The sequence below is a fragment of the Thermobia domestica genome, chromosome 6 (genome assembly GCF_964235325.1).
Source record: "Thermobia domestica chromosome 6, izTheDome1.hap1.1, whole genome shotgun sequence".
Lineage (NCBI taxonomy): Eukaryota > Metazoa > Arthropoda > Insecta > Zygentoma > Lepismatidae > Thermobia > Thermobia domestica.
This window is the reverse complement of record NC_137459.1, coordinates 197,161,686-197,450,043: the sequence shown is the minus strand read 5'-3', so window position 1 is coordinate 197,450,043 and position 288,358 is coordinate 197,161,686. Positions and strand designations below refer to the sequence as shown.

At 35.8% G+C, this 288,358-nt stretch overlaps 2 protein-coding genes across 2 annotated transcripts in view; both read left to right on the top strand.

The window, feature by feature from the left end:
* Positions 1-78,103: 78,103 nt before the first annotated feature.
* LOC145688389 (uncharacterized) lies at positions 78,104-205,470 on the top strand. The gene is made up of 4 exons (XM_081762559.1): positions 78,104-78,536; positions 185,584-185,788; positions 199,553-200,159; positions 202,102-205,470. Exons 1-4 carry the CDS (start codon positions 78,272-78,274, stop codon positions 202,969-202,971), a joined length of 1,947 nt encoding a protein of 648 aa, XP_081618685.1. The 5' UTR covers positions 78,104-78,271; the 3' UTR covers positions 202,972-205,470.
* Positions 205,471-284,908: 79,438 nt separating this feature from the next.
* Positions 284,909-288,358, top strand: part of ras (Inosine-5'-monophosphate dehydrogenase ras) — a 67,292-nt gene continuing 63,842 nt past the window's right edge. The window contains exon 1 of the mRNA XM_081760863.1: positions 284,909-285,231. Within this exon, the coding sequence (XP_081616989.1) occupies positions 285,134-285,231 (98 nt within the window). The 5' untranslated portion in view covers positions 284,909-285,133. The remainder of the gene's footprint in view (positions 285,232-288,358) is intronic.

Genomic DNA, 288,358 nt, shown 5'->3' with positions numbered 1-288,358 from the left:
GTCACCCCGGAACGCAATAAACTTTGTTACTTAGATAATTTTTACTTTTTCGCTTTCAAATTGCAGTAAATGTTAACATTATAGCGCCTGTCATTTATGTTAACCCGCCGAGTGACACGGTCATGCGGGTTGCATATAAATACGTTTATTTTTACCTATGATGAACTAATAACAAAGGATTTGTACGTATGGACACTTGAATGGTCAATTATCTCAAGACACTGGTAATTAAAAATTAAAGTGATATGATAAAAACCATCTAGGGTCCAAATCCTAATAACCCCCCAAAAATGAAAGAAATTGGTTCAGCCGTATTAGCGTGATGAGCTAACAAAGGATTTGTGCGTTCTCTTTTATAATATAGATAGTGTAGAACGTTCTTGTGCAACACATTCATAGTCTTCATGTAATATTTATGCGTGGAGAATAGAATAGGTTCCAAAATGTGTTTTGGATGAATGTGAGTGAACAAAAGTATATATTTGTTGCAATAGAACACACTCAAAGAGTATTTTCAAATATTATTATTTATTTGAAGTATCAAGCGAGAAAGTGTTCTGCAAGACATATCACAACACAGAAACGAAGAGTTTACTGACGTTACGTTACGAAACTTCACGTATTTGATGCAGACCATTTTCTTGTTCAGAGACTCCGGATGAAGAAAGAATTAAGGACTGTATCAATCTCTCACCCGTACATATCAATTAAACGACTTTATGATAATATTAAAAGTATCAATACCTAATTGCCTGTTCCTAATAATAACTATTATAACAATGGGAACAAAAAATTAAACAATTCCTTTAAGAGTCTTCCTGGGAAGTTTTGAAGTATTTTATTTTTCTAAATATATATATATATATATATATATATATATATATATTACTATAATACAATCCGATCTTTCAGTTTTCACCGTTTTGGCTAAAGGAGAAAGTGATGATAAGAATTAATGAAATGGTGAAATGAAGAAAGTGGGAGGGAAAAGGATAAATCAGAGAAAACCCACGCACATAGTGTTTGTTCACCACAAAGTCCCTTTGTTACGAGTTGGGAACGATCCATGGACCTCGTGCGCCAAAGATGAACGCTCTACCACTTAGCCACCGCGGGCCCTTTTCTTGCTATAGATTTAAGATAAACCAGATGCAGCCCTTTCGATTCTCTGAGTAATATTTACTTAAACATTACCAATGGACACACTGGAATCCAGTTCTAAGTTTGGTTAAATTTTATGAAGTAATATTCGAATTTTCTATCTTAATAAGACAACACTAAATTTAAATTATATTAGCTCTTTTTTCTCTTTCTATTATATTTATCTCTTGTTGTTATACTAATATTGCATGCATGTTCGTTTCTTTTAGGCTGTAAGTTTCTTCTTTTTTCATAATATTTATGATTAGAGACCAAATATTACTTAAAATGCATCCACTTTTTTTAAATTAAGATTCTTGTTTATTTTAATATCCGTTGTTTCGTGTATTATTATTTTTCATCTTTCGTTCTGACTTTACTACTTCCATCTCATCGAACAGAATTCTATGTTTTTGTTTAATATACAGTAATGTTTCGCCACAGCTGACTTCTTTATGTAACACTATGTACACGCTTTGATATGATTTTCTGTCCTTTCTTGAATGGCTCGCCAAGTTTGTACCACAAAACATTTTTTACATTCACATTTTATCCTATATATTCCCGGATTTCATAGTAGCGACTTATCTTTAACTTACCTGGGTGGGCTGTAAGTATTTATAACTTAAACGATGTAGCAATTATCACTGTTGGGTGGTAATAAGCCTTATACAAACAGCTTTCGCACTCTTTGGAGGAAAGGACTTTACAAGTTTCGGGTGCAAACACCCTTATTGATTGATGAAGATATATTAGCAAACTTCCAGGTTTGACAGACCAACATTTATTTGCACAACTAGGGGCAGGCTTCGGGAGTCTAACTCACTCCCAATTTTATCCAATGTCTTTCGAAGACAGATTTTTCGTGATTGGAGGCTCGCTGGTATTGCTTGAGATCCAGTCGATGCAATCAAAACTTTAAGGCATTTTCGACAAATCAAGGAGTTGTCCTAAGAATCTCAAATTGTTTGTGTGAACTTAGTGCCATCAATGGTCACTTTTCCACACTGCCTATCACTGAAAATAGATTTCTTCGGCCTATCCTAGTAAGTAATTGCAAATTTAAAAAACGGCAGGAGATCGAATCAAAACTTACACCTTTTGCCTATTTATACACAATGAGTGACCTTTATGTAATGCAATGAAATGTAATAACATACCAAACAAGCTTCTCTTGTGATCTACAGTACATGTTCGAAATTAAAATACCTACATACTATTCTGTGGTACAATCCCAGCCTATTCCACCTACTCAATTTCATCAATAGTGGTGCTTACTTTATTGTATATATAAACAGGAATAGCATACATTGCTGCTCTCAAAAATTCAAAATTTCCAGATGCAAATTCTACACCGACCGTTTTTAAATTGCAGTTGTGTGTACTTTGTGCTCTAACTTACCATACATAAAAAATACAACAATGTAAAAGTATCGTACAAATATTATTTCGATCCCTTATTCTCTCACACTAGCCGACCACGACCACAGATTGAGCGAAATTTTCCCCCCACGTTACTAAAGTAGCAAACGACACAGATATTATAAGAAAAACAACAGAATTCCCAAATACACCACAATTTTCATACGGATAACCCTAAGTTCTGATCGTGTATAAATGTGCTGTTCGGAACAAAATGTCGATGACTGTCTTATAACTAGAGCCCAGAAGTTGAGGAAAAACCCTCTTTTTACGAGTGCCCGAAGAAAAGGCTTAACATAATAAATGTTCATTTTGGGTCATTGTAGGACAGAAAATGGTGGATTTTATTTGTCCTTTTTTGCCTTTTCAGCGTTTTTTTTTTTTTTTTTTTTTTTTTTGTTTATTAGTCTTTTTCAAAGCTTTTCATACGTCTTAACGTCTTTTTTGCGCTTCGTCTTTCGACAATAAATTTACTGGCCATTAACTTGGATCAACACCACCTCTTAAACATCTCTTCTTTAGTAAAGAAAATTCAAACCATAAGACATTCTTCAACTGGACTGATAAGACTAGATCTGCAACAATCATAAGTCAGATAAGGAGGCGTAACAATGTCCTCCAGCAAGGAGGGTGAAGGTAGGGAAGTTTTCTTATCTTGGTTTGTAGGCTACTTCAGTTTGTGGAAGGACAGACCGTTAACCTACCAGAAGCTTGTATTTCTTGAGCATTATATTCATTAAATATGTAATTATAATAAAATTGGGTCTTATTTTTACGTCCTTTTTTCCAGTTTTTAGATCCTCTTTTTTTTTTTTTTTTTTTTTTTTTTTATAGGTCCTTTTCAGGCATTTTTTAGGTCCTGAACTTCCGAATCCTACTTATAAAACCTATTTTCTTGTATGTGAAACCACGATATGCTACGTTTTTCAAATGATGTATTATCTTTCTTGTTGGAAATGGGACATCTGACGCATTTGGAAATCTTCTTGTATGTAGGAAGAAGCTTTAGTCATCACTCCATAGCGGTTTCTGTCAACGCAACACAAAATTTGCGTTAAGTGGGATAGCGGTTATAATTGCTTTTTGCGTGCTTTGGCGAGCATGGGTGAGTGGATAAGTATAGTTAAATGGCCCCAGATGAATCTTGGGACGGCAAGTGGCTGGTATATAGGTACACCAAAGATGCATTAATCCCTCACGTTTCAAACCTCAACTCTCATTGTTTCATGAGAAATGGCTCAAAATCAGAAAAGTGGGATTAATTTATTTCTCAAGAATGGCTCGATAGATTTTGTTCAAACTTGGATGTATGTATAGGTTTATACAAGGGCTTTGTCTGAAAACATTAACAGCTCCCCCCGACTATTTTCCCCCTCAAAAAATTCGATTCAATACGCAAAGTAAGAAATACAAATGCTTCATCCAAAACCAAATACAGAATTTTACAGAAGTATCATTAGGTATTGTTGCGACTGTGCAAATGATTTGCGAACAGTTGGCTCTTTCTCCTATTTTGCAGCCATTATTTATTACCTGAGCTATAGGAGATATTTGTCGAGGGTCCCAAAACCAGCACAAATATTGAACAAAAATATTTGATCACGACAACATTTGTGTGGTCATAAATGAAAACAGTGACAAGGACTGAAGTACGTACTACAGTGTTCATTTCATCCTTATTTGTTTCACACATTAAAATACTTGTACTTCTCACATGCTACTTACTTTCCGTTTGTGTTATATTTTATTATATTTCTTGGTCAAAATATATGTACCTTTTATTCAAATGTTGCAGTTTTCCATAACTCTACTTCTTATCCCCATTCCCCCTCTCAGGACCTATGAGAGACATTACAACAAAGCTTGCATTACATTATGGTGTTGTTGATGGTTATTCTCATTCCAGCTGAGGTTATTTCACTTCGATTGGACACTGTAGGTATAGGTAACATTGATTTTTTTATATCAACACTCACACTGATATTTCAGTAATCCTCAAATGGAATATTTACCGGGGTCTAATGGCAGTTTTAACCTCATATTCATATAAGGTTGATTGGTTCATATAAAATAAACACCAATGTCAACAGTTTCACTTTGACTCAAAATTGGGATTTGGACGCCACAGGCCATCAAATTGGACATCAGTGAGTTTGGCGCTCTTCAGGTGTGATTTATCATTCACTCATGTAGCAAATATGCTAGAGCTACATCAATAGTTTTCGTTTTGCAATTGCCCCTTATAGGTGTAGTATGCGTGATACAAATTTTGGAAAAAAAATATGTGAGATTGTAGGGTTAAAGCGACGTCTAAATATGATTTTTTTCTTAATTGTGATCGCATACCATTATACGTCAAAAGGGGCTCAAAATATTGAATCGAATTTTTTGAGGGGGGAAATAGTCGGGAGGGAGCTGTTAATGTTTTCAGACAAAGCCCTTGTATACACCTATACATACATCCAAGTTTGAACAAAATCTATCGAGCCATTCTTGAGAAATAAATTAATCCCACTTTTGCGATTTTGCGCTATTTCTCATGAACCAATGAGAGTTGTGGTTTGAAACGTGAGGGATTAATGTATCTTGAGGGTACCTATATACCACCCACCTGTCGTCTCAAAATTCATCTGGGGCTATTTAACTATACTTATCCACCCACGCCCTTTTGCTAAGACATAATCCGCCTTATGCAGAGTCGTTAGGACATATGATTAGCATTATACTAAAAGCCTGACTACTACAGAAAACATATGTTAGTCGATTTCTTTAGTATTTCACTAATCAAGCATCAGAACAACTCTGCATAAGGCCCAATGAGGCTATTATAATTGATTAGATTTTCTAAGGGTCATACTCTATACGGGTTTGCGTCAATGCAACGCAAAATGTACATTTTTGTTTGCGATAATCTGCTTGGTACTTACAACTGACTGTTTCAGCTTTTACGTTGCTATATTTACGAGGAAATTCTCATCTTTGGGATTTGAAACATATCAATGATTATTATTATTAATATTTACGCTTGCATTAGATATTTAGAATACCGTGGGCCCAGAGATGGATTTACCGCTAGTCCCGCGCCTTGGGGCACAAAATTCTTAGAGGCACATTCTCACATGTTGGGTGAAAATTTAACAAACCAGCCAAAAAATTAAAAATACAGTAATAATAATATTAATGATAGAGTAAGAGTAAATGCCCTTTTAGTTATAATTCATTTAGTGAGTCTATTGACCCCAATCATTGCTGGTAGAAGTCAAATGAAAGTTAACTTTGTTCTTGCAACAGGTAACCGTGTAGAAGACAAGGTTTCAGACAAGAGTCTAAGAAGGCATATATGAGTATTTTAAGACAAGTTGAATTCAAATTAGGGCAAATATTGTATTCTCATAAAAAAAAATGCATATAACAATAAAAATATATATTCATAAAAAGACATACGAGCCCATATAAGCATTGAGGTCCCGGTCCTCGTGCCCCCCTAAGATCGGTGCTCTTGGTAGAAGAAAGTGCATAGTGCGTAGTGATGTTGTGCCCGCCTACGCAGCACAAAGGTAATATTTAGAAAATTGTTTTTAATCCTTTTAATCAAAATAACCATAAAAACAATGGAAACACAAAATCCAATAATCAAAACAATTATTCAATTTGTTTTAGGGTATTTTTAGAGTTTTTAACATTCACACTATTACAGATGAAAATTCACAACGAATTTATTTTATTATTATACCCTACGTAGTGCATATTGTAAAAATAAGACTGATGATTATTCTCTATAACTTCATTTAAGAAAACATCTCTGACACACATACCACATCAACGTAAATTTTAACGATTCAAAACCTACGGTACTTTGGAACAGATTCAAATTAAAATTCATATAATTTTATACAAAAATGTTGAAACAAAGATATGCATAAAACAATGTTATTTTCCACTGTGTTAAAATTTTGTACATCGGAAAGAGAGGCACCAAACACCTTTCGGCCTAAGACCCTTAAAACGTTAAGTCTAGCCTAGCATGAACCTCGTTTCGTATCAGGCTTTGGAAAATATGCGGAGCGCAACGTGTTACAAAACTAAATAAATAAAAGTAAATACAAAATACTATTATAAGAACAGCTATTCCGCTTATCGGAAACTAAAAGACAAGCTGTTATGGAATGAGGCCCCACATTGCGTGATATCACTAAAAATTTGATAATTTTAAACATCCAGTTCCATAAGTTGACAATTTTGTTCTTGCCATCTAAATATTTGACTCCAATTTGGGAACACTTTTTTGCATTCGCTGCTGTTGAATGCTAGTGACTTGTATTCTCCATTCCAGTCGGTGCAGGGATGCCACATCCACAAACAAATATACTACCATGAGCAAAATAAATGACGCGTCTCTTTATTTTGAAGTTTTTTGAAAATATCTCCGTTTTCTTTATATGTTCGAAATTTCGGAAGGTTTCCCCAGCAGGACAGGTTAATAACAAACCCGTTTTTAATATTTGTGTTAGATATTAGCTTAAAATAAAGAAATTAGAAGCAAAAAACATTAAATCGACAGAAATCTCGAGAATTACCAACTCTGCTAAAGTGGGAAATTTTCAAGAACGCGAGGGAATTCTGCAGTTCAACACGAAGCAGCGACATCTATGTCATTGAGAGAAGCGTGGATTAGATCTACAAACGAAAATTTTAACGAAATATTTCTAGTGTGTCTTATTATATGCATTATCTGCGAACTCCAAATATATGAATCTATGCTAAGTATTAACGTATAGATAGTGCAAATAGTGGAAATTACCTATGGAAAAAGACGAATTGTTAGCCCAATCGTAATGAAAAATCGTCTTTACTGTAGAACAGGTTCAGCTTACGTAAGAGAGCAAATAGCTCAGTTAGGTAAAGCAACGAGTTTGTATACCGAAGGTAGACGGTTCGAATCCCGTGGAAGTACTGTTGTCATTTTTATCACCAAGGTTATTTTATTTAATTTTTATTTGGGAAAGAATCAAATTGTAACATATGTGTAAAACTCATGACGATACCAAAAAAAAAAAAAAAAAAGAGAGAGAAAATATCGTCGCATTTGCATTAGTGTCTCTAATTTTTGTTTGCAAACAGATTCGTAATTATTTCCCCTGTGCTCACTGATGCATAACGAATGTTTTCTAGTAAATGTTAATTCTAATTTGGAGAATTTTATAGTTTCACAATGTTTCTCACTACATAGTCTTCTATCTACGTGTTTGGATATTTTGATAACAGATTTCCCTATTAAATGTTTAATTTTCTCTATAAATATTTGTCTTAAATTGAAATTGTTTTGAATTTACTACATAAGCAAAGTTGTCCGAAGGAGGGGAGCTCAAGTAATAGATATTCTACGTAAAAGCAACCTATTGTAGAATGATGATCCTTCTTACCTTCAGCACATAATCTTAACGTTAGAGAGTCAGAGAGAGAAAAATCCTGGTTTTTCCTCCTCTATGACCTCCTCTATGACCACCTCTACATATCATTGTTCGTCTAACATAATTTCGGCTCTCCAAAGACATTCATATTTATTATTATTATTATTATTATTATTATTATTATTATTATTATTATTATTATTATTATTATTATTATTATTATTATTATTATTATTATTATTATTATTATTATTAATGAATATGCCACCCTTACATAATGTTGTAACTTTACACATCTTAGTTTAAAGTGCTTTCTTTAGTAACAATTTGAGCAACCACGTCACAAAATTTAAAATGTATGAGGGGGCACGACGTTTTATTTCCCCTCCTCTCTTTTCAGCACCCTCCAACAGAAGGTATATAATTTCTGAGAAGCAGGGCAGACAAAATGAATAAGAAATATATTTAGAGCATCCTTTCCTCCTTCGTGAATGTAATATCACGTAGCATTTTTTATTCTACTGAAGACGACCCTAGGCCGTTATGGTTAGGTAACAAAAGAAATACCTAATATATTTATAGCGCCCTTTATCTGTAATATTACCTCTTCTTTATTTGTTCGAGGCTTCCTTACACAACCAAGGGTGACAAAAAGAATAGGAAAAGTGTCTAAAGATTACAAAAGACTTTATATTTTGTCAGAAACAAGGCAGTATATACACAACATTGCTTTCGTTAACAAGTGTTTCACCCTTGAGTCGCTTATAAAATTATGCAGAATAACTTTGGCCGATCATTGTTCTAGAGGGATTTGTCCAGGATGGTTTGGTGTCGAGCTAATAACGATAAGTATATTTACTTACATCACTGTTAAAGAAATAGCAAACTTTCTGAAAGGAACTTACTTAGGAAACAGATCTTCCTTCTACTTAGCCAGAGCCCACTCTGAAAAATTGCATTTGACATTCTGAGTGAAAGTTCTATGGGACTATTAGAAAAATATGTTCCCGTTTTCACGCTGATGGTAGAATTTCTTAAACAGTTATTGAATTACGTTCGAAGGGTAGGCGTAAATAGCGCCCCCGCAACAATGTGGCGTGGGGACCGCACAAGCTGCAAGGCCAAAAAATATACAGAAAGTACGCAGGGGCGGAGCAGGCCAAATTTTCACACGGGCAAAGTGAATTTTTGGCGCCCTTCCCCTACTAGTAGCCTATATTTTACATTTTATCATAGTGTTTTTAATAGTTTAAACCAGGAGCGTCATTTCAGATTTTGCTTTGGGGGGGGGGCAAGACCTCTTGATATAAGTAAAATTTCGCGTTTTTCACTGATTTACTACTATTCTAATGATAAAATCTATATACATCTCAAACTCACTGGGGGCAAATGCCCCTCCCTGCCCTCCCTAAATGGCGCCCCTGTTTTAAACCCATTTTCAAAAAGAAATCCATTACCTAGGAAAAGTTCACAAAGAATATTGCCCGCTATAAACAATACCAACTCCACCCCCCCCTGGTCTAGTGGCTAGCACGCCTGCCTTCTGTGGTACCGGGTCCAATTCCCGGTGGATTACTGTTGAACGATAAAAGTGGTTCGGATTCCACTATAATTAGTATCCACATCTCCCTTGCCCATTAAGGCATAACCGTGGAACGCTAAACTCAAGCAAACAAACAAACAATACTTAATTCCCGGCACTCTTTATTCTACATGCCATCTCTCAATTTTTCGATACAGCCCCCTTAGTACTATGAAACTCTCTCCTTCCATAGTGAAATGGAAAAAGATCATATAATTGCCACTACTTTACAAGAATATAAACCAAAAACGTCAGTAGAAAGCACATTATAAAATTTACTTTTTGAGGCTCGTTTTGGTGCCCCTCTTTCTCTGGCGCCCCGGGCAGTTGCCCGGCCCTTAGTCCGCCCTTGAAAGTACGGACGCATAACTAAGGACTGCGGAGAAGAGGTTAACCTTCATGTTATGCCACTGGTTTGACGTGTTTGAAATGTTCAGTAAGTGATCAGTTGGTGAAATAATTTCGACGGTTACTGATGTTTAAAGTTTAGCTAAGACAAAGCTACCTAATCAAATGCATTTGATATCGCGATGTCACAATTTGATTTTTCCTCACATAAAAAAGATAAAAACAATAGTAATAAAAACCCTTACTCGTACTGGGCTCCTAACTAACTAAACCTAATTCTTATAGACTAGTTGCTCTGACCAACTGAGTTTCGATTTCTTAATTGAAAGAAGTCTGTTATATTAAGAGGCATGCTTTTCATTATCAAAACTGTTCGAAGTAATACGAACATGGCTTAAGAACAGGGACGGAACTGAATTACCACTCGATTGACCTTGAGGGCAAATCACCAAAGCGTAGCTATAAACGTAAGTTCAGCCTGCATTTCTCTGGAGTTGTGTTCAGTATTCCTATCTGCCAGTCATGCTTGTTCGTAGGAGGAATATGTTACAAACCTAACCTTTCGATAGAGCACAATGACAGAGAATCAAAATTAATGAATTCTTGCCCTTGTGAACTTGGGATACCACCATGTGCAATAAAACTGTCGCGTCTTCTGAAGTGATATTTTATCGAAAATAACTCGTTTTCCTTTATATATCCGAAGTTTTTGAGGGTTTCAAAATGAGGAAACGTTACTGACAAACAAGGACGCATTTAGAGGTGGGTCCAGGTGATCCGGACTCCCCTCTGAAATCCCAACTTCTCTGTAAATTTAGCCTAAATTTAAGGATTATCTTTTAACTTTTATTATAATTTATCCTAATATTGAAGTCGGACTTCTCCCGAAATAAATTACTGGATACGTGTCTGCTGACAATTTTCAATATATTCGTTAAATAGTAAAGTAAAATAACTAAATTAGTAGCAAAAAGCTTCAACATGGGCTAACTTTTGTCCACTGCCAATATTGTTAGAATGGATATTAATAGCAAAAACTGCTAGGCAATGCTGAACCTTGGAACTTCACTCCCAACAGCAAGCTTATTATTGAGAACTACATATGAAACATTTTATCAAAACTTATCTAGCTTTTACCTGGCATGAAATTATTATATACACCAAAATTCACTCTCCTAAAACGTGTATCTAAACATTGCTCTACGTATCTACGAAGCAATGAAAATTATTTATCGAAATATGTGAGCAGGAAATTCTAACAGCCAGCCATTTTATTTAAATCGTAGTAAACCCTGTAACCGGGCGTTAACGTGAAGACAAAGCTTGGTCCATTGGTAAAGTGTTGGAAGAATATAAACTCAATGTTCGTAGGTTCGAATCTATCCACTCACCATAACATTTTGTTCTTATGTGTAACGATGAAATAAGAAAGAAAAAATGTATAACCGTTAAGACAAAACTTCAACCAAGTCTGAAGAGAACAATACTAAAATAGTAATACAATGACGTCAACCAAAAATTATTTCATGTAGCGTTTGGACGAAATTACAGCTGTTAACAATTGCAGAAATAAATACAGGCTGTAATGCAGTCTAGACTTCTGAATGCATTTACTTCCTGAAAACTTCCGTCTCGTCATTGGTATGCCGTTAATCATTGTAAAACCTTTCAATTGGAAGTGAAATGACACAAACTAAAACAGTTTTAAATCAATAAATGTCTATGTGTAAAAGTAGGTGTCTTTTATCTGTAGTTCTGAGTTCCTTTTACTTTGAAGTGACAAATGAGAGAAGAAAGTATGGTGTTCGAAAAAAAAATCAAATTTGAGATTTCAACGAATTTACACGTATTATAGCCCCTAACACCGAAAAAGTTATTTTTCGATACATGTCCATCAGTTCGTCCGTCCGTTCGCTACACTTTTCTGTGCACTCGCCTAGAAGCCATACCTGAAGCCATACCTCGCCTAGAAGCCATACTTGAACATACCGTAAATTAGTTGAAAAATTTACGGTATGTTAAACTTATCTGCACCAAATTTTAGTTTAAGATTTTCATAGTATTTCCTATAGTTTTTTTTTATTTCCCTCCTACTCCCAAAACAAGGGTAGTTTCCTGTACGATGAAAATAAAAAAAAGATATTTTCTCATAATTGGCTCTAACGATCTTGTTTTCTTTCTTTTTTATAAATCAATATTTAATTAGCAACCCTATTTTGTGGTATAAGGCATTTATCTGAGAAAAATCTACAAGGGGTAATTTATACTAAGGGGTTGAGTTTTTTCTCAGTGATTTTCTCAAAATGGACTCAAATGTTTTCGTTCATATTTCATAAATAAAGATTTCATTAATAACTTATCAATATGGCATAACTCGTTTGTCCTAAAAAAATGCGAGGGGTAGTTTATTCTTGGTGGAGTGTTGTCTGGGCGATTTTCTCAAAAACGACTCAAAAGAGTTTATTCATATTTCAAAAATAAATATTTCGTTAATAACCGAACAATATGGCAAAACTCGTTTGTCCTGAAAAAATATGCGAGGGGTAGTTTACTCTTGGGGGTGTTTTTCCTCCACGGTTTTCTCAAAAATGAGTCAAGCAATTTTGTTCGTACTCAGAAATAAATATTTCATTAAAAACTTAGTAATATGGAATAACTCGCTTACCCTGAAAGAATCCTCAAGAGATAGTTTATTCGGGGAGTTATTTTTCCCTCACGATTTTCTCAAAAATTACTCGGACAATTATATTGATAATTCATAAATAAGTATTTCATTAATAACCCTATATTTTAGTATAACTCATTTCTATCTAAAACAATTACAACGGATAGTTTATTTTTGGGGTCAAGGTTTTTTCCCCGACAATTTTCTCGAACGACAGGCGATTTTGTTCAAATTTCGCAAATAAATATTTCATTAATAACCAAAAGTATATCTTAACTCATTGTTCGAAACAATTCACAAGAGGTAGGTTACTCCTGACGTGTTCATTTTGAACGACTTTCCCAAAGTGAGTCATTTGATTTTTTTTTCATATTTCATAAACAATGATTGCATTAATTGGTCTATTATATGTCTAATGAAAATGTGCTCAAAGTGTGAGTTAGTTTTGTAGTATGGTTTTTCTTCAATCGAAGTTTTTTATTCGATAATCTGACATTCGATGTATTTGAATAATACGATAATTTTATTCGTATTATCCAAATACACACTTCAGTAACAACTGCGGCCTAACACAGTTAAGAAATTGAATTGAAAAAGTTTAGTGCGGTGGCCCTGTAATTGAATATTTTTTGAGAAACTCCCTAGCTTTTTGTGGTAAACTCAGGCTTTTCTTTTTCGAGCGACAAAAGAGAGAAGAAAATATAGTGATTGTGAAAATAATATCAAATTCAGATTTCAACGGATTTACATGTTTCATGGCGTCTACATACCGAAAATGTGACTTTTCGACACCCGTCCTTCCGGTCCGTCCGTTCGGCACACTTTTATATGCACTCGCCTAGAGGCCATACCGTTCAACTTATCTACACCAAATTTTAAACTTAGGGTTTACTTAGTATTCTTACAGGAGCTTTTCCATTTTTTCCTACCACCTAAAATAAGTGTGGTTTACAAACAGCCGAAAATCGAAAAACGCTATTTTCTCAAAAATGGTTTTAACAATTTTGTTTATTTTTCATTAATCAATATCTAATTAACAACCCTATATTGCAGTATCAGATATTTCTCTTAGAAAAATTTACGAGGGGTAGTTTATTCTTGGAGGTGACTTTTTCTCGACGATTTTCTCAGAAAAACCCTGGCGAATTTTGTACACACTTCATAAATAAATATTTGACCTTACAACATGGTATAAGTCAATTGACCTGAAAAATATATGAGTAGTAGTTTATTCTTGGACTTGAATTTATTCCCAGTGAGTTTCTCAAACACGACCAGTTGGCAACCCTGTATCTCGACAACGAAGCTGAATTCGAAAACTGCAAGAGGACCATTTGTCTCCTTTTGATGTCACGAATCAACTCCCGAAGTTTGTGGACATCTTTCAGGTTCACCCTTAATGAAGCTTCTTTTCGAAAAGTTAACTATTAACTTTAGGCATTGTTTATCTTTTTTCAAATCACAAATGTCGTTATTAATTTTAAGGCAGAGAACTACTTCTGAGAGAATAGATCTTGAAAAATAATTTTAAAACTTAGACTTTTGTTTTCGAGACATTCCAGACAAGACGAGACATTTTACAAGCTATCTCGTGTCCAAAACATTTGCCTCGTGTTATCTTGGATGTCACAAAGCGCGTCTTGTCTCTTTCTCGAGACATGTCTTATCTCGTGCGCATTCGTTAACACTTGGAAAGAATTATCTATCTACTCAAAGCATTGTTTTTATAATGGTTGCATATTTATGATAATTGCTGTCCACATAAATTACAGTCCTTTCAGTTGAATTAATTTTTATTATTATTATTATTGAAATTGCAATATCTAGTTTAACGTTGGACGATTATGCACCTACGCTAAGGGAGAATGATGATGAATGAAATGGTGAAATGAAGAAAGTGGGAGGAAAATGGAAAATCTCAAGAAAACACATACCCATGCACACGGTATTTGTCCACCTCAAATTTCACTTGGCACGAAGTGGAATCGAGCCACGGACCCCCTGCACCAAAGGTCCCTGCAATGCTTTATTATTATTATTATTATTATTATTATTATTATTATTATTATTATTATTATTATTATTATTAATAATAATAATAATAATAATAATAATAATAATAATAATAATTGAAGCGAGCTTAACGAGTTTCAACCGTACGACTCAACCAACGTTTGGGTGCCTGTTCGTTCGTCTGCTCCTCTCATAAAAGACATTTCATTTTAATGATACTAGTAAGTGCCTTCTTTTAGCTCTGAGAAGTAACTATTGCTTGGAATATGAATCTGCAAAACATAAGAGGTAAAATTAACCAAATGGTGCAAGTTTCCACTTATATATACAAAACAATTTTGCAATATCAACTACGTGAATCTTGTCCCATAAAGAAGCCGAAACCCCTACACCGAAGAGTTTTCCTAGATTTGATCATTGTCCACACGGACTGAAATTGTCATTTGAAGCCAAGACTTTAATATGAAGCCAATAATTTCTTTAAAATAGACGGAAAATTCGGAAGTTATAAGCATTTTCATATTTTTGCCTTTTCCCATAAGGGAGCCGTAGCCCCCTATACTGAAGACCCCCCCGGAGATTTGATCATTGTCCACTCGGACTGAGTTTGTCATTTGGAACCAACACTTTAATACGAAGCAAAATATTTCTTTAAAATAGACGAAAAATTCGAAAGTTGTAAACATGTTAATAATTTTGTCTTTTCTCATTAGGGGGCCGTATTAGCCTACACTGAAGAGCCCCTCGAGATTTGATCATTGACCACTTGGACTGAAATTCTCATTTGAAACCAAAACTTTCAAAACATTTGAATCCAAAAATTAAACTTTTACATCAATTTAAACTGACTGGGTTCCACTTCCCCCACTATTGTTTAGTTTAGTTAACTGGTAATTTGTGACAGCTTCACATCATCAAAAGAATGTTTCACTTCCCCTCCCCTCCCCCAGAAGTTCGTGCTGGATCCACCACTGGAATCAATAGACACTCTTCCTATTCTTTTTGTCACCCTTGATTGTGTAGGGGCTCCCTCGTACAAATAAAGAAGCGGTAATATTACAATCAAGGGGCGCTATATATTAGGTATTTTTTTAGTTACCTACCCCTAACCGCACAGGGCCATCTTTAGTAGAATAAAAAATATTACGTGATATTCCAATCATGAAAGGGGAGAGGATGCTGTAAATATATTTCTTATTCATTTTGTCTGTCCTGCTTATCAAAAATTACTTTCTGTTGGAAGGCTACTGAAATGAGAGGGGCAAAATAAAAAGTCGTACCCCCTCCTACATGGTTGCTCAAATAAGTACTAAAGAAAGCATTTTAAACTAAGATATTTAAGATTTAAACTAGGAAACTAAGATATCCTACATTATGTAAGGATGGCATATTCAGGATGATTATTATTATTATTATTATTATTATTATTATTATTATTATTATTATTATTATTATTATTATTATTATTATTATTATTATTATTTGAATGCTTTTTGGAGCACCGAAATTTTGTGAGACGAACAATGATATGTAGAGGTTTAAGATGGGTGGTCATAGAGGAGGAAAAACCAGGATTTTTCTCTGTCTGACTCTCTAACGTAAAGATTATGTGCTGAAGGTAAGAAGCATCATCATTCTACAATAGGTTGCTTTTACGTAGAATATCAATTACTTGAGTTCTCCTCCTTCGGTCTACTTACCTTATGTAGTGAATTCAAAACAATTTCAATTCAATACAAATACATTGTAAAACTTTTCCGTAATTAAACATCTAGGGAAAATTAAACATTTAATAGGGAAATCTGTTATCAAAATATCCAAACACGTAGATAGAAGACTATCTAGTGAGAAATATTGTGAAACTTTATAAAATTCTCCAAATTAGAATTAACATTTACTGGGAAACATTCGTTATGCGCCAGCGAGCATATGGTGAGCAGTGAGCACAGGGGAAATAATTACGAATCTGTTTGCAAACAAAATTAGGGACGCTAATGCAAGTGCGACAACAGCATTTTTTCTTTTTTTGGTATCGTCATGAGTTTTACACATGATTCTTTTCCAAATAAAAAAAAATAAAAAAAATAACCGTACTGTAGTGCTAACAATGATAACGGCACTTCCACGGGATCGAACCCGCTACCTTCAGCATACAGTCTCGTTGCTTTAACTAACTGAGCTATTTGTTTTTATACGTGAACTGAGCCTGTTCCGGTAAAGACGATATTTCATTACGATCGTCCTACCAATTCGTCCTTTTCCATAGATAATTTCCACTATTTGCTCTATCTTTATGTTAATACTTAGCATATATTCATATATTTGGAGTTTGCAGATAATGCATATAATAAGACATACTAGAAATATTCGTTAAAAGTTTAGTTTGTAGATTTAATCCACATTTCTCTCAATGACATAGATGTCGCTGCTTCGTGTTGAAATGCGGAATTCCTTCGTGTTCTTGAAAATTTCCCACTTTAGCAGAGTTGGTAATTCTCGAGATTTCTGTCGATTTAATGTTTTTTGCTTCTAATTTCTTTATTTTAAGCTAATATCTAACACAAATATTAAAAACGGGTTTGTTATTAACCTGTCCTGCTGGGGAAACCTTCCGAAATTTCGAACATATAAAGAAAACGGAGATATTTTCAAAAAACTTCAAAATAAAGAGACGCGTCATTTATTTTGCTCATGGTAGTACATTTACTTGTTGGACTGATAGTACATTGATCTAATTATCCAGAAGATTTCGAGGAACAGTTAAGATCGCTAAGTATTAATTTCGTATTTAGATTCTCTACTTGCATCGTTGCAAGGCTGGTTTTCTCCATGCAATAAGAACGCATTTTTTGTCATGGCACCTCTTCCTAAAAGCATGAATGTGTTTCCTTTCAGTGATTTCTTAATTTATTTTGAAGGTAGCAAAGATAAATTCCACTGACAATATTATTTAAGACATAAAGGACATTGATTCACTTGACCATTCTTGCAAGTTCTACCCTGCAGAATATTCCTCAATCTTAATCGGACTTACACTTCCTACTACTACATGCACCTTAAGATGATCGTGCAGACTGTCTGTCGTATAAAATCTTGACTCCGATTAAATGTAGACGCTAAATGATTGAATGATCTATGTCTCCTGAGAGTTCGCAGTGGACGAGTAAACACCAGCATAGATACTTCTGTTGATGAAGCCATTAAAAAATTCGGTACCCAGCATCGCCGCCTTCAAGTGGCGTTCAAAACAGTGGAGGAGGTAAACTAAATACAAACTATATATGCTCTCATAATAAATTACTTATTTATATATGAGATTAGATAACAACGTTGAGAATTTAAGATATTTGCTTATTAAATATAAAAAGTATTAATTTGGAAAAAATAAATCTGATTGTTCTCAGACGTAAATATACGTGGGCGTCCGCAGGGCGGTCGAACGAGTTGACCGATCCCCCTTGGAATCTAGTGAGTACAGGCTAAAATCTCTAACATAAGAAGTAATTGTTTCAAATAAGCTTCATATTGTTTAAATACATAAAACATCTTATCTACGAATTTCCACATGTGTGCTAGTTATATATATATATATATATATATATATATATATATATATATATATATATATATACAGGGTGGGCCATTTTAATCAATCCACGAGAATATCTGTAAAATGATAAAACATAGAAGAAATGTTTGAAGTACACGTTATATATTGCTAAGGGGGAAAACCAATTCCGCCAAAAGTACCCCTCTCCGCCCCCCGTAAATGGGGGTAACGGGGGTAACTTTGAAATGTCAAATGGGAACATGGGTCGAGTAATACCTCGTTCGAAAGGTCTTGGAAAACTAAGTAACGCTGTACCAAAAGATGTTCTATATGGAGCACCAGTTTCAAAATGGCCGCCATGATATGGTTCGGAAACTTCACTACCTGTAGTATGAAAACCATGGAAGGTAAGTGAATGGAACAAAATTGAAATACGTAAATATCATAGGGCATATCGAGTGTTGTGATCCCTGTGATCCCAGTGGCCTCCCTGAAGGGGTCTTGTGGGCTAACTTCAAAATTTCAATGTCCGACCGGACAACGGTTCGGGCGTACGCTTGACCTACCCAATGCTGTTTGGAAGGCAGAATTCATTGATATAGAATTGGTACACTGAGTTGATGCGGATGGCCACATTTACATATTTTGATTAACTATTAGCACTCATGTCATATTGTGAGCTTCAGGGATGAAACGGTGCGTACGTATATCCCCGAAATGCTTTCCGAATAACCAGCACGCATTGCATAAAAGTTTCTGGGGCGACGGAGATTAGGAAATTCACACGTTTGTAAGTTCCAGCAACTGCATTATTCGACAACTTCTTTCGTATAACGTTCCTTCTGTTTTCGCATCAAATCATACTCAGCCATACAGATAGGCGTTACCATTCAAAAAGAATTTCACCTTTTGTAGTCACTACAGCGTCATTCCTACAAACAAATGTTTCAACCACACCATACCTATTTGTAGTGTAGCCTTAATTTGCGAATTAAAGTAGAATTCTCATTTGAACTTTCACAGTTACTCTCCACTCCACTCACATACAGAGCGCAGGGAGAGATTATTTTGCAGGACTTCGATTTCTCTCTATACATTATGGCAATTTTACTCTAACAGTTTTATCTCTGTTGTATCATTCTCGAGCCATGGAATGCCGTCTGTGGTTTTCCTATTTAATTTTCGTTATTTTCATTTATCTCTAACCGTATTCATACTATGGGCACTAGATGTTTTCTTAGACACAGACACCATGTCTTGGCGATCATTTTGAAAACGGCGTCTCATGTCGAAAATATTTTTACAGAAACTGTTTAATATTAATTTGTCTATCTAACGTGATGTTACTCGCTTCAAGTTGCTATTTGAAATTTTCAAGTTGGCCCGGATACCCTTCAGTTGGCCCTTGGAGTCACCCCGACAACACCTCTCGATGTGCCGTACGTCAGTTACCTACTCCAGTTTTTCTTCTGTTGATTTATCTCCAATCGCTTTCATACTACGGGTACTAAACCTTTTATCTGACACGGATACTATGTTTCGGCGGACTTTTGCGAACAGTGTCATTTCACCTCAATCGTTTTCTCCTGCAAGATGTTTGACTTTGAAAGATTTATCGAACGAGGTACCACTCGACTCATGTTACTATTTGAAAGTTTGAAGTTAGCCCACAAGACCCCTTCAGGGAGGCCACTGGGATCACAGGGATCACAACGATATGATCACAGGGATCGATATGCCCTATGATATTTACGTATTTCAATTTTGTTCCATTCATTTACCTTCCATGGTTTTCATACTACGGATACTGAAGTTTCCGAACCATATCATGGCGGCCATTTTGAAACTGGTGCTCCATATGGAAAATCTTTTGCTATAGCGTTACTTAGTTTTCCAAGACCTTTCGAACGAGGTATTACTCGACCCATATTCCCATTTGACATTTCAAAGTTACCCCCCGTTACCCCCATTTACGGGGGGCGGTGAGGGGTACTTTTGGCGGAATTGGTTTTCCCCTTAGCAATATATCACGTGTACTTCAAACATGTCTTCTATGTTTTATCATTTTTCAGATATTTCCGTGGATTGATTAAAATGGCCCACCCTGTATATATATATATACATGTCGACCTGATGCACAGATGTAAAATGCTTATTATGACAATATCTTGAAATTCTTTTCTTGGCACTCAAGAAAAGATTACTTTGACCTGCTAGACCTCTTGGTGGGTCTTCCAAGTCAAATGTCAGGGAAACAAGATAGATTACTCCGTCTTCCCAAGTGACCAAAACTTCTTCGAAGAAAGAGGAGAAGACACACTCATTGTTAAAATATGCATTGCTCTCTCTCTCTCTCTCTCTCAATCTCTGCGTTGCTTATATGAAATCCCTACAAACACGTGAATTGGGTTGGGTCAAATGCACAATTGAAAATAAATATTTCAATTCAGCGGGCGGGTTCCTCTATAAATCGAACAAAGGAGTTGTTTGTGTCTTCCAGGAGAACAAGGACAAGCACGCAAAACGGAACATCTTTAAAAATAAAGGGGGTACATGAGTTCGCTGACTTGGGGCTGGCTCGCTCTTTTTTTCTTTGTTGAAACAAGGAAAGAGACGGTATTTATTGCCTCCTTCTCTCCTCCCCCTTACCCTATTCAAAAGCAAGACCCATAAAGTTATGACCTGCTACTTGCCATCAATAATGATTATTTGCTAATCCATATTTCAAGGTTGGGTAAATGACGTGCCTACCAAACTTCCTTTGTATGGAATGTTATTTTCGGATGATAAAGAAGGGATGCTAATAGAATACACCATCTGTTGCCAGTTGCATTATAAATTTCTATTTGTGATACCTAGTCAATGTTTTAAGTAAAAGAGGTCAATTTAGTTCAGTTGAGTTCTTAACTGTGTGAAAACCGCTTGTTGATATTTGTTTCCAATTTATTTTAATTTGTGCGTGTAATTAAACTAATAGTAGCCTTTTTCTGCTCCGACAATGGACAAGAAAAGTAAAAAACAAACAAAGATTGTTATATTCTTAAAAGAAACTACCTTTTCTAAAGATAGTTCTTCTGCAGTAAGTGTTGGTGCAAAAGTGGAGTTAAGTGATAGTGGAGAAGTGGAGTTATCAAATGACAGCGAAGTGAGTGTATTTTCCTCCAAATGTCCCAAATTTGATTCCACATTTTCTGATAGTGTTTTAAATGACGTGATCAGCTATGATCCCGAAGATATTGGGAATTATGTTGATTTAAATTCCCAGGCACGTTTGTCGGACACTGAGTGGTATGATCTCCTAGTATCTATATGACAGCCTAGTCAAACGTATAATTTTAAACAAGATGCTGTGACTAGAAAGCGTCCTTTTCTATACAAATGGTTTAGTCAGTTTTTTTGGCTTTCATACTCTAGAAAGCTACAGGGAGGGCTATGTAGGTGTTGTGTTTTATTTCGGCCACCTATAAAAAGGGGAATTTAGGGGTCATTTATTGTAACTCCATTTCAAAAGTACAGTGACTTTTTTGCCTGTGCTCGTTCACATGAAATCTCTGAATGGCACATCGCATCCACAGAACGTGTTCAAGCTTTTTCAAACGTTATGACAAACAAAACTTTACCTGTTGAACAGAAAGTAAACGAAGCAGCTCAGAAACAAGTTGAGGAGAACAGAAAAATGTATAATCTATTATTGAGTCAATTGTATTTTGTGCAACACATTACTTACCTTTGAGAGGGAAGGATTTCAATTCCGATAATTTCTTTGATCTCCAGTTTAGGGTGAATTCTGGCGATGGTTTATTAAAACAGCACTTTGAGACTGCCGGAGAAAACGTCAAGTATGTGTCAGTACGTATTCAGAAGGAGCTTATATCAATTGACGGTAATGTTTTATTTTGAAATTATATAAAAAGTAAGATTATGTCTTCTAAGTACTACAGCATGCTGGCAGACGAGACAGCCGATATTGCGTGTATAGAACAATTATCGATAGGAATTCGATTTTATGACCCCAGTGAAAATAAGGTACGCGAAGACTTCATCGGATTCATTCCATTAGATGAGTTCAATGCCGAACACATTGCCAAGACAATTCTAAAGGTTTTAAAGGAGACCGGTTTATCTGAATGTGAACTTGTTGGACAAGGTTTTAATGACAAAGATCTACCATGGCAGGGTGTAGTAATGGAGTGCAAAGTATTATTAGGAAAAAATGTCCAAAAGCATTTTTTTTTACCACTGCGCTTCACATAAGCTAAATCTTTTTGTTAAATTGTGTTCCGTTTCCGACATACGCAACACCGTCGACACTGTTAAAGAAATCATTACTTTCTTTCGTGAAAGCTCATTGAGAAGGAAACTTATTCCTAGCATCCCACTCCTTTCAAATACTAGATGGACTTCTAAATGCAATAGCATAAGAATATTTTCTGAACACTTCGTTCAAATATTGCGTGCATTAGAAGACTTATCTATAAATTCTCCTGTTTCACATATAAGAAGCAATGTTTATCGCCTTTTTTGCACGGGATCTACAGTTAGTTTCATAGTTTCTTTGGTAATTATCAGTAATTATTCTTCCTATGTTGAGTCAGTGGCCCAAATTTTAGAAGGAATCCAATTGAACTTAATGGCAGCAAAGTCTCATATCAATGAGTTGATTGGAATATTTAGAAATCACAGTGTAAACGCATAAGAAACTTTTCAAGCGATTTTAAAAAAATGCAATAGTGTAGCGAAAGAACTTGATATTCACTTAACAATTCCAAGAATTTCGTCTCGACAAGTTCATCGTGCTGATCCCCCTTCTACTTGCACAGAAGAATATTATCGCAGAGCAATTGTTGTCCCATACATCGATTCTCTTTTACAGTCACTACATAACAGATTTTCTGAGGATAATAGTCCAGGTTTTTCTCTGTTTGCATTACATCCATCCGAGATTAGAAATCTTTCTAAGTCTCAGTTCTTGCAGAAGATGGAAGTCGTAAGCTGAACGTACAAGATATAAAATTTCATTTCTCAGGCAAAATGCTGGTTTGATTTGTGGAGACATAGAAATCTGGATTCTGCCAATTTAGAAAAACTCACTCTTTTCAACTTGATGGACCAATCTACATTTTACCCAGCAATAAAAGAGGCAATTCAAATTTCTATTACACTTCCTGTTACAACTTGTACCGTTGAAAGAAGTTTTAGTACATTAAGGCGTGTTAAAACTTGGTTAAGATCTTCCATGTCTGAAGAACGATTAACAGGATTATGCATGATGAGTCTCCATCGAGAAACTGTACAAAAGAACAAAACAGAATTTATATCTGCCGTGTTGGATGCCTTCGGAAAAGAGCCAAGACGTGTACAATTTTTGTTCAAAAAGTAACGAATATAAAGTATTGATTGGTTGTTATTCGTGTGCTATGTGAATCTTGTTTTATTTTTTATTAGAGTAATTTAGATTAAGCAAAATTAGTGTTTTTTAATTAACCACGTGACTTTGAAAAGAGTCATTATCAAACAAACTTCCCGGATATGCAAAATTTCTGCATTAGGAGTACTTCATTAACTGTGATTCGTATAATGAATAATAAAGGATATAAATTCGTACTTCAAATCAAACTTAGTAAACACTTTAGTTGTGTGAGTGAAATCTGAACTGGGTTTAGTTACCAGAAATATGAGGACGATGGCAGACTGATAGTGATCTTTATTGTGATAATCCTGAATGTGGTCTCTCCTGCTATTGGTAAGTAATATATACTTTTTTCTTTTAAGTTTTCTCTTCAGCGCTGATAAAAGTTCGTGTTGCTCTTATATGAATAAAACGCATTTTCTTTTTACTTGAAGTGCATATGTCACATTGCCTTGTTAAATAACAAGAGAAAAAAAAGAAATAGTTTAAAAGAGAACTCTGGGAAAGGTTGTGCTACAAAAATTTTGAAGTAGTTTGTACAATATTGGTGTAAAATGTATATAGATTAATTTTATGTAATCCATTTTGTCGTCTAATTTCATTTCGTATTTGTTGTCTTTAGTAGTTTTACAATAATAATAGTATCAACAAAATAAATAATATTTTCATGTTTTGTAGTAATAGAAAAGGGAAAATGCTACTAAATGGAAGCAGGAGTGTAATTTTAGATCATTTCAGGTTTGGCTTGGGGGGAGGGGAAGGCCCCCACCGACATAAGATTTCCACGGGTTTGACTAGCATATTAGTAGACAGTTGAGTAAAGTATATTGTTTCTCAAACTCAGGATGGGGAAATTGCCCTCTGCCCCATAAACGACGCCCCTGAAAGGAGGTCGTGACTTCTTTTTCGAAAATGCGGGAGTACATTAAATGGGTTAATATCTTTCTCAATCCTCCAGACCACAATTATTTAGATTTTTATCGTTCTAATAATAATAATAATAATAATAATAATAATAATAATAATAATAATAATAATAATAATAATAATAATAATAATAATAATAATAATAATCTCCTGGAATTAAGCAATATATTAATCTTTATAGGGCTTGTTGTTTGTGTAATCTGAATTCCAACAAGACAAAAATCATATAATAGCAAGCTAATCTTTTTGACGCCCCCCTGCGAAATTTTCTACGGACGCCTCTGTAAATATATTACAAATATACAATTGTAATCAAGTTTTAGATGACCCGACATCACCCTCTTAATAGCTTAACTACATAAAAGTAGTCGAAATTAAAATGACCTGACTTTGTCCTCCCTGAGAAAAGTCCTGGTAATGTCCATGTCCAAGACCAAACATGAAACGCTCGGTAGGGCAAGATAACATTTGAGATCAGTGCCGTATTTTGTAGGCTACCGGATGTACCGGCGGAAGCCATTATAAAAAGAAAGTTAGTATAACACGTATAATCTAATTTACATTAATAAGTTAATAGTTTACTATCTTCTTTTAATAGTACAGGTTCCTCTAAATTTTTGCAAACGTAAATACGTACTAAGATACAACTATTATCAACTCTGTATCCGGAGAAGGGGAAAGAATGAAAGGAATGGGGAAGGAAGGAAAGTGCCTGGGATATTTATGTTAGTACAATTCCGGCATTTGCCTGGTGTGAATGAGGAAAACCCAGAAATAAAACTCACTCAGCGCGACCATCGACCTAAATAAACTAATAAATGTTTTAGAAGTCACTGTCGCATACATTCGAGCACATTGGAGGTTTACCACTGGACGAATTGATAGAGAGACATGTTTACTCTTGAAAATAAAAAGAATAATAAAAGACAAAACTTATTTTTTACGAGTATGCTGAACTAAAACACTTTTCAATTTTTTTTCTGAGAGTAAAGAGAACGTTGTGTAACTGTAAAATGACAATTTGTAGGATCTGAGACCAGTAATATATTCTAGTAGACAATAGAAATGACCTCGCGACACAATGAAGGCTTCTTCAGGAAGGAATGTTCACACGAAAAGGAGCTTCCTTGCAACTATTGATACACTTTCTGGCACATCTCGTGCGATTGGCCTTGGAGATTAAACAATTCCATTGTTTAGAAGTCCTTTATAGAATTCTTTAATGAAGAAGTATAACTCCAGAGTGCGCTTGTTGAGAAACAGGAGTGATCTGTATCTTTATAATTTAAAGAGAATGAAACTTTTTTAAAAATATTATCAGAGAGTACTATAGAAAAGACAACGCTGTAGTCGGTCTCTCCTCTTTTAGAAAATCCAACTTGATTTTCCCACAATTGTGGCATCACTAGGATACCTTCAGATCAGCTTAACCATATGCTTCCAATTCGTTCAATCAATAAGAACAATGAGTAAATAATGACTTGATCGTAAGGAACGTTATTATATAGTCACTTCTACGTTTTCTACTGGGTCGTCTATCCATAAAGATATCTAAACGGATCTTAACTACATTTTACGTACTACAAAATAGTTATCATTGATGCAACTTTGTGTTACTACAAATCTCAGATGACTTGTAGCAAACTTCATTTGTTTGAAGCAATACTCAAGTAAGGGGTGAATCTACGGTTTCTGGAAGTAAGTAAGCTAGGTTTTGATTAGGAAAACCGTATTTAAGGACATACAATTGAGGTACAAGCCAATTCGATTCCCTGATTCGACTTACTGCGAAGACAACAGTATGATATTCATTAAAAATTTCGAAAATTTTATACTACAAGAGCTCTTTTTCTCTTGTGCAAGTAACATACAAGAGATGGTCTAAATTATTACAACCCTACCAACTAGCTTATATACCCCTGCAGAAACCTAATTTTATTGTCCTAGAACAGACATTGCATTCTCCAAGCCAAGTATTTGATTGGTAAGTACGTAAGCAAATATTAAGGATGATTCAAGGAAGAAGTATGAATTGTACTTCCCAGGTTTACATTGCTTGAAACGATACCAATGAGTGAAAGTAGTGTTATCCACGAGACGAGAAATTTCTCATGTCTTAGTATATTTTCAAATTTGGGACGAGGAGAGAAATTTTATAAGTCTCGTAAGCAACACTGCTTATGCCTGTAAGAGGCCAGATATTTAGGCCGGCGGTATATTAAACAGAGGACACGATACCTGAATCGAGGATCACTACTGTGAACAATGCAACGAAACCTCGTATTGCATATTCACTCGAGCACATGATAGACAAAAGCGTCTCCAACGTTGTGACTCAGGCCTCTCTCTCCTCATCCTCCCTGCCTGAGATTGGTTGGATTTTCTCAGGACAATATAAGCCCGGCCTTGCGTTTGGGTATAAACATTGAATAACGAACGTGGGGGTATATATATTTAATTAATTAATAATACAAGGATCAGCCATAAGTTTTGCAATAACATACATAACATTTCTGTATGTATTATAGTGTAATGAAAGCAGGTTAACATTTAAAGTGTAGCTCCTTTTGTTGGACTGTCGTTCTGGAACCAACTTCCTACCAATTCATCGATTCCACGTCTTGTCTTTAGAGTCAAAAAGTTAGTTACTCCTGTTTCCACCTCTTGATGGTTGGTGAATAGTGTTGCCCACGAAACGAGACAAGACGAGAAATAAGATTCTCTCGTCTCATCTATATTTTCGAAGTTTTTTTCTTTCGTCTTGTCTTGATTCTCAAAGGACACGTAAACAGGGCAAAATACTTGTAGCTGCCGAAGAGCCGAGGTAAGCTGCTACATACTTTTGTTTCAATTGCGTCTATATTTAGTTTCGGATGTAAATTCATTTCTATATTTTATTAATGGAAAAAATGTAGAATCGTACTTTTGACATAGAATAATGGTTATAACCTTATATTATTACCTTAGAAAAAAAATAAGAAAAAAATGTAACAGAGTGAAAGCATATCTGATACTTTAATACTACACTAAATTGCTGTTCCTGCAATAAAAAAATGCGTACTTAAAGAAGAATAGAACATGGATCATCTGATTGGCAGGTAAGAACTTAGGCAGTACGCCATCTAATCACGCACCGCAGTCTTGCTAAAAACTTTAAACATGCAAATGATTTTTATTTTCTGTTGTATGAAACATATCATACAACAGTTTTTTTTCTGTTTTCCCTGCTTGAAACACTATTTGTGCTATCTATTGTATAAACTGCATTTGCAAGCATAAAACATTTTGTTATTTTAACAAGATCCATAGCTTTAAAAAATTTAATAATGTCAATTGCATTATTAAGTGAACTGAATTTTTCGTGTTTTTCATTGCTTCAAGGGGCAAGAGATTATATCCCGTGAAAAACATGCATTTTCTTTTGTGACATATAATACATGTTTTCTTAACCTGTGGTGTAGGAGCCGCTGCTGGGTAGTACGTACACATATGGTAGTACGCCAGTGGAAAAGTTGAGAATCCCTGGTTTACATTATTTCATATTTCCTGTAATTTAATTAGACATTATTAACTTTATTTCAAAATGTGTACAATACTTTAATATTGGAATTCCTTTTTCTGTAATATTTATAGAGTACTAATCTGTACTAAGATGTCAGTGCAGTTAGAGATCAGTGCACAAACATAATAAAAAGTAGAATATCTTTTGAATTTTTATCATTGCGCTTTCATTTCAATACGTTTCCTAGAGGGAAATTGACTCAAATATTTTCCACAAACCTATTCTCTCCATGCAAAGAACGGGCATTTCAGGTCGTAATAATAATAATGATCTCACCAATTTATATTTATTTCCATCAAGACTTCTGTATCCCATTGTAGTATTATATTTTACCACTTTGTTCTTAATAAAATCATAGTGCTTACTCAATAGTTATTTTGTGCTTGCACGGTATTTAATTTAACGCCTCATTGTTACAACATTCATAATATTTGTAATTACGAATTTCAGTTTATTTCTGTCAGTAAGCTTGCAACTCTCCTTGCTCGTTCTTTACCCCCAAGAGGCGCGCTTCTTACGTTGGGAAGCACTGTTGTAATCAGTTACTTTTCTTTAGCATTAATTTTAATTTTAATCTGTTCAGTACTAATTTCCTAGTTGCGTACAGCCTTTATCAAAATACGTTTAGCATGCAGGTGATTTTCCTTATTATATCTTAACTCTAAATAATATCGAAAGTAGGCGAGTGGTAATTCACAACTAAGTTCCGTTTCTTGGTTTGAAATGCTACCAGCAAGGAACTTCCCTACTGTGACTGTCACAAGAAATTTGGCAACGCAAAATGACGACGCTCCTCGCAAGTTTCAATCTCAAAAATCATTTCCTTATATATATTAATATATATATATATATATATATATATATATATATATATATATATATATATATATATATGTGTGTGTGTGTGTGTGTGTGTGTGTGTGTGTGCGTGCGTATTCGGATAAAATGTGAAATATGAAACGGGAAACAGTCAAACAATATCTCTAGTTTGTAATGATATCGTTACTTGTAAAATGTATTATATATTATACGTAAAAATTCACAAAGCTAGCATAGGTCTTTCAAGATCTAACAACAAGTTCCATCCGATGTGCTCACCTTAAAATGCAACAATTTTTCGTTTTATGTGTTACTGTTTTTATATACCAGAATACATAACAATAGATAACAGTATTTTATGTTTCATTTCATTTCATTTTCATCCATAAATCATACATGAAGCTCGAAGGAAGACGAGTGTATGAATCGGACACGTCAATAAATAAGATACTACAAATAAAAAAATATTTCATAATAAATAAAAAAACAAGAACGCTAGGTTTTATATGAGACAAAATTACACTATACGATCTACAAGCTGCATTTAGCACACAGGTATTCGTCTACTGAATAGAAACAGTTATCCAATAGATACTTCTTTGTAACTGATTTAAATACATTCATCGACTCATTGTTACGAATACCTTTAGGGAGGTTATTATATAATGTTGGACCTAAGTATATGGGACCGTTTTGAAACAATGCTGCATGGTGATTTTGAATATGGACATTTTCCCTATTCCTAATATAATGACAGATTTCCCCTTTTCCCCTATTATTGTACCTGACACATAACTCTATTTTATAGTGCAATATTTATAATAGGTGATGTTTCGTTCTGGAGTAGTTAAGGCAATGAACTAATACTTGTAGTGACTTCCGGGGTAGTAACCCACCTTAACAAGTACAAATGTTCACCTGTTGGAATCAAGGAAGACCCACTTCAACCTTTAGTCACGAGGACCGAATGAGACTTATAATAGAACTATATCTGAGTACATATTGTTTCTTGACTGGATAGTGCCTTAATAAATTTCAAGATGAGTTATAGCCTACATCCCTTTCAACACGGGAAATCACAATTGTGCGGGTTGGTTAAAATCGATGTAGAAGTGCCCCCTATTATTTTTGTTCTTTAAAATGGCGTGTAGTGATTATGTAAGTTTCGTTCAACGATTTGAAGTTGTTTTGTTTGGTAATACGTCATTTTTGGCGTGTACAAGAAGAAAGAAAAGTCGTATTCTCAACGAAGCCATGACGTCTAAAGATAATGTTTTGTTTATATAACTTTAGTAAGTATTTTTTTAATTATTTTAATTTATTTCATGTGTTAATATAACTAGGATTCTGATGTAAATGTTACATTTTAAAAATTAGGTACCATATGGTTGTAAGGACGCTTTTCGTAGGTACCACAATTCTGCGACTTAGTAGACTTTAATTTCATTTAGTTAATGATGGTACATACAGATGGTGATCAGAAAAATGGAAACACCTAAACGAAATTGCAACTTACCAGATTAATATGGTGTCGGGCCACCTTTCGCCTTCAGAACAGCCTTGATGTGACGTGCGATGGAGGCATAGAGGTCGTGAATGGTAGCAAGTGGAATTTTACACCATTCCTCGTGCAGGGCATCGGCCAGTTCTGTGAGAGAGGATGGAGGTGGAAATCGTCGCCGGAGTCGTGTTTCCAAGACGGACCACAGATGTTCAATTATGTTGAGGTCTGGGGATTGGGAAGGCCAGGGGAGGTGTTGAACTTCATCCCGATGTTCCTCAAACCACGTTGCAACGACGCCAGCTGTGTAAATGGGTGCATTATCATCCTGGAAGATGGCGTCATTGTCCGGGAACAACATCCGGACCATAGGATGCAAGTGGTCTCCTAAAATTGCGACATAATCGTTGGCAGTGATTCGTCCACTAAGTGTGACCACAGGACCCAATGGAAACCATGATATGACGGCCCACAACATCACCGAGCCGCCGCCATGTTTCACACTTGGGCGGAGACACTGCAAATCATAAGCTTCTTTGGGCGTTCTCCACACATAAACACGGCCCGTGGTTGGGAATAGGGTGAAGGATGACTCATTCGACCATATCACATGTTTCCAGTCCTCAACGGTCCAAGTTGCATGGTCGCGGCACCATTTGCGGCGTGCGAAAGCGTTATGGTCCCTGATGAGCGGTTTGGCCCGTGCAACACGACCCCGTAAGTTCATGTCATGTAATTCGCGACGGACTGTGATTGTCGAAACAGGGTGGGGGAGGTGCTGATTTAGTTCTTCCGTCACTTGCTCCGCAGTGGCACGACGGTTCTGCGTGACAATGCGCTTTAATACCCGGCGTGACCTGTCACTCATGATTTTCTTCCGCCCACTGTTCCGCTTCCCCGATGTGGTTTTCCCGTGTGTTGTGTAGGCCGTCATAACCTTCGACACTGTCCCATGCGACACACCTAACACAGTAGCCACTGCCGTCACACTCACTTCACATAACCGCGCACCAACAATTTGCCCTCTTTGAAAATCTGAGAGGTCTCCCATTTTACACTACCTCCGTCTGCTGCAGCCACTGGACACTGCTGTTCTACTGCGCCTGACGTAGTATGGAGACCGACCTAACACACCACCACCAGCGGTCCGGCGCTGCGGGCGCCACGACACCACTGCCAACCCATACATCTGACGTGTTGCCAACTACAGGTGTTTCCATTTTTCTGATCACCATCTGTACTTCAAATAAGAGGAATATGGATTGTGAAGTACAACATTGATGAATAGATTAGCGAAGCAAAGGGATTAGAAGGGAGTGGAAAACAGCAGGTTACTATCCGGAAAGGGGAGGAGGGGCATGGTGGAAATATTACAAGGTGGATGCAATGCAGTGCTACATTCTTGTCGCTCTGGCGCTTGACGTCATCTTGGTCGCAGACGTGGCAAACGAGAGTCAGATGAACTTTTAACAAGCGCTTGCTCGCCGGTATCTTACACGCAAACTTCTCTTCTATTTATAGTGATCTTCAACGAAGTAAAAATCTTAGTACAAACAACAATTATATAAACGTAATGTAATCAATGCTTAAGCTAAGTGAATTCAAAGGAAGATATTTACAATAGCAAAAGAAACAGCAATATTAGTTCATATTAAACACTTTTGAAGCTTGAACAAGCCAATATTGCTCACTACATTTTCTGTTTTTTTCTTTCTTTTCTTTTCTTTCTTTCTTTCTTTTCTTTTTTAAACATCTGAAGTAATACACTCGAGTATGTATAGGCCTGAATAATCTATAACACAGTGTGTCGTTAATGCATTTCATTATTATGTATTTATGTATGTTCAAGTATATTTTCGTAACACGTTGATCGGTTTTGATTTACTATTATTATTATTTTGCTTGAAAGAGAATTCTTTACTGATGACCCCATGTAAATTTTGAGACTATCTCAAGGGAGAATTCATGGTTTTCGTAAACAGAGATGCACATACGTATATTTTCGTTATGCTTTGACAGTTTTTTTTTTTTTTTTTTTAAGGGGTTGCTCAAACGTAAGTTTTATCAGAATCTCAGGGAAGGTTAAAAACTTTATTAAGCAGGGACACACGTATTTAATATTTTAAACCGTTTTTATTTTTGATGTCTAAAAAAACATCTTATTTGAAATCGCTGATCGCTTATTAATATAATTTGTATTTGAACAAAAGGTTTGGTAAAATTGACAGTTCTCTGAATATTAGTGTCAAAATTTACGCCATAACAAACTGTATTATTAAACATTTGTACGAAATAAAACGTTACATATACTATTGTGTTCTAAAAATATATAGAAATAAATATGTATATACAAAGCACCTCAAACAAAGAAATTGCAACAACATGATTATTTCAAGCAAGAAACAAAGTAGGCCTAGTAGGCGTATGTGAAGACGATATAGGGGTGTTACAGCTAGACTAGAAATCATATAAACCATAAAATTACATAATTTTCTTAATTTTCTTGATAAGTTTTCTCTTTGCTGTCCCGTGGACTAAAGAAGACGTAAGATAAATGCAAGTGAATGATTATGTGGAATTTGGTGGAATGAGAATGCGGGAGCACTCCGAGAAACTCACGTTCACGATGTTGTCCACCACAAACTCACTTCACCGAGAAGCGGACCAGTATCCCTTGCACCAGAGGTGAGCCTTCTGCCAGCCACCGTGCTTCCTTGATTGGTTGAGAATCTACCATATTCTTAAATTTACTGCAGCCACTCTTAATTTTGTAATTCTGGAGGGGGCCCCTAAATATGTATATATAATTATCCAAAGTTGTGATTAAAATGAACAAAAATTTCAAAATCTGAGTGTAAAAATGTCCCGACAATGACGCCCTGACATGGTAGGTGGATACTTTATTCTCTTGATCTAATACATTGTTATATATCTTTGTAACCGTTAATCGTTATTACGAACCTTCCATTCGTTAGTTAATTTGAAGTGCAACGTCCCGTTTCAGCACCGAGGCTACAGGGAATGCAGACCTTCAGAATGAAATGGGATCTGAACTACTTTAACGTGTTCAATGCTCTCCATATGCGTAACTCGAGGGAGGTAAGCCTCCTAGATCATCGTGCCTCCCTTCTCGAGTTACATGCCTTCCTCTGTGGGGAAAATTTTGTCTCAATATCTTATGTAGAAGGAAACGATGGTAGAAATGATCACCTCTGTCGCTCCCCCTCCCTCATGATTACGAATCCGGGTCTTGAATCGAAGTTCGTCTTTTTAAATCGTACTATTGGATTTTTGTATGCAGAATCAACACAAGCTACTATAGTCCTATATACTATTATTACATACTATTAATACTAAAAAGAAGCTACATAATGAAATCGCTTTTTTATAATTTCATTTAACATTGCATTTATTTATTACTTTTATGTAAAACTTACCATATTTTAGGTTTATTTTGTCCTGTCGCCTGCAAGTTAAAATCCATTTCTGAAGACATTCCCCCTCTTTTTGAGGAAATCTAAAGTATTTTATATTAGTTCCCTTAGTTTTTTTGTAATAATTACTACAGCCGTACACCGCACAGTTAGGCATTCTCGATATCATTTAAAAGAACAAAGTAACAAAGAATTTCCACTTGTCACTTAAAGCCGTGCCTTTTTCCGTTGTCTCTTGCAAACCAGATGACGTCACAACCACGACAGCGCTTCAGGCGACATGTGCATGCAACCACCTTGTAGTCTTTCCACCATGGGGAGGGGGGGGGCTTATCCTGCTCGAAATGTTCCTTGAAGGCAATGACAAAACCTTTATTCTTTCATTGTCTGTACTCACTTTCTGTTCAGGAACCTATTGCTGACAGTAGATCATTATCATTATTAAAAATAGTAAGATATCCTAAACAGAAGGAATATAAGTTGTTCTATTTTTATGTATAGTTAATAAATCTTTAATATTACTACAAACGGTCTTTTTTTTATATCATATATTTCTCTTTTCAGGTTTGTCGGCAAATTATATTTTACAATTCTTAGAATTCTCAGATATTGAAGATCTGTCTAGTGGCGAAGATGAAGAAACACCTTCAGCAAGAACTGAGCCTGTATTAGACATGCAACCAACTCCAAGTGATCACTTGGCATACAAGCAAGAGGAAATGACAGAGGAAAATGAAGAAGTTCCTTTGGAGCAAATGTGATCAACTCCTTGAGTGTTACAAATCATGGTTCAAGACAAGAAAGTGGATACTGAAAGTCGCCTGCATTTCCTTGATATGTGCGTCATTAACTTGTGATTACAGTACAAAGCAAATGGAATTACAAGGAAGGAGATAAACGACCTATTGGATTTCAGAACTTATCTGACAAAAGCATTATTATCAACACCAGATTGCAAACGAAGACAAGAAGATGCTGGCGAGATTGAAGATTATTCTGATTCCACTCAATAGCAGGCACAAAGGATCTACAGGCCATCTAAGAAACCAGTAGTGGACAACATATATGACGGTTATGACCACTGAACAGATATTGACAGTCTGACATCAGCAAGGTCTTGTCGAATGGAAGGGTGTGCCAGAAGAACAAGAACTCAGTGTGTGAATTTTGGCTGCTATCTTTGCCTTACCAAAGAGAAGAATTGTTTTCTTAAATTACGCACGCAATAAGTTTGTATGATCGTTGATGACAATTGAACGCATCCTTTTGTTAGATCATAATATTATCTGTAACAATCTTATACTTAAATAATACAGAAATAAATGTGTGCTGAAAGTGACCTCAAAGAACTTCTTACTAGTCCCTGATGTAAAATATAATAGCTCATAGGATTTTAGACGTTATGTGAATTATATTATGAACATGTTATCTTCTCAAACTGCTTGAATATTGCACTGTTCAATGTTTAAATATTTTAATAAGCAAAAACCTAATCCGCATAATTGTGCGCCCCCATCCTCTGCCAAAGCAATAGTGGGATGGGAAAATCATTGTAATTTTTGTGTATCTTGTGTAAATATAAATCGGAAATAAACAATTTTAAGTGAAATCACTCACTCGATTTATCGCCGTGTTGAAAGAAATATCGTTATCTTACTCCTTACTCAGGACGCGAGTTTCATGCCAAGGAAGTTAACAATCAAATCTATGAAAACTTACCGCCGGTTTTAACAAGACTTGCTAATTGTTGTGCGATTTTTCAAAAATGACTCGTAAAGAATTATTCAACTAATAATCCTATTAAATTTGAATGGTTGGCCTAGTGGCCAAAGCGTGTCCTTGGTGCTCATGATCCCGGATTCTATTTTCCGTGCGAGAGCATTGAACGCATTGCTGTGATTTGTATTCCACACTAAGCTGTAGGTTCACGTCTCATATAGCCTCCGTACTTAAAAGAGACGCTAAACAACAGCAGCAATTGTAATAATCCGTTTAAGCTAAATAAATAATCAATAATAAAATAAGATGTTAGTGTCAAGGTCAACTCTAAACGAGATATCTATTATATAAAAGAGAACGTACAAATTCCTTTGTCCGCTCATCACGCTAATACGGCTGAACCAATTTCTTTCATTTTTGGGGGGTTATTAGGATTTGGACCCTAGATGGTTTTTATCATATCACTTTAATTTTTAATTACCAGTGTCTTGAGATAATTGACCATTCAAGTGTCCATAACGTACAAATCACTTTGTTAGTTCATCATAGGTATAAAAATAAACGTATTTATATGCAACCCGCATGACCGTGTCACTCGGCGGGTTAACATAAATGACAGGCGCTATAATGTTAACATTTACTGCAATTTGAAAGCGAAAAAGTAAAAATTATCTAAGTAACAAAGTTTATTGCGTTCCGGGGTGACCGCAGCGAAGCGGGGTGAACGCTGCTAGTAAGATATAAATTAACTTTATACGAATTTTTGCTAATGTTGGTTCACAGTCAGCAAGGTTTATAATAAAGCCTGTAAATTAAAAAGAAACTTCTTAATGCATCATGGCTTGTCTTCCGTCTCAAGCTGACGTTGTTTACAGAGTATGAGGTGTTATTATTCAGGTTTCAGATTCAAATTATATTACGGCAAGCACCTTTGACCGCATCGCATAGACATTGCTACTGAATTCATAAAGCATAAAGAAAGACAAGTATTTCGAAGAAATAACTCCTGAAAGCACTTAAAACGCGAATAATTGATGCTGCAGTGCATTTCAACAGCATGGAATAAAGCAGAGTTTCTTTTGAAGACGCTAACAGGTTTATTGATGAGAGTTACAGTGAAGAGAAGGGTTAATGTTTGTAGTACTTGTTCTTTAGGAAACGGAACATTCAAATCAGTGTGCGAATTAGCTAATTTATATTTGGGGGGATAAACTTAAGCCATCAGGACGTAGTGTCTGAAGGTGCAATAATTCAAAATGAGACAACAATGCCTAACCCCCCCCCACACACACACACGTACATAAATATGACATTATATCTGTAATAAATAAAAGATTTACTAATTCAATAAATCTAAAGTCAATAACTATGTATATATTGTCTGACATGCACACATCATACCTAACGTTTCAGAACGTGTTTATATGTTGTACTCACTCGTGTGCCCGCAGCTCTGTAAGGTTAATTTCCTTAATAATTCGGCCCATTTACTTCCCTAGCCTTTTTAGTTTGCGATAATCGACATGTATAATTTTGCTTTGCTTTGCTGTACGCAAAGTACTGTATGTAGAGATAAGGATCGGAATGTGCCTCTAGAAATAGCTATTCACTGAATTCTTGAAATAAAGAAAAAATTGGCACAGTCATATGACTTCGATGTGCCCGAATTAAATGATTGTGATATAGGGGCACATTTCATATGAGTATCCGTATTTTTTTTTTTTTTTTTGTATTGCTACCCAAAAAATGCTGATAGCCATTATAATTACTATGCTAATTACCACAAATTAAATGCAACTTTCGAGTTGCGTAGACGCGAACTAGGGAATGAGGACCATGCGCTACCAAAGAATACACTGGGACAGCGTTTCCCAACCGGTGTGCCGCGGCACACTGGTGTGCCGTGAATGGGCCGCTGGTGTGCCGCGAGGAATCGAAACAAAATTATTAATTTTATAGCAATCAAATTGCAAAACGTAGGGAAAAATGTATATTTGTATTTCACATTACTGTGAACCTCCACTATGAATCTACAATTTTAAGTTTGATACCGGGTTACTGTTCTGTATATTTCTAATGTTGAAAAAAGTACAGGTACAGAAAGCGTATTTTTGAAAACCTGAGTCCAATATTTCATTGCAATTGTTTTCTATTTCTATTTAGAATGAAAAATAAGCATAATGATTTACCAAGGGGGAAAAACCAGTGAAATAGCTTTCTTCTCTGTGAGGAGGTGAGGTGAGGTGATTGTAGTTTAGCGTCCCGTTCAGCAGCGAGGCTATATGAGACGTGGACCTACTGATTAACGTGGAATCCGAACCACATGAGCTCCCTTCTCTGTGAGGAGATCAATAATCACAGAAAAAATACCACTGGGTTTTATATTTACAAATAATAATGCCTATAAGTGTGCCGCGAGAATCCAAGTACACCCGTAGTGTGCCGCAAGTTGAAAAAGGTTGGGAAACGCTGCACTGGAAAATGAAATATAACATAAATTAAAACAAGATGATAATCGATACAAATGTAGAGGTTGAATAGAACATGTTCGATCTTCGCCATGTTTTTCTTGACCAAACGCTAAAAGTATTTATAAATGCATATGTGACTGTTATGCGCAATTAATACATTCAAATTCATGAACGACGAAAAACTGAAGGGTACGAGGGTACGGTTGCAAGTAGCAACTGTAGTTATGATAACCCCATGCTGTAAACGTCGCCAACACCTAGTGGCCCACTTGCCAGTAAATGTCGATCGTCAATATAGCGACGCGTCGAAGGATTGCCGCTAGTGTGCCACTAGTGGCAGGGTTCCGTCGATTCGAATCAGATATAGATCGAGTCGAATCAGGCCTAGTCGGGGTATTGAGGTTACCACCGCGTAGCAGCGAGGACTTCATTTTGGTGCGCGCTCCTTCGATTCGTCGTGGAGATCGCGAAGGGACCAACACAAACTATCGCCAGTCATGAGGATGCAGTTATTATTATCCAGTACATTATTTTTTCCTGATGAATTGTTCCTAAAGTGAGTTCCGAGAATCAAGAGTAACCTCTGCCTCTACATCATGAAGTAAAAAATCTTGACATGAGTACGTATAATAGTACGAATTTAGATGGCAACTGTCGTCGATCATTAGAAACTGAATATGGGAGAGCTATGAAATAAAGTAAATAGACGCGTGTCATCCTAATAAATTAAAGGGGTACTTCCGGTTGACATGGAAAGTTGAAATTTGGCATAATTGTAGCTTTCCGAGACTAACCGACAGGAAAATTGTCAAAAGTGAATATTTTTAATTTTTAGGGGGTTTAAAGGAGAGATTAAGAATTTCCCCATGCTATTTAAATGGGTATTTTTTGGGCCTATAATCTCATGTTTTAGGTACTTGGAATTGGAATAAAAACTTCAAATTCCATATGCTTGTACGTTTTCGTTAGCCTTAACTAATTAAATAAATAAAAATAAAAATGTCCAACTGTAGATTGGTTTTATGGGGAACTGAAAAATCTTTCCCATGCCATTTATATGGGACACCTTTAACACCCCCAAATTATTGGGCACTTCCTGTAGAGCTACAATGATTAAATTTGACATGATTGTAGCTAACTAACTGCCCGACAGAAAAATTGCCAAAGGTGAATATTTTTAATTTTTAGGAGGTATAAAGGGGAGATGAAGAAATTCCCCATGTTATTTAAATGGGCCTTTTTTGGACATATAATCTCATATAGTAGGTACTTGGAATTGGAATAAAAACATAAAATTCTGTGTGCTTAAACGTTTTTGTTAGCGTTAACTAAGTAAATCGCTAAAAATAAAAATTTTCAACTGTAGAGTTGTTTTATGGGGAACTGAAAAATTTTTCCCATGTTATTTACATGGGTCATCTTCTGCACCCTAAGTTTAGGCACTTCTATCAGAATTAGAATGATGAAATTTGGCATGATTGTAGCCTTCCGGGCCTAACCCACAGGAAAATTGCCAAAAGTTATTTTTTTTTTTTAGTTTTTGTGGGGTCCAAAGAGGGGATGAAAAAATTCCCATGTTATTTAAATGGTCGTTTTCTTGGGATACAAAATCTTATTTTTTAGATAGTTGAAAAAACTTGAAATTTGGTAGAATTGTGGATTTAAGAGGTGCGAGGGCGTAGCCCGAGTAAACGCGAGGGTCAGGGGCGAAGCCCTCAGCTGTGCCAAATTCAAGAAATGTAATTAAAGAGCAAATGTATAAAATTCACTCTTGATGGAAAGGCTGATACCTAAGAGATGCGAGGCCGTAGGCGGAGCAAACGCGGGGGACTGGGGGCGGAGCCCTCAGCTAGTCAAAGACTAGTTTTGTTATAAAATTATATGGCGAACGCATTTTATCTTATCCCAAACGGTTATCGTTGAGTATACACTGTTAAAGAAGCACTCTGATTGACCAAATTAAAAAAGACCTCAACGATTTATCCCTCTACGAGTGAGGTTTTCTTCATTTCCTCCGTGGCGAAGTCGGAAGAATATGGGCCTAGTAATCGTAAGTTTGGTGGTTCTCGCCTACTACGGGGTCATTTCTTGAGTGTTTTTTACCTTATGTATATAAATCACACATATAGACGATTTAACACATTTTGGGAGAGTAATTTTGTGGTTCATTTGCCTTTCGTCGCATCTCTGTCACTGGTGGACCGCTGGTGGTATAGTTTTCAACATGGAAGTGTTGTCACCACTGATAGTCGCTGCGGGCCACCAATTTTTGGCGAGAGGTCGCTAGTTGCCCATCGGTGGTCCACCGACGCTTACAGCATGGAAAATATAGTCCAAGTGAAGAACAATAAAAACAGTGGGGAAATTAGAAATGACCAAAACTGAATAGTTTACATCGCTCATTTCGAAATACAGCTAGCAGATTAAACTTACAAGATTGACAAAAATTAGTGAAATTTGGCATTATACTAATCATAGTTTTTTTTTTTTGGGGGGGGAAGCGAACATCCTTGGTAGGGATACTTTAGTTAATTTCTTTGGGGGAGAACAGAATGTGATTGAGGGGGAAAATCCCCCTCATCCTCCCTAGCACAGTCAAGATAAGGATTGACCTTGAACAAATTGCAATAGAAATGAAACATGCGTCAAAATGATGCTGGGCACATTCTAAACAAACCTGAAAAAGACCTCAAGACTATTCAATCTGGAAGGTCATTAAATCCAAGATGGCCGCCGTTCGTGGTCATTTACGGCACATATAATAACAAACGGAGTAATTATGTGACTTTGTAAACAATTACAGACTCAACATCCCTAACAAAAGTTTTTCACCATTATGGGTCCTATCGAATGAGGCTTTGAACATACCTCTAATATACAGGGTGTTTCAAAAGTCCTGTAATACAGGGAAACTCTGTTATTATCAGAGTTACAACAAAATGTAATAGGGGAAACCGCCTCCAAACATGATGTTTTCAATCTGTGAAGGATTTTTTTTTTTTTAAAAATCGGACGATCCGTTTAGGCTGCACGATCTTTATGCGCCCAAAGTTAAATGAAAATCTAACATTGCCATTTGCCGGGAGATGGATAAATTTTGTAAGAGTATGATGAATGGAGGCATGTTTGAAATGGGTACTGACCATTGGCATGTTGGCATAAAAGACAGTAACTTCATTCACTTATGTTGTGGATCCCGGTAAATATCAATGTTGCATTTTTAACATTTGGCGTATAAAGAGCGTATATCCCAAACGGCTCGTCCGATTTAAAAAATCCTTCAGTTTAGATTGAAAACATCATATTTGGAGACGGTTTCCCCTGTTACATTTTGTTGTAACTCTGATAATAACATAGTTACCCAGTATCAGAGGTCTTTTGAGACACCCAGTATATTAGAGGTATGTTCAAAGCCTCATTCGAAGGGACCCATAATGGTGAACAACTTTTATTAGGGATGTTGAGTCTGTAATTTTGTTGCAAAGTCACATAATTACTCCGTTTGTTATTACACTGAGAAAAATCCATTATCCGGACAGCGGTATATTGTACAAATACAAGGATTCGTTATGTTTACTAAGGAAATCTGTACGGAGCGTACTTTATCCATATACTACACAGGTACTGCCTTTTACCCGCTTAGATATTACATCATTTCGCTGCAGGATGTCTGACATCTAACAATCTTCTGTATTTTACATACATATACGTATGTTAAGTACTTCAGTTATACGTTATATACGTCCATCTGTACGTGAGATCCAGACCGCCTATAGACACTCTTTCTTTCGCCATGGCTGACGTCATTGAACTAGCGTCTTTTGCTTGCGAAACGAGGTTGTTACAATCGGAAAAGAAGAGAGGAAGGAAACAAAAACCTGGGTAAGTGCACTAGTTAACTATTACTTTAGTTAAATATTCCAATAATTATATATTCTTTTAGTGTAACTTGCTTTAGTATAGTAGTACTAAGTAAGTAATATAGTTTATGACTACAACTCGTTAATGATTGAGGAGAATGGAATGGGTGAATCTGAATTTTGAGAAATCTTTGAATATTAATGTTTTGAAACATTTTACGTTACAAGGTAGCAAAATGAATGTTATGTGTTTATTCATTCCGTTTTATATGTGACGATTTATTACGTGGTGCAGAGTTACTACAGGACTGCTTAACATAATTGCTAAGAAACCGTTTTCAGCGCGAAAATTCCCTTGTGTAGTGAAGATTTAGGCTTTAGGTCTCTGGGCTTTCGGCATCAATGGCCTTGTTAGCCCGTCACATATGAGGGATGACGTCCCTCGATGAGCACACTATCCGGGTAAAGGAAGGGAAGAAAGGATTGGGGAAGGAAGAAAACGGCCTGGGACCTATATGTTAGGTACCACTCCGGCATTTTCCTGCTGTGAATGAGGAAAACCCAAGGAAATCTCATTCAGGATGGCTGGACTTAAAATCTTTTGATACTTTTTCGACTGAGGAAATCGATCCCCAACGGGATCGAACCCGGGACCGTTCGCACCGAAGGCGAGAGCGTTAGCAACTACGCTACGCGGGGCCACTTGTGTAGTCTAGAAAACTCATTTTTATTAGGATATTTGCATTTTTTTTTTTTTTTTTTTACTTTTAGTTTAACGCCCCATGATTGTACATAAACGTAAGTGAGAAGGTGACGATGAGATACATGATAATGGTGGAATCAAGAAAATGTAAGGAAACTGGAAAGTCTTAAGAATAACCACACCTACAGTGTTCACCAAAAGGCTATTTGTCGGGAGCAGGAATCGAACCAGGGACCTAACAGGTCAGAGGTAAGCGCTCTACTACAGAGCTTTCTTTTGTTTAAAGAACTTGTTTACATTGAAATATATATATTTGACGAAGATATTGATATATTTTACAGCCTCACTGAAATTTTAAAAAAAAAGTAGTCAGGGAGAGCTTACTTGTCAGGTTTTTATTTTTTAAATTTAATTTGATTTGATTTCTATTTATTTATTTTTGCTTGTTATGTTCCATAGTTAATTAATGTTTGGGTTACTGAGAATTAAAACCTTTTTAGTATTATTGTTATGGCATCACTTTGGAACCAAAAAGTTTGATTTTTTTTTCTTGTGTTTTCATATAGGAAGTTGGTAAGTTTGTGCCTTAGCATTGGTTTGGTTTCTACTGTAGAACGTAATTGAAGGTCATGTTGAGTTGAGTCTTGGCGGGTTTGAGTTCGTGAAGTGTCAGGCACTGATTGTGCCCCTGTCTTCTGTCTGTGATGTTTCCTGGTTTTGGGCAGTGACGTATTTATGTTGAGGAGTACCAACGCAGGCCGCGTAACTACAACACAGCTTCAACAGCTCTACGAGTGCCAGGCGTTTGAATTTCACCCTTCGTTCCGGCGTGACTAATGCAGTATAGTACTAGGTTCAAATTCTATGGCTGGTAAAAACGGTATGGTAAGAAACACAACGTAATAGTTATTAGTTTAATTAGTGTTTCTTCATAGTATTGTTTCACTATTTCTAGAAGGAATTAACTATTAACGAAGTAATGAATAAGCAAAAACACACTTTGATTGACGTTTACGATTTCTCATACTCCATTGAGGATGTTTTTATCCTCAGTTGCGCAAACATCCAGTGTGCGTTTTTTTTTTTTTTTTAATTTTTTGTTGCTTACACTGCCTTACAGATGAGGGTTATAGTTAAGGAGCCGTACTTCCCATTTAGGGAAGGACGAGAAACGCCATACTTTCAGGAATTATTCATTGACTATCTAGGACAGCGTTTCCCAACCGGTGCGCCGCGGCACACTGGTGTGCCGTGAATGGGCCGCTAGTGTGCCGCGAGGAAGTCGAAGCAAATTATTAATTCTATAGCAATCAAATTGCAAGACGAAGGAAAAATGTATATTTTTATTTCACATTACTATGAACCTCTACTATGAATCTACAACTTTAAGTTTCATACCGTGTTACTTTTCTGTACATTTTTAATGTTGAAAATATATATTGGTTATCATTGTTGTGACTATTATTGCTTCTTTATTGTTGCAGACTATTTTGTAACTTGAAAATTTAAAATAACATTCAATCCTTTCGACAAATTAAATACATTTGTATTTTAAAAGTAAAAAAGATTTGTTTGTTCGTTCGTTATTTAGTGATCTTACTTCTTAGTGAAAGGTTGGATACAGTTTTCGAACAAGAAAGCTTAGTTTTAAAAACCTGAGTCCAATATTTCATTGCAATTGTTTTATATTTTTAAATTAGAATGAAAAATAAGCATAATAATTTACCACGGGGAAAAAAACAGTGATTGAGCTTTCTTCTCTGTGAGAAGGAGATCAATAATCGCAGAAAAAATACTAGTTTTATATTTACAAATAATAATATCTATGAGTGCGCCGCGAGAATTCAAGTTACATCCGTAGTGTGCCGCAAGTTGAAAAAGGTTAGGAAACGCTGATCTAGGATGTTAAAAAGCAGGTAATAGACTGAGTTCTTGCCCTTGTACTTAGGGTGTTTAGGTAGTGCAACAATAAGATGTATCCTCGTGCACGGGAGATGAGAAGTAGCTGTTCTTAACTATTACCCAGATGGGTTCCCTCGTGGCTAAGTGGTTAGTGTACACGCCTTTGGCGTGGGACACCCGGGTTCGATTCCCGGCCGGAGCTTATGTGGTTCGGATTTCACGTTAATCTGTAAGTCCATGTCTCATACAGCCTTGCTGCTGAAAGGAACGTTAAAATCAACTCAGCACTGCTTTACAGATGCAATTGTTCGATTCCGAGTTCGAATGAAGCTTTTTGCGGGCAGGGGGTGACTTTTATATATACAATCCAAGCATTTTAGTTATCAGTCAGTGATGTAATATATATATACAGTAATATATACTGTAATATATATATACAGTATATATATATATTACAAATTGAAAGTGACTAAGTTTATGACTCTCAATCTCTTAGGGCCGCGGTGGCTCAATGGTAGAGCGTTCACCTCTGGTGCTTGGGGTCCCGGGTTCGATCCCAGCTCCCGCCAAATGAACTTTGTGGTGAACAAACACCGCATGCGTGGGTTTCCTCGGGATTTTCCCGTTTCCTCCCACTTTCTTCATTCCACCATTTCATTCATTGCTCATCATCACCGTCTCCTTTAGCCTAACCGGCATAACCGTGAGACATAAAACTCAAAGATTTCATTTCATTTTCATTTCCATTGCAGCTCTCCCCGCAACCAGTGTTGCCAAACTGTTGACAATAAGTTTGCGAAACGAGAGGTGGCGACTCGAATTTTGGGTGAAAAGTCGCTATAAAAAATAATCGAGAAATTCATTGTCTATAAGCATTGTTTTAAAGTTGTAGATGTAAACTAAACAATATGTTCTACTCACTGCCGCAAATCCCGGGGGGGGGGGATGACGGATACATGTCCCCTCCAATCTTGGAACTGAGGGGGAGTTTTCCCCAATAATCCGATTTGAAATGTGTTTTTTGGGAGAAATTTGATGATTTTTGTCCAATTGCTACAAAGGAACGTGAGATAAAATAGACGTCTCCCAGAATAAGCCTCAAATCTGCAGCTTCCCAATGCTGAAGACAACTCTGATACTCCACAACATTGTTTTTCAACTTCATAACTATTTTGGACATCGCAAAATAAAAAGTATGGTAACGGTCTTACCCTTCCCCCCCCAATGTTGAAGACAGATTTGCGCCGCTGGTTCTACTCATATCTTTGTAAACAGGGCGCAACCAATCCTTGAATTCAGGGATCATTTCAGATTGTTTCGGGTACTTTTGTTCATATTGTGGAGTCAAAATAGTTCCGAAATAATTAACACTACAGTACTTACGTTAAGCAATTTTTTGTAAAAGAAAAACTGCAGAATAATTAAAAGACCCCAAAGAACAAATATAACAAACATCCACATCGCCTTTATTCACGCATCTATAGCTAATCTTTTTGCTATCGGTAAAGATGTATTACGTGTGTCTCTCAACGGAAACTGCGAACTAAAGGACATCAAGTTTGTAGTTCTTCTTCGTTAGAGGACAAGGGCAACATAACAATGCAGGATTGTGGGCCAGTGGGTACGCTGTATTTCCAAACTCTTCATCACTTGCGCTGATTAAAACAAACAAACAGAAAAAAGAACAAACAGAAGCATTATTAGTTCAAAAACTGTTTTGAACTAATAATGCTTCTCTACAGATGAAAATTTTGTTTGCAGCAAAAAGTCGCTAAATGTATAAGTAGCTGAATCGTCATTTAAAAATCACCCATAAAAGTCTCCAATCGGAAAAATTATTCGTAGGGCGACCATACGTCCCGTTTTGACCGGGACAGTCCCGTTTTAGGGGCGTTTCCCGGCCTTCCCGTCAGTAGATGGAAAAAAGTAGTATTCGTCCCATTTTATGTAAATGAAAGAAGTAAATAACAAACCCAGTACCTTTACTTCTTTTAAAAGTATTAATAACAACAAAGAGGCAAAAATTGAACTGAAATTCCCTATATTAAACATATACTCTATAGTTCGTAGTACTGCTCGAAAGACAGCAGAGATTTAGCAGTTGGTTGTGTGTTGAACAAACTTCAACGTGTCTTTCCTTTTTCATAAGTACCCGCTCAGTAACAAAGAGAGAGAGAGGGGGAACTCTGATATCAAGGCACTGATAAATGAAATGAAATGAAATTTTTGAGTTTTACGTCCCACAGTTATGCCGATTAGGCTAAAGGAGACGGTGATGATGAGAGATGAATGAAATGGTGGAATGAAGAAAGTGGGAGGAAACGGGAGAACCCCGAGAAAACCCACGCACACGGTGTTTGTACACCACAAAGTTCACTTGGCGGGAGCAGGGTTTGAACCCGGAACCCCAAGCACCAGAGGTGAACGCTCTACCACTGAGCCACCGCGGCCCCAAGGCACTGGTAAGAACAAAGGTAGATCTAAAAGCCAGAACCTATCCCGTTTTTAACTGAAAATTTTATGGTCACCCTACGCTATCGTTGAGGTCGAATTCCCCTGATTTAGTGACTTTTCCCAAAATTGGCAACATTGACCCCCACCGAACAACACCAAGTCATCTGTAGCCTAGCAAGCATAATAGTGGGACGTAAAACTTAAAGATTTTATTTCATTTCGAACAACACCCCCAGAAACCTACTGTTATACCATTCCCAAAACACCCTTTTGTACAATTCTCCCTATTCGAAAAAAATTGTAAATAGCAGGGTTCATACATAAATATGGAACTCAATTTCCCTGAATTTTCCAGGTTTTCCAGGTATTAATTTTGCAATTTCCAGGTCTAGTGGAAGAAACTAATAATACGAGAAGACATAAATTTTAAGAATACTATATTTATATATTTGAGAATGGCCACCCTTCTCCCCAATGAACGATTGCAATTAAATATTGAGTCACAAGAAAATAAATAATCAAAACAAATAAAATTTAAGTTGAAAAATATTAAGTTGAGAAGCCTACTAAGGGAATTAATTAAACACTTTTGTTCCATACTTGAATACATTCAAAATATATAAAAATATTGGGTTGGGAAAGAAAAAAGGGCCCGCGAGATTTTAACTAATTCTTGTAGTACTCGACGACAGAAATCGATTACTGAAAGAATTTTCAAAATCGGCGCAGGCAAATATGGAGAAAATCATATTTTCATGTACCTGTTCAAAATGGGGAAGGAAAAAGGGCCCGCGAGATTTTAACTGATTCTTGTAGTACTCAACGAGACAAATCGACTAGTGAGGGAATTTTCAAAATCGGCGCAGGCAAGCATGAAGAAAAACCCATTTTCATGTACCGGATCAAAATGGGGAAGAAAAAAGGGCCGCGAAATTTTAACTGATTCTTGTAGTACTCAACGAGAGAAATCGACTAGTGAAGAAATTTTCAAAATCGGCGCAGGCAAGCATGAAGAAAAACGCATTTTCATGTACCGGTTCAAAATGGTGAAGAAAAAAGGGCCCGTGCGATTTTAACTGATTCTTGTAGTACTCGTCGAGAGAAGTCGATTAGTGAAGGAATTTTCAAAATCGGCGCAGGCAAACATAGAGAAAATAGCATTTTCATGTACCGGTTCAAAATGGGGAAGGAAAAAGGGCCCGCGAGTTTGAACCGTTACGATGTATGTTCACGAATGTGCTCGTCTTCTCAAATTTAGTTAATTACTGTAGCACTGAAACATGTGACACAGAGTCACGTTGTGGATGACTCTGCAATCGGCAACCACTGCACATATACTCCTCCAGTCCCACAGTTTTATTATTTCGATCCATTCCTCACGTGCTAACGGCATGGTTTAACATCTGCAAGAAAGAGGTAAATGTAACGTTCAATTGGCAATAGTTTTTCACCAAATTAAGCTGCATGAAATCTGATTGCATTTTTGACATACTGAGAAAATTCTAGCCCGTGGCCATATGTATCACATATCCCACCAGTTCATAATAAAAATTTTGAACACAAAATTACGGTCGTCCGTGTGATGTACTCCCAAAAGGCCTAATGTGTATCACCCACCTCACATTCAATGAAACCACATCCGTGTAGAATTTAGAAAGGAACTTCTTATGATGTATACAGTATGTCTCAAAAGTTCCCTGACATAGGGTAACTCTGTTATTATCAGAGTTACAGCAAAATGTAAGAGGGAAAATCATATCGAAATATGACGTTTTCAATCTAAAGTGAAGACTTTTTTTTTTTCAAAAAAAATCGGACGAGATATTTGTGCTGTATACTCTTTATGCACCCAAATTTAAATGAAAATGCAACGTTGTCATTTACCTGGACCCACAACATAAGTGAATGAAGTTCCTGTTTGAAACGGGGGCTGGCCATCGAAATGTTAGCGCAAAAGAAAGTAACTTCATTCACTTATGTTGTAGGTCCAGGTAAATGGGAACGTTGCATTTTCATTTCACATTAGGCGCATAAAGAGTGTACAGCGCAAACGAGTCATCCGATTTTAAAAATTCCTTCACTTTAGATTGAAAACATCATATTTGGAGATGCTTTCCTCTCCTACATTTTGTTGTAACTCTGATAATAACAGAGTTACCCTATGTCAGGGGACTTTTGAGACACCCTGTATACCTTATTTAATGTATGTTTTATGTCACTATAACTGTAGTATAATTTAGTTTGTTTAAATTTACAATTTAATATAAGTAGATTCGGATTTACATGCGTAGGATTTTGTATGCATCTAACTAATGAATTCTTTTATATTCATGCTTCACTTAGTGACTTGGCTTTGGACTGCAACTGATTATTGTAACCCATTATTGCTTGAGAAGAAACAAGATATCCGAATCTTCATTTGAAGAAATCAAAGGTCTATTGGAAAGCTGGGGATTACAATCATTAATTTCTACATTTCAAGGTGCGTAAATTATATATTCTGTGTTTCTTGTTAAATTACTATTACTATTATTGGGTTTAGAATCAATCAAGCACTTCATGATATTTTATGGGGATCAAGATGGGTGCCGGATAGATAAGTATTTAAGCGTCAGGTTCTTAATTCTTTTCAATTTAATATTTAATCAATGATTATTTTCTCCCTCGTTATTCGGCCAAATCGTATTCCAAGATCATCAATTTTCATTACTCAATTCTGACCGTCAACCTACATAGCATATTCGTAGGACGTAAAACAAAGATTTCCTGTTATTTTTTTTTTGTTTCTATCTCTTTCCTCCATAGCTGTGAAAAATAACGCCTTCAGCATCATAAATTTGTATGCTACTTGCGCCTTCAGTCGTCTACTCTTCGGTGGCTCAGTGGTAGAGCGTTCACCTCCGGTGCAGGGGGTCCCTGGTTCGATCCCAGCTCGCGCCGTGTGGACTTTGTGGTGGACAAACACCGTGCTCGTGGGTTTTCTCGGGGTTCTCCCATTTCCTGCCACTTTCTTTATTCCACCATTTCAGTCATTTCTCATTATCACCGTCTCCTTTAGCCTAACCAGCATAACCGTGGGACGTTAAAGATTTCATTTTTTATTAATCTCAGTATTTTATAGTGTATTCTTAAGCTTAAGGTGATGTATAATTAAATTTTGAATTCAGTTAACTTATTTTATTTCTCAGATTGTTTTTAAAATGAATGTACAAACGTTTATTTTCATTCTTGAGTGTTTAAAGTGATGTATAGTTATTAAACATAGTATTTAATATTGTACTCTTAACGTGAAAGTGATATACAGTTAACTTTTGAATTCAGTTAACATTTTTCTTTCTGAAATTGCTTTAAAAAGTATGTAAAAACGTTTCTATTTTCTTTCTTGAGTGCTAAAAGTGATGCAAAGTTATTAAGCTTACTACTTTATATTGTATTCTTAACCCTAAACTGATACACAGTGCGTTTTTGAATAAATTATATCAAGTTATTTGAGTGACGAATACTGGTAGAAAATCCTGACTACTACTGGAACATTTTGATTTTAAGGTGACGACTACTGGTGCAAGGATTTTAAAATATTGTTTTTCCTTCAACGGCTACTCCTTTTTGAATTCTGACTATATGGTCATTATAGGAAGGATCAGTGAGTCCTTCCAACTATGGTACAGCGCCGACAGATTCACGATGCTCAGAGAAGAGACAAAATAGTATGTTTTCAACCTTAAAGTGAGAACCATTGGCGTTTTTACCCTGCTATGCAAAAGTAAGTGAGTACTCCAATGGGGTTCCAATGCGGTACCTAATTTCTGCATTTTAGATATTTGGAAATACATGTCTCTAAAATGTAAACAACTGATTTTTTTTTTTTTAACTGAAAACTGCAACTCGGTAAGCCTTATGGATACCGAGATATGGGAAAATAAAGAGCGATACTATAGGTATGTGGGACTTGCATACTTGACGCTAGAATTCGGAAATTGAATTAAAATATGACTAACGGCTATCAAGATGTTGTCAAATAAAGGGAGGACCAACACAGTTAAGGGGTTTTAGTGTTAGATGCTAAAATTTCCGAAATCGGTCATAGAAAGTTAATAAACACCAGTAGCAATTTCATCTTAAAGTAATTAGATATCTTCAGGGGGTGTTAGAACATCATGGAGTCTACCAAAATTAAATTTTAAAAGCTTTTGAAAATATAATCTGACATTTGTAAACAATATTTGAAATATGTGTTTACCCAAAACTTCCAGCTAGTACATCTAACATCTGGAGAAACACTGAAATAAAAGCGTATGAGATCTTGAAATTTCGGAAACAATTATTGGTCGCAACAAAATTAAATCAGATGGGTACTTCTATGGGTTAAATGAGTACCTTAGTACAATTTCGATCGAAAATTTAGTTCAGTCCTAGGTTTTCTTCAGGCAATTCCAAGGGTTCATCGAGCTGTGCAAAATAATGAAAAGTCGCTGTCAATATCTAAGATAGTCGAGAAGATATAAGGAATTATATATTTTATGACGTAAAAATAGATCTTTATGGATTTGTACTTATGGGTCTTTCCCATAAGAAAAAAATTCAGGAAACTACTGTATATACCTTAATAGACAATTCAATGGACGGGGATACAGTAGCTTAGTGGTAGGGTTTTTAACTAGTCTTCTTTTGCAGAAACTATTGGAGTTTTCACTTATCCCATAGAGATACGATCATACTTAACTCCCTATTTAATTTTAAAATTAAATAAAAGGAAATATTTCAGTGTAGCGACCCACGATTATGCATTTTAGTCTCAGGGAGATTACGATTAAAGCAAGTGAATGTTGTTGACAGAATTGATGGAATGCAAAGGTGGGAGGAGAGGTAGTACCCCTAGAAAACCCACGAATACGATGTCCACTACAAACTGACGGCCGCGGATCGAACCACGAACCCAATACACCAGAGGTAAGCACTCTACCACTAAGCCACCGTGCTCCCGCCCATTTAATTTTCTATTAAGGTATATACGGTTGTTTTCTGAAATTTCTTCTTACAGCAGAGACTCAAAAGTACAAATCCATGTGGGTCTCTATTTTTACGACGTCATAAAATAATTTCTTATATCTCGCTTGCTGTATTAGATATTGACAAAAAATGTTCACTTATTTCAGAGCCCGATGAACGCTTGGAATTGTCCAAAGAAAATTTAGAGCTGAATTAATCTTTCGATCGAAATTGTACTGACAAGTCTGAGGTAGTCACTTAACCCATAGAAGTACCATCTTATTTAACTTTTGTTAGGATCAATAATTGTTTTCTGAAATTTCAACATCTAATACGCTTTTATTGTATGGTGTCTCTCTAGCTGCTAGATGTACTAGCTGGAAATTTTAGGTAAATACATATTTCTAATACTCTTTACAAATGTCAAAATATATTTTCCAAAGCTTTTAAAATTTAACCTTGGTAGACCCCATGATGTTCTTAAACTCCATGGAAGTACCTAATTACTTTAAGATGAAATTGCTACTGATGCTTATTAACTTTCCATGACCGGTTTCGGAAACTTTACCACCTAACACGAAAATCCCATAACTGTATGGATCCTCCCTTTATTTGACAATATCTTGATAGTCATATTTTAATTAATTTTCTAAATTGTACTGTCTAATATGCAAGCTCCACGTACCTATGGTGTCGCTTTTTATTTCACCATATTTCGGTAACTGTTAGGCGTACCGACTTGCAGTTTCGGCAAACACACACCTCTAACGTTCTTTAAAACGTTATTAAGACATATTTTAGAATATTTAGAAATGAGAGTTCTGCGAATATCATGGTACCCGAAAAGCCCCATCAGGGCGTGTGTGTAGTGTATTTAATTGAAATTACTTTTGAGGTTGTTGTAAGCCCTCGTAATTACATTTCCGAAACTGCACCATCTAGTACTCAAACCCCACACTTCTATGGTGTCGCTCTTTATTTTCCCATATCTCAATATCCATAAGGCTTACCGAGTTGAGGTTTTCGGTAAACAGATGTCAGTTCCTTACATTTTAGAGACATACATTTCCATATATCTAAAAAAAATACAGACATTAGATACCCCATGGTACCCCGAACACCATTGGGGTACCCACTTACTTTTGAATAGTAATACATTTTGAGTTGTTATTCAGCATCAATAAACACTTCGTAATTTTTCTATGTGCAACCTAAAAGTCCATACCTGACCGAACAGATTTTGTCCATTTAATCTCAAAAATGTTAAGATACTTTGTATTGTTAAGTACAACCAAGTTGAGCACACCGAATGTAACATTTTAAATGTTTTCTGATTTTTGTTTCAGGTATTTCGTGCATCAAACCAGGATTCTGCTTGAAAGACAGTGAAAAGAAGCAGTGTAGGTTGTGGCTAAAAGTACGTCCTTTCTGAAGACAGACCCAATTGTACTTACATTCTTTTGTACGAACATATAACCCTAATAAAGATACTGTACTACAAATTATTTCTTTCTTCCATAAATTAGAATAAAATATTGTCTCTGTTTAAAGAAAATGTTTGTTACTGTTAAGTTATTTCAACTCTTTTTCTCTGTAATAAGAACATTATCTTTCGCAATATTTTTTTATCTTCGTGCTATTACGTTTGAATGAAGTAAAATTCTATACGAAGCACTATTATTTCAGACATGCATTAATAACTAATGTATTGTTCTGTATGTAAGACAATGTGTATACTGAACATGTCTAGCAAAGGTGTTGTTTTAATACAGAATCTGTAACTCAGCTTTTCAGTAGTCAACTTTATTGGGAATCCGAAGAAAGAAGTAAAAAAAAAAAAAAGTTCGACTTACCAACGTATATGTGTTCGAATTCTGGACTAATCCAAATTATCCAGAGAAATCATATATTTTTTGTTGCAATTTCAGATGTATCCTTTATCCAAGTCGTATGAAACGGAGACTTCATACATCGCTATACTTTGTATGAACTATGTTCCGTATTTACTTAATCACTTTGTAACTTTCTCTAGTGTTGACAAGGCCGCAGGTGTCAATCGAATAGTTTAGTGTTTCACTCATGTCACCTTGTGACTAAGGTACGTCCTGTCGGTATATATATATGGTACTGGGTTCAAGTAGCGATAAAATACATTTTTAGCATTAAACAAATGCAAAAGTCTACACGAAATGAGATACCATGATCTCTGACTTACGGATAACACCATGAACTAATGGTACTGAGTGTGATTGAGTTTACTAGTTACTATCTGGCTAAAATCAGTGTTCCTTTAGCTATAGTTCTTTTCGTGCTCTGAATTGCAAAGTTTGAAATAACAGTTTTAAATTATTGTATATATATATATAATATCTTCTGAGTAATTCTGAGAATCATTGCTCTTTCTTTAAGCAATGTATGAGACTGTTAATCCGCTCGTTGCTTAAAATGTTGCACTAAGAAGGATGCACCCACGAAAATTCAAATTTGCAGAATGTCTAGAGCAGGGAAGGATAAATATGTTTAGTCGATGGCTGCACAACGCCTCCGCTGTCACCACGTTGTCGCACAGCGAATACGGCGGACGTTTAAGAGTATTCTGCACTTACTATTAGGTATCGGCCTGGGAACTTTGGCGCAGCTACCCAGCCTCCTTCTTGGTGTTGCATTTTTATGGCGAGTACTGAGTAGAAATCATCTTGTGAGCGAACACGTTTTCAGCTGACACCATACTTTTAATTGTTGCGACATTAAAAAAAAAACATACCTGTTAATTAAAATGTACAGAGAAGTTGTTTGAGTTTGAATATAGGATTGTATATGGCTGTGCATTTTGCATTATTATTAAAGTGCTGGAACTAACTAACAACAAAGCATATGATAAATTCTTACAGTAATATATCACATATTGATTTACTCTGTATGAAAACGAAAATAGTTTAACATATGGTTAACCTCCTTTGTGCCCATAATTTTAAAATTAACGCTTGTGTCACTTTTCAACACTTGGCTTTGCAATAGCTTCCCAACGAATTAGCAGGAAATCCAAACTTATAGGACACCCTGCAGGTAAATACATTTCTTTGGACACTTTCACTGCTCCAAACTAAGATTGTTAATTTTATTATTATTGGCACAAAGGAGATCAAACATATTTTAAGCTATTTAGTTTTCATACAGAGTAAAACAATATTTGACAACATTACAGTAAGAATGTATCATGCATTTTGCAGTATGTTGCAGCACTTTAATAATGGTGCACTATACGTACAATCTAGATCCTGCATATGTCCAATCCATATATTACAAGAAGGCAATACGTATGCGATACAGGTAAAATCCGTATATTTCATATGGACAACCTATTAGCTATATACATCCAATCCATACATTACATATGGCCAACCTGTACGAGACATACGTATAATCTATATGCTGCATGCATACAGTCTGTAAGCTACATATGTGCACTCTGTATGGTGCATATGGATATTCTGTATGCTGTATCTGGACAAGCTGTGTGCGACATAAGGAAAATCTGTATAATACATACGTACAATACGTATACTGTATCTAGTCGTACGTACGGGGCACAAGTACAATATAGATGCTGTCTTGGGGTTGAACGAAAGAAACATACGTAAAGAACGTATATTGCATACTTCTTGAAATTATGCTCCGTCCTGATAGTCAGTGTGTGTCGTCATTATTAACCCACATGCTACATACGATCCTGACGTCACAAAGCTAGATATCACCTCCGTATATATATTTGTTACTGCAGATGACGTCACACGAATGACGTCATTGCACTTATGCAGACAGTGCGTATAATACATACTTTTTCAGCTATACGTTTGCTGCAGGATGTTATATACGGTTGTACGTTAAGTCCAGAAACTACAGGAATTACGAATGTAACCTACGTTTTTAAGTATGCCACCTACATTTTTTTTCTCAGTGTATGTCTGCCGTAAATGATCACCAGACAGTGTTACCCTATGTCAGGTGTCTTTTGAGACACTCTATACTTCATTCATAATCTGCACATAGTAGGCTCTTTATGCTGCTTGTGAGGGTAAATGTAACTCTGTTTGTGGTTATTGTTTTCAAATGACTGAATGGTTGAATATTGAACTGTAACTGATGATTTTAATTTTATTTATCTCAGAAGGAATGCTAAGAAATTCAGAAAGCAAGTGAATTATGTGCAGCTGCACTGACAGCCAAACCTGGTAAAACGTACATCAAGAATACCGAAAGAAATATGTGAATTTCAGTCAAATTAAGAAGGATACGCAATCAAGAATACCGTCCGACAAGGAGACATCTGCAAGTATTCTGCGTTCAAATTCGCCAGCATTTCATTTTGTTCTTAACTGTTTGTTTTGTGGTGACCTTGATAGATATGACGGTAAGTGGAAGCATCACTGTCTAATTCCATTACGCAATGTTGATTGGGCCATGTCTGTAAAAGTTGTATTGAATAAGTCAGATATTTGTTTGCGAAAGACACAGTGTACCTCACTGCTTGCAGTGTAAATTTTAGAACACGAATGGGGATTCCAGGAAAGATGAGGAAGAAAATGTCATCAGGTGAATGCGAACCGAAGAAAAAAGGAAGGCCCATACAGTCTTAGAGAGGATGCTTTCTTGCCAGTAGTTGAGTATTTGGGGATAAACGATGATAGAAGGGAAGGAATCACTTTAACTGAAATAAATGGTAAAGTGGAATTGTTACATTCAAAGAGACATTTGCTAGAATCATTCAAGACCTTTATGATGAGAATATCAGAATAAGTACTGTGGAGGAGCAGTTGAGATTAGTGGAAACTGCAGCAAAGTTAATAAAAGTGTGCAATAAAGTCAATCGAAACATCAAAATAGTACTACCCTTCCACTTACGTGTAAAATCTTGAAAGTGCTATGTCATTTTTCCTGAGGTGTTAAGAGTATTCCTAAAAGAGATCACTACAGTTGCACACACTGAAACCAAAATCTCTTCCTTGTGTCAGTGTATAATCCAGTTAGGTCGACCAAAACTGATGCAAGCTCCATTACAGGTTGGTTTGGGTTTGCAGGTGCACCACGTTTTTGGTTCCGGCTTTCTATTGGACAACCTGTACCATCACGGATATTGCATTTCATATTCTGAGATGCAGTATCTTTTCTGATGTTCTCCTCATAATAGTCTTGAAGGATTGTTGCAGATGTCTCTTTGAAAGTAACAACATCTACTTTACCATTTATTTCAGTTGTAGTGACTCCTTCCGCAAATAATTCCAATAGTTTAGCTTTCATGTATCTGACAGAGTACGTTTGCTCTTCTGAATAGCACAGCTCCTGTTCCATAACCTTTAATAAATCACTTATGGTAACCTGCTATCATCGTTCATTCCCAAATACTCAACTACTTGCAAGAATGCATTTTCTATTTCAGTCTGCAAGAGCCTCCCTTTTTTCTTTGGTTTGTATTCACACGATAAAATCTGCTTCCTCATCTTTCCTGGAATCCCCTTTCCTGTTCTACAATTTACACTGCAAGTAGTGTCGTAAAGTGCGTCTTTCGAAAACAAATCTCTGACATATTCAATACAACTTTTTACAGTCATGGCCTAATAATCAGTGCGTTCTTCACATAATTTCAATATTGTTTCTTGAAAAGTATTAGCTTTTAGTGGAATTAGACATTGATCCTTCCACTTACATCATATCTATCAAGCTCACCACAAAACAAACAATTAAGAACAAAACGAAATGCTGGCGAATTTGAACGCAGAATACTTGCAGATGTCTCCTTATCGGACGGTATTCTTGATTGCGTATCCTTCTTAATTTGACTGAAATTCACATATTTCTTTCGGTATTCTTGATGTACTTTTTTCCAGGTTTGGCTGTGAGTGCAGCTGCACATAATTCACTTGCTTTCTGAATTCCTTGGCATTCCTTCTCAGATAAATAAAATTAAAATCATCAGTTACAGTTCAGTATTCAACCATTCAGTCATTTGAAAACAATAACCACAAACAGAGTTCCATTTACACTCACAAGCAGCATAAAGAGCCTACTATGTGCAGATAATGAATAAAGTATAGAGTGTCTCAAAAGACCCCTGACATAGAGTAACACTGTCATTATCAGAGTTACAACAAAGTGTAAGAGGGGAAACCGTTTCCAAATATTATATTTTCAATCTAAAGTGAAGGATTTTTAAAATCGGACGAGCCGTTTGGTCTATACGCCAAATGTTAAATAAAAATGCAACATTGACATTTACCGGGACCCACAACATAAGTGAATGAAGTTACTGTCTTTTATGCTAATGTGTCGATGGTCAGCCCCCATTTCAAACATGTTTCCATTCATCATACTCTTACAAAATTTATCCACCTCCGGCAAATAGCAATGTTGCATTTTCGTTAAACACTTTTCGCATAAAGAGTGTGCAGCACAAACGATTAATCTGATTTTAAAAAATCTTTCACTTTAGATTGAAAACATCATATTTGGAGACGGTTTCCCCCTCTTACATTTTGTTGTAACTCTGATAATAACAGTTACCCTGTATCACAGGACTTTTGAGACACCCTGTATATTAGAGGTATGTTCAAAACCCCATTCAAAAGGACCCATAATGGTAAACAACTTTTGGTAGGGATGTTGAGTCTGTAATTTTGTTACAAAGTCACATAATTACTCCGTGTGCTATTATGTCTGCCGTTAATGACCACCAACGGCGACCATCTTGGATTTAACGACCTTCCAGATTGAATATTCTTGAGGACTTTTTCAGGTTTGCTTAGAATGTGCTCAGCATCATTTTGACGCATGTTTCATTTCTATTGCAATTTGTTCAAAGTAAAGTGTCTTTTTTTACGTACGTTGACTGGACCACCCCGCTAATTCGCACTCTGATTCAGATATATGCCGAAGAAAAAAACAAAAGGTTGGCTTCCATCTATACGTTATTGCAACACATTGTTTTGCTTGTTCTACGGAATAACGGTGCCATGTATTACTATCGAGAATCAGTGAAGCGTTGAAAATATCTGCAGAATGAATAAAGCAAATTATGACGTATGCTTAGTAGTGTAACAGCATTGAAGCCTGGAATATTTAGTGGGAGTGTATGTGTCAGGAAAGAGAATTTTGTCAATTGCAATTCTTCAGTACCAATACTGTTTCCTACTGATAATATCACTCGATACATGGGCACTTCCTTCACTGAATCGAAGTAGTTTAGTGGCTAATGTTAGTTGCTCTCAGTCAGAGCAATAGAGTTGAAGCTGAAATAAGATTTAAATGAATTATTCTTAGGTATTGACACCAGCAAAAACTAATAATCATTCTATACATATTCGTTAATAAGCAACATTGAACTGAATAGTCCATTTTTTACATTCTAGTGTCGATAGCAGAGAAGAAAGTATAGTGATCGAAAAAAAAAATCGAATTTGAGATTTTAACAGATTTACGTTTCATGGCCTTTACACACCGAAAAAGATGTTTGAATGCCTACCCATCCGTTAGTTCCAATGAAATTGCGTTCACTTGCCTAGAGACCGTACCGTGCAACGTAAACAGGTCAGGGTTTTTAAAAGATTCTCTTCGGGTATTTTTCGAATTTTCTTTCTCTACCAAAAATAAGGGTTCTTTATTGTAGAGTGAAAACCAAAATTTTAATATATATAACGATGACATGGTTGTGAAACATGGTCGCTTATTCTGAGAGAACTCTGAGAGAAGAACGCAGACTGAAAGTATTTGAGAATAAAATCCTGAAGCGAATATTCGGACCCAAGAGAAACGGGAATAGAGAATGGCGGAAACTTCATAAAGAGGAACTGCATAAATTATACCGTTTACCAAACACTGTTATTGGAGGTGGGCAGGTCATGTAGTCGAATGGAAGAAAGTAGGAACACTTTCAAAGTTTTGACTGGAAATCCAATCGGAAACGACAATTAAGATAGGAAGAGCTAGGCGCAGATGGGAGGACAATATTAAAATGGATCTCACAGATATAGGAATACAAAGTAGAAACTGGATCCAGATGGCTAAGGATAGAAGTCAGTGAAGACCATTTGTGAACGTAGCATTATACCTCCTGGTTCCATAGGCCATAGAGTTAGTGAAAATCAAAATTTGCTACCTTCTCAAAACCAAGTTATGATTTATTTCTATTTCATAAATCAAAAAGCCATTAACAATCCCATAATAGAGTATAAGTCATTTCCCTTTCTCTCTCTCTTTCTTAAAAAATGTCGTTTATTGATGGAGAGAAGAGTCATTTTTGGAGAAGTTTCTGAATCATTCACAACCTTACTATACGGTGTAAGTTGCTCTTCCTGAAACAATCCACATGGGATAGTTTAATCTTGAGAGTGAACTTCGGACGATTTTTTAAAGGGACAACTTAAGACGATTTTGTTCCTAATGGGGCGTTTACACTTGGTCGATTTAGTCGCACAACTAAATCGACTCGCTGCATTTGCGACTAAATCGAAGCCACTAGGCCGAATCAGATCGATGGATGTGTTCAATTGTTTCAACCGAAATTGAATGCTGCTTGTCGACTCGCTCTCCTCTGGTCGATTCGAAATCGACTGGCAATTTTAAAGATGTCCAAGCAAAAAGTAATTGGTACAATTTACGGTGTTATAGCAGAAGAAAATAGAATCGACCACAGAAAATAGAACGTCTTTCAATTCAGTTGCTAGTCGATTAGTCGCTTTCGATCAACAAGCGATTAAGTTGAAGTCCTGTTTGCACGGTCGATTAAGTTGAAAGTGACGTCAATTCAACTGAATCGAACTCAAATCGACTAAGTGTAAACGCCCCATAACTAGGAAATGTAATGTTATTAATAAGATTACAATGTGGCATAAGGTGTTACTCCTTAAAAGATTCACGGGTGGTAGTTTACTCCTAGGAAGACTTTTTATGGACAATATTCTCAAATGTCTCAGACAATTTTCTTCATATCATTAATTAACGTTTCATTAATAACCTGACAACACGGCATAACTTATTTGTCCTAAAAATCCACAAGGGATATTTTACTCTTCGGGCTGAGTTCTTTCCGAACGGTTTTCTCAAATTTGTCTCTAGCGATTTTGTTCACATGTCATTAACGTTTAATAATAGCCTGATGATGTGATAATTCCTCCTGGAACGGTCCACAGCAGATAGCTTAATCTTGGTGGTGACTCAGGCAATTTTGTTCCTATTTCAGTAATATATGTTTCATTATAATGCTACAGAATAAGTCCTTTTTACCTCCCGGCGATTGTATATATATGTGTGGTACTTTGTTTCTCGGGAACTGCTAGTCAGATTTAAACGAAATTAAGTTGGAAAGGAGCCCATCGTCTAGGGAATACAAGTTGGTATATTCTGTTGTCGTCTCTGTTCGGCTCGCCTTGTAAGTTGTGTTTAATTTCTCGGTAACTACTGGCCAGATCTGAGCAAAATTTAATGAGCGAGTTGTCCACCGCCTAGAAACTAAAAATCGCTGTATTTGGTTTCTAGGCTCAGCCAGGGACACACTCTACTTGGTGCGAATTCGAAGAAAGAAACGGGAAAGGAAGGAAGTGGACTGGGACCTGTATGTTAGGTGCCATCCGGGCATTTGCCTGGTATGAATGAGGAAAACCGAAGAAAATCCTCACTCAGAGTGGCTGGACTGAGAAAGCTGTTATACCTTTCCGACCAAGTGTCCCCGTACACATAGCGAATAAAACATCTTATTTCTCAACACTTTAAATCAACAGTTTTTTTTGGAGCATTTTATATGAGATTCGGTCTTTGATTATTTAATGGAAGGTATTTGTTTGGGTAGAAGATGAAGTGGCGCGGTAGGTGGGTGGTCAGCGCATTTAACTTCTATTGGGAGACCCGGGTTCGAATCCCGGCTAGGCTGAAACGTTCTCAAGTGTTTCTGTTTCAATTTCAATTTCAATGCAAACTCAGTGTGGCAAGCGAGATCTTCTCTTTCCTAGAAAGAAAAAGAAAAAGAAATGAAATCTTTGAGTTTTACGTTCCACGGTTATGCCGGTTAGGCTAAAGGAGACGGTGATGATGAGTAATGAATGAAATGGTGGAATGAAGAAAGTGGGAGGAAACGGGAGAACCCCGAGAAAACCCACGCACACGGTGTTTGTCCATAGAAAGAAAAAATGTTGGAATAAGGAGTATTGGAGAAGGTCTGTCAATGGAGACAGTGATTTACAAACTTATTTCCAGCAGTTGTTCTAGATTTGATATTTTGTCTACTTTCAAGCATTTTCTGATTCATGTGTGATCAGTGTTTTCATTTCTTTGAATATACAGTATGTAATGAAAGAATACATTACATACACAGCAATATTGAGATTAACATATGATGTTCACTGGACAAATCGCTCTGACCAGAGACATTCATCTCAGAATGGAGAAATGTTTCGTGCGTCATCTACTCACAATTGTACTTGCATAAATACCTGACTCAGTGCTACCAACTGCTGTCAGTGCCGAGAAAAGTTGCGTGTAAGTTGGGTTACATCTGTCTAGACGTTCTGACAACTGCAAATGACCTGAACCCCAAGTAATGGGATTATAACAGTCAGGGATGCAGGTTCTTATGTGAGTGGCTGTACGTGTATTGCATGTAGGTCTAGAGTTCCCATACGAACGACGTATTCCGCTTAGCTCAGCATATTGATCTAATAATTTATATAATAATAAAACATATATATATAAATCTTGAGTACTATGTTTTTGGTTATCCTTGGACACGTTCACACTGTTCTGTTTTGACCAACTTTTGCATCTACTGTTAGGGTTTAGTGAGTATGTAAAGGATTGATTAAAGGTATCGGACAAAGTGTTGAGTGTGAACAATTGGACAAGCTGTTGGGAAATTGCAAGAACAAAAGAAAAGCGTTACTATGTAATATAAATAATGTGTAATTGAGTTGTTTTAGGAATGGAGCCATAAATGGCCGAAGTTATTTGTATGTGCAATATAAGCCATAAGTGGGTGTAGTTGTTTGTATGTTGGATTGGAGCCATAAGTGGTTGTAGGTATTGATATTTAGGTAAACGAGCCAAGAGTGGCAATTGATATATTAGGTTTAGTGTAATGCCAAGGTTGGTGTACGTTATTGAAATGTTTTGTGGAATACAGGAAGTTTCCTTATAATTATAGTGGCTTGTGGTTGTGGAATAAGCCAAACAAAGGTTGACAGTGCAACAAAAAAGTGGCAGGGACTTCTATTAGTAATTGCTAGTAGTTAGCACTAGAAGGATCAAAATTTTTATCTCCCTAGAAGTACCGAGCCGTCATTTTGACGGCTATTTAATTGCAAGAGATATACATCTTTCTTCTTTATATTTTTGTTATTTTTGCTTTAATTTAACGTGGTTAATCGACTAGCTTATGTTTCACGTAAGTTGTTCCCCTGATATAGTACAGGGTGGGCTACTAAACCCCGCCAATATATTAAATATAATATTAATATCGTAAGTTCGCTCACAGGACAATGACATGAAAATTTAAAATAAAGGAATAATAAGTAAATTCCTATGTATGAAATCCTTTTTTACCAGTCAAGTGATCACCCTACCTATCCTGTAGACATTGGCTGGGGTACTTTTCTTTATAGTACCCTGTGTATAATACACCAAAATAATTATTTTTACTTCAAACACTTTATTACATGAAAGTGAATTTACATTTTGAATACATTCTTATTTCAACTTGTATGCACTGAACTCAAGACAGCAACACTTTTCTCGCGCTTACACTTATGTACTATCAGTAGATATCCTGATTGATCTTCACATACGTTTGTAGTGAACATATCGTTTTCTTTTCTGATTCAAGCACATTTTGGTTAGTTCTTTTCTATTTGGATGCATACTATAAATCAAAGTCATATGTTTCTTTTTCAAAGATTCGGCTAATTTTTAACTTGTAAGAAATGTTAACGCAAGTAACATTCAGTCCTTTGTTGAGAAAAGGATCCATCGTCTTCAGAACATTATATTCACATAACTGTAAGTCCCGACGTCGTTCTTGGTCCTTTCTCAGGTAGGGAATGCCATTTAGTACATACAGTATCTTGATTTTACATCTGCAAGCAGCCAAATTTGAATCTAAATTTGTCAGGCTTGTTAGACATATATTATTTCAATTTGCTTCTCGTCTTAGTAGGGAATAACTGTTCATCCACACAAACACTTTCGTGAGTTTTATACTGACTGATACAATTCTCAATGAATAAGTTCCATACAGATGACGCCAAAGCAACTTTGTCCTCTTTCAGCCTTGAAGAGCTAGGGCACTTTTCATGAAATCGAATATATCATACTTCATTATTTCAAGAAATCTTGTTCTTCCCATAATCTTTCTGTAAAACACTGGGAACTTTCGTTCTATAGTTCCTTTACGGTTATATCTGAAGCTACACGAAATTTGAATATTGCTAGAAATGGAATGGGTTCAGCAATTGACAGCGGTCAAAGAGAATCCTGACGCTGTCTATGAGCTTCAATAATGGTGTATTTCGGAATGTTTCTCAAAATTGTTTCTTCTATGAACAAGCGAAAAGAACTAACAAAATCACCATCTTCAATATGATGTAACGCATAATATATATATATATATATATATATATATATATATATATATATATATATATATATATATATATACACATGGGTGGCGATTAGGGGGGCAAGAGGGGGCAGTTGCCCCCCCACTTTTTGAAGTGACCACTTAACTCTTAAATTATATCATCTATTTTTCGGTGATGGGCTAGAATCTTCATTATTCGATTTAGAAAAGTGCCAAAAAAAAAAAAAAACTTTTTACTTCTTTTTTTCTCAAGTCTGGAGGCATTGTAGAACACGTTACATATGCTTTCACGCCTTTCTGCGTCGAGACGTAGAGTGTGATGACGTCATAACTAAAAAAATATATTTTGTTATGACTTTTTAATTACTTTTTTGCAGGGCTTACTTTTGCACCTAGAAGATTGAAATTTTGCACACACATTTAGGGCACCCCTTAATATTTTCCAGATTCTTTTCAGATTTCTGCGTTAAAACAGGGGGGCAGAGGGGCAAAAAGGTAAAGAAAAAAAAGAATACATATATTTAACAAAGATCCTTTTTTCGCGATTTTTCCTCCTCAGATACATGATGGAGACATGTGAATGGTACCGTTTGAAAGGATGTTCTGTTATAAAAAGAATGATGTACGAACCATGATCCTAGTATAAATAGGGAAGTCTCAGGGAATTTTTACCTGAGATGTTTTTTATACGGGAATCTGGAGTATTGTAGAGATATTATTTTTGGCGGGCTTACTTTTGCACCTAAAAGATTGAAATTTTTCACACACATTTAGTACACCCCTTAGTATTTTCAGATTTGTTTCAGATCTCTGCGTTAAACAGGGGGTACAGAGGGGCAAAAAAGTACAAAGAAGGAATATTTTTTAAACAAATAATCCATTTTTTCATGATTTTGCCACCTCAGGTACCTGATGGAGACATGTGAGTGGTACCGTTTGAAAGTATGTTCTATTCTGAAGGAAATGATGTACGAACAATGATCATAGGATAAAGAGGGATGTCTCGGGAAAATTTTATATTACATCCGGGTCATCTGGGGCATTGTGGGAATATTCTTAGCTCATTGGTAAACATTTTCCCGCACTTCAAGATAGAAGCTTGAACTTTTTTATACACATTTAGTACATCCCTTTATATTTTTCAGTTCATTTTGAGATCTGTGCGTTTACAAAGAGGGTCCAGAAGGGATCAAAGTTTGAAAAAATAAAAAAATCCAGATTTCCCTCAAAATTTCCCGCCTTAGGGACATGATAGGAAAACGTAAATGGAACCGTTTGAAAGGTTGTTCTATTCTGAAGAGAATGAGGTACTAACCATGATCCCTAGGATAAATAGGGATGATGCTGTAGCTAATTGACAGAAATTCAATAATTTACCTTTAAAAAGCCATAATTTGAAATGGTTAATGTATATAGTTTCATTTGGAAATGTAAAGTTTTTGCATATATTACTGGTTCATAGAAAAAATGGTACCATATAATATTTGTCGTTGCGTAAGTGTGTATTGGTTATTTGTCTTCCTGTGGAGTTAAGACAGCTATAGGAATTGCGTTTTAATTGCAATTCAAAGGAATTAATATTACAATTGCGTCGTAGCATATGCTTGTAGTATTTACTGTCTTTCATTTTCTAAGAGTAATAACATACATTTAATGGCAAGTGTGGAATTAAAAATATAAGTTGTTCATTAATCCCCAGTTTCAATATAACTCCTACAAAACAAGCCTCATTATTCATTAGTATGATTAGTAATATCCTTTCTATTTATTTGTTTTACAAATATGTTATTAAATAATCTGATCACACAATTTTCCAGACAGAATTTTAAGATGTTCATGAGCAAGGAATCAAAGGTGCGTTGCTCTTGTCAATTTACGTAATTAAATATGAAACACGATATACAGTATTTTAACTGAAAAAGATAGTATCCTATTAGTTATACAACCTTTCATCAAACAAAGTGTTGGAAACAACCAGGAACACTAACATTGATATACACATATTCAGATCATATCTTGCCCCCTCCCACTTTTAACGTCCAATCGCCGCCACTGTATATATATATAAACAGGTTTCTCTCGAAGGATGTCGTGCGAGGCAGTACCCCGAGAATTGTTCTGTCTGTCCACTTTATTCCAGCGTATCCCATCAGCTGCTATAAAGATATTTTATCGATTGCTTCTGGAAGCTTCTGTATCTGTTTCCTTTCTTTTACCCGAAGAAGTAGCTTCAGACTGCATTCTCGCTACTGCTGATGTCTTCATCGAAGTAATATCACTGTTGTTCTTCCAAGCTCAATTCACTTTCACTTAAATCTCAGAAATCACGTAACATTTTATTATGTCTCACATTTTTGTAATTATTCGTATGTACCTTCAAGAAAATCTTTATTTCTACAGAGAACAGTATAACCAAAACATACGAACATTATTGAAGAAGAAAATCATTCAAAGAAGTACCATATACTACCTTATTTTTACAGCAATGGAAAGCAGAAATAAATCACACAAAATAGCAAACTCATTGCAAAAATAATGTAAAAGATTTCAAAATTTATTTCCAACAGAAATACACCCATATAGCAAAAAACCTACAAAACTGTCCTCATCAACAGCAAAATACAGATTTTTAACTGAGGCAGTCAAATTGACGGTCTGGTCCTTCTAGAGGTATACATCAAAAATAGGTATTTATATAAAATAGACACACAATGTTTATATGCTGTATCAAACCTCTCCTTAAAATAATAAAAGTCCTAAAGTTTGGTTGCGTAACTCAAACAAATATAGGCCTATGAGATATAGAAAATTGTTTTAAGTGATGCCGTCAAAATGACGGCTTGGTCCTTCTAGTGTTAGGACGGTTGATTGGAAAGTTAATTTGAAAGCTAAATATCCATTTGCTTTAAAACATTTTCCACTACCTAACAAGTACCACGAGTAATAGTATTATGAGATAGATTTTCAATTTCAACTTTCTCAGTATTATTCGCAACGTTAAGGGTTTTGTATCGGCAAGTAGTACATATTTTCATCCACGAAACTACTTTTATTTACTTTTTTATCTTCATTTTTATTTATTACGACTACACCTAAGCATTCAACCTGTTCACTTCCTCTATTTTACCACAATGAAAAGAAAAGGGTGCGACATGTCATTTAACGGCATTTACTTGCTCTGATATTACATCATCCTCTACAAAAAACAACGTCGTTCGCATACTGTAGCGAGTGATTAAGACCATTCAGCGTTAGTCATTTGTTTACTACCTCTGAGGTTCCTGATCGTGTATTCTAACTCAGTGTGAAAGAACACAGGTGATAAGGTGAATTCTGCTTTATGGAGTTTAACCTGCAAAACTTCTTTCTATTTCTACTTTACTAAAGGTTTCAATAACATATGTGCTCAATAATCTTACTATCTTCTCAGAAATTTTAAATTCCTCCCAGATAATATAAAATAATTCTCTTGTAATCGAGCCATACGCTTTTCTAACTGCATAGTTAAATTTCCATTTCCCCCCATCTTATAGTGACCTATTGCACTTGAATCCACATTCATGATCTTTAATCACTTCATTAGCACAAGGGTTTAACCATGCACCAATATCTTCATAAAGGGTCGCGGTTGCTCAATGGTAGTGAGTCCCCCTCTGGCGTGTGGAGTCCTTGGTTCGATCCCAGCTTCCACCAAGTGGGCTTTGTGATGGACAAGCACTGTGTGTGTGTATGTGTGGGTTTGTCTTGGGATTTTCTCATTTCCTCCTGCTTTTCTCCTTCCACCATTATCACCTATCTTATCATCTCCGTCTTCCTTAGCCTCGGCGCATAAGCGAAAGACATTAAACTTTTTTAAAGGCACTGTTTATATAATCACGTGAATATTATTTTGTAAGTGTAAGAACTTGCAACTAGTGGTGCCGTGCAGAGCAGAAGATTTTCTTCTTTTTCTTTTCTTTTCTTCTTTCTTTTTACTTTTTAGTTAAGTGAAAAAATTCTCTTATCCTTGAACGATTTCCACCCTGAGCAATAGGAGTCTCAAAGAAAGCTTATGCTATTTTTATGGAAGTGGGGGTCGTCTGGATTTGATCCCAAGACCTTTGGCATGGACTGAAACTGCATTGACTACTAGACTGTGTGTCATATGAGATACGCGATACTTTAAAATGCTAAACTCGATTTTATTTAATAAATAATCAATTCTAAAGTGGAAGGAGTTCGATCCCAAGACCTTTGACATGCAGTCCGCCTGTGCTGACCACTTTTCTAAGTTAACTGATTTACCCAACGTTCCTCATTAACTTAAGTTTCTTATTTATTGTTTTACTTCATTTTTACTTTTTCTTCCAGTAACTTATAATCACAGGGATACGAACACACAAACATTGTGGACAGTTAAAATTCCAAAGGCTCTCCCATCGGGAAGTGCACTCAGGACCACGTATACCAAAGGCGCAATCGATAGCCACTAGACCAGCACTACTCGACCATCTGTTTTATGTGATTATTGGCATCTTATTAGGCTTTTATGTTTAAAATATCCATTTTGTCCAACTTTGACCATATCTCGCCCATGGTACATTTCCCCAAAGTGAGTGTAGACTTATTTTAAACGTTCTTCTAAGTAGGGTGAATGTGCCACTAGTCAGCCCCTCACCAGTAGTCAGCCATTTACGCATTTTCGAAACAAAAATAAGAAAACGTTACGTTTTGACCCTTATCAATATGAAGCTTAGCTTTTAGACATTCATCCTCTACACAGCCGATCACATGTCACACCGAAATGTCACCTAGTGTCGCAGCAATAGGTGGACAAAGAAGACACTATGTTGTAATGCGTGAATCTACTACGTAAAAAATAACAGACGAGACTTTTTGTTACAAGTGTGTATTTGTTATCTAATGTAAAAATAAAAAATATTCTTTTTATTTTTTAATTTGTATATATTAAGGAAATGAAAACAGAAAAAAATTTTTGGTAGATTTTGAGCATTTCGTTTGAATAGGGGGGGCCGAGTACTGGAATTGAAAAATGAGTGATTTTCTAATAGTCAGCCCCCGGGGCTGAGTACTGGAATTATAGCATATGTGTGCAATTTCGTCCATCACATGCCCAGACCAAGTATTCACTTCCCTTCTGTTAATAACATACAGCATGACTCACAAATCTTTGTTTTTCCAGTACTCAGCCCCGGTAAAAATGCAAAGGCCGAGTACTGGTGCCTCGAAAGCCAAAAGTCAGCCCTGTTGGTAATTTTACTGCAATTTTAAATATCAATATATCCAAATTTGTAAAAAGCCAGGTTCCCACTTACTCATTTCATGGAAGTAAATATAAATGAATGAAAAAGGAATAAAAATGGAAGTTAAGAAATTAAAACGGTGCTCAATTCACCAGTACTTAGAAGAGTCTCTCTACAATGCACTGAGGGCTGTAGAAAATGGAATGACTATACGTGAAGCTAGCAGAACATTCAATGTTTCTCGCAACACACTAAAATAGCCAAAGTTTGATTTGGGCAAAATAAAATGGATATATTTAATAGAGTATACAATATTGTAAAAAGTGACAATAGAAACAAACTTTTCAAAGAGAGCTATCTAGGAGAGAAATGGTATAAATTGTTCTTACGAGGAAACCCAGAATTAGTTTGCAGAGTTCCCGAAGGCAAGAGCAACAGTCACCGAAGAATTTATTCGGAAGTGGTTTAAAGAACTCGAGGTACCTCCAAAGCATTAACGCATCCGATATTCTGCAAGATCCCACCCGAATCTTTAATGGTGATGAAACTAGTTTTAGCCTTTCTCTCGAAACAGGTGAAGTTATCGTATCGAAAGGTTTGAAAAATGTTTATGAAGTCCGACGTGCAATTGACAAACAATCACTGTTCTTCTAGTTTCATCTGGCAAACGGCGAAACTGTATTTCCAATGGTTATTTTCCCGTATGTTAAACCATCGCCTGACATCATAGAAAGTATCCCAAAGGTCTGGTTTTGGGGAAGATCAGAAACAGGCCTGGATGAGGATTGATACTTTTTATGTGTATATTGTAAGTGGTATAAACAAATGGCTGGAAGAAATAACGTTAAAAGACCAATAATTTTATTTGCTGAAGGGCATCGCACACATCGAACTATGGAATTTAATGTGTTTTGCATCGAAAACTGAATAATTCTACATGCCTTACCATCTAATACAATACACATTCTTCAGCCAGCAGATGTTATTGCCTTCAAACCCCTCAAGATAGAATGGAAGAAGACAGTTCATGACTGGCAAAGCCAACCCAAAAACATAAGTCTGTAGCAAAATCTCATTTCTCTTCACTTTTGTCAACAGTAGTAAACCGTTCTTTTCTCTTCCATTCAATTTGAAATGGTTTCAGGAAATGTGGCTTGTGTCCTTTCAATGCAAATACTGTAGACTACTCTAAATACATCAAAAATAGCTTAGTAAAAAGACGTTTGGAAAAAGATTGAAGTGTATCGGCTGACTGATTTCCTCGCATATCCCTTCTCTATTTCCTTGTCAAGCAGATCGTACTGAAATATTGATCCATAATGTAATGGAAGATGGTACGGTGTTTTGAAAGATGGTACATTACTTCAAGTTCAAAGCCCCAACGATAATATTGAGAAGTCATACACAGTCATAGATAAAGCTTCCGAAAAAAGTTCAAATAACAGTAGACAAGTCTCACCAAATTTTGAAAATAATTTATTTTGGCCAGAACCAATTGGAAGACTTCAAAGAGGCAACGAAGCAAAATAAATTATCAAGTGCCATATTGTCAGATGAATGGAGAAATATAATGATAGCCAAGATCTTAGAACGAAAGAAAGCAATTAAAGCCAAACAAAAAAAGAAAAGGAAAGAAAAAGAGCAAAAAAGAAAATTCCAACTTCCTGGAATTTTTGTGAAAAGACAACTACTACAATTGTCTTATTATTATTATTATTATTATTATTATTATTATTATTATTATTATTATTATTATTATTATTATTTGCAAGAAGTAAATGCTTTATTTGCGTTTTCTAACTTAATAAAGGTGTTCAAACATGGTGATAAACTGATGGCTGTGACATATTTCTACTCTAGTTCTATGAGAAATATTCCTAACTTCGTAGAATTTTTATGAAGACATAATTCGATTTTATTTCATATTTTTGTGAGTTTTTTTTCTTTTGGCGTTTTCTAAGTTTTAACTGGAGTAATCAAATGATATTGCGATATACTGGTCATGAAATTTAGCTATGATCTAACAACTTTAGTTCTATTTGAAATGTTTTAGCTTCATGGTTGCTTATATTTTTACGAAGGGTCCGCTCAATACAATTTTGTTCCTGTTTTTCCGAGAAATAAATGATGTGTTTTTTTGTTAGACAATTATAATGTAATCTGTTATATTTGTAGTGTCATGTAGCAAAATAAAAAACGCTCCATGACATTACATATGTTTTTATCATTAGTTTCAAATTTTGTTGGCTGACTTTAGGTTCGTTAATGGCTGAGTTCTAGAATGTAGTGGCTGAGTACTGGTATTTTTCGGCATTTTTAGGAAATTTATAAATATTGTTAAAATCCTAATAATGACATTAAAAACACTCCTTTCATTGTAAACTAGACTAAATAATGAATACATATATCATGAAGAAGTCTCATTCTGTTCAAAATTAAAATCAAAAATGACATTCGAACTTAAAATTTGAGTTAGGAGGCTGAGTACTGGCACATTCACCCTACTACTGAAATGTGCAATAAAAACCCAATCATTGTTTTTTTTTAAAGTTATGTCTATTTTTGTACTTTTTCCGGGATCAAGGAGGCTCGGTGCTAGAGTGCTTACCTCTGTTGCGTGGAGTCCTTGGTTCGATCCCGGCTAAGTAAGTTTGTGGTGGACAACATCGTGTCTGTGAGTTTTCTCAGCGTACTCCCGTTTCTTCCCACACTCTCATTTCATCAATTCTTCCATCATCATTCACTTGTTTCAATCATCATCTCCCTTAGCCTGAAGGGTATGATCGTGTGACGTTAAACTGAAGTATTTCATTTCATTTGTGCTTTTCCCATTGACGATAATGTTAATTCCAAATTCACTTGTCACGCCTCTATTCGACTTTTGTCCAAACTAATATTGTTTTTCGTATTAACTTATACAGTACTTCAACTTATATACTTCAACATTTTCATTGGATATCTGCTGGAAATAAGACCTACAGGAAATTAGCCTCATCCTTTACGAATGTTTTCGTGGAGCAGACACATAAAGGCATTTTGACTTAATAATACAAGTGTGCTTTACATAGTGAGTAAAGCATGGGAAAGAAGTGTCTGGGTCTTAAACAAGTCACCCTTTCGTCTTTTCTCCAGCAACGCTAGAATAAATCCATCAAATAGTATTCGTCAGGGAAGGTAATCAGAGTGGCTCTAAACACATTCTATTTCAGCTATTTTAGTTTCAAGCGATGAAAGAAGAGAAGACAATATGGTGATTGTGGGAAAATTTGAAATCGAATTTCAACGAATTTACAAGTTTCATGGCCCCTACATATCGAAAAAGCATTTTTTCGATGTCTGTCCGTCTGTTTGTCCCGATGTAGATGTGTTCACTCACCTAGAGACCGTGATCCTCGACGTATCCGCATCAAATTTTAAACTTAATTTCTATAAGTTTTTATGGGGCGTTTTTCGAGTTTTTCCTATCCTCAAAATTAAGGATAGTTTACTGAAGTGTGAAAATTGATAATTACGATTTTGTTTAAATTTCATACATCCATATATCATTAACAGCCTTATAGTGTGGTATAAATAATATCTGTGGGAAATGTCCGAAAGACAGTTTACTCTTAGAGGTGAGTTCTTTTAAAATGATTTTCTCAAAAACGAATCCAGCGATTTTGCTCATATTTCATAAATAAATATTTCATTAATAACCAGGAAATATAATTTATTGTGAAAAAAACACACAAGCGGTAGTTTATTCTTGAGGATGAATTTTCATAGGCGATTGTTTTTTTTTTTTTTTTTTAAAAAAAAGAAAACAAGCCAAGCGATTTTGTTCATATTTCATAAATAAGGCACTTGGGGCAAATAAGGCGCAGATGGAAATAAGGTCCAGTGTAAAATTTCCTGTTAGAAGCACTGTAGGAGAAGTCTGCCAATGCTGCAAGTAGCGATTACTCACACAATGCCTGCTTGCGAGAGCTCGTCTTCCTGTCCCGGGCTAGACGCAACACTGGCAGTACTGAATCATCGAGGAGTCAGTTTCTATGTGTTGATATAATTTATGGAGACAAGATAAATTTATCTTTTGTGTGTAGAATAAAGCTAACGCAAAATATCTACTATATTTGGGATGATCATAGTATGTAGCAGTTGGGAAAGTAGTTACTTTGTTTTAGTCCGAAATATGTTTGTAAATAATGATTTATAAAATGACAAGTACATGGTCGGTAAACAAGACTCACCAAAAATCTACTGCTCTCATTACCCGACAAAACATGTATACGTTGTTAAATACTTAGAAACTGGCAATTTGAATGTCTGTTAGTTTTTTAGTCTTTGTTAGCCAATGTCAGCTTCTGTAGTACGTTCGAGTTCTACATTGGTGTCTTTCATAGTGTAAATCTCTAATTATAGTGCATGCGAATGGCTCATACCACTGTTTTTGGGTGCAAAGGCGCCGACTTTCCAAAATTTATGTGGGTGCACATCAATAGTGAGACCTGTTATATGTTTCCTGGGGAGTCTCATATTTTTTAATTGATTTCCGTTTAGTTAATATATTTTATGAACACTCTCATAAGTGGCTGTGCAGTGATAAAGTAAAATATACTGATACTATAGGGACAAATCAAAATGAAAAATCTTCATAAAACCAAATAATTTTAATGGTATTGCAGAAAGAACTGAGTAATGATATTGTTGTGAACATCACTGGCGTCTCTGGCATGTAAAATTTGGGGGGACATCGAAGAAAGTGATTAAAATGGTGCTATCTAGCCCAACCTATTTATTATCTTCGATTTCATTTGTTACCTTTCTGCTTACCTTCACGGATCCCCTAAGGTATATCAAGAACTCTGATATAATCGTTCCACAGCCTGAATAATATATTCCAAATAATAATAATAATAATAATAATAATAATAATAATAATAATAATAATAATAATAATAATAATAATAATAATAATAATAATAATAATAATAATTATTATTATTATTATTATTATTATTATTATTATTATTATTATTATCATCATTATTTATTTGTTTGTTTGTTATTCTGTCGTTAGTAAATAAATTAAATTAGAATGAAATATTTAATATTTTGTACTTCGAAATATTGGGGGACGCGACCCCCTCGTCCCCCCCGCCAGAGACGCCTATGGTGAACATAAACTACAAAATGACTAACTTAAGTGTGTTGCTTGTATGCCATCCACAAACACATTTCGAACAATTATGTTTTAGAGGTTAGAAATTTTAACTTCCATCTTAAAGTTTTAATTGCTTATTTTTTGATAATTGAAAGTGAGAAATATTTGTTTTATTTTGTTTGTATCAAACTAAAAATCTTGTAGGTGCGCCGCACCCACAAGATTATTTGTGTGGGTGCTGGAGCCCCGGAGCACCCACGCAGTCGGGGCGCATGTTTGAATATATTCTAAGCGCGGTTCTGAGCGTTCTAGGTATCGTGATATTGTTCATTATGCGCCAAAGAATAGATCGGTGACATACGAAGCTGTAAACGGTGCGGTGTATGGATATATGACGAATGCATTGTTTTGGTCGACGCCAATGATGAGAAATTCACTTGCTACAAGTGTTATCAAGTGTAAACATTGTTGAAAGTTAGTGTGAAATCTATTCTCAGTTGTGACTTGTTTATTACATGTCCAAACATATTCTTTAAAATTCAGTTAGTTGTCATGACTTTGTAGCACATGGAAAATTATCTATATCCTTCTTATTTCATATCCATATTGTTTGTAAATGTCCTTTTATTATTAGTATTTAAAGTGCTGTAAAAATATTGGGTGTTAATTGAGTTCCAGTGGTCTCTCAGGTCGTAAAATTTTACTTTTCAAATAGTGGGCCTTATTTACCTATCGTGTGGGTAATAAGGCCATTTGTATGTTTGTTTCTCTTTCAATACGTTTTTCATATAGTTAACTCAATGTTTAAGTTAAAGTAAATATACCATAAGATAGATAAAACATTGACAAATAAAATGCATATAAATTTATGTTTATTACATTATAAGTATTTACGTAATGAAGCAATTTTTCTTAGGTGGGCCTTATTTGCCGCAAGTACCATACATATTTCGTTAGTAATCTGACAAAATCGCATAACTCATTTGTCTTAAAAATATACTCAAGGGATAATTTACTCTTGGGGTGAGTATTTTTTTCCCAGACGATTTTGTTCTTATTTAATAAATCAATATTTTATTCCTAACCTAACAATATGGCATAAATCATTTATTGTGAAAAATATACAAGGGATACTTTATCCTAGGAATGAGTTTTTTTTTCGGGAAATTTTCTCATAAACGAGTCAAATAACGTTGTTCACGTATCATAAATAAATATTTTATTATTAATATCATAATATAATATCCCCATTTCTCCTGTAAATCTCCGCAGGGGGGTAGTTCACTTTTAGGGATGAGTTTTTTTCGGACGCTTTTCTCAAAAGCAACTCAGGCAATTTTTATTCGTAACTCGTAAATAAATATTTCATAAACAACCTCATAATACGGCATTACTAATTTCTGAAAATATTCACAAAGGGTAGTTTATTCTTGATTGTGAATTATTTCAAGCGATTTCCTCAGAAAGGTCTCAGTCAAGTTATGTTCACATTTCTTAAATAAATACTTCATTATTGAGCTAACAATACACAATATGCCATTTCTCATAAGCAACCAACAAGGGTAGTTCACTCTTGGGGGTGAGTTTCTTTCTTCGACGTTTTCACAAGAACAACTCAGATTACTTTCTTCATATTTCATAAATAACATATAATTTTGCGTAAATTATTTCTTATGAAAATATCCACAAGAGATATTTTATTTTTAGGAAGTAGTTTTCTTCGGTCGAAGTTTCCTTCGAAAACGCCTACAATTTTGTTTGTATTTCACTATTACATGTTTCAGTTATAACTGTAGCATAACGTGATTAATTTAAGAAATTGAAGCAAAAAAGCTTAGTGCTGTCGCCGGAACCTTTTATTCTTTTTGCGCATATTCTAAACTTATCATACTCTGACATGTAGGTTCAATAGAATAGGCAAGTGGTTTATTTTCAAAATGGGCAATCAAAAATATTTAATTAACCATAAGTTTAATTTAACTTGACTTCATCGAAGCATTTGGAGATCGACTTTTCGATCAATAGGACTTATACAAGAAATAAAATAATTGAAACAGACATTGCTTTTATTATTTTTTTTTTTAAAGTCGCATTTTCCTTGCAATTACACCTCTGTAATAGGTATAAGCGCTTACGGCGTGTGTTTATTGCCATTACTTTTTCCAGGCTTACTTCCGGAAGAATAAATAGGCTATGCCCACCGCTGGGAGTTTGCCAACCGCTCCCCGCTCTAAGGTAAATTAAATTAGGATTACATGTCAATTTTGTGCTGGACACGTGTTTTAGCAAATAGTGTTTCAGCAGAACCCCCCACACTTTAATTTACCGTCCCTTGAACAACATTTTGTGAGACAACGCCTATCACTGCATGGGAGAAGTAGCATCCCTTTCAATGGTAGGGGTCTCGCAAAAATATTGTCCCATTTTCTTACAATACGCTTTATCAACTCGTCGATGATTTAACTTAATGAAGCAAATGTACGAACTGCAGAAAAATAATACTCATTCTCTTTTTTCTTTTTTTTAAAGTGTAAATATGACTTAATGGAGAATATTGTAAAAATAAGACGTAAATGTTCCTCTTCTATTGACAAAGTAACTATTTATCACACTTCATGCATCTCTTAAGATGAATTCAAGTCAACCGGATCAGTAGTGCAGTCAGTCATTCTTAAAGACACTAATAAGTTATCAATTGTCAATAATTCTCTAAGAGATCATCTCCGTTTGCTTGTTACGCTTCTTCGGCCACTATTGTTTCAAGACACAATGCGGTCAGCCAGCATTACTTCCTGCCACACCCGGCTGTTCCCTATTTTTGCTGTAGCCAAGGTTGCTGACCCTTACATCAAAATAAGCCGTTATTTTCTAACTAAATTGATCCCCTTTTAATTAGGTGAACATCCAAAGTTATTCTCCAAAAGAATTCCAGAAACACAATTGGTGCTTTACCAAGAGACCATTGCTAATTGTGGCGCAAGACGGCAGAAAAACATATTCCCACTAAATTAAGCGTAATAAACATTTAAGCTTCTTTTCGAAATTGTTAGGCCTATTTCTACAGACAACGGAGCGCATACAAAGAAATAAGCATGGCACTCAACGACGAAGTCTTCCGTTATGGTGCTGAGAGTTACCGGTTTCAAATGCGGGTGGATCATGACGTCACAGGTCAAGGTGGACTGGCTACATTAGGATTGGTTGCAGCTGACTCTTGACGGGGAAAAAAATACACCCGGCCTCCGGAAGCTGGGATTAGAGCGAAGTGAGGTAATTCGTAATAGTTAGTGACATTTAGTTGTTGTATTGTCCTGCTAAGGAGCTTAAAAGCTACGGAGAATGAAGGGGTTTGTTTGATTGAGGTACAAATGTTTGTATTGCGGCATCATGTCTACCTTACGGCTTCTGATTTTGGGTGCGCATTTCATTATTGCAGCAACAATAACATTTCGGCCTTGCAATGAGGAAAACTTAACTTTTGAATTAGTGACAGGATACGTTTATAGTGCTCCTGGAGATTTAATGGATACAATCCCCGCGACGCTGCTGGAAACGTGTATTGAATATTGTAGATACAATGTTTCGTGCAAATCCATCAATTTTGAAACTGGTTTGTGTGTAATGTTCTCATCCAACAGCGAGGACTTTCCAGGTAAGAGAATGTTTCATTTAGTTATTCAATGATTTCCAATAGTTGAAATAATTAAATTGGTTATATTACTTATTTAATTTTATAATGGATGTTTATGTGCTTCTTATGTTTCACTAAGCAAAGGTACAATCTTATTTCGGGATGCGTAACTACAGTAAGTTCATGACAAAAAAATTGAATGAAGGATGAATAAAATAAGAAATTTGCAAAATGAATTATTACAGTATTAGTAGCACAGGTCGGTACAACTATATTTTTAGCACAGTACCTGTAGCTTTTTTTCAAAGGGAGATAATACGAAAGAGCAAATAAACTTAAATATTTTGTTTGGAAGAAAATATAGAATTTATGGGCTAAACAAGGATGCATGTAAGGAAACTTACGCATTTTAAAACTGAACATGAATTTCATTATGTAGCTATATTTAAAAAAGAAAAAAAACGATAATTCTTACATATTTTGAGTTATGTTCCTAGATTTTTGTTTAGTTCACAGATCTATATAAAGCAGTTGCACTGATGTGATTGTAACATTTGTTACACAAATTATTCATTATAATACAATACATTAAAAAGAAGAAAAAACATACAATACATTAAAAAGAAGAGAAGGGCTTCCTCGCGGCTAAGTGGCTAACGAGGACCTAGGTTCAATTCCCAGTCGAAGCTCAAGTTTTTAGAATCCACGTTAAATTGTATGTCCACGTCTGACATAGCCTTAGTGATGAAAAGGAAATTTGACTGAACTAAATAGATAAAATGAGTTAATATTACAGCAAACTTTGCCAAGACTTAAATACGAGCGATGATTTCTTTGATCAAGATTTGGAATTAGAGTTCTGAACTTTCGGCATCTATGGCCATGTTAGCTCGTCACATATGAGGGGTGATGTCCCTCGGCGATCGCATTATCCTTGAAAAGGGAAGGAAGAAAGAATTGGGAAAGGAAGGAGGTGGTCTGGGACCTGAATGAGAAACGCCCCCCCCCCCAAAAAAAAAAAAAAAACTCACTCAGGATGACTGGCCTGAAAAACCTTTTACACTTTTCGATCGAGTATCCCCCATCATTTCTTTTTTCTTTGAGTTTGACGTCTACGTTTATACCCCGAGACTAAAGGAGACGATAATGACAATGAATGAGAGAACCTCAAAGAAACCCACTTACACGATGTTCGTTCAACACAAAGCCCTCGGGAGTATGGAACTAAATATTGAGCAATTGATATTCAATTATATTTTATATCAAGTAAAATTATAAACGAAATTATAAATAATATTGATCTCATTTAAAAAATCATTAATGCTTTAATTAAAATGTAACAAGACAGAAATTTTGTACTGAACAATTCTTGGTTGTTAGTTATAAATTTTATTTTGAAAACGGTCGTAAAGATCTTCATGAAGTAGATTGTGTATCTACCATCTACGGATATGAGAAAGTGATTTAGATAGGTTTCATCATGGGGGAGTCTTCTCAAAGAAAGAACCTCTTACATGAAATAATAATTTCACCTAAAAATAAACTCTTGTAGGAACTCTCTTGGGAGCAATACCTAGAGAAAATAACGATTTTGATTAAATGAGTTGAATTCACATATCACAGAATGTGGATGGTTTTGGAAATGAAATCTTACAATTTAATGCCCTACGATTATGCCTTTTAGGCTAAGAGAGACGCATGATTAAGGCAAGTGAATGGTGTTGGAATGTATGATATTAGAAGATTGAAAATATGAGAGGACACAGGAGTAACCCTAGAAAACCCACGGACACGATGTTGTCCACCATAAACTTACTTGACTAAGGATTGAACCAGAGATCCTACGCACCAGAGGTAACACTTGTTTTGGGTTGAGAAAAAAATTTAGCTAGAATAGCTTTTTATCACTTAGAAAATTTTGTTCTTTCGAGATTTTTTAAAGTTGTCTTCACTTCAGACGGTTTCGCCATCTCGTCAGCAGAGATGTGAATAAAATGCTCGATTCCAGTATATATGATGAAGGGGCTATGGAAATTTCGACATATTTATAAACACTATATATATATATATATATATTTACTCAATGGCGGCGATTGGACGTTAAAAGTGGGGGGCAAGACATGATCTGAATATTTGTTTATCAATGTTAGTTTCTCTGGTTGATGCTAACACTTATTTGATGAAAGGTTGCATAACTAATAGGATACTATATTTTTCAGTTAAAATATCGTATATCGTATTTCACATTTTATTAAGTAAATTGACAAGAGCAACACAAGTAGATACTAGTTCTTTCTATGGTCACGAAAGACAGTATTCTTCAGGTGACTAAATTTCTTTTCCTATTAACTCACAATAAATTAACCTATTAGAGTACATATTTTGGCAAGTTGTCAAGTTATAACTATTCTAAGGATAACAACAAAAAGATCCAAATTAATTCATTTGTTCCCCAGTTATTGGCAAAAGAAAATTTGTCAGCTGTCAAATACTTTCTTTTCCGTGTGTACTCTTAAACAACGAAGGTGTAAGAAGAGACTTGATTTCTTGCTTATGAACACCTTAAAATTCTGTCTGAAAAATTGTGTGATCAGATTATTTAGTAACAAATTTGCAAAACAAATAAATAGAAAGGATAATATTAATCATACTAATGAATAACGAGATTTATTTTGCTGAAGTTATATTGAAACTGGGGATTAATGAACTACATATAATTTTAATTAAACACAGGCTATTAAATGTATGTTATTACTCTTTGAAAGACAGTAAATATTACAAGCACATGGTACGACATTTAAAGAAGTACTTTTACAGCTTCCCGAAACATGTTAAAATGAAAATGAAATATTTCAGTTTTACGTCCCACGCTTATACCGGCAATGGTAAAGGAGACGGTGATGAAGATAAATGAATGAAATGGTCGATGGAAGAAAGTGGGAGGAAACGGGAGAATACAGAGAAAACTCACGCATACGATGTTCATCCATCACAAAGTTCAATTGGCTTGAGCGGGGATCGAAATAAGGATCCCACGCACCAAAGATGAACGCTCTACCACTGAGCCACCGCGGCCCTTCCGTAACATATTCGTTGCCATTAGATGCTGTTTTCACTTTATTGGAATACATCAAAACTCAACAATACTTAGAATCACTCCATACTGCAGTTATACAAATTAATTTAGAATTATGTTGAATTCACTAAATTTAATTGTATAAGCACTCGTATAAACCTATAGGTAGCACTTCACTCGTATATTACACTGCAAAACAATGGAAAAAGGTAGTAGTTATTTTTTATGACTCTCTTTTATTCAATATTCCTCACTATTAAAAAGAAGAAAAGACATTTTAGGAACTGTCAATTTTTGTTCATTTAAAGAATAAATTCATGAAAGACTTTTGTGTGTGTCTGTGTGTGTGTGAGTGTGAAATGATATCTCAATTAGTTTCAAAGCGGCTGACTAACATATCGAGCCCTTGTAAGAAGAAATGAAAGTACACTGGAATTGCACTCCAATAGATTAATTTTGGGGCCATTATCCGTGGCAATCACAACGCAGTTCTTGTAGCTTTCTTAATTTCACGGGGAGACAACCAATACGTACTCACGCAACAGCAGATATTATATGGCATCATTTTTTCCCTATGAACCAGTAATACATACAATAACTCCAAATGAAACTAGATATATATATTAATGGGTCATTTCAAAAAAGTGGGGGACAACTGCCCCCTTTGCTCCCCTAATCGCCACTCATGTTTTTACTGCCGACGTTCTATTCTTGTTGTCTATCCTTGTCTCTATTTTATGAGTGATCATTGGGGATTATCAGATGGTGCTGGCAATGGATTGTTTACCAAGCATCGTGAACAATGGGATAAGCAAACCAATAGCAACTTCAGCAGGACATTATGGAAAATTAAACATTTACTATATGAAGATATAGTAGAGGGGCAAAGTGTTTCAGTGGTAAAGCACCCGCATCTGATGTGATAGGTTGTTGGTTCGATTCCAAGCCTTGTCAGTTTGTGATGGACAATATCATATCCGCGGTTTTCCTCGGAACTGTCCCGTTTGATTCCACATTATTATTCTATCAATCTCTTAGTAATCATACATTTTGATTCACCTCCTTTAGCCTAACTAGCATACCTGTTGGACATTATGTTAAAGATTTTTTGTTTCTAACTCGCAGGCTGGCTGACATATCCTTCGAGGCTTTATGTCAGCTGTTTTCTCATTGTTTCCCTCAGATAATTATACTACCTTTTTTGTAGTGATTTTTAATCTTGTGCATTACGTTTATTTTTTTTTCGTGGAGTTTAGTTCAAATATTAATGCACTGAAAGCAAAGGTGACATCATTAGTTACGTACATATAACAATAGTACTGTATTGTGAGAAAGGTTACGGATAAAATCCTCTGACTCTTGCTTTACCTTTTTCTTTTCCAACCTAACACCATAAAAGTGCAAACATATTTAAAAATCTTGCCACTCATCTTCCTTTGGAAAGATTTGTACTGTCATCTGCATACACAGAATTGGGAAGAAAGGTATAACATATTTGTTTCTCATTATTACGATTCAACGTACAGTTAGCTTGTAATAAACAGTTTAGATAATAGGATGAACGAAGATTTTTTTTTTTTTTTTTGAAAATAGTAACTGTATTGTTAATTTCAAATAACCTAATAGGGAAACGGAATAAAGTCGAAATTTAAATTCAAGTTCAGTCCAACACAGTTACATATAGATTAATTAAATTTTATTAGTTATCATTATTTCTTGGTGAAAAGAAAAAAAAGAGAAAAGAAACTCCTCCACACAATCATGACAAAATACCCGAGTACGTAGACTTCCATGAATTAGCTACTATAGGCCTATAGAAAACCCACTGTTAATATTAAACCTAGTCCCAGAAACAGCTCTTCCACAAACGTTTATTACAACTACTACTCAAATTCATAATATGCTTCCAAACATAAACAAACCCTTAATATACGAGTGATCCCGGGTTCGATTCCCGGTGGGGACAATCGGCCGAAAAAGTGTAAAAACTTTTTTCAGGCCAACTATCTTGATTGAGGTTTTCCTGGGTTTTCATCATTCACACCAGGCAAATGGCGGGGGAGTATCAAACTTATACGTCCCAGGCCGCTTCCTTCCTTCCCCAATCCTTTCTTCCCTCCCTTTCCTGGATAGTGTGCTCGCCGAAAGACGTTATCCCTCAAAACGTGACGGGAAAACATGGCCATAGATGCCGAAAGTTCTGAAATCTAATTCCTAATCCTAAACTCTTAATAATATTAAGTAGATACACATAGTGAATATCACGAATTAAACAGTTACTACATTCAGGGGTATCTCAGACGGGTTTTAGGGCGCAAGTATCGTCCTTAACTTTTTTTTTTTTTTTTTTGCGGGGAGGACTGACACTTTTTTCATCGAAAATGGCATAATCGAATTTTACTTATATCATAATGATGCTGTCAATAATGCAATAAGTTCCGAAATTAAATACAATTTAGTCTATAAAGCAAGTTATCTTGGTTTTGTCACAACCAACTCCTGTCTCCTATGCTACCTTCTTCCTGGACGGATGAATGGTAAATTGGAGAGAATTGCGCCCAAGCACTTAGGAGGCTGATGGACACCTCTGACAATATTCCATATGATGTATACGGTTATATTATAGGCATCACACATAAAATACCCCGAAAAGTTATCCAAAAATCAACAATAACAAAAACCATTATCTTCTTATTCCTTATGAAGTCCCTGGTGAATGTACGGTTAGCATAAGTGCCTTCGGCGTTGGAGATCCTGGTTCGACACCCGTTGCGACCTTATTTGATTTGGATTACATGTTTTATATAACTTCTGTGTTGAAAAGGGCGGTAAACTTCAAACCAACAACAACATTGTTTTCCTTACAACTTATTCTTCTCAACACTCATTCTTAAAGCCTGTAAGCCTGTAGTTAACAACATCGTGTCGCGTTTTTTCTTAGAGCTTTTCGTTTCTTCCACTGTCTTCATTTTACCAACTATTTTATGTCATTACTATATATCTCCAAATGCATAATCAAGGAATCTTAAAGTGATGGTTCCCTTGTTCTGTTTTAATGATTGATACTAAATAAATAAATAAAGTAACTAAATATTATTAAAATATTTTTCCTTTATATTTCCATTTTTTTCTTCATCTTTTGTCATTTGCATTTTTGTAACGTGACTATTCGGGTGTTTGCTTTTCTCAACGTTGATATTTTGAGGCAATATATCTACAATTTATTATTTTATTACAAAGAAATAAATTATTTTCATATTTACTCTGATATTGAATTAATATAATGAATGTAGCTACACTCCGCTAATTCGTAAAGACGATTCACATTGTGTCACTTGATAACTTTTTTTCCAAGAGCACGAATGTCGAAAGTTACCAAGCAGCTTAGTGGGGAATAATGCATATCCTGTCGCCGATCTCAAACATAAAACGGTAACTAATAATATAAGCGCATAAGTGAATTGTGTGCAGCATAGAAATGAGATGTGTAGCATACATAATACGTTTAAAAAAATACATTCTTAATGAACAATTACACTTGCAATTCGCACGTAATAAAACTCTAATTAATTGGTGTTGGATGAAACATGTGAGGCATTTTGCAGCGTGTAATCCAACTACATGTGTTGAATATTAAACAAACAATTGGCATTAATAAGAACTGTGCTATCTGATAGTTGCAGTTAATTTGATGTTAACATAAGACTTGTTGAACGTAGCAATGAAGTAGAGGTGATAGACATGGACAATCACTTGTTTAAAACGAGTTTTCCTTTCTTTATTTTTTCCCTGAACTCTGAAGATTATCACAAAAAAGACTGAAGAACGCATGCGTTGTTTTAACAGTGCTTCTGACAAATCGTCCTTAAAGTGGTGACAAATGACTTCCGTTAATCTGGTCAACAAGTGATGGATTGTCGCGTTTATCTAGTTTTTCTTCTTACACTGAAAAAAAATCTCTGTGTTATTTCTTCTTCAGATCATGTACTTTTTTCCCTTTCTAACAAAGAGAGTATTTTCTTATATATTATGGCGTACAAGTTTCTCAAAATACTATAAAAACTTCTGAAGTTCAAAGTATACTCATAACTACGGACGACAGAAGATCTTTTTTCGAGGGGAAGGTTCACAATCGGGAATACACAAACATCTTTATGAACTCCTACAGATAAAGCATAATGAAAAATAGCAATTATTTACGCGCATTACGTAACTTCATTACTTGCAACAAATTTAGTACTATTGTGTTTGAGAGCTCCTGTGTGGCTAAGCGGTTACCGTGTACAACCTTGAGCGTGGGACGCTCAGGTTCGATTCCCTGCGGGAGCTCACGTGGTTCGCTTCTAAGTTAATCAGTAGGTCCACGTCTCATATAGCCTCGCTGCTGAACGGTAGGTATACATTAAACCCAAAATCAACTCAACTATAATGTTTGATATAAATGCATTAAATACTCTACCGTGCGGGTAAGCAAATTTATTATGTTTCGACATGTGTTTCTATGAACTGAAAAACCATCGAAAATCTGGGGTCAGAAATTGTCCGTTCTTGTTTACACGCTGTGGGCGGCCATCAGAAGCAAAATGGGTATGTCTGTGCATATATTACACATTTTAAATATATTTTGCCAATAATTTAGAAACGAGTCGATCAATTTTAATTTAGTTTTCTTTGACGTAAGAAGAACACAATTCTTGTGCAGTACTGAAAATTATATTTCAAGCGATCAATTCGTTAGGATTGAGTAATTTACAGCTATTGGGCTGTATTAAGTTATTGACAAAAGAATGTGTAGGGTGCGTACTTTAATTTTTGCTGACATGTGCAAGCTAAAACATTAGGAAATGCCGTGACCCAGCTAACTACTTACTAAGTAAGTAGATTTTTCTTCAATACTCAGTCATTCTCTTCATTAGGTTTCTACTCTATATTTAATCAAAAAATATTTAATCCTTGAAAAATTCTGAAGAAGAATCCTAAGTTTCGTGGAGATGCAAATTAACACGGTGATTCAATGGTAGAACCCTCGCGTCTAGTGCAAGGGGTCCTTCTTCTGATCCTAGTCTATGTAAGTTCATGGTAGACAAAATCGTGTACATGAGTTTTATCAAGGTTCTCCAGTTTCCTCCCACATTCTCAGTTCACAAAACTTTCCCATAGCCATTCACTTTCATTAGTCATCCGTTACCGTGCGGGGAATAAGCTTGGGATATTAAATTAGAACCACAAAAAGCCACAGGAGATGATTAACAAAATAATTGGCACTGGAAAACTATATGGAATGAAAATCAACATCGAAAAATCGAAAGTCATGAGAATATCCCATGGAAATGTGCACTTACAGGGTAGAGTAGAACAAAGAGAACTTGAAGAGGTCGATCATTTCAAATATCTGGAAAGTATTTTGACGAAAGACGCGTACTGCACCAGGTCAGGTCGAGAATTGCCATAGTCAAAGAAGCATTAAACAAGAAAAGGTCACTCTTACTAGCAGCTTTAATATTGGACGAAAGGAGAAATTGGTCAAGTGCTGTATATAGAGTATTGGACTGTATGGTTCAGAGACTTGGAAATGACGGAAGTTAGAGAAGAAATATTTAGTGAGCTTCGAAATGTGCAGTTGGTGGAAGATAGAGAAGATGGACAATAAGATAAATAAAGGGAGATGGTTTGAAATGGATAGGAGAGAAGAGGACGCTTCTAGCCTCCATCCTTCGTAGAAAGGCCAATTGGATTGAACACATCTGGCGAAAAAATTGTCTTCTTCATACCGACATAGAAGGAAAGATGGTAGGAAAGCGAGGAATAGGAAGAAGAAGAACACAGGTAATCGATGATTTGAAAATTGGAAGAAAATATTGGGAATTAAAAGAGGAAGCTGAAAATCTAGAAACTCGAAAGAAACATTTCAAGGCCCAAAATTAAAATCAAGAAAAAAAATCATTAGTCCCAGGATCTGCCAAAAGGCAGAATACTTAATAATAATAATAATAATAATAATAATAATAATAATAATAATAATAATAATAATAATAATAATAATAATAATAATAATAATACCAATATTGAGTATTATGTGTCAAATTCATTGTTCAAAATATTTCTGTTCTAAACGTAGGCTAAGATTAATTTCATCCTGTGCAATAGGCAGATACTCTATTCGCCAGACCAAGATACCCCTTTCCCATATTTGGCAAGTTCAGTGCACAAGGGAATCAAGTCCACTTTTGATCGTTTTGGACATATTCCACCTTTAAGACCTCTATTTGGATACATTTGTGCTCTGAACACCGCATTTACTGTATGTATATTTATGGGTATATGGGATTAACCTGTGGTATGTGTCGCATGTGCCACTACGAGGCATCAAACACGTGTTTCATACAATAAACGTGTGAATGCTAACCGTTTAGCCCTCAAGAAACTCCATATTCTTCTGAAATAACACAAAACACGCTCAGTTTAGAATTAAATGTTTTCCTGGAGCAAATCTGAAAGAAATACTACATTTTAGACTGCACAATCTGAAAGAAGACAATGAAAATTTTCTTCGTGACATAAGGAAAAAAATCTTTGTTGTAATCGGTTACCTAATTTGCATATGCTTCGCACACCTGTAACGTTCCGTGACGAAGAAGAAACGGACCCACAAAGGAATGCAAATAGAGCATTCCTTAAATGCTTGGGTTACCGTAACTGAGCGTACAAGCATTGTTTTTAAGTGTTTCACCCCTTAAGTTAACTGTTAATAATTGAATTGTTTTTGGTAACGAAAAATGCAAAATACTATCCAAAATAAGTAAAACAATAAGGAAACAAGTTCCTGAAATGAGTGAAACAGTTGGTTGAATTGTAAACGTATGTTATTCAATTACTTCCATTCACTAAGTGTAAGCGTTAATATCCACATAATGGACAGGAATTGTAATCATTTTCTCTTATTTAATATACGTTTTAAAATCAGTGACACTTGAACCTAAAGGAAAAGGAGTGGGCAGTTATGTAAAATATGTAATACATTCTTTCCATTCTTTTGAACGTAAAATACAAATAAAATATGTAATCCATACAACTAAATTAAATAATTGGGTGTTTCAAAGAAGAAATGATTATATTCAGTAGCATTCTCTTTATTTAACATATTTATTTTAAAATTATGCTACTAAAAAGTAGAAATTTTCCCATTGCGTTACGAAATTTTAGTTCAAAGTGAACCTAAAATACAGTTGAGTTGATTTTAGTTTAGCGTCCCGTTCAGCAGCGAGGCTATATGAGACGTGGACCTACTGATTAACGTGGAATCCGAACCACATGAGCTCCCGCCGGGAATCGAACCCGGGTCTAACATAAAATACAGTACTACCCCTCTTTCTATATACCTTCCATAATTGGCAGTCAAAGTTTATCAGCAGTGTATAGTGAACTTTCCTCCCGCATTCAAAGTTTTACTCTGTTACATATGTTGAAAGAAACAAGTAAATCAGTATCTAAACTGAGAAAAAATCGTATGTGGCGTAAGTAAAAACTTATGTTACATGTGTAAATCTCGTAGTTTTTGGACTTAACGTACACCAAACGTATGACTGAAAACGGATGTTTTATAATACTTTCTGTTGTTCCATCTATACGTACTTTCCGTATGAAACAATATAGACGGTCAGGATATCACGTACAAATGGACGTATATAACATATAGTTGAGGAATGTAACATGCGTATATGTATGTGATATATGGAAGACTGTTAGATGTCAGACATCCTGCAACGGCATGATGTAACATCTAAGGTCAGTGCGTATGTAGCGTATGGATAACGTATGCTCCGTACTGATTTCTGTAGTAAGCAAGAGGATTCCGTATATTTTTACAACATACCGCTGTCCGAAGAACGGATTTTTCTCAGTGTAGTCGAATGTTTTAAGCATAATAATTATGTTATGAATAACACACGAAATTATAGCATATTCAAGCAATATCTGTAATGAGAATTGAGGTGCTAACTCTATGACTTAAGAAACACTATAGTTCATCGCCACAGAAACAAAATGTATGAATTGGATCCTTTTGTGTGTAAAGTTGATCTAACTAAGATGATTGTTATTTACCTCTCAAAGATCAATGTATCCTCTAATCCTCAGTGGTCTACTCATAGCTCTATTGATAGGAATTACACACAAAAATAAAATAATAGACCTAACTTCACTCATTCGACCCCGAATAGTTCGAGCTTTAATATTCCGATGTTTTGTATAATGCAAGCCACTCAAAAAGACGTGAACGCTAACAAACTGGAATTCGTTTATAGCACATGTTCTTAAGGTTATCTACGTTGTTTCATATCCTAACAATGGATAGTTATGCATGTAATAGTCATTGAAACAAACTTTATTCTTCCTAACTGCTCGAGTCGGGTTCTGGTTGTTTCTAGGAACTTTTTGTATTTAAGAAGTTTGGTTTATCAAAACCTCTTTATATATTTACTGTGTCTGTCCGTGTGTCCATTCATCCGGCAGACAAAAGGTCTCAAGAAATCCTGTTAGTTTTGGACAGAATGTAGAGAGTCAGACGTTTGGAACTGAGTTCGTTGATGACGGTAATGTTAAAACCGTAAGTGATAGAAATCAATCATTTCCAGTTTTAACGTTGATCACTATAGAGCAAAAACATTAAGAGAGCGAGAAGCGTTTTTAAAAATCGATTTAGTTTTCTAAGGAATACCATCACAGTGACGGATCCAGAAGGGGAGCGCGCTCTTTGATGCAATATATATATATATATATATATATATATATATATATATATATATATATATATATATATATATATGTGTGTGTGTGTGTGTGTGTGTGTGTTTCTGTGTTATTTCAACGAGACGAGACGACAAACCTTTCTTTCACCAATATATTGATCACTGTTCTCATTCTATTATTAGTACAAACTAGCTAATATTCCAAGTGTTACAGAAGCCAATATCTGAGCCCCTCGCCGATCCTTTCATTCTTCTGCGCCCGCGACAGAGTAATGAATCTACAGGGTGTTACAAAATTGTGTCACGATATTTTGGGAACATATTCCTCACATTAAAATAAGAAAAAAAAAACGTTCATATGGACCTGTGCTCAAAAGTGGATAGTTTCGGAGTTATAAGATGCCAGAAACGTGAAATGAATGAACTTTAAAAGTTCGTACCTCCATTACTATGAGATCGATCGTAATCTGGTCAAGACATTACTATGGAACTGGTGTGTGAACTATTCAAATATTTATGTCTATGAATGCTCCAGTACTTGCACACCAATTTTAGAGGGGTATGTGGAGAGTGATCAAGTCCTCTCTAAAAATGATAGTGCAAATACCAGAGGCTCTGAAAGATGGATATTTGAATAGTTCACATACTAGTTCCTCAGTGATGGCTTGATCCGACTAAGATCGGTCCTATAGTAACGGAACTATGGACCTTTAGAAGTCATTTTGTGTTTTCGGCATCCTATAACTACGAAACTATGAACTTCCGACCACAGGTCCACATGAACCTTTTTTTCTCATAAATAGAAGCTTTGCTTTGTATATAATTAAACACAAACAATTTGCTGAGCAAAACAATATACTGTATTCACATTAAATAAAACTACACTCGTGTGATAGTTTCGCCGACTAACACTTTGGCTTCATCAGACACTATCAGATAACAGACATTACTAGATAGTATCTGATGAAGCCAAAGTGTTAATTGGTAAAACTGTCACACGTATGTAGTCCTTTAATGTGAATACATTGTTTTGCTCAGCAAATAGTTCGTTTTTTAACACCATGTATAAAAGGGGCGCGCGTTTCCCTCAGAGGAAAATATAGCCTTTTCTGTATTATTTCCACAGACGACAAAACTACTTTTTAAAAAATATATTAGACAAATAATCTACTCTTAATCTATTGTTACTACAAACCAGCTAATATTTTCAAGTGATACAGCGGATAATATTTTGTGCCCTTCCGAACCTTTGATCCTCTTGCACATAAATGTTGAAATATTAACTCAGTGCCTCAGCGATAGATCCAGAAGGATTTGCGTACCCCATCAAGGGAAAAAAAATCTTTGTATGTTTTTTCAATATGAAACAACAGGAGTATTTTTTTTTTCAGTCAGTGTCCTAGACCAATAATCTGCTCTCAATTTATTGTTAGTACAAACTAGCTATTATTCACATGTGTTAGAAGCGCTTAATATTTTGCACACTCTCCGAACTATTGTTTTTTGTGCAAGAATAAAGAAATATAAACCTTCTGGGGCCAAAGGTCTAACTTATTGGAAGAAATATAAGAATTATTCGAAACAGTTTTAGTGATGGTACGCCCCGTCATCCCTGGCACCAAAATGAACATGAAACCATTCCAGACAAGCCAGAACTAACTAACTAAATAAATAAATATAAAAGCCAGTGACGTCAAATTGAATTATACAGAGGTTTTAACAAACTATAGAACGAAAATAATAAGTCATTACTTTATTAAAAAATGTACTAGTTATCTCCTTTGAAAGTTTCTGACTCCGTTCGTGTTTTAGCAGGAACATGTAGCTAAAAATACTGCCTGGAAGTAGCTGAACATACTTTCTTCCAGAAAATTTTATCTGGTGCGGAGGACACTGCACTGGAACACCAGTTGCTGAATGCTTATCCTGCAGAAGAATGACATGTAATCGCAGTTTAATTTATCTTAGCTCCGGCTAAAAGGAGGACCTTCAGGTTGTGTACTTGGAAGAAACACTACAGCTGAAATATTTAATGCTGGTTCCATTTTTTTCGTCCTTCATTTGACTTTTTTTCTATTTACAAAGATTAGTATCAGAATGATAACACAGGGTTTCTTAACCTGGGGGTTGCGAGAGTGTTTTATGGGGGGTCGCGAAGATAAGGAGAAGATATAAATATAATTAAAATCTAATATGGGGAAATATTTTTAAATATTATTTTGAATTTTGTTTTGGTAGGCATATTTTTATTTTTATATATTAGTGTTAAGAACAACAAAAAATAGGTCTACTAAACATTTTCAACAGGTGCAGAGTTGTTTAAAAATCAATTTTAATGAAAGAGGTACGATATGACACTCATGAGAAGTGCATATTGAAAGACCAGAATAATACAAATACAACAAAACTTTCATATTAAAATACAGTTAAAATTAAAAGCTAATGAGACACCTGAGCAGGGTGTGATTTCACTAGTGTGGCAAGGTCCGGTTCAATCTTCGTGACGTGTATTATCAAGTCATTTTCAACTAATAAGCGATTTCTTGTCTTTGTTTTAATGCTTACCATGGAAGAAAAAACACTTTCGTATAGGTACGATGTAGCAAATGAAATTATTACTTTTAAAGCACAAGATACCGGACCAGAATATTCTTCTCTCCTCTTCAGCCAAAACGTGTCCAAGTCTTCGTTTCAGAAAACCAGTTACAAGGACTTGTCGGTTTTAATCCATTCTCTTTTAGGGAAGTTACTATATCCACTACATATATTATTATAGAAATAGATTAATATCGTGAGATCTCCGCAATTGATATATTAAAAATCCCATACAAGTTTATTACAAATTACAAGGAGGTCGCTGGTAAGAAGAGGATGTGATAAAATAAGGGTCGTTATAAGAATTAGGTTGAGAACCACTGTGATGGCATATAGAAAATATCGTACGTGATCGATGGAATTCATCCGATCTTGACCAAAATTGGACTGGTAGTAGGACTTCACGAGCTTATTACAAATATGAAATATTTTGGTGTACAGTACCTAAGTTATTGATCATCAAACTTGTGGTTCGACTTAATGAAAGGAACTAGGACACTTCCGTGGTTTCAACATAAGAAACGAAGCACATTTGTTTAAAATTGAAAAATCACTATCTGCTATTACCTCAATATTGATTAACTTTCTTGTATTAATATTACTTTAAAGGAAAGATAGAAGGGAACGCGTGCTTTTAGCTCTTATCGTTTCCACTTCTCGTGCAAAGGGCCTGTATGTGATCCGCAGTGTAAGGGTTTGGATATACGTTAAGTATATATCTATATCTTCTGTTGCTTCTATGCTGAAAGATGACGAAACAATAAAACGTATATCTTTAACAGTATGGAAGTATTGTATTCCAATGTATCTTCTAGTTGTGTTTATAGCATGTTTTTGCACGTATTGCAAAGAATAAAAAGAACAATGATTTATGTCGTTATTGATTAATCATTTCTGTATTTGTCTAGAAGAACTGAACTGGAACAAAAAATATTGGGAAAATCATAAAGATTGTAGGCCACTATCTTTACCGTTATTGCACCGATACAAGTGATGTGAGTCACTAGAATATCTCGTCTAAAGAACCACAGTTGAAAACACCCCGAACTGTTACAATATTTTCCTGTACATAAACAAATGTTCTGTTAATTTGTGAAGGAATGTTTTGTTTGCGCGCCAACTACGGAAATTCTGGAGTACCGTAACATGTACACTATGGTATTATTTGCCTTAGTCGTGTTGTGCTATACGATGTTGACGCTAAGTGAATTCAAATCTAAACCAACCTCCTCTACCACTTTACACATACTAGTCACGTTGTTAGATGCGATGTGTACAAACAATGTTCCGTGAGAAGTATGTTTATAAGATTGTCAGTCTCATGCTATGGTTTACAAAGACCAGTTTGAATCGTGAGTTCTAGTGACAGCTCAGTTTCGAGAAAACATGGTATTTTAAATCATCTTTTAAACTTGATTGATTTTGGAGCTTAAGATTAAGTAGAACAGTATATGGTGACAAGCTGAAATTGTATACAATGATGCATCCTAACCAATAATAATGTACAGGAAGTGGATACAAAAATGTAAATGTATGTTCGGAGTGTATGCCGCTGCTCTATGTAAAACTTCCGTTACCACTTACATGGGAATAAATAGAAGTACAAATTAACGATTCTGCTTGTTCTATTGAATAAACGAGGAAGTTGATTGTTGAATTGCAAAAGAACAGAAGTGGATTCGCAGTGGCTCAGTGGCAGAGCGCTTACCTCTGGTGCGTAAGGTCCATAGTTTGATCCCAAATCGCATCAAGTGGACTTTAAGGTGAAAAAACACCGTGTATGTAGGTTTTCTCGACGTTCTCTTGCTTGCTTCTACTTTCTTTTTTCACAATTTTGTTCATTTTTGTCATGATCACAGTCTCCTTTAGCCTCGGAACATAATTGTGGGACGTTGAACTATAAAACAAAGCAAAACAACAAAAAAAGTTTTGTAGGTAATATTTGGTGCAAAAATAGACGCATAATAACAAGAAGCGTCTAGAAAACTACTCTTAAAATGTAGAGCTCTAGTTGTAAAACATCTGGGAAAGAGACCTGTGAGTAGTCCAAATAGAAAGTGGGAGGATAATATAATATTAAGCAGGATCTTCGGGATGGTGGAAGTAGTCCTGAATAGATTACTTTAGCATCACATAGGATATAATGGGACTTGTTTCTGAGGTCTCATTAACCTTTTAACTAGTGATGAACGCAAGAGTATTGTCTTGCAGTTTCTGCAAGAATCTTGCATGCAAAACCAAGACCAACACCAGGAATCCCGATGTAAGACCAAGACCAAGACTAACAGCGTTTGCACACGTCCCCGGCAATGCCGGTTCCGGTTCCGACAATGCCGGCGATGGAATCGGCGGCAATGTAATCAAATGGTAGCTTGCACTCGCTTTCCGATCCGGCAAAAAAACCGGTGGAACTCCCGGGACCAGCAAATTCAGTCGGCCTTTCTTATGCGTGGATGCACACGCAGTCGGTAATGCCTCAGTGGCTCAGTGGTAGAGCGTTCACCTCTCGTGCTTGGGGTCCCAGGTTCGATCCTAGCCCCCGTCAAGTGAACATTGTGGTGGACAAACACCGTGGGTTTCCTCGGGGTTCTCCCACTTTCTTCATTCACACCATTACATTCATTTCTCATCTTCACCGTCTCTTTTAGCCTAACCGGCATAACCGTGGGACGTAAAACTCAAAGATTTAATTTCATTTTCCAATTTTTTCATTGCTTTTGCGTTATGTCCATGTTTCTGCCGCATAGAGTACATATTGGAATCAGTAAACCAAAATCTCAATATTTAATTGGAAGTTTGTTCAATACCCCATTGTTTGTGGGCACCCATTGTAAATAAATAAATAAATAAATAAAAGTAATCGCCTATGTTGTACACTATCATCATACTTACACGAAGGTAAACTATATTACATTTAGAGACATACATTGTCTTTTCGTTACTTTTGGCGCATAGTAGAATTTATTATCCCTTACATCCATATTAAAATTTACCGATGAAAAGCATAAGATTTCTTAAAAGCAAGACTTGCAGGACTCTTGCAAGCAAGACCAAGACCAAGACCAAGACTGGGTGTGCAAGACCAAGACCAAGTATTCCAGTGCAAGACCAAGACCAAGATTGGATGTGCAAGACCAAGACCAATACCAAGTAAAAATGGGTGTGTATGTCTTCTAAATAAATACATGTAGCTCTATGCAATATTCTCGGTTCCAATTGGATTTGAGTTTATCGTTCCGTGAAGCAGCGAAACTTTATGAAACGTGGACCTACAGCTTAACGTGGATCCCAATCCACATGAGCTCTTGCCGAGAATCGATCCTAGGTCTTCTACTCCGAAGACGCGTGAACTAACCATATAGGCATGAAGAAGCTCCTTCTTAGATCCAAAACATTTCTTGTTCCATTATTGAAAGAAGGAAACGCGGCTTACTTGGTTATAATGAAGGTATAATAATATTTTGCTGTGTTGATCATATAACAATTGTACAATTAGAACTTTCCAAGGGAAATTTCCAAGGAACATTTCTTGTCCATTTCGTGTGCATCGTGTGCATAATTGCCTAGAGACAAGAGGGAAAATGTGCATTTTTAAATTTCCTGACCCTTTTGATTCTATGCTTCATGCAATGGTTCTACCTCATATACACTCTGAAAGCCTATTGCATTCTGCGTACCTTGCTTCTTGTTTCAACTGTTTAGGGCAATTAGAGACTTACCTATAGATATTTAAAAATAACTGCATTTTGATAAAAATCGACCTAGTACACTTCTGGTCATAGGAACGTAGACGGCAAAAAAAAAAAAAGACAGTTTGAAAAAAGTACCCTAGATTCTTACGACTCTCATATCTGTGCTTACAGGGAAACAGTGTAACATTACCATTTGGAGCAGAGATATTAACAATCTACACGTTGCCATCAAGTAAATAAGCAATTGCTATGTACGAAAAGGTCATAAAATATGCCAAAAAAAATGAAATCAAAATCTGACTTACTGAGTGATTCGGAATTCATACTTCTACGGGGTGTAGATCACCAAGGTAATAATATACACAGATGGACAACGTCCAGAATGAAGGCTTCTTGGTGTATTGACTAGCATAACAGACTTGGGTACAAAACATCATTTTATCATAGATTCGAATCTTGTTTACGAAAAATCATGCTTTTTTAAAACAAAGAATCTGCGTTCTATTGCAAAGAGTATGCATGCAAGAAAATTATAAATATGTCACAGCTTTGTAATATAGTACATTATATCATGTATATTAAACTAAATCATAAAGCCCTCTCCTTTTGTCTCTAATTTATATTTTTGAGCCAAAAGTAACATAGAAAAAGTTCATCTAGTTCTTTTGTATTTCTCGCAAAGGGAATCATTATGTAAGAAAATAATTATATCTAAAGTTACAACTGCAGCCAATGGGAATAATCCGGTTGGCCTGTAGAAAATGGAAACTCTGATTCAAAAGTAAGAACACGTTTATCTTGTAAAAAATATTTCAAATGGAATAGTTTCTGAAATAATATAAAAGATTTATCGCATCGAAATATTTAAATTATAGACGCCAAAGAATATCATAATGAATTAAAGAAAAGAAACATCAAAGAATCAGACAAGGAAGAGAAAGTAACGAAAAAATCACTAATACAAAATTACCTTTACTACTTTGCGACATATCTAATCAAGTGGTTAGCGTAGCTAGTTGCCATGCAGCAGATGAAGATTGGAATCTTATTTTGCCATTCGATTAAAACATTGTTGGAGAACAGTTGAAAACTTCATACGCATGCGAGATATTGTCAACTATTGACAGCAAGCAAATAGTGTGAAATTAAAGTAATACTTAGAGAGATGTAAAGTATGAGAAAATATGAAAATCGAAAGTCCAAAATATTAAAAGATATGAAACATTAATTATATACTTTCTAGAAGATAAACTAGTAGGTTTATACTATTACTGTATTTCAATAAAAGCTTAAATTAATAAATTTAAACGAAATTTTTAGTTTGATGTCCACAATTATGCTCTTTAGGCTAAAGAAGAGGCATGATTAATGAAAATGAATTATTATTAATAATTCGTGCATTGATAATGTGGGAGGAAACGTGAAAACCCCGAGAAAACCCACAGACATGATGTTGCCCACCACAAACTCGCGTGGCTGGAGAGCGAATTAGAAACCCCTCGCACCAGAAGAGATTGTTCTATCACTGAGTCATTATTCCCTCTTTACGATTATCGTTGTATGTACAAGATTAGTCTTTAAATTCGTGTAGTGCGTATAAATCAGGAACGACTGGAGATAAAAGGACGAAACGAAAACTGAGATAAGAAAATGCCAGGGAGTTAATCAAATGGAACATTTTGCTTGCCTCTCAGGATCTTTTAGCAGGGGACTCTGGGGGTTACTCGGAAAATTTCATTATATTAATATTGATCATGTAGTGGTCACTTATTTCCCTACACAATGAGCGAAATACTGGAACGTTACGTGTTTATTATCTAGCCAGGATCAGATCCAGAATTTTCTGGCGGGGGGTGCACCAATAACTACCAATAAGTCCATTTGAGTTAAACTTCTAAAATACATTTAGGCATCTATGGTATGAATAAGGAATTGCCCTGAAAATGCTGTATCTGGTCTCGGGAATCGAACCCACGACTTTTCAAATGCAAAGCTACCAATTGATCCACGGCCGCTTTGTATTGGTATAATTTTCAGTATATAATTAGCTTGCTGCTTCAGATCAGGAATTTCTTTAATCATGGACACTTGAAATATGATGAATAATTGTATCGTACAGAATCCTTATGAAAGTGTTGCTATTTTCACTGCTAGCTTCTCATTTTAGATAGAGTATACTTACAACGAAGGAGGATGTGCACGTATACCGGTGAACTACCCCTAAATCCGGCTCTGTATCTATCTATATGCAAATTAAATCGATGTTTGTTATCTTATTAGGGAAGAAATGCTATCTGTTTGAAACATTGTGTTTGAACATAGTTAACAATTGGCTCAAGACAGGATTTTATAATGTCACGTTCTTTAAGGGGAGCGGAGGAGGATTCCATATTTATACCCATCATATTACGGAGTGGAAACATGGTATATGAACTCCTTATTGAATGTAAGTGGATATGCCTAGCGTTTTCGAAACTAGTTCCTCTAACGGGGAAAACGGAAGAGAGAGCATTTTCTGTAACATGCTCCTCAATATTTAAAAATGATATCAATATTATGAGGAAACGTTGAACTGTTTAAAATGAAGTTGACAACATAGTTGGTGCTTTGTATGAACTGGAAATTTATAGTTTCATTTTTTATTCAAGTAAGCTTCATAAGGGAAAGAAAGGTGATCAAACATATTTTCAAATATCTTCCTGGTCAATCCATGTTGTTATCTAGAAAAAAAAAAGAAAAATTGCCGCTCGACCTTTTAAAAAAATATTTGTTCAGGAATGTTAAGTTGATATAAGAGTACTTCAAAACCACAATGAAATATTTTTACAACATTCCATGGCGACGCAACTGCTGCCGTCATATCACATTTTCCCGATTTCAGGCGTTTACGTTATTTTGAATATCTCAGCATGTGTTTGTCCTACGAAATTGAATATTGCTAGGAACCTCCAACTTATGCAGAGCTAAAACTTTGTCCTCTTAACATTTTTGCTTAAAATAACTTGAAAGGGGTGAAATCAGAGCCTACACTAGCAATAATTTTGGACATTGAAGACATGTTTGGGAGCAAGAAACAACTGACGTAGAGGTCTGAATTTGTGTGTACATGTAGTCTGGGGTCATAAGTTTATACACAAAAATTTACAGAGCGGTACCTGCTCCCAAACTCTGCACATGTTGAAGACGCCCAGTAATTTTCATTAAGATAGGACAAACTCATGTGGAGATATTGAATAATCCGTAAATGGCTCAAATCGGAAAATCGCAAAATAGCGGCAGCTGCTGCGTCGCTACAGTGTTTTAGAAATACAATAATCGTGGTTTTCAAGTATTATAGAGAAGAATTCTTGAGAACCGACCCAGCAGATAGTTTTCCTTCCCTTCTCGAGTGCTAGTAATGTTGCCAACTCATACGTTAAGAAAGTTATACTGTAGTTGGGTGATAGTCCTATTCCAACATCTACATTTAGTGCCACGATTATATCAACTACTATCATACAGCATTGTTAACATTTTGTTTTTGTTACTATTACAAAACAAGTGTTTTGCACAAGGCTTTTTGGTTCCCAGATGCCTTTTCCTGAAGGAGGCACCACACCTCACGTATGCTTCTCAGCTGTGAGGGAGGAAGTAATACTTTCAGGTAAATTCAATTGACCCTGCTTGTTTCTCCTTTTTTTGTGCTTCAGATCCAGCGCAGTTTCAGCATTGAACGAACAATTAACGAAAAATTAGCAGAATCAATTTGTTCCTTGGTAATGGCAACGTTCACACGAAGGCCTGTAATTGGATATATCGTTTCAGAACATTATTCAAAACGAAATGCTTGTTACTACAAAGTGTATATTGAGTAGTAATCAGCAGGCCTGAGTTCCCGTTAACCTAGATTTACCAAATAAACGTTATCGAATACAGGACATTCTTTTAGAAAATATAACTTTTCACAGAACAGCAGCACTTTGTTTTTCTAAATTTTGAAACTTTTTTCTACCTTATAATTGTTTTGACGACATTGAAGTTGTCCCGTTTTAAACAAGAACAACGTTTTTTGAATCGTTGTTCAGGCTTTCTTCAGTTCTAAAAAAAAAAGATGATGCCGAATGTCAGGTTTTTAACTAGTGTTGCTGACGAAACAAAAAAAAATCTCGTATTGTCTTGTCTTCGAGATGAAAAGTACATTTTAAAATTCGAGACGATGAGAAACATGACACAATTGTCGTCTCGGGACTTGTAGGCAAAAGTAGTGCACTAAAGTCTTAGATAGCAAACACTATAATTCATATTATAAAAATGTAAATAGGTAAAAGAATTTATAAACGCAATGAAGACCACTTGTCAATGTTTAAAGACATGCAAGTCATACATAAAATACTCCGATAATACATATGGTTTAAATGTATTATAACACACTCTTCGTAGAACTCTCGTGACGCGGAAGACTTCTTATAACTTCTAGATAAATTTAAGAAAAAATGAAGGTATAGATTTCATACATATATTTACGAAACGAGACTAGCAAATTTCTGAGGCGTGACGAGAAGAGCTTTCCGAGAATCGAGACGAGACAACATATTTTCTCGTCTCGTGGGAAACATTAGTGATGGACACTTGGGTATGCTATTCAAGTCACATTTGGTTTGTGTGTTATCTTTGGTTTTGCATATAAAAATGAAAGCGAACACACACTTCATTTTTCGAAGAGTAAGGCCTACCACTCATTGGCGACAAAACAGTTGCGCAACTATCTCGTCGCTGTCGCCTGCAGTCAACAACTTCACGGAGACAAAACAGTTTTGTTGCCATACCCTCGCTCACTGGCGACGGCAACAGAAAAGTTGCCGAGCATTTGATATCACAATTTACATAATCGGCAACCGGAACGGTTCGCATAATCGCTGGTTTCAGACATAAAAAAAAATAAACTACCGCCCATTCCAGTGGCTAAATAAATAAATTTAAATAAACTTTCGAAGGTAGCGTCAACAGGGGCGTTATTTCAGACTTCACTTGAGGGGGCAAGACCACCACCGATATAAGACTTTCATGTTTTGTACTAGTATTTTGGTAGACAATTGATTAAAGTATATATATTCCTCAAACTCTTGGGGAGCAATTGCACCTCCTGCTTCCCCCCCTAAATGACGTCCCTGAACGTCAATGAGTGACAAAAATAACAGCATTGTGTAAGCTAATATGAACGGGAACAATTATTCGAATCAAAAGATAACAAGAACAACGAAAATATAAAACGACTAGAAATAACTATTGTGCTGCCAAAATGTCTTGAGCCGTGGCAAAAATGCGAACTAAAGCTCACACCCTCACACACCCACGCGTTGAGCCAATAAGGGTTCAGCTGTTGCTAAGCGAGAGAAAGCGATTGGAATTCCTTCAGCCGATAGCAGCGCTTGCAATGGAGGACTAGGGATCAAGTCAATGTGGCATATCTTTAACAGAACGAAACTAACAAAAGCGGCAATCCGACAACACTGTACAGTAACTGTACTCTCAATGTTCTACGTATAGCCATAAAATAAAAATTGGCTTTCTTCGTTCTTCCCGCGTATGCTTCACGTTTTAAAATTGACCACTTTTATGTAGTAGGCCTACAGTTTTTTTCTTTTTTATATTTGAAATGGAAAGAAACTTGAAAATGATAATTTTATCTGTATTTTTTTCTAGTTGTGGGAAATTAATGAAAGTAGTAGTGTGTAGTATGACAGCGATATGTCATTGTCGAAAAATGTACCTACCTGTGTTGTTTTTTCTTGGCTGGAAAGCTCATTCTAGTTTCTTATAACAGCGAAACACACTTCATTCCATAATTTCTTCTTTATATATATTTCTTCTTTAACACTGAGCGTCTCTCTATATCCTCAATTAATTTTTCATAGTCTTTATCACTAAAGACATGCTAGTCACTAATCAAACATTGTATTAGTTTCCATTGCGAACATTTCTTTTCACGCGCTACACTCGGAACTAACTGTTACGTGAAAAAACTTGTAAAAAACATTTATTTTTTTACCTTTCTATTTGGAGATACCTCGGCAACTTTTCTGTCGCCGTCGCCTCAGTGAGCGGACTCCCGTAAGACTCAATGCATTTAGCCAGAGCAACAAGATAGTTGCCCGACAAAATGTTGCCAGTGAGCGGTAGGCCTTAGATATCCGCACCGACTGTGCGCAATAATATGAAAACAAAAAGAATCCATTGATAACTAAAAACGACTATGATTGTGAGTTTTCCAAGCAAGAGTTTCATACAAACACACGCAAACATTTAAAAAAAAAATCGATGTTGAAATATGCAATACATTCTTTCGTTATACACAGCAGACAGAAGTTAAAACCTGTTACAGCTTTATTTAAACAATCAAGCTCTTTATATATATATATATATATACAGGGTGGGCCATTTTAATTAATCCACGGAAATATCTGAAAAATGATAAAACATAGAAGAACTGTTTGAAGTACACGTTATATATTGCTAAGGGGGAAAACCAATTCCGCCAAAAGTACCCCTCCCAGCCCCCCGTAAATGGGGGTAACGGGGGGTAACTTTGAAATGTTAAATGGGAACATGGGTCAAGTAATACCTCGTTCGAAAGGTCTTGGAAAACTAAGTAACGCTGTACCAAAAGATGCTTCATATTGTGCACCAGTTTCAAAACGGCCGCCATGATATAGTTCGGAAGCTCCAGTACCCGTAGTATGAAAACCATGGAAGGTAAATGAAAGGAACAAAATTGAAATACGTAAATATCATAGGGCATATCGAATGGTGTGGTCCCTGTGATCCCAGCGGCCTCCCTGAAGGAGTCTTGGGGGCTAACTTCAAAATTTCAATGTCCGACCGGACAACGGTTCGGGCGTACGCTTGACCTACCCAATGCTGTTTGGAAGGCAGACTTCATGGATAGGACTTCATGCAGGATTGATGCACAGAGTTAGTGCGGATGGCCATATTTACATTTTGATTAACTATTAGCACTCATGTCATATTGTGAGCTTCAGGGATGAAACGGTGCGTACGTATATCCCCGAAATGCTTTCCGAATAACCAGCACGCATTGCATAAAAGTTTCTGTGGCGACGAACATTAGCAAATTCACACGTTTGTTAGTTCCAGCTACTGTATTATTCGACAACTTCTTTCGTATAACGTTTCTTCTGTTTTCGCATCAAATCATACTCAGTCATACAGATATGCGTTACCATTCAAATAAAATTTCACCTTTTTTTAGTCACTACAACGTCATCCTTACAAACAAATGTTTCAACCACACCATTCATCTTTTTCTTCAAGATGGCGTCAAGCTCGAAGTCGATGCAAAGTGGTGCTCTTATTGTTTATCTTTTTCTCGTGGTTGTGTGGAATGTTTATGTGCGTGCTCTACTGTCTTCATGTAGTAACGGTGCTGTGACTTTCCCAAATGAAGCATTGCCAATGAAACATGGACTGAAGTGTAGTGGAAGATCATTTCATTTTATTGCTGCTGCCTTCATACCAAGAGGACCGCCATGTGCTCTCTCTGGTACTGCTAACAGTGACGGAGGAACTACCAGTGATTTTGTGACAAGGTATGAGTCAAAAGCAAAAAAACAGTGCCTCATTCTCGTTTGTTTTCTCCTCCTTTGTGGTGATATTCACGTAAACCCTGGCCCACCCTGTCCATATTACACTAATGCTTTCAATATATATTATCAAAATGTTCGTAGCATTAAAAACAAATTACTTGAGTGCTCATTGAACCTAGGTGAGATAAGGGAACTGGATTGTTTCGCAGTGACCGAATCGTGGCTGAATGAATCAGTGAACGACAGTGAAATTAGCTTTTCTAATAATTTCACCATTTATCGTAAAGACCGCATAACTCGTGGAGGTGGAGTGATGATTTGTGTAAATAATAAGTGGAAGAGCAAGAGAAGACTGGATCTCGAACGGGATTGTGAACTTATATGGGTGGAAGTACTTATTCCAAAGCGTCGTTCTGTGTTTATTGGATGCTTCTATAGGCCGCACAAGAACACCCCCCAGCACATCTTAGTTGCTTGCCATGACTCACTGTTACATGCGTTGTCACACGGTGACGTCATCCTATTGGGTGATTTTAACCTTTCCATCACGTGGCAGGACAGCAAGCATGGAGTCGCTAAAGATGGAAACGACAGTTATTTCATGGACAATTTTATTCATGGACTTGGTCTAGGTCAACATAATATGCATAATACCCGCAATAATAGCAATCTTGACTACATTCTTTCTAACTTAGAACCTCGTTGTGTTGTCCCATGCAGAAATCTTTTTCCCTCGGATCACGATTCCTTGGATGTTTCTTTCGATTTCCTCCCCTCCACTACTAGAAACCAGCCCCTCAAAAGTAGGTCACAACTTCTATGGAAGAAAGCCCCCTGGGGTGACATCTGCCGGGCCATTGAACTGTTTCCTTGGTGTTTGTTAGAGGTAGGAACTGTTGACGACGCTGTGGACTTATTTACATCCGTTGTCCACTCAGCCATAAAGGACTTTGTGCCGGTGAAAGCATCAAAATCGAACAGGTTTCCGGTCTGGTACGACAATGAACTTCGTGACCTTCTTAAAAACAAAAAGCTTGCCTGGACTCTATGGAAATCACATCCGAGTGACTACACATATAAAAACTTTGCTAGAATTAGAAGTATTGCCAAGAAGGTACAGCGACGTAAATATTTTGAATACATGGACTCAATCGGTGATTTTACTGTTAGTAACCCTAAAGTCTTTTGGTCTGTAATTAAATCTAGAACAAAATCTCCGGGCATACCGGCAACAATTCAAGATGAAAATACTGAAGCGAATGATGATCAAAGACCAGACCTCTTCAATAACTACTTCTGCAAAACATTTACTTCCCTTTCCTCTACAACCCATCTCCCCCCTCTCCACCCCATCTGTTCGGACACCTTATCCATTCTCTCTACCACCCCGGGCGAAGTTCTGACTCTCTTGCTATCGTTATCTCCACATAGATCACTTGGACCTGATAAAATTAGTCCTCTCTTTCTCAACAAAACTGCTTCAGTTATTGCGGTTCCTCTATCTATCTTATTCAATAGATGCTTCAAGGAAGGGTATTATCCCACCAGTTGGAAACTGGCTCACGTGACCCCAATATATAAATCAGGACTTAAAGATCATGTATCCTCCTATAGGCCAATATCTCTTCTTTCTGTAATATCAATTATCTGCGAAAAAATAATTAAAGACAGGCTACTTAAATTCACCTCACCTTACATCCATAGTTCTCAGCACGGCTTTCTACCGAAAAGCTCAAGTCTCTCAAACTTAAGTACTCTTCTTTCCTGTGCAGTCAAATGTATAAATAACAATACTCAATTAGATGTTATCTACTTTGATCTCTCGAAGGCCTTTGATTCTGTCAGTCACATTCATCTTCTTCATAAACTCTCCAATAGATTTAATGTACATGGCAAATTTCTCTCTCTAATCACAAGCTACTTGAAGGACCGTAAACAGAGAGTTGTTCTTTCAGGGGCGACTTCTAACCCCCAACCCGTGATCTCAGGGGTGCCTCAGGGGAGTGTACTTGGGCCTCTACTGTTTGTCCTGTATATGGATGATCTCTACACGCACTTATCAGCTCAACCTAGTGGCCTTCTGCTTTTTGCTGACGATTGTAAGTTATACAGAGAAATATCGTGTCTCCATGACACAATTGCTCTACAGGAAGACATAAATTACCTTACAGGCTGGTGTGAAATGTGGCACTTGAAACTCAACAGTAAGAAATGTGACAGTATTACTATTACTTTGAAAAAGTCTCCTGTTCCCTACACATACCATATCAACGATTCCCCTATCACACATTCTGCTAGTCATAACGATCTTGGTGTCATCTTTGATTCAAAACTCACCTTCTCTGACCACATCTCCTCAATACTAAAGAATTCAATGCGCATGTTGGGACTTCTTTATCGATTCACCGAACTACGCACTGTTTCTTCATTAGCAACTTTTTATAAGACGTTAATAGCGCCCAAGATCGAATACTGCTCTCCCATATGGGCCATGGCAGCACCTACACATCTCTCCAGACTTGATTCTGTTCTCAATTTCTTCATTGCTATAGTCCGATTTCGTGTTCCTGCACTTCGAATATTATCTAAGAAGGAGCTCTTGCGACATCTTAATATTCAGACTCCTGAAGTACGCAGAATTATCTCTGACCTGAAATATCTACATAAAATAGTTAATGGAACCTTAAGATCGGAAATATTACTTCAGGAACTATCCTTACGTGTCCCTTCCCGCATCACTCGGAATACCCACCTATTCCATCTTGCCCGTCCTAGGTTGGCTGTTATACAGAGGTCTCTTTTTTATAGAATACCAAACAGTTATAATCAAGTAACAACTGATGTGGACATTTTTTCGAGCTACCCAGTGTTTGAAAGAGCAATTAAACGAGCTTTGACGGAATAGTTTTACTTTTACACTCTTTTTTCTTTCTATGTTGTTGTTATTGTTGTCTTGTTTTTTTCTTTCTTTTGTTAGCATGTCCCTGTGTAAAATGGCAAAGTTATGCTGTATCTGGGAAATTGTTCAATAAATAAATAAATAAATAAATACCTATTTGTAAGGTAGCCTTAATTTGCGAATTATAGTAGAGTTCTCATTTGAACTTTCACTGTTACTTTCCACCCCACTCAGATACAGAGCGTAGAGAGATTATTTTGCAGGACTTGGAGATCTCTCTATACGTTATGGCAATTTTACTCTAATATTTTTATCTCTGTTGTGTTATTCTCGAGCCTTGGAACGACTTCGTGGTTTTCCTATTTAATTTTTGTTATTTTCAGTTATGTCTAACCGTATTCATACTATGGGCACTAGACGTTTTCTTAGACACAGTCACCATGTCTTGGCGATCATTTTGAAAACGGTGTCTCATGTCGAAAATATTCTTCCAGAAGCTTTTTGATACTAATTTGTCTATGTAACGTGATGTTACTCGCTTTCAGTTGCTATTTGAAATTTTCAAGTTGGCCCCGGATACCTTTCAGTTGGCCCTTGGAGTCACCCCGACAATACCTCTCGATGTGCCTTACGTCAGTTAGCTACTCCAAGTTTTCTTCTGTATATTTATCTCCAATCGCTTTCATACTACGGGTACTAAACCTTTTCTTTGACACGGATACTATGTTTCGGCGGCCTTTTGAGAACACCGCCATTTCACCTCAATCGTTTTCTCCTGCAAGATGTTTGATTTTGCAAGATTTATCGAACGAGGTACCACTCGACTCATGTTACTATTTGAAATTTTGAAGTTAGTCCCCAAGACCCCTACAGGGAGGCCACTGGGATCACAGGGACCACACCATTCGATATGCCCTGTGATTTTTACGTATTTCAATTTTGTTCCATTCATTTACCTTCCATGGTTTTCATACTACGGGTACTGGAGTTTCCGAACTATATCATGGCGGCCCTTTTGAAACTGGTGCACAATATGAAACATCTTTTGGTACAGCGTTACTTAGTTTTCCAAGACCTTTCGAACGAGGTATTACTCGACCCATGTTCCCATTTGACATTTCAAAGTTACCCCCGTTACTCCCATTTACGGGGGGCGGGGAGGGGTACTTTTGGCGGAATTGGTTTTCCCCCTTAGCAATATATAACGTGCACATCAAAAATTTCTTCTATGTTTTATCATTTTTCAGATATTTCCGTGGATTAATTAAAATGGCCCACCCTATATATATATATATATATATATATATATATATATATATATATATATATATATATATATATATATATATATATATATATGAATGCTGAACACAGTTCCAGTACACGTGATATCAGGTTCTGTCCAGTGTGAACACAAACTTCTGGAAAGAAGTGTATAATGGTTTAGGTAGCATTATGATATTAGATTCTCTACTTTATATTTCCAGATTTGATTGAACTAGTAATGATTTCAAGGCCTGGGGAGGAGATTCTTAACCCCAACGAAGCTACGAAATTTTCCTCGGTGAATATCTTCGAGTATTTTCTCAGTACTATTTTCCTCCCCGATGGAACATGGTGTATAATCCCTGAGTTAGTACCACTGCTGACACAAGGGTGCCTGAGTACTCGCGCAAGGTTTGGGTACAAAACCTCGCGGCCAGAACCTCGTGGCGACAACCTCGTGGACCAAAACCTCGCCTGGCCAAAACCTCGCATCCCAAAACCTCGCGGCCCAAAATCTCGCCGGGCCGAAACCTCGCCTGGCCAAAACCTCGCCGGCCAAAACCTCGCGGGACAAAACCTCGCCTGGTCAAAACCTCACCACCCAAAACCTCGCGGGCCAAAATCTCGCCGGGCCAAAACCTCGTCTTCCAAAACCTCGCGCCCCAAAATATCGCCCTACCCACTATATATTACTATATGTATATATTTAGTAATAACACATAATTACATTAAAATAATGACAAGAAAAATTCTAATGCATGCTTTGGAAATCTATATATATATAAATTAAATGGCTATGTTACTTATACCTCTTGAGCCATCCTACCGGTCTCAATCAAAGTTTTAACATAGATGAGGTTCGAGCCTAAGATGTCTTTTATAATTTCACTTTGTCGGCACAACAAAAGGGAGGGGGAGTGGGATATATATATATATATATATATATATATATATATATATATATATATATACAGAACCGTAGCTAGAGATTTCTGCGCCCGGGGCGAAGTAGAATTCGGCGCCCCTACTCTCACCACACCAAGCTCTTCCTTCCTTTTTTCTTTTTACTTATAAGAAAAGCAGCAGATATTGTTATACTACACTGAATTTTGGAGGCGAGGTTTTGGCCACGCGATGTTTTGTGTGGCGAGGTTTTGGACCGGCGAGATTTTGGGCGGCGAGGTTTTGACAACGCGAGGTTTTGGCCCGGCGAGATTTTGTCCCGTGAGGTTTTGACCACGCGAGATTTTGGGCGGCGAGGTTTTGGCCGGCGAGATTTTGGGCGGCGATGTTTCGGCCGCGAGATTTTGTCCGTATCTCCTCGCGCAAGCGTAGTGCGCTCCTCACGTATTTGGTGAGCTGGAAAGAGGATCTCAAGAACCATTCTTATCAGTACCCTGCTATAGGATAAACATTCATGAAAAAAATAGATTTTTTGGAGATAGTCGAGTGGCACATGCTTGATCACTTAGAATGGATTGACTCTTCCATAAACCTATTCTTCTTCTGCGATGAACACTTATTTCAGTTAGTCTGTGTTTTTCTCTGTATAGACAATGAGAGTTGTAATTGTTTAAAGGAGGTTTATATTCTCTAAATTACTATATTGAATATCCGCAATATGTTTTCTAATTGTCTTACAAGCGTACAAGCATATTGATTGTCAATTAAATGCTATAAGTATTTGCAAGTCCATACTTGTGTTTGATGCAAAATCTTTAAAAATGAAGGTTATGCGTATATAGAATGAATGGAATTGAAATATAAATCTTGATATACAATGTCGTAACGTCATAATTAAGCATTTGTTGAAATGCTTTGGTTACATTAGGAAAACATTCTTTGACAAAACATTGTTTCAGGTGACTGACAATACAGCAGTGAGAAAAATATATTTATAACTTCTTTGTTCTTGTGATAGACAAGTAGACCTTTTTCTCACAATTTTATGTTTATTGTTTTCATTTTGTGTGTGTACCCTACTTTTCTTGTATATCCTTTACATTTTGTATAGTTCATTATGGAACCACGAATTACTGAAATTTGAAACTCGGATACTTAATACAAAAAAAAAAAAACTTACATATTTTTTCATATTGTTTTAGAAGTTAGATCTATTTGCTATTATGAAACAAACACAATGAGGTTTATTCGAGATAATATTCGAAACTACTCAACCAATTTTGACAGTTCTTTTACCATTGGAGAGTATATTTTCTTTTGCAACTCCACACAACTGAACTGAGAATTTATTGTACAGTGCAATACTGTGCTTATACTAATGATTGTTAGTTAGGTGGCGGGTAGAGACCGGTAGATTAACCATACAGTAAAATGATGTTTGTCCAAGATTGATTATGTAATATGCAATGGAACTATTAGATCCTATTACTCTAATTTATATATATAACCATTATTATTAATATTTTAACTTCTGTACGTGGAACTGTTGACAGAATTGTCTTAATATTAAAAGTCAAAAAATACAGTTCTTTTTAAATATACAGGTTTTCCTATTTTTATTTTGTACAAATTTTTTACCTCAGAGAGAGAGAGGTACTTCACGTTCCACGTTTTCGTGGGGCAGGTATATATCCTAAATTTGTTAGTGATTAATTAGTTGCATGCTCGCAACTAGAAGAATCAAGTCAGCTAAAAAAAATTTTTGGATCTCGGAATGTATGAAATATTATTATTGCAAATCATTGTATTATTTTTCCCCTATTTTGAGGAGAAAATTTATGAAAATATAGGTATACTTACAAGTAACACTTCTCAAGTGTAACACTCCGATTTTGATAAAATTTGGCAGGTAGATTCTACACATGAAATAAACGAATACGTGTTTTTTTTTATTTTCTGCGGAAAAACGGTTTCAGGGGGCAAAAGCCCCCACCCAAAATTTTGAAAGTTGACACCCAAAAGGCAAGAAGAAGTGGACCGAAGTTAATGAAATTGTGCACAAATATTGTAGAGCTAAGATGACGGAATACGTGTTTCGTATTTTCCTGAAAAGAAAAAAAATATTGTTGAGTGGACCGAGGCGTTGAGTGTCGGAAGAAGTGGACCGAGACGTTGAGTGGCTGAAGGAGTGGACCGAAGCGAATGAAATTGTATGTAGATATTGGAAATGTAAAATAAAGAATTTCGTGTTTCACAAGTGTCTCCATCCGATTTCTTCAAATTTGGCAGATCAACAACAAGCACAAACAGTAAAGTGTATTTTATAGTATTTCAGGAGAGACCTTTAACCCTTACAATGTTTTCCCGCATAAACAAAAACACGTATCGATTAATGTCCTGTTTGCTGTTGATGTGCCAAATTTGAAGCAAAACGGATAGGGACACTTGAGAAACACAAAAAGCCTTATTTTACATAGGGTCTATACAATATCTACACACAATTTCATTTGCTTCGGTCCACTCCTTCCTGCGCTATTACGGTAATATTTACTTTGTTTCGGAGGGGCCTAGGCCCCAACACTGTTTTTCCGCACAAAATAAAACACGTTTCATTTATTGTTTTGCAAATTGTCCCCATACCGGTACGAAGTTTCGTTGCAATTCTCAATATTCTTTAGGAACTTCTGACGTACTTATTTGCACTTTTGATATTTCGCAATCAACGGTTTAGAAGGTCCGTGCCCCTCTCAAATTTTTTTCGCAGGGAAATACGAAACCCAATTACCTCATTTTACGTCTACAATATCTGTGCTCAATTTCATTCAATTCAGTGCACTTCTTCTTGCCTTTCGGGCATCAGCTTTCAAAATTTTGGGTGGGGGCTTTTGCCCCCTAAAAGCGTTTTTCCACAGAAAATAAAAAAAAGTTTTCGTTTATTTCACGTGTAGTATCTACCTGCCAAATTTTATCAAAATCGGGGTGTTACACTTGGGAAATGTTACTTGTTAGTATACTAACCTTGCATGGGATAGTTGAAAAGGCTGGAAACAGTGTCCAGTATATGTTATAAAAATACTACTTTGGGAAGCTAGAAGTTCTTTATAGACCATGTCTATACTACATACTGTCTTGATCCAGTATGTATAGAAAACTAGGGGCACAGTGGCTCAGTGGTAGAGCGCTTACCTATGGTGCTTGTGGTTCCTGGTTCTATCCCTGACCAAGTGAGTTTCTGGTGGACAACATCGTGTCCATGAGTCTTCTCAGGGTACTCCCGTTTCCTGCCACATTTTCATTCCAACAAATATTCCATCACCATTCACTTGTCTTAATCATCCCTCTTCCTTAACCGAGACGGCATAATCGTAAGACGTTAAAGTGAAAGATTTTGTGAAAAAAAGCAAATGAAATATATTTATTCCAAATCAGCAACCAAATCGAATCAATTTTTATTAAGGAAGATACAGAATGCAACAGGTTTTGTTTATTTGTGTGTTTGTTGAAGTTTAGCGTCCCTTTTCAGCACCGAGGCTAGATCGCACGTGGATCAATAGTTGAAGATGCAATCTGAACTACCACAATGGGTTCAAATTTTAATGTTCTTCCACCGGAAATCAAACTCGAGAGCACGTACACTGAGGGCATATGCACTAGGCACAAGACCAGCGGAGAGATGCTACAATGCGACAGCTATATACAGTGGTTTTAGGGATAATTTCTATGAACACCGTATACTACATAATATGAATCGGATAAAATAGAATATCATTTAATATTGTATTGTAGCACGGTTGACACTATCATTGAAGTTTGCATTATTTTACTTTACTACATTACATTTAAATTTTCTTTATAACTAATAACACTTAAAGAAAAGTTTGCGTGTGCTTAAGAAATGGAGCAAATATAGCCCTATGTTTTAAAACTAATATTAGAAGTAAAATTAAATAATAGTCTTGGCAGATAAAATATTTCCGATAAGGGAACATTGCAGGTAGTCTGGATTGCTTTAAAATTAAACAACTGTGTTTCGTTTCACAATGTGAAACTACCGTAGACTTCCAAACTATGGGAATTCACAACACAAAATACAAGCAGTACATCCATAGCTGCTGGTTTGAATAGATTAATAAGATCAAAGATAGAATATGTTCCGCGGACGCTGAAGCTATATCAAAAAGCCATTACTCGCTATGTCTTATTGTTTTTGTTCTATGGCGATAAATGTTAAACCGGAAATAGCTAATTTGAACCACTTCCGGTTTGAATAGAGAGTTAACAGAGATGGACGCTATGTCGATTGAAGAAAGCCACGTCTCGATATTTCTTACCGTTTTTGCTCTGATACCTGTCTACAGACGGACGGACAAAGCCGTTCTGACAAAGACTTCCGACACTTATGCATAGCATATTTTGAAAGTATAAAAATCACTCGTGTCCTAAAAGAATATGAGATTGAGGCTTGATCGCCATTGATGAAACCCTGCTTACACCATTAGATCCACCTCTCATATACATAGATTTAATTCTGAAAAGGTTAAGAAAATTGAACTAAGAAAATGTTGTGAACAAAATTGGATGAATCTTAGAAGCACCAATACACCTTCGATGAAAGCGTTTTAATTATCAAATAAACAACGGTTAGATACGGAATTTTCAATAAATATTGTGTATTTAATTTATTTGGAAGGATACGTTGTAAGTTACTCACTAATCTAAACAACCAAGTATCATACACAGAGAAAAAAAAGTCTTGGAAGATTGTTTTAAAAATAGATTTTAGCTATTAAAGAAAATCGATTAATTTCAAAGACAATGTGGTTACTATATCCCCATATTTATAAGAACTGATGATTATCACTCGCAATCATCCTCTGTGTTTTGTCAATTTGTTGAAATAAACCTTAGGAAGATAAACAAACATATCTTTCCTAAATCCAACACTCCTTTGTTTGAAAACATTTATGGATGAGTCGTGTAGAGCCAGTATTTATTTCAATCTACATGAAACCATCTAACTAAAACGTAACTAACGCATCTTTTCGAAAACAAAAGGCTTTTGTACGATGGATGAGCTTACAAAGAGAAACTGTGTGCTTTGTAGGAGGAATTGTCCACACAAATCACCTGGGTGAATAGAAGAGGTCATTACGGGCACTTGGCACACATCTCACAATTATCGTGAGTAAAAATATTGACATTGGCTGCCGAGAGAACCACCCATTTGGGTAGGTAATACAGCTTACGAAAATAATTTTGTCCCTGAATATACGGTCTTGAAGTGTTTGTTTAAGTTCTTTTTTAATGTTTTTTTTTTTTTTTTCTAGTATCGTTTCTTTGGTGTAGTCTTAACAATGAAGATGTAAAATTGACACAGTGATTAATGAAAAAGAGAAACAGCTGCGTCTATACTTAACTATTAATTGGAAAAGAAACACTCGAACACGTTACAAGTACAGTACAAGATGAACTTCCTAAAGCTCTTTCGAGTACACTCTTATATTTGGTGCAACAAAATGTGTCTTGTAATATATGCAATTTAACATATGTTCAAATTGCATTAAGTTAAGCACACTTATTAGCCACATAATAAAATTTCACTTTATTTTTCGTCATTGTCAACACATTGATTCTTTTGAATTCCAATCACATTAAAGGTTCTGATGACGTTACGAAATGTCAAATTTTGATCACTTAAGCTACATATATATAACCATGGAGAATGTGGGATGTGAATAAATAATATAAACAGAAGAAAGCAATGATGACTGAAACGATAGAAGTTGCTATGCCAGTTTACGAGTCAGAGGGGAAAAATGTGCTAAGAGACGGCGTTTATGGCGTTCAAAAGCGGTGATCAGAGTTCTCTTTAAACGCAGTTTTCAAATGTGTCTTCTGCGGTGTTGCAACGGCTTTGTACGCATTTACGACAGTTTATGCACAAAAGACGCGACTCATCATTCACTCGCAACTGCTTAGTCATAACCCTTTACCACACTACATCGTCGCGTCACAGTCTTCCTTTCACTTGCCTAGCCCACATGCTACCGATTGTATCCCATACTTTAGCACACGCGACTTGTTTTAAGTACATAACTAGTACACACCTACAGTACATTGGACAGAGACGTTCCTTAGATAAAGCAAGGGACATCTTTTTTGGCAATGGACCTTCCTTGGACATTCTATGGAAATCCAGAAGCCCGTTTATGTCCCGAAAACAGGACATTTTGTGCAATTTTTCTAAGCTCTTTGCGACTTCAGACATCCAAATATTAGCCCGTAACTGGCACATCCCATTCATATTTTCATTACCATTAAAATTACTACTGCGATCCTGAATGTCAAGGGATAGGTATGGGACTTTGGAGCAACTGGAGGACATCCTGTGCGCGTGTTGTTTCAAGTGGCAACGTATAATAAATAATTATCTGAAGTGTGAATGGGAAACAAAAGTAAGGATAGAAATGGCGAAATAAGACAGAAACTTATTTTATGAGACGTTGAATGAAGGGTCACAAAATAGATATAAATGTTTCGTTGGTAGGCTGATTGGTTCATTTGACGTGTGCTTTATTTCATGCAAAGCTATAAGAGTCTTCAGGGAGACACTTACTATACAGCTACGTGAAAGTTCATGTTATGTATGAAGCATTATGCTACGGTGCAGAAACATGACCATTACGCGAAAGCGGCCAAAATCAAATAGTGTCCTTCAATATTTGTCTATAGAGAAGAATGGGGAAGTTTGTTCGGTGAAATAAAAACCAATGAGTACAGAGTATTGGGAAAATGGAAAAGAAAAGAGCAATATTAGAAATAATCAAAAAGATAGAAGAATTTATTACTGTATTATTCGAGAGGAAATTGTATTCTGCAGGTCAGGTGATTGCTTTGGAAGAAGAAACACGAAGATGAGGAATAAAACTACAATCGGTGAATGGTATTAAAATATAGCCAGATTAAAATGTTAGATGAGGACTGAATGGAGCTCTTTGTATGTTTCAAGCAACTTGCCAGTGGTAACAGAATGCTTAAGATAGTAATAATGACAGTTCCGCGTCAAATACTGAAATGACACCGGAAGGATTGGGAAGAAAGAGAATATTGTGTAATAAAGCTTCAATTAATTGATTGATTGAGCGAGGTTTAATGACATCAAATAGAACTTCGAAATTTGGTGTTGAAGGAAGATGGAAAAGATAAAATAGACACTGAGAGTAATAAACAAAGACGTTTAAAACGGATAAGAGAAAAGATGACGCTTTTAGCCAGCATCCTTCATTGGAAAGCCCAATTAGATTGGACACATCTTGCAAATAATTTTCTTCTCCACACAGCCATAGAAGGAAAGATGGAAGGAAAGCGGAAGAGTAGGAAGAAGAAGAATACAACTGATCGACGATTTGAAAAATAGAAGAAAATAATGGGAGTTAAAAGAGGTCGCAAGAGATGGAGAGACGTGAAAGAAATATTTCCAGGCCCAAACCGAAACTAAAAAAAAAAGAAAAAAAGTGTCCCAGGACCTGCCAAAAGAAAGAATACTTAATAATAATAACACCTAAGTTAATATATGGTATGTCCAACCTTGGCTCGGATGACAGCGTCAATGCGATTTGGCATGGAAGCTATGCGATCTTGGTAGGTGGCTGAAGGCATAACACATCTACACACACAAGTAATTTAATTCCTGTAAATTCCGCGATAAGCTCGGATGTGATGTTCAATGACATCCCAAACGTATTTACTTTGTTTAATATGAGATGAATTTGGGGGCCAATTCACCATTGTGCTCCTAAGACTGCTGCGGCAGAACGTTGGCCTTGTGACAAGGAGCGTTGTGCTGCTGGAAGATGTCATTCCTAGCTGGAAACATGTCGAACATGAATGGGTACACTATCAAAAATGACCTGCCTTTAGCTGGAAGCCGTCATAATGTCGTCCACTCGCACTACTGGACCCATGGATAACCATGTGAAGGTTTTCCAAATCATAATGAAGCCACCACGGACTGTTGTTGCCCCATTTTGTAGGTCTCGAACAGCATCCCTTGGAAGACGACAGGTTCTGACCCGGCCATCGATGTGATAAATGCAGTGCCGTAATTAACCAGATCATGTAACGTTGTGTTGCTCGGCGGTCCAGTGACGATAGACAAGTGTTCATTCCACTGATAGTCAATGGTGACATGTGGTTAATATTGGTAAACGTGAGAGACATTAGCTGCGGAAGAGCGTATCTAACAGTGCACAACGAACTGTATGCTGAAACATACTCATGCTTTGTGTACTATTAAAGTCTACTGTTAATCGTGCCACAGTTTGTGCCCTAGTTTGTTTCACGAACTTCGATAACCTACGAAGTCAGACATATTTAATTATGCATGGCTGTCCCATCTCTTGTGGTTTGGTGGTGGTTTCACCGTCCTTTCTTCACATTTAGAAGACAATAAGCACAGCAGTTCGCGAAAACCTTCACATGTTTCCAAGATAGTCGTTACCAGCTTTCAGGCCATTACAAGCTGGTCCCTATCAAACTATGATAAATCGCGAGCCTTGCTCATTCTACGCATAAGAATCACATAGACCTCATTGATTAAGATCCCTGTCACCGTTTGGCAAGCAGCTTTGCTGTGCGTCGTGTCTTTAACGTCAACCCAACGACTTCATTCAAAAAGTAACTCGTGGTCATAATGTTTTGGCTGGTCAGTGCATGTTCTCTTACAGTTAAAATACTGTAGTTATTCTCAAACTCAGAACTTTAGGTATTTTCGTAATAATGGTATATATCCATTTTACAATTCCTTGTAATCCCCGAATAGTACAGTCACCAACAACAATAACTATCTGGTCATTATACAACTTTCATTTCTTTTTAAACTTCGGAACTAGTTAACATATTTTACCTCAGTTTTCCTTAATGTAGAGAGAATGCACGGTGGCTTACTGGTAGAATGTTTACCTCTGTGTATAGAGTTTCTGGTTTGATTCCTGGTCAAGTAAGTTTGTGGTGAAAACTTCGTATCCGTGGGTTTACTCGAGGTACTCCCGTTTCCTCCCACATTATTATTCCGCCAATTATTCCATCATCATTCACTTGCCTTACTCATCCGTCTCTCTTTGTCTAAAGGGCATAATTGTGGGACGTTAATCTGAAAGATTTTGTTTTATTTTATTTTATTTCATTTTAATTTTTTTTTCTCCTTTGATTGTTGCCATAATCCCAATCGCCATTGTTTCCGTCATATTATTTATCTGCATCTCATATCTTTTCATATTTTTCCCTTAAGTTTTCTAACGTAATTTTAGTATATATTTCAGATTGCACAATATGAGATCTTATCGGTAAAGCGAATACACGTAATCATTCTAAATACTATCTTCCTTTAAAACGCTGTAAATCACTCATTCTTTGTTGGAACAATCTACAAATTGTAGAACATTTTGCGCGCGCGCGCATGTGTGTGTAGTCAAACCTAGAGTTTGTATATTGTCAGGTATATTGTATATTGTATATTTGTATATTAATCCCAGTCCTTATTTTCCTTTCAAATTACTTTTTCTTGTAGTCACAAGACTGCAAGAAGGAAGCAGAGGCATCTGTAAATCACATCTATTGTAAATTTTATTTTCAAATCGTGTTAACAATAAGCTAACGTCAATATTAATTGTACGATTATGTAATTTATAATTGTCAACAGTAAATTGTCTATGAAGTTCACTGTATAAACACAACAAATGTTTATTTCAAGTGACCCTTATTTTTCTATGTTACTGGATAGTGTCAATAACAAGACAAAACCTTCTAATGAGCAAAACATGCCAGTTTGTGTTTTTAATTGGGTTCTTTGAATTAGGCACTCATACACATAAACAACCATTACACACTTTAAGAGAACGGTAACACAATTTAAGAACTCAGATTAAGTGTAAAGCACAATACAAACAATATTGAAAACGTGCAAAAATGTTTCGTCAGTAGTACTGTTATTGGCAAGATATCAGAACAAGTACTGATACATCGAAAGACTGTTAAGACATAGGAGTGTCAGAAACCGTTCTCTTGTTTTACCCTTTAAATGACCCACTTAATGCTGTTACGTACTGTGCTATGAGTTGATGAACATTATCTGTAAATAACGGGTGATTTTTGCGTAACAGAAATATGCTGAAGCGATCAACTGTATTATAGGTGCACTACTGAACGCAAACACTGTTCATGAAATTGGTCTATCGATAGAACTGAAAATGATTGTACTACGAAGAATTTATTTCTAAAATCTAAACAAAATTGTTAGATTTTTTCCGAGAAAATCATCCCGACAAAATATAAGCTATCCTTTCTATGTTGTGATATATTGTAGGACAGTTCATGTATTTATTTATGACATATGAAGAAAGATAGAACCATTTTCCAGAAAATAGCAATTTCTGATTTTTACTCTTCAGTTACCATTCGCGTTTTTATGTTCAGCGGAAAAAAATGTGTAAACCGATATAAAACTTAACTTTAAATTCTGATCTCGATACTTGAAGCCATCATTTCTAACTCCATGCCCTGTGACGTCACAGTTGGCTGCTTTGATTCTCAGTAAAGCTACTCAATAGAACTCACAGAGAGAGAGAGAGAGAGAGAGAGAGGGTAATAAAGTTGGTATTAATAAAATACACTGGTGACAGGCAAATAGGGCATAGCTGATGGTTTTGCAGATACAATGAACTTATGAGTAATCGAATACTGCCACCACTTGTTTTATTCCCACCTACCTCATTCACCGATCTTTTTGCTCAATCTGTTACCTTTCTCTTGGCTCTGATTGTAAAACCCTCCACCTACGTCATAGATTGGTGAGTTGGAAATAGATGCTTTAAGTAGTGAGGCTCCTTCGTGGCTAAGCGGTGAGAGTACATACCTTGGCGTAGAGACCGGGTTCGACTCCCGACAGGTGTTCATGCTGTTCGTGTTCCACGTTAAACTGTAGGTTCAGGTTTCATATAGCTCGACTGCTGAAAGAGACGCTAAACTAAAAATTTTATATATATATATATATATATATATATATATATATATATATATATATATATATAGTAGGATGCCTTTCTAATACAGACGGATAGACGAACGGAAGAGACAAAGAACAGACGGGCAGAAACCGAAAATCACTGTCCCAAAAACGTGTAAATCTTTCGAAATTTTAAATTACTTGAGCGAATCTCCTCTTTACTCAAATTAGGCTTTCGTTTATCCGGATACTCCTCCGAGATTCCTGAACCTTACTCTACCAAATTTGACGTGGTGATTTGAGATCACACGCTGAGTGCCGTATAGGGGTTGCGTGTCCCGATCGGACATACCATTGGGGAATAATAGCCGAGAAAACGGTATATCCAAAGACAATTTTGGAAAAGCATTTGACGCGAGATTTCACATTGTAAACAATGAAAAACAGAATTTTCAATATGGGAAATAGGGCGAAACCCTTTCCGTTTTATTCTGCGAATACAATTTTTCAAAGCCATTATGCTTTTCGCTTGTAACGTCAAATTGAACAATTTGCATGACATGTTCGTTCACGAAAACAATTGATGTACTAAAAGATTCTATGAATAATCAATAAAGGTAGATCGCTTCGCTCCAAATTTGCAATTATTGCATACGTAGTATATAATATTCATGATTACAAGACTATCTTTGTTCATATCATTGTTTCAAAATAAAAGGAAAATTGATTTCGGATTCCACTTTAAAATTTAAGTCCACATCTCATGTAGCCTTAGTGGTGAAACATACAAAACATCAAACAAACTGAAACTTCAGAAATACTTAATAGCCTTGGATTGAAGAGTACCTCTAAATATGAATACTATACTCCACGTAAGAGGAAAGTGAAGAGTTTCATTTTAAAAAAATGGCATCATGGTGTATCCATTTTCTCCGTCAAATTCATGAAATCAGTTCTTCTATGTTTCGCAAATGCCCTGCAAATTTCAAATAAATAACGCAATTCTTTGCTGAGAAAGAGTTTAAGAAGTATACCTTGGTTGGAATAAGCTGTGTTGACAAAAGAAGTATTTTCTGGCTCATGTTATATTGATAAAGTTAATGAATAGTTCATTTTATAGTATTGTGATTCGATAATTATGAACAGGCCAGTATCCAGTCCGATTTTTCCTTTTTTTTAAGAGGGGAGCAGAAATGAATACTGAGGGAGCAATGACAAAGTCATCAAGGAACAGCACAAAATTGTTTATTTATTTATTATTTATGGAACCAGTAACAGTGCGGTAACTCCTTTTACAAAGGTTATACTATACTGGCAATTACGGTGCACAATTTCAATACTACGGAGGTTCATCATTAACATAATAATAATAATAATAATAATAATAATAATAATAATAATAATAATAATAATAATAATAATAATAATAACAAAACATTCTACTTTAAAGGGTGCAAAAATAGTTTAGGGCGGACACTAACCGCTCCATCCTATCCTTGGCTGCAAGCCTGAATATATATACCGACTTTATGTGAATATTGAGAATGTTTGAGTCACTAAAATTTATTCTCATATTTTTTTTATGTGAATATTGAGAATGTTTGAGTCACTAAAATTTATTCTCATATTTTCATCTTTATTTTTCTGAAAATAATTTCCTCACAGTTACGCCCTTTTGCCATCGCACTCCTCACAATGTATTTGTTGTAGGGCAGATGTTTGTCTTCTATTCACGTTTCTCCAAGTTTGCGGAAGAGTACCTTGCTTCAGTATCATAGACTTTGTCTTCAGGAAGTTTAACTCCGGAACACGATACAAACATTGAATCCGTATTTTTTTTTCTGTTGATACCCTGAGTCGTGTGGTCGTAACGCTGCGTAGCACGTTCACTGAGCTGATTTCATCGAAAAACTGTAGATGCTGCAAGAACTACAACCTCATGTGTAACGTAAAACAGTGTGTTTTGCTTGCTTCGCCATGCTTATGCTTGTGGTTACGTGGTATAAAGATGAGAGATGAAATCGACACACTCACACAAACACAAATGCATTGTACAGTGAATATCAAAATAATGTGTGGACGGCATGCTATAAAACTATAAATTTCACGTGAAAATACTCTGATTGAAAATTAGTATGTTTTTAATCGGATAATAAAATGTTTCATTATTTTAACATTATTATTCACGCTAAAATTAATGAAACCTGGAAGGGGTTGACATCTTTCTTCAAAAACTTTGCTGTCGAAGAAATGGATTGTTCATTAAAAGAAAAGTCACTAAAGGTAACACCAACTATGTATAACTGACATAAGAAGTTCCTAATAAAATATGATTAAATTCTAAAGAAAAAGAAAGATAAACCTCATGCCTCCATAACTATTTAAGGACCAAAAGTGACCACTCGGCTTCTAGTACTTATGTCATGACAGTTTGGTAATATTGACTTCCTCTTGTCGTTAATGATTATTGTGGTGACGAATTATTTTATTCAAGTAGCTCCTTCAGTGTCCTCACAACGCTGAGTAAATGCTACAATGGCAACTTTGTGTAGAGAATACCAACGTAGCACTCGTTAAAACAATGATCAGAATGAATCGCTGCATAACTTGCATGGTCTCTTAGAAGCTGCAAATTTAAGCTCAAGTAGAGTTGTAAATAAAAAGAAAAGTTTTTTTTTTTTTTAAATAAATTTCACGAGTTACTGTTTTGTTTTCAAAACGGGTTTTGCTTTGCAGCCAAATATGAAAAAGTGTCTGTGAAAACAAATAGAAAAGAAAATGGCACTTAGAATGTGATGAAATTAGCTTCCAATGAATATTTACAAAACAAAGAGCAATAAAATTTGAACATATGCCCCTCTCCCCATACTTCGTGTAACAGAATTAATGAGAAACTGATTGCTTAAAGTTATTCTTTTATTTCAGTTATATTAACAATTTGGAGTTCTTAAAATTATAATAATATTGAAAAACAGAACCACATTATAATTTCTACATACATTTTGCGATATTTCAATACTTATGCACATTGAGAAAAAAAACAAACAAACAAGAACTCAGTTAATATAAAAGTACTTTTTGAAGTCTCTAAAAACTATAATGAAAAATGAAAACACAATAATTCATTATTATATCTAGATTGAATTTCTAGAAATTATGAAACTGCAATAAAAATATTCTCTGAAAAGAGGAGCTTATCTTTCTGGGGTCAGAAAAATTGATAACAAATAGCGATCAGATTCACGTTTCAAAGAGTTAAAAAGAAAGAAAAATAAGATAACAGGGCATTTCTTTCTTCGTTCTGCTGCTTGTTGGTAACACACATTAGCAACTCTTTCCAGACAAACAACAGGGTCACTTATGGTGTTTTACTACTAAAAGGAACGAGACAGTATGAATGTTCAGAGTATTTCCTGAAACTGAAAACCTTCTAAAGCTACTGTCCCAGGTGCAAGGGGAAAAAGAATAAAGAATGTGCCGCATCATTTTGTATTTAATTACCATGCCGAAGAAACAAAATTAAAAACATAGTATGGAAATGGGAAACCAATATTCATATTTATTACATACGCTGTTCTTATATTGTATAAATATTTTTTACTTTATATAAAAAATAAAAGTAAACAATACATTTACTTCTGTTTTTCAATATATTTATACAATATATTCCTGGAGAGCAATCCGTAGAATTGACGACAAAGAGACCAAGTGTACTTCCATATGTTAGAGCATATGGAAATGAAGAGACTTAATGGGCTTTTGAAATACAATATTTTTGCTTATTTTTAGAAATTAGATAACTGGCGAAAATATGAAACTTCAGTAGTACTCCCTTTCCTATCCTTGTGTATTTTTGCAGTTTTGTAAGGAGTTCATTAATGACACATCTAGTAGTTATTTCATAGCACCGGGTCAAAACATTTTATTTTATTTTTTGCTTCGCTTTCTTATTCTTCACTGAAATGGCGAAATAAAGATAGTTTCAGTTTATTTTTTCTTTTAAATATGGATAAAATAAACTTGAACCGGGCATCATTTTCCTACAATATGAATTAGGAAATTAGCACTCGTGTGAAACTAAGTTATTGCGTTTTTGTCATAAAAAAAATATAGGTTTACTTCGTGGGTTGCTTAGTGCTAATTCCCCGTTTCTTGGACGGCATTACGGATTCAGCACTTAACAAAAAGTTGTATTTTCTGTAGATATATTCAAAACCAGATACATCATAAGCAATCTGCAAACGACAAAGTTTGTATTTAACAATATACGTATTCATTACATTTCCTCTGATTTCCTTTTCGTTATCATACGCGTTTGTCTCATGTACAAAAAATGCTTATTTTTATTACTTCATGTTCACGCAAACAATAAAATCTATGTATATGAAGAAATAGAAAATAATAATAGCACTAAAAAGGAAATAATATTAATAATAAAGCGCTTACATGCAGAAAGTATTCATTACTATTATTTACAAAAAAAAATCAAGTCTATGCCAAGTCAAACCAAGTAATACCTCATAAAAGTATCATCGAAACTAATTTTATATTAGATAGTAATGTATTTGGATATGCACAGATTCATTTTTTGTAGATAATAGTAATGAATTACTTTCTGCTTTTACGTGGTTTATTATTACTATTATTTCCTTTTTAGTGCTATTATTATTTTCTATTTTTCTGCGCTTTTGTTGAAGTCGTTTAATATTTCTTTTTACGATTTTATTTTCTGGTTTTTAGTTCTTTTCTTGAAGTCTAATTTTTCTATTAAGTTTATTTTTTTCCACTTTTTTGTTTCTCCAGTAGTTTAGTTAGGTACCTAAACTAAAGGTGGGACACTAAGTTTCCTATAAAGTGAGTCAGTATACGAAACATGCCTGACCCCCCCCCCCCCATATACCCCATAAGATATAAAAAATTAGCCTATTCGTTACGTAATTATACGTAAACAGAAGAACGATATTAATATTATCGTCTGTTGAGGAGTTTCCTTATGTGATCTATCTCCGAAGACTGTAATCAGATCCTGATAATATTTCCTGCAACCTGCGAGACAGTATATTCTTTGAAACTGAAAAAGAACAATCGAAATCGGTACATCTATGTATCAGTTGTGTGTGATCATGCACACTATGAAATGGGTTAATTACGATATTAACACTATCGGCCGTTGAAAATTTTCATATTCTAGCCCTGAAGATTATTGTTAGATTATTATGAAGTTTATGTGGGACCACTAGGAAAGAATACTCTTTTAAACCCAAAAAAACAACTGTCAGAATCGATGGATCTATGTCGAAGTTATGAGTGATTATACAAAAAAATCAATAATGAGCACTGTCAGCAACTGAAGAGTTTCATGGCCTAGGTCAAGAGACTATCATTAGATCCTTACAAAGTTTACATAAGACCACGACTAAAAATACTATTTGAAACAATAAACGAATTATCAAAATCAGGGTCTACCTTTTCTTAGTTTTAATAAATAGTAAATTAAATAAACATACTATTACCAATAAATGAAAGTAATGCACTGTTTATGACTTATTTATATCTGGATAATATTTTAATATCCTTTGTTATATATTGCAGCGTCATCCATTCAAAGTATCAAAGTATTTCTTAATCATTTTTGACAGGCCCTGCTCAACGTGTTCGTGTAGTTATTAATTTTATTCTCAAAATAATAGAAAGCTATAATCTAAATCCCTTTGCATGTTTCTTGAAAATTTGGAGTAGCCAATGCACTATTTAGATACTAACAATAATTATCCTCTTAATATTTATAATAAGTACATGATTTATTTATGCATGGCGAAGTTCATAATTCATATAACATAGGATGTATGCATAGATGTATATAGGCAACTTCAAAGTTGATTTCTGTTTTACAAAACTGAAAATTAGGAAAATAAATTATTTATATTGTACCTTTTACATGCTAACATGTGGAGATAAATTCTTTGCATTCTTCATGCATCTTTAAAAATAACACGAGTTTCTTCTAATCTATTAAAAATCTCATTTGTTACTAGAAGTATATATACCATTAAATCAAAACATCGGAAACATTTCTTTCGGAATCTTTTAAATTCTGTTTTAAGTAATCAGATATCCTATAATTAGCAATTACCTGACTTTACGTAAAAAAAAAAATCAATCCTATCTAATTCTGTGTTCTGTAAAAAAAAAAAAAACGACATTGATAGTATATGTTTTCTTATTTTCTTTTTAGCACTTAATATCTTATTTTTAAAGTTCTGGTGGCTCCTGAAATACACCTAAATTCCCCCTAAATTTGTAAGAAAACAAGGAAGAACAAAAATGTCAATATTATATTCAAGAAATTTTGTTTTGTAATTTCCTCTTAAACTTATATAACTCCAGTGATATGTAAAATAATGGTGCCAGTGAAATGTGACGGATGTTTAAAATTTTTATTCAGTGTAATTGGTGTCCACTGTACAAAATCTGAAAAGAGTTAAACTACGATCAGTAAACATAGCTAAAATATTTTTAGTTAAGAACCTATACTGTATATGTGATAACAAGTTACATCACAAAAAAGTACGTGTTACAAATGATGAATATATTATCTCACGGTATTTGAACATTTCTAACGATCCAACACACTGCGTTTCGGCATCCATATCACCTCGCTTAATGAAAATTAGAATATGGGTCTATTTGGCAGATTGCGGATTACAACTTCCAATCTTGAAGAGTACATATTTAATACGTATTTGTATGTGAAACATACTAAATAGATATTTAAAGTGGTCTAAAATAAGGTTTAAGAATAAGTAGGCCTAGTGTGGTTTGATTTTTTTTATCAGAATGCAAGCACAGCTATCTAAAACTGTAAACCAGAGCTTAAACTAAATGTATTACAGGCCAACTAAAAATAGTATCGAAAAGAAAATAATTTTTAAAAAAACTTCACTAAAAATGCATTTTTTAAAAAAAATGCACTTTGTTATATAGCTTTTAATGAACTCCAGGCAATTAAAAAAAAACTGGCTTCTCTTAACACTTGACAAGAAAATAGTTGCTATGCTATCTCTATGTTTATATTTCATACATATAATCTTGTAGAATGGAACTACTTTTCTTTAAATGAAATATTTTGAAAGAGTAGTTTACAAGTCGAATAATTTTCCTAAAATACATATTTTTTACGATTTTGTTCTTATTTCATAAATGAATAATTAACTAATATGGCATAATCAATTTCCTTCGAAATAAAACTTGAAAGTGTTGTTTATACTGATCGAATGAGTTATCTTTAGATGACTTTTTTTTTTTTTTTTTTCGAAAATGTCTGTATCGGCTATCGGCTGTCTAAACCTCCGAATTTGCTCACTTATGGCCTTACAATTCATATTCCAGTCTTTGCTTCCGTTCTTCATTATCTCGTTAAACTCAGAATTTTCGGAAACAATGTGGCGGAATTTCAGGAAATAATGCGGCACATGTCCACTTGATTTGAATAAGTAGTTTGTATACACCAAGCTTTATTTCCCTAACGTATCTTTAATTGAGATGTGACTATCCTATTATGACAATTGCAGCTCCTATCTTTCATTCTTTTCTTCTACAAAAAAAAAAAAAAAAAAAATCAAAACATGCTGAAACGCGTCTTTAATTATTTTAAACGAAGTTTAAATACTAGATATCATGTCTCAAATCTGAAATGATTTCGAGATATGGTCATTCTATCATAAAATTTTATCCCCCACCTTTTTTCCTTCCTGCCTTTTTCTTTCCTTCTAGGGGAAATATCAAAAACAGTGAAACAAATGTCTAATTATATTAAATGAGAAGTCCATATACTAAATTTCATATCTCTACTCTTCAGAGATTCAGAAGTATGGCCATTTTTCTATAGTAATTGCCATCCTTGTGGAATTTCCAAAAATCCTATACTTAGTGGTATCTTACGTCACAATTTCTATGCATTGTCAAAATTGCAAGTTTCTAGCTTGAGTGGTTTTGCGCAGGCGTTGATGTCACTCAGCCACTCAGGGCTTTTTGCTTTACACACACATATGTAGATAAACATATAATATGTTTAATAACTCGCAGCGTGACATGATGAGTGGTTTAAACCAAGAGAAGTGTGAGCAAAAATATTTAGTTCAGTGGCCTGTAACTATATTTTTAGCTCTGGTCAAGTTATTTGGTGTGAATAGTCCTAGAACTTCTGAATGAACGTAGCTTCTGAATGAAACCTAAGTTCATCTCAAAGCATATACTTCATCAATGAATGAGAATGAATATTTTTTTTTTCTTGAAAGAGAAGAGCTGAAACACTAAAACATGGCAAATACATAAAGAAAGCTGGAGAATGCAATTCATTATAAATCACCAAATAACTCGTAGCAGTAAATCATCACATAACATAGGGTACAATTCTTTTGAAGCACACTATTCATAGATCATAAGTACGAAACTTCAACTGAAAATATGAACTTTAATTGTTTAGAAACAGGAGCGTTGATAACCACGGAATTCTATTGCACGGTACCAAGATATTCTGTTTTGCCATGTTGTATAGTAATTTCCTTCCCAGTCTCTTGATCACTGTAATTACCACTAAAGTATATATTCGTACGTGAGTAAATTTCTGTAGGAAGAATGCACTCCAAAACTCTGAAAAGAGCGTGGGAATTCTGCGTCCTGACCAAACTTCATACATTCACCATTGCAATAGGTCATCCAAAATTATACACTAACGCACAACACAGAAATGGAGAGAATACCTACTTTTTTAATACAGAAGTTTACCTTAATCACGTTCAAAATTCTTTACAGTGTACCTAGAATATTAAGGAGCAAAAGTACTTTGTTAACAGATATCATTTATGATCTCGCCCATTGAAATTTACTTTAAAAAAATGAATTACTGCAAGCAATGATTACGTAACTCGAGCATTTATGTAAATTCACACTATTTATTTACAATTAAGTTTTATATATACGAGTATAGAGGAACAACAAAAGTTTCGATCACTTATGTCATATCATCCAACGCGATAACGAATCTCGTAATAAAATATTTGTTTTATCATTCTTATACATCTTTTTTTCTCTCTCTCTCTTTTGCTGACATATATTCTCTAGCAATGGCCTCAATTCGCTTCTCACTACTTCGGCTTATCATCATCATATAAATCTACTTAACTCTTTAGATAATTCTGGACCAGCCTCTCTTTATATTCAGAATTTTCCAAGAGTTATCTGATTTTTATTTCGTTAATGTGATAAACTTCAATCGTGAGATCGTGCCAATTCTATCTTACTCAGCATTTCCTCAGCTTCCATTGTAATGTTCTTTCTCACTCCGTGGCAGTTTTTAGACCGTGTTAGTGTTGATCTGATCTTTCATGTTTCGAATATTGTGTGTTTCCAAACATTTAATTTACTCGTAGTTCATTTTGTACAGTCCGCAGCAAAACACCTGCAACATGAGCATGTAAATTTATTGCGAAACTACGCTTAACAGCGCAGGAAATCAACATAATGTCTAAGTGCACGAATCACGCAAGGAGAAACCTCGGCGTCCTCCCCTGCACACTTATTTTGGAGCAAAAGACTTCGTCGTTTCACAATAAGCTTACATGTTCATGTTCCAGGCTTTTTTGCTGTGGACTGTACAAGTGCTACAATTATTCACAGTTATAAATATCGTTCAATCACTGCCAGGTCACTTGCCTCAGTGATTAAGGAGTTGCCGTGCCCCAGATCTCGAGGTAACTTTTTCTATTGGAGTGGAATTGTACGTTTTAATGCTGTAATTGAACTTTAGTGTATATTTTCCGTCTCCCTCGTTTACCTTCCACTATATTTTTATCATATCCTTTCCCGTCTCAATAATGTTAGTTTTTTTCTTCTTTTGTAGCTGCCTTTAATATTGTTCTTCTCCCATAGTATTCGTAAAGTTTCGTCGTGTTTCTTTCTTTCCTTAAAATATTAGGATGAAAAGAAAATAATTGTAAGCATGAAAAATAAACTCTGTTGAAGACAGTAAAGTGGATTACACGATTCAATGTATGTGATATAGGATATTAATAGCCCCGTTAAAGTTATCGTTACCCGTAAAGATGTTAATGAATCGACTCTGTTAACGATCTCACCCAAGATATCGCTCTAGTAGTCTGTTACAAATAAATAAATAAATAAATAAATAAATAAACGAAGTTCAAAATTTGCTTTCATTCAAGAGTTATCTTGTGGAGTAACGACATACGGACATATTTTCGTTACAATCTTATACGGTCCACTAGCGTGATTCTAATGACTGTGATATACAAAAACACATAGTTTTAGCCCACTGATATGTAATTTACGTAAAATCAATAACAGACCTTTGAAACAGTTTTGTATGAAACACGAAATGCGTTCGTGAACTTCACACAATTACGAATGTATCAAATTATACTTTAGCGTATAATCTTTTTTGCACTACATAACAGTTACTGTACAAGAACGTTTTATTTCATGTTTTAATGCCTTTATGTATTTTGTATAGACATATTTTAGTGAATAAATGACAAATTTTATTTACATCAACATGTAATTGAATTTAAAATCACGTGAAGGAACTTAGTGTGTTTCACGTAGAAGAGTGTGCACTTTATCAACGTACTTGTGTTTGTGACTTACATTTCATGCATTTTGCTTTCACTATTTTCAGAGTAATAGATAAATTATTGGAAAACACCCAGGTGGGATCCAATCTTGTTGGAAGTCTCACCTCTCTTTAAAATGTCGTATCTACAATTTTTACGCAGAGAGAATAAAACTGCATCGAAGGGTTTGTTTGTACTCATTAAACCTGCATCAATTGTCTGATACATGTTTATGTTCCCTTTTCCAACTTCCATGAATCTGATTTATGCAATTACTATATCTTACATTAAAACATATCAGTACACTAAGATTAAGATATTTTGCTCAATAAATTATTTTAATGTATACGATTAGCTAAATTGACGATATAATTGTTTCTATTTTCTCGTGAACAAACAAAAAAAGCATACTTCTGATAAAAGTCCACATGAAGCTCTTTTTATTTTAATTTTATCTCATTCAAATAAGAAAAAAGACGGCTGCCCTACCATTGTTTGAGTAGTTATTGATCATGCAGACTTACTGAACTATCAATACTATAATACCAACGGGAATCTCAAAGCTTGATAAAAAAAAGGAGGACTCTGCAAACTTTATTTATTTAATTTTGTTACTAAATCCAGAAATTAATAGGTTCAAATGAACAAGTAATGCGTGAATCATGTGTGTTTCTCTGCATTCAAGTGGTTAGTGTGGCTTTTTTTTTGGGGGGGGGGTCCATTCTTGATTGCGTCGCAGATTTCTCGGTTGAACCGAATGGAGAGGGAATTTTTTGAGCTACCTGACTTAAGTGGTAGCGTAAGGTAGGTTTAGAAAATCGGAAATAACAGTGCTGATGGTTGAACACACACCACACACTAGCACTGCACTAGAAGGTTAACTTGATCTTCATAAGCTTCTATAACAGAGAACTTAGAATAAATTTTCTATTCGGTGGCAAAAATTGTTGGTTTAAAGTTGAACGTCGCTGTTTCAGCATTGAGACTACATGATACGTGGACTTAAAATTTGGTCTCAGATTTTTAGTAAATGAGCTCCAATCGGGGATTAAACTCGGGTACAAAAAATGCAGTTAAACAAAGAAAAGAAACACTGCTTCAGTCTAACAAGTTTGTAGTAAGCTGCAAGTGAACTTTCATTCTTATTTTGATATGATACTTGCATATTTGTCGGGTTGAAAGATCGCATGCAACACTCAACACACAGGAAATAAAGGAGATACAAAGTTTTCAATAAATATTATTCCTTAAATAATCTTCTCAAACTTATTACGAAGCAACGAAAGTTACAAGTTAAGTGACCGTTTAAATGAACGACACTTCGTTTCTTCACGTTCATTTTTCTTTGTTGGTAGTTACGTTATCTTCAATTTCATCAAAGAATAAATACAGATCCGTTATGATTTCACTTCATTCATACTGAGGGTAAGAGTCACGGCAGTAACATGGAAAGCGGAACGTCTCGTTAAGCAGGTATAGACAATCCAAAGAAATACGGTACACTTACTAATTAAGGATGTTTTCCAATTTGACAGTTATTTCTTATGGCTAGTACTTTAATTGCTTAATTAGAAGATACGTAAATGTTGTTGGAAATAGACTACAGATAACATAAAGTCTATTAAATGCAGTGAGGTTGAACTTAATACGTTACGAAACTTCCTGCTTTTGTTAGTCTAGTTTCCGTGTATGTTTCCATGACGGTTCCATATTTGAGAGGTTCCTGATCATAAAATGAAATTTAGAAATCTGATAACAAATATAGCATAATTTGTGCCTAGAAATCAAGAGACTGAAAACTTTCATTGGCCGTTCAGGTTAGACTTTTACACTTCTCATACAAATTTTGCATCATATTGTTTCATGAATGTATACCTACTAATATTGCTTCAAGTACGGAATGAAATCCTAGGAAATATTGCTTAGTTATTAATTTCTCCTTAAGACCTTTTGAACTGTCATCATGCAATGAGCGATATATCATGAATATGACTTTTAATATATATATATATATATATATATATATATATATATATATATATATATATATATATATATATATATATATATATATATGTTAACTTCGTCACTTTTTTTTGAAAACTCCACGTTTATTAAGCTAATTGAAGTTCATTAGTTTGTCAATATTAATAGATAGCTTTCTCTGCGTCTACGATTTCTAAGTGTTATAAGGTTATCTCTTGAACGTTAATGATTCTATTACAAACGATAATGCAGCTAATCAGAGGTGCATTTCGCCAGCCCCCCCACCTTGGAGTTTCGAAACAAAACCTATGCCAATCGTTTGTGCTACGTTTGTGCCGGAATATACCGCAAAAATTTTCGTTTGTACCACTTCCGGTACGAAGTTATAAGGGTTTTAAAGTGGGGGGGCTGGGGAAACGGCAGCCCCCCCACCTTGGAATTTCGAAACGAAACCCATGGCAATCGTTTGTGCTACGTTTGTGCCGGAATGTACCGCAAAAATTTTCGTTTGTACCACTTCCGGTACGAAGTTATAAGGGTTTTAAAGTGGGGGGCTGGGGAAACGACAGCCCCCCCACCTAGGAATTTCAAAATTAAACCTATGCCAATCGTTTGTGCTACGTTTGTGCCGGAATGTACCGCAAAAATTTTCGTTTGTACCACTTCCGGTACGAAGTTATAAGGGTTTTAAAGTGGGGGGGCTGGAGAAACGGCAGCCTCCAAAGTTGGAATTTCGAAACAAAACCTATGGCAATCGTTTGTGCTACGTTTGTGCCGGAATGTACCGCAAAAATTTTCGTTTGTACCACTTCCGGTACGAAGTTATAAGGGTTTCAAAGTGGGGGGCTGGAAAAACGGAAGCCTCAAAACTTGGAATTTCGAAACAAAAGGTATGCCAATCGTTTGTGCTACGTTTGTGCCGGAATGTACCGCAAAAATTTTCGTTTGTACCACTTCCGGTACGAACTTAAAAGGGTTTTAAAGTGGGGGGGCTGGAGAAACGGCAGCCTCCAAATTTGGAATTTCGAAACAAAACCTATGGCAATCGTTTGTGCTACGTTTGTGCCGGAATGTACCGTAAACATTTTCGTTTGTACCACTTCCGGTACGAAGTTATAAGGGTTTTAAAGTGGGGGGCTGGAGAAACAGCAGCCTCAAAACTTGGAATTTCGAAACAAAAACTATGGCATTCGTTTGTGCTACGTTTGTGCCGGAATGTACCGTAAACATTTTCGTTTGTACCACTTCCGGTACGAAGTTATAAGGGTCTTAAAGTGGGGGGGGCTGAAGAAGCGGCAGCCTCCAAACTTGGAATTTCGAAACAAAACCTATGCCAATCGTTTGTGCTACGTTTGTGCCAGAATGTACCGTAAACATTTTCGTTTGTACCACTTCCGGTACGAAGTTATAAGGGTTTTAAAGTGGGGGGCTGGAGAAACGGCAGCCTCCAAACTTGGAATTTCGAAACAAAAACTATGGCAATCGTTTGTGCCGGAATGTACCGCAAAAATTTTCGTTTGTACCACTTCCGGTACGAAGTTATAAGGGTTTAAAAGTGGGAGGGCTGGAGAAACGGCAGCCTCCAAAGTTGGAATTTCGAAACAAAACCTATGCCAATCGTTTGTGCTACGTTTGTGCCGGAATGTACCGTAAACATTTTCGTTTGTACCACTTCCGGTACGAAGTTATAAGGGTCTTAAAGTGGGGGGGGCTGAAGAAGCGGCAGCCTCCAAACTTGGAATTTCGAAACAAAACCTATGCCAATCGTTTGTGCTACGTTTGTGCCAGAATGTACCGTAAACATTTTCGTTTGTACCACTTCCGGTACGAAGTTATAAGGGTTTTAAAGTGGGGGGCTGGAGAAACGGCAGCCTCCAAACTTGGAATTTCGAAACAAAAACTATGGCAATCGTTTGTGCCGGAATGTACCGCAAAAATTTTCGTTTGTACCACTTCCGGTACGAAGTTATAAGGGTTTAAAAGTGGGACGGCTGGAGAAACGGCAGCCTCCAAAGTTGGAATTTCGAAACAAAACCTATGCCAATCGTTTGTGCTACGTTTGTGCCGGAATGTACCGTAAACATTTTCGTTTGTACCACTTCCGGTACGAAGTTATAAGGGTTTTAAAGTGGGGGGCTGGAGAAACGGCAGCCTCCAAACTTGGAATTTCGAAACAAAAACTATGCCAATCGTTTGTGCTACGTTTGTGCCGGAATGTACCGCAAAAATTTTCGTTTGTACCACTTCCGGTACGAAGTTATAAGGGTTTTAAAGTGGGGGGCTGGAGAAACGGCAGCCTCCAAGCTTGGAATTTCGAAACAAAAACTATGGCAATCGTTTGTGCCGGAATGTACCGCAAAAATTTTCGTTTGTACCACTTCCGGTACGAAGTTATAAGGGTTTTAAAATGGGAGGGCTGGAGAAACGGCAGCCTCCAAAGTTGGAATTTCGAAACAAAACCTATGCCAATCGTCTGTGCTACGTTTGTGCCGGAATGTACCGTAAACATTTTCGTTTGTACCACTTCCGGTACGAAGTTATAAGGGTTTTAAAGTGGGGGGCTGGAGAAACGGCAGCCTCCAAAGTTGGAATTTCGAAACAAAACCTATGGCAATCGTTTGTGCTACGTTTGTGCCGGAATGTACTGCAAAAATTTTCGTTTGTACCACTTCCGGTACGAAGTTATAAGGGTTTTAAAGTGGGGGGCTGGAGAAACGGCAGCCTCCAAACTTGGAATTTCGAAACAAAAACTATGGCAATCGTTTGTGCTACGTTTGTGCCGGAATGTACCGCAAAAATTTTCGTTTGTACCACTTCCGGTACGAAGTTATAAGGGTTTTAAAGTGGGGGGCTGGAGAAACGGCAGCCTCCAAACTTGGAATTTCGAAACAAAACTTATGCCAATCGTGTGTGCCAAATTTCCGCCAAATTCAAAATCACTAATGATCTCTTCTAGAGCGATCGTTAGTGCATTGTTAGTGCTTCTTAGCGCATCTACACCTAAGGTTAGTGCTTCATTAGTAAATGTGCTACAATTAAAATACCTTTTGAGGCCAGAGTGAACTTAGCGCCCCCACTTCAAGCACTAACTAAAACTTAGTGCCATTCGTTAGTGCATTGGTAGTGCTTCTGGAAAACACTAACAATTTAGTTAGAACTTCAATGGCCAGTTTACTTATGGCCAATTACGTGTAACGAAACACATAATAAATTTATGGGAAATTTTTCATTGCGTCAAATTTCCGTCAAATTCAAGAGTACTAATGATCTATTCTAGTGCAATCGTTAGTGCATCGTTAGTGCTTCTAGAAAACACTAACAGTTTCGTTTGTCCTTCAATATTAGTGTAGTTATGAACAATTACATGTCACTAAACTCCTATAAGACATTTATTGGGAATTTTTAATTGCATCAAATTTCCGACATATTCAAAAGCACTAATGATATCTTCTAGTGCAATTGTTAGTGGTTCTTAGTGCACCAACCCCTAACGTTAGTACTTCATTAGTATAGGTGCTACAGGTACAATATCTTTGGAGGGCACGGTGAACTTGCGTCAACTTCAAGCACTAACAAAAAATTAATGCCATTCATTAGTGTATCGTTAGTGCTTCTAGAAAGCACTAAATGTTTGTATGAAATTTGATATTTCTTAAGTTGGTCCCACCAGAAATCTTGAATAAATCCCAAAATATGGTAATGCTAACCTTAATGTTTAGTGCATTTAAGTGCACTAACGATGCAATAACGATTGTCTTTAACTGCATGTTTCTACCTCTATTTGTATAGAATTTGATATTTCTGAAGTTGGCCCCCATCTAAAATCTTGAATAAATCCCAAAATATTGTAGCACTAACGTCAGTGTTTAGTATTTTAAGTGCACTAACGATGCACTAACGATTGCCGTTAACTCTATGTTCCTATCTCTATTTGTATAGAATTTGAAATTACTGAAGTTGCCCATCCCACCGAAAATCTTGAATGAATTCCAAAATATGGTAGCACCAACGATAGTGCTTAGTACGTTTAAGTGCACTAACGATGCACTAACGTTTGCCATTAACCCCATGTTTCTATCCCTATTTGTATAGAATTTGATATTTCTGAAGTTGACTACCCCACCAAATTTTTTGAATAAATCCCAAAATATGATAGCACTAACGTTAGTGCTTAGTGATTATAAGTGCACTAACGATTCCCGTTAACTCAATGTTTCTATCTCTATTTGTATTGAATTTGATGTTTCTGAAGATTGCCCCCCACTTTAAAACTATTATAACTTCGTACCGGAAGTGGTACAAACGAAAATTTTTGCGGTACATTATGGCACAAACTTAGCACAAACGATTGGCATAGGTTTTGTTTCGAAATTCCAAGGTTGGAGGCTGCCGTCTCTCCAGCCCCCCCCCCCTTTAAATGACTTATAACTTCATACCGGAAGTGGTACAAACGAAAATTTTTGCGGTATATTCCGGCACAAACGTAGCACAAACGATTGGCATAGGTTTTGTTTCGAAATTCCAAGGTAGGGGGTTGCCGTTTCCCCAGCCTCCATTTCAAAACCCTTATAACTTCGTACCGGAAGTGGTACAAACAAAAATTTTTGCGGTACATTCCGGCACAAACGTAGCACAAACGATTGCTATAGGTTTTGTTTCGAAATTCCAAGTTTGGAGGCTGCCGCTTCTCCAGCCTCCCCTTTAAAACCCTTATAACTTCGTACCGGAAGTGGTACAACCGAAAATTTTTGCAGTACATTCCGGCACAAACGTAGCACAAACGATTGCCATAGTTTTTGCTTCGAAATTCCAAGTTTGGAGGCTGCCGTTTCTCCAGCCCCCCACTTTAAAACCCTTATAACTTCGTACCGGAAGTGGTACAAACGAAAATTTTTGCGGTACATTCCGGCACAAACGTAGCACAAACGATTGGCATAGGTTTCGTTTCGAAATTCCAAGGTGGGGGGGCTGCCGTTTCCCCAGCCCCCACTTTAAAACTATTATAACTTCGTACCGGAAGTGGTACAAACGAAAATTTTTGCGGCACATTTCGGCACAAACGTAGCACACACTATTGGCATAGGTTTTGTTTCGAAATTCCAAGGTTGGAGGCTGCCGTTTCTCCAGCCCCCCCACTTTGAAACCCTTATAACTTCGTACCGGAAGTGGTACAAACGAAAATTTTTGCGGTACATTCCGGCACGAACGTAGCACAAACGATTGCCATAGTTTTTGTTTCGAAATTCCAAGTTTGGAGGCTGCCGTTTCTCCAGTTCCCCACTTTAAAACCTTATAACTTCATACCGGAAGTGGTACAAACGAAAATGTTTACGGTACATTCCGGCACAAACCTAGCACAAACGATTGACATAAATTTCGCTTTGAAATTCCTAGGTGGGGGGCTGCCGTTTCCCCACCCCTCCACTTCAAAACCCTTACAATTTCGTACCGGAAGTGGTACAAACGAAAATTTTTGCGGTACATTCCGGCACAAACGTAGCATAAGCGATTAGCATAGTTTTTGTTTCGAAATTCCAAGGTTGCAGGCTTCCGTTTCTGCAGCCTCTCCACTTCAAAACCCTTATAACTTCGTACCGGAAGTGGTACAAACGAAAATTTTTGCGGTACATTCCGGCACAAACGTAGCACAAACGATTGGCTTAGGTTTTGTTTTGAAATTCCTAGGTTGGAGGCTGCCGTTTCCCTAGCCCCCCATTTCAAAACCCTTATAACTTCGTACCGGAAGTGGTACAGACAAAAATTTTTGCGGTACATTCCGGCACAAACGTAGCACAAAGGATTGCCATAGGTTTTTGTTTCGAAATTCCAAGTTTGGAGGCTGCCGTTTCTCCAGCCCCCCCACTTTAAAACCCTTATAACTTCGTACCGGAAGTGGTACAAACGAAAATGTTTACGGTACATTCCGGCACAAACGTAGCACAAACGATTGCCATAGGTTTTGTTTCGAAATTCCAACTTTGGAGGCTGCCGTTTCTCCAGCCCCCCCACATTAAAACCCTTTTAAGTTCGTACCGGAAGTGGTACAAACGAAAATTTTTGCGGTACATTCCGGCACAAACGTAGCACAAACGATTGGCATACCTTTCGTTTCGAAATTCCAAGGTGGGGGGCTTCCGTTTCTCCAGTCCCCCCACTTTGAAACCCTTATAACTTCGTACCGGAAGTGGTACAAACGAAAATTTTTGCGGTACATTCCGGCACAAACGTAGCACAAACGATTGCCATAGGTTTTGTTTCGAAATTCCAACTTTGGAGGCTGCCGTTTCTCCAGCCCCCCCACTTTAAAACCCTCATAACTTCGTACCGAAAGTGGTACAAACGAAAATTTTTGCGGTACATTCCGGCACAAACGTAGCACAAACGATTGGCATAGGTTTAATTTTGAAATTCCTAGGTGGGGGAGCTGCCGTTTCCCCAGCCCCCCCACTTTAAAACCCTTATAACTTCGTACCGGAAGTGGTACAAACGAAAATTTTTGCGGTACATTCCGGCACAAACGTAGCACAAACGATTGCCATGGGTTTCGTTTCGAAATTCCAAGGTGGGGGGGCTGCCGTTTCCCCAGCCCCCCCACTTTAAAACCCTTATAACTTCGTACCGGAAGTGGTACAAACGAAAATTTTTGCGGTACATTCCGGCACAAACGTAGCACAAACGATTGGCATAGGTTTTGTTTCGAAACTCCAAGGTGGGGGGGCTGGCGAAATGCACCTGCTAATCAGATTTGTTTGTCAGTAAATAATTTTGAATTTCAATAAGGACACCAGACTACATGTGTGACGTAGTTTTCATTTATTGTTTAGAATGTTCACAAAATATTTATTAAATTTATTTACAGTAGTTGAGAGAAAAAATTAAATGTAGGATCTTTGTCAGAAAATCTCTGGCAAGCTGTTTATTGCCTTCATAACACAAATGCTATAAAAGGAGTTTATTTAAGGCAGAGATGGAGTGGGTCAGTGGGTCGGTGGGTCAGTGGGTCAACTGGGTCAAGTTTTCTGAGTGGGTCAGTGAGTCGTGGGTCAACGGCATGTGACCCACTGCGACCCACCACCCACCATGACCCACTGCGACCCACCGACTCAGTATGATCTACCGACCCTCTCTGCTCACTGCATTGTAGACAGTATCTTCTGAAGACTGGTAAATTTATTTTCGTTTTACTTCCAAGACCTTCATTTCCCTTCCATTTCCACTTGTTTCTGTCTACTTACCTGAGGTGAGTATATCTAACCAAGTGAAAAAAGAACTTCAGGCGCTTTTGGATATTGATATTTTTAATTGTAATAATAACAATAAGACTTATACTACTACTTGGCTTTCGAGGTCTGTGAGTTTTTAGAGGAGCTAACTACTGGAAAAAATACATTTTTGAATCACTGTAATATATAAATTATTATATAAAAATGGAATGTAACTATGTGTGCCTGATCATCACGGCCGAATTGCAAAGTCAAATGAAATTACTTTTGGTATGTAGTTAGGCCTTAGTCCAAATTGGGATGTTGTATTGCTTTCATTATAAAAGCTACATATCCTAAGGAAGGTGAGGATCCGAATGTTTGCGAAAAAAAATAGTATCTCGCAAGCCGTTATACTTACTGAGCTGAAATTCAGTGTATTAACTCTTTATTGAAAATAAACAAAATGTGTCCTAGCATATTTTTAAATTCTCCTTTATGGAGGGGGGCACTTTCTATATATGGAAAATTGGTAGTGAGTTGGTTTGTAAAAATGATCGAAAACGATCGATGTTATTTAAGAAAAAAAAAATCAGAAACAAAAAATTACAGTGCTTGGCTTCATATATCCATTGCTTTCTACTATAATAATTGCTGAAGCTTATGTTTATTATATGGAGCGCTTACAGCACAGGACAATCAACCCAAAAGCTTGTGACTAAAATAGGCATAAAATTTGTACTGTAAGCTTAATTACACGGAAATTTTAAGTTTGGATTGTACGCATAATTATATGGAAAATTTCACACTTTTTTCCCTTTACGTTGTTCTACTTACCTTGCTTTGGAACTTTCAAATTTCATCCTTTTTTCCACTGAAAAGTATTGATAATTCAACAAGGAAATAATTATACTATGATAATTTACTTAAAATTCATCGTACCTAATTTGGCACATGGCAAACAGCAGTGTGGTAATTGAAGGGGAAGAAGGAGAGAAATTCCCATTCACCTCTGAATACTTTCCAGGAACCACGTTCTCTTTCGCTTTCTGGACGGGAGAGGGAACTTCGTAATGGCATCAAACCTTCATGTGTAATTACAAAAATTAAATTTATAAACAAATAAGAAATCTTCAGTTCATCAGGCTTTAATTGATAATTTATTCACAAGATTCCCTATTGAAGGCGTGGTAGATGAAGTTTCTGTTCTCCATGAGTCGACATTGCCAACTGACATGGTCGATATGGAAAAGATGTTGCATGGTAATAGTGAGATGATACTTCTTGCTGAGTATTTCAAAACTGACCAAGGAAAATCGTTATCAGACTTAAGTTTAACAAGCAGATTGTCGATGAGGAGTTGCAGAAATCGGGTAGAAGTATTATCAATTTCCACGACGGAGTTCGAACGGGGACTTCTCCTTATGAATTTACAGATAACTGATATTAGAAATAGACTAAGTGGTCAAAGATTATCTAACTTGTTATTCATCAATGTTAATGGCCCACCGCTAGACAAGCTCAAAGTAGACGAGCTATTTATTTCTTGGCTGAAGGATGGACACCATTCCGCTGCGGATGATTTACCACGAAAATGTTACCAACAGGAAATAAACCCGATTTCAGGTTTGTTTTAAAGTGGAAAATTACGAGCTATAGAAAATGTATAGGCCTACTTGTATTACTAATGGCTTATTTGTGCTATTCAACTTTGTATCTATTTTTAGTAAGTGTCTTCTTTACTTTAGGTAAACTACTTTGAATAAATGTTCATAATAATTGCAATTATGCATATTTGTATCTTAAAGTTAACGTGGTGTTCAGTGATTACACAAATTACAATTATGAGCATACTTTATGGAGATGCTCTCACATAGGGTACTCGAGCACCTTTATACAGTATGAAAAACTGATTTTTCAAGTCTTTTGTGAGAAAAATACTGTGAACTGAGAAACCATAGTCTTTTCCATATTGTACAGGGGTATTTTCCTGCGAATAGAAGTTTCTTTTGCAATGCGTTCAGAAATTAACACTTGCAAGAATACTCTCTTAGTGCAAGACGCACACACTAATTTCCCCTCACCTCGAACTGTTTCAATTTCCTCACTGACAAATACTTTACCATTTTATATCATAAAGATCAGATCCACCGTTATTCTGACAGAGCGGTGCTTGAGCGATTTGACTAGAAATTCAAACTCCGATTAGTGACAATTTCACAGTCATGTTTTATTACAAGTGTAAACTCTTTAGTCAGTACAGAAGAGGCCGTGAATCGTGTTCAGAGTTGATGACGATGGATTTTGGTGAGTGAAAATAGGTCACAGTGGATGAGTGGTTCATGGTGGGTGGTGGGTCACGGTGGGTGGTGGGTCAGAGTGGGTCACTGTGGGTGGTGGGTCATGGTGGGTCACGGTGGGTGGTGGGTCAGTGGGTCGTGGGTCAAGTTTTCATTGACCCACGCCAACTCTGATTTAAGGTCAACAGTCATGGTCAAATAAAGATTTTTTGTCGAACTCAAGAGCTTTGTTCACAAAACCAGATAAAGTGATGAAAAGAAAGAAAGGACATAAAAAAACTATGCCTAATCATAAGGATTTATTTCTCTTAAATATCTAAACTATGAATATGCTACTAAAGTCTTCTGGAATGGTTATGCCCGTCCATACGTCTGTCTATTAATAGATATCACGAGCAAAGACAATAAGAGATAGCGAGCGTTAAGTGTTTGTTTGATATGGATTTATTGTCTCAAGAATATATTCAATCTTCTTCTTTAATATTCTACAAGATAAACCTGCGTTGTCTACTCAGCGCATCATTCTGATATGCCCATGGATCTCCTACCATTTCTTCGCTATATATGTGATGTTCGTTTACACACACAAGTGAAGGGCAGGACGACTCATAAAGAGAGTGAATTGCTATAGACAAACATATAAACCTAGCATTTTAATGTATAGATATTAGGTTGAGTTAGTGGCAAACTTGGAGAACTGACAGATGATATGAAACGGATTTTTTCTCTTTATAAATCCATATCCGTCCGAATACGCCTCATTCCGGCTCTTAAGGTTTTTGAAGTCAGCATGCAATAGGTTTTGCATGCATGCAAGACGTTTAAGCAAAGCGCCTGCAATGTATGTCAACCCGCCATACCTACCTCATCTACTGGTCGCCTAACACAAGGATATGACCCTAGCTTCACCCTAGCGATAATGTTAATCTTACGGGCTCAAAACTACCCATAAAATGTTGATTATTAGAACAATAAGGACACGTGTTTCTTTTTTGAAACTTTGAATGAGAACCGGCAGATGTACACAAAATTGGAAATAGACCAGTGAAAACAGCACGTTTGTAGAGCTTGTCGTTTCCGATATCTCATTGTCAAGAAGAATTGGCCACAAACATATAAACTTTTCTTGACCACAACATATAAACCTAGTATTTTAATATACAGATACTATTCTGACCGCAATTGGTAGAAATCTATCATTTCCGTTTCAACATTGATCACTATACGTAGACTGAAAACGGTAACCGACAACGAGATTTTTTAAAACATGGATTCATCGTCTCAGGAGTAAGTTCTATCTGCGCTCTTAACTCTCTACTCAAAACTGTACAAATTTACGACCACTACCGGTTTCAATAGTAATTATCTTAGAACTGAAAGGTTACGGGAAATGATCTTCTCATTCAGTGACCCAAGAATGTATATCAATCTTCACCCTTATTCCTCTTTTGAAACCGAAGTGGTATTAATAAACCATTTCCAGTGTCAATTTGGCTCACCATAGAGCAGAAACAGTACTAGATAGCAAGTAAGATCTTCTGTGTTGGATTCAGCGTTAATAGGAATAGGTTCCATTTCCATCTTAGTGTCTCTACTAAAACCGTAAATGGGGAAATTTACGATTTCCGGTTTCAACATTGCCATAAATAAAAAACGGTAATAGATAGCAAGAGGCGGTTCGATGAAATAGATTTAATGTCCAATGAATAGGTCCTTCCATCTTTATCGCTCTACTAAAGTTGTAAATGGTGGAAATTTGCTACACTTCCCCTTTCAATATTGATTTTCTTAAAAACGAGAATAGAGCGAGAAATGACATTTTTATATTAGGGTTCAGCATTCGATGAATAAATTCCATCTTCACACTTATCTCCTTATTCAAGCTGTTAGTAGTGGAAATGTAGGATTTCCTGTTTTGGTGTTGATCACCATAAACAGAAAATGATCATAAGTAGCGAGAAGTGGTTTCTCGATGTGAATTCAGCATTGCAAGGGGGGTTGTATCTAAGCCCTTACCGCTGTGCCAAAGCAGGAAGTGACGTAAATCTGTTCCAACATGTTTTAATATGTATTCAGCACCTGAGAAACAGGATTTGATATTAACTCAGCACATCAGGAACAGATTCCATCTACGACTTTATTAGAATCACGCAAGAAACCCTTATAATATTGTCATGTTAGTACGTCCGTTACTCCATACGATAACTCTTGAACGGAAGCGAATTTTTAAATTCGTTTCTTGCAATAGATAGCTAGAAGGATTATCTCGGCTAAGTTCGTTAATGGAGTCAATCCGTTTACACGTTCACGGGTAACGGCGACTTTAATGGTAGCTATCCATATCAAATTTTCTATTATTGAAATGAAGGTAATAGAAGTTACACAACTGGTCGTTAGATGGCAGCTAACATGCTCCAGCGGTCGACATCTGCTGGATGGAATTGAAACTTGTAGTGCGTGATCCTTTTTACTGTCTACCAGAGTTTGTATCTCTACTCGAATCAAAGGTGTTAGACCTATTTCTTCCGTTTTTCACATTGAGTTTCCATAGTTCAGGAGTATACTGTAGTTTCATAATGTGAAAGACGCAATTCACATGTTTATAAATGTCCAGTTTTGTACAGGAGGAAAAACACCATTAATAATAATTTATGTTAAAAGTTTGACAATGGTTTGACCAGTTTCTTTTCGACAATGCATAGAGACATTACATAAAAAAATCATCCTCAACTTTATTAAAGAGTAACCTTTGTTTCATGAAAAGCGTCTTTGACAGAACAACATATTTCTTATGCAAATATATTTGAATTAGAATATCTATAACTAATCCAGTTATGAAGAAGTTTAGGGCTCCGTCTTGCCTGAAGATACAAGTTCTGTCGATCTCTCTATGTTAGATTACTGAGCGAAAGAGTTGACGCAACTTAGATCAAAGCGAACTTTTCGCTAAGCAGGTATAGACGGACAAAAGACATATAGTACTTATTTATTAATTAGGGGTGTTTTCAAATCTGAAAGTTTCACTTGCCCAGAAATTATACCTAACCGATACGCTTTCCTGCGTATACTTTCTTATTTTTCTTGTCTTGTGATCGGCTGGTCTTCCGGAAATGACGACTAAACATTAAGAGGATCGTGAATTTTTTGTTAGAATTTGATTGGTACTGATCTTGTCTTTTAATTTTTACAAATAAGGACTATTATATATTTTGATCTTGTTAGTGGTTGAATATTCATATAGTGGCCCACAGAACAACTTTCCTAACCATAGATTTTATTTCACCAATAACCCCGTGGTTTTACTATATTACGTTTGTTTCTGCGTCAATGAGATTAAGTTCCAGTTGAAGAAGTTTATAGATAATAAACATGTTGAATGATTAAAAAACATACATTTTATACAAAAACATATTTATTTATTTTCGATATTTTAACATTCTTATTTGGTACATAATATACTTTCATACAATAGCTGATTATATGATGAATTGACTCTGCACAGTTAGTTACAAAAGAAAAAAAAATCTTTTAATAATTTACCAGGAGGTAATATACCTAAAATGGAAGCCAAATTACCTCACTGAACTGCTATGTTGATACCAGTACCGGATCTAGAAATATCGGGCCCCCCGCAAGAATATTTTAAAGGGGCTCTCTGTATTCAATACTTTTTTAATAGTACATTTTAATGAAATATTCCTAGTGCTCTATTTGCTAAGAAATCCTTCTTCCTTAACTTTATTTCCGCAAACTCCCGTATAAGATCTCTCTTTTCAATATTCGAAACCCTCTCGTGGTTGATTGTCAACATTCCCAAGTCGCTCATTCTCTCTTGTGTCATTGAACACCTTAAATTGTTCTTGGTCCTCTTTAAGACTGAGAATGACCTTTCAGCGGAAGCAATAGTCACGGATAAAGTCAGGCATAAAGCAAGAGTGGTCAAAACTTCAGGATAACTTGGGACAATAGTATTAAACTCGACGTATATGAATACCGCCAATTCAAAAACGGTGTTGATCTTTGAAATATGTTTCTTAAGTTCAGTGCGTAGGGAAATTAATTTCAATGGTAGCGACGGGTCAAACTGGTACTTTTGTTTCAGTTTTCAGCCTTAACTAAAATATATTCGTCTGAAAGGTTCACAAGTAATTTCGGGAATATGATTGAAAATTCATCATGAATTGCCGATAACGATGTAAAACTGTTCTCTATTTCATTGTACGCGATATCTGGAAGTCTATTGTTAACATTAATCAGTTAATCGAAGTTTTTTTTTTTTTTTTTTTTTTTACTTTGGGTTGCCTTTTTTCTAAGAACACAGGGTTGATTTTCCACTTCGCAGCAACAACGGTGGCTTCTTGTTTAATTTGATGTTATTCTTCTCTCATTTGCTTCAATTCCTCTCAGCTCTCTTCGAGAGTGGGTAAAGCTTTCTCAAGGGCAATTTGTTTAGTTTCGAGAAGTTGCAATGATATGTTCAGTTGTGAAAATATTTTTGACACCATCACAGCCAGAAACACAAAATCGAAGGAACCCATGACTTTCGCCAATTGCTTTGCTTTTGATACCTCGTTAGCCCTCTTACTTGTCAGCGAAAGTTTTCGGAGTTTTCATTACATCAACATACCTCAACCTGATAGCTAAAATAGACTTATACCGTGAGGTCCATCTGATTGAACTGGGCTTTTTCAAAATGACATTTGATTCTCCTGTCAATGATGACAGAATATCCCAACTATTTATACTTTGGCCAAAAAATATATACGAATACTGGAGCGTTGTGAAATAATTTACAACTTCTTTTACACCTTTGACGGCATCATTAACGACAAGGTTTACGTTATGTACCGTACAGTGAATATATATATATAGCTTGTTCCTGAATTTCTTGAAGTCTCTTCTAAAACCCTCAGTATACACAGCACTGCCATCATATCCCTGCCCTCTGCATTTTTTCATGGACAATCCCAATTTCTCCAAATGACTTAACACTAGAATTGCAAGACTGGATGCAAAAATCTTGTATGTAAAAATCCTAAAAACACTTCTTCAATCTCGACCCGTCTAGAAACTTCGTCTTCTAAGCTATCGTACTTCTGTAAAATTTACATAGCGAATAATGAAACTCAGTTGATCTTTCTTCGATAAATCTTGAGTCATATCAATGATTAATTAGAAAAATGGCACTCTTTTAATTTCCTTCAACAAATTAGCTTCTTAGTTTGAAGACAGGCAATAGATGATTGATTTTGAATATCACGGCTGACATTCTTAATGAGGCCTTTGGGTATACTGATTAGTGAAAGTAAGAGACATGTCATGTGTTGTTGTCAGTTCTGATAGCTCATTACTTGGTTCAAGTAATTAAACTATTGAGAAAATGTAATTCTTTTTTAAGTGTTTTAAATATTAGTATTTACAGGCAAAGTTCAGGGTACTTTTGAAAGCTCTTGCGCCCCCCCCCCCGCACCGCGGGGTCTTGCGGTTTGTAGATCCGGCACTGGTTGATACGTTGTATAAGAAAAGCAGTAGCCCGATTGTCGCCTGTAACCAATGCAATACGTTGGACCATTTCTTTGATGATGTTGAGACTTTTGAGGCATTAAATGCCGCTCGATTCAGTGGCTATGGTCACGAACATGTATCTATCGATTAAATTATTATATTTTCTTAATTTCTCTCATTCTCTGCTTCTTCTCGTGATGAAGGAAGAGTAAGAGATTAGATGACGCGAAAGTGACAGAGCAGGTGAAATCCCAGAGAAGAATCTTCCCCCTCTTCCCTTCATGGTACCAGTGTCATTCCACTTGACGTTTTACGGTCAGATCGAATATATTCCCTTGGATCACGAACAGATGGAACTTCCGCCGTTGTGAGTGCTCTCCATATAATGTAATTCACGTTGAAATATCTCACATGTCTTCCGGAGCTCTTATGCAAAAGAGACCGTGTTGACCATTCTGTTTGACTGATGTGGTACATTTAGAGTAGTTGTGTGATTCAAAGGCTTTGGCAGTTCTGGCTTTGTCCTCTCCACTGTTGCTTCTCGTAGTAATATTGATTGATGCAATTTGATGATAAGGTTGTCCCAAACTGATCATGAACTCCTGCCGTTACTTCAGGAGGATTTAAACCAATTAGGTTAAACCAGCCAGATTGCTGTCTTAGACATCGGATTCTATGTGAGGCTCATCTTCCCGATTGAAGAGTATCTCAATGGTATGCCGGGATCCATAGAACGACGCTAAAAATGTTCTATACGCTAAATCGATAGCCCGACGAATACAAAGTCCTCCAGAATCAACTGGAAGGGAGGCCTGTATCCATGCATTACTATTTAGGTTAGAGTTAAGTAAGGTTTCCAGTCCGGTTTTCAAACTAAAGTCAAACTGCTCTAGTAAATCAACTTTACTCCAAGAAAGAGAACAGTGTAAAAATAGATTAGTCTTGCATAGAGAATGACGCACTATGGATATAAAAAGCTGAATTGCTAAGACTAGAGCCAGAAGTGACACGAAAAAAAAAACAGTTTTTCGGTTAACAAATTACATGTTGCGTCACATGAAAGGACTGTGCTAAGTAGGAAGGCTGAAGAGTTTGTGATAAGTTGTATTATTGGTGACGAGTTTTTAAATTATGAATATAACATTTCCATTTGATCTTGTGAAACTCATAATAATCCTACTTGACACTTCATAAAATTTAGGTGTAATCCAATGTCAGGCCATAGTTCGAATATTCTGTAGCTCTCTATAACTGTGTCAGAATCTCTTGTTATAGTACCATCACCTAAGTACCAGATAATTAATTCGGTCTTAATGCTAGACACTATGGGTTGAATTGGCATGGCAAATAAAGCGGGACCTAAAGGATAGCCTTGTTGTACTCCACGTTGCAATAGTATAATAGTATCATCTAGAAAAAGTTATTTGATTGCACATAGAATATATAGACAGACATACTGATAAATCGATGGAATTTTCTTTGTAATTGTAACATTGTGTCTCGCTTCAACTTATTGAAAGCGTTACAAAAGTCTAATTTAGGAAAAGCCTTTTATTATGAATGGAGAGTAGAAAAGAAAATGCGAGCTGTATGTGTTGCGGTTTCGACTCCATTGGGGACACAGACTCCCAATTGATGAGAATGGAAGAAAGTTGCCATAGATTCTTTAATTATGGAACGCAGAACTTTTGCTGATATCCTTCTTCAAATGTTGCGTACTACAATTGGTTGAATTCCACAACTCTTTTTATTAAGTGCAATAACTGATGCTCCAAAAGGCTGGTGTTATTTCGTGAGGAACGTTACCCGAAAAAATTAAATGAAGTAATTCTATAATCATTGTGGTTAATTTTTCCTTTCAATCTGATTCTTAAGGATTTACTCTTACATCACGAATCGAAAGACAGAGACCATCAATACCTCCAGCCGATCCAACTGGGAAGGATTTTATAGAATACCGTAATTAAGAAATAAAAACTCTTGGTATGTTGGGCTGGAGGTATTGACACCCTTTATATTCAGTCACTTTAGGACAATATGGTAAAGCAAAGTGTATGAATATAAAGAGTATTTCTCCTTAAGTGTTTCTGAAACAAAGGCATTAGGTGTATTGATGGTATCTTCAGAAATTAATAATTTGAGTTTGTTTTCGACTCTTTTGGTGTTAAAGGATGTTGGAGCAGAAAAATGCTGAGGTTTGTTCTTGTGTGTGTGTGTGTGTTTTTTTTTTTTTTGGCATAAAGATAGGGTAATGAGAATCATCTCATCTCGGCGAGAATCATCCCATTGGCGAACTCTTTGCTTGACCAAGGCTGTTAAGTTTTTTACTTAATCGAATTGTGACGGAACATTGAGTGCTGCATATGGAAATAATAAAAAGTTCATCCATGTGTCTAGGTCGTTTTTGTTTACAATATGACGGATAACTCCATAGAGATAGAGGTAGCCACTGATGACCGAGCACCTCTTGGTACTCTTCTTAGTAAAGGCAGAGAGTATTTTAATTTGACAATTAGATTGCGGAAGTCGGAAATTTTTTTTCTGTGTTGTGATTATCATATTCATTTCTGTTCGATAAAGATATAATTGAAAGATGACTTCGGTTTGGTATCGGTTTATTTTTCTTATGGAGAGCTTGATGATATTTGCTAATGAGGATGGCAAGTCCTCTTTGATTAGTTAGAAGTTTTTCACAATGAGGAAAAGATGTATATCTTCCATCGTATGAAATTAACAAGCACAAAGCAGTTGTGCATTGGCGTTTCCGTTAAATGACTTCATCCACCATTGCTGATCTAAGGAAGAATTTAAATCACTTAAACAATAGAAAATTTTCAATCGGTGTTCATTGGATAGAAGTATAAAATAGTACCAAAGCTTAAATCATATAAACACTTTAATAGCGACACACACACACACACACACACACACACACATATATATATATATATATATATATATATATATATATATATATATATATATATTGTAATATCCTATGTGATGTCGTAAACAAGCAGTTCCACGCTTCAATGTTTACAAACAACACCACATGGTTCGGCAAGAGGATCTTCCACCAGAGGGACCTGTAATCACATGCAGACGACGGCTTCTGGCCCCTCCCATGGAGCAGAAGACGACATCGGAGCAACAGCGCCACCGCCACCCAAAAGGACCCTATAAATTGGATGGACGAAGGCAACTCGGGACCAGTTTTCTGGTGACCCTCCTCTAGTCTGCTACGGGACTCTTGGAGTAACCTAACCCCAGGCCTCTAGTCTGCTACGGGACTACGCCTATCCTATCTCCTGGCTTAGCCTGCTACGGGGCTCTGTCTGGGTATCCCAACCTCAGCCGCTTAGCCTGCTACGGGGCTCTGTTGGCAACTTAACCTGCCTCTGCTTGCTACGGAGCATTGGTTCCTTAACTCCACTCCTCTTAGCCTGCTACGGGGCTCTGTTGGAGATCCTGTCTGCGACCACTCGGTCAAAGACTACCTTTTACTCACCCTTTTAAATAGAGACCAAATTGTATAGTATTTTGTACAAATACTCATATTTTTATAATAAAACTGGTAGTGGGAGACGATTCCGGACACTCTTTTTATTAACTGCTCTACCTCTTCCTTATATGAGACGAATTTACACAAAGTTTTACATGGTAGAGGCTTGACCGACTCAGAATAAACTCTGAATACTCCCCTACCGGACAGTATTTTTATTAACCGGAAGTGGACTTTTTTTCTGTGGAAGGTATATGAATTTTTTAAAGTGTTAGTGCTTTTAAGTGAACTGAATTTTGTTTATGCCTCAAACTAGAACTGGTAAAAACACTTTTCCAGAAAACATTTTTAACATGGAGCAAAATTCGCGCCCTTCTTTTAATATACCACACCTCACTAAGTATTCGGGACACGTTACGGAGGACCCCGATAGATTTTTTATGCTTTTTGACCATCTTGCATTATTGCATTCGTGGAATGAACAGAAAAAGAAAGAACTATTACCTATGTACTTACAAGATGTAGCACTTGATTTAGTCCTACAGTTAAAGGCCCAGAATCAGTTAGACGCGCTTAATTATGAACAATTAAAAGACAAATTAGTTGCACTGAGTAGACCAAGATTACCAGCATATCGAGCGGAATTCGAAATTTTTCAAGTCCAACAAGGTGAAAACGAGCCAGTAGATGCTTATTTTCTCAGAAAATTAAGGGTCGTTAGGCAAGTTTTGCCTCAGGCCACCGAGGAGCAGAAAATAAATTATTTATCCTTAGGTTTAAAGAAAACTTTTTTGCAAAAGATAGCGTTAGAAACATTTACAACTGTTCACGCCTTACAAACGCATTTACACAACCTCGAGAAAGCAAATGACCTCATGAAGAAACGTGATTACGTGGAATTACAACAGGCATTTTATACACTCTGCGATCAGAGTACACCAGTCAGCAGTTTACATTCATCAGCAATCGCTGGCGCTTCCTTCCCTGTACATCATCAACAACTGACCTATCCAATATGTAACCCAACACCTAGTTGGAATCAATACCAGCAACCAGCTTCAGTTTTTCCTACACCTTCAGCACCACAGCTACAGGGTGCATCACAAAATCAGATAATTCCAAATCCTTCCCCCCAAGTTGCTAATCCGAATCCCCCTCCCGAACCCCCCGCGCCTAGCACATCTAGTAATTCCAGTGCAAACAATTCATTAGATTTCACTAAATTAGCAAATCAAATGGCTGAACTATCTCTTCTTGTAGCTCAAAATGCTATAAAGAACTCACAATTTAGGAGAGGTGGCCGTAACAATTATAGGTCGAAAAGTACAAATAACGGAAATCAATATCGGCAGAGAAATGGAAATAAGAACAATTCTAAAAATAATAATAAAGATAATAATAGTAATCCTAGGCCAGAAACAGTTACAGTATGCGGTACGTGCTATAAAAAAGGTCATTCTTCCAGTACATGTTATAAGAACAATCAGCAGGGAAACGCCTAGGGGGGCCCCAGGACAAACCCTCTCAAGAACATGTTCTGAGGGCCGAGAACCAGGAAAAAAGTGAACAACAAAGATTGACAAATACATCACTTTATGCAGTAGCTCCGTTATCAGATAGAAGGGAGAACATTAAAATGTTAAACCAGGAACATAAATTATTAATTAATGTAACAATTAATAAAGAAAAGTATCCTGTGATCATAGACACTGGCAGTTCATTGAGTCTTTGGCCTAAAAATTGGCTTCCACCAAACACAAAATTGATCCCTTTTAGCACTAATCTACGAGGAATTGAGAATTCTGTCGTAAATTTACGCTATATAGCTTTGATTACATTCAGAATTGGCTCAACAACATTTTCTCATTATTTCAGAATTTTAGAGCATGGAGATTTTTTGCCTTTATTCGGTGAAGACATTCTAAATCGATTACAGACCAAAATTGACTTAAAGAATAACATGTTGTGAGTATACAAGAAACCACGGCCTCCGCAGTATCCAATTGAAATTGATACTCAGGAAAAATTATCTGCTAACGCTATGCATACAATAAAACAGCACAAGTTGGCTGATGTTTTTACAACACGAAAGGTTACCATACCAGCCAGGTCACATTTCTTTTTACCAATTAATATCAAGAATCGGCAAAAGAATAATAAATACTTTTTTATCTCTCCATTAGAAAATTTGCTGGACAAATACGGACTACAAACGTTGCCTACTAAGGTACCTAAGAATAATTTGACTTTATTGATATCAAATCCTACTAGTAGACCGGTAACGTTAGTAAAGAGCACCCCAATTGCGTATATTGAAGACAATGTTCAAGAAGTAGATTTACAGGGAGATTACCAAAATGATGAACAAAATGACGAAACATTTTATAGAACGGAACAAGAAATTCAGAATAGGCTGGAAGAGACCAAGTCACTTTTTGATATTAAATTATTTGACATCAATCCAAGTTTAACGAGTCAGCAAAAGAAAGCTGTGCATGATCTACTTTTTAGATACAGGGATGTCTTTTCTTATACACCAACTGATATTGGCTACTTTCGTGGCTATGTACATAAAATAAGGATAGATAAAGGAGCCTCTTTTCATCAGAGATCACCTCCCATTCCATTGGCAGTAAGACCCCAAATTGACTTACAAATTAAACAACTTTTAGATGCCAATATTATTAAAGAAACTAGTGACAGTTCCTTTTCATCGCCACTTCTCATAGTGAAGAAGCCAAATACTTCAGAGTTCCGTTTAGTTCTCAACCTCCAAGCTTGCAATAGGTTCTCACACTACTTAAGTATACCATTTCAAAATACGGAGGATATTCTACACGTTTTAAGAGGAAAAAGCTCTATATCCACAATTGACATAAAAACCTCGTATTTCCAGCTATTATTGCATCCCAAAAGTCAAAAATACATGACTTTTGAGCTCAATCATACTAGGAAGGCATATAAGTTTCAACGTTGCGTAATGGGACACACTTCGTCCGCCGCTGCCCTAAGTATAGCTGTACGAATGCTTTTAGAGGGACTACCACCGCGCATAACAGCCTTTGCGGATGACCTCGTTATAGGAAGCAAAAATTGGAAACAACAATTGTCAGACTTGGAATTGCTCTTTAAAAGGTTAAGGAAACACGATTTTAGAGCAAACCCGAACAAGACCCATCTATTATACTTGGAATTAGAAGTTTTAGGATTCACAGTTAATGGAAAGGAGATTAAAATATCGCCTAAAATTTCCAATAAAATACGCAATTTTAAGAAACCAACCTCTAAACGCACCTTGAAGAGTTTCCTCGGACTATGCTCTTATTTGAGGGCACATATTAAAGATTTCACGGAAAAGGTGGAACCATTTTAAATTCTTTTAGACAAAAATTCAAAATTTAAATGGACAACACAGCATGATGATCTATTTGAAAAACTTAAAACGGATATTATACAAGCTCCATCTTTATTTCATTTTGATCCATCATTGGAAATCCGAGCATATTCAGATGCTTCGTCAACCTTCGCAGGCGGCATATTGGCTTGTTATGATACTAAAACCAATCAGGAACGTGTTGTTTCCTATTGTAGTCGACGTTTTACTAAAACTGAGAGAAAGGCCTCCACATGGCAAAAAGAACTATATGCACTCATATATGTTCTTCGAAAATTTCGTTATTTCTTACTGAATAGAAAATTTAAATTATTTATAGATGCTAAATGTTTGACTTCACTCACTACCCAACCGGACAAAGTCGGAAAATTTAGTCGTTATAAAATATTTTTGGCAGATTACAATTTTGAAATACAGCACATTAAAAGTCAACAGCATCCTGCAGACATTTTTAGCCGCTTAGAAGACAAACAAGATATACAAAAGGACGAGAATCAAGAAGTTGATAACTTCTCCGACACAGAAGACGCTAAAGTTTTTGCTTCACATTCTTTAGAGCACACTTTTCAAATCGACCAGTCCATTATGTTACCTAATTTAGCAGATGAACAAAGGAAGGACCCTTCATTTTCGGACATCATTACTGTATTGGAAAATAAAGAACCTAGCAAATTATCTACACTCCGTGCGGCGAAATATTTTTCTCTTAAAAATGGATTATTATATAGGACTCAGAAACACCCTCAATTAGGACTGCTGTATTTACTTTGCGTACCAAAATCTTTACTAGGCAAATGGTTCGAGGCTATTCATAACAACCCAATGGCACCACACTTTGGTTACACCAAGACATACCAGTCGGCGCTTAGGAAATACTATTTTCCTAACATGAAAGCTTACATAGCCAATAGAATAAAGACTTGCAATCTTTGTCAAAAACTAAAGAAGTTACCAGCTAAACCAGCGGGCCAATTGCTGCATCACCCATCTAAACCCATTGCCACTGCTTGGCAGTACGATTCAATTGGGCGAGTGCCAGTCGGAGATGGAAAATTCAAACACATACTAGTTGCTATAGAAATGTCCACGCGATATTGTGTCACCAGAGTTGTAGACAACATCACAGCAGAAGAAATTGAACAATTTCTCATATATGACATTATTCTTAAGTACGGAGCTTTTTCATACCTGTATTTGGATAGACACCCTGTACATAACGCTAAGAGACTGCAAAACTTAGCAAAATTCTACAATTTTGAATTTAAATTTTGTCCAGCATATGACCACAAAAATCTGGGTGTAGTGGAAACATTCCACAGAATAATACAGAACGCTCTTAAATTTTTTGTACAGGAGAATCAAAATCAATGGCCAAAACTAATTCCATACATAACATTCGCAATTAATACATTTGTGCAAGCCGGAACTAAATATTCATCTTTTTTTCCTCATGTATGGATACGAACCTAAGACCATCTCTGATATTGCATTAGCGTCAACTCCAACATTATGTGTCAACAAAGAACATTTGAATAAGATACGAGGGATCGTTCAGGACAATTTAATCGCAAGTTATAATAAACAGAAAAAATATTTTGACAGCAGACATCAACAAACTAATTTTAATAAGGGACAGAAAGTACTTGTATTCTTTCCCAATCGTCAAGTTGGGATACCAGAATCATTTTCATCCAAATATGTAGGACCTCTAGAAATTATCGAAAGAGTTAATCCTAATCTTTATAAGATCAAATTTCCAAATTCATATCGTCAAACAATACAGGAGATTTCAGTGGACCGAATCAAGCCATTTCATGAATACAAAGATCATATAGAACAAGAATAAATAACTTCATTTTATTTTCTACACGAGCGAAAAAAAAATGCAGTACTCACCACTAAGAAGAAAGAAAATACAGAGGCGCGAGTTCAGCAGATAAAACACTCTTCATAACGACACAAACATTCATTTCCTTTTTGTTTTGTAAAAAGCTGATTCATTTATTTTACGGCTGAAGAAAAGAATGCTGACATCTCCATTTTTGCATTTAAAAGGCAACTGACCTTTACAAGAACAATCAACTTATAATCATACAACTTCTTCATTCTTTGAGCTAAATGGTGCCACCAACATAGAATATAAATATTCTACAGGACGTTCCAAAAGTTATGACCACTTCTACATTATACAGGATGATCAGGAATTCAGGACCACCATTATTATCGTCATTGACATTTAAATTTGGATTATTTTATTGAAATACATATCTTTCACGCATATATTTTAGAAATTTTACACCTTATACAGGGTGACCAAGAAATCTCGCCGTTCGAATCAGAACTTTCCAATATAAATTATCTTTATATCTCAGTGTCAATAGTAGCTTTTTTATTACTCCTAGCTCTTATAATTTTACATAGATTATATATCCGTCTTCGCTCGTTACCACAAATATCCAAAACGCCTCGCTTAGAAATATCTCCTCCAATTCCGATGGACACATTTAATACCACTATTTTAACTATGGAGCAACTGACATTACAGGCTCCAACACCATTCACTATAAGTGAACTAATATATGTGTCTTGAGCCAAAGCTTAAAACAGCCCTACCTCGAGGGAAATGAAGTGACATATTAAAATGCACCGATCCTGCCTGTGATTAGGGACTAACTGTTGAGTGCTTTCTTCCGCTACCTTATTACTGCTCCGAAAAGTGATTTTTTTGTGTGTTGCAAGTGTTATTAATGTTTTAGTGGTTTTTTTGTGTGTGATACCTCAGTGTTGCCAACCCTCATATAAAGAAAAATAACCCTTCGGCTTATTTTTTAAACAAGCCAGGGGGGTGTAATATCCTATGTGATGTCGTAAACAAGCAGTTCCACGCTTCAATGTTTACAAACAACACCACATGGTTCGGCAAGAGGATCTTCCACCAGAGGGACCTGTAATCACATGCAGACGACGGCTTCTGGCCCCTCCCATGGAGCAGAAGACGACATCGGAGCAACAGCGCCACCGCCACCCAAAAGGACCCTATAAATTGGATGGACGAAGGCAACTTGGGACCAGTTTTCTGGTGACCCTCCTCTAGTCTGCTACGGGACTCTTGGAGTAACCTAACCCCAGGCCTCTAGTCTGCTACGGGACTACGCCTATCCTATCTCCTGGCTTAGCCTGCTACGGGGCTCTGTCTGGGTATCCCAACCTCAGCCGCTTAGCCTGCTACGGGGCTCTGTTGGCAACTTAACCTGCCTCTGCTTGCTACGGAGCATTGGTTCCTTAACTTCACTCCTCTTAGCCTGCTACGGGGCTCTGTTGGAGATCCTGTCTGCGACCACTCGGTCAAAGACTACCTTTTACTCACCCTTTTAAATAGAGACCAAATTGTATAGTATTTTGTACAAATACTCATATTTTTATAATAAAACTGGTAGTGGGAGACGATTCCGGACACTCTTTTTATTAACTGCTCTACCTCTTCCTTATATGAGACGAATTTACACAAAGTTTTACAATATATATATATAGTGAAAAAGCACTTCTGCTCCCGCTTGTCCTTACACACAGATACAATTCATAAACGCGATATACAGTATATCACCTAATCAAACGAAAATTGTGGAGCAAACGTTATGTGCACACCCACTCTTCTCACAAATCAACAATTTTATTTTATTTATATATTTATTTATTTATTTACTTTCAGAAATGTGTAGTTTTGAAACCCAACAGATGTGACGTGCAGTCCTCTAAGGTGTGTGGCGAAACTTTTAGAATTTAAAAGCCAGGAAACATATAATAATTAACTAAAATCACACTGTATCAGTTAACGCCTCCATTGATAACAATGCTCAATACTCTATACAGTCACTACTTTGTAGAAACTTATATTCTTACACTATTATTAATAAAAGTTAAAGAAGTGTATTGTGATGTCATGCGCTTTCAGCAAAGTGTGTCATCAGTCCAAAAAGATTGGGAACCTCTTGTTTAGAACGTTACGTATCTAGGAAACTTAAAAATTAGAATATAGTCCTATCATCAAACTGGCTTACCAAGCAAAGTAACAAGCAAGTTCTTAACCTAAATTTAACAACAATTAAAGCCTATTACGTTCACTACACCTTTTCTTTGCCCATGACAAATGTTTTGTGTTGCTTCCTCACCCGAGTTTAAACTCATTCAGTAACTGTTCATATATCAGACGTTGATAAGGTTACACTCATATATCACTCATTGTCACAGCCACTAAAGACAGATGAAGATAGTAAAGGAGTGGCAGCCTCCATGTTAAATATTCTACTTGCCACACTACCTAACGGGCCAGTTTGGTCTTTTACTTACAGTCGATCACGGTGAATACATGCGCCTGTTGTTTGGTTTGTGGAAATATTGCAGGACTTACAGCTCATACTTGTAAAATAAGGTTACACTATAGATATATGCAGGTCAAAAGCTTTTATAGATGGATTTTTGCTTTAATTGAAACTATTAAAATGCTGTTAAACATATTAGCAAAGATATTTGTTCAGAATTTCATTTCTTTGATATCTAATAAATAATGTGTTCTTCAGCAGTAAAAACATTTGTGTTCAATACATGCACTATCTTTAAAAAATCAATTGCAAGCGAACTATTAATAATTCTTTGCTTTGAAATAAATGAATATTTGAATAAATGAGTAGTTGTTGAAATAATTGAGAAGACAAATATAATTATCAAATAACTCTTCGTGTGTTTAGAAAGGATTTTAAAAACTACTCCAACACAATTGTGCAATCTTTATGTCAAGCAATGTAGCATCAGCTAAATTTCCGCTCGTAATACAAGCTTTCACTACCGGTGGACAATACTTCTCATACACCTTCTGCTGAAAAGCAAAACAATCTTTCAGAGAAACAAACAAAATAGCCTCAATACGCATTTGCGTTAATTCATAACGTATTCACTCAACGAAAATAAACTGGTTAATTACCTCACGTACTGTAACCTAAATTTTATGCAGCACTTATTTTTCTTATTATTTCTTTTTTTAATATTATCAATGTTTATTTACACGAAAATGTGCTTAGTTGCTAATAATTTTCAAGTCTGATGGTTAGCGCAAAAAGCTATTTGTTGCAATGTTCTTCCCAGACAAAGGAATAATTAATTTGTAAAGTTGCGTGTGTTTCGGTTTACGCTAACATCTTTAATAGTGCTAACCTGGTATGTTATTACAAATATCAGCAAAATCCCTCCAAGTATTATTTGCAGCTTGAAGTATGTTCCATGTTCCTGCTTGGAAATACACTGTAAGTCTACCTCCAACTTTCTAATGCAGTTGATAAGCATTTTGTAACCATGAACTTTATACAGTTACCTAATAGTATCTTCTTCAACAGTATTTCTGACCATTGTTCACAGACTCTGCTTCTGGCATATAAAGCTTTCCAAGGAAGTCCTGTATTTTATCACAATTTTCACAATAGAATATATATTCTGCAATCTGAGAGAGGCTCTGGAACGTTTTCATTTCTCTGCTTCGTGCGTTTCAGAGCTTACGTTTCGATATTTTTTTCTACTATGTTCCGACATATTTTAAACAAAATTAGTGCATTGTTGTAAATATTGTAAGGACTCAATATTGTAAATCTATCTTACACTGGCAAGAAACGAGAAACAACTGAGATTTGCATCGGTAAAATATGTACGGATAATAAATGAAGACTTGACATTTGGAGCTTATTTTGTAAGAATTTCTTGATTGGGTGGAAAAGGTTCTTTCTTTTGCACTTTGGTGGTCATAAATTTCAAGTTTAGAACACCAAAACTCATGAGCTAACTTGAAAACATTGTTTCAGCAACCCTTTCCCCTCTGAGTAAATTGTATGATTTGATGGAGCACCAAAAATTCGAGCCCTATTCATCAGGTGTTGCCAAAATTATTTGAATGTATTTTACATAATTATTTAATTATCTAGAGTCTTTGAAATAGCTTATTCGATTAGAGAAAACCACATTGAAATACGATCAGCGGTTCTTGAGATGGATCGCAAACATCCTTACATACACACACATGTCAAACTGAGAACCTTTTTTCTTCAAAGCCGATTAAAAAAATAGTGTTACAGTTGCGTATTTAATTTCATCTTTTCTCTCTCCCTCTCTCTTTGTTAATATAAGAAGATAAGAAAACAGGTATGAAACAAGCGAAAGAAAAGTTGTTTTTGATTTTTCTTCCATTAATGAATTATAGAAACCAACTTACTTGTGAAACTAAATATAATTGAACGAGTTTCTTCCATTTGACTCAATCGGCATTTGTGTTTGTCCGTCTGCCTGTCAGTCTGTTCCACCACAACCTTCGCGAAACTTACCCGGTGTTATTTCAAAATAATCTATTGTTTGAGGTTCCACGCAATCTGTCAAGAATAAGGGAGCAAAAGAATAAAATCCATGTCATATTTCAAATTTTACGTATACATACAAAACAATTTTTGGTATAAACTAAATAAGATTATTCGATTTTGATAAATTATTGTGTATACTTTCCTTAGGATATCCCAATTATCTCATTTGGTTGCGGTTGAAATTAATCAAGAATAAGCTGGTAAAGGAGAGCAAGTTATCCTAAACTTCTAACTTCCTTTCTTTAAGTAATAACATAAGAATTTTCTCTCATAACTTTCACAAAAATGACTGAATTTTGTTGCAATATGACGTATATTTTTGTATTTCCTAATCATTACCTCTGCGTGGAGCCATAATTGGTCAATTGTGAAAAAGTGAATTTCATTTGTTTTGTAAAGGTTATAAGAATTTTATGGCATAGTATGTGTTTTGTTTGAAATTACGGGTACCGTATATCTATTGTTTGGAGTTGAAGTTAGAGTAATTTCACCTTATAAAGTATGTCAACTATAACTTTTCTTCGAAATGTCCTACTTTCACGAAGTACTATGTATATTTCTTTCTAGCTTTAGTAAGGCCTATAGCTTATGATTGATATTACATATAGGTAAGCAAAGCTCTGCCCCGCTTTATTGAGGTTTATATTTTAAGGTTAGATCTCTTTTCTTTCAGACTGATTTCACGAAGCAAAGTATGCGTTTTCTTGATAGAATAAGAGTTACTGTTGTTGGTGAGGATTTAAATTGAGAAAGGACAATACGATGCATATATAAAATCAATAAATAAAAAGAAAACACTCTTGCATGTTTCTTAAATGTACAGCGTCACTAGTGATAATAAAATTTAATTTTCTGAAGAAGAAATAAAATAAATAATTCTAATTAGCATCAAATATCTCTGACATTAATTAGGAAGAAAATAAAAATAACTATTGAATTGTGCAAAGACAATGTATGTAACTCTATTTCCAAAAGTCTCTCGGGCATTAATTTGGACAAACTAGGGATGACCAATTCCGGAATTTTTACTTTCCGGAATCTGGAAAGTAAAATCGAAAAAAATCCAATTTCAGAAAAATTCCGGAATTTGGAAAATGACGGAATTTTTCCGAATTCTGAAATTTTTCTGAATGCCGGAATGTTCTCAATTCCAGATTTTTCCGAATTCCTGAATTTTTTGAATTCTGGATTTTTTCCGAAATCCAGGAAGTGAAATGTCCGATTCCGAAAAATAAATTTTCCTGATTCCAGATTCCGGAATTTTTTGACCATCCCTAGGACAAACATAGTAATATTAAATTTGGGTTTTATAAAGAATATAGAAGATTCCTAAATCAGCTCCCAAGTTTTCTTAGACAGTAACATAAAATTATATTTCATAAATCTATCTATCTATCTATCTATCGATCTATCTATCTATATATCTATATATATCTATATATCTATATATCTATCTATATCTATCTATCTATATATATATATATATATATATATATATATATATATATATATATATATATATATATATATATATATATATATATATATATATATTTGAAAATCACTATGTTTGTGACTCTAAATCTCCTGAACCGACCGACCGATTTCGATCAAATTTGTAACATGGATGACGTTCAAGCCAGGGCTCATCTATTCACTTTGATGGTAGAACTGATGGACGGGAGAGGGGCAGGAGTATAGAAAAATAAATAAAACTTAATAATTCCTCAACCACTCGACCGATCTTGATCAAATTTTCAACATAGATGAGATTCTGATCTGGGATCTTTTTTATGATTTAAATTTGACGGAGCAACGTAGGGAAGAAGAAGGAGGGGGAGATATATAAAATCAATTTACGTAAGACTGAAAGTGACTATTTTTGTAGCTTAATAACTCTTGAACTATTCGACCGATCTCAATCAAATTTTCAAGATACATGAGGTTTGGATCTGAAAACAGTTTTGTAATTTCACTTTAACTGTAGATTCTAGGGGAGGGGGAGGAGAGGGGGACGTATAAATAAAAACTAATAAAACCTAATAACTTTTGAACCACCCAACCAATCTCGATCAAATTTTCAACATATATGAGGGTCGCGACTTGGATGTTTTTTTATCATTTCACTTTGACGAGCCAAACAAGGGGACGGGGAGATACATGTAAGAAAGTAAAATAAAAATGACTGACTGTGACTTCATCACTCTTGAACCACCCGACCGATCTCAATCTAATTTTATACATACATGAGTTTAGGGGCAGGAATTACTTTAGGTTATTCACTTTGACGTGTAACGTAGGGAAGGAGAAGGGGAAGAGAAATTTAAAAATGATCAAAAATGACCGATATTAGTGTGGAATCCATAGTTTTCGGCTTCGATGAGAGAAACAGTGACACTTCTGATGCTGTTTCAATCTAAGTTCAGCCCTGATAGTTGGAGTGGGGGAGGATACAACGTAGGGGAGGGGAATAAACATTTAAAAATGATCGAAAATGACTAATATTACTGTCGAATTCATAGTTTTAGGAGTAGTTGAGATTAATAGTGACAATTATTAATAGTGAAAATTATGATGACGTGTGCCGCAGCACGGAGAAGGGGGAGGGGGAATTATATATAATAATGATCGAAAATGACCAATATTAGTGTCTAATACATAATTTTCGGGATCATTCAGATGAACAGTGACATTTCCGATCCGGTTTAAATCCAAAGTCAGCCCCGCCACTTGGTAGAGGGGGAGAAAGATATATATAAAAATGATCGAAAATGGCCACTATCAGTGTTGAATGTTTAGTTTATTGTGTCGCTTAGATGAACAGTGATACTTTCTTTCCCGTTTAAATTCAAATTCAACCTCCCAACTTGGGAGAGGGAGAGGAAGAGAGATTTAAAAATTATCTAAAATGACCGATATTAGTGTTGAATCCACATTTTTTAGGTCGCTGGGATGAGCGGTGACACTTCTGATGCTATGGGCTGCAACATGGGGAGGGGGAAATATATATGGAATATGGAAATGTATATGAATTTGGATTTAAACAGCATCAGAAGTTCCACTGTTCATCTCAGTGACCCCAAGAACTATAGATTCAACACTAATATCAGTCATTTTTGACCATTGTATATATTAAATCCAAATTCAGCCCCACATCTTGGGGGAGAGAGAAGGGAAATATATAAAACTGATAAAAAATAACCCATATTAGTGTGGAATCTATAGTTTCCGGGGTCGCTGAAATGTCCGATGTCACTTCCGATCCGGTTTAATACCAAATTCCGCCCCGCAACTTAGGAGAGGGGGAGATAATAAAATGATCGAAAATTACCAATATTAGTGTCGAATCCATGGTTTTCGGGGTTGCCGAGATGATCGATGATTTTTCCAATGCCGCTTAAGTCGATGCCATTAAAAATGAAACCAGCATATTTCACGGGCACTAAACACATGAGATACGGAGCTGTACATTTAAATTTTTCATTTCAACCCAGCGAAGCGGGTAATATATGCTAGTAATAAATTAAAATACATAATTCAGCTTCAAATAGCTATTAGCAAAATTTAAATTTATAGCTGGATGTTGTTAACAATGATTCCAGAGCTTCGTACGTCTGCCTGAAAAAAAAAATCTTTGTTACGGTCTTCTCAGGGTTTTAATAGTTCAGGATTGAGAAGAACGCTGATATGTTCAATGGGGTTAAAATGTGGCGATCAAGGAGGTCACTCTATACATATTAGTTCTGGATTATTTCAACATGCTTGAGTTTACCTCGAAATGTGAATATCATTGTTGTCTTGCGTAAAAATGAATTCCTTGTGTTAACTGTTCGTGAAAAGATGGAAGCGGTGTATTATCCAGCACTTGGATGTAAGTTGCACTGATTATTCTCCCAGAGACAGAAACGATTTCTTGCTGCCTTGTAGCTGTCGTATAGCCTCAGAAATAAGTCGAAACTCGTCCAGAATGCTCGGTGTGGGTGACTTATGTCCCATGCAGTGAGTGTAATATTTTTTTCTCTTGCTGATCGGATAAGCCTTCTCATCAGATCAGAGGTCCAAATCCCAGTATATTTATCAAAGACTCGCGTTCTTTTGAATACATTCTACTTGCCTTTCTTTATGGCAATCTATCAGAACAGTTCTAGCTAGAATGGAAGAAAGTAGAAACGCTTTCAAAGTCTTGACTGGTAGACCCATAGGAAAACGACCATTAGGAAGACCTAGGCGCAGATGGGAGGATAATATTAAGATGGATCTCGCAGAGATAGGAATACAAAGTAGAAACTGGATCCAATTAGCTAAGGATAGAAGTCAGTGGAGAGCTTTTGTGAACGCGGCACTGAACCTCCGGGTTCCATAGGCCATAGAGTTAGTTAATCAGAACAGTTCTCATGGCTGGATGCGAGTGATAGAGTTCACATTGCAGTAACGCGTTGTCTTACTGTCTCGTGTCAACATGACAATTCTACTATTTTGTATTTCAAGACAGATTAATGACGCAAAGGATGGATAAGCACTTGAACGAGAGTTTGATCTTCGTCCACTGATTATGCCCGTAATCTTCCAGTCCTAGGTTTTGACCTAGCCTTCTTGGCGTCTCTCTGCTCCTCATAACGATCCAATCACTACCTCACAATTCTAGGATCACAACCAAAATATCTGGCAATGTGTGACAATAACTTCCCATTAGCAGCATAATCAGTAATATCGCCTTTCTGAGTGGCAATGAAGTCTAAAAAGCTTTTAGTTCTAGGCACGTTTGCTCACACCAATTCGAAACAAACATTCCACTGAACGAGGGAGAACAGTGGATAAGTGTTAGATAGCTGACATTAAGTGTGAGGAGCCCTTGGATCAATCCCAGACGATGTGAGCTTGAGTTGGAGAACAACGTGTCCTTGGATTTTTTCGGTGTTCTGCCGTATCCTCTAACATTATCATCCCACCAATTATTTCACAACCATTCACTTTCATTAATTATCGGTCTTCTTTATCCTAAAGTGAGAAAACATGGGACATAAAATGTTTTATTTTTTCCACTGAAAGACTGATTTTATTTGTTTTGATTTTTAGTTTAGTCTCTCTTACGTCAGTAAGGGTACGTTGATCTACAGATTAACGTGAAATCCGAACCATATGAGCTTCGGCCGGGAATCGAACACGCAAAGGCGCGTACGCTAACCGCTTAGCCAAACGACTGAGTGTGAAGGTTTGTGTTAAAGACCTGAGTATGATTTTATTTTGTATTTATTTATTTATTTATTTTTGTATTTTGCTTTACATTTATCTGTATTGCTAACTTTATTTTTGTAAAAGGATATTTTACATGAGTTATCATTTACACATATGAATATAATTATAAATATGTTTAGGAAAAATATGGTATTATAATTTTTAGATCGTGCGGCAGAGTGTATATATAATCAATGAGTTCTATCAGCAAACAAACATTTTTCTGTGTGTCAATACTAAACGCTATTGAGCGAGAGGTAGAGAGAGTGATATTACCTTCGGTGCCTTTTGAAGTGTGTATCTTCTCTTTGTTTTAGCTATAAAGACATTTTTATTTATAACTTTTACAAAATGTTGACATGCGTATAACAATAAGGATATTTTCGGGATTATAAAACTTGATCAGTAATTACGTTTGCCAATAAAACTTCGATGTTATTTCTTATCTCTTAATTATATGTAGCTTTCTATGGTCTATAATGGAAGATAATAAACCAATATTACAGCAAAATCTAGAACTAGTTTTGCTTTTATAAAATCCTACTTCATTCTCTTTATTGTAGAAAAAAAAAACTTTAGAAAGTCGATCGGCATATAAAATTATAATATTTTTCTCTTGATAATTGCTCTTCTGAGCAATGAAACACAAGCAAATAGGTGTAACGATAAATCGAATACAGGCCGAACATCCATTGATCCACGGAAGAACGTATAATATCACTCATGTAACCTTTAAATATGAACAATATATTTAGACTGAAGCTGTGAAAGAATGTAAAAGCTCACTAGGGTTTTTCTTCTTTTTATTAATTTTTATGCTATTTCTATAGTATCTTCATGAACTCCAAAAATAAAGATGATATATATTTTTCGGTTTTGTTAGGGATTGCGCCTTTGAAAACTTTAAAAGATTTAATTAAATTACAAAGTCGTAGAAAGGTACCCGTACCGATTTTTCTCATAGTAAGGAGCAAAAGAATCCCGCGAAACACACGCATTTTTTTATTGTGAATGATAATACAATGTAAAGTACGTTCAATCGTATGTTCAAACACATTCCGAAAGGTTAGGTGTGGGTACCTCATTCAATATATTGCTAATTCAGTTATTGTGGCTAAGTTGAGTGATTTAATACATTTCTTGTTTATTACTCCTGTCAGATAATCGTATTTGTATGTATGTTAGAGGGAGGAGGAAAGAGCATTATTGCAAATTATTAGCCTTTGTGTCCTGTTGAGCTTCATTTTATCACCACCCCCACCCAATACCAATAATCTAATTCGCACATTGCTACCAACAGTCAATAGTACTCCATATGAGCATTTCACAAGTAATAGAGACGAGCTAGCCTTCAAGCAAAATGTTCTATAACACCATCTTTCGTCGAGCATTTCAATTGTATAACAGTTTTGCCAAATAACGATTTGAATTTCAAGAAACAAAGAATTTACAGGACAAACATACCACCACCACCACCACCACCAATAATAATAATAATAATAATAATAATAATAATAATAATAATAATAATAATAATAATAATAATAATAATAATAATAATAATAATAATAATAATAATAATAATGTGTTGATCATTTTTAACATTTGTTTTCTATCTTCAAATAATATTTCCTAAAACTAGTTTTCCAAATTTGCTCTTTTACCCCCTCATGTTTCTAATATATCGGAGAGTTGCAAAAATGGAAGTTTCAATATAGATTTTTTGTAGATAGCATACAAACTAATGGCAATAAAATAACCAGTATTTTTTTTTTTTTTTTTTTTTACATGGAAGTCTCCAAAATGAATTTTCGAAATATCTCATAGTAAACTCTTCGTCTAGTGCAGTATTGTCTTGGCTAGCCTGCTAATATGTTTCAGATTAGTTTCCAGTAATTATTTAAAATTACTTTCAAAGGAATCCATGTTAACTCCGCAAATTAACAAAAATCTTACTTAAAAGTGATTTGACGATACTAAAATGTTACAGAGATTGAACAGATTGAAATTTGGGACTAAAAAGAACTACGAGTTAGAATGAGCATACGCTTCAAAAGGTTTTTATAGTTTTCTTTTTTTTAAGAAGAAAGAAAAGAGAACATAGTCCTATGTAGATGAATGGTATTTTGCGTGTATAAAAAAGTTTAACACACGCAACTGTTTTGTTCCGCCCTTATTGAGCTGACCTTGGCAAGGGCATGCATATACCTTTCTTCCTTGAATGCTTTCAATGTCCTTTAAAAAATGTGCTGTTGTGTTTTGTTACAATTTAAAGTACATTACTTAAAGAAAAGGGGAGAAAAGCATGAACAAAATAATTTTCTTTAGATATTCTTTTAAGTCTTAATACGATGCTGAAAATTCATTTTCAGGATTTTGCACTTAAATGAGGTCAATTTCAGATAAAGAGAACTTCATTAATGTTTAAATGTTTATGAGGCAGCAAACAGCATACATAGCCACTAGTGTGCCAGACAGCAGGCATATGATACATGGAACCCTACATATAGAATAGTCTTAGATTAAATTTAACAAGAGACAAAATACATTAGCAATTCAAACTATACATGCAATCGATATCATAAAATAATAATAATAGCAATAATAAAATTAATATACAAAAATAAAAAAGATTACATGTGACATGTAAATAAAAACTCGTAGCAAAGGTAAAAAAAAGAAAAAATGCAGTATCCGAAAAAGAATAAGAGCTTAAACCTAGAAGAAAAGAAAAGATGATTGCAAAATGAAAGAAAGATTACTAAAATACAAACTCACAACACTTAAGCAAAACCTTTTAAAACCTTTCAAATTTCACCTACGAACTTTAGCAAAGTTAGTCTGAAAAATATCTAGAACAGAATAATAATTGTTTGCAGTATCTGTAGTTTTATAAATAGAACATTTCAAAGTGGAAACATTCGAAACAAAAGGAACCAAATGTCTAATGTCACGGTAAGGAGTTCTTATGGAAAATAAGCTATCAATTAAAAACTTCTATGAAGAACATTATGAAAAATATTCAGAACGAAAATATAACACCTATTGGTTAAAGATAACAGGTGGAGTTGTTTAGTTATACAAGACAAACTTATATCTTTAAAATATTGGAACTTTTCTTTTTTATCGTAACCAGGCTAGGAAATTATTCTGAATAAACTCTATGGCATTGACAAAGTACTTGGCTTCATTATTTCAAACTACCATGCCATACTCCAAATGAGAGTGCACATTACACATGCAGAGAATTTAACAGGTATTAATATTTGAAAAATTGCAGCCAAGCCATTTTAGCATTGCAGCATTTTAGCAGTTTTTTTCTGGCTTTAGATGTGATTATCTGTAAATGATTTTGGAATAATAACTTGTTGTCTAATATTACCCCTTTATCTTTAACATAAGTTCCAAATTCAATTCCCTGGTTACCAGATTGTATATTTATAGAACAAAAGATCAGTTTTCCTTGGAAAAAGTTATACCTTTATATTTGGCAATATTTAAAGTAGAAAGTTATTCTCTCACCATTTAATTAATATATTTCAATATTTTCTTGCAACGTAACTTGACCATGGAGAGTATTGAGTTCATTAAAGATATTTACATTGTCAGCATACACCAAATACTTACAGGTTATTTCTTCAGGTAAGTTATTTATATACAGTAGAAACAGCAAGAGACCAAGATTGAAACCCTGTGGTACACCAGATGTTATGTTATATATGGAGGAACCATAGCTATTATATCTAACTCTAAATTTCCTGTTTCTTAAATATGAATCTAGCCATTATTATTATATGATTTAACAAATTGTACTTGTACAGCTTACTTGTTAATAAATGATGAGGTAATTTACCGAAAGCTTTTGCAAAATCAAAGTAAATAGCACCAGTCTGGCCACCAGATCGAATAACAGAAAACAGACTATGAACAGAGCTTGCCAAATTTGTAATCACTGATTTACCATTTATAAATAGATGTTGATTTGTGTCTAACTGATCACAGAGAGCGCTATACAAGTAGTTGTACATTTTCTTTTTTAAAAAAATTTAGGAATAACATTCATTATAGAAATTGGTCTTTAAGCATTGATCTGTCACCTTTAATCTTGGATATAGGTGTTATGACTACAACCTTCCAAGCTTCAGGATAAATATTTTCATTTAAACTCCAATTAAATAAGTATGCTAAACACTTGTGAAATTACTTCAACCATTCCTTTTATAATGGAAACAGGTATTCCATCTATACCAGACGCAGATGTGGTCTTTAAGGATTTAATAGCATCTCTTATATTTTTAGTTGTAATAATAGGCGGTTTCCTCTCGCAGAAAGTTTCTGTGGAAATTTCTCATAAACTGATGTAAAGTACTCTGCAAATAAGTTTGCCAACAACCCACAGTCAGTAATCAAAGAATTATTTATAACAATTCCAGATGAAACTTTGTTGTTACCCTTTAGGGTTACTATTTAATTGGTTTTCCATTTTAATGTAATAAATACGTTTGTCATCTTTTAGTTGAGTCTTAAAGGCATTACGGTAATTGACAAATAATAAACAATCATCATAATTTGATGTAATTTTATACCTTTTATGTGCTAAATTCTTAGCTTTTAATAAAGAAACAGATTTTTTTGAGTACCAACAAGTATACTTAGATAATCTAGTGCTAGAATTCGGAATATTTTTTCCATAGCTGATACAATTACTTTTCAATATTCAATAATAATAATAATAATAATAATAATAATAATAATAATAATAATAATAATAATAATATATGGAGGAATAATATTATATTTTTGCGAGGCAACAGATCCGTAAAACACTTTATGAAGTACCGTTGATTTTGATAACATAATTGTCCATTTTACTTTTGCATGTACTGTATAATATTTTCTTTCATGCTGTCTCAAACTTAAAGCTAACATATCGTTGATTTTAAAAGTTGACTGAGCTTCCTTTATAAGCTACTCTAGAAATGTTTACGGTCATAACACGTCTCGCGGCGTTTATATCCTTATTATAATATATGGAAAATATAATGGACACTCTTTTTCTGAACCGAAAAAAATCTCTCCAATACCTCTTATATACAGGGCTCCCAGTGATATTTGGCATAAAAATTGTTGCTTATAGTTGCAAGGTTTAAAAAAGGTTGCAAAATAGTTGTATATTGTATTCAGAAAAAGTTGCAAAATAGTTGCAAACTAATGTTTACAAAAAGTGGCAAGAACAATGAAATAGGAATCAAAGCATTTCAAACTCAGAAATATATTGTCCATAATATGTAGACTTGCCAAATCCCACACATATTTTACTGTTTCTTACTTGTCTTCTTAAAATACCTAGTTATCTGTGCTGACTGTTTTCTGATAATCATCTTCTCTATTTTTTTCTGTGGTTGCTTGTTGATTTTTTTCATCTTCTCTAACTTTCGCCACACCTCCAATAATCGCTTGTGCCAATTGTACTTATGCCATGCCCTTCTTCTCTAACGCTGTTTTAAGTCGTTTGTTAGTTTCCGAGAGAAGCTGGTCAGATGTTTTCCGTTTAAACAGCCCAACTTCCTTTGATTCCAGTAACTTCTTTCCCAAGTCAGTTATTGCTGCTTTGGAATTAGCTGCTTCATTAATGATTTTTTTTTCTGTTTCGAGTCGCTCGTGTTTCTGCTTTTTCTTTAGTCCTTCTTCTTCCTTTTGTTTCCTAATCCTTTCTTTGTAATTTAGGTAAAAGCGATGAGCCATCCGAGTCATTCTGATGAGCTCTTGAATCATATGAAACGCTCCTGGTTTGCTTCCATACTTCTTCATTCCGTCATACACAACAAGTCTTCCATTCAACATTCTCTCTGATATGCTGCTTCTTCTTCAGACAGGACTCCCCTTGAGGAAGAATGCCCACGTTCAATGTCAGGATTTCCATGGGACAGTGTCAAAATGGACTTCACTATGTTCATGACAGTAGGATACTTTGGTGAGCCACTGGTGTTTTCAGTAAAATCTTATTCCAGAAATGGTCGATTGTCTCATTCTCTTCATACCGTAGCGTTTCTAATTTCAATACCTTCTACTCATCCAAAAGAACATCAACTGGAACTTTACATGGGGTAGATGAACGAGCAATATCTGTAATGTCACTGTGACTAGTCACTTTCCGATGTTCCGTAGGGTGCGCACAACGAAACTGTTTCAGGATGTTCTTTTAGAAGATTTTGCATTTTTCTATCTCATGTTTCCCAACTGCCTTGTAATGCTTCTGCACATTTGAAACGAACTCTGCTGACTGTTTACTAGGAAGCGTGCTGACCCCTGAGGAAATTTTCTCACCAAACTTCACTTCCTTCCATGGCAGAAGATTTTCAGCACTAAACACTTCGTGCTTTGATGTGTCGAAGCGTTCTTGAAATTCTGATTTGGAAACCCTATCAACTATCTTCAGAAGAACAGTGTGAAGCCCGTTGTACAGCGTGTGTACAAGAGGTTCTTCTTTTTGGAACATAGTTAAGAATTATGTGATCAAAGATGCACTTTCACATACCAAGGCCACTTCTGCTTTCACAATGGCTCCTTTTTTTCAGCATCTTGGAAGTCGATACATTGTAGTATTAGTATTTAATGCAGGAAATAGTATTTAATGACTAGAAACTGTTCCGTAAAACGTTCCACAGAGGGCAACACTATCAACCAGCGTGAAGGGACATGCTTGATGAAATGATGCCTTGGTGTTCCTGTCTTTTCCTGAATTATTTCAAAATCCCTACGATGGCCATCAATGGAAAAAATTGTAAATCATGATGGCAAGATTACAGACATCATCACCAAATATCTGCAAGCCTTTTCTTAATTAGTTATGAACGGTATGAATATTGCAACTACCAATATTCAGTAACGGAAAGCCACGCACATTTTGTTCAAGCTCAGATGTGATTCAGAACACTTTCTTGTTGACATTTGGTCCATCATTTTCCAACATAAGAACGTTATTGGATGACAGATTGTATAAATACAGCACTTCACAAATGTACTTATGGATGTCCTCACGTTTTACGTGTCCAATGAAAAATGAGTGCAAGTAGCGTATCATAACCTGTAGGAAAGTAGAGCTCCAATAGTGAGTTGCAAACTGTAGTTCTTTGCGATGTTGAAAATTTGTCGTTTTATCATAGAAAAGTATAAACGGAATGTTCTTCATATCTTCACAAAGCTGTCTGTGAAACAATGTCCCTAAAGCATCAGTCAACACATAGGACAGTTAGAATGGCTCAGACAAAAGTTTTTGGGAAAACTGTTTGGATCTGGAAGTATGGATCGTATAACATTAGCTATATTATTGCACGTTGCCGCAAGTAAGTTTCAAGTAACAACAGGTAACGCCCAAACAATTTCTGCTCTGCTAGCTGCATGACACTCTGAGCTTAACTGTAGCTTGATCGTTGTTATTGCTTCATTGAAAGGTGGCTGGTTCGGAGATGGTAAAGACACTGGACTTACCGAACTCGCAGTCTCAGTTAAATCAATACTCACGGAACTTCCACTTCCTAAGCATATGCTAGTCGGGCAGATTTTCAACTGCAACTCACTCAGTTTCTCCTTTGCATTAGTACCATGTTTTGGGGTTGACACATCCTGTGACATAGCTTGAAATCTTTTATTTCCCATGTTTATTGTTGCACTACAAACGCGACAGAACACTTACACTTCACTCTTCTTTGATAACCAAGATGATAGTTTGTGTCCTAAAGCATCATCAGCATTGGTTCGCTGAAACCAATCATCCAAAACGCGATGCCACGGCAAGGACATTCTGCAACGCTCAAATTGCAATCTTTGCACTCAGAAAATGCTGGCCTGCAGGGAAACACAACCTGTCTCCATTATTTGTTGTTTCAACTAGAAGATTCACACCCTGAAATAAAAGAGAAATGAAATGAATGGCCCTTCTGTGAAGCTTGGCAACTTTTAACATATTATATAAAGAGTAACAAATAAAGCAATTCACTTAGAAAAAGCAATTCGTAGATTCAATAAGTTGGAGGCAGGCTTTCTCTCAGAGTGGATTCACTCCCTTCCAGAACACCAATGAGGAGGCAATGTACACAATGGAGGGAAATTCAAATGCAATTTTGTTCATGGACAACTTATGTCCTCAAGATGCTCTACAAACGATTTTACTGGTCCTTTTTTAATTTATAGGCTACAAAACTGGAAAAAGTTGAAAATAGATGCAAATTATTGCAAAATAATACAAATATTTGCATCCATGAAAAAAGTTGCAAAAAGTGGCAAATGGTTGCTTGCTGGGAGTCATGTATATACAGCGTAGAAAATACATACACAACAATTATTTCGGAAACACTTCACTATCAACATTGTGACCGTTCACGGAAACCTTAGCAATTCCTGCATTTAGTTACAGCTTTATTTTCTGTGCTTTGTATTGCACTTCGAGTATTATTACATGTAATTACAGAATAGTTTGCATAAGAAAAAATGGCTTCTTTTGTTTTTGTCTCTATATCAACTAACATGGATTTTGGGAGGGGGGGTCAAAAGATCCAATATATTTCAATCAAAAATTTTCTTGTAAACCTTATATCTGGAGAAGTACATATAGTGTAGCCAAACCCAAATTATCACTTAACTCAATATGATGTGCTTATTTCGAAAAAAAAAAACAAAAAACAAACGAAAACTCGATTTAGGGGTTGTTCAAAAATGTTGTGGCCCCTGATACAAAAACTAATGATTGGCCAAGATCGCAATCTTCTCATACTTTTTTGGGATCATTTCTAAAATTCTTGTTTATTTTTTGCATTATCTCTCTACAGTTTTATCCACTAATGAAACTGATTGATTGTTGATGGAGACAAATAGCTCTACTGGTGCCTCCATTAAATACTCAATAATCAATCAATCAATATTTTTGTATTTCTTATTAAATTATATTTTTTGATGTCGTACTTAAATCGGCACTGATTGATTTAATTTATGGATAACTTCTCATTAAAATGTGTTTCTTATATTGAATTACTTCCTATACCCTCTAAAGAAATATCTAATTTCAAACTCACCTTATGTTATTGACTTTTATTAACATGTTAGAGTCTACTATGGCTGCTCTCGAAAATTAAAATGAAATGAAATCGAGTTTAACGCACGACGATTATACCCTTTAGGCTAAGGGAGACGATGATTAAAGCAAATGAACAACGATGAAAGATTGGTGGAATGGAAAAGTGGGAGGAAACTGGAGTACTCCAAGAAAACCCACGAGCACGATGTTGTCCACCACAAACTTACTTGGCCGGGAATTGAACAAGGGACCACACATGCCAGAGGTAGGCGCTCTACCATTGAGCCACCGTGCCCCCTCGTAAATTAAAATGAACTTGTTATTTCAAAGGTAGAACCAATTTTATTTTGCCAATATATTTTTCTTCTAATTTTGATAAAAGTATTTTATCAACTTATCCACATTAATTTGCTCGCTTTCAACGTACATTAAAAATTCATGTCTTAGTAAGTAATATTATATTTTACATAGATCATAATCATTTAGCAATATTTGAACAAAAGTTCCACAACTATCAGCTAATAGAATGTAAAAGTTGATTCTCTTGTAGTTGATACTTAATTATTCTCCTTAAATACAATCGTGAATGTATTATGTTTACACAAAACATGTTAATAAAATGGGAAAGAAACACAGAACGTGAAAAAGAACAGATTTACGCAAAGAAAATGGTAGGTGTGCACCAACTTTGACGCACGATTATACAGTGAGGATATTTCTAAATATTTGGACATCCAATGAATATTTAATGATGATTGTGTAATATAATTCATCGAAAGCTTCTATACTTGGAAACATGGAACATTCAAAAGGTATTATTCTTTCTTCTCTTTGTTAATAATATTACTTATACTCCTTTGCTTATTAATTTCCAAATAAAGATATGATAACGCTTAATAGAATCTTAAAGGTACTCGATTATTTGTTATTATTGTAATAAATAGTTCATTAAAGTATAAACCAAAATCAAGGCAAAGTTAATTAGTCACACTTAAATTTGTGAAACCGTACCAGAGTGTTATAAGTTGAAAAAAAAAATTGTCAGTCAGGATGGGACAATAATGAGGAAGTTCCAGGTTTTCTATTTTTTATAGTGTTCTTAGCTGTGTGTTCAGTGCTCAACGAATCAGTAAAAAAATAAAATTGAATAACAACATCAAACAATGTTCTGACTGAAGTGTGCTATATTACGTATATTCTTTATTTAGTTTTAATGCTAGTAATTAAGATACTAATTTGCTCACCAAATTTCATGTTAAAAAGAAACAACATAAATCAATTGAATACTAGATATCAACATATGAATTAAGTTGCGTAAGTTTGTCTGTTTTGTATAAAAGGTACCAGAAAAAGAAATACTTATAGAACGGAAAAATTATATTATTAGGCCTATAACATAGAATTGCTCTCATGGGAAACTTAAATACGACAAATAGTAACAATTAAATCACTAACAAATTATTGTAGCTTTATGTTGTTATTAGGGATGCGCACGAGACAAGATTTGTGGTTGTCTCGTCTCTAAAATTTCCTGTAAAATTGATGTCTCGGCTCGAAAAATGTATATTTCTCTATTGGAGGAGCCGTGTCTCGACTCGAATTTTGTCAGGAAAATCCTGTCTCGACTCGTCTCGTGCGCATCCCTAGTTGTTATTCAAAGTTTAAGTTATTTCTCCTGAAATTTACACCTTTTGACCATTGCTTTTCTCCTTATTATTCATGCAAATCAATATTTAATTTAGTCAAGTTAGTTTGATTAAATCGTTTAGCACATGAATAGTGTTCAAAACCCACTGCAGCATATTACTTATACCTACTTTTGGAGACAATAAATAAATTAATTAATAAAAATGCTGCAGCATCTTTGTTATGCTTGGACTTTTGTGAAGCTGTTGAGGCTTTAGTGCTAGGTTAACCTATAGAAACAAAACAAACCAGGGGCATAAATAAATAAATACTAATTTCCTTATTTATTTATCAGTTTAGAGATGTAATAGATATTTGTTTCTTGAGCTTTAATATAGTTCTGCCTTTAGAACCATCAAGATTTCATGGCAATAGGGACCAAAAGGGAAGTGAAATGTAAACTACAGGGTAAACTCGTAACAGAGGCAATCTGAAGAAAGCGTTATAATTCATTAGTATTAGTACCACTGTGTAGTCTTCTTCGCCACGCTCTACAATGAACTGTTGCGTGCTAGGGCTCTGATGGGACGGTGCTCCTGCCTCATTGCATAACAGTATGAATTAAAAAGAACTACAATGCGTAAAATAAAAGGAAAACAGTTACGAAATTATCGTTAACGGAATTTCTTGTCTACCTGAGAAAAAATGATGCACAGCTGCAATACGAACAATCTTCTCTAAAGAACAAATAAGAACGTAATGCCGGAAAGAGGTCAGGCCTCCGATTGCTCACCTGCTAGGAGTAGCATCAACGTGAAAGAAAGATTTGGTCTTAAAAGCAAAGGAAGCTGATCCGTTTACATGTTTCATAAGCAGAAACAGGTTTATTTTTTTCTCACACTCACCTACATTGGTGAGTATGGAAGTGCTTATCAATCTGAACAACCAACAAGGTGTTTTTCTACTTTGAAAGTCTGAGTCCATTTTGCTTGAGATATCGACCCAACCACTTTCTGAAAGATCACTTCTTCTATCAAGAATATTTCTTTAGGCAAGTAAGTGGAAGAAAAAAGATAAAGCAGTTCTTAAAGATCCTCATGATTCTTCTTCCAACACCTTTTTATTTATTTTCTTTGTTTATATATATATATATACATGAAATTTAATTTCTACGTTTTCTAGACGTTCATACAATCTCCAGGTGAACGCTGAAAGGTAGAAAATAATAATAGTAATCACTTAAAAGCAGAAAAGCAGTTCATTACTATTATCCATAAAAGTTTTGAGGTCTGTGTCAAGCTAACAAATCAATGCCTCTTAAAATTGCCATTCAAACTGATTTTATTTAACCATTAATTTTATTTAGCCATTCAAACTGATTTTACCTGGTACAAAGTTAGAAAAAATATAGATAATTATAGATAATAGTAATGTATTATTTTCTATTTCTAAGCGCTTTTTACTATTATTTTCTACTTTTAAGAACTTTTGTTTAAGTCAGTTAATATTGCTCTTTTAAGTCTTCTTTATTTAAAAGTTTTATTTTTATTTTTGATTTTTAATGAGATTTTTAAACTAGCTATTTTTCTTTTAAGTTTGTTTAATTTCCCAACTCTTTAGTTACCCCAGGAGTTTAGGTGGACACTTAATCTAAAGGTAAGACACTAACTTCCTATAAAATGGGTCGGCCTACGAAACATGCGTAAAGAAATATGTATTTTGTTTAAATCGGTCTGGGAGTACAGAGACGGTATTAACAATATTAGCTGTTGAGGAGTTTTATAATCTAGCTGCAAAGGCTATCATTAGATCCAAATTAAATTTATATGAAACACCACAAAACCATATTCTTTCAAACAAGGATTACTAAACCAACAAAATAGATGCACCAATGTTGAAGTTATCTGTGAACATACGAACACGCACACACACACACACACACACACACACACACACACACATATATATATATATATATATATATATATATATATATATATATATAGGGTATTTCAAAACAACATCAACCACGTTTGGGAGGTGATTCCTGACACCAAGATAAGACAAAAAATATAGACCTTTCTGGGTGCACAAATGCTTCCTTTCGTAGTTATAGGCTATCGAAAACATGAAAAAAAAAATAACTTGAAAGGTCCATAGCTCCAAAACTATGGGACCTACCATAGTCGGGTCAAGACTTCACTTAGGAACTAATATGTATGCTATCCAAAAATACATGTTTCAGAATCCTAAGGTACTCACTCAACAACTTTTATAGAGGGAGTCTGGCTACGTTCATATAACTTGAAGCACTCACCAACTACCTCTATAAAAACTGTTGCGGAAGTACCACAGGACCTTTAAAGTTCATTTTTTTATGTTTTCAGCAGCCTATAACTCCGAAAGGAAGCATTTGTTCACCTAAGTTGGTCTATACTTTTTGTCTTATCTTGGTGTCAGGAATCACTCCCCAAATGTTGTCGGTGTTGTTTTGAAACACCCTATATCTATCTAAACCCTATATGTGTGTCTGTGTGTGTGCGTTTCTGCGCATATTTTTAAAAATATTTCCTATATAAAACGAATTCATTACGCAATGGCAGCAATGGCTACAATTTCTTAAAGTATGTGGCCTACACATTAGCATCATTTTCTCAGTGTAGGGTGACTGCAAGGGTCGCCAGGGCCCCGCAAAGTCAATATTTTCATACTTAAATTATATTTATGTCTGTTCTTTTTTTACAAATACGGTGGAAATTTCACGAATGTTACCTCGTTGTAATTTGTGGTCTATAAGCTTTCCAATGGTGTATACCTCATGACTCTGTGATAGTTAGGGGGGTCATCAGGGCCCCAAACGTTAGAGTCTACCATTTTGTTAAAATTCCTGACGGGTGTCTAGAGTTCATTGTGTTGTTATGCCGTAGACACTAAACATTATTAGCTACCCATGTTGCAGATAGAGATGTATCTTGAAAACTGTTTAGTTAAAATGTCATTTGCTCCTTGAAGGCTAGTCATTGCTCTTTTCTATGAGTTGTATTGTATTTGTCAGAGCATTTCTTCTAGTTTATGATGTGAGAACTGTTCATTATTATGGAAATGATAGTGATCAAAAAATACCCAAGTTTTGAATTTGTGAATTTGGATCTTAGAATAGTGTACAGTGTGTTTAACCCCCATTATTCTTGGAAATTAAGAAATGTTAAAATACTTCACTTGAATTTCTGTTGATTTAGTTATATTCACACTGATGTGCAGAATTTCGTTCAGTAATTGCTGTTATAATAAGAATATAACTCTGCCTGTAATTTGCTCCATGCACAAATCCTGCGGAGGATGGGTAGTTTGTTAGAAAATTAAATTAGCTTCTTCAATTTGATATTTTAGTTGTTTTAAACATGTCCAACCAGCATCGAAAAAAACACGTTTAAAACAATTTGTTTAAAACGTTTAAAACAAACAAACAAACTGAAAACAGCCCTCGTTTTAAACATGTTTTTAAACACTTGCTTTAAACATTTTGTTTTAAACATATCAACCCTGTCACAATCCTGAGATGACTTAGGTAAAATCCTACTGAAAAAAATATATCTAGAAAAAAAGGCAGGAGACAAGTTAGATATTGACCAGTTTAAAGATGGGGAAGAAAAGACTTTTTTCTGAATATCCATTGACAGAAAGTAGATACAGAAACAAACTAGTTGTGGGAGTAGGGTTACTACTTCACGAGTAGGGTTACGGTATCATGAAGTAGCACAGCAAAGAAACGTGGGTTGTAGAAGCAGCTCTACAAAACTAGGGAAAGGAAAGCATGGAAATAAAGTTGCACTAAAATGTAAAATAATGTGTATAAAGTTGAAATGGGAATTGAGAAGTGAAATTCAACAAAGAGAGGAACTATACAATAGACATAAAGGGACCCCGATGTTCCCTATATAGAAACTTATAAATACGTACCAAGTGACTATCCAGTGATGGAAGAATATGATTAATTATACTGGTAGAGGTAAAAACTCTAACTCGCTAACTCAAGTAGCTTCCCATTTAGCTCACGATTTTGACGGAAATTTAGTTCGGGTATGCAAACATTCTTTCTTCTAGTCGTCCCCCTTAATTTTTACATGCCAGAGACGCCTTGGTCGAATTGAGAACCACCTGCTTGTTTTAGAAGTCGGTTAAAAATCGTTTGCCCCTAGGAACTAATCTCCGGTGCAATTGCTCTCCTTGGATCCGAAGTTACATGTAAGGTAGGATTTTGAAGAATTCACCCCGAATGAATATATATACGAGCCTTTGAAAGGTATTTTTACTCTTTTTACATGCTGATACACTGGAAATACAGATACGAAATTACTATAGCCAAAGAAGCATTCAGCAAGAAAATATCACTCTTAACTCGCTGGCTTAATATTGGACTAAAGAAGAAGTTTGTCAAGTTCTATATATATGGAGAATTGTACATTAAGGAAGTTAAAGAAGAAATACTTAGAGAGCTTCGAAATGTAGTGTTGGAGGAAGATGGAGAAGATGAAATGAATAGAGAGAGTAACAAATGATGATGTTTCAAAACGAATAGGAGAGAAGACACTTTTAGCTAGCATCCTTCGTAGAAAGGCCAATTGGATTGGACACATCTTGCAAATAAATTGCCTTCTTCCTACCGCCATAGAAGGAAATATTGAGGGAAAGCAAGGAGTAGGAAGAAGAATACAGCTGATCGATGATTTGAAAGATAGGAGACAATATTGGAAGTTAAAAGAGGAAACTGAAGATCGAGAAACATGGAAGAATCATTTCCAAATCCGAACCTAAAATTAAGAAACAAATCATTAGTCCCAAGTCCTGCCGAAAGGCAGAATACTTAATAATAATAATAATAATAATAATAATAATAATAATAATAATAATAATAATAATAATAATAATAATAATAATAACGTAGAGGGGGATTAAACGGCTAAATTTTGCTCGCTAAATCTTAGCTGTTGAATGACACACGAAGATAAAAGCAAAACACTTGTATACGATTAATATATTTTCTGAGCCCTTACAATTTGAAATTTTGCAGGGTAATATTCTTAACTCATCAAAATAGGAAATTTAAAAGGTTGACCTCTAAAAGGGTTAAGAATGGATGTTAATAGCTGGAGATAACTTTCAAATCCTTGGAAGTAACAATTTGAAAGTTGCTTTTCTCTCTGAGATTCGAATTTATTACTCACTTGCACAGAGAAAAATCCGTTCTCCGGACAGCGGTATATTGTACAAATATACGGTATCCTCTTGCTTACTATAGAAATCATTACGGAGCATACGTTATCCGTATGCTACATAAGCACTGCCCTTAGATGTTACGTCATGCCGTTGCAGGATGTCTGACATCTAACAGTTTTCCGTATATCACATGCATATACTTATGTTACCTTCGTCAGCTATATGTTATATACGTCCATTTGTATGTGAGATCCTGACCGCCTACATTGTTTCATACGAAAAGTACGTATAGATGAAACACTCATACAGAAAGTATTATAAAACATGCGTTTTCAGTTATACGTCTGCTATACGTTAAGTCCAAAAACTACAGGAATTACGCATGTAACCTATCTTTTTAAGTACACCACCTACATTTTTTTCTCAGTGTGCATACGAAAGGGTACAAGGGACACACAAAGCACGTGTGGAAACAGTGGAACTTCTTTAAGAGACCTACAGGACATAATTTCTGAGCTGCCATACGTAATAACGACAACTGAAATTAATATTTGAAAGCATTCAATCAGTGGCGAACACGGAATTTTATCAAAGGGGGATTCTAACTAGCAATACAATTTCAGGATTTTTAAATAAGCATCTTAAAAAGGCAAATACATATTTCTCATAATTTATTGTTAAAAGGGAAGGAGAAACCCCTTAAACACCCCTTTACGTACGTCACTGAATAGAATGTTAATGTAGCAATTACTCACATGAAATAAATATCGATGATGTAGGGGAAAGGACACAAAAAATTGATCATAATAACACGACTGAATCAATTCACTTTAACCAATGATTTTTATAAATGATATTGGATGCATCTACTTTTTTTAAGTGCGGCGAAGCAGTTTTCGTACGTCCTAAGATTGTGAAGAAAAAAAAACTGTGTGGGGGAGAAGAACTGTGGGAAGGGAAGAGGTGATGAGTTTTCTCAGCAATTAATATGAAATGAGGTGAAGTCATTTTCTCAGATGAGAGAAGGAGGTTTATCTATGTGGTGATCGGTTGTAAGGAAAGTAATTCAGTGGAGAATTGCAATAACTCATTCCGTGAGGATAATGATTTAGGTTATTCTAAACTGAATGCGGTGGATCTACAATTTCCGCGTGCAGCAAAAGGAATTAAGCTGTTTCACTCTTAGGTATAGTCATTTAAGGGTAACTTTGGAAACATATATTTTTAAATAGAGAAGAATTTTAAAGAACGACATCAGGAAAATCCTTCACTTTAGATCGTGAAAAGCTATTTTACTGTCAACTTCGGAGAAAACTGATTTAGGCCGACTTCAATAAATTTCATTTCTAGAAGAGGGAGAAATAAAAATTTTATCTAACAATTTCCATAGAGTTGTATATGCTTAAAATTTTCAGATGCTTCAAGAGTGATTTTGTTAAGTGCTGATTTTGACCTAAGTCATTTAAGAGCAAATTTTGGAAAAAAAAAAACCTAATAAATTCAATGGAATAGGATGAATCTACTGTTTACTGGTGCTCAAGATGACTTAGGTCATAATTAAATCTTGACTTTATGAAAAGATATTTAAACGTATACAGGAAAATTTGTTCCTAAGGGTCTATTCTAAAGCTTTTGCATAACTTTCCTCAGATGGGACGAATCATTAATTTATGGTCACGTCAAAACTATTTAAATCTTGACTTTGGGAAGATATAATAAGAAATTCAGAAGAAAGTCATTTATCGAAACTAACAATTTCAAAGGGGTAAATTAGTCTTTTCAGATGTCAAATTTGAAAAAAAAAAAACTCTCTTTGGAATGGGAAGATGAATATTTAGTGAAATTGAGGTGAATATATCTGTTCTTGCTGCGGGAAAATGATTTCATCTGTCTCGCTGTTTTGAAAAGTCATTTAGAGATGTTTATATGAGAAATTTACGGAAATCCATCAGGGATCTCGAACTGGCATTACCAAGTACCCTGGAAACAAGTTTTTATATCCTACAATTATTTTCCATAAATCTTGCCCCTTCCCATGTTAAGTACAAGCATTTCAACTGATATACTTTAAACACGCACGCTTTTTGTTCTATTTCCTAGTTGTAACTAGGCCATCTGCGTCACTGAAGTAGTGATGACCCCCTCGAAACCTATAAAATACCATCTTTAGAGTCAAAAAGTCCCATTTTGCTTTCGTACTTCCCACGTTATACTAATTACACAATAATAATAATAATAATAATAATAATAATAATAATAATAATAATAATAATAATAATAATAATAATATGAAACTATTCGATCTTCCGCGAATATAAAATAGCTTGTGAATAAGTGTTCCTTAAAAACAAGTATTTTTTAAGGTCAGAAATAAAGTGTGTCCATCACGCATTTGTGCCATACCTCACCTTGAGTCTAACGATTCTAGAAAAACATGGTTTTCCACACTTTTTGTGGAACATTTTGAAAGTTGATTGTTTCTCGTTTGATATTTTACTTACTTTTTTTTCTCGTTTGATATTTTTGTTTCTTTCATCAATCGTTCGTTCGTATATTATTTTACCTTAGCAGAGACCAATTTTTCTTTTTCTGGTAGTTGCTTTTTGACTATCACACATTCCATAAATCACTTCCTCAGTAGCTGGAACTTTCGCGGTAAAAATAAAGTGAAAATTAGCACTAATTTCACACTCTTTGCTCAGTCATTATATCTATTTATCTTGTCCCTAGAGAATTTTGTTGGCGTGGATTTTATATATACGAAACATCCCACATATGTTGCCAATTTCAGTGAAAATTTCCATCTCTCTTGGAAAAATTAACGTCAAAAAATCCCACAAAATGGGATTTTTCCCATGAGTTGGCATCACTGCACTGAAGTTAAACGCCAAATGAATTTTGTTATATAATAAAGTGTAGCCATTAAAATGTATCGCCGTGTCAAACCATTAATTGAAGCAGTTTGTATTCTTGGTTTAATACAAAATTATAAAGTAATTTGAAGTTTTGTTCTTCACACAAAATGATATCAGCACTCATAATACAGTGAACCTCTGGCAAAAGTACGGAGTAATATAACTTCAATTAGAATTGATTCTTTTGAAATTCGAAATCAAGAAAATTTTAATTGCAAGTTTGGGACTTTCATAAACAAAGTTATTAATGCTTAATAGATTATTTTTTTCTTCATTAACTTCATCTTCCTAAATTTCATTGCAAATAATTTCCTTTGCTTTTAGGTGGCCTGACGAAATCGCAGTTTCCTGTGTTCACCCTATATGCAGAAAAGACATGCCTTCGGATGTCATCGGACTGCGAGAAACCATGGAGCTTTGAAGTTGTATATGGTCATGAGCTGCTGACTGATATCAAGAGGCATCATAGAGTTGTTTCACGACAGGAATGTATGGAACTTTGTCTTCAAGAACGGGAATTTTCTTGCAGGTAAACAAAAATGTCAATGTTTAGTTTGTAACCTGCTAAGATGATATAGGAAGTTCATTGTACCTACACTGATGTTTATGAAAATTTCAAAACATCAAAATGGAATGCGCCAAATTCACAGGACTGATACGTAAATTATAAAATTCGAACGATTATAATTTTAGCAGAATAACACACGAATGCACCCAGCGGTGATCTAGGCTTTTTGCGCGAGGTTGTATCTCGAGATTCGATTTACGTAGCAGTCTGGCAATGAAGTATGGATAAACATACAGCAAAGTGACACTATATTTATTCAATTAAACAGTGCTATATAACAATACAACTAATTTCAAATGATTCTTAATGGTCGACCTACGTAAAAACTGCTTCTCGTACAACGAAATTGGTGCGCGTATAGGGCATTTTTGCACACAGTAATTCGTGTATGTAAGTATGAGACAGATCAAAAGCAAATGCAGTTACGATTTGGCAGTAAATTGCGCAATATGGTCACATTACAGAGTGATAAACATCTTGTTCACGTGCAATATTCAGCTTGATGTGCACGAAGTACTGTAAAGAGTGTGAATCTGTCTATGTCGACGGTTCGGCGGTGCTGTTGAACGCTAATGTGGCGACACGCATACCAATGCGTTGGTTTCCATTGACTCAGAACCGCAAACATCTCAGGCTACAGTGGACTTGTGAATGCCGTCGCTGGCGTGCTGAATGACACACATTCTTATTTTCGGACGACTAGCGCTCCAATCTGTTCTGCAATGATTGTCGCATACGCGCTACACGCTAGAACAATCTGCTATCATTCATTATCGAGCGTCAAAGAGGCCGAATGAGAGTAATAATGGTTTCGAACATCACTTGATACAACATGCGAGCTTAACTGCTACATATTTAGCTCAACCTGGCAATGACCGCTACACTACAAAAGTTTTAAAGACCGCGATCATGTCAATCCCTCAGACAACCTTGGATGTCATATTTTGGCAGGATAATGCTCAACTACATTCATCTCAAAATATGCTATCCTTTTGTAAGGGACGAGGAGCACTGCTGTTTTCCCAGGGTGGGAAATCATACAGTTGAAGTGGAAGGGAGGCAGACAGGGGAGTTAAAGAAGAAAAAACTCTTCACTACAGAATGTTTCAATATAGAAAGTTCACTTAATTGAATATCTGTAATTATTAAATTATGTAACATTAGGATACAATTAACCACTAGTTCATCAATTAATTACATATGAAATACATGTTAATTACATTTGAGTTTCTGTGATTATTTTACTAAACTTCTGACAACAGTGTCAATTTATTCATCTTGCAGTAAGTTATTATTGGGGGAAATTTTCTTCCAAAAATATTAGTGGCGGAATTTCCCCAACTCTTTAGCATATCGCACCTTCTCTCCAAATATGCTTTTCTCCTCTCCAGATATATAGTAGATTTGGTAATACACTGTACTGATTGGTCTTAAAGTGACTAACATAGTGCAAACTAAATGAAGTGAATGGAAGGTATATGAGTATTGACACAGCAACCATTTTGGGAGTGTCTGGGAATTGTCTCAGGCATCCTGATTGGCTAATTGTGTTTCAACGTTCTTCATTGGTCATTTCACTCTCGTTTAAAGAAGTTATTACCTGGGTCGACATTCGAAGATACCTGGATCATGTTAAACAGTTGCACAGGCGATATGAATACACTGTTCCAAGTGGTTGACATCGTTGACAGGAGTAGCATACACCATACTTTTAATGTCGTCGCAGATAAAAATCCAGCGGATTCCGGTCAGGTGCGAGGGAGTCTCATAATGCATGTACCACATGTTGCGACGAATCGCTAGGGGATCACTTTTGAAGTAATTCGGGCAGTGTAACCTGCAGGAATGTCAAATTTTGTGCTCCATCCAGTCTTCGAGTTAGCATGTATGGGCCGATCAGTTGATCATGGACAATACCACACCATACTGAGTCCAAATTCGTGGTGTTGATTACTCGCAACTGTAGTGACCCATATACTCTTAACAATGACACACATACTCCTAACAGTAAGTATTTAATCCTAATATTGACACACAAATTACTTGTAAGAAAAAGTAATAAAAAATGTAGCTATTTCTTTAAGGCGGGCCAAAATAAATGCGCTAATGTTTTGTATTCATGAACACTCGCTTTCAGAATTATAATATTGATGTCATCCAAAAATGTGTCCACATTCGAAAATGCATAGTTCATTACCTCTTGAAATCTAGCAATAAACATTAATATGCTATCATCACTTCAAATACAATACATACATCTGATTTACTAAATTTATTTCATTAACAGTGTAGCGCTTCCAATCTGTTGAAAACTCCTTTCTATAAATAAAATTTTAAAAAAGAACAATAAGATAACTAGGCATCTTGTCCTAATTACTAAAATAATTGTCTGTTATTACAGATTTATGGTTTTCAGGTAGTCTTTAGATTCTTCTGAGTATGATCATTCTGATCAAGGTACTTTCGTGTTTATTTTTCTAAAACAGGGCAAGGGCCTTCAGTCTCGAGTAAAATCTTGAATAGTGCTAGGATTGCAACGCAAATAAAAGTTCCTGTTTAATACAACCTTGGAAGTGAAAAGGGATGTTACATTACACTCAAACTTTTTCTTTTTGGATCCAAAACTCAAATATATTTCAATCAAAAATTTTCTTGTACGCCTTATATCTGGAGAACTACATATATAGTGTAGCCAAACCCAAACTATCACTTAACTCAGTATGATGTGCTCATTCCGTACAAAAAAAAAAAAAAAACTCGATTTAGGGGCCGTTCAAAAATTTTGTGGCCTCTGATCCAAAAATTAATTATTGGCGAAGATCACAATCTTTTCAAGCAATTTTGGGATGATTTCTCAAATTCTTGGCCAAAATCACAATCTTTTGATCCATTATTTGGATCATTCCTAAAATTTTTGATTTTCAAGTCTATCGGACAAGCGTCGTCTTTGATATTGTCTAAGAGACAAAATAGGATTGAAATGCTATTGACATAAGGATTCTCTACGGTGTAGTAAATATAGAATTCAAGTGATTAAGGTGCAAGAACTTACTCTACAAAATTTCATTGGGGGCTTTGCATGAGACATGATTTCCATCCGTGTGTAATGTAGGTGCTACGTCATGAACTAGTAAGTAAGAAAATCATTCAGTAAAGAAAGAATGACCATTTTTACTCTTTAATTTTGTTTCAATGTCACTGACACGTTGTTCCAAAGACTGTTTAGATGAAGCTTCTGGTGATCACAGCTGCCAACCAGTGCGGAAGTTCTTAATACGAAAACTTTAAGTAGACAGATGGTAGACGTACAACATCTCGAGGTTTAGCATGAGCTCTCATGTAGAACGGCAGTTATAAACAGTGTTCAAGACGTTCTGGAACTAAGAATGTTTTACTTTATTTTTTAGAAGAAGAAGAAAAAAGAGCTGTTAAATTTAAGTAAAACGTCGCAACACAAACAAAATCAGAAATTGAGTCCAAAGGTAACGGGTAATCAGGAAAAATAACAAAATATACATATTTTAAGTTTCAGTCACGTTTGCGAAAAAAAAGAGTTCCAGTAAAAATAAAAGACTACATAATTTTAATAATCACTGTCCTTATTAATAATTGTACTTCGTTTTCTATATGCGCACTGCAGTTTTTTCTGTAAGCAAATGTGAACTAACATTTCTGGTTGCCTTAGCGTCGTAAACATGTAAACAACAATTGGACATACAATGTGAAAAGCATTTTCCTTTAATTATTATCATTAATTTTAAACATATTACTTACTACTGCTTTATTACGTTAGACACAGTTTTTAAAATTTTTAATTGTAAACACATCTTAGTATCTTCTTTGTGTGACTGACGAAAAAGTTATTTTAAAAATAAAAATGTATCCTGATAATTCCAATTCCATGCATAGAACTTTAAGTATATCAAATTAAAATTTAAACAACTACTAACGGTATACGTTATATGAAAATAATTTTCCTGATACTAGAGTTTTACCAAGACCTCCATGTTGTTGGAATAAGAAATATTTCGTGTACGGATTACCGATTTTAGAGGCAAACTGTAGAACGTAGCACATTACCATCGCCAAGGTTGTTGTGATATTTTGGCAGGGGCACACCCACAGGGAATCCACAGAGTTCGGATCTCCCGAAAACTTCCTAACTCAACATACATTTAATAACTTTCTTAATGCTATCATACTTGTTTAACAAGGAAATGATTGATGTAGCATGAAGATTTGATTTTACACTTCTTTACTTTTTCTCTTCTAAAAACAATCTAATTATGTATTTTTTTCTGAAAATATAGGAGGAAATATTTTACAGTTATTTATCGTCTTTTCGGATTCAGAATAATACACGTTCAATACTGCATACACGTAGTGGTTTGTAGTATTGAAATCCCCCAAAAGATGGACCCTTCCTAACAAAAATTTCTGGGTGCGCACCTGTATCTTTGTAAATAAGTCTTTAACTTATTTGTATTTTCTCTGCGGATCATAGTGACAGTTCTCAAACACAATTCTTTGGTTTCCTTCTCTTCTGCTAGAAATGAAAGTATTCGATTAATACATGAATATCGATTACTTTGATTATATGTAACAGAAAAGAATGAACTTGTCATGGAGATTATTTTCCGGACTATTTTCAGTATTTAGACAGATTTTGAAATCTCATAGAAGAGCTTTTATTATTATTATTCTTTCTTTCTTTCTTAAGATGTGTTGTTCCATATTTGACAAACAAAGATACAAACCGTTATCAAAAATACTTTCCTTTACCGCTAGCAATACAGCTATGTTTTACGAGAGTGACACCCGAAAGGAGGATTTGTTTCTCGTTTCAGGCAACGATTAAATACATAATTTTAATAATTACTTTAGGATTATAGCGACAACTGAAACGCTTGGAGTTTGTGCATTGAAGTTAATAACAGTTTTGTGTTTACAGTTTAGTGAAACATTACTGCGGCTGAATACCCTTAAATTCTCTGAGCGAATAAGCTGACCACTAGCATAATTTGTCACGTAATCAGGTGACCTTCGGTTTGAGTATCGAAGAAAGTCTTCTTAATCGGAGTTTCATGGAATATCTTCGGTCCCACCAGGATGTTCATATTTTAGTCATGACGATAACTGCCTTTATACTGTACTCTTCTCAGACTTCTGGCTCTGTAGAAGCCTACAGGTTAGTGTTGTAGTTTGTCACTCCTTATCAGCTCCTAGGTTATATCGTCGGTAAAAGGAAGAAGTGGTGTAACTCCAAAAATCGTGATTTTGGGTTACATTCTTATTTAATATGTTCTTTTAACCATAACAATTTCATAGCTGAATTCCTTATATTAACAGAGAAATGAACTTTCTGAAAATAGCCCAACTTGAAATTAAATATCCAAAAACATTTCAAAGAGGCACAGCTATTCACTCCTTTATTAGTTCTTCGGTGATTTTTTATTTTTGTGTGAGAAAACTGGCGTAAATTACTCTCTAGAGATAACAATAAAGAAAAACAAATAATCCTTGGGTGTGATAATTTTTATCACGACTGTTGGAAAAACACAAAGGAATTTATGAAGAATTGACGGACAACCATACGAGAACTGATGGTTATTAATAAACAACCAAATAAAATTTACTTCAAATATAGTCATTTAGATGTTATTTATGAAAGTATCACACAACAAGGGAAAGTAGCATTAACCAAAAATCCTAAGTGTCTCAACTCACAGCCCCCAAGAATCTCGCCACAGATATATTCAGACTTGATTAGTTTATGTCAAGATACGCCCGTTTTCAGGAATACTGAATTTATGAACTTTTACAGAAACTTTCTACATTAAAAGACACAAAGTAATGTCTTTGTAGGAGTTCCCAGTACAATGCAAGGAATTATAATTCTCTAATATTAAGAATCTATCACATGCTATTAAGAAGTTAATTTATGCTGCAATTATATTATTCTAATCATTTGCTACTACTTGGTTGAGTAATAGTACTTAAAATACAGTGCTTCATTACCATTCTTATTAATATTATCTGAATTAAGCAATTTGGAATGTAATGCAGATATGATTTTCCTTCAGTGGCGTCTCGTGACATGGTAGTCAAAACCATTGGAAAATATAATTTTTATGGTCGGTTACTACTTTCAATATTCTAAGTGAAACGATACAATCAATGAAAGTAAACATATATACTAGTTCATGATAAAGAATACTCATGCATAACAAATGCTCCATTTTATTTATACATGAAATCAAACTTCCTGTTCTTCTGGGCAGAAGCAAATCTGTAAGTCTTTTAAAGTCTAGTATAGTGTTTAGCATTTTCCCCCCTGTTGATAGTGCAGCCAGTGCACTGAGACGGTTTTCAATCATTATCATGGCATGTCTTTGTTTTGTTTCATACTCTTTAATATTGTAAAATATATTTTCTTTCTAAAGTAAGCACTGAAATAGTTATTATGATTTTCAAGAGCTTTGTTATGCGTCGGTAGATTCTTAAAGAACCATTATATTTTTACGGATTCACCATCAATTTCACGATGGTACACTTGTGACATCTGTATTAGACTCAAAAAAATCTGTTGTCTCGTATATTTGAACTGCCAGATATGCTGCTTTTAAAATTTCTCTTCAACTTTTTTTTTCTATAAGTTTATCACAAGCCTTAATAGAAATCTAATAACTATGATCGGTTTATGATGTATATTCGGCGTGCTCACAGTGGTTAAATTCAGAACAGAGTTAAGTTTTTTTCTTAGAGTTTTCATGCCTCTTCACTTTCTCACTAAAATGTCCATTACACATATTCAGGTCCACTGCAAATTTACTTCAAACAACAAGCAAAGGGAAGCAATGCAATGATATTTTCATTTCATAAACTATCACCCATTTATTGCTTTCATAGAATCAGCTTTAAAATTTTGCTTATATGTACAGTACGTGTTTCAGTTTTTACCTCGCGGTGGTTGTTAACACTTTCGATCCTAAGCCCGAGTCAGACTCGTTTTGTATGTTTATTCCAAAACGCCGGAGCCCGTGTCTAACTCGTTTTTTTTACGTAATAATCCCTATGTAACTTATTATGGGTTCCAGTCGGTTGTCGGCCGTATTAAATACTTACTGAGACTCGGTTCTTGAAGAAATACTATTCACCTGACATCCAGCGAAGAGTAAACTGTTTTGCAGGTTGATTGCTGTGGTCAACTTTCTGCGTTTGACTGTAGCACGTTCGATAATATAGTGGTATATTTTGTTTCGAAAACTATTTAATTTTACAGTTGTCTTGTTTGAAGCAAGTAAAATGAATGCAGAAGAAATAAAGATTTTAGAACAGTACCGGTACAGTTTAGATCCCGTTCGAAATATGAAATTAGTGATTCAGATTTAGATCCTGATTTCGAAATTTAAAATGCAGGTAAGTACATGAACAGTGTCGTGCCGTGAAAAATCAGAGCATACGATGGCGCCCTCCCCCCCGTACATTTGAGTGAAGTTTACAGACGAGCCGCGAAGCACCACCATGGTTGGCGCGAAGCGCAAGAAAATTTTCAAAAATAAACTCTGATTTTCTTTGGTTTTGAGCACTTTTTATTACTTTTTCCTTCCATGTTATATATATATTTTCTTTTCTCCTCCCGAATTTTTCTCCCCCTTACTTCGGTGCCCGGGGCCGTCGCCCCGCTCGCCCCTCCTCCGCAACCGGTTCTGTACATGAGAACACCCATATAAAAATATTTGTATGAGGCCCATCCAGAAAGTATCCCACAAGTCCCATAGGTTGAAAACCGTATGCGGCGCGCAGCGATTGCATTGACGTGAGAGAGTAAGGTTCTAGCTTTAAGCATGCGCCAACGGAACATTCCTGGTGTTCTCAGAAGCGTCGTGGTAGTGGTTGGAGATGGAAATGGTTTTCTATTCCAGGTCCCGCAGCGTGTAAAGTGCGAGCAGTTATAAAGCTTTTGAATGCATAGGGCATAACGCCGATTGAAATCTATCGTCAGCTGTACCAGGTCTATGGACCTAACGTCATGAGCAATCAGATGATGCGTTGCTGGTGTAGACAATTTGCAACAGGACGCTAAAATGTGCATGATGAGGAGGTCAACCGTCATCACAGACGACCTTGTGGACCTTGTTCGCGAAAGCGGTGAGGTGACTTTAGTTTAGCGTCCCGTTCAGCAGCGAGGCTATATGAGACGTGGACCTACTGATTAACGCGGAATCCGAACCACATGAGCTCCCGCCGGGAATTGAACCCGGGTCTCCCACGCCAAAGGCGCGTACGCTAATCGCTTAGCCACGAGGGAGCTCTTGTTCGCGAAAGCATCATGCAGAATCGTCGCTTCACAATAACGGAACTCAGGTGTCAGTTCCCGCAGATTTTCCGCTCGTTATTACACACCATTGTCAGTGCCCGCACTTCACACGCAGCGGGAGTATTGTTTCACTATTGTAATTTTTTTCGTTTGTTCAAAAAGTACATATTTTAATCAGCAGTGTAGTAAATCACCAAATTATATATTCATAATAAAATCTAAAGTCCAAAAACTTGTTTGCAATGTTTCTAGTTCATCTATTATTGTTTAGCAATGTGTTATTACTTTTTCGAAAAACGCCTAAAAACTCCAGGATACTGGAATAAACAAGGTCAGATTAGCCCAGGTATTAACTTTGGCTCACGAGGCACTAAATCAATCAATATAACACCGCATAATATGTTCTCAATTTTGTAATTTTGAAATACATTGAAATATTTGTGTCTTTCAGTCCCCGACTTATAGTGTCACGCCAAAAAAGACAAAAAAAAAAAAAAAAGCATTTTTCACAAGAATAACAGCTAAACATACTGCAAATAACAATCCACCACGAAGAGACCTTGGAAAGCTGTAATTTTGCCCCATTAGATTACTTTATTCCAAGAAGCTGACACAAAAAGAAATGCAGACAGCTGATTAAGAATACTATTATTTTCTTCTATTTTTAATTTCAAAAATAATTTATTCTTTGATTCAATTTAGTGTCACATTACGGGAAATTAATCAAAAACAGTTGTCAACACTGCACGTTACGTCTGCGAAGTTGTCTCGCCCACCTAACGAATTTTTCTTTTTCCTATCTACATCGTTAGTATATCGTTAGTTTACGTTAGTTTTGCTAAAATTATCGTTAGTTTCGAAAAAATAAAATTTTTATTCAACAAATAAATGGGCAGGCCAACTTCACGGTTGCCCACCCACAAATGAATTTCAAAAGTTTTTCATATCACATCGTTAGTTTATCGTTAGTTTACGTTAGTTTTGCGAAAACTATCGCTAGTTTCGCAAAAATAACGATTTTATTCTAGAAATAAAGTTTCCCGCCAACTGTGAATTAGCCCGCCCATATTGAATTTTCATAAAATTCCAACTCATATCGTTAGTTTGTCGTTAGTTTCCGTTAGTTTTGCTAAAATTAACGTCTGTTTTGCCAAAATAACGATTTTATTCGATAAATAAGGTTTCCCGTCAAATGTAAAGTTAGCCCGTCCATAATGTATTACCATAAATTTCCATCTCACATCGTTAGTTTATCGTTAGTTTGCGTTAGTTTTACTAAAACTATCGTTAATTACGCAAAAATTACGATTTTATTCGAGAAATAAATGGCCAGGCGAAATTCACGGTTCCCCACCCACAAACGAATTTCAAAATTTTTCATATCACATCGTTAGTTTATTGTTAGTTTACGTTAGTTTTGCTAAAACTATCGTTAGTTTCGCAAAAATAACGATTTTATTCTAGAAATAATGTTTCCCGCCAACAGTGAGTTAGCCCGCCCATATTGAAATCTCTTAAACTTCCAACTCATATTGTTAGTTTATCGTTAGTTTAGGTTAGTTTTGCTAAAATTAAGGTTTGTTTTAGAAAAATAATCATTTTATTCGAGAAATAAAGATTTCCGGCAATGTAAACCCTAACAGCACAATTACATAGCAGGCATATACCTATCATGTTCCGTCAGGTACACTGGAATGTGTCCAGTACGTCCCTTAAAAAAGTAAAACTAACGTAAACTAACGATAAACTAAGGATGTGAAATGGAAATTTATGATAATTCTTTAGGGGCGGGAAACTTTACATTTGGCGGGAAATCTTATTTCTCGAATGAAATCGTTATTTTTGCAAAACAAACGTTAATTTTAGCAAAACTAACGTAAACTAACGATGTGAGATGGAAATTTATGATAATTCTTTATGGGCGGTCTAACTTTACATTTGACGAGAAACCTTATTTCTCGAATAAAATCGTTATTTTTGCAAAACAAACGTTAAATTTAGCAAAACTAACGTAAACTAACGATATGAGCTGGAATTTTATGAGAATTCAATATGGGCGGGCTAATTCACAGTTGGCGGGAAACTTTATTTCTAGAATAAAATCGTTATTTTTGCGAAAATAACGGCAGTTTTAGCAAAACTATCGTAAACTAACGATAGACTAACGATGTGATATGAAAAACTTTTGAAATTCGTTTGTGGGTGGGAAACCGTGAAGTTGGCCTGCCCATTTATTTGTTGAATAAAAATTTTATTTTTTCGAAACTAACGATAATTTTAGCAAAACTAACGTAAACTAACGATCAACTAACGATGTAGATAAGAAAAAGGAAAATTCGTTATGTAGGCGGGACAACTTCACAGACGTCTACACGTTCAAATTCTCTAACGTTGAGAGATCGCAATCCTGCTCCGGTGCACTTCTGTGCTACACAGAGAGTAGCCCATCACGTTCGTGACCGTATTGTGAACGTGGCGTAATAATGGAAACTACATAAGCAAGAGATACAGCAAATGGAGAATGGGTGTAATATTTAAAGAAAATTTCTGGTGGCTGTAATATATTAGAAGAAAAATAAAAGAAGAAAATAAAACAAAGGAATTACGCTATAATATAATATTCTAAATATTACTATATAGCTTAAGGAACATTAAACAATGTATAACATATGGTAGTTCATTCATGAGGTGACGCCACTTTATTACTGTCTCACAAAGCATTGAAAACCGTAATACCTTGCATTGTTTCCAATTGCGATATGCAGGATTCTATGTAGTTGCAATGATCTTTTTTGTGAATATTCTTATCTTGTAACATCAATTTATAGTATTGAATTATATAGTATATCATCGACAGAATTGTTCATAATTGATCAACTTTCGTTGCCATGGTATCGATAGCGACAATAACTTTATTACCATAATAACGATAGCTGTAACACAGTCATGGTTAGCAACATTGGAAAGAGGCAGAAATTCCTATGTATCATCATTCACATAATAATGAGATAGCTAATTAGAGATGAGCCTACAGAATTGTTGATAACTACCCAACACGGTAACGGTAGCAACAACATATTTTTAAAGGATGTAACATAGTCAACGTTACCTACAATGGACGTGGGAAAACGTGGTTCTCATAAATTAACATTCTGAATTGGCAACAGTGCTGATGTTTCAGTGCATCAAAAGGTGTGTTAAGGATCTGTCTACAGCATGCAATTCCTTAAAAAAAAAAGAAAAAGAAATTTTGAAATTATCGTGATAAACCTTTTAATTAACGTGCACCCGGCAACACTTCTATTCATTGAATCAAAACGGTGGCACATCCAGAATCTGCCGTGGAACTGACAATTCAGTTCGTGATGAATAACAATGTTGCCGGGTGCATGTAAGTAAAAGATTTATCATGATAATTTCAAAATTTATTTTTCATAACACACCTTTTGATGCACTGAAACATTAGCACTGTTGCCAATTCAGAATGTTATTTTATGAAAACCACGTTTTTCCTCTTAACCCCTTACAGAGGCCTCATCCGATTAGTTATCGGTGGAAGTGAAAAATTATTTTTTCCATTCCATAGTTTCCAAGCTACTTCAACTATACAAACTGAAAATTAACGACAGAACATCCAAACATATCAGTTATGAGTCAATTTACATGTTTTGCAAAAAAAAAATAAATAAATAAATAAAAATAAAAATAAAAAAAAAATGATTTACAACTTTGGTTACATCTGGCAACACCGTGCGGCTCCTAATGTACTTTAATCGTTGCTTCCTAGTTTAAAAATATATGCATGTACAAGGCTTCATTTTGGTATAACCATTATTTGTGTACCGCTTCCGGTTCAAAAGTTCTACTATCCCAAACTCCGGGTTGCATTGTATATTGGACACCCTGTATTATATTTTATGTAATTAATTTTGACTGAGGAAGATCTGTGTTCATTATGTCATAGATAGGGACTTCAAGCTTTCGTTTTGAGTGCAGAAACGTTAAACAAACACGTTTAGGTGTTTCTGAAACACAATATAACGCAAGAATTTGGTCAATCGCAGAACAATACAGAGTGCTCATAGTTATAGTATTGTAAAAAAAATGTAAATTTCACGTCCTTAACTACTGGTTAAGGTCGGTTTAAGGGGACAAGGTTTTCCGATAGATGCCACTACAGTCTTTGTATCTCTCTCATGTATTTTTTACCTTTCATAAAAATTCTCAATTTCTCTCACAAATTTCAACCTAGAGACTTTAAATGTTTAGAGAAGGAACTTCATAACCTATCGAAAGCAAGAATCCGTGCCGATTTTTTTATTCGGAATTTTCTTCATTATTAAAATAGCTTGATTGTTGAAATGGATATCCAAACCTTTAAAAATGGAACTGTTTGAACGATGAAGAAAATTCTAAATAAAAAAATCGACACCGATTGTTTCCTTTGATAGGTTATGAAGTTCCTTATCTAAAAATTTGAAGTCTGTAGGTTGAAATTTGTAAGAGAAATTGTAAATGGTAAAAGGTAAAAAATGCATGAGAGAGCTAGGAAGACTGTAGTGACACCTATCAGCAAAACTTCTCCGTTTACACCAAGTTAAGGATCAGTAGTGTAATGAAACAAAGTAAGAAAGTTCACTTGAGAAATGTCAATGGCATTAGGCTTCTCTCATTATTTGTGAACTTTCGTTACTGCTTGCGTTTCAATGTCACGGTTTTCATCAGTCGTAATAGCTGCTCTGGGATTCGTCACATTGGACTAAGCCAGAGGGAAATAGAGGGTGTCATTAATGATTAAACGTTCAGACATCTGTCCTTCCGGTAAGATGATCCTGTAACCCTGCCTATAGGACGGAAGTATTGTTATATGTTGCGATTATAACATTTTGTTGATATTTTTATGTGTTGTTATTTTTTGGAATGACTTTATTAGTTACAATATAGTTATACAAACAGTAAAGTAATAAAGAATTAAAAAGAAACATTACATTACATTTTCAAAATACAATATTATGAATGTCTTTGAAAATACATTTGAGTAAAAATAAACTATAATATACTTATTTATAAAGTAAATATACGATAATAAAGTATAGATACTCATGTGTTCTACAACGACCTGGCTCCCAAGTTGTTAAAAAAGAACATTGACATTAAATTGTACCAATCAGGTTTTCGCTAGAGTTTGTGTGTGTTTACTATTTGGAAACTCGATTATATCCTGCTGGCAGTACGAAAAAACATTCCTTTTCATGCTATGTCCTTTTGGTAGGACTCCTGAAAATTCGTTCATTAAATGCTGTTAAATTTTATAATTTAATGTAATATCTCTGTTTTATTTTGTCACTATACTAGTTTACTTCAATTTTATGGCCACATTTTCATTGCTTTTGTTTCTTTTGTAGGTCAGCCAACTATAACCAAGACACTGGGGAATGTGCCATGAGTGACATGGATAGGTTTACAGCGGCTGAAACGGAGCATTTTGTTGTTAACAAAGGAAGTAGTTATATCGAATCTAATTGTGTTAGTGAACCCGTGAAAATGTGTGATTTTCAGGAATTACCTGGTCGAATTCTCAAGACAGTTGAGTCTGTTTACCAAGACGTACAATCTTTGGAAGAATGCAAAGCGTTATGCTTGAGTGCCAACTTCAGATGCCATACATTCGACTATGAAGTGACAGGCGATGGGGTTTGTCGAATTTCACATCATACTACAAACACTTTACAACATATTGAGGAACCGTATTTGGAAATCAATGATTCCAATTCCTATCAGCTTATGTCCTGTTATAACGTAACTGTTGATTGTCGTTCTTCAGATATGGTTGCTAGAATTCGAACGAACAAAATTTTCAACGGCAAAGTTTATTCAAAATCACGTCCGAATTCGTGCATGATAGACGTTTTAAACAAGTTAGAGTTTGAACTGCGGCTAAGGTACAACGATATTAACTGTGATGTAAAACAAGATCATCTTGGAAAATTTAGTACTGATATTATTATACAGGTAATTGTGTTCTTGTCTCTATAAACGTCATTTAATTAATTATTTTATAAACTAATAAAATAAAAATGTTTATTCTATAATTAAATAAATTATATAAAAATGTTTAATATACTGGTCGCGTTCAAAAGTGTACAAAAAACTATTTGTTTGGCTTGTTCCATAATATTGTTGGTCTTATGTGATGAAAACAAAATTCTCGGAAGACCTTAAAAGTATTAACTTAATTCAGTTAACTGCACCCATGCTGACTCATAATCTTAATTTCAGTCATTTAAAATAAAATATACTATGGAACAATAAAACAAAATATTTTTAGTGCACTTTTGAATAAAGTCATATCAGTTAAAAGGTCTTATTTATATATTTATTATGTTTGGACTAAAACAAAACACACACACACACACACACACACACACACATATATATATATATATATATATATATATATATATATATATATATATATATATATATATATATATATATTCGCCCAAGGTCTGACCACGCTGCTGATTTTTCAGACTAAAAAGAATGTATCCATAAGAATCGTAGTTTGTTGAACTTATTTCTGTAAAATTAACATGATTACTGCTATATAAAAAAATAAAACACATGGTCCTGTTTCCACTGAAACAGATTTATTATGTTTGCATTCAATGAAATGCCGACCCTTAGCCTTGATAAGAGCTTTACAAATTCCAGGCATTTGAGTAATTTATCCAACTTTTGTGAAGTTATGTAACTCCAGAGCTCTGAAGAGCCCTCCAAAGACCTTCAGTATTCGTTGGCATCTACTTACGGACTGTCCTGTCAGGTTTATCTTAATTATAAGAGGTCGATGGATAACTAATCCAGTGATTGTGCGGACTATTCCATTTGCTGGTGATGTGATCTCTTCTTTGTAAAGCAGATAATTACTACATAACTTGAAAGAATGTTTGGGGTGGTAATCCCATTGTACCACAAAATTACTGCCCCAAATCCGCCTTCCTGATGGAGTTCCATGCCTCACTTAAACGTTGTGAAATACGTTTTTGTCCTTTATTCTATTAATTCGAACTAAATTATCAACTTGGTAGTCCGTAAAACATCACCAAGCAGTGACTCTACCTTTTTTATGCCTTGCTGTAGGTATTACATAGTCGGAATTTAAGCGCTCTTCGGGAGGACATGGACAAACTTCTAGCATTGGAAGGCGAAAAGTTGTAATTTAGATTCGTTGATCCAGAGTGCCCTCTTCCGTTGTTTATCGTTCCAGTTTTTATTTTACTTTATCTTTTTCGCAAAGGAGTATCTTTCTGTAATATTTCCTACTTGAAGGAATCGTTTATTTACTGCAATTCTAACCCCAGTACCATAGATCTGAAGGCGCTAGGCCACCGTCCTATTCAATATTGATTGAAAATGGCTTTTCCATAGTTCTATTGGTTCTTTCGGAGCGGCTAACGTCTATTCCGCTTTCTTGTTTTTCCAGTGAGGTTGTTCTTAAGATGAGTTATTTTTGGACAATCAGTGCGTTTTCGTGGAATAATTACAACACTTTGTGACTATCTTTCCAAGAGTTCGACACACTGCTCCGCCCAATCACAGATCTAATATGATAATATGTTTTTATTTATAACTTTAACAGCTTGTAGGCTAATCAAGATCCCGCTTATACTAGGAGTCAAATCCGAGACTGTGTTCGACAAAGTTAAAACTTTAAAATTATTTTGCTACTCAAGACATCCTTTCTGACAGTTGTTGCCATGATATGACCTAATTAGACAATACCATCCAGTCAAATCACTTTAATGTTTTTTGTTTGTTTCTTTTCTAATTGTGAAGAATAGGTATAATGGCAATTTTCAATCGTATGGATATGGTGTTCAACACTGTATTTTGAGTAAATGTGAGGTATCTTGCCTTTTAATACATATTATATATACTTGTTTTTTTGCAGCACCATGATCAAATTGTAACTAGCCAGGACATCGGGTTATCAGTGAGGTGTTCTTATGATTTACACAACAGAAGTGTATCAAATCACATGGAGCTTGGTATCAATCAGGACCTTCTAGAAGCCGCTAATGAAGAAGCCGTTGCAGTCTCTCCAACAGTTACAATGAGGATTACCAGTCGTTTGGGTGAAGATATCTTAACTGCACAAGTTGGTGATCCCCTTAGTCTCCGTTTCGAAGTGTTAGATCGCAACAGTCCATATGAAATATTTGTGAGGGAATTGATTGCACTGGACGGGGTGGATAGCAGTGAAGTTTTACTTATTGATAGTTTGGGATGCCCAACAGATCCAACGATTATGGGACCGATTACTAAAGTAGCCGGTTCCACAGGTAAAATTCTCCAAGCTCCATTCGATGCTTTTAAATTTCCAACTTCGGATATAGTGCAATTCAAAGCTTTGGTGACGCCTTGCCTCCCTGTATGTAAGCCCGTGGCATGCGATTTAGAAGATTATAGTGGGGTTGTTCGTAAGACTGATTCATATGGTAAAAGGAAACGTAGAGAACTTAATCAGATAGATGAAATGTTGTTAACTCAAAGTATCAGAATATCTGACAGTTTTGATTTCAGAGATTCCAAATTAGGTAAAACGAAAGCTTCTTATAATGAAACGATGGACAAAATGGAGACAGTTGATGCTTGTATCAATATCGTACAATTGATTGTTGTAATATCTGTTTTTCTGGTTCTCCAGTTTCTTCTCATTATCGTCTGGACTGTTTTGTGGCAGCGAAAGAGAAAGGAATCTTTCAGAAACGTCATACACAGCTTTCAACGTTGTCAATTACTCCACAGTTTGTCGAATTAGTTAAACAATTATTACCATGAAATTAAAATAACGATACATAGCGTTGACTAGATATTTATGTATTCGATACTTCTATACCAATAACAATGGAAGACATATTAGTCCATCAAGTCATAATCACTATGTGTTGTCACCAACGCTTGAATTAATTTAGCATGAAAAGAAGTGTTGTAATATAAGAAATATTTTTCAACATATTGTGTAACTAAGTTACACTATTTAGAAGACTTGTACTCATTGAAGAGAAAAATATATAATGTCTCTCCATTACATCGTTTAAGACTGGTCTCGTACGATTCATTAAACACAAAGTCAATGTCGCTTCTTAAGATAATGAGTTATGTTGGAAGTATAAAAGCTTCTGAAATCATATTCGGGTTTACTCATTCTATTAAATGATAATTAACCTTATGGCCTAAGATACGCTGCTTCAGAATAAACAACTACTCAGGTGACATATCTTGTACCATATTACCAACTCGCCTTTTACTCAAGTAGTCATGATTGAGTATCACAATTCTCACCTAAAATTTCTCAATGCCCTAAAGGTTTAAAAAATGGCACTTATCAGACACTATCAGGCAAATTATAACACTTGTCAGAGTGTAACATTTTTTCCAGTAGTTCTTTTCGTCCACAACATACTATTATTAAAATTGTTAATCCTATCTAAATAACAGTAATCGAAGAAAGGTTAATATAAAACCATTCGGTAATGTTATACTGTAATAAAAATCATATCAATCAGAATTGTATGGAATATTGAATTTTACTTTCAGCTTTATAACTTCGAGGACTCGATTATTAATTTCTATTAAAAATAGAAATCTTTTACCGACCAGGACATTCTATTTTCAGTTACTGCTGGGAACACATTAAACGCAATTTATATAAATCACATATTACATGTTACAAATTAGCAACTACTTGGACAAATTACAAATTATCAGCAGCTTTAGACCAAACTCAAAACAAAAATACATTTAAGGTGGTTTTGAAAGATAGGGCATTAACATCTGAAAGTTGAAATCTCATATCAAGTCTAAAATAAGTATATACTTGCCACCATCTTAAATATTCTTGTCAGTCTCTTGAAGACATTACAGGTTTTTCAAGTCGCCAACTCAATAAAGAACGTGTTTATTATTCAAAATGCTTTAAAGTTGTTATTTATAATTTATTTATTTACTTATTTATTATAAGTAGGTGTTGTATTTATTATTTATGTGACAAATATGTTTACCGTGCTTACAAAATTTTTTATAGCTTTAAAAAAGTTGAACTCAACTGTTAAACTGGAACGACGGAAATTTGTGACATGTACATGGGGAATGTAAGATGGGAAGAAGGGGTTTTGGACATCACACCATATCAATATAGCAAATGCCACAGGTATATTCAACTCTAAGGTCAAGGTACGGTGATGTATATTGGTAAGACTGTTTCCAGTTTGTGTGCGGGTAAGGTGAAGGAAAGCCTTCGAACGGTAAACCGTTAGTGTCATATGGGTCTTTCACATTTGAAACACTAAACGTATTTTCTACTACTACTAGAATTAAAATAAAGCTCCTTGGTACAAAATCTCGGAGAGTTTGTCGGGTTCTTTCACCCACTAACAGGTTTTAATTATAGTCTATATGTATTTCCACTTGTGATATAGTGTTATGAATCAAGTTCTCTTTTAATCCATATCTTTGTTCGTGGGCAATATATTGCTTACTTGGACTCAACAAGAAAGATTTATTTACAGAATGTATAACAAGAATTTTCAGTGTGGTCATTCTTCTAAACAAAAACCGTAATGGTTGTCATCTTCTAGAGTAGATTTATTGTCGCTTCAATGCAGTAAATACCAAATGAGTTCGTATTTTACAAAAAACTCTCACTGCATGTGCGTAATGGAGGAACGGTAAAGTATAAAGACGCTACACTTAACCACATCGATTTTCCTTTGTAGTTACCCTTAGTAGTTACCTCTAAACGTATTACATGTTTACCTATTTTTGTGCTTCAGAAATGTGTAAGCTGCTGTAAGTTGTTGCTTATAGACTGCTGCGTGAAAGGAATATGTTCAATATATTTGTTTTGCAAAGAAACTAAAAAACAAATGCTAAACGTGTAAAGTAAATGGATATTTCAACAGTTATTGGCAATGTGGGTTTATACAGGACGCTAAAAATTCATTACTTTGTTTAGTTACTTTTGCCCAGTGGATTTATAAGTTCAAGAGAACTCTTAATTTCCATGTGTGCGGATCCGGTGCTATTTAGGGTGACTGTACATGCCAGATCACCTTTTTCACAAACTGTTTTGTGCTATTTAAATATATGAAGCATATAAATAAGTAGTGTATGGTGCATACAATAATAAGAAATATTCAATAAAAGATAGTAGAATTTACTCGTATACTGTACATAATATAATAATTCTATTCTTTTGTAAAGGAATTATACGTGTAAATCGTAATCAAAACAATAATAAATTTATTATTTAAAAATATCAAGATGTTTTCAATTTATTATTTTCCTCGAATGTCTTACTTTCTTTTTTTATACCCCCCCCAAAAAAAATACTATCAACTTGAAAAATATTACTTCTCATCATAAGTCAAACTGCTTATATAGCAAAGAATCTAACTATAAAATTTTAATATGTTCCCATAGGCCGCTGATACATCAAATAGAAATAGCTTAAGTCATCTTCAGCTTACATGATGTTATTCGCTTGCTTAAACAAGAATTTTAGGAGTAATCCAAAAAAAATGGATTAAAGGATTGCGATCTTGGCCAATAATTAGCTTTTAGATCAGGGCCTACAAAAGTTTTGAACGGCCCTTAAATCGAGTTTTCATATTTTCTACAAAATAAGCACATCATACTGAGTTAAGTGATAGTTTGGGTTTGGCTACACTTTATCTAGTTCTCCAAGTATAAGACGTACAAGAAAACTTTTGATTGAAATATATTGAAAAGAAATCACAACATTTATTTGATGAAGTTTCCATGCAAATGTACGCACGAGTTCGTTATTTTCTAATAGGAGATGTTTAGAAAAGACACAACGAATTCTCCAAGTCAAAAGGATTAAATTATTTGGCATATCAATACAAATCGATCTACAATTTGAATATTATTTCTTTTATAGGGAACTATTCTAAAGATGTTGGGGGGGCACCAAACCGACTAGTCAGAGAGAAGAGATTCACACCACTTATAGATTTCTGTTGTTGGATACATCTCATATTATATCTATGGTCACATACTGTGTGCTTCTAACATAAGAATAAAATTAAAATAAACATATTTCAAACGAATTAGGAAGCCAACAGGTAGCAAATTATTTTGCTATTTCAGCACGACTCATTGAAAAACTTGGTCACGAAAATCGACAGGAAAATAAAATATTTTAATTGCATACTTCTTTTCAACTCGCGGCTGTCATCATTAACTTCTTCTTTGAAATGTGGGAGAACTAAAATGATACCGGCGTAACCTCTCATTGAAAACTAAAAAAACCATAAAAATCACAAAAAAAAAGTGTGCGCACAGAAATAACACAATATGAAAATCAATTCAATTAGTAACATCGTAGGAGCATATGCACTGTAAAAACTGTATAGTTGGAATAACCCAGAATTCTGGGTTGAAAAAGTGACAACCACACCGTATTGTCTTAGAAATCAGAAAATATGGTTATAATAACAATACGAGAAGTCAAAACTAGTAAAAAATAAAAACCTCTGGTATGACCTGGATTCGAACTCACACCGCGCGGCTGTTAAGCTCGTGCGTTATCCACCAGACCAACCGGAATCTTAGTTTAGGCTGTGTGATAACAAGAATTACAGCATACTTTGGAAGCAATTGTTTAGTCACTGAATTTAAAACAAGCCAATTAAAAAAACTAAACCAAACCAAACATCACACGGAATATTGAATCAATGCCATTAAATGCTAGTTTAGTACAGCAGCTATTTATCAATGTTAACGTATGTTTTGAGAGAAATTTTCTTCACTCTTGGCGAAGTGCACTGCAGTTCACTCAGTACACTTCGCCAAGAGTGAAGAAAATTTCTCTCAAAACATACGTTAACATTGATAAATAGCTGCTGTACTAAACTAGCATTTAATGGCATTGATTCAATATTCCGTGTGATGTTTGGTTTGGTTTAGTTTTTTTAATTGGCTTGTTTTAAATTCAGTGACTAAACAATTGCTTCCAAAGTATGCTGTAATTCTTGTTATCACACAGCCTAAACTAAGATTCCGGTTGGTCTGGTGGATAACGCACGAGCTTAACAGCCGCGCGGTGTGAGTTCGAATCCAGGTCATACCAGAGGTTTTTATTTTTTACTAGTTTTGACTTCTCGTATTGTTATTATAACCATATTTTCTGATTTCTAAGACAATACGGCGTGGTTGTCACTTTTTCAACCCAGAATTCTGGGTTATTCCAACTATACAGTTTTTACAGTGTGTTGTTGATACAACTCTCAAAGGGGTTAACATCCGAGACTCAATGTTGCTTGCCTTAGGAATATCACATAATTGATGAGAGATAATAATACTATTAATAATAAGTTGCATAGTTATAATGTATGTAAATTAAGAGACTGTGATTTCGAGAAAAACGTAGGTAAAGTGGTTGAAAAGAGAGAATCGCGATTAACACCAAAGCCAAAGAAACTTAAAATTTTAAATACGTACTTTAGGAAGGAGAGTTTAAAATATTTCAGCTGATAGATGAAATGGTAGTTTCATTCTTTAAACAGGAAAGTAGATTTCTAATCTTTTCAATTTCTCAGGGTTTACCTATAAAACAAATTCTAACAACATAAGCTACCCTCCCTTAAACTTATGCTACATCTCACTACTGAAAGTAATTAATATTTAAAATCTTCTTTTAGTGTAGTTTTACGTTATACAGTTGTTCCCCCTATACTAATAGAGACGTTAAATAGTTATCATACGGCTAGAATTTTTGAATCATTCAGTTTAAATTCCCAAGATTATGCCCTTTAGGCTAACGGAGACGGATGATTAAGGTAAGTGAATGATGATGAAAATGTAGGAAGAAACGAGAATACCCCTAGAAAATCCACGAACACGATGTTGTCCACCAAAAACCAAGGACCCCACATACCAAAGATAATCGCCCTACCACTGAGCCACCATGTCGCCATATGATACAGCTAGAAATGGACTGGAATAGCGCTCCAGTTAGCGAGTTACCACCGCTCTATGAACCGTTACACTTGACTTGATTTGATATTAATATATATGACTACATTTTCAATAATGTTTCAATTAAATTGTTCAAGACCGACTATTGTTTTATTGTATTATACAACTATATTGTACAGGGTATCTTAGTTGCTACCGAACCGAACCTGGCATTTATTTAATGATCTTGACAGCAATAAAGATATTGCAACAAAATTCGATGTGGGCTTACTTTGTTTTGTAGAAAATGTGTGATTTCATAACATATGCTGAAAGTAGACACAATTTGCTTCCAAATAACGTTTAACCCGACTCACCATTTTCGAACGTCCTTGTCAGTGCATTCGCTGTTGCTAGCCAAATTGCTTCTTTGATTTTAGTTTTCAAGGCATCTTCGTATCGTTCGTGGTTTCTTAATATAAACTCTGTCTTTCATATATTTCCATGAAAAGTAACCAAGCAGAGTCATATCGGGAGAGTGTACTGGATGTCTTTCCGAAATGATGTGGCTACCGAAGAAGGAACGAATTTCGATTTACTTAAGATCTCGCTTCATTTTGTTAAAAACATATAATGGTGGGTTTGTCGCCGTCCAGTTGATTTACATAGATGATGAAGATGTTCATGTATGCAGATATTCTAATTGTTTCATCACGAAGGAGATGGAATGTATCATTTGCTATATCACGCCGTCGTATAGTGGGCCCCATTTTCTCTGAAACTACAGAGAAGAGCAGGGGCGGATCCAGGACCGACTTCTGGGGGGGGGGGTGGTGGGTTGTCATACTGCTACTTTTAAGGGCTCCAAACTTTGGGATGGGTTATATATAAAATAAAAAGTTTCCTCTTCTGGGGGGGCGATCGCCCCGATCGCCCCCCCTGGATCCGCCCCTGGAGAAGAGTGTTGTGTATCAAAATCATTACAGAGTTCATTGCGCTTCTTGACGAAGATTAACGTGATTGCTAGTTCCGGCAGGGCATCTAACGACCCAATGCATTTATTGCGTTAATGTTTGGCGAAAGCATCATTTCTAAAGTATTATGGCCCCCACGTTCAAAAATACAGCAAAGATAGACACTGAGGACGACGTGACGTAATGCAACCCCCTTCCTTTCCACGTATACACACACACACACACACACACACGGTGGATGATTTACCTTGATACACCCTTGCAACTTTATAGTAAACTAGCTGAAACTTTGCACCATGAAAATATCGGCATGGTGAAACGTAAGTAGTCGCTTGTTTGGTGTATAAGACACTAAGAGAACACGCAAGTAGGTTAATAAAGGCATAGTAGTAGTTCAGTCAATAAAGAAAAGGAATAGGCTTTTGTCGGGACTAATTAGTAACAAGCTGAAACTTTGCCAGTTATTACATTATAAGGGGAGTATTTCCCTAAAAGTCCTCAACCCTCCCCCTCTTGCTTTCCCCTACCCACGGCCCTAAACATGGAAATTTGCATACTTACATTGAAATATCAATAACTCTATTACGCCAGTTCGTACCAATATGATTTTTTTGAACCGTACTCGTGGGTCTTCTCGGGATTCTCCCGTTTTTTCCCACTTTCTTCATTCCATCATTTCTCTCATCCTCAACCGTCTCCTTTAGCCTAACCGGCATAACCGTGGGACGTAAAACTTAAAGTTTTTTTTTTATTTTTTTAAAGTTAGCTTCTTCACATTACGTTCTTTAAATTATGTCCTTATGAGTTTTTAGCTAAAGTAAGTATATATAGCGCTATTGAAATAAATGGCTGGAAAAGCAGATTTTTCAATATAATGTTCAACATTTTTGTTATTATTACTAAAACCCTGATAACGATGAAACCAAATGTTTCAAATAAAACTTTTAGCTTGTTTCATTAGCTTTAAAATGATATACGTATTAATAGGTTTATAGGAATGGGAACGATGTCCAGATATTTTTTGCCAAATGACTGCAGGTGCGGGAAAGTCATCCTGCCGGGCCGGCTATGCGCACATATAGTGCATAAATGTAGGCATATATTACTATGCCTTTGTATTCTGATTTATCTTTAACTAGAACGTAACATTTTATTTACTTGCTCACAATCAATTTAGATTTTTATCTTTTAAAAATCTACAGACAAGTTTATGTTAGGTTTAACTGCAAAATAGCAGTTTTCAAGTGCAAGGCAAGCATTGAAATGTTTAATCACCATATGATCATTATTCACAATCAATTTTTAAAAAAATGTATAAAATAAATTATGTAATATGCCTGGATAAAAACCCAAATGTGTTTCATTTCAAAAACTAAACTTCAATTTAAAATACATAACTCTTTATAACGTTTTGTGATTATGCATTTTCAAGCTGGCAATATTATTATTTCTGTTTGTCAATATCACTTACCGTAATTGATAACAGAAAGTACAAGATAATGTTCCTAATTTTAAACTTCATTTCCATATCACTTTGATTAATGAAACTTAACTCAGTATAATATATTACACTGACAAGAGTGTAGTAATTTCATATTGTTCCAGGCTACCTGCGCAACATTTATATATATATATATATATATATATATATATATATATATATATATATATATATATATATATATATATATATATATATATATATATATATATATATATATAATTTTGATTTCATTTGTGTAATTTGTGGAAAAGAACTTAACGTAGACACTGTAGTTGTAAATATGGTGTACATGCTATTTGTGAAACTAGTGTACAAAAAAAATTCAATGTACACGAAAAGTTACGGAGAAAGAGTACTAAGAAAGTGTACATTTTAAGAATACGATTAATTCAGGGGGAGATCTTATTCCAGAAAGTCTTACGTTTTTACATCGTAAGTTACCGAAAACGAAACTTCAAGTGAATTCCAGAAAGTTGAAAGTAAGTGTGTTGATATGAATCGCGTTCTCGTATTTACTGTAAAACCTAGATCGTTTCTGTCATCCATATAATATAGACAAGCCTTGCTCTAAACTTACATCGATTATACGGATCAAAACAATTCATAAACATAGATCATCAATGGAGTGTGAGCATCTTACCATGAAGACATAATCTACCTAACATCGATCATTAACGCTGGCTTTCAGCTATTCATTCAGATGGATTTCTCCAACACGTTTTTGGTCATGTTGACGCGAATGTGTGAAGTCTTGATAACGGAGGTATTTTTCGTACTATGGAAGGGATTCATTGTGTCACGCAAGGCATCTGTGTCGAAACTCAGATAACAGTTAAGAGAATTCCAATTGAGTCTTTTGTTAACACCGCAACTATCCGAGAATACTTATATCCAATGAAAAAAAGAAATACAGGTCTTTCTTCAATGATCATTGAAGACTTAACTAAGATCTCTTAAGGACCAATCTTCACAATATCTGTTTCCTCTCAACCTTATGTGGCTTGTTGGATAACAGTCGAAGTCAGGATAGAGTGGATTTATGACTACCATAATGAGAAATTCGAAAACGTGTCCAATCAAATATATTATGGCTGTATTGCAATTGATCAAAGCAGAAAATAAAACCAGTTGTAGTGATTGATGGATTTCTTATTTATTATGTTCCTTGTACTTACAGAAATGTTATTCATAACTGTAGCAACTACACTGAGTGTTTAATGAATTACGAACACTTACCTAATGCTTTGTTGGTCCACTTTTGCTCAGAAGACGGCCTGAACACGGTATGGCATGAATTCTGTTAGTTGCTGATGTTTTCACGGGGATCTGACACCATATATTCCTGATGGCATCCCACAATGAGCCCACAGATGTTGGTGCAGGAGTTATGGTGTGAAGAGCTCGTTCCGCAACATCCCATAAATGTTCTATATAGGATTAAGATCCGATGACCCAGGAGGCCAATTCACACGCTGCAGCTCCGTGAAATGTTCCTTAAGTCAAGCAAGTGCAGCCCTGGTTTGGTGGCACCATGCATTGCCGCCCTGGAAAATGCCGTCTTCGTGTGAGTAGAAGTGTTGTATTATAGGGTCCGTTTCGGATGTCTCGCTGTGGTCTGTGCCCATCAAAGCCCCAGTCCATCCAACAAAAGCATCTCCAAACCATACAGTCGCCCAACCTGCCTGTACAGTACGCACCATGCATGAGGAATCCATGGCTTCGTGGTGTTGGGCCACACATGAACACTCCCGTCCGAGAGTAGCAGCACAAACCGTGATTCATTGGACCTTTTCCTATTATCCATGGTCCAATTAGCGTGTTCCTATGCCCGACCGCGACGACGTCGGCGGTAACGAGTCGTAAGGAGTTTGTGACGAGAGTGCAATCTGCTGTGGAACTGCATGCGTGTCAGTGTACGCCGTATATTTGCGTGGGACATGGGTGTTATGCATCCACCATTGTATTGGCCACGTAATTCTGAGACACGGATGGTTCGTTTGGCTGTCACGAGCTGTTTGACGCGACGCTCACCCCACGTTTTGAACTTCCGTACGCCTCCCTAGTTCCGTCTCTTGGATAACGTTACTCCATTTTCTTCCCGCTGCTTATACACCTCCACTACACAGGAACGGGCACATCCGACAAGTATTGCTGTCCGGGTTATTGACACACCTATTGTAGGGTACCCACAGTCATGCCCTATTAAAATGCGGATAAATCCTGCCCACATCCCATTATAACAGTGTGCTGTCTGCCAACATGTAACTTCGAGTGTGTTCTTTTTCTGCAATACTACCAGTTGGGGTGGTCATATAGTCAGCTAGGCTGTTGGCCACACTTTCCTGTGTGAATGAGTGGTCGCAATTCAGTGAGCACTCAATGCACATTGTAAACACATACGGAAGAATGTCACAGTCGTTTTTGACGGTTATCGTGAAGATAGAACATGCTAAAGGGGAGCTTCGATGCCACTACCAAGCTCTAAGCCTATTGCACCTGTTGATCTCAGTCTGGTCTCTCACAGCTGTGAGTAGCCTTGTGCCAGCTATATGTAGAAATGTAGGGTTAGGTTGTTCCTACATGTGTGAACACTGTAATGGACATTCCTGTGATAATTCTCCTGCCTAGACGATGTTATCGACTTTAATGGTGACGAGTGTGATCAGTGTAGCATTTTGTTTTAACCAGATTGGACTGAGAACTGAATTGATTGTTATCAAGCAATAAGTAAATATCGATTTTATAAAATGTGTAGAAATGTTGTAGAAAGTAGAATATCTGATTCTACTTTCTACATTCAGTGTGTTTTGGACGGGTGGTCCGTGATGATGTTACTACAGTACAAAGTACATTATTTTCCATTGTTGAACACCTACCGATTGTTGCCAATCCAGGACATGGCGGGTCCATAGGTAGTAGATATTGGAACGGCCCTGATCTAAGTTAGGAATAATTCTCCGAACCAAAATTGCCCATATTAATTAGTAATGATACAAGTAATAAAAAGTAATATAATATAGTAACCAAAATTTGTAATAACCATTATAAATAAAATATTAACTTATGTGCATATTAATAATGTATATACATGTATATATTTTGAAGCTAAGAGTTGTATTTCATTCCGTTTGTCATAATTTCCTGGTATACTACGGAATGAAATAAGGGTAAGAGTGCTGTTACTTAATTCGATTCTCCGAAAGTATCTCATTTGTATTGTCAAACAGGATTAAGAAATGTTTTCCCTTCTTAATTCTTCTAGATATTGCAACGAAATTTGGTACATACACTGTATACAGAAAATAGTATTTTTCAAAGTAGCTTACATTCATGCACTTGTTACCGGTACCGCTTCAGGGGCCCCAAATTTCAAAAAAGTAATTTTTGGAGGGACATTTTCTTATTTAACCCAAAATCCTTTTCTTTTGTACATTATAAACACATGCACATGGTATCATTTAAAATTATGTTTCATTCTGAAAAGAATTACGTATTAACCATGATATTTGGATGTATAGTACTTTGTTTGGAAATTTATTATATATATATACGATGTCTCACTTTTCCTTATTTACATATGAAATTCGGTATTGCCAAGCAGGATTGAAAAATATTTTTCCCTCGTAACTATTCTGGATATTGCAATAAAACTTGGAACACACATTACATATAAACCATAGTATGTCGCAAGATATATTATATTCAGGTTCCTGTACCAGGGCTGCTACAAAGGGCACCAAATTTTAAAACTTGGATTTTTGGAGAGAAAGTTATCTATTTTAGCCCGAATTTACCTTCCTTTGTATACCATGCAAACAAGTGCGTGATACCATTTGAAAGTATGTTTTATTCTGAAGAGAATGACGTACAACTCACGATACTCGGATGAATAGTACTGAAGTAGTAGCTGCTTAACTGAAAGTCAACATTTCATCAAAAAATGCAAGAGTCTAAAAGGGTTAAGCGGGGTAGAGGGGAAAGTAAGAGGGCAGGAATGGGGACTCTTTAGAAAATACCCCTTATATTGTGGTCTAACATTCCTGAAAAATTCAGCTTGTAACTAATTAGTCCCGACATAAGATCTTTATTGACTGGACTTACAGGTATGCTTATTGCTATAGCAATAAACTGGTTGTGGAATTATACACACATTTCGAAAGCACAAAACATTATTACGTACCTAAACAACGAATTAGTAACACAACAAATTTAGATCAAATGGATTCGGTGACTGGCTGTTGCCGGGAGTAGACGTTGATAGTTAAGCTCCGGGAACAGTGAAATTTTTTGCAAGCTTCGACTTCTATTCGATATACTACTATAACTGAACAATGCTTTACAAGTTTTAGTAGTGTTTTGTGGCTCCAGTGTTAGTGGTACTATGGAAGAACCAAATAGTGTAAAATTTGATTTTGACAAAACCACACGCACGATATACCCTTCTCCGGCTAAATTACTTGCACGGTTATGTGCGCATTTTCCCGACGTACTTGAGGATATCCAAGCTTTACAGCTCCATAACGAAGAGTATTGCATGTTTGTTCAATTCAAAAATAGTGATAGACCCGGGTTCGATTCCCGGCGGGAGCTCATGTGGTTCGGATTCCACGTTAATCAGTAGGTCCACGTCTCATATAGCCTCGCTGCTGAAAGGGACGCTAAACTAAAATCAACTCAAAAATAGTGATAGTTACGAAAAGTTTATGTCTAAGGCTCCAGACAAATTGCATTTTACCCATTTTGATCAATCTGTTAGTGATGTGTATATTATGGACGCGCAAGTCAATCTCACGACAGTTAAAATTATGTACTTGCCATTCGATTTTCCTAATGAACAAGTGTCTCAGGTATTATATAATTGTGGTGAAATTAAAAGTGTTGAGTATGAAGTCTGGAAAACTGTGTTTCCTACACGCCTTTATAATGGTAACAGGATTTTTTTCGATGACGTTAAAAAAACATATCCCTACTCGATTACATTTCGACACTATTAAAGGCAACGTCTCATATCCAGGACAGTTACAAACTTGCCACTCTTGTGGATCCCTCGATCACCTGATTTCCATGTGTAAACAGCGGCGACATCCTGTCCGGTCCATGCGGCTGGAAGGGGACAACCCTATAATGACAGATCTGCGTCAAGTTACAAACACTGCACGCCATGAGCCCGAACGACCTGTGCCCTTGACGTCCTCTGTTAGTGCTACAAATTTCGACACTACGTCGCAACAAGTGTCAACACCCCTGCCTACTTCAGAAACCGACTTCCCTCAATTGACATCAATAGAATCATCCACTTCTACATTAACAGCTAAGCTACCCTCAGTTCCCACTGACTTGGAGGACGGAATGCCACACTCCCCCGAGCCCCCCCCCCCCAGTAACACCACCCTCATCTCCTGCTTCATATGCGACAGTCGTCCTTCATAATCCAGCGACATGTCTTCCTTCTGCTAAGCATGACATGACCAAGGATTTAGTGCTTCGTCCAGCTTTAACTCTGCCCGCTGACGTCTTTAGTGATGATACAAACTGTTTTTCTCCTATATTATCAGTGAAACACGTGAAAAAACGTAAACGGAATATACGGAGAAAATGTGAGTGACTTCCAATCTCCTGACCTTGTGGAATAGCAATTGTGGTAAGACTTCACTGGTTTATTATTTTTGTCTCGTCATCACCAGCTGTATGCTGTTCTGGTGTTTTGTTTCCTGCTTGCGTTACTTGCGTTATGTGGGAAAGCTATGTCAGTTTGGATTTTTCCCTGCTTATGTATAGCCACGATGTTAGCCTATTTTCGCGAAGTTCATGGTTTTGTGTTTACAGTGCTTACTTTTGCTGTGTGATCAACAATATGTAGGGTGTTTAGCAGCTTTATTTGGTGTATGTATTGTTCTGCGGGCGAGGTACACTGGCAGGCATGAGTTCTGGATATTTTTACGGCTTTGTAAGGTACACATAAATCTTGTGGGAACGCTTCTTGTGTTTTACCTAATGAACGCTGGGATCAACTCTAGCTTGTATTTCACTTTAAACATTAATTCTATAAGCAGCATACCGAATAAACAGCTATTAGCACGCTTCATAGCGCTTCACGATGGTGATATCTATTGTTTGCAGGAGGTAAAGGATCCTTTGTGTTTAATTATACTGCCATTGTCAATATTGCGCTCCCAACATTGGGTACCGCTTTACTTGTGAAACGAGGCCTCCACGTCGCGCATACACACCTATCCTCGTCAGGGCGAGCCATTCGATGTGTTGTTGATAGTATATGTATTTTGGTTGTTTATGGGCCCTCAGGAACAAATCAGCGTATAGCCCGCGAACGTTTTTATCACGAAGAAGTTGTTGACATGCACCTATCATGTTGCTACCTATTACACGATATCCAATTTTATTTCTTGGAGACATGAATTGTCACATGTTTCCTCAAGATACGAGCGGTGAATATCACCCATCGCCAGCTTTTCAACGTTTTATTACACATTTGAGCTTAAAAGATATTTGGTTTCATTTTCATAAGGATCATACTTTTACTTTCAAATCAGCCAAGTGGGCTCACGCTTGGACAGATGCTATCTCCCGGGAAGCCTCCTAAGCAGAGTATTTGATATACAGCAATATGCGGCTTGCTTTACAGATCATACAGGTATTAAGCTGGTGTTACGCTTTCCGACGCCACTTCCAAAATTGTACGGTCGCAGTTATTGGAAATTAAACAATCAACTTTTAACCATCGACCACGTCCGGTGTTTATTTAATGCTAGTTGGACACGATGGCTACGAGCTCGTAGATCTATCCTAATATTAATATGTGGTGGTGTCTCTATGTTAAACCCCAAATTCGAAATTTCTTTCAAGGCATGAGGAAATTACATCGTCAAAACTATCGCGAGATGCACGAATTCTTATACAGTGTCCTATGTGAACTGTGGAACCAAACAAGTAGCGTTTCCAATATGGCGGCGATCATGCGTGTTAAGCACCAGTTGAAACAGGTGCAACATACCCAGTCTCTGAACGTTCACATCGATGACGGGACGGCAGATAGACTTGTTTCTGAACCTTCCTCTTTGTATGATTATGTTAAACGCCTCAATCGCCAACAACATCAGTTTATCTCTCATGTGTCCAATTCGGATGGACAACAGCTCACTATCAAAGATGCCTTGTACGAGCATTTTCAGGAATATTACACGTCATTGTACTCATTACCAGACGTTAATACAGTACCTCCCCCTTTCCTTACCACGGTCCCATCGTGCCTATCCGAACAAGACTGTATTTCTTTACTTGCGGCCATCACTCTTTCCGAAATACAGACAACCTTCTCCCAAGTTAAACGAAGTACATCGCCGGGGAGAGATGAGATCGGGTACCGCTTTTACTCAAGTTTTTCTACACTGGTCTTACGAAAAATTGGGACACGCGGAAATACGTAGGAACAAACCATGGTTCGACCAGGAATGCATAAAACTAGCAGAGAAGAGAAAAAGGCAAAATTACGCTGGCTACAAAATCCGAATGAAATGACTACACAAAATTTCGCAGATATCAGGCGGGAAACTTCCAAAACTTTTAGAACAAAGAAACGCGATTTTCTGAAAGCTAAAATTAAGGAACTTGAAGAATATAGTAAAAATAAAAACATCCGGGACATGTATAAGGGAATCAACGAATTTAAGAAAGGCTATCAACCTCGTGCTTATATATTAAAGAAATCTGACGGTACAGTTCTCACTGACACGGATAGCATCTTAAATAGATGGAAAGATTTCTTTGACGATTTGCTTAACACGCAACTAAAAACTAGTGTGCGTGGAGAAAAGGAGATACACATCGCAGAACCGTATATTCCAGAACCCAACCGAATAAAAGTAGAAACCGCTATAAAGAAATTAAAGAAACACAAATCCCCGGGTGTAGATGAAATTCCGGATGATTTAATTTTAGCTGGAGACGAAAAATTATGGAACAAGATACACAAACTCATTCTCCTTATCTGGAACAAGGAAGAATTGCCACAAGAGTGGAAAGAATCAATCATTGTTCCAATTCACAAGAAAGGTGACAAAACTGACTGTAATAATTATCGAGGCATTTCTCTCCTGTCAACATCCTATAAAATCCTTTCAAATATTCTATTAGCAAGACTAACCACGTCCATTTAGACAGCCCCCCCACCTTGTCAAAATTGGACGAAAATGGTGTCAATCGTTTGTGCATCGTTTGTGCAGAAATGTGCAACACAAATTTTCGTTTGTGCAACAATTAACAATGAGCTAGAGCGAAAACAAAGTGGGGGGGCTGTCCAAACGGTAGCCCCCCCACCTTGTCAGAATTAGTCGAAAATGGTGTCAATCGTTTGTGCATCGTTTGTGCAGAAATGTGCAACACAAATTTTCGTTTGTGCAACAATGAACAATGAGCTAGAGAGAAAACAAAGTGGGGGCTGTCTAAACAGTAGCCCCCCATTTTGTCAAAATTGGTCGAAAAAGGTGTCAATGGTTTGTGCATCGTTTGTGCAGACATGTGCAACACAAATTTTCGTTTGTGCAACAATGAACAATGAGCTAGAGCAAAAACAAAGTGGGGGGGCTGTCTAAACGGTAGCCCCCCACCTTGTCCAAATTGGTCGAAAATGGTGTCAATCGTTTGTGCATCGTTTGTGCAGAAATGTGCAACACAAATTTTCGTTTGTGCAACAATGAACAATGAGCTAGAGCAAAAACAAAGTGGGGGGCTGTCTAAACGGTAGCCCCCCCACCTTGTCCAAATTGGTCGAAAATGGTGTCAATCGTTTGTGCATCGTTTGTGCAGAAATGTGCAACACAAATTTTCGTTTGTGCAACAATTAACAATGAGCTAGAGCGAAAACAAAGTGGGGGGGCTGTCTAAACAGTAGCCATCCCACCTTGTCAGAATTAGTCGAAAATGGTGTCAATCGTTTGTGCATCGTTTGTGCAGAAATGTGCAACACAAATTTTCGTTTGTGCAACAATGAACAATGAGCTAGAGAGAAAACAAAGTGGGGGCTGTCTAAAAAGTAGCCCCCCATTTTGTCAAAATTGGTCGAAAAAGGTGTCAATGGTTTGTGCATCGTTTGTGCAGACATGTGCAACACAAATTTTCGTTTGTGCAACAATGAACAATGAGCTAGAGCGAAAAAAAAGGAAGGGGCTCCCTAAACGGTAGCCCCCTGTCAAAATTGGTCGAAAATTGCGTCAATCGTTTGTGCATCGTTTGTACAGAAATGTGCAACACAAATTTTCGTTTGTGCAACAATGAACAATGAGCTAGAGCAAAAACAAAGTGGGGGCTGTGTAAACGGTAGCCACCCCACCTTGTCAAAATTGGTCGAAAATGGTGTCAATCGTTTGTGCATCGTTTGTGCAGAAATATGCAACACAAATTTTCGTTTGTGCAACAATGAACAATGAGCTAGAGCAAAAACAAAGTGGGTGCTCTCTAAACGGTAGCCCCCAACCTCCTCAAAATCTGTCAAAAAAGGTGTCAATGGTTTGTGCATCGTTTGTGCAGAAATGTGCAACACAAATTTTCGTTTGTGCAACAATGAACAATCAGCTAAAGAGAAAACAAAGTGGGGGCTGTCTAAATGGTAGCCCCCCACCTTGTCAAAATTAGTCGAAAAAGGTGTCAATGGTTTGTGCTTCGTTTGTGCAGACTTGTGCAACACAAATTTTCGTTTGTGCAACAATGAACAATGAGCTAGAGCGAAAACAAAGTGGTGGCTGTCTAAACGTTTGCCCCACCACCTTGTCAAAATTAATCGAAAATGGTGTCAATCGTTTGTGCATCGTTTGTGCAGAAATGTGCAACACAAAATTTCGTTTGTGCAACAATGAACAATGAGCTAGAGAGAAAACAAAGTGGGGGCTGTCTAAACAGTAGCCCCCACTTTGTCAAAATTGGTCGAAAATGGTGTCAAACGTTTGTGCATCGTTTGTGTAGAAATGTGCAACACAAATTTTCGTTTGTGCAACAATGAACAATGAGCTAGAGCGAAAAAAAGGAAGGGGCTCCCTAAACGGTAGCCCCCCTGTCAAAATTGTTCGAAAATTGCGTCAATCGTTTGTGCATCGTTTGTACAGAAATGTGCAACACAAATTTTGGTTTGAGCAACAATGAACAATGAGCTAGAACAAAAAAAGTGGGAGGCTGTCTAAACGGTAGCCCCTCCACCTTGTCAAAATTGGTCGAAAATGGTGTCAATGGTTTGTGCATCGTTTGTGCAGAAATGTGCAATACAAATTTTCGTTTGTGCAACAATGAACAATGAGCTAGAGCGAAAACAAAGTGCGGGCTGTCTAAACGGTAGCCCCCACCTTGTCAAAATTGGTCGAAAATGCTGTCAATCGTTTGTGCATCGTTTGTGCAGAAATGTGCAACACAAATTTTCGTTTGTGCAACAATGAACAAGGAGCTAGAGCGAAAAAAGGAAGGGGCTCCCTAAACGGAAGCCCCCTGTCAAAATTGGTCGAAAATTGCGTCAATCGTTTGTGCATCGTTTGTACAGAAATGTGCAACACAAATTTTCGTTTGTGCAACAATGAACAATGAGCTAGAGCAAAAACAAAGTGGGGGCTGTCTAAACGGTAGCCCCCCCACCTTGCCAAAATTGGTCGAAAATGGTGTCAATGGTTTGTGCATCATTTGTGCAGACATGTGCAACACAAATTTTCGTTTGTGCAACAATGAACAATGAGCTAGAGCGAAAAAAAGGAAGGGGCTGCCTAAACGGTAGCCCCCGTGTCAAAATTGGTCGAAAATTGCGTCAATCGTTTGTGCATCGTTTGTACAGAAATGTGCAACACAAATTTTCGTTTGTGCAACAATGAACAATGAGCTAGAGCGAAAACAAATTGGGGAGCTGTCTAAACGGTAGCCCCCCAACTTGTCAAAATTAGTCGAAAATGGTGTCAATCGTTTGTGCATGGTTTGTGCAGAAATGTGCAACGCAAATTTTAGTTTGTGCAACAATTAACAATGAGATAGAGCGAAAACAAAGTGGGGGCTGTCTAAACGGTAGCCCCCCACCTTGACAAAATTAGTCTAAAATAGTGTTAATCGTTTGTGCAGAAATGTGCAACACAAATTTTCGTTTGTGCAACAATGAACAATGAGCTAGAGCGAAAACAAAGTGGGGGGTTCTGTCTAAACGGTAGCCCCCCCACCTTGTCAGATTTAGTCGAAAATGGTGTCAATCGTTTGTGCATCGTTTGTGCATAAATGTGCAACACAAATTTTCGTTTGTGCAACAATGAACAATGAGGTAGAGCGAAAACAAAGTGGGGGCTGTCTAAACGGTAGCCCCCACCTTGTCAAAATTAGTCGAAAATAGTGTTAATCGTTTGTGCATCGTTTGTGCAGAAATGTGCAACACAAAATTTCGTTCGCGCAAAAACGAACAATGAGCTAGAGTGAAAACAAAGTGGGAGCTGTCAAAACGGTAGCCTTCACCTTGTCAAAATTGGTCGAAAATGGTGTCAATCGTTTGTGAATCGTTTGTGCACAAATGTGCAACACAAATTTTCGTTTGTGAAACAATGAACAATGAGCTAGAGTGAAAACAAAGTGGGAATTGTCAAAACGGTAGCCTTCCACTTTGTCAAAATTGGTCGAAAATGGTGTCAATCGTTTGTGAATCGTTTGTGCACAAATGTGCAACACAAATTTTCGTTTGTGAAACAATGAAGAATGAGCTAGAGCGAAAACCAAGTGGGGGCTGTCTAAACGGTAGCCCCCTACCTTGTCAAAATTGGTCGAAAATGGTGACAATCGTTTGTGCATCGTTTGTGCACAAATGTGCAACACAAATTTTCGTTTGTGCAACAGTGAACAATGAGCTAGAACCAAAATAAAGTGGGGAGTTGTCTAAATGTTAGCTTCCACCTTGTCAAAATTGGTCGCAAATCGTTTGAGTTGTTTGTGAATTTTTTGTTCCAAAATGTGGAAGAGAAATTTTCGTTTTTGCGACTTGTATAATGAGCTTGAGGAGAAATAAAGTGGGAGCTGTCTATACGGTACCCCCAAACTTGTCAAAAGCAATCCAAAATGATTTCGATAGTTTGTGCAGCAATATGCATTAGAAATTTTCGTTTGTGCAACAATGAACAAAGAGAAAATGGGGCTGTCTAAACGGTAGGTTGTGCCTCTTCAAAATTGGTCGGAAATTATTTTAATCGTTTGTTTATCGTTTATGCAGAAATGTGCAACACAATTTTTTTTACAACATTGAACGATTACAAAAATAAGCTTGTTGCTGTCTTATCTGGTTTTTCAATTTGCCTTAACCAGTTATGATGGTTTCAGTTTTTTGAGCATTGTTGCGTTAATAATTATTGTCAAATTGTACAATAATAAGAATAATTCTTGATTATAATTTTTTCTTTCATTGTTTAGTTGATTATTTATTTTAATTGAGCTTTGTTTGGAAATTAATTTTATTTTACGATCTTCTAATATTCTGAAATAATTTCTTGACTTCCAATCAACATTGGTAAAATGTGATACAACTGAAGTCTAGAATTGAACTTAGTAAAATAGAAATTAGAATTAAGAATAAATAATATTTATCGTAGTGTGTGATTGTGGGTTAAAATCTAACCCTGTCGTTCGTCAACTATCAAGAATATGTTATCGTATCAGAAAGTGTTTTAGTAATCTAAAAAAATGTTGTTCCAAGAAAATTAACTTATTCAAAGAAAATTATTTGCACAGAGGAAATTTCTCTCTTTACACTATCGCAATATCTTCTTTACAAACGATTAACACGATTTTCGACGAATCTTGAGAATGTGGGGGTCTGCCGTTTAGAAGGCCCCTCACTGGGTTTTTGCTATACCTGATTGTTCATTGTTGCAGAAACGAAAATTTGTGTTGCACCTTTCTGCACAAACGATGCACAAGCGACTGGCACCATTTTCGACCAATTTTCAAAAGGTGGGGGCTACGGTTTAGATAGGCATCACTTTGTTTTCGCCTTAGCTATTTGTTCATTGTTGAACAAACGAAAATTTGTATTGCACATTTCTGCACAAACGATGCACAAACTTTTGACAACATTTTTGACCAATGTAGTGAAAGTGGGGACGCTAAACTTTAGACCGCCATCCACTTTGTTTTGGTTCTAGCTCATTGTTCGTTTGTAGCACAAACAATACTTTGTGCTGTACATATTTGGACGGACTATGAACAAACGTTTAACACCATTTACGACCAATTTTCCAAGGTGGTGAGCTACCGTTTAGACAGCCCCCACTTCGCTTTCGTTCTAGCTCATTCTTCGCTGTTACGTAAACGCAAATTTGTCTTGCACAATTTTGTACAAACGATTCACAACCTTTTTCGACCAATTTCAAGAAGGTGGAGGTGCTACCGTTTAGACATCCCCCGCTTTATTTTCGCTGTAGATCAATGTTCTTTGTTGCACAAACAAAAATTTGTGCTGCACATTTCTGCACAAACGATACACAAACGATTGACACCATTTTCGACCAATTTTGACAAGATGGGGCTACCGTTTAGAAAGCCCCACTTTGTTTTCGCTCTAGCTCATTGTTCATTGTTGCACAAACGAAAATTTGTGTTGCACATTTCTGCACAAACGATGCACAAACGATTGACAGCATTTTCGACCATTTTTGACAAGGTAGGGGCTACCGTTTAGACAGCCCCCACTTTGTTTTCGCTCTAGCTCATTGTTTATTGTTCCGGAAACGAAAATTTGCGTTGCACACTTCTGCACAAACCATGCACAAACGATTGACATCATTTTCGACTAATTTTGACAAAGTGGGGGCTACCGTTTAGACAGCCCCCCAATTTGTTTATGCTCTAGCTCATTGTTCATTGTTGCACAAACGAAAATTTGTGTTGCACATTTCTGCACAAACGATGCACAAACGATTGACACCATTTTCGACTAAATCTGACAAGGTGGGGGGGCTACCGTTTAGACAGAACCCCCCACTTTGTTTTCGCTCTAGCTCATTGTTCATTGTTGCACAAACGAAAATTTGTGTTGCACATTTCTGCACAAACGATTAACACTATTTTAGACTAATTTTGTCAAGGTGGGGGGCTACCGTTTAGACAGCCCCCACTTTGTTTTCGCTCTATCTCATTGTTAATTGTTGCACAAACTAAAATTTGCGTTGCACATTTCTGCACAAACCATGCACAAACGATTGACACCATTTTCGACTAATTTTGACAAGTTGGGGGTCTACCGTTTAGACAGCTCCCCAATTTGTTTTCGCTCTAGCTCATTGTTCATTGTTGCACAAACGAAAATTTGTGTTGCACATTTCTGTACAAACGATGCACAAACGATTGACGCAATTTTCGACCAATTTTGACACGGGGGCTACCGTTTAGGCAGCCCCTTCCTTTTTTTCGCTCTAGCTCATTGTTCATTGTTGCACAAATGAAAATTTGTGTTGCATATTTCTGCACAAACGATGCACAAACGATTGACACCATTATCGACTAAATCTGACAAGGTGGGGGGCTACCGTTTAGACAGACCCCCACTTTGTTTTCGCTGTAGCTCATTGTTCATTGTTGCACAAACGAAAATTTGTGTTGCACATTTCTGCACAAACGATTAACACTATTTTAGACTAATTTTGTCAAGGTGGGGGGCTACCGTTTAGACAGCCCCCAGTTTGTTTTCGCTCTAGCTCATTGTTAATTGTTGCACAAACTAAAATTTGCGATGCACATTTCTGCACAAACGATGCACAAACGATTGTCACCATTTTCGACCAATTTTGACAAAGTGGGGGCTACCGTTTATACAGCCCCTCACTTTGTCTTTGCTCTAGCTCAATTTTCATTGTTGCACAAACGAAAACTTGTGTTGCACATTTGTGCACAAACGATGCACAAACGATTGACACCATTTTAGACCAATTTTGACAAGGTGGAAGGCTACTGTTTAGACAGCCCCCACTTTGTTTTCTCTCTAGCTCATTGTTCATTGTTGCACAAACGAAAATTTGTGTTGCACATTTCTGCACAAACGATGCACAAACGATTGACACCATTTTCGACTAAATCTGACAAGGTGGGGGGGCTACCGTTTAGACAGCCCCCCACTTTGTTTTCGCTCTAGCTCATTGTTAATTATTGCACAAACGAAAATTTGTGTTGCACATTTCTGCACAAACGATTCACACCATTTTCGACCAATTTTGACAAGGTGGGGGGCTACCGTTTAGACAGCGCTCCACTTTGTTTTTGCTCTAGCTCATTGTTCATTGTTGCACAAACGAAATTTTGTGTTGCACATTTCTGCACAAACGATGCACAGACAATTGACACCATTTTCGACAGATTTTGAGGAGGTTTGGGGCTACCATTTAGACAGCCCCCCCTTTGTTTTCGCTCTAGCTCATTGTTCATTGTTGCACAAACGAAAATTTGTGTTGCACATTTCTGCACAAACTACGCACAAACGATTGACACCATTTTCGACCAATTTTGACAAGGTGGGGGGCTACCGTTTAGACAGCCCCCCACTGTGTTTTTGCTCTAGCTCATTGTTCATTGTTCCACAAACGAAAATTTGTGTTGCACATTTCTGTACAAACGATGCACAAACGATTGACGCAATTTTCGACCAATTTTGACAGGGGGGCTACCGTTTAGGCAGCCTCTTCCTTTTTTTCGCTCTAGCTCATTGTTCATTGTTGCACAAACGAAAATTTGTGTTGCACATTTCTGCACAAACGATGCACATACGATTGACACCATTTTCGACTAAATCTGACAAGGTGGGGGGCTACCGTTTAGACAGCCCCCCCACTTTGTTTCCGCCCTAGCTCATTGTTCATTGTTGCACAAACGAAAATTTGTGTTGCACATTTCTGCACAAACGATTAACACTATTTTAGACTAATTTTGACAAGGTGGGGGGCTACCGTTTAGACAGCCCCCACTTTGTTTTCGCTCTAGCTCATTGTTAATTGTTGCACAAACTAAAATTTGCGTTGCACATTTCTGCACAAACCATGCACAAACGATTGACACCATTTTTGACTAATTTTGACAAGTTGGGGGGCTACCGTTTAGACAGCCCCCCATTTTTTTCGCTCTAGCTCATTGTTCATTGTTGCATAAACGAAAATTTGTGTTGCACATTTCTGTACAAACGATGCACAAACGATTGACGCAATTTTCGACCAATTTTGACACGGGGGCTACCGTTTAGGGAGCCCCTTCCTTTTTTTCGCTCTAGCTCATTGTTCATTGTTGCACAAACGAAAATTTGTGTTGCACATTTCTGCACAAACGATGCACAAACGATTGACACCATTTTCGACCAATTTTGACAAGGTGGGGGCTACCGTTTAGACAGCCCGCACTTTGTTTTCGCTCTAGCTCATTGTTCATTGTGGCACAAACGAAAATTTGTGCTGCACATTTCTGCACAAATGACTTGCAAACGATTGTCACCATTTTCGGCTAATTTTGACAAGGTGGGGGCTACCGTTTATACAGCCCCTCACTTTGTCTTTGCTCTAGCTTAATTTTCATTGTTGCACAAACGAAAATTTGTGTTGCACATTTCTGCACAAACGATGCACAAACGATTGACACCATTTTAGACCAATTTTGACAAGGTGGAAGGCTACCGTTTAGACAGCCCTACTTTGTTTTTGCTGTAGCTCATTGTTCGTTGCTGCACAAACGAAAATTTGTGTTGCACATTTCTGCACAAACGATGCACAAACGATTAACACTATTTTAGACTAATTTTGACAAGGTGGGGGCTACCGTTTAGACAGCCCCCACTTGTTTTCGCTCTAGCTCATTGTTTATTGTTGCACAAACTAAAATTTGCGTTGCACATTTCTGCACAAACCATGCACAAACGATTGACACCATTTTCGACCAATTTTGACAAGGTGGTGGGCTACCGTTTAGACAGCCCCCACTTTGTTTTCGCTCTAGCTCATTGTTTATTGTGGCACAAACGAAAATTTGTGTTGCACATTGATGCACAAACGATTGACACCATTTTCGACCATTTTTGAGAAGGTAGGGGGCTACCGTTTAGACATCCCCTTACTTTTTTTTCACTCTAGCTCATTGTTCATTGCTGCATAAACGAAAATTTGTGTTGCACATTTCTGCACGAATGATGCACAATTAATTGACACCACTTTCGACATATTTTGACAAGGTTGGGGGCTACCGTTTAGACCGCTCCCACTTTGTTTTCTCTCTAGCTCATTGTTCATTGTTGCACAAACGAAAATTTGTGTTGCTCATTTCTGTACAAACGATGTACAAACGATTGACACCATTTTCGACCAATTTTGACAAGGTGGGGGGGCTACCGTTTAGACAGCCCCCCAATTTGTTTTCGCTCTAGCTCATTGTTCATTGTTGCACAAACGAAAATTTGTGTTGCACATTTCTGCACAAACGATGCACAAACGATTGACACCATTTTCGACCAATTTTGACAAGTTGGGGGGGCTACCGTTTAGACAGCCCCCCAATTTGTTTTCGCTCTAGCTCATTGTTCATTGTTGCACAAACGAAAATTTGTGTTGCACATTTCTGCACAAACGATGCACAAACGATTGACACCATTTTCGACTAAATCTGACAAGGTGGGGGGGCTACCGTTTAGACAGCCCCCCACTTTGTTTTCGCTGTAGCTCATTGTTCATTGTTGCACAAACGAAAATTTGTGTTGCACATTTCTGCACAAACGATGCACAAACGATTGACACCATTTTTGATCAATTTTGACAAGGTGGGGGGGCTACCGTTTAGACAGCCCCCCCACTTTGTTTTCGCTCTAGCTCATTGTTCATTGTTGCACAAACGAAAATTTGTGTTGCACATTTCTGCACAAACGATGCACAAACGATTGATACCATTTTCGTTTAATTTTGACAAGGTGGGGGGGCTGTCTAAATGGACGTAGACTAACCCCATACGCAGATGAAACTATTAGAGATTATCAGTGCGGATTTAGACGAAACCGATCAACTATCGACCAAGTATTTACCATTCGCCAAATACTCGAAAAAAAGTGGGAATACAATACCCCGGTACATTTATTGATTACCCCAACTATTTATTGATTTTAGAAAGGCTTACGACTCGGTTAGGAGAGAAGCATTGTACAACGTTCTTACAGAATTTGGAATACCGAGAAAGCTAATTAGATTAATTAAGGTATGTTTAAATGAATCCCAAAGTAAAGTCCGGGTAGGAAAATTTTTGTCCACGAGCTTTCACGTCGAAAAGGCCTGAAACAAGGAGATGCGTTGTCGCCATTATTAACTTCGTTCTGGAATAAGCTATAAGGAAAATCAAAGATAGCAACCAGGGCCTAGAGTTGAACGGTATTCACCAGGCTATGGCATATGCTGATGATGTAAATTTAATAGGGGATGATAGGAGAACAATAGAAAGAAATGCAGAGATTTTATTAAACGCTTGCAGGGACATGGGTTTAGCAGTAAATGCAGAGAAAACTAAATACATGGAAGTGCGTCGGGACCGTAATACAGCAAATTATGGATGCGTTAAAATATTAAATAATACTTTTGATAAAGTGGATAGTTTCAAATATCTAGGATCAATATTAACAGAGGAAAATCATATTCACGAAGAAATTAAATGTCGACTAAAAGCAGGGAATTCGTGTTACTATTCGGTTCAAAATCTCTTGTCGTCGCGAATTCTGTCGAGGAATTTGAAGCTTAAAATATACAAAACGATAACCATGCCTGTTGTTCTGTATGGCTGCGAAACATGGTCACTTACTATGAGGGAAGAACATAGATTGAAAGTATTTGAGAACAAGATCCTGAGACGAATATTCGGACCCAAGAGGAACGGGAATGGGGAATGGCGGAAACTTCATAACGAGGAACTACATAATTTATACGGTTTACCCAACATTGTTAGGGGCGTCAAGTCTAGGAGGCTTAGGTGGGCGGGTCATGTAGCTAGAATGGAAGAAAATAGAAACGCTTTCAAAGTCTTGACTGGAAGACCAATCGGAAAACGACCATTAGGAAGACCTAGCGCAGATGGAAGGACAATATTAAGATGGGAATACAAAGATAGGAATACAAAGTAGAAACTGGATGCAGTTAGCTAAGGATAGAAGTCAGTGGAGAGCTTTTGTGAACGCGGCATTAAACCTAACTTAGCTAACTTCATCCATAATCCTTATATATATGTACAGGATGTCTCAAGAGTCCCCTGAAAAAGGGTAACTTTGTCGTTATCAAAGTTACAACAAAACGTAAGAGGGGAAATCGTCTCCAAATATGATGTTTTCAATCTAAACTGAAGGAATTTTGTAAATTGGACGAGCCGTTTGGGCTGTACACTCTTTATGCGCCCAATGTTAAATGAAAATGCAACGTTGCCATTTACCTGGATCCACAACGTAAAGTAAATGGGGCATGTTTGAAACGAGGGCTGGTCATCTTCACCTTAGTGTAAAGACAGTCACTACATTCACTTATGTTGTGGGTCCAGGCAAATGACAATGTTGCATTTTCATTTAACATTGAGCGTATAAACTTTCACAACATAAGTGAATGAAATGACTGTCTTTTACACTAACGTGTCCATGACCAGCCTCCATTTCAAACATGCCCCATTTACTTTATGTTGTGGATCCAGGTAAACGGCAACGTTGTGTTTTCATTTAACATTGGGCGCATAAAGTGTGTTCTTCAGTTCAGATTGAAAACATCATATTTGGAGACGATTTACTTTTACATTTTATCGTAACTCTAATAATAACAGAACTATCATATGTCAGGAGACTTTTGAGACACCCTGAATATATATATATATATATATATATATATATATATATATATATATATATATATATATATATATATATAATTCATAACAATCTAAATGAGACATACAAAGTTGTTAATCAATCCATTACCTGAGTTGAAGTAAGTATCCAAACATTCGTATCGAAATAATTATCGTTAATTCTCACAGATGGTAGCACTATATAAAAGTTACATCTAGCTGACAGTCAAACCTGCCATCTACCATAAAAATTATACAAGTCCGAGTGAGAAAAAAACTTTGTCTATTTCAGGAACGTTTATGAACAACCTTTATACAGAGTGTTTCAAAACAGCGCCGACAACGTTTGGGAGATGATTCCTGACATGAAGATAAGACAAAAAGTACGGACCAACCTGGGTGTACAATAAGGTTGCCAACTCTGAAAAGTAAAAAAATCCGGCACCCCTTCAAAATTCCCTATGATATAGATCTAAGTGTGAAATATCTCTTTTTGGACCCATGGACCCCTTTGTACTATCGTGAACAAAAGTGCATTAGCACCTGTATTCTGCATGTCCTTAGTGCATTCACTAATAAGCTTAATAGATACATTGTGCCATAAATGAGAAACTGAATTCGGCATTGATCATTTTACTGTATTTACCAGTAACTGCCACTTCTTTAAAATTATCGAAACAGATTAATAAAAGTATATTAATCTTTACGTGATAATTTCGAATTTGGAAAATGAAACATTCTTTAAACTAGGGATGGTATCGAGACGAGACGAGACGAGACTTTGTACAGTCTCGGTCTCGTCTCGGTTTAAAAATAGCTGTCTCGGTCTCGTCTCGAGTCAAAAATCGCCGTCTCGGTCTCGGTCTCGTCTCGGTCAACAAATGCTTGTCTCGATCTCGGTCTCGGTCTCGAGGGCCAAATCTCGGTCTCGTCTCGAAAGTCTCGAAATAAATAGGTGAAATTAAAATTGTAAAAGTATTATTATTGTAAAGTCTGTCGTTTCTGCTTTTTATTTTTGGCCTTATTCTTGACTAAGAATCATAGTATGGTGTACTTCTTCAGAGCTAATTTGCTAGCGCTGATGCCATCCATGCGTGTGTTCCAGTTTCAATCATCAGTGGGTATATCATATCTGGGATAAAATTCTAATAGTAACCCATATTTCACTTTCAGCAAAAGACATTCTCATATGGCCTCAGTACTGCCTATAAATTAAACTCTATTAAATTAACTTCAGTACTATACAGTAGTTTATTTCCTTCCTTAGAATAAGAATTGTTCAATACATTCTAACGGATAACGCAACACATAGCAGCATGAATGTATTTAATCGTACCGAAATTCAAATTTTACAATTTCTCATTTATTATACAATACATTCTGTTTTGACTGTCATTTTAAAAGCATAATATAAGTTCATTATCTGAACAAATAGGGTAAATTATTACTACAATATATTTTGTTTAAAATTGATCAAATGCTTTATTACCGTTTCACATCTACGTGTTTAATTGACACCTTATAACACGAAATTCCTGAACTTTGTGATGGGGGCTACGGCACTCATCTTTGTTATGTGTGGCCTCGGATTGCATCACGAAACAATTAGATTCAAAGTCAGATGTTTCGCATAGTTTTCGTCTAAATTTAAGTACATTCTGTTTCTTATACAAGTTCCTAAAGTTGTAATGCATTACATACGCATACGTATATCCACTGCCGTAACATAGATTAAGCTTATTCCTGAGCTCTTAGCGGTGCATGTGATCTTTATTCGAGAAAACCAATTGTGCGTTCATTACGTTGAAATTTTATATTGATTGAAAATTACTTGCGAAACATGAACATACATATTATATAACTATATATAGGTAATTCGAGCTAGCTGTGTCTACTTTCTCTCTCTCGCCAAAACAAGTTATTCTTAGCTTTCTAGTTTTCTTTTGTATTCATTTTCGTAGTTTTGCAGCAACATGAAGTATTAAACATTATTTCATTAGTACCAGTCATTAGTTGCCAAATAATTCATTTCAATATATTTGGGCTACAAATAGTTCATATCCTCTACTTTTGGAGCACAGACACGCTACTTTTTGATCTTCGGATCTGGCAACACTGACTCAATTATTTAAATCAACACAATGTAAGGACCCCCATTTGCTGTAATGGCTAGTACCCTTGATTTTGGTTCGCACGGTTCCGAGTTCGATTCCCGGTGGCGGTAATGTTCAACGACCGAAGTTTTTCGGATTCCACTATGATCAGTAACTCCACGTCTCCTTTAGCCGCCCTAGCATAATCGTGAGACGTTAAACTAAAACAAAACAAACCAAAAATCAACACAATGTGTATTACTAACTGTAAGTCTTTGAATGATTGCATATAGCTATATGATATGGATCGAGTTTGAGGTGGTCGGTGGTCAAACTATAACAAATGAAATGCAGTTAGGGTGTAATTAAAATTTTAATAAAGCAGTGTTTTAATCTAAAACATACACCAGGCCTAAGGCTTAGGGAGAACAACTAGTGCTACTGAAAAGTTGTCAGTTACGTTTAGTTTCAGTTACAATTTGCTTTTACGTGTATTGCTGGAACGAAAACTTTGACATTAACATTATAAATAGCCCAAAGACTATGAAAAACATCGTGTTTTGAAAACATTCTTGCACCATAAAACAAATTACGAGTAATTTTAAAATATTTTGCACTTTAGCTACGTTATTTGCACTATATTTATAATAATATTTAGCAATTTATTTAAGTTCGCAACACTGCTTAAAATAATGTAAGTGCGACTTGTTGTAATTAAAACTACTGAACACTAATGTTATAATGTTCATGCCATTTGAGTTATTAGAGATCTCCAAATTGTTGATTTTAGTGATATGTATTGTCCTTTGTTACACTGAATAATATATGTGCTTGCGTGGTTTAATTTAATATCTAAATTAGAAATATGTAGAGCTCTTTCGTGGCTAAGCAGTTAGCCTATGGCGTGAGAGACCCGGGTTAGATTCCCGGCGGGAGCTCATGTGGTTTAGATTCAACGTTAATCAGCACGTTCAGTCTCATATAACCTCGCTGCTGAAAGAGGCGTTAAACTCAATTAAAAAATGAAATGAAATTTTGGAGTTTTACGTCCCACGGTTATGCCGATTAGGCAAAAGGAGACTGTGATGATGAGAGATGAATGAAATGGTGGAATGAAGAAAGTGGAAGGAAACGGGAGACCCCGAGAAAACTCACGCACTAAACTAAATTAATTGAACAGAAATGTGTAATATCAAACGTAGTGCAATTTGAGAAATTACAACTTTATGATGCGTTGGCAACATTGCTTGTTTATCTAGTGGTATTGCAGAGTATCTGGAAGAATTTCCCTTTCCATATTTCACACAGAATGATAAAAAAATTCAGCATTTTTAATATATATGACTATTATATATAACTAGATGAAATACCTATTTTTCGCATGGGACCAGTATTTGGAAGTCAAGACCTGTGGGAGTATCACTATCTCAGCAACCGCGAAAACTACTGTATGTATTTGACACTAATATCGGTCATTTTGCATTATTTTTGCATGTCTGGGTACCCCCTCCCCAGCAGGTGAACCCCGGCCCGCATGCAATGGTGGCTGAATTTGAAAGTCATCGCTAATGGAAGTGACACCATTGATCTCAGCGACCGCTAGGGATGGTATCGAGACGAGACGAGACGAGAATTTGTACAGTCTCGGTCTCGTCTCGGTTGATAAATAACGGTCTCGGTCTCGGTCTCGTCTCGAGTAAAAAATCACCGTCTCGGTCTCGGTCTCGTCTCGGTCAATAGATGCTTGTCTCGATCTCGGTCTCGGTCTCGAGTACCAAGTCTCGGTCTCGTCTCGAAAGTCTCGAAAGTCTCGAAATAAATAGTGTGAAATTAAAATAGTGAAAGTATTATTCTAGTACAGTCTGTCGTTTCCGCTTATTTTTTCCTTTCATTTTGACTTAGAATTATGATATGGTGTACCTCTTCATAGCTAATTTGCTAGTGCTAATGATTTCCATGCGCGTATTCCAGGTTCAATGATCAGTAGGTATATCACCCTAAAACCCTAATAGAACCCATATTTCACTTTCAGCAATAGACTTTGTCTCATATAGCGTCAGAACTGCCTATACAATTAAACTCTATTAAATTAACTCCAGTACTATACAGTAGTTTATTTCCTTCCTTTGAATCAGAATTGTTCAATACCTCCTAACGGATAACGTAACACATAGCAGCACGAATGTATTTAATCGTACCGAAATTGAAACTTTACAATTTCTCATTTATTATTCAATACATTCTGCTTTGACTGTCATTTTAAAAACAGAATATAACGTTCATTATCTTAACAAATAGGGTAAATTATTACTACAATATACGTATTTTGTTTGAAATTGATGAAATGATTTTATTACCATTTCACATCTCCGTGTTTAATTTATACTTTATAACACGAACGTCCTGAACCTTGTGGTGGGAGCTATTACACTCATCTTTGCTATGTGAGGTCTCGAGTTGGATCACAAAACAAGTTAGATTCAAAGTCCAATGTTTCGCATAATTCGCGTCTCATTTTAAGTGCATTCTGTTTATTATACAAGTTCATAAGGTCGTAATGCATTACGTAAGCACATATCCAGTGCCGTAACATAGAATAATCTTATTCCTGAGCTCTCAACGGCAGTGCTTAAAGTGAGCCGGTATGAGCCGGTTACGCATCCGAAAGTTAGAAAATCGGCCGGTATGGCATACCGGTAAAAATTACATTTAAATTGCAATTTGCGCTTAGGAAAAAACAGATTTTACAAATAGAAATAAGTATGACGTTGACATTGAGTCAACAAATATGTTTGTACTGTCAAAGATTTCGTTTGTGCTGCTTCCTAAGATATAACAGTTCCATATAACCCTATTTAATGACAGAATTTGTGCTCTTGAATTTTTCAACATTTGTGCGAGCAATTCCAAACATCCCCCTTCAAAAATTCCAACTACCGTATCGCCCGCCAAAAATGTTTAACATGGATCCACCCCTGGCATTGACTTTTTTTTAAATGCAAAATTATTCTTTTCACAATGTCTGAACTTCTGTGTTTACAACTATAACAAAATTAGTGTTGACCACGAGACGAGACGAGACCAGATGAAGCTTTTGAAAATAGAAATGAGACTGGAAACAATCATTAAATGCTAGATACTAGAGACGAGACGAAAGTGCCTACAAAGCCTTGAAAACGAGACGAAAAAGTTATGGGCATAAAAGCCACGTTGGATCACTATGTTATTGTATGAAGGTAACCAAGAAAGTTCTGTCGCTTTTTCACCCATCACCTTCGAACTTCGATATGTCATCTAAGACGTAGCTGGAAGATCAAAAATAGTCCCTGTCAGTATCGACGACTTTTTACAACGTTCTGGAAGGCCATGGATTCCATCGCGGTAGAACTTGGTGGGCCGTGAAGCGAAGAAGATATCAAGTTCATTTTGCATCTCTACTAGGGATTTAAACTGGCGTCCTCTAAGGTGATTATCCAAGGAACGGAGCAGGAGATAATCGGACGGTGCAATATCATGAAACTATAGCGGATGCATTAGTGTTTCCCATCCAAGGCGTAGAATGGTATCCCGGGTCATCCTAGCCACGTGGGGCTTAGCGTTGTCCTGTAACAGGATAATCCCTTTGCAATTCTGAAGTGCTGGCTCCAGAGTGTTGACTTTTTCTTGAACACGGCTCAACTGCTGACAGTACAAAGTTGCATTGATGTTCTGACCGGCTGGTAGCAGCTCCCGGTGCACGAAGCTGCAAGCAGTCCACCAAACACACAGAAGGACCTTCTGGTGTAGTGATGGTTTCGGTTGCTTTGGAACCGGTTCATGGGATGCTAATCAATGATGACGGTGCCGTGGAGCTTCGTACAGGACCACTTCTCATCACATGTCAATACTCTGTCCACAAATGGCTCCCTCCTCAATCGATACATCAAAGAAACACAGGTGTCTGCTCGCATTGCCCTCTGGCCCGGATTCAAATCATGTGGGACCCATCGACCCAACCAGTAGTGCTTCCCAAGTTGATGGAGGTTCTGCCGAATGGTTTCTTCACTGACACTGAATTATAATCCCAGTTCCTCACATGTCTGGCCACTGTTCGCCTCAATTGCTACGAGGGACCCTAGAAATAATATTCATTCTTATGGCTTTGAGGTTTATCAATATTGTCCCCTTCATTAATTTGTCATGTATGAAACGGGCCCAGGGTCGTAACTAACGACCCCGAAGACCTTGCTGTGCTGGAGGGCCCGCAGGTCCGGGGGCCCATAAAGAATAATAGAAAGATCAAAAGAGGGGGCCTATGAATTAGAAAAACAACTTTTTCTACGGGAGCCCATATACTCGTGTTATTGCTATCTAAGCTACAGTGCTGGGAAGACCCATGTTCACTGTGTCGTTACGCAAGTTCACGGTGTAACTGAACTGCCACAACCAGGTAGTATTTTGGATATACCCGCACCAAAGCTGACCTTCGCCTTATCTCCATTCACATTCAACTCATGGTGTGACGGCGAATTGAACATAGACCTCCACCAAAAGCGACAGAACATACTTGGTTACTTTTATAAATGCAATGTTTTAGTAAACGTACCATCCTCGTTCTTCCAAATTTAGATCACCGATATGCTCAAACAAAATCTTAGAAAAACAAAATTATTTTATAAATTTTATTTCTGTTAGGCTGATGATAGTGGGGAGTAAAACATTTACTACAGTAGTCCTCTCTCTCTCTCTATCTATCTCTATCTCTCTATTTCAATATATCTCCCTTTTTTGTATGTATTCTTCACATAAAAAATGTGCAAAAATGTCAGGAGTAAGGATGGTATTTAGGGTTCTGTCTAAATTACTGCTCTAAGTGGTCATATTTGTTCCATACCGTCGCCTCATCTGATGTCACTTTAAGCACTGCTCAACGGTGCATGCAATCTTTATTCGAGAAAACTAATCTTGCTTTCCTTAAGTTGAAATTTTATATTGATTAAAAATTACTTGCGAAATATGGACATACACATTATATAAGTATATAGGTAATTCGAGTTATCTGTATCTATTTTTTTCTCACTCGCCAAAACAAGTGATTCTTAACTTTCTAGTTTACTTTTGTGTTAATTTTCGTAGTTTTGCTGCAACATGATGGATTGAATAGTCAAAAATACTTTTTTCGTTCTACGACTTTCATTAAATTTTGGATCCATTTTTACCCTACCTTACCTAGTAAAAATTATGTATATAGTCTTAGTTGAGGAACCAGTTTTTCGCTTCTGTAAAATTACGAAATTATGACTTGGTTTAGTTTACCTCCGAGGTTTAGATATAATAAAATCATCACCACCATCATAATCAACCATTATCAATCCATTGCTGGATGAAGGTCTTTCCAAGTCTTCACAACTATCTAACTTGGGCAATTCTTTTCCAGGTTACTCCTCAGTGGCTCTTGATTTCGTCACACATTCTTGTATGCGGGGGTTTCCTATGCTGTTTTTGTCTTGTGGTGTCCAGTCTAGAATTGTTTTCGTCCGTCGATCATAATTTCTTCTTGCAATACGTCCAGCACATTTTCCAGCTCATATTAAATTATTTCATTAGCATCATCAGTATTCATTTCTATATATTTGGGCTACAAATAGTTTGAATTCGCTACTTTCGGAGTACTTTTTAATCTTCGAATCTGGCAACACTGAATGAATGATTTAAATCAACATAATGTGAGAACCCCCATTTGGTCTAGCGGCTAGCACTCTTGATTTCGGTTCGCGTGGTCTCGAGTTTGATTTCCGGTAGGGGTAGAGTTGAACGACCGAAGTGGTTCGGATTCCACTTATAATCATTAGCTCCAAGTCTCCTTTAGCCGCCCTAGCATAACTGTGGGACGTTAAACTAAAACAAAACAAAAGTGAACACTGCGTATTACTAACTGTAAGTCCTTGAATAATTGCATATAGCTATGTGGTATGGGCCGAGTTTAATGTGATCGGTGGTCAAACTAAAGCAAGTGAAATGTAATTAGTGTGTAATTAGAACTTTTAATTAAACACGGTCTTAATCTGAAGTGTACACCAGGCCTAAGGCTTAGGGGAAACAACTAGTGTTACTGAAAATGTATTAGTTACATTTAATTTCAGTTACAATTTGCATTTACATGTATTGCTGGAACGAAGATTTAAACACTAACATTATAAGTAGCCCAAAGACTATGAAAAACGTCTCTTGAAAGCATTCTTGCACCATAAAACAAACTACGAGTAATTTTAAAATATCTTGCAGTTCATCTACGTTATTTGTACATATTTAGAATAATATTTAGCAATTTATTTAAGTGGGCAACGCTGCTTAAAATAATGTGACTGCGACTTGTAATTAAAACCACCAAAAACTATTGTTGTAATGTTATAGAAGCAAAGGAAAGCAATAATCATTATAAAAATTTAATACAAATACGTCATTTTAAGCAGTATAACAATCACTACCAATGTGTTTGGTATCTCTGAAACGATGTGAAATAATAGTTGTTGTAAATGGCGTTATAAGCATTTAAGTCTTTTGGAAGCATCTGCATGATGAGACGTGATATGTCAGCGCGTTTTCGAAGTAAAGTCTTTAGAAACATTTAATTTTTTTGTTTCTTGTAACTTTGTTCCCTCATTCATTCGAAATATATTATACCATGATCACAGTATTTGAAACTAAGATACAGTTGATGCGCATTGCACCGTCCATGCCATTTGAGAGTTATTAGAGATTTCCAAAATGTTGATGTTAATGATACTGTGTTGTCCTTTGTTACATTAAATAATGTATGGGCTATTGTGGTTTTGTTAAATAACTAAATTAGAAATATGTAATACTTTACGTAGCGCAATTTGAGAAAATACAACTTTATTTTGCTTTTAGCAACATTGTTTATCTAGTGATATTACAGAGTATCTAGAAGAATTTCCCATCTTGGTACAAAATTTCAGCATTTTTAATATATATATATATATATATATATATATATATATATATATATATATATATATATATATATATATATATATATATATATATATTCGCAGATCATACGGGAGGGCTATAGGGACTACAGCCCCCCTTAACGCTCAGGTATACACTGGATAAAATGAGTTTCAATCCTACTTTCTTTACACTGGATAAAGCGGCAAACCATGGTTTAGCCCTTCCCTTGATCATATACTGGGTCCACGGATATATGTATATATTTAATCTTTCCACGGAGATATTCGAAAACGGTTGAACATAAATGAACCGAAGAAAAACTCAAATAGGAAATGCCATGGGGTACACCGAATGGTGTTGTCGCGGCGCCTCCCGGGGCCACCCTTCATGGGGTACCAGGGCCAAACTTTAAAATTTTAAATGGAAACATAGGGCGACTAATACCTTATTCCATAGATCTTTAAAAAGTAAAAAGCGTTGTGGTAAAAGATTTTTCATATTGGTCACCGTATTCAAGATGGCCACCATGATATGGTGTCTGTATCTGATAAAACGTCCAGTACCACTAATATGAAAACAGTTGGAGGTAAACGAACAGTCAGAAAGTGAAAGAGGAAAGGCATGGGGCGCGTCGATTAATGTTCTCGCAGTGCTCCACGGCTGCCTTTAAGGGGGGCAAACTTAGAAATTTTGAACCGAAATGTGGGTCAAGTGATACGTTGTTGGATAAATTTTGAAACACTAAACAGTATTGTATCAAAAGATTTTTCATATGGGTCACCGTTTTCAAAATGGCCACCAAGACATGGTGCCTGTATCAGATAAAACGTCCAGTACCACTAGCCCCCTAATATGAAAATAGTTGGAGATAAATGAACAGAATAAAACTCGTATAGGAAAGAGGGTATTTATCATTCCACGGCTCGAGTATAATGCAACGGAGAAAAAGATTATTAAAGTATAATTAACATTATGCAAAAGAGGAAATGATAGAAAATTATCTTTCCGATCTCTGTCCGTAAGTGGGTGAAGCGGGAATGAATGGTAAAATCTCAAATGAGAACCTCACTTTTATTTGCAATAGATATGGTTTGTCTGAAGCACTTGTGTGTACAAATTACTGGTACTATAATGAATAAAAATAAAGTGAAATAAGGTGGAAAAAAATAAGGCGAAATTCAAGTTTAACAACATTTTGCCCGCCCCTTCACCCTGATAATTTAACGCAATGCGTGCAAGATTTTTGGGACATATCTGCATCAGTATGTACCGTTTCGTTACTAAGGATCACAACTGAAATTACCGTTGAAAGTTATTCGGAATGTAACTGTGGACATCCTAGTGAAACTCATATTCTATCACATGCAAGAAGACACGAAGGAAAAGAAGCGAATCAATATCATGTACAGACGACTGTTGAACAAAACCAACGTTTGTAAACATTGTTCTAAAATTGCATTGTTCGACAAATTGGTTTCGCATTTCAGTTGATTCATTTTCGCATCAAACCATTGCCTGCAATCAAAATGGAAGGTACCATTTAACAAGAATTTTACATACTTTATCCCATTACAGAGACATTTATCTCTTATTAAAACACATTTCAAATACCTTTGTTTCGTAGATACAATTTGCAAAAACTAAGGCTCTCATTTGCAATTTCACCGATCCTTCCCGCTTCACTCACTGTTCACTATCCAAAAATCCATGTTTCAGAGTTCTAAGATACTCACGCAACAATTTTTATAGAGGGGTTTAGACTACTGGCATATAATATGAAATACTCATTAACTACCTCTATAGAAGTTGTTGCGGTAGTACCGCAAGATTGTGAAACTTGGATACACTATTTGGATAGGGCACATACTAGTTTCTAAGTCAAGTCTTGACCCGACTACGGTAGGTCCAATAGTTTTGGAGCTATGGACCTTCAAAATTCATTTTTTCATGTTTTCAGCAGCCTATCACTTCGAAAGGAAGCATTTCTACTCCCAGGTTTGTCTATGTCTTTTGTATTATGTTGGTGTAGGAATCACCTCCGAAAAGTTGTCGGTGTTGTTTTGGATATATATACAGGGACGGATCCAAGGGAGGCTATAGGGGTATAGCCCCCCCTTGACGCTCAGGTATACACTGGATAAAATGTGCTTCAAACCTGCTTTACACTGAATAAAACGGCAAACTGTGGTTTAGCCCCTCCCTTGATCATATCCTGGATCCGCCACTATATATATATATATAAAATTATCTCTGTTCTGTAGGGTAGAGCATGGTATGAAGACATGCGGAACCTTACAAAAATATAGATAGATATATAGATATAAATTACGTAAAAAGGGGAACAATATTTGGCAGTTTTACTTTGTCACGCCAAAAGGTTAACGGTGTTGCAAAATAAGGAAGCAACAGTATCACAAACATCCTAATATTGGTGAACTCTCAGAGTTGGTGTGGGTCAATGAAAACTTGACCCACGACCCACTAACCCCCCACCCATCGTGGTCCTCGACCCACTGACCCACCATCCATCATGACCCACTGTGACCCACCACCCACCATGAACCACTCACATCCACTGTGACCTACTCTGACTCACCAAAATCCGTCGTCATCAAGTCTGATACATGATCCATGGCCTTTTCTCTACTGACTAAAGAGTTTACACTTGTAATAAAACAAAACTGTGAAATTCTCACTAATCGGAGTTTGAATTTCTAGTCAATCGCTCAAGCACCACTCTGTTACAATAACGGTGGATCTGACGTCTACAATATCAAATGGTAAAGTATTTGTCAGTGAAGAAATTGAAGCACTTTGAGGTGGGGGAAATTAGTGTGTGTCTAAAATATACTTGTACTAAGAGAGTATTCTTGCAAGTGTCAATTCTCAGCGCATTCCAAAAGAAACATCTATTCACAAAAAATACCCCTGTATAATATGGAAAAGGTATGGTATCTCAGTTCACAGTATTTTTCTAACAAAAAACTTGACAAATCAGTTTTTCATAGTGTATAAAGGCGCTCGGGTACCCTATGTGTGAGCATCTCCATAAAGTATGCTCATAATTGTAATTTGTGTAATCACTAAAACACCACGTTAAATTTAAGTTACAAATATGCATAACTGCAATTATTATGAACATTTATTCAAAGTAGTTTACCTAAAGCAAAGAAGAGACTTACGTACAAAGTTGAATAACACAAATAAGCCATTAGTAATACAAGTATACATTTTCCATAACTCGTAATTTTCAACCTTAAAACAAATATGAAATCGGGTTTATTTCCTGTTGGCCTCCAGAACTTTTTCGTGGTAAATCATCCGCAGCGGAATGATGTCCATCCTTCAGCCAAGAAGTAACTAGCTCGTCTACTTTGAGCTTATCTACCGGTGGGCCATTAATATTGATGAACAAAAAGTTAGACAATGTTTGAGCACTTAGTCTATTTCTAATGTCAGTCATCTGTAAATTCACAAGGAGAAATCCCCGTTCGCACTCAGTCCTGGAAATTGATAATACTTCTACCCGATTCTGCAACTCCTCATCGACAATCTCTTCTTAGACTTAAGTCTGATAACGATTTTTCTCCGTCAGTTTTGAAATACTCAGCAAGAAGTATCACCTCTCTATCACCATATAACATCTTTTCCATATCGACCATGTCAGTTGGCAATGTCGACTCATGGAGAACAGAGACTTCATCTACCACACCTTCGATAGGGAATCTTGTGGATAAATTATCAATTAAAGCCTGATAAACTGATGATTTCTTATTTGTTTATAAATTTATTTTTTGTAATTACACATGAAGGTTTGATGCCATTACCAAGTTTCCTCCCCCCCTCTAGAAAGCGAAAAAGAACGAGGTTCCTGGAAAGTGTTCAGAGGTGAATGGGAATTTCCCTCCTTCTTCCCCTTCAATTCTCACACTGCTGTTTGCCAACGGCCAAATTACGATGAATTTCAATTAAATTATCATAGTATAATTATTTCCTTGATGAATTATCGATACTTTTCAGTGGAAAAAAGGATGAAATTTGAAAGTTCCAAATCAAGGTAAGTAAACCGACGTAAAGAAAAAAAAGTGTAAAAATTTCCAAATAATTATGCGTAGTTCTACAATCCAAACTTAAAATTTCCACGTAATTAAGCTTACAGTTTTATGTCTATTTTTCTCACTATTTTACGGGTTGATTGCCCTGTGCTGCAAGCGTTCCATATAATAAACATAAGCTTCAGCAAAAGTATTCTTTGTTTCTGATTTTTTTCTTAACTAATATTGATCGTTTTCGATCATTTTTACAAACCAACTGTCTAGAAAGTGCCCCCGCCCCCCCATAAAGGAGAATTTTTGAAAAATGCTAGGACCTATTCTGTTTATTTTCAATAAAGAGTTAATACACTGAATTTCAACTCCGTAAGTTTAACGGCTTGAGAGATACTCATTTTTTTTTTTCCACAAAATTTCGGATCCTCAATACCTCCTTAGGATATGTAGCTATTATAATGAAAGCAATATAACATCCCAATTTGGATTAAGTCCTAACTATATACCAAAAGTCATTTCATTTGACTTTGCAATTTGGCCGTGATGATCAGGTGCAAACAGTTACATTTAATTTTTTGTATAATAATTTATATATTACAGTGATTCAAAAATTTATTTTTTCCAGTATTTAGCTCCTCCAAAAACTCACGGGCCTCGAAAGTCAAGTAGTAGTATAAGTACTATTGTTGTTATTACAATTGCAAATATCAATATCCAAAAGTGCCTGAAGTTCTTTTTTTCACCTAGATATACTCCCCTCAGGTAAGTAGACAGAAACAAATGGAAAAGGAAGGGAAATGAAGGTCTTGAAAATAAAACGCAGACAAATTTACAAGTCTTTAGAAAATACTGTCTACTCGTAAAATACAGTGAGCAGAGTGAGTCTGTAGGTCAGAGTCTGTGGGTCGCAGTGGGTCATGATGGGTGGTGGGTCGCAGTGGGTCACATGCTGTTTACCCAATGACCCACTCCATCTCTGTCCCGGTCTCTATAGCAGTAATAACGCAAGTGAGACAGGCGGGTCAATACACATCCAAAGTACTTTCCTCATGCCGTAAGTTTCGGTGGACCACCGATGGGCAACTAGAGATATCTCGCCAAAAATTGGCGGCCCCGCAGCGACGATCCGTGGTGGCCCCACTTCTGATTTGAAAATTATATCACCAGCGGCAGAGACGCGACGAAACGAAAATGAACAACAAAATTGGTCCCCCAAAATATGTTAAATCGCTTATATGCGTAATTTGTTATATTAAGGAGAGTTTAAAAAAACACTTTAAAAAGTAAAAAAAAAAAAATCGTCATTCGGAGTAGGCGCGAGCTTTCAAACTTTGGATTACTAGGCGCGTGCTCTGCCGACTTTTTTTTTTTATTTCCTGAAAACAAGTTACATGACCAAGCTATTTAGCACAGCACACTGATGCTTGGTAGAGGTGATGTTGTCAGTGAACAATGTCAATTAACAAAGAAACAGAATGGTACAATACAAGTACAAAGAAAATTGTCATGTGTCAAATATTACCTGTAAAAAGCGAGCGAAGAGTTGTTCTTGTGGTTGAGTGAAAGACTTTTCCTTACCCTACATATAGGCGAGGATCACAATAAGGTCTGTATTGGTCTATAAAAAGAATCGTAGTACCAATTAACCAAACTTCTGCCTGCCGTTTCATAGGAGGATGCCACTGAAAATCAGGGAAGAAGAGAATAGTAGATGTAAAGGCGGACCCTGGACAGCGGCAAATTAGTCCAAGAAAGCCGCATAGCCTCTGTGACACATGCTGAGTGTCAACACAAGAAGTATAGCGATGCTCGAGAGTATCTACGTGCGAACACAAGTCACAAAGTTCGGATGTATTGCGGCCTATTTTAGCAAGTCGTACGTTGGTAACTACTAGATTATTCACAATGCCATACCAAACGTTCGTGGCTCGTTCCATGATGTTTGGTGCATGAATTGGTTTCTAAATAATCGTTCAATTACGTTCTGGTGTTCGTTGCTGGCATAGGGGTATCACACTTTGAATAGTCGGCGCAAGTAATACAGTATAGAAGATTTTTGGGGTCCAATGTTCCGGCATATCCTCAAAAGGCACCGTGGACCATGCGAGCGTTAACTGTATAATATACGAAGGACACACATTTTGAAACCGAACATATGCAGGATTATTGTTAGGCCAGAGGTGAGGCACCCAACAATGAAGCCACTGTGCTGTCTGTGGTGCCAATAGTTCATTGTCCATATGCATCTTGGCTGTAGCCATATATAATGCTAGGCAGCAGTTAGATTGTTACTTAACATGTGGTATATTTTTCTTTTTAAGTTCCCTAATCACTCCTTATGCATGATGTTAAAACAAGTAAAAGATAAAGTAGTAGCTTTATCCCTGTCGTCTTCCCTGCGTTATAAAACTCATTCGATTGTGATACGGTGGCTCACTGGTAGAGCGTTCAGCTCTGGTGCTTGGTGTCCCGGGTTCGATCCCAGTCCCCGCCAAGTGAACTTTGTGGTGGACAAACATCGTGTGTGTGGGTTTCCTCGGGGTTCTCCCACTTTCTTCATTCCACCCTTTCACTCATTACTCCTCATTACCGTCTCCTTTTGCCTAACCGGCATAACTGTGGGACGTAAAACTCAAAATTTCGTTTCATTTCGATTGTGATATAATTTTATGTCTTATCTATTCTTTGACTTTTTCCGTAGTCCCCAGTACTTAGAACTGAAATCAACCAAGAATGATCGGTGAATTTACCTTCCTAATGTAGGATGGATTAATTCCCCACCCGATTAAAAATATGATGTACACAATATCATTCTTAAAAATATTCCATTTTCATGCAATATGACGCATAATTTTTAAGGCTTCACAATCATTCCCACTAATTGAATTTCATATCAACCGAGAACGAGAGTGACCTTGTCTCTCCCTCCCTCTTCCGTGCTTTAAAAAAATTTCTATAACTTGCGTAAAAAATATTCGATTTTGACACAATATGGCTTATGTATTTATAGAAGTTTTTACATAATCACAGGGAAATATGATAACTCATTACTTCCCCCTCTTCATAATTTTAAAATAAAAATGTTATACGATAAGTTTCGTACAGAAATCAATTTTGGTCTAATTTGACATAGAATTTCCAATCATTTCAACTGCTTGGAGTGGAAATGAGTCAACATTGAGGGAATACATTATCTACACGACCAGTGAAAATCTATTTTAAATACTTGGGATTTTATAGCAATATAGTTTTTCTTTAATTTTATTTTTTAAGGGATTAAATACTTAATTATATAGCTTCGGATTGAAATTAGTAAGAAAGAAGAAGTTGCTTCAACAATGCACGGCATAATTAACAAACATGATAAAAGGTCTGAGTGACCGCACTAACACTTCTAATTCTTAAATTTAAACACGTTGTATTGTCGATCTATTATAAAAATACTTACTTAGGAAATATGAGTTTACAGCTCTCTTCAAATGAGAAACAACATAAGCAGTAGCCAATGGTAAGTGATATTTACCGCAGCGTTGTTAAAATAGGAAATTCCTTTTCCATTTTCTTGAGTAGCTTTCTCCATCTAGTGGTCCTGCGAGATAACTTGGAACTAGATAAGAAAGAAGAAGAGGGATATAAACGAGATAAAGGACAGAAATAAGAGCAAAAGAGAAGAAATAGAAGAGAGTCTGAGTATTTTTACAAGCTAGTTTACGATGAAGAACTTGAAAGTGTGGTAGGAAAAGTTCAGAAGAAAAGAAGAGAAAGGTAAAAGAATAGGCTGGAAACAAGAAGATACAATGGACGAGAAACAAGTGCACAGTGGGCCAGAATGAGAATCTGACTGGAAAAAAGTAGTTTTGACAACTATGTCTAATCTACATTTAAACAGCCAAGTTGTATTAAGTGATAACCAAAGTTTCTTGCTGCATATCAATAAACACAGATAACAGCCTGTAGTAGTGGTCGCTGCAGGTCAAAGTTGATAGTTCATTATCTGCTTTGTAGCGCGCTGAATTGGGGTGGTATGAACATAAAGTTGTGGTTTAATTATACCTATGAAAAGGCAAGGAACACTCACGAAATAAGCTACGAGTAAAGGTATATATATGTACTTGCTGTTTGACTTAAGTTTTGTTTGGTTGGCTTATGTTGCTTTCCTGTGGAAAAATTTCTAGAAAGTGGAAGTAGGTAATTATGCAGTAAAGAATTGCTATTGGAAATTCAAATTGACATTTAAAAATGTACGTCCATGTCTGTATCAAGATCTTTAGTCATGGTCTACTTTGATATATGTATTTCGAAATACAGTTGTGATCTACTGCCCATTCTTGCCCGATTTTTATATTTATCTTATTTTCAAGGTAGGTGTAGAGAGCTAGACATCCTCGCCGTGACGTGCAAGAACCTGTACGAGGTGCTGCGTTCTAAACCATTAAACCAAGCATTTTATAATTATATTACGAACAAATATGTAATGGAAACTCTTTCTGTTGTGTTTCTTCGCAGTGTGAAAGTACCTTTAAGTGTCATCAAAGGAGATTTCAAGAAGCGTTGGAAGCTGTGTATAGTAGGATAGGGGCATCTTTTCGACATTCATAAATATTCATGAGTGTCGATATTTCTGACATTGTAGCAGTTCCTAATGCACGTTTTAAAAAAATGGATACACCCTTTTACGCATACTAATGACACATAATGTATGCAGGTGCGGCCGGAGGTAACATGACACATAATAAATGTTTCCGGTTAAAAGAAATGTTAATTGGACAAGCAGAATACAGAAAAGACCTTTCGGAAATAAAATATGCAGATCACACACGTAGAACAAGGTAATTCATTAATATGCAGCACATGTAACGCGACAGCTGCTGGAGAATTTTCTAGAAATTTGGATCGTTGGTATGAGTGAAAGAAAGCAGTGGAAACTTCCAGATCTTTTTTCTAAGCTTATTATTGTTGGAATAGGGGAAAGAACACTCTCGAAACTTCTGGAAAGATTTCTTGTATTATACTTGTTTATTTTTATATGGAAAAGGGACATATTGTAATTGTCTGGAGTATAAGGGGGACGGAACTCTTTGGTTTTAATCGGGAATTGATTGCGGATTTTCCGGCATTGAAAAATGATATGACTCGGTGTACTTTTATGGAATTATAACTTGACTAAGATATAGTATAATGTAATATGTAGGGAATTAACATTAATGATTGCACTGGGACTCGAATTAGTATTCTCCCACTTGGAGAACCGTACGCTAAATATTTTGCTTGCAGTGCGAACTTGTTACTTATACATAACTATGAATTGTGTATGACATAACAAGTATATATAAATTATATTGTACAGAAAGTTAGCAGAATCCGCTTCCGGGAATCGAATTACTATTCTCCCACGTGGAGAACCGTACGCTAAATATTTTTGCTTGCAGTGCGAACTTGTTACTTATACATAGCTATGAATTGTGTAAGACATAACAGGTATATATAAATTATATTGTACAGAAAGTTAGCAGAATGCGCCCCGGGAATCGAACCAGGGCTATCCCACGTGGAGAACCGTATGCTAATTTTTATGTTTGCAGTGTGAACTTGTTACTTATATATAGCTACGAATTGTGTATGACATAACAGGTATATATAAATTATATTGTATAGAAAGTTAGCAGAATGCGCCCCCGGGAATCGAACCAGAGCTTTTCCACGTGAAAAGCCGTACGACAAACATTTTGCTTAGCAGATGTTGTTACTTATATGTAGCTATGAATTATGTAAGACGTATAACTGGTATTTAGAAAGTATATGGTAAGAATTATTATTATTATTGTTGTAAACTGTTGTGTTTTGTTCCATAAACGCTAGTGTAACAATGAGGTTATATGGCGACAGAACGTTTAACGTTACCGCAGATTGAACTTAAGGGTTTTTCATGTTGAAAGCTAAGGCAATAAAAAGAGACCCGAGATTGTTTGAACATATTACCCAGGATGAAATGTAGTAGTGAAGTTAAAAGGGAAACTTTATACTTATATTTTATAATTGGAAATCGTAATACAGCAAATAATTAATTTTTAATTCTTTTATTGTTTTTAGGTGGTGAAGGAAATAAAAAAATTTAATAGAAACACTGGAGAACAAACCTTATTTTCCTGAATTGTTTGTTGCGGAGTTTTTTTTAGTGAAAAGGAGTTATAGATTGGTTTTAAAATATGGATTTATTGACACCGTTGGATCTTAGTTGTATGAAATATCGAAAATATTGGATAATGTGTGATATGAATATTGAATACTGAAATATCGACATAAAAGTTATTATAAGTGTTACATTCAACGAATATACTGGCTAGACTAAAGGAGACGGTGATGATGAGAAATTAATGAATATGGTGGAATGAAGAAAGTGGGAAGAAGCAGGAGAACCACGACAAAAACCCACGCACATAGTGTTTGTGCACCAAAAAGCTAACTTGAAACAAGCTGGGATTGAATTAAGGACCCCATGCACCAGAGGTGAACACTGTATTGCGTACCCACCATAGCTTTTTCTATGTATTATATTTGGATGGATAAAAGTACGCATGTATAAGTTGGTGGAACGAGAATGTAGGTGGAAACGGGAGAACTTCACACACAATGTTTAAACTAGAAAATACACTTTGATTGAGGGAAAGCATTTTGTTTTAGAAGTGACTTTTTTATGATCAGCGCTATTTAATGTTTATGAACGAGGAAAGAAACTGTAGCAGTTATTGGAGAATTATACTTTTGAAACTCTTTATACAAAATTATGTGTTTATATAACTTCATACATACTAGTAAAGAAGATATATGATGTACATTAAGGACGATTTTGACATTATTTAAACAGTGTAGGTAACGACTCTTAAGGCAATACAAGAGACGGACAATTATTTGACAGCGCAGATTAGTTTTATATGCAGATGGAAACAATTGCTTTAAATAAGAGATAGCACTTTGAACGTATAGTTTGGTTAAAATTGCTTTACTTTAGAACTCATAACATTAAGTACAAGGTAACCAACACCATTGGCGATAACTATTAGCAGGACTGTGAACGATGGGAATTAGCGTGTTGGAGAGTCAGATACATTTTGCGTATATAATAATAATGAGCATGAATATTTAACTTTGGCACCTAGAAGATTATGCAACCGACAAGTTAAAAATGCTTTGAGGATTGCATATTATATTCACAGACAGTCTGATACGATTTTGTATTTTACTTGAAGTATGATGAATGTTTGTTTGAACTAAAAGGGTATTTTATTTATAGATCTTGTTTGTAACTTAGAAAAAACAAGAAAATATTCTTGTAATGGTGTTACGGCCGCCAGAAACGAAATAATAGCTAACATGTCCTTTTTACAGTTGAAATAGATATCTGCCAATATTAAACTTTAATAAAAATTATTCTGAATTTCAAGAATTTTAAACTTTATTGTAATTGTTACAAAATGCATAAGAAAATAGTATTTTAATGTTTTAGTTGTCTGCATATAGAGTATATATATATATATATATATATATATATATATATATATATATATATAGTTGTGAGCGAATACATGGCATACAGTTATAACATATTAGAAGTGTTGTTCTCAAGAAATTAGATTTTCCTAAACCTTAAAGAGATTATATTGTGCAGTTTGCACTTACTGAGTTAATTTTGGTCATTTAAGACGAACTGTGGTTTTGCTCTTTTACCCAATGCAATTGTATTGGATTGAAATACGGAAGTTACTGTTTGGAATTTTAGTTAGTGTTTTGCTGGTTTTCACGAGCGATTTCGGAGGGCTGTTATTAAAAGTGGAATTTGAACCATTACTAATGCTTGTAACGAGAAAGTATATCTATTGAGAAGTGTGGATTTTCTTTGACGCAAATGAGAAGTAGCCCGTGTGTAAGACAGCTTGACGAAAACGAATGTTTGCACAACGAATTGAATTACTATTGCTTACAACAAGATTTATTTTAACTGTACCTGGGACTTTTGATTGATAAGTAAATTAGTAAATTATGTTTAAAGCGGTGTTGAGATTTATTTTGTATTAGGTTATCGACTACTGTTTGGATTATTTTAATTTATGTTTTATATAACAACAAGGTTATAAAGAACAATATAACAGTAATATGGGTTTTGAATCACAATAGGGACAACTTTAATGCAGTTGCTGTGTATATGAACTGTTATGGAACATTAATCACTATTGCAGTTGCTGTGTTAGGTAGCATTTTTTTTTTATATTGTAACTGCAAGAGAACTGTATTATAAGACTACCTAACACATGTAAATAATAGTTAGAGCTAAAATACTGAATTACTGGCAACTGAATTGTCAGTGAGAGTAATGTATTTTTAAAGAAATAAACTGATATTAGAAAAAAAATAATCTTAGTTGTTTGTATGCTATATGAAGACACTAGTGTTTAAGAAGCAGTGCATTAAAAGAAAAAATAATTGTTTTCGAAGAATATGGTAGGAAACTGAAAATATTTAATACTTTATTTTAGATTTTTAGAAACATTACCAACGTAAGTAAATGATGAACTATTGTCGATTGAACGGGAATCACTGAGGTTGATACCTTGTGTTTAGTTTATGATATGAAGACTTTAACATTCTTGTTTATACAGTTACTTTTAAATGAAAACAACTTATAATCTTATATGCATAATGGATTGAATTAAGGGCGTACCTACGCGAGGGATTCATTGGATGCGGACCACATTTAAAACTCTATAACCCAACAAACATGTCAACACCTTTTAAAGAGAATTATGGTTGCAGTAGGAGAGAAATATGTGATATACTGTAGAAAAGTCGATGTTACAGTACCCCTGTACTCTTTCTTTTTTTATAAAAAGAAGTTAGTGTACTCTTTTGCTGAGAATATAAATGACAATATTGTAAAATTACGTGTTGTTTTATTGCAAGTAGAATAATGTTACTTCAATAATGCTTAAACGCAGTGACTGTTAGTGCAAAATCCACCCTCCAACAAATTTCAGGATGTGCAGACCCTTACTTGGTATATGATTTTTAAAAGAATAAAGCTTAGAGAGCTCAATACTTTGAGGTAAAGGATAAAATGTCTATGAAATGCATAGAAATATACAGGAAAATACTTCTTCTTAGTAAGATGATAACTTGAAATACTTATTCCATTTTATATAGTAAAAGGACAAGATTGTACTTTTGTGAATAATTACCTTGGACTTGAAAATCAAACACAACCCTTTTGTTAGACAACCACTAGAAATCCTACGTATAATGAATTGACACACACTGCAGACGCTTTACTTTTATTGATCCTGATAATAAACATTGTATGGTAACCTCTTGAAACTTGTAGACCCACAGTGAGGTATACTCGGATATGGGGAGAGCACTATGACTCAGTGGTAGAACGACATTTTGATGGTCGTGATTTAAAACCGACCAAATGAACTTTGTGGTGGACAACACCTTTTTTCTCCTAGTACTTCCATTTCCTACAGCATTCATTTATTGGCTTAATTCGCTTATCCCTTAACCTAAAGGACGTTCTTCAGAGTAAGGAAGCTATCATGTTGCATAATATATAGTATAACAGGTACGATTGTCGTTGTATATTAAAACCTCAACTTCCTCGATAGAATTTTACAACAACAAAAGATTTTGAATTGAATAATAATACGATTTCTATGCCTTGGCGGGCTAAGATCGAACCATGGATTCATCATGTGCCAGAGGTGAAGGATTTTGAAGGCGATGAAGAATATTTTATAATTCCACAGTAGTATTAATGATTGTTTGAGATTCTTAGTATACTATGTGATACAAAGGTTACATGAATTTTATTTTTGTTCTTTTTGGACTAATGTTTAAGAAGACCAGAATGATAGATTTCAAGAACTATCTATGGTGCACGGATTACAGTTTTAATTTTACAGCTTTATACACATGAATTCAAAATTATAAGGCCATTAGATTTTTTGTATAAGACTCTTGTTGGACTTGATTTGATTTGAGTTTAACGTCTCTTTTCATCAGCGAGGCTATATGAGACGTGAACCTACTGATTAACGTGGAATCCGAACCACATGAGCTCCCGCCGGGAATCGAACCTAGGTAGACTTTTGTTGGAATAAATGTTTTTGCTGGAACCTTTTTTTAAAATTTAATGTAAAACTTTAAACATAATGAAGAAAATAAAAACATACTGAGGTGAAATAAACTTGAAAACTCCCACCGTGCAAAAGAATTAAGGAAAACAGCATCTGTTTTCAAGCTGAGACTATCCATGGTTGAGATTGACCATCAAATATAACGATTATTTTTCTCAGGTGATGAGTTTGTATGCTTATGCCAGTAGCTAAAACTGGAAAAGTGAACCAGGTAGTGTTTGCAAAATGGTTTTACATGGTTTAATCTCAGAACATGTGCAATTGTGATGGACAAAAATTCCATGGGTAGTGGGGCTGGTGGACAACAACAAATTCACGAAACATCTGTTGGTATTAAAATTAACGATACATGAACTTTCAAAAGACGAAATGTTTCTTTATCTGGACTGTTAATACTTTTTTGAAATTTCATCCGAACAAGCATTCAACTTAAACAGTGTATAATAAACGGACGAACTATCTAGTTGCATTATAGGAGGGCGATACAGGTGTGGATGAAACGTTTATGTATTGATTTTTGAATACGAGTTGTGTGCGAGTAATTCAATTTTATTTAACTTTTAATATTAGAGATTATTTTATACGACCATTTAATATTTTATTATTTCTTATACATATTCGCTTTCATCATTTGTTCATTGTAATGTTAGTAGAAAAAATGTTTTATTTAACAACATGAGCACGAAAACCTACAAGAAAAATATTAGACAACATTCATAATTATCACTGTACGGAATACTTCTTTAAATGGAAACAGTTTGATCCATTGGTAGAGTGCACCCATCTGGCACGAGGATCCCTAGTTCAATCCCAAGACCGTGATAATTTGTGATGGACAACACATTTGTGGATATTCTCGGGGTTCTCCATTTCCTACCACTTTCTTCATATTCAACATTTTTTACAATCATTAACCATTCAACGTTGCCTACTTGTAAAATGTCTCGAGTAGATGAGTATATAAGACTCATGCCAGAACAAAATGTTTTCTCATTGCTCTCAAGCCAGAAAAAAAGCAGAAACTCATATCTACATGCCAAAATAAGTGTTTTCGCTTTGCTCTCAAGCCAGAAAAGAAGAAACTCGTATCCAAGAAGTGAAATTTCTCGAGTTGCTACTCGCCAAATTTCACAAGTTTCGTGGATACTCTCTTCGTAAGGAATATTGAACAAATTTATTTTTCATTAAAATGCCTAAATTTCTAATTTCAAACCTTTTAGGAATTTTATCTGGTATCACTGCTGTCTTTAGCATTAAGTCAATGTTTTTTAGAATCAAAATTAAAATTTGTTAGAAAAACAGAATAAAGTGTATAAAAGAATCCGACATCATGAAAAAAATAGCCTGTGTTTTTTAGATTGGGTGATTTTTCAATTAGGGAAAGTACCTGAATTGCATTTAAAATTCTGTAAGTTACTTGATTTTGTAAAATGTCCGTTAACATATTTGTGACTTTTCTCCGTGATTCATAATAGTTATACATAGTTAAAAGTTGTTTCTCATTTGTTATAATTCTACAAAGAAATTCAGAAGTTTGAGTTTGCACCTGTAGCAGAGCATGTTTGACAGCAAGAACTACTGCATGAAAAATTTTGACTTGGTGATTTAAAGCTTTCTTAATATTATTTAGTTCGGAGTTCAGATAATCGTAATGTTCTTGAGGAATGTTCAAACAATTCTTTATCTTTTGAATTTCAAAAAAGTTATAGGTCGAGAAGCCAAAGGAAGACATTCCTAAAAGCCAAGAAACTATTGATCGAGTAGAGCGGTGTTGGTGTAAACAACGAAGAACATTGTTAGAGTATTGAAATATACAAGGAATAATAGTTTGTAGTCGTGAACAAAATTCTCGTTCTTTATTGTAGTTATTGTGAACTGCGTATCCGGATTCTGATATAGAAATTCCCAATTTTGATTGCTTATTCTGTTCAATAAGCCAGTCCGAAGAGATGTATTTGATTTGTAATAGAAGAATGATTAGAAGCCAAAGCATCTGAAAGGGAAAAAAAATAAAACCTTTTAGTACATACTCTATTACAGTGATAAGAATACATTTAATATTAATAAATAAAATCACTTTAAGTGTAAATGTACTCTAATTTTTGTGAATTTCCTAATTTCATGAAAAAGAAGAAAACTATTCCTATTATAAACACAGACTAGAAACATATAAACAACACAAAAGACATTGAATTCTATGTTTTATTGACAGGAAATGACAAATCATATTTCCACAATTGTCTGCGAATGAATGTGTTTGGTTGAGTATCAGCGCACAAACTTGCTGATTCATATCAACACAGGAAACAATGAATAGTCTATTCATCTTGTTAGTAATATCCTGTTCTAATTCTAAAATGGGTTTCACTAATGTGCTAATTTTTTCTTCACTGTCTATATTTTCATAAAATGGCTTGATTCTCCTGATGTCAAACAAATCATTTTCCCAACCATGACGAGCGGTTTTGTATTTAATTTCATACGAATTTTCATTGAGCTTGAACAAAATTTCTCCTTAAATACTGAATTTATGTCAAAAGCAAGCTGGAATCCATGGTTTCGGATTAACTTGTTGTAATGGAACTTCCTGTCCAATTTCATATTAAGGGTCTGAAAATTTTCGTTCAAAATAGACTTGTGTTTTAAATTTCTTATGTATATTGTGTTCAAATAATTGATTCGTTTGAACCTTGATATTGACTGTGGGAGAAGTAAACTGGTAGAGGAATCAAGTATTTTCCCATTTGTACATTAATTCACATTGGTTTTGGGTAATAAACATAAAGAATAATTGTTTCTTTCCTTTCCCATGAGGTACAGATCTTCATTTGCACTAATTAAAAGTATAATAAAAAACAGTGTATGAATCAGATTGTGTAACAGAAAAAGCAAATGAATTTGAAAGTCTACCCTCTGTGCTATTGCAGGTAAGACTAAAATTTAAGTATTGGTGGCAGTTTTTTTTTTTTTGTATATATTAATAAAATTACAACTTACATCCAGTAAAAAGTCCTCTTTCAACCACACCAACCATCTAGTTTTCAGCTATTTTTTTTCTTCAAGCGACGGAACATTTCTTGGGGAACGCTGACTGTTGTTCGCGGTCCGAGTCAGAATACAGACTGGCCTATTCCGGACCTTTTTATATTAATTTATACCTTGAGGTTTTTGAATAACCATATTCCCTGTTTTTAATGACCCAAATGATTAGTACACCGAGTACGTGACAGTGTTCAAACTCTTGCCTGAAAACAAATTAACTATAAACAAATTATTTACACAAATATTTTAAAACGCATTTAGATAAATTAGATAAGTTAGTTTGTTCTATTACGAAAGCAACAAAACAGTTTTTAAAACAATTCTCTTTTGTCTCTTTCCTTTTAAGGTAATGAAGGCAATATTGTTTACTTGAAAGTTTTTATTTCTATCTTTTACATTGGAATAAAATATTATTAATAACATGATTTCTATAAAATATAAAAATTGTTATTTCTACTCTGTCTTCATAATTTCATTACAATTGCAATAATTGTCGCGTGTGGACTTTGTGGTGGACAAACACCGTGCTCGTGGGTTTTCTCGGGGTTGTCCCGTTTCCTCCCACTTTCTTCATTCCACCATTTCACTCATTTCTCATTATCACCGTCTCCTTTAGCCTAACCGGCATAACAGTGGGACGTTAAACAAAGATTTCATTTCATTTCATTTCAATAATTGTCGCTCAATCTGAAGATTTTTGACACGAGTTTCATTGTCAGCGTATTGACATGTTATGTATAATTCATGATCAAGTGGTATTCTAGCATTTCAAACAATAAATAAATAGTGTGGTGAATATTTTGTTTCTTCATGAATGTGGGAATTAGCGCATCCAATGGAATTCTGCATGTGTCTTTTGTTTACTTGACATGAAATGCATTGTTGACACTTCTGTTGAATAAATTGCTTAAGATTAGGCATATAAATATTGCTAATTGCGGCTGAAGAATATTTTGAGAATGAAAAGTGTGCACCTTTTAATTAACTTGTTATATACCTGGTCAAAAACATAATTTCTCAACTATAATGGTATTCACAAAAGGTATTTATATCCTCCCGGATATTTTTCTTTCGAAATAGTTTACCGTCTCCAATTTCGTAGTAAAATGATTGACTTTTCAATTTTGGGTTTTCTACTGGTTGTCTCTCCAAAATGGTAAATATAGGAGAAAAATGTCTCTTTTTGCAACTTTGCCACGTTCGTCAATTTTTAAGCCTTCTTAAGTAGGAGGATTCGTTTCCCTTGACAAAAAATCCGCCATATTTTTGTCACTTTTCACATGAACTGATATATACGAAAATTCCGCCATCCCAAGTGGGAAAGTGCTAATTTTGACTTTTAAAATAGGTGTATTCTTTAAATATGAGATCGCTTTACTATCTGTAAAAAGAAAAAAAAAATAACTCTGACAATCAAGAATACTTTGAGCGCCTTGAAAGCACTGAGAATAGCCAACAGTTCCAAAGAATAAATGCCCAAATTTCTGTCTGAGTCTCTTAAATTTCTGCTGTAAAAACTAATTGGATGCCATTGATTATCCTCGTCACACTGCACCGAAATTGCCGAAATCTATTTTTGGAAAGCATCCGTGAATAAGACCAGAGGTTTCTTTGGATCGTAAGGTTTGAAAATTGGGGTTTTCATGAGTTCTTCCTTGAATTGTTGAAAACTGGCTTCCTGTTTCTCCTTTCCGTCTAATTTTACATTGTTGCATATCAATCTCTGCAAAGGCTCTGTTATTTCTCCATAGATCTTCATAAATTTCCTTATATGATCCATTAATTCTAAAAAGCTCTAACTTTTCAACAGTAGTGGATCGATGATAAATCTTTATAGAATTTACAATTTTGTCTGAAATCTTATACCCAAATCTAGATAAATTGTGTCCTAATGCAATAATTTCTTCATAGAGAAATTGTGTTTTTCAATAGATAGCTTGAGTCCCTTTTTTTAACCTATAAAATATTTTCTCTAAAATTTGTATCACTTGTTCCTGCGAATTTGCGCTGCATAGGACATCGTCAATAAATGTGTAATATGCATAGGAAAGACATTTGGAAGTATCATTATCATAATACTATTTTATATACATTGCCGCACTATTTAAATAGCCTTGGGGAAGAGAACAATAACGATAGCTCTCGATCTGTGGAATACTAAATACTGTAACTTCCTAGAATCTTCTGCAATTGAAACGGTATAAATGCATTTTTGACGTCCAAACTAAAACAATAAAATCTTCCTTCAGTTGAAGATAGAATATCATAGATGGAAGGTAAAAACACGCTGTGAAGCACTGCATGCTTATTCAGGAGTCTCGAGTCCAAACGTAAATCCGTGTTCTTTTTCTTAACAAATAGCATCGGAAAATTATATGGAGTTTCTGTGTTTTAAATCACATCTTGAACCAACAAAATATTGATTTGTTCTCTTATTTTTGGTCTTAAGGCCGTCGGGATTGGGTGCCGGACCTTATTGAATGGTGTGTGCGTTTTTCGTTCTATATTGATGTTAATAGTTTTTCACTTTTCCCAAAGAATTCTCTATTCAAACGAAGACATCTACATAACGAAAAATCAAATATTTTTTACCGGTGTTGCAGTTTTCCCTATATCAATTTTTGACTTGTCAAACAATTGTTGTTCATTTTGCAAAATTCCTGATTCAACATCCTCTGATGAAGGAAGAAAGCAAGTAAGTTCATTTCCAAATATGACATCTTCCGGCAAACATACAACAATAGAAACATGTAGTTTGCATGTAGATGTCCGTAATTCAGTTTTCTACTTGCTGAAGACAGCAATTAGTATAATAATACATTTGTAGATAACATGTCTGGTATTGACAACATTTGCACTGGTGCGAAAAGTCAGTATATACTATCGCCTGCCACAAATTGACAATACCTCTAACTACGATTGGGGAAAGTAGGCAATCCTCTCAAGGCCATGTAATTTATTTAAAAAGCATTATAATTTATCTACTTTACGAAAATAGTAATAAGAAGAAAAACCTGCAGTTTTAATAGAGTAACCAGCACAAGTTCCCGCTATGCTACATGGGAAAAATAAGGTTTTTAGAAAGCATTTTAAAGATATGTACGAGATCATTCTAGTTATTACTTATTAACACAAATTTAATTTCACTTGAGTTATGTAAGTCTTCACACAATCGTTCCTAGACAACTTTTTTACATCAAGAGCTAACCAAATTGTTTTCTTACATTTCAAACCGAAGGGTTCACCAAATTTATGAAATATTAGGCAAAATATTTAGTCGATTTCTGACATCTTGAAATTCATGTTTTTTAAAGACACGCAAAAATACATTTTGTCGAAATTGAGACAATGTGAAGTCGCTTTCTCACAGTCGAAATTAGATTCTCGCCATTTTGTGGAAATTGCTGCTCAAAATCCTAATCTCAAATTGAATTTTCCTAAAGTCCCCTTAAATGTCTGTTATTTTCGAAACAGTTTTACTTTCAAAATCGACTTGTAGCATGAGATACGTTAAGCGTTTCCAAACAAACGGTAACAGCAAGAAAAAACTCCGTTATCACCCTACTAACCCTCAGAAGTGGAAGTTATTTTATGCATACCAATTCTAATTTTACACCAACATTTGTTTGTTGAGTCCTTTTCAACTTTAATATTCCCTTATACTATTAGAGCTTATATGGTTAAGTTCACAAAACACATTGATCATTTTCTGAATAAAGAATCACAAATTTGTTCATAAAAATATCCAGCATAAAATGGCTCCCGAGCTGTATCTGGTGATTGTTAAATAAATAAATAAATAAAGGACATTACACCCTTTCTCTTTAGAACGAGGTTTTCGAAAACGCTCGCGTATGTTTCTTTAAATTAAGAGTTTATGTATCGATTTTCACATCTCCAATTTAGCCTAAGCAAATCCTCAAACTGGATATGTTCTTAATAAAGAAAAGGAAATGTGGATATTATTAAAGAAATTACCCACTTTTCCTCGTTAGGATCAAAATTTGCAAAAAAGTCTGAAACACATGTTCTATTATTCTCATTTAAAGATTAATATTATGAATTGCACTTCTCCAACTTAAGCGAATCTCCAAATTCGGCACTTTGCGAATGAGTAACGGGAAATTTCAATGTTGTCAAAATTGCAATCTTTCCCTGTTTACGAGCGGAATTTTGAAGATGGTGCAACACGTATTTTCTTAATTTTAATAAAAATTTATGTACCTAACTTCACACCTCCAACTTAAGCAAACCTTCAACATTTGTCACTTTCTGAATTAATAAAAGCTACAGTTGCGTATTCAGGATTATGCTTCGGAGGCTGTGCACATGTGAATAAGTACTTATATTTTTCCTTTTCGCCCTTTGAAACTCAAACACACTAAAGCGTCATTGGGAAAGCAGGGGGGAAGCGATTGCCCAATTGAGTTTGAGAATGAAATATGTTTTAATCGATTGCCTACTAATAGACTAAGAAAAAACGTGAAACTCGTATATCGGTGAGGATCTTAGCGCCCACGCAAATCTGAAACGACAGTTCTGCAAACATACGTTGAATATTTGTAATCTCATTTCAACTTAACTGATTTCACTTTAGAAAAGAAAAAAATGAAAATCTGTATACGTTTTTACCTGAAAGAAAATGTTGAGACAAGTTGAAGCTGAAATGTACTGATTGCTTCTAACTCACACATTTGCCTTTCTCTATAACTAAATGATGTAAATATTCGTTTGCTATAATAACTAAAGTCCCGTTATGTTGATATCCGTGCAAGTTGGTGTGGAAAGTTTGCTTATCACCTCCTCTTAGTTTTGATGTTACTGACGACAGCCTACTTGAATCACAACTAACAACGGTCAAAAGTATGAGTATAAACGAAATGAAATAACAACTAAGAAAAAGAAATATAAAAATAGAATAGACGAAAGAAAGAAAATAAAAGAATGCAGTTCTTACATGGAATGAAATTTTACAAAAACAGTGTTATTTCTGGACAAAGAGCATAAGAAAATGGAAAGTCAATTAAATTCTTAGAAATGGTAACAAGGATTATTGTACGTAGAATTTGCAAAAAATAACAAACTTAATCAGGGGGCTTAAGCCATGGGCGCCCACAGAGGGGGCAAGTGGGGGCAATTGCCTCTCTTGGATTTTTTGAGAAAGGTTAACATTTATAGGCTCTTCTGGTGACAAAAGTTTGAGTTTAATTGCTTTCGGGAGTCGATTTTTTCTGGGAAATTTCTGTTAATGATGTAGTGTTCAGAATAGATATAAGTTTTCTTTTAAGAAGCAAAAAGTTGAGAATACCATTACTGTATCTGGAAGTGTGCAGAGGACTGTAAATATAAAGGATAGAAAAGAAGAAAGCGAGGATGATAGGGTAGGTGACGCATCGTGCTCAATCGTGACGTGTGCTGGAACGTACAATGTTGTAAGCCATGAAAAAGGCCGTGAAAATTATCTAGGAGCACATCATGCAGTTAACAATTTAAAATACGATGTGCTACGCTCAATGGGATTCCAAAAATTCTTACGGTTTTAAAACTGACCTACCGGTCGGAAATTCTCGTCCTTTCAGACATTCAGTGGATAAAGGATTATGGGTCCTAGTTATCATAGTACTCCGTTCTTAAGGGACCTGGGTGTCACACGTGTGTTTTACTTAAACCCAAAGTTTACATGGTGTTCAGGATAGTTTTATTGTTAGGCATTTTCTAAGTATAAAAGCTTTCACAAAGCAGCACGATATCACATGAAATCTGAATGACACAAAGATTCAGTTGAAAAGGCCAAATGTTTTTAGATACGATGGACAATAAAGCAATGAAAGTAGTAGAAGAGACAAATTCAGGACTCAAAAAGCAAATTGAAAGTAAGAGAAATAAAAGCTATTTCTATATTATCCTCCTTTTCCTGCACAGCACATGATTTACCTCTTCGAGGTGATAAAAAAGTCTCGGGTGTGTTCAATGATCTGTTAAACTTTCGTGTCGAGGCTGGAGACACTGTGTTCAAAGAACTCATTGAAGGACGATGGGGCAATGCGAAATATACTTTATATTGAATTCAAAATGAATTGATTTTAGTTTGTAAAAGGAATTAAAATATTTTAGAAAGAAAGAAAATTATTGTCAGTAATTGCTGATGAAAGTGTGGACATTTCTGGCGAGCAGTTGTCAGTAACAATTAGATATTTAGACTCAACTCTAAATCAACCCAAAATAGAATTCCTTGGTTTTGTGGCTCTACAGGAACTTAACTCAAAGGCAAGTTCAACTGGTTTTATCCTCCTTGTCAAAATGTGACCTTGATATCTCGAAATTATGTAGACAGTGACGGGTTATGATGGGTGCGCAACAATGGCAAGAGCGGAAGGTGGTGTGAATAAAATAATACAAGAGCAATATCCTGATGCGTTATTTCGTCACTATACTAGCCATAAATTAAATTGGGTCATTAATGACACAAGTTAAAAACATTCGAAATTCAGTTGCAATTATGTAATATATATATATATATTCTTTTTTCTTGAAAGCCCCTTCAGAAGAAATCTTGTTCCTAATGTGCCTCTTTTCTGTAAAACACGGTGGTCTGCAGTGAACAAAAACATCAGAATATTTTCGGAAAACTTTGCAAAAACAGTGAACTTCCTAAAACAGCTGTCCTCTGGTGGAAACAAAAGCGTGCAACAACGTGCTCATTACTTACATTCTTCAGCGTCATCTGCTATATTAATATCAATCAGAAGCGGATTTTACGGGTGGCCAATGGGGCAACCGTAACAGGCCCGGCGCTTAAGGTTTCCCCACCTTCTGAGCATGTTTCGTCCAAGAAATAGATACAAAAGCACATTGCACACACACGTACATATATGTCGTAGACAGAGGCGTATTTAAAGGGGAGCTTCTGGGCTTAAGCCCCCCCCGAAATCTTACTTACTATAGTAAAGTATATGAAATATCTTGCCAAATTTTCACATTTTCAGACAAAGCCCCCCCCCGAAAGTTAGCAAAGCCCCCTGAAACAAAATCGTAAATACGCCACTGATCGTAGATAAATTTTGAATTCGCACCCTCGACGATTTTTAGCAGTACTCTGGCCCCGCGGGTCATTATCGGCACTAGGCCCCGCACGCACCTAACGCCGTCTCTGATATCAATGCACTTCATGGCCAAATACAGTGCTATTTTAGAGCCAACTACAAATAGTCTACAGGAGAAACTATAGATTTTTCTAAATTGAAGTTATCTTGGATATGTTTGAAAATCATCGCTAAGATGCCACCAACTGCTTTCGCCAACTATACACAGTTGCCGAAGCCTCGACTGTCGCTGTTGGAAGTGGTGGACTACTTCAAATTATATTCTCGTTGCCAAACTCTCTTTATAAAAATTGTTGCGTGAGAACCGCATGATTCTGAAACATATATTATTTGATAGCACACATATTAGTTTCTAAGTGAAGTCCTGACCCAACCAGAGATGGAGTGGGTCAGTGGGTCGGTGGGTCAAGTTTTCTGAGTGGGTCAGTGTGTCATGGGTCAACAGCATGTGACCTACTGTGACTCACTGCGACCCAGCGACTCAGTCTGATCTACCGACCCACTCTGCTCACTGCATTGTAGACAGTATCTTCTGAAGACTGGTAAATTTGTCTTCGTTTTACTTTCAAGACCTTCATTTCCCTCCTTTTTCCATTTTGTTCTGTCTACTTACCTGAGGTGAGTATATCTAACCAAGTGAAAAAAGAACTTCAGGCATTTTTGGATATTGATATTTGTAATTGTAATAATAGCAATAGGGCTTATACTACTACTTGGCTTTCGAGACCTGTGAGTTTTTAGAGGAGCTAACTACTGGAAAAAATACATTTTTGAATCACTGTAATATATAAATTATTATATAACAAATTGAATGTAACTATGTGTGCCTGATCATCACGGTCAAATTGCAAAGCAAATGAAATTACTTTTGGCATATAGTTAGACCTTATTGCGAACTGGGATGTTATATTGCTTTCATTATAATACATAATATCCTAAGGAGGTAGTGAGGATCCAAATTTTTGCGAAAAAAAGATTAGTATCTCGCAAGCCGTTAAACTTACGGAGCTGAAATTCAGTGTATTAACTCTTTATTGAAAATAAACAGAATGTGTCCTAGCATTTTTTTTTAAATTCTCCTTTATGGAGGGGGGGGGGGGCACTTTCTATACATGGAAAATTGGTAGTGAGCTGTTTCTAAAAATGATCGAAAACGATCGATATTAGTTAATAAAAAAAATCAGAAACAAAAAATACAGTGCTTTGCTTCATATATCCATTGCTTTCTACTATAATAATTGCTGAAGCTTATATTTATTATATGGAGCGCTTACAGCACAGGGCAATCAACCCATAAAGTTGTGAGAAAAATAGACATAAAATTTGTACTGTAAGCTGAATTATACGGAAATTTTAAGTTTGGATTGTACGAATAATTATATGGAAAATTTTACTCTTTTATTTCCTTTACGTTGGTCTACTTACCTTGATTTGGGACTTTCAAATTTCATCCTTTTTTCCACTGAAAAGTATCGATAATTCATCAAGGAAATAATTATACTATGATAATTTAATTTAAATTCATCGTAATTTGGCCGTTGGCAAACAGCAGTGTGGTAATTGAAGGGGGAGAAGGAGGGAAATTCCCATTCACCTCTAAACACTTTCCAGAAACCTCGTTCCCTTTCGCTTTCTAGAGAGGGAGGAAACTTGGTAATGGCATCAAACCTTCATGTGTAATTACTAAAAATTAAATTTATAAACAAATAAGAAATCATCAGTTTATCAGGCTTTAATTGTTAATTTATCCACAAGATTCCCTATCGAAGGTGTCGTAGATGAAATTTCTGTTCTTCATGAGTCGACATTGCCAACTGACATGGTCGATATGGAAAAGATGTTATATGGTGATAGAGAGGTCATACTTCTTGCTGAGTATTTCAAAACTGACGGAGAAAAATCGTTATCAGACTTAAGTCTAACAAGCAAATTGTCGATGAGGAGTTGCAGAATCGGTTAGAAGAATTATCAATTTCCACGACTGAGTGCGAACGGGGATTTCTCCTTATGAATTTACAGACGAATGATATTAGAAATAGACTAAGTGCTCAAACATTGTCTAACTTTTTGTTCATCAATATTAATGGCCTACCGGTAGACAAGCTCAAAGTAGACGAGCTAGTTATTTCATGGCTGAAGGATGGACGCCATTCCGCTGCGGATGATTTATCACGAAAAAGTTCTGGAGGCCAACAGAAAATAAATCCGATTTCATATTTGTTTTAAGGTGGCAAATTACGAGATATGGAAAATGTATACTTGTATTTCTAATGGCTTATTTGTGTTATTAAACTTTGTACCTAATTTTTAATAAGTCTCTTCTTTGCTTTAGGTAAACTACTTTGAATAAATGTTCATAATAATTGCAGTTATGCATATTTGTAACTTAAATTTAACGTGGTGTTTTAGTGATTACACAAATTACAATTATGAGCACATTTTATGAAGATGCTCACACATAGGGTACCCGAGCGCCTTTATACACTATGAAAACTGATTTGTCAAGTCTTTTGTTAGAAAAATACTGTGAACTGAGATACCATAACCTTTTCCATATTATACAGGGGTATTTTCTTATGAATAGAAGTTTCTTTTGGAATGCGCTGAGAAATTAACACTTGCAAGAATACTCTCTTAGTACAAGTATATTTTTGACACACACTAATTTTCCCCCACCTCAAAGTGCTTCAATTTCTTCACTGACAGATACTTTACCATTTGATATTGTAGACTCAGATCCACCGTTATTGTAACAGAGTGGTGCTTGAGCGATTGACTAGAAATTCAAACTCCGGTTAGTGACAATTTCACAGTCTTGTTTTATTACAAGTGTAAACTCTTTAGTCAGTACAGAAGAAGCCGTGGATCGTGTTCAGAGTAGATGACGATGGATTTTGGTGAGTCAGTCACAGTGGATGAGAGTGGTTCATGGTGGATGGTGGGTCACGGTGGGTTGAGGGTCACGGTGGGTGGTGGGTCACTGGGTCATGGGTCAAGTTTTCATTGACCCACGCCAACTTTGGACCCGAGTACGGTAGGTTGCATAATTTTGGAACTATGGACTTTTAAAACTCATTTTTTTCATGCTTTCAGCAGCTTATAACTCCGAAAGGAAGCGTTTGTTCACCAAGGTTGAACTATACTTTTTATCTTATCTTGGTGTCAGGAATCACCTCCCAGACGTTGTCGGTTTTGTTTTGAAACACCCTATATATATATATATATATATATATATATATATATATATATATATATATATATATATGTGTGTGTGTGTGTGTGTGTGTCTTGCCCCCTCTTCGAAAAAATCTTGCGGGCGATCATGGCTTGTGCACGAAACATCCTAAATACGCCACTGAAAAGCTACTACAGTTTCTGGCTGCAATTTATTAAACTAAATCATGATATACTGCAGTTATTACTTATACATTTACTTGTGAAATACAAAGAAAATTATAAGGCATTTTCAGAACACATGTCCAAAGAAAAATTAGTGCAAAAGTAAACTATACTTACATAAATTTTAATAATTAATTTACGCTAGACTGTACGGCTAGACTACTGATAAAAAAATATTTATATATGAAATACTATCAACAAAATCGCATGATTGTTTTTGAGGAAATGGTCCGAAAAGTAACTCACCCCCAAGAGCAACCAACTCTTGTGATTTTTTTTCGAACAAATGAGTTATGTATATCATATTTTCAGGTTGTTAATCTAACGTTTATTTGTGAATTTGGAACGAAATTTTGTAAGACGTTTTTGAGAAAATCGTCTGAAGAAATTCACCGATTTTTGTGTTTTAAAACGATAAATAACTTTTGCTAGGTTATCAGATCATTAATGAAATATTCATTTATGAAATATGAAGAAATTCGCCTCAGTCGTTTTTCACAAAGTTGTCCGAAAAATCTATATTCTAAAAGCAAACTACCCTTTCTGAAGCTTTTTTCAAGACAAATGGGTTATACCATATTGTTTGTTTATTAGTGAAACATTTATTTGTGAAATACGAAATCGCATGAGTCGTTTTCGAAAAATTGTCCTTTTAAAATACCACCCCGAGAGTAAGCTGCCAATTGTGTACCTTTTTAGGACAAATGAGGTATGCTATATACTTAGGTAATTTATGAAATATTTATTTATGAAATATGAACAAAATTCGTCGTGCTGAGAAATACACCCGAAAAAACACTCCAAGAGTAAATTACTTTCTGTGTATTTTTCAGGTAAATGAGTTATTCTAAAATGTCAGATTATTAATCAAATATTGAATATTAATCAAATATTTGTGAAATTTGAAGAAAATCGCTTGAGCGTTTATGAGAAAATATCCTACAGAAAACAACCCTCAAAATTAAACTACCTCCTCTGAACTTTCCGTAGAAAAACGACCTATACCATATTATCTAAATAATTGCAAATGTTTATTTCATCCTTCAGTAAACTACCTATATTTATGATAGTAGAATGAAATTTAGGAAAATGCCCCTAGAAAATCTTATAAAACCTTTAATTTTAAAATTTGGTTGCTACACGTTGAACGCTATGGTCTCTAAGCAAGTGAACATATTATTTCTTAGGAAACGTTTACTTGATATCTAGCGAAAATTTTACATTCCACTGTCCATAGTGTGTCACTATGAAGTATTCACCAACGTTCTATTTTTACTTTCAATCGACGAAAGAAGAGATGAAAATATGGTGATAGTGAAAAAGACCAAATTCAAGATTTCAACGGGCTTACGTGTGGTTCATGGCCTACACATATGTAAAACGTGTCTTTTGAATGTATGTTTGTCTGTGTGTTCCCCGATGCAACAAGTTCACTTCTTTAGAGACCAAATCATTCAACGTATTCGCACTAAAGTTTAGACTTAAGATTTCTATGAGATTCCCTAGGGATTTTTCTTGAATTATCTTCCGACTCCTAAAAATAAGGGTAGTTAACTGAAGGGCGAAAATGAAAATTTTCTAAAATCTCGGAAACGGCTTCAAGATTTCATTAACAACTAGCATCAATTACCTACTTCGGTGGATTAAATGAAGAAAAAATAGTATTATGTTCCGTTAGTCAGTCATTTTTTACTATTACTAAAGCACTCTTTGATATTGGTGATTTTCGGTGATTTTTATATTTTCCTCCCCCTCCCCATGTTGCGGGATATGGCATCGGAAGTATTATTGTTCATCTTAGCGACCCCGAAAACAATGAATTCGACACTGATATTGGTAATTTCGATCTTGTTTATATATTTCCCACACCCCTTCCCCCCAGTTGTGGGGCTGAATTTGAATTTAAACGGCACCAGAAATGTCACTGCTCATCTCAGCGACCCAAAAACTTTAGATTCGATACTAATATCGGTCATTTTCGATAATTTTCAAATGTCTTTCCTCCTTCCGTTAAGTTACACCGTCAAAGTGATATGACAAAAAACATTTCAGATTCGAATTTTATCTAGGTTGAAAATTTGATAGAGATCAGTCCGGTGGTTTAAGAGTTATTAGGTTTTATTTATTTTTATATATCCCCCTTCCCCTTTCCTAAGTTCTATCGTCAAAGTGAATAAATAAATAAAATCCCAGCCCCGAACCTCATCTATGTTGAAAATTTGATGAAGATCGGTCAGGTGGTTCAAGAGTGATGAAATCACAAAGACAGCCACTTTCACTTTTATTCTTTACATATATATCTCTTCCTCCCCCTCCCCTGCGTTGCACCGTCAAAGTGAATATATATATATATATATATATATTAGGGTGGGTCGAAAAAAACGATTTCTTCCAAATCGAATTCTAATAGTGCGGAAAAGTTGGACCATCTATCGAAATGTGTAATTTCTTTTTGAAATCGCGTAATATCTTCAGTTCGCGCATCCAGGTTAAAGTTTTACCAAATTGTCAAAAATTGTACTTTTTTGGAACACCCTGTATAGAAGACAGGTTGCTTCTGATAGTTGTAATAGAGCGCTAATTCTCAAGTAGGCATGTAAGAATACACAGAAAAAAAGAAAATCAACATCGGATAATATCTTCAGTTCTTGCTCTAAGGTCAAAGTCTCGTGAAATTCTAGAAAATCGTACTTTTTTGGACACCCTGTATAAAATAGTTTATGTTATTATAGTTTTAATATGGCGGTTATAATTTTCCCAACCATGCGGAAATGTTCAGAAAAAAGAGAATAGAAATTGGATAATATCTTCAGTTCGTGTATTGGAACTTAAAAATCGAAAATTTTACGAAAAGAATCATTTTCTATGTTTCCGATCTGATCGTGCAACTCTTCGCTCATTTCTGATCTTAGAAATGACCCAGAGCTCACCACGAGGAGGTGGCTGCACTTCACCCATACCCTTCCCAACCACCCTACCATTGTAGAAGTTTTAAGTTTATTTGTTTTGTATTTCGGATATAACTTTAAAATCAGACTTCTTACTAAAATCTGGCATTGTAGAGCCTGACAAAAGTGTGGTCCGAATAAAACATCTCTGTTTAGGGAGCCACACACTTTTGTAGCACCATCTGTTAGAAGTTTAACACATCCTTCTACGGACTGCGTGTGACATGGAAATTTTTGGTAATCAAACTCTGGTAGTTCTTTTGTCTTTAGAAACGATAAAATACTCGCTGTTGTTACATGGGCCATATTGGTGGTGATGAAAGTTTACACGTTGACCAATCTATCAATTCGGTATATCAGTTGCTTCAAAATTGAGATCAGGTGGTAAAAATTTCTTACACTTTTACCTAATGGTGGTTGATTCCTCGATTTCCACAATCTTCTGAAACCTAATTCTCTTATGTGTTTCCGTTCATCTATCGCCATGGCCAAAATAAGGTTTTCAGGTTGAGAGAAAAAAAACGTTTCGCTGTATTACAGGATCGATAATTTCTAGTAAACTTTCTGGTAGATATCGTGATGTCTGAATCAATTTAAACACAGGTTTTGCACCATCTTTTACAGACGAATTTTTTTAAATAGCTAATCAAGCTGGTGCATATGTTTTTACAATGTAAGTCGCCAATGTCTTCAGCTCAAATGAAGGATCTTCTGTCGAAATATATAACCTTAAAATGCGATACGCTATAGTAAGCCACCTTGAATGACTTATTGGGCCTGGATCCTTTACTGCAAGATCACTTGGACACTCGCCGCTGTTTATAGCTCTAACAATATCAAGAAGATATTTTTTCTTTGCTCAGGTAATTTTCTTTTACGGAGATGTCTTCGGTCTGAATATTCTCATAACCAACAACAGGAAGCTGGTCACAGTGTTTCAATTGTTTGAAGATAGTTCCAGAAAATGATTTGGGCCTGAAGTGTCACCATCTAGGCACTCGAAAAGATGTCTGAAAGGTAACTCATTAAAACGTAATAAACAAATGAACCACTAGAGTGGTCTTCCAAATTTGACCTCAATATTATGAATAATCCCACTTTTCCATCCAGTATTAACCACTGTCCCATCACAGCCGATAGCAGCAAGATCATTTATGTCCACGTCTTTGTCACTTAAAATAGAAAGTATACTCTCAGATATATCCTTTGCAGATCCAGTTCTAGGTGTTATATGGCCAATGAACTGATTTCTGAAGAAAAAGAAATATACATTTACAAATGTTGATATGAAACACTGTGGAATTTCTATTTTTCGTGAAGAATGTATTCGATTTCTTTTTTTGTGTGTCTGTTGCTACATGCTTGAAGAAAATTAAAGTACGATTTTTTAGAATTTCACGAGATTTTGACCTTAGAGCAAGAACTGAAGATATTATCCGATGTTGGTTTTCTTTTCTTCTGTGCATTGTTACATGCCTACTTGAGAATTAGCGCTCTATTACAACTATCAGAAGCAACATGTCTTCTATACAGGGTGTTCCAAAAAAAGTACGATTTTTGACAATTTAGTAAAACTTTAACCTTGATGCGCGAACTAAAGATATTACGCGATTTCAAAAACCAATTACACTTACACGTTTCGATAGGTGGTCCAATTTTTCTGCACTATTAGAATTCGATTTGAAAGAAATAGTTTTTTCGACCCACCCTAATATATACCCTCCCCTTCCCCTAAGTTCTACCGGCAAAGGGATATGATAAGAACCGCCCCAGGTCCGAACTTTATCCGTATTGAAAATTTGGTTAAGATCGATCCTGTGTAGTGTTGTAAAACAAAACTTTTTTTCTGTGAAGTTTTTTTCAATAAAAAACCGTTCTTTTTCATGTTTTTTTTCAAATGTCTGTTTTTTTTTTCTGGCAACTATTATTTATTGATTTATGTTGCAGTTTATTGAAATAATCAAGAGAACTTGAGCCGAAACCCTCGTAGTATGCAAATAGTTTGTTTCTTTGTACCTATACGAGCAAAATTGTGTGATTATTCCTTTCGGACCCAGGTCATTTTTGCCGTTTCCCTACATTTTCAGTTAGTGACTTATTGCTCAAAAATAATTTATTCGATTGATATGGTTACGGCCTTGTTTTCAAGAAAATGGATGTGGGTGTTTTTTGGTGTAAGTTGCGTTGCAGTGTTGTCAACGGTTGGGAAATTATTGAGGGAAATGTAGGGGTGAAAATTTACGAAAAAATCCTTAAGCAAATTTTAGATTTTTTGTATCTAGCACCACTGCTGCCATATGGGTTCAAGTCAACTGAAAAGATTCTTTGGTGTATTGACAAGGTACAGCGAGATCCTGAAGTTGCTGGTTTCCATTCAAAGAGGGAAAGAAAAAATTCTCTGTCATCATACACATGAAATTTTGACACTTTTTACGCCTCAGAAGCAAAAATCAACAGATATGCCGCTGCTACAGCTTCTCTTATTATCCTAATGAAACTTTTTATGGTGCGTTCTCTAGGCCAAAGAGAAATTTTTCAGGTAGTGGTACATTTGTTTCAATGTAGCCAGCAAGAAAGAAACAATAGAGGGGGGAAGGGAATTTTGTTAAATTTTTGACCTAAAATAGGGAATTCATTGTTTTGGTTAGAAACAATGCCATCAGACAGATAAAATCTATCTGAAAATAAACTTTGGTACCCCAAGAATATATCCTACAAGTATCATGACGATATATAACAAAGTAAGCATGAAATTTTAAAAAAATCCCATTCTACCTCAGAAATTCACCATTTTCTTACCATTTACAGAACATGGTTTATTATAAACCTCAACTATACTTCCCCTAGTTATTCTAGTGAAACTTTCAATGGTGCACTGTGTAGGCTAAGGATTAGTCTTTTAGACACTGGTACGTTTGTTTGAATGTAGTCAACAAGAGGGAAATAATAGAAACAAAAAATGATCTTTTTTAAAAATTCCCTCTAAAATCTGGAATTATTTTTTGTAGGTGGCAACACTGTTGTCAGACACACACACAAACTATCTTAAAATAAGCCTTTTTATCCCTCTAATATATCTTACAAGTATTGTGACGATATCTAATAAAGTAAACATGTCAAAAAATCTCTCTATACTTAAAAAAATCACAGTTATCTTTCCAATTAGAGAACAAGCTCTATTGTAAACCTCAACTGTACTTCCCCTGATTATCCTATTGAAACTTTCTATAGTGCGTTGCGTAGAGCAAAGACGAGACTTTCAGATACTTGTACGTTTGTTCCGATGTAGTCTACAAGAGGAAAATAATAGAGACAAAACAGATAATTTTCCCAAAATTTCTCCCCAAAATCAAGAATTAAAATATTCTGTAGCTGGCAACACTGCTATCAGACAGACGGAAACTATCTTAAATTAAACACTGGTACACCACTAATATATCCTACAAGTATCATGGATCATTAAGGAACAAAGCTTCTAATTACAAAAAATATATTACGGTAAACATAAAAGTAGGGAAAAACTAGAAAAATCAAGGGTTAGAACCTAAATACGAATTTTTCGTGCGGCCCCTAATTACCCCATTGTAACGATATGTACCCGTGTTTGTTCAGTAAGGAAAAATGTCTGACTGGCGTAAGTTGACTTGCACTCGGACGTATATGTACGGATTTATAAACAAAAATTTCGATTTTTTGCCCAAATTTAGGGAAATTTTAATTTCCCTAATTGGCAACACTGCGCTCAGGCCCGTCCAATTAATGTCAGCAATTAGGTATCCATCCGAGGTATATGTCTGGCAAGTCTTAAGGAGGTCTCTCTACAGCGAAGGAAGTTGCAGAGAAAAAATAAGTAGTAAAGGAAATTCGAAATTCGAAAATTCTCGAATTTTTGACTGCGGTGAAATTTGAGAAGGAAATTTGACACCCAGAACAAAAAGAAATTAATATGATAAATTATGGTCCAATCATATTTGCTAAAATAATATCCCGATATCTTAATTAGTGTTCACACAGGAGCGGATTAAAAGTGACACACCCGTGTGTGCCACTTTGGCCACCTTTGTCCGAAAGGGTTACGAGTGTACATTTGATTACATTTTTTGACTACTAACCCGTGTTGTTGTAGTAGTTATAGTCTCGACTAATACTAATATCGTTGTTGTAAACAATAACTTTTTTAAGGAAAGTTTTCTCTCCTTTTCGCATTTAGTTCCAACATTGTTGGTGAGAAATGCAGGTGTTTCAAAATGAATATCGGGGTTTTAAGTCTTCGTAGTACTTATTACATTTTACTACAATTATAAACAATACATCAAGTAAAAGAGCACATCAAACAGTCTTTGCTACAAGTGTTCGATGTGAGATTCATTCATCACACGGCACATGTCTAGTCAATAGGCGAGAAAAGCGCATAAACATTCCGCCATACGGCACAAAACACATTCAATTTAGGGGAGTCTTGTTTCAACTGTACGATCTCCTGAGGATTTGCTGACCGCCAGATGCGAACATTATGAGTGTTCACATTAGCTCTTAGGTGAAATGTCGATTTATCACTGAAGACGGCACGATCCAGGAAATCTTCATTGTTATGCAGCAATATTTCACTTACGAAATTGGCACGTAAACCGTAGTCTGTAGGCTTTAGACCTGTAACAACTGCAAACGATAAGGACGTATTTGCAAGCGTCTCCTCAATATTCTTCACACAGACGGTTGCATTGTAACTACCGATTCAGTCCTTATTAAAACACAAAAATCTTTCTGCTCTCTAGTCTCCATGTTTGCTTCTTGCTCTTCTTAACAGCAGACAGATGAAACAATGCATGTACATGCGTGCGTACAAAACTGTTTGAGTTGCTCTTTCATTTGATATAATATTTATAATTGTAAGTTAATTGTAATAGATACTACAAAGTTTCAAAACCCTAATATTAATTTTGAAACATCCTATATTACTTCAAACTGTGTCATCCTATATTCATGTCTTGCATATGCATATCAATTTCTCACCCCGTACAATAGCATAATTTGCCGCCTGCCCCTTTCTCCAGAAAGAACAAATCTTAAAAGTCATGATTTTAGGTATGCTACTCCAGCATGAACAGCGTTGGGGAATGTAAGTACAGTAGCACTCAGAAAGGCTTAAATACTTACTAAAAATACAATCTCGTTGTGTCTGTTTTTTCTTTAAATATTAATCTATTATGTTAGTGAAAGATAAAAAAACACCTGCAGAGGAAAGATGGTAATCTTTTTTGCAGAATTCAATATTGAGCTTCAATCTCAATGTATCAGTTTGCAATTCCATTGCAACAAAACTTAGTTCTTTTATCTTTATTTCTTGATTTTTCTTCTACATCTGTTAACATTAAAAAAAACTTGTTTATATTTTCTATGATAAGGAACTTGTTTCTGACAAAAACAAGACTAGTTTTCATATCAAAACTGTGATACCTAAGTAAATGGAACAGATATTCGCTACTATTCGAGAATTGAATTCTTGCATTTGACAACAATCAAGCGATTTGTGCTCGGATTTATTTGACCATTTGCTTTAGCATTGTCCTATGACCTTAAACTAATGCGACCTAAACATAATTTATGAATATAGTGTTCAAATACAAGCTCAGCTTGGTAAATGTATCTACCGTCATCATGAAGTCTGTTTCCAACAAGAAATATTTAATTTAAATAATATACTTATGACAGATTTTGTCGGACGCTTCAAACTTTCCGCTCTATGCAAATGCACATTTTGCACTTTCACTCTGCGTATCATATATATCTAGTCGACAAATTATTTATATATGATATTTAGAAAAATACTAGTAAGCAAATTAGTATTAGTTTTTACCTTTAGACAAGTTAATTGAATTTTGTACTGTTCGTGACATTATTTTCGTACTGCTTTCACTAAAAAACAAAATTTCATCTTTACTTTTATTTCTTAGTTGATATTGATGAACACTGCTGAAACCCGAATTGTTAGTAGGTATACTATTCATATAAATTGTAAAATATTTGTAGCGTCAGTATTTAGCGTTTAGTTTATGTAGCATTTTACGGTGATTACACGTACATAAAAATATTTCATACTTAAATAGACGTAAGATGCATTAAAAATTACTATTTAAAAAAAAACGAAATTTAGAAAAAAAACGAGAGGCAATGTTTTTTTTTCTAAAAAAACGTACATTTCTGAAAAAAATACGAACGTTTTTTTTTCTATTTACAACACTAGTTGTGTGGTTAAAGCGTGATGAAGTCACAAAGACGGTCACCTTTATTTTTATTCTTTTTACATGTATCTCCCCCTTCCCTCTCCTCTAGGTTCCACCGTAAAAGTGAAGTAATGAAAACATCCCAGGCCCGAACTTTATCTATGTTGAAAGTTTGATCGAGATCGGTCGGGTGGTTCAAGAGTTATTAAGTTTTATTTATTTTATAGATTTCTTCCCTCCCCTCCCCCTCCCCTGCGTTCTACAGTTAAAGTGATACGATAAAAACCACCTCATATCTGAACCTCATCCATGTTGAAAATTGGTTAAGATCTGTCGGGTGGTTTAAACGTGATGAAGTCACAAAGACAGTCACTTTTATTTTTACTTTTTTGACATATATCTCCCCCTCCCCTTCGTTGCATTGTAAAAGTGGAATGAAGAAAACATCCCAGGCCCGAACTTTATCTATGTTAAAAGTTTGATCGAGATCGGTCTGGTGGTTCAAGAGTTCTTAAGTTTTATTTATTTTCATATTTTCCCCTCCTCCCCTCCCGCAAGATCTACTGTCAAAATGAAATGATAAAAAACTTTCCAGGTTTGAACTTCATATATGTTGAAAATTTGATTGAGATCGATCAGGTGGTTCAAAAGTAATTAATTCACGAACATAGTCACTTTTATTTTTATATTTATTTAATTTTTGTATATCTCCTCCTTCATCCCCTTCCCTACGTTGATCCGTCTAAGTAAGTGAAATAATAAAAATCATCCCAGTCCCGAACCTCATCTACATGGAAAATTTGATCAAGATCGGTCCGGTGGTTCAAGAGTTATTAAGTTTTATTTATTTTTATAGATTTCTCCCCTCTTCCCCCTCCCCTAAGATGTACCGTCAAAGTAAATAGCCAAAAACACTTCCAGGTTAGAACCGCATCTTCGCTGAAAATTTTATCGAGATCGGTCGGGCGGTTCAAAAGATTAAGTCACAAACATAATCACTTTCAATTTTATAATATAGATAAATGAATATTTTTTAACAACCGTATACTGTGGTATGTCATTTATCTGGGAAAAATTCCAGAAGAGGTAGGATACTCTTTACGTGAGTTAGTTTGAGTTCGTAACTCTTCAAAAATCTCTTAGGTGATTTCCTTCATATTTCATAAATAAATATGCCATTACTATTCTGACAGTATGACGTAACTCATTTGTCCTCAAGAAGTCACCAAGGGGTAGTTTACCTTTGAGGTGTGTTTTTTTCTGTTAAGTTTTGCAAAAAGCAATTCAGACCATTTTGTTCATATTTCATAAATAAATAACCTATACTTTTGCGTAAATTACTTCTTATGAAAATATCCACAAGAGGAAGTTTACTTTTGGGGAATGAGTTTCTTTCGGATGAAGTTTCCAGAAACGACTTATAATATTATTTGTATTTCACAAATAAATGTTTTTTTTTTTTGTTTTTTTAGCAAATATTTTATTCCCATCCGGAGATAGGCGGGCCGTAGATGGCAACACCTTCTCTGTGGCCAGAGATTTTGTAATTGTATGGAGCATTGAATTTTTAGAATGGTTACAGAATATATGGGCTGAAGAAGGAACTATATGGGGTCTCTATTAAGGCACTCAGTTAAGTACAATACATATGCCGATGGTGATGGTAGATGCGGCGGTATGGATTATATTGGTCTATGGTTTTGGTGCGTTCGCATATAGCTAACAGGTGGTCCAGTGGTGGGTAGTTATAGCGAGGTAAAGCCGGAACTTGATCTAGCAGCTCATGGATAATTGGATGTGCCAAATTGATTCGTTTTTGGATATACCGTTGGCGTAGATGGTATAAGTGTAGCAAAAGTGTTGGAAATTTCGCACAATGATATATTTCAGCTGTGGGAGTATCAAGAGGAAGAGAATAGGCCAGACGTAAGGCGTGTCGTTCTAGAACTTTCATGTGCTCATAGAAAGTTGGTGCTGCTGATAACCAGGCGAGATGACCGTATGCTGGGCGTACAAAGACATTATAGGTAAGCAGAGAAGTTTTGTATTGAGACACCACGTGTGCCTTTCAGATTGCGTAATAAGTTCAAACGGCGACTGATATTAGCTTGGTTATTGGATATTAGTTGTTGGTTGTAGGAGTAGATTGATGCGCCAACAGAAGGTCCCAACGCCAGGAAAGCAGTATCATCAGCGAATTGTAGTGCGTATAGTGGAGGCTGAAGTTGAGGCATGTCGGCTACATAAAGAATAAATAATAGAGGTGACAGAACTATTCCTTATGGCACACCAGCACTGAGTTGAAAGGTGCGGGATTTAGCCATAATCATCCGAACGAAAGCCTGGTGTTGATGGAGAAAACTGGCAATTAGTCGTACATAAGAGTGAGGGAGCAGACTTCTTAGTTTATAAATGAGGTCCTCATGCCAAACAGTATCAAACGCTCTTTCAATATCAAAGTAAATCAGAACGGAAGGTGGACGCATAGTGGAAAGTTTAAGTAACTGGTCAACGGTGCTATAGGATGGACGGAATCGAGCTTGAATAGTTGACAGTTTGTTTTGAATTTGTAGGTAACAATAAAGCCATTTTACTAAAATGCGTTCTAGTGTCTTACTAAAGACGTTTGTGAGGCTAATTGGTCTGTAAGATGACACTGCTGTTGGATCTTTTCGGGTTTTTAGAAAGACCACAATTTTGAGTTTTACGTCCCACGGTTATGCCGGCTAGGCTAAAGGAGAAAGACCACAATTTTTGCTAGTTCCCATGGTGTAGGAAAATAGCCTGTAGGAAAAAATAGTTGTGTACAAAGTGGCAAGTTAAACTAGAAACGCTATAGGCACATTAATAAGTTGGCGATAAGTAATAGAGTCTGCTTCCGGGGCTGTGTTGCGCAAGCGTTGAGGACAGTGTTGGGTAAGTTACTTGTAAAAATGTAACGCGTTATAAGTTACTTTACTTTCTCTTAAAATGTAACGCGTTACTTGCCCCCAAAAAGTAACTGTTACTTTACTTCCAAAGTAACGCGTTACTTTTAGGTTCGAAACTTTAAAAATGTGAAAAAATTATGACCTCAATTTTCCGTACTACTATTACTACCACTAATAATAATAATAATAATAATAATAATAATAATAATAATAATAACACTGTATATAAAAATGAAAGATAGGCGGTTTGTATTTGAATACTAAAAAAACTAGTTGATTGCCAACCTCGGTAGTCGTGAAGTCTAGGAGTCAAGGACATTGTTAACGAGCTTCTGAATTTGGGTTTAGGGTCTAGGTTGACTATTCGGGCTCGAGCCAAACATTGTTAAAAGTTATAGGGTACTGGCCAAATATCTCCAAAACTGCTCGGCCTGGGTTTAAAATTGTCAACGACTTGAGCAGCTCGGCTCACAGCTCATTCACTATCGACCCGAACCGAGAAGTGAGCCGAGCCAACAGCTCATCCAACCGACTCGGCTAGAGCCCTCGGCTCAGTTGAGCCGAACTGAGCAAATGGGTCATCCCTACCAAGCCAGCTCGAGCTGATGGTTCACCCCAAGTGAGCCGGCTCGAGCCATCTCAGTTGAGCCGAGCCGAGCTGAACTTGTTATAAAAAATATCTTGTGGTCTCGCTATCGAGACGAGACGAGATGCGAGCAGCGTCTCCTCTCGTGAGCAATACTAAAAGTATTCTATATTACTTTTTAGCTTACATTTCTCATGATTTTCGTTTTCCAGTGTAATCAGGCCATGATTTCAAGACGACTTAAAACGAACAAGCCATTTATCAAACTCGACTGGACTCGAAACTAAGCGCGAAAAACTGAATCGGCTCGGAACTCGACTCGAGGATATTGCCCTTCACTTGACTCGAAACTCGACTTGAATTCGAGTCGAGTCGAGTTTTAGCTTGATTCGTGCTTATCCCTGTGCGTTAGAAAAAATGGTTGCTTATATTATTCTGCTAAACTAATTATATAATAAACTAATTATATAATTATAACAATGTTGTTATGTAAAATTAAAAATACAGAATATAGAGAAACATTACAGTACTCTATAATCAACGGGACTCTAGGATAAGAAAATTGATCTGAAAGAACTCCAATATTACATACCATCAGCAAACTATTTTCTAGTAATAAAGTAGGCCTGCTCATCAGAACACAGCTTATTCATATTAACCTCTTACGGTAAATCGTTAATTATGGCACCCTAGTTGTTGATAAATATTTTCCGCCGGGGCACTTCAGACACTTTACTTTTAAATTCTGTCTACCATCATCCTCAGCTCTTAAGAAAATAGTATTCTTTCAAATGTTCGAACGGCAAAATATTTTCGTTTTCCATCTTTATAAAAACAACACCAATCAAAGTAAAATAAACTACCTGTATCATTGCACTCCTAGTTCACTCACTGAATGTATTGATTTGGAGCTGTCAAAATCTACGACAAAATCTTCCAGGTACTTGCAATCAGTTCACGTGATTTTCCTAAGGCTGTCCTCATCTTCAAAAAACAGCAAGTGCCATTACGAACTTATCTGTTTTTCTGTGTGTCTATGACTGTCGGTCACTGACATACATAGTTCATGGTCGATTGTTTCATTCTGAGAAATTCACTTACAGGAAAGAAACATTTGTTTCCGAAAAAAAAAATACATATATTGTAGTTACTCATCCGAAATGTAACGCAAAAAAGTAACGCAAACTAGGTACGTTACTTAAAAATTTGTAACGCGTTACCGTTACAGTTACTTTGGAAAAAATGTAACGCGTTACTAGGAAACGTTACTTGCATTACGTTACTTCCCAACACTGGTTGAGGAACAACTTTAATGTCATCTGATGTGATCGGAGCAGTAAGTTGGTTGCCTGGATCAAGATGGTAGGCAACAGCAGGTTGCTGTGTGTCCTCATGTAAAATACGGGTATCTGTAGGACAAATGAACAACGGGGTGGTGTGTGGAGTGAAGATTCCTTCGAGGTAGTTGGCGAAAGTAGTGGCCTTGTCTGCATCCGTCGTTGGTGTTTGTCCATCACTTACGATCGGATATAGCGGGCCCTGTTTTTAAAAAGTGAGGCGCTTAAAGGTATTCCAAAATTTAGTTGAGTTCATTTCTTTGCATAAAGCATTACAAGAGATGCGCCAGTCAAGGCGTTTAGAGCTACGATGTAATTCTGAACCATACGTTAGAATTGGCGATGCAGAAGAAGAAATCGACGGTCATCTGCGTGACGAAACTCTTTTAAGTACTTTTGTGAGCGCCGTAGATGAGCGAGGGCGTGTACTGATAAACGAGGTCTATCCAATTTTTTGGCAAATTTCGGAACTGCGTACTCCGTAGCTTGAGACACTATGTTAGTCAGCGTATGTGAAAGGTTTTCAATAGATGCAACTGTTGTGAGAGTAGGAACAGTAGCTGGCAGATGTTTGGTAATGTACGTGTTTGTACTGGTCCCAGCGAGCTTTGCCGAAGTTAAATCTTGGTCTGTGTGTGGTGATGCGGATGCGGTGGATTTCCGATGTGGAGTTATAGACAGAAGTATCTGAAGTTGGTCACTACCTATGGAGCCAAGGATATCTAGAGTAGTAATTGGTAATAGATTCTTGAAGACAATTGCTACGTCAGTTCTAGTGCTGCTTTTCGGACGGGTAGGATTTGGTAACTGCAGTAAGGAGTTATGAGAACCAGTAGTTTGGAGAAAATCGTGAAAGCGTTGTTTCTAAGCTGGTGTACGAGAATGATAGTTGATGTCTGTTAAGAAGATGTATGTTGTAAATTTGAGATCTAAGTACGTCAGATTATAAATATTTCAGTAATTACAACATAACGCGACTTCTGGAATCTGGAGCGAGAAAGTTTAATGCAGTGACTCGTACATATTATCTCAGAAAGTCAAATTACATATAAGGACCTTATTAAACTGTAGGTTTTCATAGATAACATTAACCCATTTACGCATGCCGTGCCATATATGGCATATACCTTTTTTTTCCTTTAGCTTTCTTGTGATTTATCAAAGGCATCAAATGACTGTTTTGTCTGCTGTGTGAGAAATTGACGTGTATGAGTAAGAGATTTTGGTGTCATCTGGCATGTTCTTTGTGAGTTGTAAGTGTGTCATATATGGCACTTACTTATTTCTCGTCGGAATTAAGTGAAAAATCTAAAATTCAAGTTTTAATTCATTTTTCAAGTTCCCATATGAGGATTTCCAATACTATTTTTTTTTCGCTAAAAGAAAAAAATCATGCAGAAAGGGGTTAATGAGATAATTTAGCATTTAATGACCATAGTTTACAAATTTTAATGGAAACTATATTTTTCCTCTGAAAATGAGACATTGAGCACCATCTAGTACTAAGCTTTGGAACTAATTAAAAGTTTCCACTTAATAGTTTCATGGCTGCCAACTCAGTACGTTTTACATCACATGTGTAATTGTGAAGATAGTGTTGGATCATAAAGTTCCCAGGCAACATTTCCACTTCGTTTAAAACATAATATGCCTCAAAAGGCGATCAGGGGCGAACTATCCCAACCTGCTACTCTGCAAATGCAGGGTGGACCCACCTCGTTTAAGTAGAGGTGACCCCATTAAGCCTCAGAAAGCAAACCAGAATGAAAAATATTTATATCTAACTTATATCCCACTGATTTCTGTTAAAAGTTGCAAAGTTTAATGGTGAAATAGACCCCAGTTGCTACGATTAACACATGTCCTGTGTTATCGGTTTGACATAGATGGAAATGAGATGGAATTTTTCAGTTTAATGTCCCACAATTATGCCCTTTGTTCTAATGGGGCGTTTACACTTAGTCGATTTGCGTTCGATTCAGTTGAATTGACGTCACTTTCAACTTAATCGACCGTGTAAACGGGATTTCAACTTAATCGCTTGTTGATCGAAGGCGACTAATCGACTGGCAACTGAATTGAAAGACGTTCTATTTTCTGTGGTTGAAATAATTGAACACATCCATCGATCTGATTCGGCCTAGTTGCTTCGATTTAGTGACAAATGCAGCGAGTCGATTTAGTCGTGCGACTAAATCGATTTAGTCGTGCGACTAAATCGACCAAGTGTAAACGCCCCATAAGCGAGACGGATGGTTAAGGCAAGTGAATGATAATTGAAGAAGCTGGGAAAGGGAATGTGGAAGGAATCACAAGAAGTAACCCGAGAAAACCTACGGACACGATGTTGTCCATCATAAAACTTATTTGAATGGATCGAACCAGGGAGCCCACGCACCAGAGGTAAGAGCTGTATTAATGAGCCACAATGCCCCCACCAATTTGACAAAGAGTTGCTGTTAATCGATATTTAAAGTAGTCCACATTTAAAATTTTTGTTCATTTTGATTGTAGTTTCAGTCAGTGTCGGACTGGGCACGTTAACAACTTGGCGATCGCTAAGGGCCCGAAGCCTGAGGGGCCCCGCACGGATCACGTGGCGCAGGACCTGTAGGCCTTGGTCGAATTCACGCGATCGTAAATTCTTTCTTGTGTCTTCCTACTAAAACATTGCGGAAGCCTAAGTTCATCTTTCCAAAAGAAATCTTCCATGGGGCCCTCTTGCTCTTATTAGTACGAGCCAGTGAGCCAGTAAAACTTCATACTTAGCAAAGGCCCCCTCTACTCTGTAACGCTACACACACACACACACACACACACACACACATATATATATATATATATATATATATATATGGGTGGGGGCCTTTAAGAACTCGCGCCAAGGGCCCTCAACTTGGCCAGTCCGGCACTGGTTTCAGTCAAAATAACATCGTATTTACATATTGTGTACATGGACAGATGTAATTCCTCGATCACTTTTTATAGAACCTTGTAAACGTACGACAAATTAGGAGGAAAATAAGAATTACAATCTAAAAAGAATAAAGTGCTTAATACAACATAACGACACTTTCTCGTTGGTTGAATAAGTTATACTAAATATACTATCGCAACCTCATTCCGTAATGGTCTGCGTCAACGTAAAGCAATATTTATGTTCTAGTTTACGATATTAAACATTACATCCTTGTTTTAAAATTTGGAGTCAGTGACCCAAATTTTGAGTTTGCAACAGTCTTATGTATTGTATCTCGTTAGGCAAATTGTCTTTTAAGACCAGAAAATTTGCATGTTTCACAAACTCACCACCCAAATTTCTTATCACATATTTACCGTTGAAAATTTGTGTAGAGAGATACGGAATGAGGTCTCTGATAATTTAATCAATTTTAGGTTTCCAGTTGCCCACGGAATACTTACTAATGTGTATAAAAAATCATATTTTCGAAAAACAAATCATTATTGTTTGTATAAGAAATGATGCAAATTCGCACAATATTTTCAACTAGAGTTTCCAAATACTGCCGATGATGGTATCTACAGTAGCGATATTTTGCTTGTACTCCTTGGCAACTCTGTTAACGTGTGGATAAGTGAATCGGCGCGCAGAAACTAATGTTTCCCTGGCCGTGCTGAACCTGAGTTAGTTACTCTTCGTGTGAAGGAGTGCGTTAATTTCTTCTGTCAGAGACGAACTTCAAACGTAGAACACGTGCAGTACACGGTGGAGTCAAAAGCAAGAAAACCTGTGGCAGACGCGCCCAGACTTAGTACGTTGTTGTTTTATAGAAAAGGTGTTGCTTAAAAATAACATTTTTTGTTAGTATGGCTGATTATTTGATTTGTGGAGGTACAGGATATGTGCCTGAAGATGGTTTGACTGGAGCTCAGTTGTTTTCAAATGGTGATGGATTAACATACAAGTAAGTTTCTAATGTGTGTCTGTAGACACTAGACTCTAAGATCTAATTTCTATGTGTAAAACCCCTTTCTTAAGAATAAATGTGTTCTACTACGTAAATGGCAAACTACGCATTTGTGTACCGGTATTGTGTGTGTTCCACAGGACCCATTGTTAGTTTTTGCATATCGTGATCGCTATATTATAGATTTTATTGGTAACATGTTCTTCAAGCATGTAATTTATGGAATGGAGTAATTAATGGGAAAGTAAGCAAATGGGTGGTTAAACAAAAAGAGCATTTATTTTATTCCACCTCCACAATAGTTCTTCAAACTCTCCTATTTTACTTATTTTATATAAAACACGATTACGTGGCGCTTTGTTTGTTGTTCGGGTAAATTCACGATACCGATTTTCCCTTGCACTCAGGTAAACATGTTTGAAAACATCGATAATACATGTTCGTGGCAAGGTTCTACAACACAGGTCCCCCTCTCCTTTAGCTGTAATAAAGGGAGAAAACAACGTGCCCTGCGGCTCCAACCCGCCTTCACTCGTTAATGCTCGCTCGGCAATACTGTGTGAATCAAATATTAAACTTCGGTACAGAAAGGATCCAACCTAGGCGAGGGACCTGTGTTCTAGAACCTTCCCCAGGCATTTATTCCGAAGTTGGGCGTCCGCTTTCGTCAAATTTTTTCGCTGTTATCTCCTTTCCACACTTTCTGCGATTTGTTGTTAGGTTCATTAATCCGTGCACTTCACAAACTTTTACAAGATTTTGCTCGTTATCAACGTATTGCTTCACAAATGTTAAAACTGGTAGTTCATTGCCCTTGTACATTCGCCATGTTGATAACATAAATGCTCGTTTCTTTCCCACAATGCAACTGTTCGGTTACCTTGCGCCAAGTAGTTCCCTCCGCTCGCCGTATAGTCCCATGTTTATAACCGCTTGTATATAACAAATAAACAGGTTTTTCGAGACTCTTATATATTATCAAGCACACAAACGATCAAATTATATCCATATCTTTCCTGTAAATTTTAAAAATTTCGCTGGAAACGGACGCCCGACTTTGGAATTTAACCCCTTCCCCATGTGGGTCAAGGTAGAACCAGCTAAGAAGCCAAGCGAGAATTGCATTTTTCCCTTAACAAACTATTTTCTGTTGAAAAGTCTACAGAACTGCACGCATTTCATAAAAGTACAAATTTCAAAGATCGCCCCGTGTTTGTCTCGCTACTTTTTAAGGTTTGTTGCATCGTTGCATTGCACTAGTAACAACTTGCTCTCCCCACACACTCTCAAAAAAAAAGAAAAAAAAAAGTACAATTTTGAAAGACGATGAAGAGTACGAAAGTAATTCCGTGATTTTGTAGTTCACAATTATAGACTAGTTATTAGTATACTAAGTGGAGTATTAAGGTTATTCAGAACGTCCAAACAGTTTGTGTCTAAAACGATAGATGGCGCCACCGTCACCAATGTTAACATATACAACTAATAAAATTAAAACAATCAAATATAAAATAAACAGTTCAAAAATTAAGCAAAAACGGATATAATCTGGTTAATGGACGTTACAAAATCTAGGGAATGGTACGTGTCGATTTCACATATTGTTATTAGTTTCATTGTTAGAGGCCACCATTGTTAACTAAACAATCAACTTTATCTGCCGTACTTTCTACCACAAACTGACCAAACTTTGCACACCCATTTAAGATTGAAATATCTAGGGAATGGTACGTGTGAATTCCACATATTGTTGTTAGTTTCATTGTTAGAGGCCATCATTGTTAAATATACAATCAACTTTATCTGCCACACTTTCTACCACAAACTGACCAAACTTGGCACACCCATCGGATTAGCACAGAGATATCTACTGAATGGTACCAGTCGATTTCACATATTGTTGTTAGTTTCATTGTTCGAGGCCACCATTGTTAAATAAACAATCGTTGGATTTCTCCATTGTTAGATAAACAATCAACTTTATCTGCCATACTTTCTATCACAAACTAACCAAGCTTGGCACACTCATTTACGATTGAGATATCAATGGAATGGTACGTGTCGATTTCACCTATTGTTGTTACTTTCATTGTTAGAGGCCGCCATTGTTAAATGAACAATCAACTTTATCTGCCATACTTCCTACCAGAAACTGGCCAAACCTTGCACACACATTTAAGATTAAAATATCTAGGGAAAGATATGTGTCGTTTTCTCATATTGTTGTTAGTTTCATTGTTGAAGATCACCATTGTTAAATAAACATTCGTTGGATTTATCTATTGTTAAATAAACGATTAACTTTATCTGTCATACTTTCTACCACAAACTAAGCAAACTTTTCACACTCATGAACAATTGAGATATCTATGGAATGGTATGTGTCGATTTCACATATTGTTGTTCTTTCATTGTTGAAGGCCATCATTGTTAAATAAACAATCGTTGGATTTCTAAATTGTTACATAAACAATCAACTTTATCTTACACTCTTTCTACCACAAACTAAGCAAACTTTCCACACTCATTTACGATTGAGATATCTATGGAATGGTATGTGTCGATTTCACATATTGTTGTTCTTTCATTGTTGAAGGCCACCATTGTTAAATAAACAATCGTTGGATTCCTAAATTGTTACATAAACAATCAACTTTATCTTACACTCTTTCTACCACAAATTAATCAAATTTGGCGCACTCATTTACGATTGAGATATCTATGTAATGGTACGTGTCGATTTCACTTATTTTTGTTAGTTTCATTGTTAGAGGCCACCATAGTTAAATAAAAAATCAACTTTATGTGCCACACTTTTTAACAGAAACTGACCAAACTTTGCACACCCATTTAAGATTGAAATATCTAGGGAATGGTATGTGTCGATTTCATATATTGTTGTCAGTTTCATTGTTGAAGGCCACCATTGTTAAATAAACAATCAACTTTAACGACCATACGTTCTACCACAAACTGACCAAACTTTGCACACCCATTTAAAGTTGAAATATCTAGGGAATGCTATGTGTCGATTTCACATATTGTTGTTAGTTTCATTATTGAAGGCCACCGTTGTTAAGTAAACAATCAACTTTATCTGCCGTACTTTCTACCAGAAAGTGAA

What these genes read in the sequence shown, in the direction of transcription:
- LOC145688389 (XM_081762559.1), top strand. Translation starts at nt 78,272, where the DNA reads ATGTCTACCTTACGGCTTCTGATTTTGGGTGCGCATTTCATTATTGCA. An exon ending in CAACAGCGAGGACTTTCCAG is followed by an intron (nt 78,537 to 185,583) that starts GTAAGAGAATGT and finishes CTTTGCTTTTAG; the next exon opens with GTGGCCTGACGAAATCGCAG. An exon ending in GAACGGGAATTTTCTTGCAG is followed by an intron (nt 185,789 to 199,552) that starts GTAAACAAAAAT and finishes TTTCTTTTGTAG; the next exon opens with GTCAGCCAACTATAACCAAG.